The following is a 229,853-nucleotide window of genomic DNA, read 5'->3' as shown; positions in this document are numbered from 1 at the left end:
TCAGGTATTGTATTAACAAATTATGATTTTTTGCCTAAAGAGAAATCTTGGATAGTGGATTCAGGTGCCACTAGACATATATGTTCAGATTTAAAACTTTTTCAAAATGTTCATACCGTCCATACTACTAGATTGATTCTCCTAACAATAATCATGTCTTGGTTCACAAAAGTGGCAATGTTCGTATCGGCAAGGATCTAGTTTTACAAGATGTACTCTATGTTCCTACTTTCCAATATAACATTGTCTATCAATTTACCGCTTAACTCAAGACAATAACTATGATCTAAAATTTCTTGCTAATGAGTTTTACATACAGGAAATACACACCAAGAAGAAGATTGGCAAAGGTGAATCGGCTAATGGTCTCTATCTTTTGGACACCACTACCGTCCCTATCAATGCCTTCACTTCCGCTGAAATTTGGCATCAAAGATTGGGCCATTTGTCAAATAAATGTCTTGATTTGCTTAGTGATTCTTTACACTGTAAAATGAAAAATTTACATGCTATTGAACCTTGTTACGTTTGTCCTCTAGCAAAGACAGCTTTCTTTTCCAAATAATAAAAGCTTTACTTCTCATTGTTTTGATCTTATACATTGTGATATATGGGGTCCTTATCATGTCACTTCCCACTCTAATCACAAATATTTCCTTACTTTAGTAGATGATCATTCAAGATTTACTTGGATTTACCTTCTTAAACAAAAATCGGATGTTCTCCTTATCATACCTGAATTTATTTCTTATGTGCAAACTCAATATAATTGTGTTTTCAAACGTTTCAGATCCGACAACGCACCTGAACTTACTTTTAAAGATTTGTTTTCTAAACATGGCATTCTACATGATTTCTCATGCATTGAAACTCCTGAACAAAATGCCGTCGCTGAAAGAAAACATCAACACCTCCTAAATGTTGCAAGAGCTTTACTTTTTCAATCTAGAGTGCCTATACAATATTGGACAGAGTGTATTCTGCTCGTTTTTTTGATCAACCGCACTCCTACACCAAATCTCAAGAACAAAACGCCTTATGAAATTTTGTTTGGGAAACAACCCGAATATGATGACTTAAGATGTTTCGGTTGCCTTGCTTTTGCATCAACCATTACTTCCCACCGAACAAAGTTTGAACCTCGGGCAAGAACATGCGTGTTTTTGGGATATCCAAGGGGAGTTAAAGGATATCGTTTATATGATTTAAATTCTAAACAAATTTTTATATCTCGAAATGTAGTTTTTCATGAACATATTTTTCCCTTTCATAAACTTAATCCTAGTAGTAATAATGTGGATCCTTTTTTACCTCTTATTCTACCGAATAAACATATTACAAATACACATATTGATGAGTATCCCAGTCCGGTTTCTGCTGACTCTTTCTGCAGATATTGCAAATCACACCGAATTTGCTTCTCAACAATCGGCCTCCCGAATCTCTCCGCAAGATATTGCAGACCAACACACCAGGATTCCGATGCTCGACAACAAGCTTCATCGAATCTATTCTGCAAGATATTGCAGCCAACACACCAGGACTTGATACACAACGACATGAAGAACCACCTGGACCACCCGATTCATCCACTGCTCCAGAACCCCTGCCTAGAAGATCTTCTAGAGTGTCACGGCCACCTAATTACCTACAGGATTTCGAGTGTTACAACCTACTGGAAGATAACACTTCCACTTCTTATCCTTTATCAAAATATGTTTCTTACTCCAAACTTTCCAAGGCTTACAAAATGTTTATTCTTGCAGTTACAGCAGAGTTCGAACCTCAGAATTACAAACAAGCCATTCAATTCAAGAAATGGCTCCAAGCCATGGACAATGAACTCCTCGCACTCATCACCAACAAGACTTGGTCCGTGGTGCCTCTTCCTCCTAACAAACGCGCCATAGGATGTAAATGGGTGTACAAAATCAAGTACAACAGTGATGGTAGTGTCGAACGATTGAAAGCTCGTCTTGTCGCTCAAGGATACACTCAACAAGAAGGCTTGGATTTTTTTGACACCTTCTCACCCGTAGCTAAGATGGTCACCTTCAAACTCCTACTTGCCATTGTCACTATTAAACAATGGTTCACTTTACAACTAGACATCAACAACGCCTTCCTCAATGGTGATTTGGATGAGGAAGTTTACATGCAAATACCCCAAGGATTCCAACTTCCCCCTTCTATATCGGGTGACAACCTTGTATGTAAACTTCATAAATCCATCTATGGACTTCGCCAATCCTCACGACAATGGTATAAGAAACTCACCGACGCTCTTCTTGAAGAAGGTTTTACTCAATCACAAGCCGACTACACCCTTTTCACTCGAGGAACACAAAACACATTTGTAGTGCTTCTTGTTTACGTGGATGACATTATCCTTGCCGGTCCTAACTTGAACATTTTACATCAGTTACAAGACGCACTCCAGCTCAGATTCAAGCTTAAGACTCTTGGCCCACTTAAGTATTTTCTTGGTTTTGAGATTGCAAGAGCTAATTCCAATCTTTTTCTCTCACAACGCAAGTATACACTTCAATTACTTGCCGATACGGGATACACCAACAGCAAACCTGCCAAAGCTCCCATGGATCCAAGACTACGACTCAATGATCAAGATGGGGACCCTCTCGACAATTCATCTCACTATAGACAACTCATTGGTCGCCTCCTATACTTGACTCTTTCTCGGCCCGACATCACATTTGCCGTCAACACTCTCAGCCAATTCATGTCTTGCCCTCGCACTACACATTTGACAGCTTTACATCATCTTCTTCGCTACCTCAAAGGGTCACCTGGCCAAGGCATTTTATACTCTTCAACATCATCCCTCCATCTCCGAGGATTTTCTGACTCCGATTGGGCAACTTGTTCAATCACTCGTCGATCTATAACAGGCTATTGCATTTTTATTGGCGATTGCCTCATCTCTTGGAAAACAAAGAAACAACCAACGGTCTCTAGAAGTTCAGCTGAAGCTGAATACCGCGCTTTAGCTTCTACCACAAGTGAGATAACATGGATACAATACCTACTACAAGACCTTCACATCGATCAACCTACCCCCGTTTTCCATTTCTTGTGATAACCAATCGGCGATCCACATCGCCAATAATCCAACCTTTCACGAACGCACCAAGCACATCGAACTAGATTGTCACTTCATTCGTGAAAAAATCACCAAGTCTGCCATTAGATTGATCCCTGTTAGCAGCAATCTACAACTCGCCGACGCCTTCACCAAGCCTCTCCCATCTACCATCCTCAATACTCATCTCTCCAAGATGGCCATTCATGATATCTATGGTCCATCTTGAGGGGGGGGGGGTAACAAGAATATTGTATTTCTGTTATACTCTGTTAGTTTATATTGTATTCTGTTAGTGACATATACATATACATATGTATATGTTTGTTTGGTTGGTCCCTTGTTTTCAACGGTTCTCCTTGATTTAAGGAGATCTGTTTCTGATTTCACTGCTGCCTATTTAAGGCTTATTTCCTTTTGTAAACAAATCAATTCAATACAATAAAATCTCTTGAATGTTTTCCCTTTTCTTCCGCAATAATAATTACTAGTGTAATTATACGATTTAATAATTACACTGTAACTTTCACATACGCCCTATATATTTGTAAATAACTTTTATATGATTGTAAACATTATTATGAAAAATTAGGTATTGTATTTTTTAATTAATTTTTTTGTGGTAAGATGTACCTTTTTTTTCTTTCTAAAAAATGGTGCAGAATGTAATTATTCCAAAAATTAGTAATTTTAATCAATAAATTATAGTTAGTCCACATAAAATAAAAGGGTATTTGATTTGAATGGCATAAAGTGATTTATTAGTTACCTATAGTTTATTTTAAAAGGAAAGAAAATATTACTTTAATTCAAAACTAGTGGAGGAGAACAATCAAACAATTACACTAAGAGTTAATTAATTATTTAGTGTATTTGATCCAATGGAGTTTAATAACAAAAGTATAATTAACTGCAATAATTCATTTATAGATACCTCTAATTAGCTAGTAATACTAGATTGTTACATCCAACCCTAAATGATTACACAATTAGGCAAATCTAAGATGAAAGTAAACATTCTCACATGCATAGCATAACGAGTTGGACATGTTTTTTTGTCTTTACAAAGTTTGAGACTCGATTTTTTCTAATCCTACCTTACATATAATTAAGATCAGTCTTAAAATTTAGTGAGTCATAGGAAAAAAAGTTATTTTTGGATCCTTATTTAGAAGAATATGGTATTTTTTAAAATCAGTACCTACCTTACATATAGGGTCAGCCCTGAAATTTAGTAGATCTTAGGAAAAAAATTATTTTTGGGCCCTTATTTAAAAAAATATGGTATTTTTCAAAATTAGTAAAAAAAATTTGTACTTTTAAAAGAGAATTTTTTTTAAATTCCTGAGCTAGGTGGACCGTAATCACAAGCCTAGTCGGCTTATGTATAAGATCAGGACTAAACCTGCATATTATATCTTTCTAAAAATGCAAAATATACTTAAAGTAAATAGGTAAAAACTTTCATTTGTTAGTAATTTTATATCAGTAAGGTTCCCACAAACAACACAAGTTGTCTATGGATTGTTTTTATTTTTCTTTTTTTACTTAGAAGATTGTTTAGCTTTGAAGTACTTTTTCTTTATGAATTTTTAAATGCCTTAGCACTTTCTATATTTATTTGTAGACCTTTTGTGGTCCAACACTAGTGGGAATGGGTCTCAATACTATGCAACAAAAATAAAGAAGATAAAAAAGCAATGTCTTAGAAGACTAGGTTTAGTAGTTGTTGTTGGGCCAATAAATTTGGTACTGTAGTTGCTTTAAAATCTTTCAAGGAATTATTCTTTATAATATAAAAAAGATTTAAGTATTATTTTGGATTCTGTATTATGTAAAAATTACTAATTGGGTTCTTAATTTTATTAAATAATTATTCAGATGGTATAATTTTACAAGCGATACATAATAATATCTTGAGTCCAATATTAGTGAATATTTTTTCAATATGATTAAAGTATCAACTAATTTGAAGTTATTTTCTAATACTATGAGGTCTAAAAGACATAATTAATTGGTCATAATACTTTTCATTTGGGGTATAATATAGAATTCAAATTATCATTTAAACAAATAAAAAGTTTGATAGGTAACTTTTAAAAAATATAAAACTTAAAATGGTATTTATCCTATAAAAATATGTAGATACTTAAAAGTATCATTATTCTTATTATTGTAATTTAATTTTGGATTCATATATTTTAATTTAATAATTATTATGAAAAAATGTTAATTACTCGGACTAGGCCTGTACGAAGAGTCAACATCTAAATAAAAGGCGGGCGCCGAAAAGGAACCAGCCCAGCCTCTTCAAGAAAGCTTTGCTTGTTAGGCGCTGCCTATTCACTCGGACAATGCTCTGAACACGAAAGTGTGCAGTTCCGCCCCCTTCTCCCATGCTGAGTCACAGGCAGCGCCTCGGAAAGCACGGACCAGGGAAACTTGCACGTGTGGTTCTGGCCGGGGACCCCGGTATACTGTACTAATATGTGTAGGTCCCCGTAATTCGAGTGAGATTGTCATGGCGCAAAAGCAGATATGGTCCGGTATTCCCTTGTTCCCTGTATTGGTTATGTTCTACACTTTTTGGAAGCTCAAAATAAAAAATAAAATGTCTTACTAGACTAACAAATATTCATAACTTAGTTGGTAATGATGTATGTCACATTCTACAATAGTGTGAATTTAATTCTCCTGATATTTTTTTTTAATATTTTTTATATATATATTTCTAAAAATGAGAATTCTAAAATTTAATTGACCTTAAGTAGGTATATTTTGAGCTCCTGTCTCATAATGATAAGCATCATTATACCATGTGTAATAACAATGCTTCTTCTAATATAGTTTTTGAAGGACTTTATGTGGTCCTCATTTTTAAGATGAATAAATAGATTGGTCATTAAGGCAAACAGTTTGAAAGTTTGCTCTAAATCCCAATAAAAAGCTAATATATAGAATAATCATTCAATATTTAATGCTTAAACACAACTAATTATCACTCTGGACTATTGGGTACATGACACGTGGCATTTGCCCGTTAAATTCACAAAACATTATATTTAAAGACAAAAAGAACAACTGTATAAACACTTAAAAAAATTTATGGGGACATTGTCAACATTCTTGAAGAAAAGATTCCTTGCCTCAAATCCACACATCTATTGTTTAAGTTGCCATAACATTTTTCTTTTGTTAGTGAGAACATTAATATTATAGTATTATAATTTTAGTATTAGTGGGGTAGTAATGCTATGTCTTGAGGAAGCAATCCCATGTTCTTAGCCTTACCTTATTTTCCTTTGATTAGAAAGATATGTCCTTAGCCATATATCAATGAGAAAATTTTGCTTATATTTTAGCAATCAATTAAGTTGTTGAATAATAATAATTCAGCTAACAAATAATGCTATTTCATTTCATTGATTATATACTTTGTAATTTTGATTATAATCAAAAAGAAATTATGTAAATTTTTTCTTAAGATTTATCAAATTTGAGGACCGATTCGACTTTATCGAGAATTTTGTTTATATTTTAACAAATTGAACTAACAAATAATTATTACTATTTCATTTCATTGATTAAATATTATAGAATGGGAAATTTGATTTTTTATGCTTACATTTGGTTAAAATTTTTTTTCTAAACAAATAATAACTAATATTTGTAAAATATGACAATTTTTATGATATCCCTAAAATACCCCTATTTACATCACCCCATTTACACCATCGGACCACCCATCGGGCTACCCATCGGACCATCCATCGGGCCACCCCATCGGGCCACCATCGGACCACCCATCGGGCCACCTATCGGACCCATCGGACTACCATCGGACCAAATCTGCTACCAATTTTTTTTTATGTTTTTGTGCATACAAAAGTAGCATCAGGTGACCATCGGACCACCATCGGACTACCATCGGACCCCATCGGACTACCAATTTTTTTTTTTTTATGTTTTTGCACTAAAAAAAAGTATGGAAAATTTGAGAGGGGTATTTTTGGATTTTAGATAAAGTGGTCATATATTTTCAATGATGATATGTATTAGTTTAGAAATAAAATATTAAGTATATGTAAGTATAGAAAATCAAATTTCCCTATAGAATTTTGATTATATTTGACAAGAAATTATGTAAAAGAAAAAGAAAATTACATTGATTATAAGTTTTTTTTTTATTTTTTAAGGTTAACCAAATTTCATGGCCGACTCGACTCTCTCTTTAAGTATATCAATAGGAAAATTTTGTTTATATTTCAACAATTGAACTAACAAATAATTAATGCTATTTCATTTTATTGATTAATTACTTTAGAATATTGATTACAATTGACAAGAAACTATGTAAAAATACTAAAAGGTAACCAAAAACCAAAAAGAAAATCACACAAATTACCCTTTAATATATATCCTAAACTCAACACTCAAAACTCTTTGAAAATCAAGTTTGAGTATTTCACAACCAAAAAAACTCAAAACTCAAAGTTGCCCTTTTCTCCACTATTGTATACCCTTTGCAAACTATTTCAATCCTCACACAAACTATGAACAAAATAAGTAAAAAAAACCAAAAAAGTTGTGAACTTTATGAATACCCATCATCAAATTCTTCTTATAGAAATACATTCTTGTTCTTGGTCTTGTTCTTGGTCTTGTTTTGATGAGTATTTTGAAACCCACCAAACTCTCAAACTCTTGTCTAAACTTCCACTATACAACATGAACCCACCACCAACATTATTAGGTGAAGCTTGTAAACATTTGATTGGCCCTTCATGACCATTAATAACACCAATTTTACAAATCTTACCATAACATTGTCTCTTCCAAATCCCAATACTCTTATCAGCTGAGCCACTACACACAAAATCACCCACTAAGCACATACTCAACACAGCCATTTGATGAGCTTTAACCTCACAAACAATCTTCCAATTACTCAATTCTCTATTCCCTTCCCACCCCATTAAATAACCATCTGATCCACCTGAGTAAATCCACTTACCATCCTCAGAAACCACAACTGAATTAACTGACACATCCTTATTATGACCCTCCAAAACACCCTTAAGACAATGACCACTTGTTTCTTTGCCCCAAGCTTTGATTTTTCCATCAGCTGAAGCTGAGTAAACTATTCCTTTACCTGCAACAACACCATTTATAGCATCATCATGAGCCTTTATTGACTCTAAACACTTCAAATCAGATACTCTCCAAACCTTCAAAGTCTTATCCCATGAACCTGAATAAATCAACCCATTACAGATTGCTAAACATGATATACTATCAGCATGTTCAATCCATAATTTCTTATGGTTTCTTCTAGTTTGAACATAGTTTTTCTGTTTCATGAATTTCCCCAAATAATCTTTTGTTGTTGGAAGTGTATCAACAAGTTTAAAAACATTCTCTGATCTTCTTGACACTTTCCATACTCTAATTCTACTATCTTGATGAGCTGTAAAGACTTTGTTTCCTGTTGTAACAAGAGCTTTGACAGAGCCATTATCACCATGACCAAACTTGGTGAAAAGCCTTAAATCAGGTTGTTGCCATACTATGATATCTTTCCCTTGTGAAGCACTGAGTATAAACTCACCACATAATGCTAAACAAGAAACAGAACCAATATGACCTGAGAGTACAGCTAACGATTTATATGAGAAAAAATCACAAAAGGGTATGTTTTTATGAAGCTCAAAATGACTAACTGTTGGTGGGTTTTCGATATCGCCTTCTTCGCTGCTGGCGCTGCTGCTTCGGGGGCTGGTGGTGGTGTTGGTGGTGGTGATGCTTCTGCTACTACAACTGCTTGTAATTGAGGAAGAAAGTAATGGGGTAAGAGCCATTTTGGTGTCCAAAAGGGTTGAATTCATAGTAAACTAAAGTGTTTGTTATGTGTTTGATGAAATGTGTAAATGGGTCCAAGTAATGGAAAAGGGAAAAAGATGATCTGGGTTTGGAGGAGCGTTGTTGTAAAGTATAGGGAGCTAAAGAACACGGATTTCTGGTTGTAAAGACAGAGTCTTTTTTTGTTTTTATGATATGATTTGATGATTTTGTGTAAGTATAAATGTTTGATGAGAGAGAAAAAGATTGAGAGAGAGATGCAACGGCTACTTTGACAAATACAACTATAAAAGAAAAAAGAAAAGGTAAGGTTGTTCTAAGGGACCACTCCTTTCATATATATATATATAGTTTTTTAGTGGAAGATTAAGATGCTATATAGCTTAGGAAATTTGTATATTACACCTATTAAAGGATGTTTTGGTAATTTTTATTTGTTTCGGTATTTAAAAAAATTATTTAGTTCAATTTTTTTATTATATATAATTGTATATGTTGTAATTATTTAAGATCATTTGTAAATTTTAAAATATGTTTGAAGAATTTATCGTATCGAAAATAAGGTTCAAATAATTACTTACCACACTAAAAAATAGTTGCACGTGCAATAAAATATTTAAATCTTATTTTCAGTATTTAAAATTATTCAAATTTTTTTTAAAATTTATAAATGATCTTAACTAAATATTAAATAAATATAACGTACAGAATCATTAAAAAAAATTCTCCTCTTGTTGAAATAAATAGAGGTATATCGAAACACCTTTTTAGATAAGTGTACTATAAGAAGTGACATACTGTTATATGTTTATTTTAATATCAGGTCTCACAAATTATAATTTAATAAATAATACGGTAACTATTAGAAAGTGATATATAGCAATACTCTTTATTTTTTGAGGATTGCTATTGGACACCAGTGATGTCAAACACCTTCTAGAGGCAGCTCCCGACAATTGATTAGCGATATTTTCTAAAAGCTATTATATTAAGAGCATTACTATTGAGCATCAATGATGTCTATTACCTTTTATAGGTAGTGCCTTACGATTAGGTTAGCAATATTACCTAAAAATAATTTACTTAAATTATATGAGATATGATATTTAATTACACTAATATCGGTATGATACTATAAAGGCCACTATATACCAATAGTTATATTAAATAATATGAAACTGAATATTTAATTATACCAATAGTAATATTAACACTTAAGAAAATATTAGACACCAATAATACTTTTTGTCTTATTTTTTTTAGTGGAAGATGAAGATGTTGTATAGCTTATAGGCTTTGTATTTTGTTATTATATTTATTTCCACTTTAGGACTTTTTGTTGGTTGACCAATCACAACAAGCAATGGTTTAGAGCTTGACAAGTGTGTTATTCAACATCGTGTATTCTCTCATGTGTCATGTGAAGCTTTTTTTGTGTTTTGTTTATTTTAGTATTGCAGCTTTAGTTATATGCAAAAAACATAGAAAGTTTAGAACAATTCTAGGTAATATTATTGTTTTGTTGTGTCTTTGCTAGTTATGTGCGCAATACCATTTAATTCCAACACTTGTTGACACCTTATTTAGTGAAAATAAATGGATAATAATAAATACACAATATTGGGTCATCTAATTATGATACTCCCAATTTTGCTATATTTATTAATAATAAATGACAAATCCTTTTTTTTTTTTGTTAGTGTGTGTGAGAATAAATGACAAATAATATTGGGTCATGAGAATATTGTTTTTTTTTTTTTTGCTAAAAGTCATGAGAAATTATATTGTTGTGAATTGTGATGATACTTCAAATTTGTTTTGTGGAGATAGTGTAAAGTTCTTGTAACTCTTGAATTAAAAACATTATACTAATGAGATGAAACATGAGAATAATACATTAAATGTAGTATCATAAAAACAAATTAGGTATTTTTTTTTAGAAAATAGTTATATTTTTTAATAAATAATAGTTAAAATACAAAATATAGTATTTCAAAAAAAATTTGAGCCTTTTTGTTAAAGAGTTTTTTGAACTTAGGTGGAGAGCGTTAGATGTACTCCTCCACCTTTGAGCTAACCCACACTAATAGAGTTGCTTATAGTTTTGCTAAAAGCATTTTGTTCTTTTCTGGATAATTATTTTAGTAGAAAAATATTTATACTGAGTTTATATCTATCATTGTAGATGATTGTTCTTCTTAATAAAGTTATTTCCACTAAAAAACATTATACTTAATTTTTATTAAATAATATAATTTGTATCATATATTCTTTTTAGGGGAATTACCTTGTATATTATTTTTTTAATTTTTTTTTCTTCAAATTTACGGTTTGGGTTTCTAAAATGAATGCAACGCTAGTTGCAATAGAGATTTCTATATGATTTTTTGTTGCGATTTAGGTTGCAGTGCTAGTTACAATAGGGATTTCTATGTAGAATTCCATAAAAATATAAAAAAAACTGTTTTGAAGTGTAAAAATAAAAAAAAAACCATTTCTTTTTAATCCCAACTTATATTACCCTAAACATCATGATATTTTTGTCTCTCTTTTTTTTTTATATATATATATACAAAAAATGAAATATTATTATAAATAAAAGTAAATTTAGGGATGAATTTAATTAGTGTAAATTTATAACATAAAAGATAAAATATAATGTAAAATCTAAATAGTATTACACAACATTAGATTGAAAGGTGCATTATAATAGAGATTTATTAGAATATGCTTAGAGACCATTTCAAAAAGAAAGGAAAAAAATAATTAAAGAATATGCTTGGAGATAATATGATAAACTTTACTTTTATGTGAAAATGAAGTAAAGATTACATTTTTTTGCTTATTTAGGTACTTTAATTTGGCCCATGTTTAGGGCATATGGTTTGGACAACAATGGACTAATGAAGTTGACTACATACCAAGATTATGATTCCTCATTAAATAATTATCATCAAATCATAAAGAATTAATATTGTCAAAAACAAACATTGGCAACTTCAATGAGGGAGAATTCAAATCTTTGCTTCCACTTGAACTCCACTATAATGTTTCATTTATTGATTTTGTTGTAATATTTTAGTTCTTATTTTATTTCTTAACCCCTCCTATATGCCTTTACAAACATATAAATTTGTTAATTAAAGACAACAATAATAATAAAATTAGGGTTAATTAATTTATGTAAAGCAATAGTAGTTGAAAAAAAACTTGACATCATTATTAGATCTCATGAATCACATTCCCACACTAATTAATTATCAATCAAGACTATGAAATTTTATTTTAATTTTGTTAAGTGGGAGAAATCTTTGTAAAGTTTATATTAATCTAGTGTCTAATTTTAGTATTTAAATCTAGACCTTTAGGTTAATTGTATTTGTCTATAAAAATAAATATAGATGAGTATTATATAAATAGGCCACCACTAGTGTTACCATTTTTTCTCAATATTAGTATTTTAATCTTTGGTTAATTGGCACACAATGATATTTAAAACCATGAAATCAATCAAGGTCGGTTATAATAAGTAAATAAAATAAAATAAAGTAACACATAAAACCTTATATTATAGGTTCAATTATAGCTTTTCTTAGCCTCTCACATGGAGCAATGTGTTTCCCAATTAATGGGTATATTTCATATGGAGAAAAAGTTACCAAAAAAAACTATACACTATAAAGGAAAAAGGAGAAAGTACATGTTATTTTAATACAATAATTTCTTTTATTTATTTAAATAAAAAGAGGGTGTTTGTTGTTAATGCTATTTGTTTAAGTTTCAATTAGTGAAATTGTTGTTAAGTTGTTAATTAATGCTATTATTTTAAAGAGTACTAGCTAGGAAAGTGACAATAATTAGCATAATATAATCTTACAAGTGACACGTTTAATGATCATTTAACTTAATTGGTATGCAATAATAAACCAAAATTAATGGTTTTTATGATTGGAGAAAGAAGAACAAATAAGGGTGAGTGTAAGTGATATGATGTGTTTATAATGCCTTAGAATTTTTCTATGCATATTCATGTGATCTTAAAATAGAGTTTATATCTATGTGGAAACATTGATTAATTGCTCTTTCTCTAAGGGCATCTTGTTTGCATGTGTGGACTAAAAAGTAAGACAAAGATCAAAACACATGTAGCTCCCTTGAAAGCAATGTAGAGACCTTAACAAAAAATAGAAATAAGATTGTTAGTTGGTTAATTTTAAAGGGGGTATTTGTGAAATAATGGAGACTAATAGTGCAATACTAATCTAAAAAATTTATTTACCTAGTTCTTTAAAACACAAAAGCAAATTATTAGATGAACATCAACATACAATTGTGATAAGACAATATATATTAATAGACTCAAATTGAGGACCTAGCAATAAAACTCTAGTTAGCTAGGCCTCCTCAATTATGTAGAAAAATTATACTTCTGCTTCAATTAGACTTCACACAAATGTTAAGCTCATTAACTAAGAGAAATACTAAAAGGCACTAGTGGTACCTAGCTAGCACCTTCTAAAATGTCATATCGTTGTTGTTTGAATTAAGTATTGTCTCCCACACAATTTAACTTAATAACTATTATGGAATATTGTTAACCATTCGTAGGACGACACTTCATCATTGTGGTACCACTGATGCCTTATAACAATACTCATTAACTATAGATCACTAACTATATAGGCTAAAACGATACAAATTATCCATCAACCTATATTTTAATAAAACATTTCAAACGTTATTGTAAGCTCAAAATAAAATTCTTACACATATTACGTATATGTTGTTAAAGTTTGCTCCAATGTACCGTGCTACATGGCATGACATATATATATATTGTAATTATAATTTATAATTTTAGTATATATATTATTAATTAAAAATAAAAATAAAATAAATTAAAAAAGAATACATAATTTTGGTATTGTTGTGATTAGAATGAAAAAGAACTTTGTTATGAGGTATATGTATTAGAGTGTCTAGCACCTCTATGACATGACGTTTTATAATTAGTTAGCAGTTCTTTATAATTTTTGTTAAATTAAAATTAGTGAGATCCAATATTAAATTATACCAATAAGAACACTTTATAAGGATACTAAGCACCACGAATACCTTTTAACATTTCTCATGAAAAAAATTATAGTGTTATATATTTGATGTTAGTTCAACAAAATATGATACACTCAACATATACTAAATTTACAAAAATTATCAAAAGATATAATATTGCAAAAACACATTAAAAAGAGCTTAGTTTAACCATACTTTTATTCTGTTAAGTGATAATGATGCTACAAAAGCAATATTTGGACTTGTTTTTTTTTTTTTAATAAAAGAAAAAGTGGGTGAGGTTTGGTGAGATGTGTTAGTTTACATAACAAAAAGGCTCCTCTTCCAATATTTGGGCATGAATTTTTCTGGGATATACATAAGCATGAAATATATATATAAGTCATGATCAAATGAAGGCATGGTTTTTGTTTGTAATATATATAATAAATATCACTTTTTCATGTGTAGCTACTGTACTGTTATGTCTTTAAGCAAGCTCTTCATAACCTTGCCGACCAATTCTCATCACAATTATATATACAATATATTAGAAAACTGAATGATGATGATAACTAGTAACATGTAACTATATAGTAATTAATTAATTAAAAGTAATAGCGTGTTTCTGATAACAAAGTTTATTTACGGTATAAATATTTAAAATTTAACTACAGATACATATTTAAGTTTAATTTTTAACGGTAATAATATTTAAGTTATATTTTTAAAATTTCCATAAGTATTTGACAAGTTAATGTTCACGTGACAGTACCTGATTTGTCTATATCATTAAATTTTAATATTTATCTACAACTTACAACCGAGAATTAAACTTAAATATATACTTCAAAAATTATTTTTATTTATAATATATATGTGTTTTAACTAGGTTTTTAGGAGGGTCGTATATATGACATTTTGTCTTATATTGTGTAATTATTATTACCTAATTCAATATTTTGTTATTGATATGATGTTAACATGATTTTGTTGGATCATGCATGCATGTTGAACCTTACTTGTTTCATATTCATATATAGATATAGTGTATATATTCACGTGCATCTTCTTTTTGTTTTTTTTTATTCTTTTTTCTTATAGAACTTAATTAATTTAATTTCAATTGGATTATATTAGTGCTTAACTCAACTCCAAAATCATAGAAATTTGAATCTTTTAATTGCTATATTGAGCTACTAGCTCATCTCAAACAAAGTGGTTATACAATATTACTTGTGTATTATGTTGAGGATGACTCTTTACAAACCAGGAGGTTAATTTAGATGGTTAAATACTTTGAATTTTTAAAAATATTACTTATTAAGTTAATTTAAATGGTTAGTAATAAATGCTACTTTGAGAAAAATACTTGAAGTAAAATTTTAAAAATAAATTGTTATATGAAGATCTAAGAAAAATTAGAGCTTTAATCTGAGTTGGACTTGACCTCGAATTAGAAAGTAGTTAGTTTTATTTTTGTTGAAATTCAAGAGTGAAAATGATTAAAGAGAACCATATAATTTTATAATCTGTTTGTGTATTGCCTCATTTCGAAATGCATTAAGTGCATAAAAATGGCTTTGAGCCTTCAACTAACTTCTTAAAAAGCTTTATTCATATTAGTGTGATTGGATTTTTGAGTCATATTTTGCTTAGACAAACTCATGGAGAATTTTAGTTTAATAACAAGATATCATAATATAAAACAAACTCCAAATTCAAGTTTGAGGAAGAAAAAGAAAGAATCAAAATGCAGCTTTTTTAGCTTGATTTTGAAACATATCTAACCTTACAATATCTTTAGAGAAGTGAAAAATTGTAAAATCTAAGAGGAATTCGAATTTCGGACCTTATCTATCAACAAACTCTCTTAAGTTCAACTTTTAGCATAATAAACAAGAGAATACTTTTAGTTACATCAAAAAGATGTCTTTCATTTTCTATTTCATGTTGGCAAAGTTCAACTTCAATAATTATTTCAAGTGAGCAAAGTTCAAGATTACATACTCTTCTACACAAAAGACCTAACATTTAAGCATTTAACTTAGACAATAAGCATAAAAACACACACTGATAATATAACAAGATGAAGTAGTTGCAACCTTGCCATCTATGTACAAAAATCCCACCTCAAGTTGACTCATAAAAACTCAATCTTCGGAGAATGCAGCTTTGTATTATTTGTTAAGTTCTCAGTTTTAAACATTTCCCAAGTCTTCAACGGGGTTGTTGGATGCGAAAATGGGCAACTTTTGGGCTCGTCTTCTGAACTGGCTTCTCGCGGTAGCTTACTGGCATTTTTTCCCACTTAACCTCACTTTCTTTCATTGATTTTAACAAGATTGCTTTGACATCCTTTTGACCTATTACACCAACAAATTGTTCATACAAATTTGGAGATGAAAGAATACTAAATTTAATTTTCACAACAATAAACTCACTTCCTTTTAAAGCAAAAAAGCATAAGACATAACAAATAACAGCTTTATCATTTCATAACATTCAAAACCAGAATTCAAGAGCTCACCATCATTAGGCTTACTACCCTTTTTGTTATCAGAAGGAGGCTTTAGTTGAGTTTCTCCTCCATCTTCATATGAATTGTCAGTAAAGCCTTCTTCAACGAAACCAAGATCAAATGCATCATTTGCCATATCATCTGTGTCGAAAGCATCATCATCATTATCATAGGCATTGGCACCACCATCAAAATCCTCCTCCTGGTTCTGGCTTAGCCAATAGTCTCTAAACCAGGGTGAAGTTTTGACTAACTCCCACCATTCAGGGGAGAAATCTTCCACTTGTTTCAGTGCAGCTGGAACAAACAGAGGTGCATTTGGATTCAATGATGATGATGATGATCTTTCTCCTGACACTAATGCCATTTCCCCTACAATATCTGTATATCAATCTCAAAAGTACAAAAAGGTTCATTATTAACAGAACAAAATTCCACCATAAAAAACCATCAATTTCACCATGAAAATATCTCTACTAATCATTGCTCTAAATCAGTTCAAGTGTGTCAAAAACATGCATCATAGATTGTCAAACTGAGTAGGAAAAATATTACTTTGAACTTAATTTTTGTCAATTTTTTTTAATATAAAAAATTTGAAAATAAATTCTAACATAAATAGATGTAAAAAAAATGTAATCATCATTGTCCTAACAGCTCTCGATCGTATTTAACTCAGAGTATTATTTTATACTATTTTTTAATTTGTCATTTAATAATTTAAAAAAAACATTTTACAAAACATTGTATCTAAAATAGTATTTACTCTTATATTATATATCCTTCCCTTTAAGTTATTTTTACAAACACTTAGAATTCATTTTTTTACAGATTCATAATCATCATTAATATTACAAAGGTTCACTATTGACAAAACAAATTCCACCAAAAACTTTCAATTTCACTATGAAAATGTCTCCACTAATCATTGATCTAAATCAATACTAATCATTGTTCAATTTGTAAATATATAAACATACATATATAGATATATTATTCCTTTCCTTTAAGTTATTTTTACAAACAGTTAGTATCCATTCATATAAAGTAACAGAATAAACACAGGACTTAGATCACTAACCAAACTAACCGATCTCTAAGATCTATACATGTTTTATGAAAAAAAGAATCAAACTTTTGATTTGTTCAGATTCATTTTTGAATACCCAGAATCATAAACCACAAGATCTTCAACATCTGATCAACTTTAACAACTTTTGAAATAATCAAAATATCAAACATGAACAGAACTGAACAAAAAAAAAACAACAACCTTAAAATAATGTTGTACCTTAAATCAATTGTTCCTCAGATCTTGGACATAAAAAAGTAGTAGTACTAGACTGGCTCTGATTGATCTGGTGTTTGTTTAAGTACAAAACTCCAATAATATACAAAAATATGGATAAGGATTCAGAGTCTGACACAGACAGTGAAGTTGTAAACTGAAGAAGAAGAGCCCATGTGCTTTTGTAAAAGCAGTTTGCATATCAAGGGTCAGGGTTGATTTGGCTTTTTGATCAACGGTTGTGATTGAGACAAGTGTTGTTGTGTTTGGTTTGGTGTCACCAGTTACTGTGTTGTCACTGTTATACAGATATTTTTGTAACCAGTGTATGAAAACGACATGTCGTTTTGTATATATAGACATGTCGTTTTTGTTATGTTTTGTAACCTATGTATGAAAACTACATGTCGGTTTCTGTTAATATACAATTATTTGTATCTCTATCTGATTGTTTTGTTATGTTTGTAATTAGTGCTGTAAATATTGGTCAAATTTTTTTACATGTCTCGAAATTAACACGAGTTCGAAAGCCATGAGTAAGTCTACGTACAGAAGAATATGGACTTGGACACGATACAGCACAATGCTATAAATTGGCACGACATGATACGAAAAATATGCTCTTAAGCACGACACAAGAAACACAAAAGATACGATACGTAAGCATAAATAAATTAGTCCAAAAAGTACGACATACGACACGCACGAATATACTTTTTCTTTAAATATAAATGTTATCAAAATTTTGCATGTATAAAAATATCGAATTTAACTGAGAACAGAAGTTATAGATGTTATGATTAATTTTTTTGTTTATTATTATTATTATTTTTATTTTCCTTTTATTTATTTTATTTATGTATATCGAGTTTGTTTAGTAGGCCGTATAAGAGTCATCTTGTATTAAATAATAAATAATATTATGTTTAAATAAAATAATGTATTGTATTAATTTAATTATTAAGACTAAAATTTTTAATATAATGTAAATTGTATTATTTAATATATAACAAATGATCCGTATTAATTACCTCGATTTATATTTACAAATGATCTGAGGTCAACCCCAATTTCCGATCCGAATCTAGTGATTGGGTTCGGGTTAAGGCCCGGGTCCTAAAATCGGACTTGGACCTGGTCCCAGACCCCGAACCCCGAACCTGGACTATAACTAAACCATGGATCCCGAACTCCAAACTAGAATCGGAGTTAGTATTAGGATCGAGTTTATTGAAAATATATTATAACTTTACACAACTTAACAAGTCAATACCAAATATAGTATTGTATCAAATAATACTATATAATACAATATAATTCAACACAATACAATAAAATACAGCTTAACAAACCAGCCATAACTATTTAAATTAAAAACATAATGCAGCTATTAATAGAAAACAAAAGCTGAGTTTATTGCTTCTTAATAATCATTTTCCAATATTAGCTATCAACAATATTACATAAATAGATAAACAACACATATAAAGAGCTCTTTGTTTTTCTTTTTTCTGAAATCATAAAGAGCTTTTATTTTTCTATTATTTATTATTAATATATATATATATATATAATTTCTTCACCAAACTTCATGGAACTGTTGAACCTGCACATAATCAACGCAAATTCATCAAAATCAACTAATCTTTTATCTCAATGACAATAACCAACAAAAATATAATTTTATCGAGAATACATAATTTTGGTAACTAGTTACTTAGTACTTACTTCCACACTTGGTTCCATGAGGAAGAGGTCTACCACAAGAAGAAGCAAGATTAAAGACCTTGTTCATGTCCACTAATCCTTCGATTTCCTTTGTTATGTGTTGACAAGCACAAGGAATGTCCACCGTCCTCACTGCATCGCAACATGGCGCCGATGGTTTTATCATCGGCGTCCCTTTCTGCACGTAAATTGCACAATGTGTTATTAGTCCTTGAAGGTCTCCTTGACACCCCTCGGTCGCTTTGCTCATAAACAACATTGTTGTCACTGCCCAAATCGCCAAAATCATCAAATTTGAACTCAATCTAGCCATTTTTAAAAATAAATATAAATTATGATATTTGATTTTTTTTGATGGAATAGTGTTTGTTTGAGGGTGTTTATATAGGAAATGGAAATTGGCGTTTTTGGGGTTTTTTTTATTACGTTATAAAATTGTTATTGTATGGCATGATGTTTCATGTGTGAGGACTTAATTTTCATCATCATTTTACCAAAAACGAGTTTTTTCACTCTCTTTGAATCAAAAACCGGGAAGAAAGACACATGTTATGGTAAGAGTAAGGAAATATTATTATTATTTTTTTTTTCAAAAAGGAAAGAAAATTAATAAATTTTGGTTATATAACATATTTGTAACCGCCACTTAAATGACGAGTCCAAAGGACGAAAAGCGTGTCTTCATAGTCGTGTTTGTAACGCCATACAATTTTAAGAGTGTTCTTGTAAATATACCATTTGTCACAAATGTTATTGCGTTTCAAGAAAAGAGTCGTTAATTAGAGGAGTCATTTTTAGAAAAATTGTTGATGTACACACCTTTTACACTAAAATACTATATTATTTGGTGACACACACTGATATTACTTTTATACTTAGTGAATTTTACATGAATGAATTTGAATGAAAAGAACATTTTTTCTCTACCTCTTCAGTAGCTCAAACAATCTCGAAAATCAGATATCAGTTATAGAAATTTTATACTTTTTACTTGCTTTACTTGTTAAAGTATGGTCTTGAAGAGCTTTCGCTCTCGGCTAACATCCAAACTGTCTTAGTTAACTATATATCGCTGGTTTAAACATCCAGAAAGTGTTACATCGAGCTAGTGTTAGATTTTTTTTTTGCGTTATACTATTAAGAATATTGTCGTTTTTCATAAATACTGTCGTTGACAAGGAATATTGTCGTTTCTTTGAAAATATGTCGTAAAAATATTGGACCAAAGCCCATATATAGCTTGAGAGCCTGGTCATAATATGTGGGCCCATTTGCTGGGCCCATGTAGGCCCATTAACCAGTTCAAACTCTGAAAGTTCCGAAGCTGGGGCGGGACTTTGAAGTTCCTTCTCTGTTCTTCAGTTTCTCTATTCTGTAACTCTAAAAAGATTACATCTTTCACCTAAAAGATCATGAATTGAAACCCTAGACAGAAAATTGGGACAATGGAAAGGCCGAGGCTTGTGGTAAAATGCTCCGAGAACGAAGAGGTGGTGGAGTACTTACTGAACAAGTGGAAGGAAATGGCGGATCAACGCCCCAATGGGATATCCGAAAACATTGAGAAGACTCTCTCCAAGGCTTATTCCAATATCTGTAGCGCCAAAACCCCCATTCACACCATTAAAGATTTATCCCAAATCAAGTAACTTTTTTACTTTTGAAATTTAAATTAAGCCCTTTTTGTTCTTCTGGGTAATTCCCCATTTTTTAATTTTTGGAACATTGAATTGTTGTTATTGATGTGTAGTATTGGGTGTTGAAAGATATGTAGAAAAGGATAAAAATTGGGAAGAAATTTATGATAAAGCTTTGAAATTTAAGTTAGACTAAAGCTTATCTGCCAATTCCATTCTGATATTCTTATCTGTCTGTAATAAAAATCGGATTGATAGGCATTGATACTGATTGAGAGTAATACATTATATATAGTTTATATCAATCTCAGCAAAATTACAGGATTGATGTAAACTTATCTTGCCAGGAATGGGTAAAGGATAGTTGCTAAGAACTAGTGAGACAGTAAGCTTTCTCATATTATTCAATCTATCAACCATTTTTTCAAACAATTAACTAAAGATCATTAGTTGTCCAATACTAAGTTTCTAAAGGTTCTGGTATTAGATTGTGCCTCTTTCTAAGCATAAAACAACATTTCCTGGTAAAGTTGATTCATTTGATGTAAAACAAGTAAAACATTTCAGGTATAGAAATTCATTTGAAAAATAAAAATTCTCGTGTTTTTATAGACAACTTTACTTTCTGTGCTTAGTATTTCATAAAAACAATGCAACATTCATAATTGAGTTTGTGCTCTATAGTCGAGTTCAGATATGATTTTTGTCATTGTTATTTATTTGTTTTCTTATATGTTTTGGGAATGATTTTGATTTAGGGGTGTGGGGAAGTGGATTCTGAAGCTTATGCAAGGGTTTTTCAAGACTGATCAAAGCAGTTGTGAGCCAGAAAATGTCACCGAAAAGGGTACCCTTTCTTTATTTCTTTTAGTATAGATACATGGAAATTTTGGATTGCTTTTGTAGTTTTACATATTGTTATTAACATATAATATAGGCAAGAAGTCTAAAGGAGCTAGGCGCTATTTGCCTCAGAAGAACTCGGTAGCATATGCATTGTTGATTACCCTCTACAGGTACACAATCATTTTTTTAAGCACTCATGTATGTGTTAATATTGTCAGATTTCTTATCTGAAATATGTTTGAGTACTCTTCAGGGGAACGATGAATGAGAATGAATTTATGCGAAAACAGGAGCTTATTGATGCAGCTGAAGCTAGTGGCCTTTCTCGTGTGCCCATAGCGTATGTGGAATGATCTTATATTTCGATCACCTGACTTTTGGTTTGTTGATGTTGTTGAACTTGGATGTTTTTTGGTCCATAGGCCTGAAAGGGGAAAAGGAAAGCTTGGTCCGTTTGGAGGCTCACCAAGGGACTGGTATAGTGGATGGACGAGTATGAAGACTTTAGTAACTAAGGGGCTTGTTATTAAATCAAGTTGCCCTGCAAAGTATGACTATCTCTCTGTCTTTGTTTTCTTTCTATAGAAGCATAATTTCATTTAAACATTCTAGAAAAGCACAAAAGTATCAGTTGGCATGTAATGTTGAAAATAACTTGCAGGTATATGCTCACTCTAGAAGGTAAAGAAGCAGCACGGGAATGTATCACGAGATCTGGTGTGCCAGAATCCTCCAAAGATAACAGATCCTCTGAAAGGCATTATGATGTTGACATCGAAAACATGTCTGATGTCGAGCCTTCACAGCTAGATTCAACGAAAGAAGTAGAGATAGCAGCACCATCTGCCGATTTGAGAAGGCAGAAATCAACAGATATACCAGTTGACTATATGGATCGGGTACATAACAGATTTCCATTTGCACATTTCAAGTTTCTGGTTAAGTTTTGGTCTTATATTGAGCATTTTGCTTATCCATATGTTGTTCATTCCATACGGCAGATTATGTCTCCTGATTATTATTTTTCATGATTAATCGAATTGCTGTTGTTATTCTAATAGTAATCCTTCTTCGCCTACCTTATTTTGTAGCTTACAAAAATGGGCTATTCCAAGGAACGAATCCTCAGGGCTTTTAATGAGGTCTTAAAAACTTCCAATAGTGAGGAGTCAAATTCTCTCTGGCTACCTATCTTATGTCATCTTCGGGAAACAGAAGTTTATGGACATTCGGAATCTCATACTGCCAGAGAGGAACATGTTCGTAGAACGTCAACCCCTATTGATACAAATTGTAAAAAACTTAACTTTTTGCTATATGATGCTTTTACATTCCATACATTCCTAAAGGAATAATCTGTATCACTTGTGAACTAGATTACCTTGTCATTGTGTAGGTCGAGCATCAGGCTCATCCCGTCAGAGTGGACATACGCCAAAGATTAGTTCTGCTGATTCCTTGCCGAGCTCTTTTGTTATGAGACCTTGCTCGTCATTGGTATGCTCCCATTTAGATGAATACAATAATTTAACCTTTTACTTGGGAGTCGGTTCTTTTAGGCTTTCAGTGGGATACTATTAACTACCTTTTGATGCTGCAGAATCCTCTTTAAATGAAATTTCCAGAGGGTTGTTGTCACTTTTTTGAATACATAAAATCTTCAATTCCCTTTATGTTTGATAGCCTAATTGTCCAATATGTTTATAGAACTTATAGCTTAAACCCTTCTTAACCTTATGCATCAGTTCTCACCATTGGCTATTATTTTGAAAAGAATGTAAAGTTGGAGTAGTGCCAGTTCTTGCTAATTTTTTTTGTTGAATTCTACAGGATCATCATGCACGAAAGTCGAGTTCAAATAACATGGAAGCAGGTTTTAATATCTTATCTGTGCCACCACTGATGTTTGGGGAAAGATTTGAAGATGTGTATGAAGTAATCTTGATACTGGACGATCGAGAGCAATTTGCAAATAAGGGGTCAGTAACTTCTGATTGAACTTCACCCACCCACCTTTGTTGATTAAGGTTCTTTATGATTTTGGTTACTCTTGAGAAAGGAGACATATTTTTTGAATATTTGGGATATGATATCTTTAGTTGTTTGTGGATTATATGGTAATTTAACATTTTATATGTTGGAATTCAATTAGGCCTATTGTTTGCTGCCACCCCAATATTATGATTGCCTGAGCTTTTCTGTTCTTGTGTGGTCTGCTCACTAGTTATATTATGTTTTACTGTGGCATGTTCACTCCTCACTTTTCTTTGTTGTCCTTGCCGTTGATCCTTTGGTTTAGTTCTCGGTCTAGCAGAATCATTGATAGCATCAAAAAACAATTCAACATCCAAATACAGGTGAATCTTCAAATGCCCTTTCTATATGCTCTTGTTTCTCCACTCTTTTTCAAAAGACATTTGAACTGTTGTTTTGTTTTATACTTGCTGATTCATATCTTATCTTCTTACCTTTGGTTAAGAGAGATTTACGCATTGAAATTGTAAATAGGTTAGACGTCTACCAGTTGGAGATGGGATTTGGATAGCTCGCCATAAAGATCATGACATTGAGTATGTACTTGATTTCATTGTCGAGAGGAAGAAAGTTGATGATTTACGCTCTTCAATCAGAGATAATCGCTACAGGGATCAGAAGTTGAGGCTTTTGGTATCCACTATCTTAGTGACTTAAAGATATATATTCTTTCTTTCTTGAAGTGGCTTGTTTTTTTTAAAGTGTGTTCTTATATTTCACATATTATGTTATGGAAGTATCACATTATTTGGTCTTTTTTTTCGCATATTGGAAGAGATGCGGACTTAAGAAGCTGATATATCTCGTGGAAGGGGACCCAAACTCTTCTGAAGCAGCGGAGAGTATTAAAACTGCGTAAGTAGTTGTCTGTTATAACATTCTCGCCACTACAGTATGACCCAAATATACATGTCTTCACACCATTTTGCTCACAAACAATCACAGACAAGTAGTAAATGTGTTATTGTTGCAAAACATCACTCTCTTATCTATTTTTCGTTTTTATGCAGCTGTTATACGACAGAGATCTTGGAGGGTTTTGATGTGCAGAGGACCTTTGGCTTGAGTGACACACTAAAGAAATATGGCCATATAACCCAATCAATAACTCAATACTACAAATCACAAGTTTCTGAGGAGCTCCATAAACACAAGAACATCTGCCCACCGTATAATCAATTCATTGCAAAGTGCGAAGACCTGGATAAAATGACTGTAAATGACGTATTTGCCATTCAGCTTATGCAGGTAGTTTTCTATAAATAGTTTAAGACATCATTAAACTGGCCAAGTTAGTATTATTTCCTCTGTTTTTTTGTAAAAAATGAGATGTTGATTCGGTTTTATCCTTAGAATTAACTAATGTTTTCAGTGTATTTATTAGAATTAGTGTGTAGTCTTTGAATAACATATTACCGGAAAATGAAGCGAACATTTGTTGAATGCAGGTTCCTCAGGTGACAGAGGAGGTTGCCATGGCTGTTGTGGATTTGTACCCAACAGTTGTCTCTCTTGCAAGGGCTTACTCCGTTCTTGTAAGCCCCGATTCCCTTCATGATTTCTGAGTTTCTTATAATTTTTGTGCTCAGCTATATCTGTTTGCTCATTGCAATTTTGCAACTTTTCAACTAGGAGGGTGATAATTCAGCACAACAGGAGATGCTTAAGAAGCAAACTAACAATGTAGTGAGCGGGGTTGCTAGTAGGAATATCTTCCAGTTCGTTTGGGGTAGTTGAGCTTCAGACTCAGATGTTCTAATCCGATTAATTTTTTGCACACGAAGCATTGTTATTTTTAAAAGGTAAAATATCATGTTTCAGCTTCGATCCTTTACACCCTTTTTTGTTGTCCAAATGTAAATAATATGTAAAGTTAATGGCATATAGTTGAATGTAGATATGGCCAAGTATATGATTTAGGCTAGCCATTCTCAGTTAGCGTAAATGCTTTAGGTTTGAGATTACTCGGTGAATATATGATTATTACATTAAGGAAAAGAAAAGCATCTGTTTCGATTCATCGTTTCATATTTTCTATATGTGTGCATGGTAATTAGATTTACATATTGTGAAGAGATCAACTGTGTTGATTTTTATTCATGAGGAAGATTACTTTAAGCTTCTTTCAGTCTCAATTTATTTCTTCTCTTCTGTGTGCAGAGATCGGTATTCTCTCTTACGGACCCATGTTTATCTTTCTGCTGAATGAATCTTGTTTCTTGATAATACGAAAGCTATCCTGAACCTTCTTAGATACATTAACAAACTACAGAAACAGCAAAGACAAAACCAGAAAAACTTAGAAATATTACATAATTAACTTACTATATAGATTACTCAAATAAGCCTGTATAGGAAATTATACTAACCTCCAATTTGAGCTCTTCTTTTGTTGCTTGTGCTCTAAGGTAACCAAACTCCGAAAACCTTTTCAAACTCCAGCTGCTCACCTGTAAATCACCTTAACTATCAAATTAGAAGTTGTTGCTTATGCTATTATTTGAAATCATTTGGGATAAGAGAAAGAGTTACGTCGATAGGGAACTGGTCTAGAGAGAAGCCAGCCATGCCGATTACTGCATGCACTGGTGCGGTATAGTTGCTATGATCGTATGTGTCAATCCCACTTTGATCCTTTTTAGGCATTGCCAAACACTTGTTTCTGTAAACAGAACAGGTCCTCTCGTAGTTGTGGACATGTCCGAACAGAACCAAGTTGACCTGTTCAAGTTTTTAACTGTTACAAACAAATCAATCTTAAGACCAGACAAGTTATGATAGAGAGAAAGAGAAAAAGGGCTTTTACTTTGTTGGCCATTAATAATGGTTCAACTTCATTAGTGAAGTTTTGATCAAAACTATAGAGTCCAGTTGAGGAAGTATACATGGGTCTATGCCTGAAAATTAGTTCAATATTATTAGGTTGAGCTTAGTATTGAATGAAGAAATATTGATTAAAGACCAACTTATTACCCTGTGAATATCAGCCAAGGAGTTTTCGATCGATCAACAGAAGCCATATCGTTTTTCATCCATTCATACTGCAGACACATCAATCCATATGAGAACATAAGATCGAACATTATCTTTCTTTTCTTTCTTTCTCTTTTGACTAATTACCTGTTCAGAATCCTTTTCCCAAACATGCTCGGTGGATATCACGGTGAAGTGAACACTTCCCTGTTCAATGGAATACCAAGGCTTATCCTTGGCTGAAGTTGGCATTGGAAAGTAGGTTTCGTAAGGAATCCCACATTCTCCTCCCGAATCTGGAGTACCATACACCGGCGATAACTCTAAATAATCCCTAGAAATCACCATAAAACTTTGTGATCAATATAACATTTTATAAGCATTGGTTAGAATGGTAATGTTGGGGTACCTACCTCTCATGGTTCCCAATAGCGGTCATGTAAGAAACCCGAGAAGCAACAGGGGAGATTTGATGAAGGAAGAAATCCCATTCAACAAGAAAACCAGTGGCATAGCTTATGTCTCCAATGTGGAAGATTGAGTCAACATTTCCAGACTCAACTTCTTTGGCTATGGCTTCTATCACTGAAATTGATCCTGGCTATATGAATTACAGACCACTGTACAAGTTTAGTTTCTAGGAACCCTTTTCGATAATCGTAACAAAGAATGATTTTTTATAAGCATTGATGTATGTACCTGAATATAATGCTCAATAGAGGCATCTTTAGGAGCTTTTCCCATATCACCAAATGCAAGAAATTTGAGTTCATCTGATCCTCCGGCTGGTGGAGTCTTGAACTGAATTTGTTCACTCCAACCAACTGAATCACTGCATTTTAAATTTGATCAATTTCCCAATAGAGGGAAATTAGTACACTCACAAACTCCTTTCAGTGTATTCTTTCTGATAACCAAGAAGTAATTTTTTGGATGGATTCCAATGATTCATAATTTTTCAAGTATTTTCAGGTTCATAAATTGCAGTGTTTGGTATGGGGATTAGATTTGGTGGAAATGAGAATGTAAAGAACAACTCATGTTCGGTAAATTGAACTTTAATTGCTCGGGGATTTGTGTTTCGAGATGAATTCTACTTTTTAACTTGTAATCTCGAATCCCTCGAACACTTAAGTTTCATATTCTCTTAATCTAAACACCACCAAACTTGACTCCCACCAAACCCAAACCTTCGTACCAAACACCCCTACATGATCTACGAGTTCTTCGCAAGTACATTAATGGCTATTGGTGACACATAAAATTTAATTTTTGGTACATAACGAAACAGTATTAAATATATATGTATATATTACCTTCCATATCTATAGGTGAATTCAGTTAAAGGTTGAAGACCAGTCATGACTGCTGAATGAATGAATCCAGGGTCGTGCCACCCAAAATCCTTTGCAGGGCTAGCTAGAAATTTTGATTCTATTTTTTTCACATTATAAAACACATCAACTTTATGTTAAAACACAACAACAAAACCTGACATGAAATATAAAAGTATGTCAAATAATATATAACAATAATAAGACACGATGACACGTTTTGCTACTTACCCTTTAAAATATCATAGGTACTTAAATAAAATAAATATAAAACTCACCACACATATCTTTCTGTGTAAATGTTGTAACTTCTGATACTTGTGTTTTTCCATCTCCATATTCTACCTTCTGAGGCAAACTATCCCCACTAACCCATGTCACTCTCATCTGCAATGCAACCAACCATATTAAGTCTAAATCTAACATGGTTTGAAGGTTTCATGAAACTTTATGTAATGAAAGTTGCTAACTGATGTTGCTGATGAATCGACACTTGAGATATGTCCGTACAACGGCATGTTAGGGTTGAGAAAGGTTAAAGGAGCAGTCCTGGCTTGAATACAGGGCGTGTCGAAGCCACCCCCGAAGAGTATGAATTCAATGTCGGTTCTTATGTTTATAACATGAAACGACACTGAAGCACTACATGTCGTAATCTCGCATATGCCTTGCTTTTCGTATTTCTTGCATTCTTTTTTCTTGCAACTTAAGTAGTCTGGATCTTGAGTTAAATAAATTGACTGCAATTTGTATTACCAATATAGTTAATTACTTAACATAAAATTAATATGTCAATTCATAATTAAGTTATAATGATCTCAAAATGTAGCAACAAATATATTATATATGGTTACATTGCTTATTAGTTAAATATTTAAATACAGTATTAGGATTTTGTATTATAATAAGTAACAAACAAATTATTAATGTAGGCTCATGAACACAACCTAAACTAACACACTACAAGAATTATAAATTTGTATAACACAAGACTATGTATATATACATATACATAATAAATTTGTATATATATACATTTTTAAAAAGTTAAGTATTATAACAAGTTAATAAAGTTTTGTTATTTTTTGAAAAAAAATTCTTCACGATTTATTATTGTGAATTTGTTTTTGGTAGGAATTATTTCATAAATATTCAAAAATAGCAAAAAAAAATTATACATATTTTACATATTTAATTTTTTTATATATAGATTTTAGTTTTTTATTTTTTTACAAAAATAGGGAGGTTGTTTTTTAGTAAAAATGTAATAAAATAAAAATAAAGAATTGTAAAAATATTTTTTTAAAAGAATAAAATTTAAGTGCATGTAAATTTCTTGTTGATAATGATACCTAATAACATTACTAGATGATGTTTCTTGAATGATTAATAATTTTCTTTTAATAATAATTATGAAACATGATATAATATTGATATAAATATTTACATACAAGAGTAAGTTCTAAAAAAATGTTGAGAGTATATTAATAATAATAATTACCTTGACAGGATAATGGCAAAGAAGGGGAAGGTCAGTAAAAATGTCACCAGTCTGTACATAATATTTTATACTTGTAGGACATGCATTCACACTGCAATTAATTTATCATTAAACAATTAATTAATTTTTTATTAAATAAAGCATTTTTATATTTCTAGGGTTAAATTTTGTGGAGCATTCTAATGCAAGAAGAAAAAAATAATAACTTATTTATGCATATTCTTCTATTTTTATTAATTTATTTTTATTTTTTCCAACTAAAAGTACCCTTGTTAGCTAATAAATTTAGAATATTACATATATTGTATATACATATTATTATTATTATTATTATTAATTAATATATCTTACTCAACATGAGAAGGGGATATCATGCCAACCCAATCATTTTGAGAAGGAACCATAACACCACTAATTGTCACACTAACATATTCTTCATCTCCAAGCTTAACATTTGATGAACTCACATTCATTTTTTGGTAAGGGCTTAAATCTGGACAATCACTCAGAAATTTTCGATTTACAATTCGAAAATCCGATATGGCAGTGGAATTACGATGTTCTTCTTTTGATTTTGCAATCAACGGGTGCAATGAAGAAGAAGATGATGAAACAAGAAAAATTACAATAATTTTTAGATTAATGAAAAAAATCTTGAAACCCCATATGTGGTGAGGGAGTCCCATTCTTTTGTTTTTTCCAAAGACAAAATAATTTGATGACAACTTTGATTTTAGGTTAACATTTATTTTAAATAGGATGATGAAATTTGGTGGTGATAATATTGAGAAAAAGGAATATTATTAATGTTATTTAAAGTATTTTAATGTGTTGTGTTGGAATTATGTATCAAACTTATATTGATTTTGTTGATACCATACACTTAGATGTTAACAATTTGCTTTCAAAAACTTTCTTATATATTATACTATTAGAGTGTTTTGTTGCATACAAATTTTTACAAAACAACATGTCATATACAAAATAAAATGAGTAATAAATTATACTAACTCAACTAATAATCAAGAATCTTAAGTTTTCTTTCCTGACAATCTTTTAATTATAACATTAATTTTGTAATTAAAATTAAATATAATTTTTAGTTACAATAAAAATTTATTTGTAGCTAAAATATAGTATCTAGATATAAGTTGTCACTAATTTAATTTTAGTCGCAACAAATATTGTCACTAAACACACATTTAATCACAATAAACTATAATTTTGTAACTAATAAATTTAACCACGAACATTTTGTAACAAATTTTGTTGTAACTAAAAATAAAATTTTTTATAGTAAACAAACACCGTCTTGAAAAAATTTTTTAAAAAAATATTCTAATATTTATTTTCGGATATAAAAATTGACTAAATAATTATAATAAAAGAGTATAAAAAACAATACATTAATAATTAATGTTTGACAGTTGCCAAAAAAATAGCAGTTACAAAAATGTCTATCTATATAAATTATATAAAATAAGATTAATTACATTCTGTAAATAACAATAAAAAAGAAGTATTTATTTATGTTCATAATAAGAGATCATTTTGTCCTCTATTTATTCTTTATTTTTCTATTATTCAATTGGTCTTGTTGTTTCTTGATAATTCGAAAGCTATCTTCAATTTTTCTACTACCTGTGTTTACAAACTGATCACCAAAAAAAACATAAATAAATACACATTAATAGTAATAAAAAAATGTCAATGATTTAATAAAATTAGTATTCATATAAGTAAAAGTAGAAATTAATTACCTCTAAGGTTATATCTTGCTTAGTTGCATGAGCTCTAAGGTAGCCAAACTCTGAAATCCTTCTTAAACTCCAACTCTTCACCTGTAAATTATTACTCATCACAATCAAATTATTAATTACAAGATTATTGTTAATTATTTTTCGAAACTAATAAATAAGAAAAACTATCCCACGATTTTTACTAATATAGAATGAGTCAATCATCTAATCTAGTACCTTAAATAATATATTATCCACTAATAATTTATTGATTCTAACAATTGATAGTAGAGTTCGCAATTTAAATTTCTCAATTTAATAGATGTTAATTTACTTTGGTATATAATCGAATAAAAATGGTGATATTGTTCGTCCATTAATCAACAAATTTAAATTATTTCGAGAAGTATACCATCATCCAATAATCGAAAACTATTGATTCTAGCAACTGATAGCAGAGTTAACGAATCAAACCACATACAAAACCATTTGAGCTACTTTTCTCGAGTTCAATTAGCTATGATTAATTTGAATAGTTCGAGATAAGAGAAAGGGACTTACATCATTAGGGAACTTGTCAAGAGAGAAGCCAGCCATACCAATAACTGCATGAACTGGTGCACTATAATTATTATGATCATATGTATCAACACCACTTTGATCTTTATTAGGCATAGCCAAACAAGAATTTTTGTAAACAGAACAAGTCCTCTCATAGTTATGTACATGTCCAAACAGAACCAAATCAACCTACACACATACATATCGAAAATCCAATTGTTAATGTAGTAATAATCACTAATTAAGAACAAGAGAAAAGAAATTAAAGGCTTCAATTTTTACTTTGTTGGCTAATAATAAGGGTTCAACTTCTTTAGCAAAATCTGTATCAACACTAAAAAGTCCTGTTGAGGAAGTGTACATTGGTCTGTGCCTGAAATAATATGAGTTAAAAGAGTACATATTAGATTTGTACTTATAATCAAAGATTGGTTTTCAATGATTAATAGCTAATTATTTACCCCATAAATATTAGCCAAGGAGTTTTAGCTCTATTGATAGAAGCCATGTCCTTTTTCATCCATAGGTACTGTTAAGAAACGATAATTACCGAATTAGTAAAATATTAGAAGAATACAACAGAGTATTATTGTGAAGATTGATAATTACCTGTTCAGAATTTTTTTTCCAATTATGCTCAGTTGATATAACAGTGAAATGAACAGTGCCTTGTTCAATGGAGTACCAAGGCTTATCCTTGGCAAGTGTTGGCATTTGAAAATATGTCTCATAAGGAACCCCACATTCTCCACCTGAATCTGGTGTAACATATACTGACCCTGAATCCATATAGTCCCTGCAAATCACCATACAACAACAGTCTCATCATACATACATGCATATTTTCTTGAAAAATACAGAAAAAACAATTTAGGGTAACCAGTTACTGCAAATCACCATACAACAACAGTCTCATCATACATACATGCATATTTTCTTGAAAAATACAGAAAAAACAATTTAGGGTAACCAGTTACTTCTTAAGATGAGGTAACCGGTTACTTTATCATGGTTCTTCTCAAAATTTTCACTTTATCTATAAAATGTGTAATTTGAAGTGTATGGGGCTAGGCAGACTAAATCTGTACCCAATTTCAGAGTGAGTTCTAATTGTACCTCTCATGGTTTCCGATAGCAGTCATGTACGAAACTCGAGAAGCAACAGGAAAGATTTGATGAAGGAAGAAATCCCATTCAACAAGAAAGCCAGTGGCATAACTTATGTCTCCAATATGGAAAATTGAGTCAACATTTCCAGCCTTAACTTCTTCACCCATAGCATCTGTCACTGAAATTGATCCTGGCTATATGAAATTAACATACATATATATATATACCACATTTTACATGTTTAGTAAAATAAATCATAAGAAAGAATGAAACTTTCATATTACAATCAAATCAATATGTATCTATGTATGTATGAACCTGTATATAATGCTCAATAGAGGCATCTTTAGGAGCTTTTCCCATATCACCAAATGCAAGAAATTTAAGTTCATCTGATCCTCCTTCTGGTGGAGTCTTGAACTGAATTTGTTCACTCCAACCAACTGAATCACTGCATTTATTAATTCAATCTCACATTAGTTTATATCTCATTGGTTCAATTTTTCAAATACCAGCATTTTCCTGCTATTTTATCCTCCAAATTTATATTGCCACTTTACTAATTCTATGATAAAATGGAACAGATTGTGACAAGAGGACTACATTATAGTAATTGCAATTATTCTATATAAATATACCTTCCATATCTATAGGTGTAGTTGGTTAAAGGCAGAAGACCACTCATTACAGCTGAATGAATGAAGCCAGGGTCATGCCACCCAAAATCTTTTGCTGGGCTAACTAGAATATCCGATTCTGTTTTGATTTTTCACATAATTAAAAAACATGGTATAGTAACTAGTAACAGAAAACAGAACCAAATACCATAATAAAATTAGTAGAAGTGGTAACTTACTACACATATCTTTCTGAGTAAAAGTGGTAACTAGTGAAGTTTGTGTTTTCCCATCTCCATATTGTACTTGTTGAGGTTTATTATCTCCACTAACCCATGTCACTCTCATCTTCAAATGTAATGCAAAGAAACCATAAATTCATTGGTAACATCTATATATAAATATATCAATATCAAATATGGTAAAGTGTCTTGAAATAAGATCACTATAATAGTGTCCAATTTTTCAAAATTAAAGTTTAAATGTAAGATCATTAAAAACTGGCCTAAATTATAAATAAATGAAGTTAAATATTAAAATTTTAGAGTGTACATGTACACCCTTAGTCCTATAATATAGAAAAAAAGAGTGTATAATAATTAGAACTATAATATATCAAGACTTAATAACGTAAAATTTGATACTTAATTATACTAATTAATACGAAAAATAAATATTGTACTTACAGATGTTGATGTGGAATCTATGCTGTTAAGATGTGCATGTAATGGCATGTTGGGGTTGAGAAAGGGGAGAGGACTTGTCCTAGCAAGAGTGCAAGGTGTGTCGAAGCCGCCACCAAAGAATACGAAGGAAATGTCGGTTCTTATGTTGATGACGTGAAAAGATACGGTCGCGCTGCATGTCGTAACCTCGCATTTTCCTCCCTTACCTTGTTTATTACATTCTTTCTTTTTGCAGCTTAGGTAGTCTGGATCTTTCTTTAAGAAAATTGACTGTGAAAATATAATTAAATTATTGTATTGTATAATATTATATTAAATTATAGTTTATATTATACGAGACTCACAACACTTAAAAGGTAGTGTAATAAGAAATTATTATATTAAATTATATATGGAACTCGATAATTAATTATATTACTAAGGATGTGATATGTTGAAGAGTGCTAGCTAAGCAACACTGATACTTTTTAGTATTTTTTAATTTTTATTTATTTATTTATTCGTGGAATTTCAAGGAAATGGTCCTATTAAGGTCGGCCCAACCATGGTGGGCCCAGGTAGCACACGGTCCGTTATCGTACCACTGCCAAGAGAGAGAATTTTGCTGGAGGAAATTATACTCTATACCCTTTTTATAATGTCCTCTTTTATTTTTAACCTTATTTTTTAAAATTTATCATTTTTACCTCTTTTTTTAAACATTGTACCAATTTTGCCCCTGTCACTTCAAGATACTCTCCATGTGATTCTCTTATGTAAGGGTATTTTGGGTACAATACATATAAAAAGAGGTATGTTTCAAATAAATATAAAATTAGAGGTAAATTTGATTAATTGAGGAATAAAAGAGGCATTTTTCAAATCCACAAAGCCCAGTGGGCTGGACTTCCTTTCAAATCCACAAAGCCCAACTCTCAGCTAACACTGAATCGGGCCCACTGAGCTGACCCAAAGACCCATTTCGCACATGGCCCCACTTGGGTTACAGGCCCACGTTGCTGGGCCCGGCTTTTCATTAATTAAGGTGGCAGCCTTGGAAAAAGGAATAATGCCATAAAATATTCTATTGTAGAAGAGTATGGTATCCCATCAGAATTGAAAGAAACATAATTTAATTAAATTAATCAATAAATATTATTATTATTATTATTATTATTACGTAAACGTTATGGGTTTCACGATATCGACTTTGTTTCTAACCTTATTACTTATTAGTTGTATATTTACACAACCTAGCTCACAATTTTTGTATGTATATATATAAAGTAAACTCAACTATATATATTTCTCATCTAAAATTAATTACTTTATGAGAGTGACAGTATATCCCTTTATATATTTGCCATGTGTGTGTATATATTAATTATCAACTTTATTATATAATATCTAAACAACCTCAATATATAGACTTGTCCATATTGAAACTCTCACCTATATATATATGACACATTATAAAATAATAATTTTATTTGCACCAATCTTTAAGTTTGTATATTATAAAAAATTGTCATCAAAATAATGTTATTTGATGCCAAAGTTTTGGGATTAATATTTATTTCAATTAATTAATACTAAGGTGGAATATAAGGAAGACTTTCATCTAATAATATTCTCATATATCATATATATTTATATTCATGTAAAGCAAGAAAGAAAAGATCTACCACTTCTCTTTCAATATAAAAAAATTATCGTATATTGCTATTAGTGTAAATAAATATCGGATCACCTAGTGATAAATGAGCTTATTATCTGCTAAAGCTGCTTATTTAATTGGAAATAAAAATAATTGATAATATTTAATTTAAAATTAAAATATATGGTTGTTATAGGTGGTCTCTTTATTACCGTAATAACTCTTAACATTAATTCAAATCTATATAACTAAATTTTGTTCACAAAAATATATATAAAATGTTTTTGTTAGGTTACTCATTCGCAATGCATGCATGCATACGTCATAAATAGATATAATAATTTCAATTAATTAAATAAAATAAATATAATTAATTAGTTAGGTACCTTAACAGGATAATGACAAAGAAGAGGAAGATTGGTAAAATCACCCGTCTGTGCATAATTAATCCCAATAAATGGGCAAGCATTTACCCTGTATTAATTAATTAATTACAATTTACCATTGATAATATTTCAATAAACTATAATTATATTTATAATTATTCTTACTTACTTGGCATGAGAAGGAGATATCATGGCGACCCAATCGTCATCGGAAGGGAATAAGACGCCGGAGACGGTGACGGTGACGATTTGATCATCTCCAAGATTAGAATTAGAAGCCACACTAATCCTCTGGTATGGATTTAAATCGACGCAATCGTTGAGAATTCTCCGATTCACTAATCGAAAATCTGATATGGCTGTGAAGTTACGGTGTTCTTGTTTTGATTTTCCAATCAAAGAGTTCATATAATAATAATAATCATTATTATAATTAGAAATTGATGATGATGATGATGAAGAACAAGCAAATGAGAGTATTAATATTATTAGCTTCACACCATAAACTACTCTATCAAATATATGATCCATATTTTAATAATAATTAATATGATATATAATATATGTGGATATATATATATATATAGGGAGTCTTATATATGTGTTTGATATATAAATGTGGTGAGTGATTATGTAAGGACCCTATTTATATGGGGGGAAGGAAAGTACTTGAGTTGAGGAGAGATACATATATTTATAGAAATAAATTTAAAATAATTTATAACTGATTTTCTACTCGTATATATAAAACATTTATTTATTTATAGTTAGTTATAGAGCGTTGCATCGGTAAGGTATATATTAGGCTAAAGTGTCAAATAATAATGCTGAATAAAGATTAAAAGACACCAGTAGTGTGTGTTTAGTGTTAGAAAAATTAATAATAAATTTAAAATTAATTTGTATAGGTATACATACATGATTGATCCGTAGCAATTACCTCAAAACTAAGTCTTCTTCCCTAGATTTCTAAATCAGAAGCAGTTTATTTATCTGATTATTAAAATGTATATAATTGTGATGAGACAATGTATATTTATAGAGTTAGGGGACTTAGCTACAAAACTCTAATTGGACTGGATCTGCTCATCAAAGGCTTCAATTATACAAAACTCTAGCTACAAAACTCTAGGTATACAAAACTCTAGTTCCCTAAATTTCTAAATAAGAAGCAGTTTATTTATCTGATTATCAAAAGGGGGACTTAGCTACAAAACTCTAGTTGGACTGAGTCTGCTCATCAAAGGCTTCAGTTGTACAAAACTCTAGGTATACAATTGTGATGAGACAATATATATTTATAGAATTAGGGGGACTTAGCTACAAAGCTCTAGTTGGACTGGGTCTGCTCATCAAAGGCTTCAGTTAACTAAAAAAGCCCACACTTCTGCTTCACCTAGACTTTACACACAGATTTTAATAAAACTAATAAAATTTAATGTAAGTTCAAATAAAAAATCTAACATTTAGTACAGTACAGCTTATAAAACACCAAAGTACCTAATATTACTATGAGTGCGACGCTTTATAATTGATTAGCAATTTCTTACAATCTTTAATAAAGTAAAATAAATTAAAACTGGCATTAAATTGTACTAACAGTGATATTACACCTTATAAAAATACTATTTTATATTTACAAATATTGATAATTAATTGTTGTAGTAGTGTTCACACTTGATAAGGTAAGTGTAAGTTTCTGTCATATTTGCACTTTTGGTGCTCATATATTATATATATATATTTATGTATATTGCTTCCACGCTCTAATTATTATGCTGTTCAGTTTTGACTTTTTTCTATCCATATATTTCCATTTATTATTAGGCTGAATTTAGTTACATAATTTGTGACGAGAATATTCGGGGTTTTTTTTTTTTTTTTTAATTTCTTCTTAAAAGAAACAAATCAAATCTTCATAAATTAATTAATACGTGGATATATATAATCCTTAATTCTTTCTAGTATACTAAAAATATTAATTACGTACACAAATTAATACATTCACAAAATTAACTTTTTTTAATGAAAATATGATCAAATTTAATATTACATTTTTTCCTTTTTAATGATGATTTTGAAGGGTATATCACCGATATATGATGATGTTGCATGTAATGAATGATCTCATGTAAGAAATATATTTGGAGACAAAAATCTACATTAATATTTTTAGGGAAAATATTGTAATTACATATAGTTCTAAAATATTAAGAGAAAATTACAATTTTACATTTAATATGTTTAAAATTATAAAAAATATATATAATTAAAATTATAAAAATCATAAAAATATTTAACATTTTATATATATTTTTTAAATAATTCCAAATATTAATTAAATAATCACATTTGTTTCATAATATATTGTAATTGGAAAATTATCATATCATAAATCCATGACATTGCTTTTGTAACTTATTATAATGATGGGGACTGGGGAGTCTCAGCTTTAGAGGAAGCAATATTATTATTATTAATTATTAATATTAATATATTTTGGTTCATATTTTTAATTTAAAAGTACTACTTTAATTATATATGTGTATAGCTATAGTGTGGCGTGGAAATGTGAGATCACGTCTTCCTTGTTGTTATAATTCAAAAGAGCATTTTTATTATTTTCCAAATAAATTTATTTTTTTAAAAAAAACACTAATTAAAAAAAGATATATTAATTTATATGTATATAATATGATAGTGATAGATGGCCACAAGGACCAAAATAACGTGGTCACCGCCAAATTATTAAGTAATAAGAAAAAGTGCTTTGACTTAAAGCAAAATCCCTCTCTATAAATATATTAATTAACAAAAATTATATTCATATAGGTTTCTTAGAAGGTATATTTATGACATTATAACCGACCCTATTAGTTATAGAAAATTTGTGGAGTAGACTAAATGGTTTTTTTAGTAGATTTTTTTATCTGATTCAATATTTAGAAGAATTTTTAATTATTTTTTATGATTGTATACGTTATAGATATTGAAAACCACTTGTAAATTTTCAAAAAATTCTAAATAATTTACTGTATCAAAAATAAAGTTTAAAAAATTAGTTACTATACGCGTATTAGAAAAATAATCGCGCTTACAACAAAATATATAAATTTTATTTTTTGCTTTGTAAATTTCTCCATCAGAGTTTTTTAAAAAGTTACAGTAGTTATAAATAACTACAACGTATGTGATCATAAAAAAAATTAGACTAAAAAGCTCTCTTAAATACCAAAAAGTAAGCAGGCATGCATACAATCGGGTACTAATTAATTTAAATTTAATTTTATTTTTAATATTGTAAATTATTTTAAAAAATTCAAAACTGAGCTGAATACCTCATATTATGTTGTCATATATAAAAATTTAGATTATAATTTCTTCATTCCAAAATTAAACAAAAATAATGCTCCATACCTAACTAGTTTTTCCAACATATATATTATATATATATGTGCAAATTTATTTAGTCAAAACTGTTAAGTTGAAAATTAGGTTTTTAATTAGTTAATTTTGCTGTTAGTTTGAACTTATTATTAGAGTAGATTTTGAATCACAAGCGACTCTTTTGGCTTAGAAAGTAGGATTAGGTGAGTGTATGATAAAGTGTATAGAGTTCTATCTTAAAACCAATTGACAATAAAAAGAGTAGTTTATGATTTTATATATGGTATTTAGTTTACATATATTGTCAATGTGGGATTCTTTGATAATTTAATTTTAGATTTTTAATAAAGGAGAATAAAATTGAGTATTTCATGGATATAAAAAAAAATATAACCATGCATAGTTATATATTTTTTATGACTTGCAATAATAAGTCACTAAATAGATAAAAGTATTTTCAAAAATTAATATTTATAATTTCTTTTTATTTTAAGAAAATAAATAAAATTATGTTAGTATCAGATTACAAGTAATTTATTAATTATTTTTAATGAATTTTTAAATTAATTACAACTGTCTAATAATTATCTAATAGCCATAGGCGGACCCACATTGTAGCGAGGGGGGGCAGTCGCCCCCCCTGAAAAAAAAAATCGAGAAAAAAATGTATATGTATTTTAATTAGTTACAACATATATTTGTATTAAAAGATGATATTTATAGACATAATAGTAACCTTGGTGTAATGGTTAAGGTAGTTGGTAAATAGGTTAGAGGGTAAAGGTTCAAACCCCACTAACTACACTTTATATTTTCTTTTTAAATTTATTTACGCCCCCCTCACTTTAAATTCTGGGTCCGCCACTGCTAATAGCTAAACTTAAATATAATTATCATGATTACATATATCGTATTTGATGTAATTATTGAACACAATCGTCAATATTATTAAAATAATCATTATAAATTGAGCTATATTAGTATATATAATCCTTATCTGTTATTTAATATTATATATTTTTAAATTATTGTATTCAAATTATATGATACTTTAATTATTTCTTTTTCTTTTTTCAAAATAACTTTAATTTAGATCGAGCTTGTATTAGTATATATAATTCTAATTTCTATTTATGATCATTTTTTTTAAATGGATAGTGATCATTTAAGTTATAATATTAATTAATACATTTTTATCAAAGGGAAAAAAATATTATTAGAATACACATGATAAAATACTAATAATTAAAGATAAAAAATAAAATAAAACAATTTGATATATCTGACCGGGTTACACATAATAAATACATAAAAACATATATAGAACATTTGCACGTATTTTTAAGTTGGTAATTTAATTAAAATATATATATATATTTAAGAGTGATTTTTTATTAAATAATAATGAGCTTTTTTCATTTATTTTCCTTCTAGTATAATAAAAAAATATATTTAACAATCCTCAGCTAATTATAGTAATAAAATTTAAAGAAATTAATAAAGTTTTTTAAAGTTTCTATATAAATTAGCTCCAACGGATAGCCGGTCAAAGATTAGCATTTATTAGTCTTGTTGTATGTGATAATTTGACCCTTATATATCTAAAAGTTAAATACAAATTAGTTGATAATATATAATATAAAATATTTATTATCCATCCATAAAATGATACACGAACTAATATTTGTTTCTGTCATTTGAAATAATATTTTAATTTTTTTTTTTTTAGTTTTACAACATTTTAAAAAATTTAAAATAATTACAATATAAAAATTAGGGAAAAAAACAAAAAAAGGAAAAAAAGGAAAAAAAATTACAAAAATACTTTGGGCCGGCCCATTAAACATTTATACAGTCCACATACAAATATTTACAAAAATACCACATGCACTAAGCCTTCAGCTGTACAGAGCGAACCATGAAGATGAAAATACGCGCTCGTTTCAAAACCGCAAAACAACCAAAATGAAACCAAAACGAGAAAAATACAACTATTAATTCTGGCAAAATCAACTGGAAAAGAATACCTGCAATGATCTAAACTGAAAATGACGAAAAAAAAAATCAAAAAAACTGTGAAGAAACTGAAATTACACATTTGTTTTCTATTTTATTCGATCAAAATAACTCCCCCTAATATCGAAATCTATATTCATGAAATGTAGATCTGTAACAAACAGATCTGGAGCTCCCACTAAATCCAAAACAATGTATGATGTGAAAATTTTCTTAAAAAAAAACCTCATGAATAATACATCTACGTTATATACAGTTGCATTTTGATTTATTTTTTGTTTTGGTTGCCTTATAGTTGCATTATCGTTTTATGATAGTTTATATATTATGCAAGAATTTAATTTGATGGGGGCTACGAAATAGTAGTTATACATAGTAAGTTTTGTGCAAATAGTTGCATATTAATTTTATAGTGAAATAACATATGCCAGTAGCAAAACTATAATAAAACTACAAAACAACTGTATGCAAGTGCAAATAGTTGCCTTATAGTTGCATTATCGTTTTATGATAGTTTATATATTATCCAAAAAAAAACCTCTATTACTCGTCAAATTACAAATTCCTATTGTACAGTACTCTATAGTATATACCAAACCGTCAACCGACTTGCAATAAGATCATATATATCCGTTGTTATAATTATATATTTAAATTAAATTTGATATATATATATATATATGTATGTTGAAAAATTAGTAGAAGCAAAGAATTTTCTTGTGTGCATAGAGTATTAAATGAAAATTAAAATCTTGTTTAGATTTTTTCTTCAACTGAGCACTTCTAATTATCATATTCTAATATCTCAACCAAAATTCTCTATATAAATATAAATATTCATACAAAGAGATTTAAGAGCTTCTGTTCCTTGCGATCACGAATTCCGAAGCTCTTGGTCATTACCGATTCTTCCGAGCTACGTGAAATTGAGTCTCGCCGAATAAGCTTCTCCGTCGACATCGGGAAGATACCACTACTTCCTCTGGCTCCGGAGTAGTACAGCTCCTGCCTCGGATCGTAAATTGACGGCAGCGATGGAAAGTAATGGTAGGAACTCGACGGCCAGGATGATGTGTCCGCTGCCACCGCCAGCATGTCGGAAGATTCTTCGAGTTTCTGCATCAAAACCCCTTGCATAGGTCGCAAAACGCCTCCGCACAGAACCGTCTCCACCGCCGCTTGACACACGTGCCAGTTCCCGCTCGATAGAAGCCCCACTTCCCCACGAGCTCAGCTACTTCCACCATGAATAATTTCCAGATATACCCACAAGATTGTGTGTGCAAGTGGTAAAAGTGTAATAAAATAAACTTAAAGTGTATAAAAGTTGCTTTTAACGTGTTGTAGTATATATGTAATAAAGTTAGCTTTTTGTATTTTTAGTGTAAAAATTTCTAAAAATTAGTGTTCAAATAATTTAAATAAAAGAGAGACACTCGTACAATAAATAATTTTTTTTTTAATTTTCAGCATGTTAAATATTTTAAAATTTTATATGATATCTTAAATAATTCTAGATCATTAAGATAATATAGATTAAAATCTTTTTCCAATAAATAGTAATATATTACATTTTTTGTGCATTGTTGAATTTTTTAAATGTTTATATATAAATATCCAATAATGTTGTTTTATAAATATATATATATATATATAACTGTAAACAACCAACTACATTAATACGTACAAACATATTGATTATGATATATGGATAGATGGTAGAGGCACATGATCAACCTATCTACGTATACGTATGTTGTTAGAAACCATTATTAATTAACATTTATATATATAATATTTATGAAGTAGTTGGAAATAATATAATATATATATAAAAATATAATTGCCCATGTTTTTTGTTCTAATTTGGAAAAGGTATGTTAGAGTTAAAAACTGATCCTTTGAAATTGAAAAGTGTACGCAAGGATTTTGCAATGATGTACTGTGAGTATTGTTATTGAGCACTAATAATTATACTTATTATAGGTGATATTTTAGGATTAATTAATAATATTTTTTAAAAATTCTTTTCTTAAATTATATATGAGATTCGATATGTAATTACATTAATAACGGTATAATACCGAGAAGAATGCTAGGCACCAGTTAATTTCGACATTGAAGTGAGACGAAAGAATAAGCGACCGCCCCATTTCGAAAAAGAAAATTAAAATATAGTTAATAATAAAATAAATAGTAATACATATAATACTACATATATATTGTGATAATTTGATAAGTTTAACAATTAAGATATATTTAGAGTTTAAATCCCAACAATCTTACTTTTTAGTGGGCTTCAATTTTATTTTATTTTTTGCCTAAGATCTAAATTAACATAAGGTGGCTCTAACACAAGTAATATTTTTTAGCAATTATGATGTATATTATATGTAATTTATTTCACTTTAATTTGCTACTTTGTAGACAATTTTTAATTTAATTTGTACATACGTACTCAATTCAATTGGTTGAAGGAACATGCATGCATGTCACACGTACGTACCATGTGGCCTTTTTTTTTTGTAAGTAATAAGTAAAATTTATTGATACCAAAATAATACAAGTAATAAAAGGGTAAAACCCCACCATTAAGCAATTGTAAAACAAATGGAAGACACTACAAAAGGCTCAAACAAATACAAACACACCCAACCTATTCCAAAACTAATCTATATCTATAGTATTAGCTTTAGAAGGATCGAATTATAAATTGACTAATTCTTTTATGAACTATACACTTTACATTTTTTATGTAATGATCACTTTGTGTTTCCAAATGGCAATATTTCTAAATTTTCAAATCTCACAAACTGTGGCAAAAAGAATGCATTATAAAAAGGTTTATTTTTAGTAATAATATTTAGTCACACAATATAAATTTTTTGTAATTAAATGTAACTTTTAATTAGTCACAACAAAAAATTAACTTTGTATATGATATATCCTTACTTCATGTCACCAATCATTTCAAGCTGAAGAATAAATATAATTATTAACTTTGGTATTCCAACCATACTTTCATGTGGTTAATATAGTAATTAATCACTAAAACAACACTTACTACAAAAAATTACTTTTAGTAAAAACTTTTTAATTATAAAATAAATTTTTTGTGATTAAATGTAACTTTTAATTAGTCACAACAAAAAGTTATTTATAACTAAAATATTTAGATATAAGTTGTTACTAATTTAGCTTTAGTTACAAATTGTGATTAAAAACACATTTAGTCATAACAAACTGTAATTTTTGTGACTAATACATTTAGCTACAAATTTTTTAGTCACAACATAAGAATGATGATTTATAATTAGTCACAATTTTTTTACTTTTACTTACAAGTTTTGTTGTGACTAAAAGTAAAAAAAATTATAGTAATCTAAACCATAAACTTCAAGCGTTCTCTAATATTGATTAGTCTATTTGAGGCAGCTAAACACCCAATAAATTGATGTTTAGGTATAATGCCACAATTTGATCCTAAAAAATTCTAGAATATTCAGGGGAAAAAGCTTTATAAATGGCTGCTACAATTTTTTGCCAATATAATTATATAGTTAATTTTTATAAATGAAAATGCTATATCTTTGTAACTCAAAAGACTGAAATTTTATGTGTCATTTCTTATAAATTTGTTTAAAATGACAAACAAAAAGCACATAAGGCACCTAAGACTTTGACCCAAATTATGTTTGAAAATCAGAAGGAACTTTATTGGGCTTACGGAATATTTATTGGGCTTTTCAATTGTATATCAGTTATCTAAACCAAAAAGTGAATTTGATTAGAAGTTAAATGGGCCCAAACTCAATCTAGCTTCAAGTATTTTTCAAAAGGTATATTTACAAATTAAAATATAGTATTTTTATACATTGTTTTTAGGGATTAATTGAGAAATACTCTTTTTTATCTATTAATCAAAAATACTCCCATATTATATTTCATTAAAATTAAGGAGTTACTCAATTTGTTGGCAAGAGGTCAACTTTCAGCATGATGAAGAAAAGGCCTTATCTAATTTTTTCTAAGCCCAAGATACTTTTTGCATGAGCTCAAACATGTTGGGAGCTTGGACCTTTATGAGATTCGTGAAGTGGGTGGTAATATTGGGATCAAGTCGACTTCCATAATTAACGCTAGAACTACTCCAATCAAGGAAAAAAAGTTATTTGATGGCTTTTTCTTTATTTGCTCTAAACCTCATAAGCTACTTCGGCAACACTTGGGGGTGGTTCTGGTCTTTTCTCGGGATACAACTATTCAAGAACATGCTACTAAAGTCACGTTGGAAGAATTATCAAATGACAACTCGATCGCTATTAACCGCTCTGTTGAGTCGCTTGAAGGGAGTTCCAACAGAAGAAACAATTTATTGGAACGACCTTTGATAGGCTCTTTTCTGATTGGCGGCTCTGGCTCTCTTGGGTTGGCTCACTCTCATACCCCTGTGGAGGAGAATGTCACATCTCCTCCACAAGAGCCATGAGAGGTGTAGCGTGGAACTATAGAGGGTTAGGGCAGACCTCTACAGTTCTGGAGTTGAAAGCCCTGATTCGGTCGTGCAATCCTGATTTCATTTTCATTACCGAACTAAAAATGGATGCTTAAAGTCTGGTACGTTCCCTTAAGAAACTTCACTTTTATCATAATATTGGTGTGCCGGCTGTGGGATGTGCGGGTGGGATTAATTTTAGCTTGGAAAGAGGGCTTTGAATTTGAAAGTATTAATGTTTCTAAAAATCAGATTACCGGTTTTGTGTACTCTGACCCTGTAAGGAGCCCCTGGCTTTTGTCTTGTGTTTACGGTCCTCCGTACTTCCATGAAAAGAAGAAATTTTGGTCTAGCTTGATGGTTAATGGTGAAAAATTTGGTGGCCCTTGGTTAATCTTAGGCGATGTAAATTTTGTTCTGAGCAACTCGGAGCGGGTTGGGTCCAAGGGGAGGGATCAGTTTATCCCCTTCATTTCGAAGCTGGTTAACCGTCATGCATTGGTTGATTTGCCTATTAAATGGGATGTCATGGCTTGGGATAATCATAGAGACAGTGCTAATCACATTAAGTCGGCCCTAGAGAAAGCTCTTGTAAATAATGGTTGGCTGCAAATCTTTCCTAATACGGTCGTTCGGTCTCTCACCACCTATAATTCTGACCATCGGCCCCCTTTATTAATACCGACACTTCGGTCTCTAACGCCAAAAGGCCTTTCCGCTTTGAAGCTTGGTGGACAAGGGACCCTCGTAGTTCCTTGGTGGTGGATCAAGTGTGGGGGTCTGTTTCCCATGATTGGACCCCTGCTAGAGTGTTTAAGAAAGTTGGTGCGACCCGCCTGGCCCTGAGTAATTGGAACCGGGTGCAATTTGGCAAGTTGGATTCTTGCATCTCTAAGTTGGAGGGTCAGTTACAAGCTATCCAAAGTTTGTATGCTGGTGACAGAAATTGGGCTACGGAGGCTGAGGTGAGGAAAGAGCTTAATGAGGCTTTAAGGCGGAAAGCAATTTATTGGCAACAGAGATTCATGGTTTCTTGGATTAGGGATGGTGATAAGTGTACTAACTTTTTCTTCATTTCCGCCACGATTCGTAATAGAAGAAACTCGGTGGATAGTATCTCGAATAAGGATGGTGTGTGGATAACTAATAAAGAAGAGATTGGTAATGAGTTTACTGGTTTTCTGGGTGGCATTTTCAAAAACCCGACTCAGGGCCCTCTGGAAAGCTTAGACTACTTAATCCATGATCATCTCTCCCCTTTGGAGCAGTCTGAGCTTGAGGTAATCCCAGGTCACGAGGAAATTAGGCAAACGTTGTTCTCTATGGGAAGCTTGAAGGCCCCGGGTCCTGATGGTATGTCAGTGCTCTTCTTCAAACACTACTGAAACTTTGTGGGACAAGACTTCTGTGATGCAGTTGTGGACCTTTTCCAGTCAGGGAATATGCATAAAGGCTTTAATGCTACAAATATTACCCTCATTCCTAAGGTCCCCAACCCTAAAAAAGTATCCCAGTTCAGACCTATCTCTTTGTGCAATGTGATTTATAAGGTAATCTCGAAAATCATTGCTAATAGAATCAAAATGTTCCTACCCAGATTGATTTGTCCTACTCAAGCAGCTTTTGTCTCGTGCTGGAACATCCAAGATAATAATATTTTAATCCATGAGATCATACACTCTTTCAAGAGGAAAAAAGGGAAAGATGGGTTTTTTGCAATCAAGATTGACCTGGTTAAGGCGTACGACAAACTAAGTTGGCAATTTATTGACCACGTTCTATGTAGTTTCAAGGCCCCTGACAAGTTCTGCCACTAGGTACGCTAGTGTATCACAACAACTTCCTTCAACCTCTTTCTCAATGGAAGGAAATTTAACAGTTTGACCTCGGAATGTGGCATTAGACAAGGAGATCCCCTATCTCTGTACATCTTTATCTGGGCTGCGGAAATTCTCTCGCGCATCCTTGAGCACGCCCTTGATAACGGTACCATTAGTGGTATAAAACTTAGTAGAGAGGGCCCCAAACTCTCCCATCTTTTCTTTGCCGATGATCTGATCCTTTTGGCAGGGCAAACCTTGAAGAAGCAAGAGGTATGTGGCATTGCTTGGTACAGTTTTGTGATTGGTCTGGTCAGAGAATTAATAAGCTAAAAACCTCAATTTTCTTTAGTGGTAACACAAGTGATGGTATGAAACGAGCCATCAGGCAGGCTCTGGTATTGAACTGTGAAATGGGTAACATAAACTATTTGGGCCTCTCGCTTTTTAGATCCCGCCAAAAGGATGCAGATTTTAACTTCATCCTCGATAACCTTGTGTCAAAACTCCATGGGTGGAAATTAAAATCGTTATCAAAGGCTGGTCGTGCTACGTTGATCAAATCGGTGGGGCTTGCTTTGCCTGTTTACACGATGCAGACGACAAAGCTTTCTAAGAAGCTGGCATATAGGATTGATGGTATGGTGAGGGAATTCTGGTGGGGGTAATAGAGGCACATGTCTTAAAGCCTGGGACCAATTGTGCCTTCCCAAGTCCCATGGGGGGCTTGGCTTTAGAAAGACTGTGGAGATGAACCAGGCATTGCTGGCCAAGTGGGGTTGGGCTCTACTTACTGAGGAACAGTCGTTGTGCTGTAATGTTCTCAGATCTAAGTACCTTAAGGGTAAACAATTTTTTGACTGTGAGGTTAAGAGCTCTGATTCTTAGTTTTGGAGAAAAGTGGTGCGATCAAAAGAGATTTTAAGAAAAGGGGCGTGCAAGCTAATATCTGACGGGAGAGAGACAAGTATTTGGGATGACCCTTGGGTTATCCATGGTACAAATTTTTACCCTAAGTCCAATTATCGTGAGCAGCGGGGCTTGGAGAAAGTGTCAAATTTACTTTTACCTGACGAAAATTGGGACACACCCAAGCTACACAACCTTTTTGACCAGGAAACTGTTAGTAACATCTTAAGAGGCGGTAATCCGAGTGGCCAGGGAAGGGATAGATGGGTCTGGACAAAAGAATCAAATGGTCTATTTTCAACCAAGTCTGCCTATCTTATTCAAGCCCTTGATCGGGCTCCTTTGTGCAACATTGCTCCGGCACTATGGAACAAACTTTGGAACTCAAAGATTTTGGAGCGACACAAGGTCCATTGGTGGAGTATCCTTTCCAATGCTCTACCCTTAAGAGCTCCTCTTGCTAAGAGAATGGGTTTTGAGGAGGTTTCCTGCCCTATTTGTGGGGATGCTGAGGAGACCACAGAACACTTATTCCTGTATTGCAATTTTACCTTCCATCTTTGGCGATCTTCTCCGTGGGGGGTTATGCCTGATCTGGATTCAGGAGCCCGAATGTGGGATTGGGTTTCTTTTCTATGGAATCTTAAATCTAGAGAAGTTGATACTGATGAGTTGTTCCTCTATGCCTCGATTGTGGTAGATACGATTTGGAGGGCTCGCAACGACAAGGTTCATAATAAATCAATAGGTAACATTAAACACTATATTGACTCTATTTCTTTTTGTTACACAGATTATTGCTCCTGCCTTCTTTCCCCTCCACAGTCTGTTGGGACTAAGGCTTGGTCTCCGCCACCGGAAGATTGGGTTAAAATCAACTGCGATCTCAAAGTCAGAGGTGAAACTATGTGTGCTGTGGCGATTGCGAGAGACCATAACGAATCAATTTTGTGGGTGGCGGCAAAAAGACTACACTTCTCTGACCCACTCACTGAAGAAGCTGTGGCCTGTCATTTAGCTATGGAGACGGCGGTCTCTTTGCATCATCCTTTTGTTTTGGTGGAGAGTGATTCAGAGATTGTTATCAAGAACCTAAAAGGGGATGACTCCATTTGGGGGATTGAGAACTATGCGCGTCAATGCAAGCTCCTCTCTACGTTTATGACTATTTGTAATTTTTCTTGTATAGCTAGAAACTATAAATACGCGGCCCATAATATGGCCAAATGGGCTTTTGCCAATAAGTTACGGACATGGTAGAGATATCTACTATACCTGTTAATATCTTTTGTAATAACCAAGAGGTCTAACTTCAATTTTATTTATAAACGTATTTTTTAAAAAAGATATAACTTCGTTGGACATGGAATGTGATCTTAATTAATGTCTATATGAATTAAGAGAATAGTACTAAGAATATTGAAGTAAGAGATGAGAACAAATTATTAAAAACCATTCAGGATCAGAATATGCAGTATATATATAGTACTTAATGATAATAATATATATTTTTTTATTAAGTTAAAACAATCATATATACCAATTAACATATATTATAAGAAAACCCACCTTGAAATCTGAGTAAGAAGAGAATTGGACTTGTCTTTATTTTCGACAATACCAAGAGTAACTAATAAGTAATTAATTAATTAAGCATATTATTAATTATTATTATTATTAGGGTTTTTGTATTAATAAACATAAATGAATGAAAGCCACTTTAATTTAGTCTTGTAGTGTTTTGTCACCTTCACTAAGTCTTATTCCCTTTGTCAAATTCCTGTTTAGGAATTAGATTCACCACAAGTAATTAAATATTAATTAATTTTTTTGGTGATGAATGAAATTAATATATAGTAGAATATACATATATCAAGGGTAAGAAATATATACTTATACCAAACATATTTTCTTGGTGGGTTCCTTGTGCTTTTGTCTTAATTTAGATCCTCCAAATTAATTAAAAAATATTTTGAACTACTTCAGAAAAGTTCTGAAATCTATATGATCAAATTATAATATTATATTACACTACTTAATTATAATTAATTAAGGTGGCGTTTGGTAACACTTTTTTAATCAGTTTTCTGTTTTTAAAAGTAGAAAAGTGAAAAAAAATTTCAAAAACATGTTCTATAAAACTGTTTTTACTTTTCAATTTTATAATTAGAAATCAAAATTTTAAAAACAAAAAGAATCACTTTCAATATTTTTTAAACAGTTTTTTTTCTTAATCAATCGTTTAGATTAGGACCAGACCCGGACCCAAATCCCCTCCCTACGGCCCTGGCGCTAAACCCGACTTTTGACTTGAACCCGAATCCGACCCCGGACCTAGACCCGACTTAAATAAAATCAAAAAATAAAAATAAAAATAAACTTTATAGAACACACTTTTGTTTTCTGTTTTTAAAATTGAAAAACAAAAGTGGTTACAGAACGCATTTTTGTTTTTCAAAAACAAATTTTTTAAAAACAAAAATTTTACTTTCATTTTGTGATTAAAAAATTAAAAAACAAAAGTGTTACCAAACGGCACCTAAATTAATTCTATTGTAATTTATCTTTACCAAGACTGAAAAGACCAAATTACCCTGCTATCTGTAGGTGTAGTGTAAAATTTATGATAGTATAACTAGATTATTATTAAGACACTAATTACTCATTTAGTAGGCTGATAAAGTTGTATTGTATTAAATAATAAATATATTATATTTAGATAAATTAATGTATTGTCTTAATTATTACGACTAAAAAATTTAATACAACGTAAATTGTATTATTTAATACATAATAAATAGTTTATATTAGCTTGTATTATTACAAAAGATCCGGAGTCAAACTCAATCTTTGGCCCAGTTCTTGAGACCTGGATTCGGACCCGGGGCTCAAACTCGAACCCGAGACTCGACTCGAGCCTAAACACGAACCTGAGACCTGACCCGAACATGGGACCCAAACTCATATCCAGGACTTGGGACTCAAGATCTGGACCCTGAACCCAAACTTGGGACCCAATTCAAATCTTGAACTTAATCCCGGACTCGAACCCAGACCTAGACTCAGGACCCAAGTTTGAGCAACTACTTCATATTTTTATCATTTTATAATATATATTATCTCAAAATCTTTGTACCATGAGCTGGAAGTATTGTTTGAAAATATAGTTTTATCGTTTAAATTTTTAGGAACAGTTTTCTTCCACGTGGCTCACTTTGAGAATTCAGTTGCCCATGATTTGATAAAGTATATTTTGCAGTTAAACGATGAGTTATCTTGGTTCAAGAAAGTTCCTGCGCCAATAGTAAATGCCTACATTGTAAATTCACGAGTAATTTTATTCATCATGTAAAAAAAAAACCTTTTGTAGCACTTTTTGATTAATTTGACCAATAATTCCACTAATAAAGGTCTAATTTGATCTTGGTGAACACCACATACATCAAACATAGTTAAGATCATATATTTCAAGACAAGAACAATGTACCTTTCATTATCCTATGTATCTCCACATCAAACATAGTTAAGCCTTATCTTGGCCTAAGAAAACAAACCCAAAAGCACTAATAATGCTTCAAAATTGAACATTTGTCTTTTAAAGATATATACAATTAAATATGTGTATATATATATCCATAATTTCTAGCTTTTAATTGAAATGAAAGCACCCAAATCAAGTTTAATTACGTGCCTTGTATGTATCTATTACATTTTTCTTTGTTTTTTTTTTTTAAATAAGGTGTTTCTTAGATTGTGACTAATTGTGAGTGTACTATATATGAAACAAAAAAATTGGAATGTTTATTAAAGTTAAAATTTTTTGTTTAATAACTAAAAGATTGGTAGTTCCAAGGTCTTGGGGACAAATATTCTCTTGGAATCTACTAAGATGAAGTGATGAACAATATGTATACTAGTTCATTTATATTGAAATTAAGGCCTAGGAATTAGTAATTGAATCATCTTGTTTGCATAAAAAAGAAAATGCCATCCCTTTCCCAAAAAAATAAGAAATATATAAATATAGAGCATTATTATGGGCAACACTGCTATAAAATGAGGTTCTATGATTGATTAATAATTTTTTTTTTTAATTTTTATTAAAATAAAAATAAGTGAGATTCAATTTTTTCTTTTTAAAAAAGATAAAACAAGTCAAGTAAATAACATTTGATTTGAACAAATGAACTATATATTGAGCTCTTTGTTCCAGAATTGTAAAATAGTTTAGTAATACAATGTTTTTTTTCATAAATAATAATAATAAAAAAAAATAGTAAAAATTTAATATTTAATTATAATAATAATAATATTTTATCTCGTAAGATCATGAGGCAATTAGTAAAATAAATATATGTATATATTTTTAAAAAGGAGATTGATAAAATAGTTATTTTAGCCATTGTATGATATATATTTCTAATTTACAAATATGTTAAGATACTTTTTTGTAGAAAATATTTTAAGACACTCTTGACATTCTACTTATTATTTATTTATTTTTTTGAAAAAAAAATGCTTAACATTTTGTGGAGAAAAGTTAGTGAGTAAAAAAATAAAGAATGCACTTAAAATTATATGTATTATTCTTTTAATTTGATAAATCAAAATATTGAAGAAAAAAAATCCCTTACAATATATTTTTTAAAATAATTAATTAAGAGCCCTCAAAATTAAATAAATTTATTAAAAATGATTAAAATTTTTGTTTGATGGCATAATTTTATAATAGTGCATAATAACCATTGTAATTTTTATGGTTGCTCCATAGTATATAATTTTTCATTCCAATTAAGTGTTCACTAAGCAAAAAAAGAGAATTGAATTTTGAAGAGATGAATTAATATAATTAAAAAAATAAAAAGAAATAGAAAAAGGGATTTATGTTGAGTACACATATATGTATAATGCAAACAAATAAATGAATGTATATATATAGAGAGACAAGTAGTAGTAAATTAAGAGTTATATATAGTACTAAATAAATATTTATGGTAATTTTAGCAAAAAATAAATAGTTATTGTATAGGAATGATATTAGTTAGGTTAGGTGTAGGACCAAATAAAAAAATGAGATATAAAACAATGACTGACAGATGGGTTGAGTTGATGAGTTGTCTAGTTATGTTTGGCACAAACACATCCTCTATTTATTAGCTCACTACTCACTATTATTCACTATATAATAATAAATCAATGAAATTTGGGATAAGGCTTGTATGGTGGACACTACAAATATTTTCTATTTTCTTTTTTGCATTTTTTATGACTATAGTTGTAATTCTAAGCTATCTTTATGTGAAATTTCTTGTATACTAGCCTTCTAAACGGTTGTTCTAGTAGATTTTTTATCTGTTTCGGTATTTAAGAGAATTTTTTAATTTTATTTTTTTCTATAATCATATATATTGTAACTATTTAAAATCACTTGTGAATTTTTAAAAACTTCTAAATAGTTTATAGTACTAAAAATAAGGTTTATACTAGTTATTTACTATGCGTATAAGAAAAACAATCGTACGTGCAACAAAGTATGTAAATTTTATTTTCGACATGGTAAATTGATTTGAAATTTTTTAAAAATTTACAAACAATCTTAAATAACTATAACATACACGATTATACATTTTTTTATGGGTGCTATATGTAGACTTATATATGGCTATGTATACTCAACGACTTAAATTAAGAAAAAGGTTACAACTTTCATTTTATGAGATAATTAATTATCTCCCAAAAAAATAAATATGAGGAGATAGTAACTAATAAATAGAAATTAAAAACCACTTGAGACTAGCTTAAGTGGTCATAGGTGGGTGTGTGTGTGTTTTGGAGATTCTGATTTGGAGTCCCAAATAAAAATATAGTTGTAATATATAAACGTTTAAATAAAAAAAAAATAGAAATTAAAAAATACTTATTTCAAAGTCATCATGCACTTTCCCACTTCCACTCCAATAATAAATACTTATAAATTTAACAATATCTTCTAGAATGCACTATAACAAACCAAATGTAGGGAAAATTATACATGGGGTATGACTATTGGGGATGATTAGTCCTCAAAATTATTTATCAAGTATATTTTATGAGTGATTAGTAATATTTAGTAATCTTTTTTAATAGTGAGAATTATTTAATTAAAATATGTAAGATTTGATAAATTAGAACTATTATAACATTTATTAATGGTGTCCAACATTATTTATATATGTACCCTTTAGTAAATTAGGTAGGTAAAAATATATTATTATGTGCTTTAATATCCAATCATCTAATATAACTTTTGTGGATCATATAAAACAATGATACGTTATTATTAAGTTTTGTGTATAAATTGAGAGTGTTCACTACTTAATATTTCGAAAAAAAAAAATTGCACTACATATGACTTTAATTTATTTGATTTTATGAGAATTTACATTTATTATTGTTTCTATGTTTTTTTTCTTCAATTTTAGAAAATTTTATATATGATCGATTCTATGAGAAAATCTTAAACTTAATGGTTAAACAAAAAGGACTTCTTAAAAGTTAAGTTTGAAAAAGTTAGAATTACATAGTTAAGCCACATTTTTATATATGTGCTTTAAATTTATATGTGTATATATCATTACTGAATGATAAAGAGTCTAATTATTTATCACACTTTGAATGAATTATCAAGATCTCATCTAAGAGCATTTTTGATATAAGATTAAGAGGTAAAATAGCTCTTTAACCTCAAATTTTAAAAATTTTGATAAAACTGTATTCCCATTATGTGAGATAAATAGTGAGCTAAAAAATAACTTATAATTATTCTTTTTATTAAGAATTAGTCCAACATTGCTAATATATGGAAATAAATTGTGATATATAAGATGAATGTGTTACTCCTCCCATTGCCAATTAATTTTGAGATGGAACCACACTCATCTTATCCCAAAATTCTAACACTTTTAGCTACATAGTGACATAAAAATATTATATATTATTTTCTTATATGATAGAGAGAAAAATATAAAAAAAATTAGTATAATGTAAATATGTGAGATAAAATAAAAAGAAAAAGGTAAAATTTTAATAAGATATTTTAAAGAATATAGTAGAGATATTAATGAGAGTGCCCTTCTAACAATTATATTTTATCATAATTTTTTTAAATGTATATTTATTATTGTTGCATATTGATTTTCTTAATTATTTTTAATCACTTAATCAATCTATTTTTTTTTTTTGAAGAAAATTCACTTTTACAATACCCAAAGTTATTAAGAGAGCTTAGAAGGAGTTGTAGTAGGTATAGTGGTGACTAGGGTTAATGCACTTTTGAAAAATGTTGCTCTCACATAATTAGATCACTATATATACACACAAAATAAATATTACTATTTAATTATAGGGGTATAATTGACCTCTTAAATGAATGTTTCACTTTCAATAGACTTATTATATGTTTTGGTATCTACTAGAATTTTTTAATTTTTTTTTCAAAAACGTGTATGTTATAATTATTTAGGATTACTTTCAATTTTCTTAAAAAAATTTGAATAGCTAATAATGCTGAAAATAAGATTTACTTATGTTGTTGTACGCGCGACTACTTTTTTTTTATACGCATGGTTAAGTAACTGTTTAAATCTTATTTTTGGCATCGTAAAATATTCTAAATTTTTTAAAAATTTACAAGTGGTTCCAAATAGTTACTACATACGTGATCATGAAAAAAATTAGACTAAAAAAGTTATCTAAATACTGAAATAGATAAAAAAATCTACCAAAATGATTATTTAAGGAGTCTACTACATAAATTTTCTTAATTATATACATTAAAAGAAGACAAAATTAAAAAAATAATATAAGAAAACAAGAGAGTATATAAAGACACATGATTTTCTCTTTTTTCTAACTTTTTATAGCAAAACTTAACTTGTTGACATGATGTGCCACACCACTAAACCATTGTCTAGTAGCTTTATTAGAGTATATATGTATGGTACAACTATGTATACTATTTTATACAATAACATATATTTAAAAAAATAAAATAAAAACTATATTGAGAGGCATGGAATTATGGGATAACTTACTAATTATTTTGAAATGTAATAGTCTCTGAATTATCTTACCTCTAATTACATCCAAATTTAATTCTTGAGTGACTTTTCTAACGCGCTCTAAAAGTAGTTTTGTCACAAATATTTTAATTAATTTTTGTTAAGACTCAATTAAAATTGAAGAACAAAATCATAATATAAACTTAAAGTGATGTAGTTGAAAACCCAAAAGGTTTCAAATAGTATCAAAAGAAAAAGGAGAAAGAAAAGAAGAAAAGTATTGTTATTGTTCATTGAAAGAGACCCAAAACTCCATAGAAAAAGTTAAATGTACTATTTGAGGTATTTTGTCTTTAAGTAGAGACAATTTGTCTAATTATCCTAATGGTACCAAGTGGGTGTCCAATGGGTTTATGAAAGAGTCCAAATGGGAAAATGGTGAGTTTTTGGAGTGACTTGTAAAGCAAAGACCTTTCTCCTTAGCAATCCCCACTATCACCACACTAACCAACAACAAAGGTTGTTGCTTTGTTTTGGTACTACATGTTTGGATTGTTGTTATATCTTAGCATAATACCAAAACTTTGGCCAGCTCTTATTCTCCTTCCACTTCACTACTTGACAAATAAAAAACTCATCTTTATTGTTATGAAAAGAAAACCAAAACAAAACAAAACAAACAAAGAATTCAGATAGAGAAGAAAAAGAGAGAGTTTTTAATATGTGTGTGTGAAGGAAATGAGGGCTCTTTCTTTCACAAATTCCTCATATTCTTTCTGAACCTATTCAAAAGACAAACCAAATCAATAATGACAAAATACAGACTCTTTGTATTGTCGCCAAAGCAGCCATTGAAAAGTCCTTACAAAACAAGACCCTTTCTTTAACTTTATTATTAAACCTTTTTTATTTCTTACCTTCTTTCTCAGATTTCATCCAAACCCATTTTGTTAAAGAGGCTCTTTTGATTGAAAGAGAGAGGGTTTCTACTTGGGTTTTTCTTCAATTTCAAAACCCAGTTGGAAAAATCATTTCTTTTTTCTGTTTTTGAGTTCTTGATCATCATCAGCAGCTGGGACACTACTCAACTTTTTTTCTCTGGTAATTTTTTCTTTCTTTTTTGTTGAAATTTTTAGTTGTAATACTTCTCTAGCTATACATGAGTTTTAATTTCTAGTAAAGATTGTGACTTTATCTAATTTTCTGTTTGGTTACTAAGAAAATGTTAGGCTCAGATGAGAAAAAATGCTGTCTTTTTTCATTTCTTTCTCTGTTGATACTTTATTTTCCTTAGATATGTGATAAAGACAATACCCTTTTATCAGATTCATGAATTGTTATATATAATAGTCATTGTCAAGAAAGAAGAAAAAAAGTAGTTGTTATTATAATATTGAAATAAACATCATAATGGTTTATGCTAAAAGAAAGTTTGTTGCTTTGTCTGAAATTATTTTTCAGATAAACCCCTTTTTTGGTGCTCCCCAAATGGTTGGTGAAATGATCAAAGATGAAGGATCATCATCTGTGACTTCTTCACCATTACAATTCTGTCATTTGCTTCCATCACCTGGTTTAGGCTCACCATATCCATGGATGAGAGAGCCCAAATCAGAAGAGAGAGGACTTTATCTGATTCAACTTCTTGTTGCTTGTGCTAACCATGTTGCTGCTGGTAGTCTTGAAAATGCCAACATTGGTCTTGAGCATATTTCTCACCTAACTTCCCCTGATGGTGATTCAATGCAACGCATTGTTGCTTATTTCGCCGAGGCATTAGCTGATAGAATGCTCAAGAGTTGGCCTGGTTTGTATAGAGCTCTCAATTCGACTAAGATAGTTTCGGTTTCTGAAGAGATTATTGTTCAAAGATATTTCTTTGAGCTTTGTCCCTTTTTGAAACTTGCTTATGTGATTACAAACCAAGCTATCTTTGAAGCAATGGAAGGTGAGAAGATGATTCATATCATTGATTTGAATTCGAGTCAGCCTGCTCAGATGATTGATCTTCTTCAGACACTAAGTGCTCGCCCCGAAGGCCCTCCACATTTGAGGATCACTGGTGTTCATGAACAGAAAGAGGTGTTGGAACAAATGGCGCTTAGGTTGACAGAAGAAGCTGAAAAACTCGATATCCCTTTTCAATTTACGCCTATTGTGAGCAAACTAGAGAATCTTGATGTTGAAAGTTTGCGAGTTAAGACTGGCGAGGCTCTTGCAGTTAGTGCTGTTCTTCAACTGCATTCCCTTTTGGCGAGTGATGATGACATTCATAAAAGAAACTCGCCTTCATCAATGTCAAAAGTATCTCTTATGAATCAAAGACCTTTAAAAGATTGGCTTGAGAAAGATTCACATAGTTTGTTAAGCATGAGTCCTGAATCTACTCTATCACCTTTATCTGTAACCGGTTCACCTAAGATGGGAAGCTTTTTAACTGCTCTTTGGGGCCTATCACCGAAGGTGATGGTAGTAACCGAGCAAGAATCAAACAACAACGGATACACCCTAATGGAGAGGTTATCAGAAGCATTGTTCTTCTATGGAGCATTGTTTGATTGTTTGGAATCTACAATACCGAGAACATCAATCGAAAGACAAAAGGTTGAGAAAATGCTTTTCGGGGAAGAAATCAAGAACATTATAGCATGTGAAGGAGCTTACAGAACAGAAAGACATGAGAAACTTGAGAAATGGATATTGAGGCTCGAGTTAGCGGGGTTCGGTAGGGTTCCTTTGAGTTACCAGGGAATGATGCAGGCAACTAGGTTGTTGAGACAGAGTCATCTTTTCAGTGGCTATAAGATTAAAGAAGAGAATGGTTGCTTGATTATGTGTTGGCAGGACAGACCACTCTTTTCTGTTTCTGCTTGGAGATTTAGAAGGTAAGGCTTAGAAATATTTAACAAGAAGTTTGTTGACTTGAGTGTTCTTCTTTTGTTTTATCTCTGTTGTGAATTTTAATTTTCTTTTTTCACTGTATAAAGGATCTTAATCATGTTCTTGTTCTTTACTGCATAGTGTTCCTCAGCAAATATTACAAGAACATTTTCTTTTCAACTTCTTATTAACAACCCCATCTTTGTTTTGTTTGGTCAAACTTGTTTTGAGGAAATTAAAGAATGAAAGTACATACCATATAATGTAACTCTATAGTGTGTATATATATATAGGTAGCTAGGTGAGAGTATCACTTTTGTTCTTACAGTAGGGGCGTTAAATGTATAATTTCAAGACGGTGTACATTATAGTTACAGTAGGTATCCTGCACGTGCAATTTACTGTTTGAATCTCATTTTTGACGGAGTTAATTATCTAGAATTTATTGAGAACAAACTGAGGATGTCTACTATTACTATACTCCTGTCATATAAAAAAGTTAAGTTAATTAGTTTATACTTTTTTTATATACTAGTTTTTGAAAATTTTTGAACAATTAACAAGTGTAATTTACTATTTGAATTTTATTTTTGACACAGTAAATTATTTCGAGTTTCTTAAAAATAGTCCGAGTTTCTTGAAAATAGTCGGGATGTCTACTATTACTATATATAACTAATTTTTTTATATGCTAAAAATAAAAAATGGTCTTACGGTTGAAGCAAAAGTGATACTCTTACCGAAGAAATTGTTTCTTTTATATATATAGATAAAATTAAAGAGATTTTATTGCAAGTGGTGAATAATTTAAACCCTCAAAGTCTAACTAGCTCGATCCACTGATTTGCCTTTTAAAAATTCTCTGTAATAATGTGAAAACATCTGAATCTTTGTGGGGACAATTAGTGGAAGAAGATATGTTATTACTTTTTAGTCAAAACAACATAAACTGCCATTAGTGGAAGCTTTAACACCTTGGCAATGATGAGATTTCAATGGTGGGTGATGTTTCTTTCTTCTTGCTTGCTATGATTAAATAAACCGAAAACAAAAACAAGAACAGAAGAAAAAACATCTCTTAAAACAGAATGAGAAAAAAAGCTTAATAGTGTAAGACATAGACGTTGTACTCAACAATGGCGTCTCCAGTTTTGACGTCAAAATGAATCGTGTTAACTAGGGCATAACCACGGGCGAACCTAAACAAGCCGGTTCCTCCAACTAGTGGCATTTCTCTAACATTTTCAAGGACCGGATTCCTCCCAAGAATACTAATAGTACTTCCATTGTATTTTCCTTCAATGAATACAAAATTCATGACCATTAGTAGTGCTACATCAGTCTTTGACTGTGAGGCAAGAGAATAAATCCCTTGTGCTCTACCGACGATTTTTGAGGTTGGTTCTGCTTTCTCAGTCAATGCATCATCGACCATAAAAGTAACTCCAAAGCCGGTGAGGCCCTTAGCTTTTAATGGCGATTCAATGATTTTAACAGCACTCGGTTTCTTTCCACTGAGGATGTCATGAAAGTAGAAGTGAAGGTGGCTCATCTTTTCGGTTCTTTTCATTTGTTTGGCTTCGGTTAAGTATTGCTTAGCGAAAGCTCCATTGATGGAGTGGATCGAGGTTGTGATGAGAGTGAAGATGAAGAATAGAGAGTGAGTGAGTAAAGAAGCCATGCCTAATGAATAGAGAGTAAGTGTGTTGAAGAGTGTAGTGGTAACCTATGTATATATAGAAAGCAAAAGCTTGATGTGATGAAGATTATGAATGGGAAAAAGGTGGAAAAAGGTGGAAAAAGTTTAGAACATGCTTATTGAATCATTGTTGCTGATTCTTAAAGAAATAGCAATACATGTTTGTTATATTTTAATAACACTTGTTAGTGCAATTCAAAATTCAATTTTTAATGGCTTGTTTGTTTGTGGTAAAACTATCTAAAACCAAATCATGCATCTTAGTGTGTTGTTGTATGAAAACAAAAGCCTTGTCTTGTAGGCTTGTAGCCAGAATCTGACATTGCTTTCTTTGAAATTTTTGATTTTCAAAACATAGAAGCTTATTCCTTCTTTTGAAAATTTTACTGTATTATTACTATGTTGGCAAAGGTCTTGCAATTCGGTTGTTGCCATTACAAGTTAGGTGTCTAATAGTGTCTTGTACATCTTTTTCGAAGTAAAGGGGACCGGGTAGAAGACTAGTAGGGCTGTTCACAAAGTATCTGATCTAATCTAATGTGCATGATCTAATTCAATTTAATATGCAAAATGTGGATATTTACACTTGCACGGATTGAATTGATTGAAAAATTTAAAATTTGTACTTGTACGGATTAGATGTTGTTTGACTTTAAAAAGTAAGCAATTCAATCCAATTTACACTTAATTATATATATTTTTAAAAATTATAATATATAATATATATATTAATTTTCTAGTAATATTAAAAAAAAAAACATCTTATTTTTAAACTTGTTAAAATCTTTTTTAGTAATATATTAAATTAGTGCATTTTATCTGTTTTATGATGAAAGACACGAAGAAAAATCATTTTTATTTAGATAGACACATACACATAAATATATATGTATATATACACTAGTTTATTTATTTTAGTAATGGATACAAATATATACTAGTGTAAATCTAAATATATATTGTAATGATCATTTTATTTTTTTTTCTTCATCTGAGATGAATACATATATACTGAGATATATGTATATTGGTTTGATTTGTATGTACATAGAGATGAAAAGAGATGACTATTGGAGATTAAGAAACAATAGTCTTTTTTTTTTTTTTTTTTTTTTTTTGTATTTTAATGAAATGTTAAATAATGTTGGATTGGATTGGATTTTAACTGTTATGTAGATCGAATTGAATCCAAAACATAAAATCCACACTTAGTACGAATTGGATGTTGTTTTACCAAAAAAAAAATACAAATTGGATCAGATGAACAATCTAAAGATTGGAACATACCATTGAAAAGCTCTTCAGAGATAAAAATAGGCTGTTAAGAACGTAGAGGAAGTAGGATGGGGAGTTGGTCAGATTTAGTATAAATTGTAGGCTAATTAGTAATTTTCCCCCCCGAATTTTGACATATACCAAATCATGCCCCCTGAACTTTTTTGGCCGTTAAAAATTCTCCCTGAACTATTGAGATTGTTAGATTTAAAGACTTTTGTCTAATTTCATTCAATTTTACTGTTTCAGTGATTGTTTATGTACTAAACCATGCTCCCCAGACTTTGATATCTACCAAATCATGCCCCTCAAACTTTGATATGTACTAAATCATGCCCCCTGAACTTTCATCCATGTTAGAATTTTTTTACTAAAATTAGACAAAAGTCTTTAAATCTAACAATCTTAATAGTTCAGGAGGAATTTTTAACGGCCAAAAAAGTTCAGGGGGCATGATTTAGTACATGTCAAAATTTGGGCGAAAAAATTGGTAATTAGCCTAAATTGTATAGGGAAATTTGATTTTCTATACTTACATATACCTAATATTTTATTCTTAAACTAATACATATCACCATTGAAAATATATGACCACTTTATCTAAAATCCAAAAATACCCCTCTCAAATTTCTCATACTTTTTTTAGTGCAAAAACATAAAAAAAATAAATAAAAAAAAATTAGTAGTCCGATGGGGTCCGATGGTGGTCTGATGGTCACCTGATACTACTTTTGTATGTACAAAAACATAAAAAAAAAAAAAATTTGGTAGCAGATCTGGTCCGATGGGTCCGATGGTGTGGTCCGATGGTGTGGTCCGATGGGTGGCTCAATGGGTGGTCCGATGGGTAGCCCGATGGGTGGTCCGATGGTATAAATGGGGGTGGTCCGATGGGTAGCCCGATGGGTGGTCCGATGGTATAAATGGGGGTGATGTAAATGGGGGTATTTTAGGAATATCATAAAAGTTGTCATATATCCTACAAATATTAATTATTATTTGTTTAGAAAAGAATTTGTAACCAAATGTAAGCATAAAAAATTGCTAATTAGCCTAAATTGTATATGGATGGTTGTTGGAGTTAGCAGTAGGGAAAGACAAACCAAAAAATTCACTATTAACTAAGATTATACATTGCAATCTTTTATAATATAGTAATATTGTAATTAATAGAGAAAATGACTGAAACATGCTATTGAAAAACTTTACAGAAACAAAAATGAGCTGTCAAGAACACAGAGAAAGTAGGATTCGCAGTTGGTTAAATTTAGTATGGATTGTACATGGACAGTAGTTAAAATCAGCAAACAGGTAAAAACAAAATTGAGATTACAATGTATAATCTTATTGAAGAGTACTTGTATTGAAAAAAATGGTCAATTAGAAAAAAAGAGAACCCTTTTATGATATAGTAATATTGTAATTATTGATAGCTACATATAGAAGTTGATTCCAAGTGTCTTGAACACCAGCAATACACCAATGTGTGCAATCCATACCCTTAAAGGCATTATATTTGCTAGGATGCCCATCTTTTCTAAGCTGTGACAATGTTGTTATGTTAAGCAAATGAACTGGTTTTTCTATCTGGTTTAACACATCTGTAAGAACAAACAATGCTTTCGGTAAAGGGCCATTGTAGATCGAACCGCTCACCGGTTCTGTCTCATTTCCACAGTTTGTTACTTTAGGCTCACCCCATTCACTCCCTCTAATCAAACAAAGAGGTAAAAATTCTAATCAAGAACAGATTTTTACCTTAAAAAAAAACAGAACACAAGTAAGTGAAGTGAAGAAAGCTTTACTTGTAATGTGAAGGACTAATTCCTTGAAAAATGACTCTAGTCTTTTCTATATCGACACTCGTATTAACCCACTTAGCCCATGTTGTTAAACCCTTCTGAAATGCCTCCATTCGATCCATATCTTTGAGTATCATGTCACCGTCTTGAACATAATCCCATCTGCAACCGAAAAAAGTTCATAACAAAGAAAAAAACAACATACTTATGCTTATATTTTTTGAGTTCATAGAGTTCATTCATACGGTTGAGTTTCTCCACTTCTATACCACCAAAGCCAAGTGTTGAAGATCAAAACATCCATTTCTTTCCACACATCTCCACCATTCAACGAATCGAGTTTCAAAACCCGACCGATCGCCTCCTCTACAATATCCACTAAGTAATGAGAACTGTATAACATCACAGAAACTTCATAATGCTGCAAAAATATTTTCCTTTTGCATAGTCAAAACATTATCATTGAAACTCAAAGAAACTCAAAACATAAAACTCCCCAAACACTTACCTTAAATATGATGGAAGAAACAGAACCATTCGTTTCACGAATGATTTCAGAATCAAATGGTATTGCAGAATGAATCAAACACAGAAAAGATTCAAAATGGTCTAAACTAATTGAATCACCAATGAACATAATCTTTTTCCCTTTTAATATCTTCAAAAAATCTCCACCATCAAACCTGAGAAAAACCCAGATAGTGAATTTTGGTTTGGTGAGAAATAATGATGACGATGATGATGAGAATAAATGACTGACCTTGGCAAGTCACAATCATTGGGTTGCCATCTGTATTTGAGATAAATATGATCTGGTCGACCATACTTTTGACAATCAAATTCTTTTCTAATGAAAGGACAAGTTTTAGAGTCATAAAGAGGATATGAATCATCCAAAACCCAACTCCCTTCATACACATTATTGTTACAACATAAATTATTATTATCTTCACTAACACAATATGAGATAGTAATTGAAACCATGGTGGAGAAGAAGAACAAGAAGAAGAAGAAGGGCAAAACCCATGTTGGTTTTGTAATCAAGTTCATATTTTTTTATGAGGGAATTGACTTTTGAAGAAAGACAAGATAAATACAAAAAAACATGAGTATATAGTATATACCCTTTTATGGAATTGAGATAAAGATTGGATTTTTATTTTGTTTTGACAGTTAAAGATTGGTGATTTATTATTTGGTTTGATGATGGCATATATGGAAGTCACAACTCACAAGTTTTTTTTTGTGTAAAGATTGAAACTTTTTTGAGTTTTAAGTAAAAGTGCTCACGAGACATAATAAGGAAGCATTGTTTTTTTAAAAGGTGGCGTCTCAGAATCGGTTAGCGATATTTTTTTAAAAAGCGGCGGCTTATGATTGGTTAGCAATATTTTTTTAAAATTTATTTTATATGTGAGATCTGATACTTAAATACATCAATAACAATATAACGCTGAGGATGTTAGCACCAATAGTACTTTTTAGCAATTCATAATAAGGTGGTGGTTTCTGTTTTGTTATGAAATTGTTCACTGAATTATTTTTCACATGTAATACACATGGCAAACACCTCACTTTGGAGAAGGTCAAGCTAGCCTAGCCCAACTCTATTTTTTATTTTATTTGAATTATTGGACTCAATTGTGCATGGAGAAGCCAAAGTAGACTAATGATTTAATATAATTGATAATAGATTGGTAATACGTGTACACAAAATATATGTACTTAAATAATAGCTTATCTTAGGAGGGGCTAAACATTTTTCTTTTTTGAAATCGGATATGTATGAAAAATATTAATTTTGTTGGATAAAAATTTTATAAATTTCATAGAGATAAAAATTTATAAATTTATAGAGATAAAAATATATATAACTGAAAATATATATTTTATGAGGATAAACATAAAAAATAAAAATTAAAAAGTATAAATTCATAGGGACAAAAATAAAATTTAGGGGGAAAAAATTAAAATTATTAAAAAAATTCTCTACAAAATTGCAATTTAGTATAACTTGATACCTAATATATTATTATTAAAATATGTAAGATTTAATAATAAATTATATCAATAACAATATGATATTTTAGATGTTGTTTGGTACTATCTGTAGTATTTCTCTTAAGAGGGCCAATATAAAACTTTGAAGAAAATTATGAATTTTTTCATGTAATTTTTTTTTTCTTAAAAAAAATGAGTGGGGCTAAAGACCCCTCACCAGTAACTATTAAACTCATTCTCCGTTTTAATTTTTTTTTTAAAATTTACTATTCATTGTTCTACATTTATAAAATACTATTTATTTGCTCTAAATATATTTCATTAATTGTTTGAAGTTTTAGTTTTTTCTTTTTATATGAGGATATGTATAAACATTGATATTATATCTAGGAAATAAATAAAATACATTAAAATTAAAAAAAAAAAAAAAAAAGTAGAGTTTTAGAGATGTATTGTAGAGAAGTTGATATATATTGCAATATAATATTTTTTAAAAAATTATTATATTTAATTATGATGATAATTATGTGAATTGAACACCTTGAGAGTGTATTTGAAACATTTTACAAATTAGTATTACATAATAAGTAAACTTGGCCAAATTTCTTTTTGTAATTTGTTTATTATTTGTTTATTTATTTATTTTTTTGAGAAAAAGGTGTTCATAGATAGCAACACAAAATACAAAAGATTAGACTTCACAATCATTACATAAGATGTTAACCGGTATACGGACTGATTCACCATACTAGTAACATTTTTAGAAAAAATCCATTTTGCCATATTATGGGCTACAAAATTACAGGTTCTCGAAATAAAAACAAAATTACAACCAATCAAAAATTTAACCATTATCATCCATGTAGGGATTTTGCCCTATTTTCCCTACACACAACAAAGATATAATCAAGTTTTACCAAGGTCAAAATAGACCTTTTACCCCAGTCAAACCCTAAGTTGACTCCCAAGAATTAAACCTCAAACGACAGTCCGTTTTCCCCTGGACTACAAGTCGTTTTTAGACTTAACCCTAAATAACTCAGACACTTCGAACCCCCTTAATTCATTCATACACACAAATGGCTCAAATGAGAAACCCTAGCAGAGCAGCTTCGTGTTTCTTCTCTGAAGAACACGAAGGCTGCTCCAATAACCTAGAAAACAAATCAACCCAAAATCCAATAGATTTACCCCTTCCCAGATCGATTCAAACCACAAAATCATACACAACTAATAAACACGATAGTGAAAACAGAAAAAAAAAATGGAAAGAGTGCACTAGATTTTTATAGAGGTTCCCCAAATGTTGCTGGGTACATTCTTTTCGAGCTCGCCTCAAAAATGGCTCGTTTCCACTATAGGATCTTCAAGATCAAAGAGTACAAAGCCGGATTCTAAATCACAAAAGGTAAGATTGGTAACCCATTATTGTTTACAGTGTTTATTTCTCTCTCTAAATCTGAACCCTAACCCTGTGTATGATCTTCCTTGGATATGGATCTCCGAGCCCTAACCCTAGGCTCCAAGACTTACCCCACTGTAAGTCTCCTCCTTTCTCTCAATCTGATATGTTCTGTGTTTTTTCCTGTGTGATCTGTTTTCTTTTCAAGTATTTATATGTTGTAATTAAAATAGAGAGCTGAGAGTTAGTTAAAAGGTTTTAACAAACTTTTAACTAACTTTTAGTCTTGCTGTAGGTTGATAGAAGCCGAAGGCCACCTAGGTTAATTTTTCTGCTTTGTATTCTTTTAAATACTAATCTGTACAATGTATGTGGGGATATATTTCAACAATCCATTTTTTTTTAATGTTTCTAAAGTTTAAAATTAATAGTCCATGATCTAGCATCTTATGTTCTAAACTTAAAATGTGGGATAATAATTCATATGTACACACTATTTTTCAAATTAATAAATAAAATTACTTTTAACCACCAAAAATAAATATACTAATAAAATTTTAACAAAAGAGGAGACATTACATGTTAAAGAATTGATAAATAAGGTTTTGCTCTTGAAGTAATTTTTGCCTTTTTTATTGGGATGATTACATAAGGCACTAATTTTTTATAAAAAAATTACATTTTTACATTTAAAGAATTTTTTAATATTTTTACAATTTTTCATAAAAACAACAAGAAACTTACATAAAAGTAATTTGAAAAATAATATTTAAATAACATCAAAATAATAACAAAAAATTAACAAGAGTACAACTTTAAAAGATTGTATTTTCTATAAATAAAATTGTAAAAATCGTAAAAATATTTAAAATTTTATGAAACCGTATTTTTGTAATTTTTTTGTTATTTTTGTGTATTTGTGAAATAATATCTTCTTTTTTTTTTTTGTTTAATTAGTTTGATGATTGATTAAATGAAAAAAAAATATCTTCTTTTAAAATTGTAATAAAAATACAATCAGGGTTAATTGATCCTGGGCTAAAGTGGACTAGGCCTGCACCCACTTAGTGGTAAAAAAAATCCTTTCAAAAATACATATTTTTTTTTATTGAATTTCAAAAATACCACATATGTTTGAATTAAGGGCCCAATAATATTTCTTTTCTTAAGGCTGGCAAGTTCAAATATTCAACTTTCAAAGATATTTTCTACATTTGCAATAGTCATAATTAATTTATATCTAGATTTACTACATGAACATGTGTGATAGCCTTTTTTTAACAAAATTTTCTTTTTAATTAATAAAAATAAAATACAACCTTATTTTTTACAAAACAAAAAAATCAAATAAATATATAATGAAATTTTGTATACATAAAATTTTTCTCTTATTTTTTTTCTTGGGTTATTATGTAGTGAGGGCTTGATATAAAAGTTGATTCCAAGTGTCTTGAACACCAGCAATACACCAATGTGTGCAATCCATTCCCCTAAGACCACTATACTTACTAGGATGCCCATCTTTTCTAAGTTGTGACAATGTTGTTATGTCTAGAAAATGAAATGGTTTCTTTATTTGTTTCAACACTTGTTTCAATACATTTGATGCTCTTGGTGATCCACCTGGGTATCTTGATCCATTTACTGGTCTTCTCTCTTTTCCACAATTAATCACTCCTTTTTTGTTCCACCCTTTGCCACTATAAATAATAATAATAATAATAAAGATTTAATTAATTAGTCCCAAAATAATATATATAAGAAAATTTTACAATGCACCCTTCTAGGAATAGTGTACTGTACTTTTATCTATTTTGGTATTTTAAAAAAAAAATTAGTCTATTTTTTTCTAATGATTGTGTATGTTGTAGTTATTTAAGACATCTTGTAAAATTTTGAGAAATTTAAAAACATTTAATACGCTGAAAATAGAGTTCAAATATTTTGTTGCATGCGTGATTTTTTTATTTTATACGCGTATTAAATAAACTATTTGAACACTGCTTTCTATATTGTAAATTATTCTGAATTTTTTAAAATTTTACAAAATATCTTAAATAACTATGACGTACACGTCTATAAAAAATAAATTAAATTAGTATTTTTTTTATTAGAGGCTAAAATAAATAAAAATACATCCATACTCAATAATATAAGAGAAAAAAAATTGTAAATAGTTAATTGCTTACTCATAATGGCTTGGAGTAATTCCTTGAAAAATGACTTTTGTTTTTCTTGTATTGACAGTTGTGTTAAACCACTTTGCCCAAGTCATTAATCCTTTTCTAAATGCTTCCATTCTATCCATGTCTTTCACTATCTTCTTCCCATCTTGAATATAATCCCATCTGTAATTAATAAATATATTATTATTAGAGCATTGTCATAATAAAGTACTAACAATTGCTATATTGGTATAATTTAGTAATATTTAAAATTCAAATTAATTTATATTTATCTAGACCAACGATGATGGCCTAAGATAAATTGTTTTATTTGATTGGGTTGGGCTTGGGTATAAATGGGCCTAATTCACAAAATTTCACAAATAACATTTTTTTTCTTTCCATAGATTGCATACATATGTATAGGCACGAGCCTAGTTCGCCTTAGCCCAGAGCCGTGTCTGCATGTTATGTATTTAATTATAAGAAAAATTGTTAAAAATGGTACGTACGGGCGATAAGAATCATTTCGGTACCACCAAAGCCAAGTGTTGAAGATGAGAACATCCATTTGGTTCCATATTTTTGCATTTTTCAAAGAACCAAGTTTTAATACTCTTCCTATCTTCTCCTCTTCAATGTCCACCAAGTAATGAGAGCTAAATAGCATCACTGAAACTCCATAATCCTTCATGCCCACCAAAACCAAAATGAAAAGCACATAATTATTTATGATATGGATCAAAATATATTTTGTTAAGAGTCCATTCTTGAAAATCTCAACAGGAGTTTTTGGGTATTAGAGGATATTTTACAAAATTTTATAAAAATTAAGCTAAAATTCAAAATAATTTTGAAGAAATAGTTTATCATAAATTTATGGTACGATGTTTTTACACCACGTACAGAAATTTTTAATTTTTTTACTTTTTTATTGTGGGGTGGGCTTTTTTTAAAAAAAATACTGTGTATTGTGTTAAATTTTCACGGTTATTTTTTAGTTGTTCCACTATTGTTTTAATTGTTCTATTTTGTTATTTTACGATTATTTTATAAAAAGACAGTATTTTTACAAAAAATTCAATGTAAAAGTAAAATTGTAAACTTTTACCTAAAATCCAATATTTTAATAAAAATCCCTATATTAATTGATATAATTTAATATCAAATATCATCATATAAATTGACGTTAGAAATATATGTATGCATGGACCTTAGTAATAAAGAAAAACTATCCGTCCCTTAATTAAAAAATATATGGTATTTTTAAAAGTTACTAATATATGTATTATTTGGCCGAGGTAAGTTGAAAAATACCACTTTTATTAATCAATTAATCAAATTTACCTATGCTTTTATATTTAATTGAAACATACCTCTTTTTATGTGTATTATACCCAAAATACCCTAACATAAGAGAGTCGCATGAAGAGTATCTTGAAGTGACAGGAGCAAAATTGGTATAATGTTTAAAAAAAGAAGTAAAAATGATAGACTTTAAAAAAGAGGGTAAAATTAAAAGAGGACAACATAAAAAGAGTATAGAGTGCAATTTCTTCTATTTGGCCTCTAAACTAGGTGTAGAGGCGGACCAAAGAATTTTATCCAAGTGAAATAAATTAGGGGTAAGTTGAAAAATACCACTTTTATTAATTAATTGATCAAATTTACCTTTAATTTTATATTTAATTGAAACATACCTCTTTTTATATGTATTGTACCTAAAATACCCTGACATAAAAGACTCACATGGAGAGTATCTTGAAGTGACATGGGCAAAATTGGTACATTATTTTAAAAAAGAGGTAAAAATAATAGAATTTAAAAAAATGGTAAAAATAAAAGAGGACAATATTAAAATGGTATAGAGTGTAATTTCCTCAATAAATTAGAGGGATGTAAATCTAAAAAATTATGACATAATAAAAATTAATTTACAAAAATAGCACAATATAAAAATTATATTAACTTAATTAAGAAAAAGTATAATGGAGACATCATCTATAAAAATTTGGTATATCTAAAAAAATATAAAAATAAAAGTAAAAATTAAAACAAACAAAATATAATGAATATACAGTCTAATTTTCTCTGTGGTACTATTTACCACCATCATCACCATCACCATGTATATACATACGTTAATTAATGTAATTTAATATATGGGATTAAGTAAATATATATATATATATAAATAAATAATTATTACCTTAAATAGAAAGGAAACATAGCCATTTTGTTGTGTATTAATAATGGTGGAACCAAAAGGCAAAGCCGAATGAAGCAAACACAAAAAAGATTGCCAATGATTGAGACTAATAGAATCACCTACGAACATAATCTTCTTCCCCTTAAATCTCTCCAAGAAATCTCCACCATTGATTCTGCAAACACAATCAATAAGCTTATATATTAATTATGTACAATACAAGTAATCAAAATAACTAATTAATTTATATATTAATTACCTTGGCAAGTGACAACCATGGGGTTTCCACCTATACTTGAGATACAACTTATCAAGTCTTCCATACTTTTGACAATCAAACTCTTTTCTTATAAATGGACATTTTTTAGAATCATAAAGTGGATATGAATTGTCAAAAACCCATTTCCCTTTGTATACATTGCACCTATTAATAATCTTCTTTGTACTTGTACTCATCAATAATACCTTAGTAGGATCTTCAAGTGACATTGTTGCCAAACAATGATATAATAATGAGAAAAACAAAACTAAGTAATATTTCAACACAATCAAACTTGACCATGATGATGATTTTCTTGTATGCATTATCATGTATAGTTATAAATATATATATATATATATATACAAAATATATAGATGTGTGTAGTGTATAATAAGCTAATCACATTTTATGTATAGTTATGTATTGATTTTCCTTTCTAAGTTTGTATATATACATAAAAGTGGTATATATTATAGTAATATAGTAATATAATGAAGTGTGGCAACTGATCTATACATATATATAATATAGACATTATTGATATTAATTAATTTCACATGCACACACATGGAAAATTAAGCTCCACACTTGAAGGAGTGAAAAACCATATTATATAAATTTATATATATGTATATACATATATATAAATGGAAGATGCAAACAGAAGCTGTCTTGAGGGGAATAATGCCTTTGTTTTGTCAAATCTATATATTCATGTATATATATTGATCGATCCGGAATCATGTAATTAATTATATATTGAAATGAGAAGATTATTATAAATAACAATTTAATTATATATACTAATTATTAGAGAGTTTGACTTTCTATTCTAGCTAGCTAGATCTTAAATATATATAAATATTTAATTAATAATTTGATTGAAATTGAATACTATATTTGTATGTATGGATCATCAAAATATGGTATGATGATGTTATAATATGATGCAATAATGCATGATATGTGTTATATTTAAATAAATAATATAAATATATTAGATGAAATTACATTGCAAACCCACTTTACTTTACATGTTTTAATTTTTATTTTTTTTTCTATATTTTTTAAAATTGTTAGGTTTTTTTTTGGCAATTTAATTGTCAAAATATTTTTAATTAATGTGCATATTTATTGAACATTCAATTTGTTTTTATCAACTCTGGACCCTTTTTCCAAGGGGAGTTGTGTTGAGTACTTGTGAACTATTTGGTTTAAAAGTTAGCATGTTTCTTTGGTTATTGTTGGTTTTTGATTGTGTTACTCAGGGGGAGTATTTATTTGTCTTGCTAACTTTAACTTGCAGGTACTTTGTGTTAAAAATTATTTTGTTCATCTAAAGTGCCAAAGGGGGAGATTGTAAAGTCTTTTTTTTTTGGCAAGTTAGTTGACAAAATAATTTTTCCTTTTATGACAAAATAATTCTCTTTTGAAAAGTTGTCTTTTTTAGGGAAACTTTGATTATTGCCTTTTCCTTATTAATTTCGATTGTATCTTGTTACAATCAGAATATCTAATCTATTTTTGGCAGGAATCAAGCATTGATAGAAGATCGGACCTGATTTTAGCAAGTTTCCCGATTCTGGTGTGATCTGCTGCGTCAGCATCCGAATCTGATGTAGCAGATCGTGTTTTCTTAGGAAAGTTTTCGTACAGCTGTAGATTCGAACTTGTGGTTGCCTCTTTGGTTTCTATGTTCTATAAATAGAGCCTAGAGAGCAACCATTCGAATCACCTATTCCATTATTCATTTTTTGCATTTATCTTTTGAGAGAAGAGAGTGTTTCTTTGTTTTGTGAGAGCCTAGTTGTTCATCTAGGTTCTAGTTGTTCTATTTCTGTTCTTACTCTATCCTAGAGGTTGTGAAAAACTACTTGACTGAACAAGAGATTGGTCTTCGGGAGAAGACTTGATAAAGCCTTACTTCGGGAGGAAGTAAGCACTTGGTCTTCGGGAGAAGACTTGTTGAAGCCTTACTTCGGGAGGAAGTAAGCACTCACACTTCAAAGACGAAGGGAGTTCGGGCTTGAAGGTGTTTCAAGAAGTCAGATTCATAAAGTGGATTACAAAGGATTGCGGTAATACTTTAGAGGGAGTCTAAACTTGTTTAAGTCAATTGTCTTTGTAATTTTGATACTTTATTAATTGATTTCATTCTCTGGGCGTGGCCCCGTGGACTAGGAGTGTTCGTGAGAACACTGATACCACGTATAAATCTCTTGTGTCAAGTTATTTATTTTTCTGCAAATATTTTATATTCTGTCTGTTCAGTTTTGCTGTAGCAGAATTACTTTCTGCTGCTGCAAACGCTTGCAGTTTTTATATTTTCTTATATACAACTGACATTTGCAAAAACACGGTTTGTCAAAAATATACTCACTTTTATAGATAATGTTCCAATTATACTCCTTTAAATTAATATAAAGTATGTGTTAGACTTAAGTAGAGGGTGAGAGTATATTGGGTAACTCACTCACAAAAATGAGTATATTTTAATGAAATATAATATGAAAGTATTTTTGATTAATTAATACAAAAAATAAGTAGTCCTCAACTTATCCCAATATATTATGGAACAAAACAATTACTTGTAACATATGAGGTATTGGAGTTATTTACATTTTGTAATTTTTACATTATCACTAATTAAGTGTGTAAAGAGAGATTACACAACTTATTAATTAATTGAAATTTAAAGCTTCAATGAAAATATAGTTGTTGAAGGTTTTTTTTTTATCATTTATAATTGTGTATAAGCGATATAAAATTAAGTAAGAATAATTTAGAATGCTTTGAAGAATTATTTAAAAAATATGAAAAAATTAGTAACTAGTAACCAGTTTCTATCCTTTTTCAACTTTGTAGGACAATTTTGAACATTTGGGATGTTTCTAATAGCTCCCATAACTTCAAAATCACAAAATTAATCCCATTTACACTAATTAAGAGATAGTAACATCCATGGGTGTAGGGTGTTGAATTTTAAAATATGTAATCTTAAACGCTATAAATAAGTACCTAACGTGTTTATATTGAAATGATAAAGTTTTCTATCAACAAACACTTATTAAAAAATATAAAATTTGATAATTTTCAAAATTATTTTCTAAATAATTCCTCTTTTTTCATATTATATATTGTATATTATGGTATTAAGTATTAACCCAAAATAATAAGTAAATATTTACTTAGAGATGTAAATAACATAGATATCTATAAACTTACACAAGTACAATTGTTTAAATTTCCTTTATTTATTTATTTTTTTTTTCTTTACATAAGAAAGAAGGAAACAACACACAATTGAAAACTCCTCACAACTCATTGACTATTTGACTTGATCATACAAGATAAAAGAAAATTACAAATATTGTATATAATTAATCATAATTAATTAATTAATTAGTCTCAAACTCTACCACAATAGGACACTTTTTAAATTCAGGATCATTCTTGATCAAGTAAAGAAACACAGATACATTGTCATGATTTTCTATTTTCATACCTTTGTTGTTTGAACCAAATTTTGGATCAAATGAAATTTTGATTGAATTTTTCATAGTTTTGGAATCCAATCTAAGCTCTTTACATATTTTATCAATCAACCAATCGTATGGCCCATCGTATGATGGGTATCCCATAAATCTATCTTCTTGCATGATTATCTTAACTTGGTGATCAACATATCTTCTTGATTTGCTATTCTCATCAATAATCCACATTCCATCATACAAAATATAAATAAGTGTCTTCTTATCCTTATCCATTATTTCTGCATTATTCAAAACCATACATATACATCTCATTTTTCTTAAAATATTGATATTTTTGTTACATGTAGTTATAATACATATGATAACAAAATTTAATTATCATCATTTTTCCACTTATCAAAAAACAACTGCACAAAAAATGATGCTAAGGACATTTTGATGGAGTTTTTCATATACTACAAAAAAAAAAAAAAAAAAAAAATTAGTTTTAGTGAAAACTTTTATTAGTCACAACATAAATTTTTGTGATTAAGATCACAATTTGTTTTTTTTATTCAAAAAAAAAAAAACAAAACAAATTGTGATCTTAATTGTGTGACTAATAACTTTACTCACGAACTTAATTTCAGTCACAATAATTATAATTAGTTACAATTTTTTAATTTTTAATCATAAATTTTATTATGACTAAAAATAAAAAAATGTGTAGCGATAATTGAATTATTATATTTACACTCTAAAAATTTATATATTTATATTGTAATAAGTTACTAAGATTATATCACAATTGAGAATTTATATATGAAAATTAAGTTGATTTGAGAATAGGATATTTATATATATATATATATATATATATATATGGAAGAGGTTTCAATGGTTACATTTTTATTGTAACCATCATGGTTACATTTTTTTAAGCCATTGGATTATTATTAAATGGTTGTGATTAATTTGGAAATTAAATAAAAATAAATAATAAATAACTTGTAACCTGAAAGTGACCTAATCATTTATTTCCTTATAAAACTTTAATTAAGATTAATTATATTTTAAAATTAAATTAATTATAATTATTAATTAATTTTTTGTAATTTATTACTATATAAGGATCTTTTAGCAATTTATATTTTTATACTTAAATTATTTAAAATTTTATAGCAAAACTTTTTATAATTTAAAATTATACACATATAATTTCATAATTTAAATTTTATTATACTTGTAATCTTAATTTTAAAATTATTACACTTAATTATTTAATTTTTTTTATTTAAATATTTAAAAAGTAAAAAATGAAATAAGTTGAAGGATTTTTTAGAAAAAAATGGCTGCACTTGTTATCGATTGATTAGCTTGAGGCCTCATACTTAATTCATATAATTGTAACAAAATAATTAAATATCATTTAAAAATAATTAATTATTTGAAAATTTATTATAAGAAGAGAATTTTCATTTGTGTCAAAAGAAGTTTAATTTTTGTAAAAAAAATAAATTTTATTATAAATATTATAATTAAATGACTTAATTATTAAAATAATTCAAGTAAGGATTTAAATATAAATATTAATTGCTAAAAGAGGTCTTGTTAAATATTTAATTAATTATTTTAAGAAAATAGTTAATTATAATTAAATAATTCTAAAAAAGGAATGTCTACTATTTAATTAATTATTTTAAGAAAATAGTTAATTATAATTAATTAAATCTAAAAAAGGAAAGTCTACCTATTAGTAACCTGCTATTACAGGTTAAAAAAAAATGTAACCATACGGTTACAATAAAAATGTAACCATTGAATAGTCACCCATATATATATATATATTACTTACCAGAACAAATGTAACTAAGCTTCAGTCTTTGTGATCTGCAAGAGAATTATTAAATTAATATTTAGGACTCAATATCATTGTGAAGTAGTAGTGTATTTATAAATTAAGAATATTAATTTTTCACTTTTACTTTTTTGTTACTAGTTAATAAGAAGAAGGAAAGAATAAAATAAAGCAATTGTGTATACTTAATTTGTTTTTGAACTGTGTACTTTAACAGCTCTTACATTCCACTTCATTTCAACAATAAGATACTTAACTAAGATTTAATACATTAGGTATTAGTAACCTATACAATGCATGTATACATATACAATATGTTAGGGTCTTTATTCATTGATTTAAGTCTACAAATCTCGAATCAAAATTTGAAGACAAGCTCATGTTATTAATTTCTTACATATTTTTTGCTGATGATAATTATATCTTTGAGTGTCATTTGTGCTTGGTGTGGCCAAATAATTATCTCAAACTGGCAGGCATGGATTTCTACAAAGAGAGCATAGTTTACTTTCTGATATTGCAGTAGCTGCTTGTGCCACAACAGTTTATTTTATCTAGTAGAATCAAAATACTTATAATTAATGGCCTTAAAACTAGATTGTTGGTTGTTAATAAAAGGAAAATCTCTAAAAGATATCAACATGTTTATGATTTTGCTTGTAATATATATATGTAAGTGTTCTTATTATTAACTTGTAATGCTCATTGTTGTAACAGATGTTCCGTTTGATTAATAAAATTCTTTTTTAATAAATAATAATAATAATAAGGTAGAATATTAATATTGAAATTAATACATAACTAATTTTCATTCTTCATACAGAATAGAAACACACTTGAAATTAAAAAGACAAGACTATAGTACTTGATCCAAACCTAAAAGTACTTAATACTGAAAACTGACAAGACTGGTCATTTTGACTTGATCCAAAAACAAAACTTATTGTACTAATTAATTTAATGTCATGATCTCACTTTTCACTTTTCCCACTCTACCACAATAGGACAATTTTTAAAATTAGGGTCATTCTCGATTAAGTGAAGAAGCACAGAAAAATTGTCATCATTTTCTATTTTCATAGCTTTGTTGTTGGAACCAAATTTTGGATCAAATGACATTTTGATGGAATGTTTCATGGTTTTGGAATCCACTCCAAGCTCTTCACATATTTTATGAATGAACCAATCATATGGCCCAATAATTGAAATTTCTTGCCATAATTATCTTAACATGGTGATCCACATATCTTCTTGACTTGGATTTCTCATCAATAACCCATCTTCCATCGTACAAAACATAAACACGTGTCTTATCCTTATAATCCATTTCTGCATAAATTTTCAAAATCAAACAAGTGATTTTTCTTAAAAGATTCATATATAACAAAATTAAATTATGATCATTTTTCAACTTATCAAAAAACATTATGCAGGACAAAAATAATATTATATTTATAAAAAAAATAATATTGTAAGTTCTGTTTCGACTCAATAAATACAAAATGTGTTTATATATATATATATATATATATATATATATATATATAAAGATATATGACTTACTGGGGAGAAAGGGGACGGTAACGACGTCGGAGTTACTGAGGAGAAGAATATGGTTGATGACTGACTGTATTTACTTGTGTGGTCACTGTTTGGTTTCTCTAGCTACCTAGGGTTTATGTATATATATATATACTAGGTGAATGTACGTGCCGAGCCACGTATTGCTAGTTTCATTTAAGATTTGGGTCTTTTTAAGATTTTGAATGTATTTTATTTTTAAAGATTACAAATTTTTTGTTTGAAAAAATTAAATATTTATATTTGAAATATTATTTAATAATGTATTAAAAATAATATTAGTGTAATTATAAAATTGTAAATAAATTTATTATTGGAGTAGTAGATTATTCTATTTAGTTCTTTTTTTAACATAGCATTGTAATGTAAGTTTATATCTATAAATATTCTGTAAAGTGATAATATTATATGAACATCTCCATTTATAAAGCTAAAAAGTGGGTGATAATGAAGTGGTATATCCGCAATCGCACACAAGATAGAAGTGGTATTTTACAACTTTACATCTTTATCTAGAGAAAACATTAGATAAGTGAGGTTAACTTTAATATATAAAGATTTTTCTTTTTTAAAAAATAAATAAAAAAATTATTAATATTCTCCCAAAATAGGTTTGTTAGAGAGATATGTGGCTAAGATGATTTTTTTAATTTAAAAAGAGATTATTAATATTTAAAAGATGGTTTAATTTTTTGGGTTTAATTATTGGGTTTATTTATTAACAGGAGATCAAACCTAATCGTTAAATTTAACAGAATATTCTTTTATTTGTAAGTATATTCTGTTAAACCAAGAAATGCCGTTAGATAAGCACTTTTAATATATAAAGATATATATATAATACATATGTGTTTTTTATTTTTTTTTTTAAAAAATAATAAATTAAAAGTAAGGGAAGGCAATAGACATAGGAAATCGATATGTTGGAAAAGAATACTATATGCATTAATTAACGTACATTTATCATAAATTAAGTAGGTACGTAATAGATATCAACAGTCAATATTTATTACTCCATAAATTTCAATAGCTTTTCTTCCCAATATACATATTTTCTCTTAATTCAAAAAAATGAAATGATTTTTTTTTTCTTTAATTGATATATAAAGAATAATTAGCCATATTCTCTTACAAGCTTTCGACAATATTAATTTTGGCCCCTAAAATATATACGGTGTGTTAAGAATCTCCTGAACTATTACATTTACAAAAATTTAGTTATTTCTGTTAAGTTTCGTCCCATTATTTCGTTTAAATGATGATGTGTCTTTGTCAATTAGCAATTTTGCTTCCTAAACTAACTATAAAATCATACTCTCTCAAAATAAAAATGAGAAAGATTAAGTATTTTTTTTAGTAAATCTTAAAAAATTAATTTAGATCTTAAAAAAAATCATATTGAATAATTAAAAAATTTAAAAATAAATTAAAATTTTAAAACTAATTACCCAATATAAAAAATTTATGTAGATGTTAAAAATTTAATTTGTAAATATATATTAAAAATTAAATTTTATAGGAACATACTTGAATATATTTTGTTTTTATCAAAAAATGTAGATTTGTTTAAATAAATATAATACATTTTTTTTTCTCAAAAAAATATAATATTTTTTTAGTTTAATTATTATTTTTTTCAAAATAATTTTATATTTTTATTAAATTTTTAATTATTTTTCTTTATTTGTTAAGGTATGAGTTTATAAATATAAATAAGTTTGGTTTTTTCTTCAAAAAATCTTAGTTCATTTAAATTATTTATTAGATTTTCAATAGTTTTGGTTTGATTTTTTAAGATACGTGTTGATAAATTAAATAAAGTTTGAAAATATTTTTTAAGTAAAACTAATATTTTTATTATCTAATATTTCAACAATTTTTATTATTTTCTTTTGAATTAATAGAATATTATAATTGCTTTAAAAAAGATAAAATATTATAATTTTTAAAATTATTTTTTTAATAAAAGGGAGCAAAATTTTGTATTGGTCAAAGTTCAGGGAGTAAAAATATTAATTTTTAATGGTAAAAGAAACAGAACCTAACAGAATAATTATGTAACACTGTTATATTTTAGGGAGAACTTTCAACATGTCGTATATTTTAAGGGGCAAAATCAGGTAGTGCCACAAAAATGCTAATTATTCTATATACATATTAAGGAAAATAGATATAAGTATAAACAAGGTCGGCCATAGGTTAAAGTGAGTTAGGCCAGTGTGCTTAGGGTCCAAATGAATTTTAATAAGTTTTTTTAAAAAAAAACCATTATTCGTCCAAGAATTTTATTTTTTTCTAAGGCCCAAACTCAATACTGGCCTTGAGTATAGTATAGGAATTTTATACTTATAAAGTGGAATGCCATTTTTAATATTTTATTATTAATATTAGTTAACAAGCTCCTTCACATTAAATAACTTGTATTATTATTATTAAATTTTATATTGATCTTTGCATTATTAGTATTATTTTATATTTTTTTAATAAATTATTAAGTGAGTATTAATATTAAATGATATATTAAATTTTACAAGATTTACAATTATGCATTGGAGCACAATAATAAAAGTTAATATAAAAATATTAAAACTAATTTTTGTGTCAAATATAGCTCAACTTTTACATCTCCTAGTAGATAAAGAGGGTTCATCTAATAGGTTACTTTTTTACAAATTTGGAAGAAGAGAATACAATATAATTTATTATGTGGTACCAATTAGAAGATGAAGATAAGATATGTGTTGTTGGATTAATTCCCCATATAAGTCAACTGTAACAGTTATTAAAGTTAAAAAAAAAACAGTTAGTTAAAATCCTAACTAACCTATCCGCATACAATCCCACATCAAGACAGTGTTAGTTATTTCTAACTAACCTTTTCTTAGCTACCACATATATAAATAGAAGAGCAGAAAATCAGAGAGACTTACAGACTTCTTCCCAGAAATCCAATCCAGAGAAAGCATGAAAATTCCAGACCTAGACAAAGAGAGTTTCTCTCGTGTGTAAACAGAAAGAGAAAGAGTAGAATTAGAGAAGAAGAGAGAAGAAGAGGATCGATTAGATCCTGAGAGGAAGAACAATAAGATAAATTGAGAGTTTTTGAGAGATTTGTACATACCTGATTTGAAGAATGAGCTACGATACATGTGTCTTGGAGCTCAGAAACTTGATGTAATCATCGATCTTGATAGTGGATTGTGGCTGATCTTTCTCTGAGGCAGCTCACCAAGGACGTAGCCCCAATTTCAGGGGGTGAACCTTGTAAAAATCTATGTGTTTGCAATCTCTCTCTCACCCTAATCTCTTTACTTTCTTATTGTTTGTTGCTGCACATGTGTTTCTGAAACCAGTTCATGATCAGAACTGGTTTCCCTCTTTAATTCTTTTCTTCTTCACTCTTGTATTGATTTTGCCCTTATTTTCTGCTTGTCCTTCGAAGCTCTGTTCAGACAAAAAGAAAAGATTAGTAAAGTTAATTATAAGAGAAACAAAGTTAAAGAATACGTATGTCATTTGTGTGTGAACCAAATTCAGATAAAAAAGGTCAAAATTGACCTTGTGTAATAACTTGTGTGTGTGTGAGTTGTGTAGGTTAAATCTGTAAATTTCCTACATGTGTGAATAATATGACGCTAAAATGAACTTTTTTTTAAAAATGTTTCTTGATTTATAATTTCGTTTATTTGGGTTTGAGATGATTCCATCCTTATAAGAAAGAGAAATGTTAAATTTAACACATTTTCAGTATCATATTGCTATTAGTATAATTAAAGATCGAGTTTCATAAAACTTAAGAAAATAATTTTTAAATAATATCCCGTATACATATGTCTAATAACAATACTGATCATAAATGTCTGAATATAACAATAATACTTAAATGGATTTTCCTCAAAATGTAACAATTAATTTAAAAATAATATTCTTTAAATTAAGAGAACTTTTTTTAATGGATATTGATGAAGAAAAGCTATACTGATTACTGAGTATTGACTATTGATCTACCTTCGATTACTACGTACGTATAATAAATGGTCTTTAATAGTATATTCTTTTCCAATATCAATTTCTATGGTCTATTGGGTTTCCTTTTTTTTTTTTATTTTACAAAAAAAATTACTTATATATATATATATGTATACATTTACACAAACCCTAGCTATAGAGAAACCAAAAAAGTCACACAATATATCAATCATCGAACATTCTTCTCCGACGTTCCTCTCTTCTCCATTGTAAGTATAGTTATATATGTATATAAACATGTTTATTATTTATAATTCATAAGATTATTCATTCGATCCTCATGAGTCACGTATGTATATAAATAATATTTACATTATTTGTATAATTTTTTGTGTTGTAAAGGCCGGGTGTCTCTGTTTGTTTTTTAATAAGTGGAAAAACCATACTATAATTTATTTTTAATATAAGTTAAAAAACCCTACTTTAATTTTGTTATATATTTATATATATGTTGTAACAAATATCATTTATAAATATTGAATAATAATAATAATGCAGATGAAGATACCTATTCGTATTTTGTACAATGGATCATGGGCTGAGAATGAAAGTTATTTGCATTACAAGATTAAGATAATCTTGTTTGATGAAGATGAGTACATTCCATACGATTGGTTTGTTAATCTAATATGTAATGAGCTTGGATTGGATTCCCAAAGGAAAAGTAGAATGCGAATCTCGTACGATTCAAAAATTGATTCAGACTACAATAAACACAGATATATCGAGATTGAAAATGATGACACTTTAGATGTGTTTCTCTATTTAATCCAAAATAATTCTGATTTTAAAGGGTCTCCTATTGTGGTACATTGAAGTGACACCGAATTATATATTGATTTTGGATCCTGAGTTTGGTGGGCCGGGCCTGGTGGTAGAATAGGGTGTGAATTTGTTGTTTTTGGATCAATTAAGACAATGATCATTTGTCCTTTCAGTTTAATTTCAAGTGTGTTTTTGATTAGTAAGTAAGTTTGTTTTATTGGATATGATCATGTCATCAGTCTCTTGTCAGCAGTTTTTAAGTGTATGTTTCTTCTTTATGGAGTAAGAAATTAAATTAGTCATATTATAATTTTTATGTTATGTGTTGAATAATATTACCTTCACACACACATATATATATATACATATATATTATGAGCTCAACATTCTTTTTTTTGTTTAATAAGTGATAAAATATCACCATGGAATGAAAATGATAACTAAAATTAATAATAGAAATAAAAGGATATGATATCAAGATTCATGATCATTAATTATATATTTTAAGTGCTGCAAATTTATTATTATTCCTTAGAAGTATAGGCACTTTTTGGTATCATATTTGTGCTTGTCAAGTTGATTATATTAGAAAAAATGTATTTTAAAAATTAAAGTTAAGAGTACAATTTCATATTATTTTAAGAAACATAAAGTGCAATTAATTATTTAATAAATAGGAGTCCAATCAAGAACACATGGCCTTAAATAGTGTAACCTACAAAAACAATTGTAATTTCCACTCATATAAATGCATAACTTTCATGACTTTTTTTTTATTATTATTATTATTTATTTATTTATTTATTTAGTCTAACTTGAGAATTGTATTATTGATTTTTTTACTTACAATAATTTTTTTTCCTATTTATTTTTAATTTGACTAATTATAATTTTTGCTCGGGACATGCACTAAATTATAATTTTTCTTCAGCTATTAAAATTATTGAATTTAAAGATTTTTATCTAATTTTATTTAATTTTGCCAATGTGACAATTATACTTATACTAAATTGTGCCTCTAAACTTTAATATCTCTTAAATTATTTTTCTTAATTTTTAATATGTATCAAATTGTACTCTTAAGAATTTCATTCACATTAAACTTTTTTTGGTAGAAATAGATAAAAATCTTTAAATCTAACAATCTCTATATTTTGAAGGGAATAATTTAGTATATGTAAGTTTTATGAGAAAATTATTTTTAAATAAGATAAATTTCTTTTAGAGTAATTTGCGTTATGAATATATAAATTTAACTTTTGGTTGTAAATAAATATATAAGTTTTATTTTTGGCCATAATAATTTAAGTTATATTTTTAGAATGAGTTATTTGCGGCATAACCTCCTAAAGCGGTGAGGTTTTTACAACTAACCCCCAATTCTAAAATTTTGGTGGTAAAACCTCCTAAACTCAAGTTCTGTTAGCAGTTAGCCCTTTCCATCTATTTTTAAGTGTTAACTGCCAGGTTGGAATGCCTACATGTACACAGTGTACACGTGGCACAATTTTATTGATCCACGTAATTATTATTTAAAATTAAAATAAAAAAAAATAATTATTTAAAATTAAAATAAAAAATTAATTATTTTAAAAATTAAAAAAAATTCTTTTTCTTTAAAAATTAAAAAAACAATTTTAAAAAAAAAATTTAAATAAAACCTAAATACCCTAATTCCTCTTTCTCTTTCACCCTCTTTCTTCTTCTTCTTCCTCTATCTTCATTTGCAGACAAGACCACCACCACCACCCATGGCAACCGAGAAAGACAACAAGGCCTCGGTGAAGGTCTTTGTTGAGAAATTTGGGTACAACAAGTTCAGGACTTCTGGTCAACCCTGTTCAAAACTGGGCCTCACATATCTCGTCGAATGTGGAGATTTCGAAGGTTAAAGTTGAAGAAGCTGAGTGTTTGTACCGGAAATTCATACCACACTTCTTTAACCCTTTCGGGTTTTTTTTTCATGTATGGAGTTCATGAACGAATAGGACTAACCAGGAGGCAGCAATTTCATGGAGAAAAGCTTCTTCTTGGCGAACCTTCAGTTCCAATCAAAGAGTTGGAAGAAAATGCCAACACAGCCTCCACCTCTGGGTGGCGTCGAAGGAAGCAAGGTTGGTATCGCCACCGGAGAAAGGGCAGTTGGCCTGGCGTGTGGTGGCGAAGGTTGCGTCAATGTTGGCGAATCGACTGATGAGAGTGGCCAGGTCAGAGCTTGGACTAAAGAGGTCTCGGTTGGCGTCGCTTTGGTTGGCGGTTGTTGAGTCTCTTCTTCCCAATGGTACCGGCCATAAAGGTCCCCCCAACTGAGCATGAAGAAGGAGAAGAAGGAGTAGGAGGAGGGGGCGGCAGTAGGGCAACGAGAGAGAGAGAGAACAAGACAATGAGGGATTAGGGTTTTTTTTTTAAAAAAAATTATTTTTTTAAAATTGTTTTTTTTTTAATTTTTAAAGAAAAAGAAATTTTTTTATTTTCTATTTTTAAAATAATTAATTTTTTTATTTTTTTAAATATTTATTTACGTGGACTAATAAAATTGTGCCACATGTACACTGTGTACACGTGGACATTCCAACCTGGCACTTAATAGCCAAAAATGGATAGAAAGGGCTAATGCTAACGGACTAGTGGTTTAGGTAATTTTACCACCAAAATTTTAAAGTAGGGGTTAGTTGCAAAAACCTGTCTACTTTAGGAGGTTTTGACGTAAATTACCCTTTTAGAATTCTGTAGGTATCTGACAATTAAATGTTAAGTCATATTCCCATGTCATTTTTTTTATTAGTATATTTAAATTATTTTTTTTTTTTAAAAAAGTAAAAATTTAATGTCTTGGACCAATTAGAGATTGTGGTTTCAATTTAATTCATACTTAACAATTAGGTAAGTTTTAAAATTATAATTTATTATTACCGTTTTTTTATAAGTGAGAGTTAATTTGTTTTAAGAGAGAAATAAACTCAACTCAGATAGCCAATATCACGATTGGTTTGGATCTTCTTCTTCGTTAAAACACTCAACTCTGATCTCCTTCCATACCAACTACTCTCAGTCTCATTCACTCACTCACATGGTCTCGTAATTTCTCACCTTTCTCTTGCAACAATTCCACACGATATTCTCTTCTTCTTCACCCATTACACAGTCATCAAAAGTGAAACCTTTTCATAAAGCTTGGACCTTGGCGCTTCAAATTTTTCAGTGAAACTAAGTCTATGCCGATGAAGACAATTCCAACACGATTCAACTTCGATTTCAGACGAACCCATTTCACCATTTTGGATGTTAACTACTCGTAGTTGAAAAGGTTCGAATCTTTTTCATTGCTATACGAACAACTCTCAACATTGTGAAAAAGCTCGACTATGAAATCTGGGCTTGGTTTGTTCGTTAAGGTTAGTTCTATTACGAACAATTTTCCGTATTTGGTCTCTTATTCGCAGAGATTAGTGTCTGAAAAACGTGTATTTTGCTCGACCACCAACTGTTCGACGAATTGTCAAGCTGAAACAGAGAATGTTAAAAATGAAGGTGAGGACCATTCAAAGGGTTCTGGTGAGGTTTTGAGGAGTTGGGGTTGTAATGAAGATGATGTATCTAAGATATTTATTAGAAGACCTTCTTTAAAGAATGCTGATCTTGTTCAACTTCAGTCAAAGCTTAGTCTTTTGAGTGGTTTGGGAATTACTGCTTCTGAACTTGTTAAGATCATTAACTGTCGTCCTAGATTTCTTAGTTGTCGTATTAATCGTTGTTTCGATGAGCGTCTTCGGTATCTTATGTCGTTGTTTGAATCGAATGAAGTACTTATCAAAGCCATTGTTAGGAACCCTTCTTTGCTTACTTATGATTTTCAGAACAAAATCAAACCAACTATAGAATTGTATGAAGAAATGGGATTAAGCAAGAAGGATTTGACTGCAATGCTTCTACTCCGGCCGACCTTGATCCCGAGAACTTCATTTAACGATGAGAAGATGGAATACATACACAAAACTGGAATTTCCCACAAGTCTAAGATGTACAAGTACATTGTCACACTCATTGGTGTTTCTCGCCTCGAAACCATTCGTAGTAAGATTGCAAATCTTGAGAAATTCGGGTTTAGTGAAGAAGAGGTTTTTCGGCTTTTGGGAAGGTCACCTCTTTTGTTGACATTATCAGTTGATAAAGTTCAAAGAAACATGACTTTTATATTAGGAACAATGAAGTTTCCGGCTTCAAGTGTCCTTGATCACCCAAACTTGTTGTATTGTAACCTCGAAGCTGTTTTGAAACCTCGGTTTCTTCTCGCAGAGAAGATGAAAGACATGGCTTTGGAATTGCATATCAAAGGGTGTGACATGTTGAGAGCATTAAGGATGACAGAGAAGAGATTTCTCAAGGCATTTGTGAATTGTCAGCCTAAGGAAGTTGCCGATGAATTGATCGAGTTTTACATAAACGCGAAAGAGATTAAGCGTTTGGCAGTGACCTCGAAGAAAAACTGCAACTTGGGATTTCCTTTCTGAATGTGTTTTTGTTTGGATCAGGTATTCTTTCTGTATTTTGAATTTGTTGAAACACACAGAACAAGCTTATGTAGCAGAGTTATAATTAATCAAAATACTTCTTTTTTATTCATTCTTTGAACATGATACAAAGTAGGAAATTCTTAACAATAGGTTGTGTTACTTGAAGCATGATTCAAATGTTTAGAACTGTAAAGACTATAATTATTATGACCAGTTATAATGCATACTAGGATCCTAGAGATTAGAGAGCATAATCCTCTGTTTTTATTTTTGTTTACTATTTGATTTGTGACTTGTTGAATTGGAAACAGTACAATACAAACCATTGAAACACATATGGTGTTCTGTTTTCTTTAGAAATTAGCAAGATTTCATTTTAAAATTAGTCTTTTCAATATGCTGAAAACCACTTGTAAGACTACTCGTGCTAGTATTGAAACACAACACACTCAAATGAAGAGCATAGCTTATCAATATGACAATATGTGTTTTAATTATTGAATTATTTTGAATCCATTTGCAAATCAAAACAGAAATTGACATTCACATATAGCAATTAGAAAGCAAAGATCAAACTTTATAAAAGCATGTAACTTGAAAGAGTCATTTGCCCTTTAAAGAAGTACAAAACCAAAACCCAAATGAAAACATTAAGCAAAACCCATAATACCACAATTCTCTAAGGAAACAAAATATGGAAAAATAGCACAAAAAAGATAGGTAAAACAAGCAAAATTTTGTAGTCTTTCAACCTTCTGCTAGATTCTCGGTCTCACACTCCACCCAAATCTGAAGCCAATAAAAAACCAATTTTACTTGCACATACTCTTATAGCATAACAAATAACATAGAGAAAATAACATAGAGAAAAGCTTTCTTACCAAATAAGTATTGCAGATACACGCTTAGTTTCTGATTATCATCTCTCTCAATCTTGTTCTAGAGATGTAAACCAACCACGCCAACCGCGTTCTTGGGATCACTATCTCCCCAAGAGAGACTCCAATAGCAAACCCACTAACAAGTCCTGCCAAAATGAATTTCCAGTCGAGTTCGATTGCAGATTCAGAAGCAATATCTTTATTAAAAGCAGATGGTGGGAGCAGTGCTTCGCATTTCTTTGACAATGGTTCTCCACAGAGTCCTTGATTACCCTCAAATGAGTTGTTCTCAAACGTATGGAATTGGTTTTCTTGTGGTATAATAGCTGTGAGATTGTTGTAAGAGACATCAAACATTTGGAGGAATTTCAGTTCTACTAGTCGACGAGGAATTTTTCCCGACAGCTGGTTTTGAGAAAGGTCTAACGATTCCAACTCTGTTAGTGTCCCTAGTGATGGTGGAATGTGACCGCTGAGCGCATTGTTTGAGAGGTTGAGTGAGTAAAGAGCCTTGAGGCTTCCAATAATTTTAGGAATTTGACCACTAAAGTTGTTGCTCGATAGGTCAATGACGGCTAGGTTTATTGGAATCTTCCCATAATGTGTTGCCACACTTTTCATCACAATTGTGGTTGAATAATCATAGCCAGTGACTGCTTGACCAATAGCATTTGAGTTAAAGGTGATATTTTCCCATGCTTTCATATATGTCAAATTGCTCATCTTGAAAGCTTTCATAGAATTCCAAGAGAGCATATATTCATAAGGCAATGGCCCTATGAAATAATTGTGAGACATATCAATAATTTGCAGCATTTGAAACTTACTCGTAGTATTTTGAGGTTTTCCTATAACTCCATGAAATTTGTTTTCTCTCATCAAAATAACTTTTAACCGTGGAAAACTCCCTAACCAACTGGGGACACATCACTGAGTTGATTGAAAGAGAAATCAAGATACTCAAGATTCATACAAGTTGTGAGTGGTCGTTGAAGTTTTCCTTGAAAATGATTGTTACTGAAATCTGCCATTCTCAACTCACTTTCATGCTGACATTGAAGAGGAACGGTGCCATGAAAAGAGTTGTTTCTCAAATTCAAAACTAACAGAGAATCACTAATCCCATTGCCCGAACAAAGTGGAAAATCTCCGCTCAAGTTATTATTTGACAAATCAAGAACTAAAATTGAACTCAAATTGCATATCACCGAGGGAATTTCACCACTGAGAATATTATTGGAGACATCATAATGTATGACAGATGATGGCGGGATCGGTAGTTGTCCTTGGAACAAGTTATCTTGCAATTCTAACAAATGCAGACTAGACCAAGGTAGAATGGTTGTATGGTTATGAAACCCTGTTATCAAGTTGTTGGATAAATATATCCCTTCCAAGCTATGAATGCTTGAGTTCATTAGATTTTGGGGAATTTGACCAAATAGACTATTATATGCAAGGTCCAATAAGTGAAGATTAGTTTGATGAGCAATAAATTCAGGAAACTTACTTAAGTTGCACGAAGCCAGCGATAGATATTTTAAATTTGAAAGTGTTGTGTTAGGAGATCCTTTTTTTGTTTCTTCAACGTGTAACGAAATTTTATTGTGACTTAGATCGATGATCATGATATTTCTTAGTTTAAGAAAAGAATCGAAGTGCAACTTACCAGTTAAATCGTTACCCTGAAGTGAGAGTGTTTCGAGACGATTGAGTTGAAACAATGATGGTGGAAACGAACCACTCAAATGGTTGAAATCAAAGTTCATGTATGTTAATTTAGTAAGATTTCCAAACCAAGAAGGAATTGGCCCGGAAATATGATTACTTGGTAGTCTTATAAAAAAAAGTTGTGTGAGATTTTGAATAGAAGATGGGATGGTACCAATGAGATCATTTTCTTTGAGATTTAGAGCATTAAGTTTGGTTAATTTACCAAGTGAAGATGGAATAGGCCCATACAACCCACAATTCCCTAGACCAAGAACTCTCAAAGAAGTCAAATTTGCCAAGACATCACCTAGTTCATATCCTATATCCACATAATTTATAAAAAGAGTATCTAAGGAAGTTAAGTTTTTGACTAGGCTTCTAAGATTGGGATTTTTAAGTTTTAAAAGCTTCACAAGTAATGGATCATTACCACCAACATTATATGACAAGTCAAGAAAAGACAACTTAGACAAAAGCGAAAATTCTAATGGAATCTGACCTTGAAAGAAAGAAGATCGCAAGTTGAGAATTTTCAACTCCGAAAATATGCCTATAGCATTAGGAATAGGAGAGAAAGTGAAGTTATTATAATGAAGATCGAGCTCCTGAAGATGAACAAGTTGAAAGAGAGTGTTATTGGAGTGGATTGAACCGTAGAGACAAGAACTACTGAGGTTAAGGCTAATGACACGACCGGTCAACATGTCACATTCAACACCCTCCCACGAGCAACAATTAGTACCATTCGATCCCCAAGATAATGTCTTTGGATGGAGAATAAGATCAGAATAAGGTGATCTAACCTTATCACAATCTATTTTAAAACTTTGGTTGAAATGAATCAAAGCATTCCTCTCTTCATCATAGCAAGAAGGTTGCTGAGCATGAGAGAGTAGTACAATAAGTGTTAAAAACATCAAAACTAATAATGAAAGAAAATCCATGTATGTATGATTGTATGGTCTTATGTTTTTTTTTTTTTGTAACTAAATTATATTTGTAATTTGGTAGAGACCAATATTTCCCTTTATATATTATGCTATATATCTTCCTTTCTTTCAAGTCAATGTGTTCATATATGAGATGACAAGAAAAACTCACTAGCTCTTTAAAGTCAAAATATGATTTTATTAGTGTCCAATTACAGCAACAACTAACCACTACCACTATGATAATGGATGAATGGATGGGATTAGACCTAATTAAGATGGATGTCAAAGAGATGTGGGATTGGGGGAATAATATTGACCGGTTCATATGTAACTTTACATTTTCTTAGTTTTTTAACCTTTCAATTTCATAGTTAGTTTCTTTTTAACTTAAGCGACACGTTTACTATATTTATACGGTATCTAGAATCATAATATTTAATAAAAAATAAATAAGTTTAAAATATAAAATAATCGAAGATAATATTTTATTATGTTATTTATTAAATTATCTAAAAATAAATCATAATTATGTTATTTTATTTACATAACTAGAAAATGTAATTGAAATGCTAAAATTTAACTAAATTACCATTGTTAAAGGGTAATCTTTTATCTTTTTAAAATTCAAAAATTTTTTATATATAAATACTAGACAACACGGACAACCATATATAAATATTAGTAAAGAAACATATAATATACAATAAATCGGAGCATTGCTATTAGGCACCCGTGGTGTCTACCATCTTCTCGACATGTCACGTTATGATTGGCTAGCGATACTCCTTAAAAGCTAGTATATTAAATTATATGAGATCCGATACTTAGTTGGACCAATAGTGATATTGACACATAGGAGGGTGCTAGGCACCACTGGTGCCCTTTAGCATTTCTATTAGGCACCAGTGGTGCCTAACACCTTCTCGACATGTCGCGTTGCGATTGACTAGCGATACTCCCTAAAAACTATTATATTAAATTATATGGGACCCGATACTTAATTGGACTAATATCGATTATTGACACATAAGAGGGTGCTAGGCACCACTAGTGCCCTTTAGCATTTCGCTCTAATAATAATAATATAAATTTTTTAGAGTAATTAATATTAATATATTATATAAAATTATGCGGTATAAATAATTTAAATTATTGACTAAATATTTATTATTACAGTAATTATAAACGTCCTTAATTAATTAAATATCGAACTCATATTCTATCAAATTTAAATATGAAAAAAAGTTTCGTTTCAATTTTTTCCTTAAGCCTCTCTCAGGCTTGAGACAATCATCTTTACTATCAAAAATTAAATTTAACTAAATTTAAATATTTAAATCACAAATTATTTTTTTAAAAAAATAATAACAAAATACGTTAAAATAAAAAATTAAATAAATAATTTGACAATAAAGACATAATTATAATATTTAATATCCAAATTTTGTGTGGTGGTGCTGCTCCGATACATATAGCCACACACACATATATTATATACATTTGGGCTGCAGCAGATGGACACTTGCCGGCGGCCCTCTTGACTGCGTGGTCCATTGCCATTATCACAGGTATCACTAAAATCAGTTGTATATATTTGCTTAAAGTGTGTTTTTTATTTGAATAAACGAAAAAAGAAAAAAATATTCATTTAATTAGATGGTGTTTCTATGTTATTAATGATAAGTTTGAACTTTTTGATTGAATTGGTTTAGTTATGTTCTGGGTTTTGTTTTTGCATATGAACTGTTTGATAAAATTCCTCAATCAACTGTATTTACTTTAAAAATGTTGAGTTTTGTGTGGTTTTTTTTAGCTTAGTTCAATAAGTGTGAAAGAACTAATTTCAATTTGGTATAATACTTCATTTGTTCACACAAAACACAATTAGATTGATTTGTTAATAACACCATATAATCTGTTTATGTATATAAATTTTGAAGGGGATGATAGAAGCTCTGTTTGTAACAGCTATAAGTTTGTATGGATTTATCATATGGAGAAGTTTATTTGTTGAACTTAAGTTTTTATATCTAAGTTTTGAGTGAAAAGTTATAACAACTCAATTCATTTTCTACTCAACTAAACTATGAAGATGTTATATTGTTATTTGAATACCATACATCACTGTAGTGCATATATATATGTCCTTGTAAAATATTTGGAATAGTAATACAATGAAAGCTTACTCTGTTTAAATTTTGAACCACTGCAGCAGAGAGTGTCTGTAAGATAATCTGTGTCTAGTCCATGGCTTCCACAACAGCTAGTGCTTTTCAAGCTTTATACTCTTTGTCACTTGGGAGATCAATAACATCATCAAGAAGGAGAGCAAGTGGGCGTGTTGGTTTTCGGGTATGCGCAGTGTCACAAGGCCCCAACAAACGGGGGAGAGCGCCGCCTGGAGTTGACACTAGAATCCATTGGGACAACCAAGAGGAAGGTTGGGTTGGTGGCGCCACCGGTACTTCTTGGGAATCAACGAGTTCAGAAGATCAGCAGAGGAATCTCTTAGGGGAGAAGTTTTCTGATTTAATCAATGACTCTACTGATTCCCATTACCAGTGAGTTCTCATACATATAAACATATCTATTCACTATTTTGTTTAGAGAATAAAAAGGAAACGTAATCAGAGCTATACAAATTAAGAGAATATTCATTGTTAACATTGGCTTGCACATAGTACTTGTGTGAAATCTTATAAGTCTTTGGTATTGTATTAAATTAGTAAATTATTATATTTGAAATATAAGTTGTATTGTATTAATTATTACGACACTTAATTTTAATACAACCTATAGCATGGAATACATAAGAAAAGGGATATAAGCCCGTATTGTGATATTTATAAACTTAGATTGTAATATAGTAAAGTCAGAGTTGGGGTCGCGGTTGGGGTCTGTGGTTGAGGTTCGGTGCCTGACATGGGCATGGGTCGGGGCCAGAGTCCAGGGCTCGGGGGTCGTACTTACCATGACCAACTGAAATTTAAATTATTAATTATATTTATTCGTTAAAAATAAAGTTCAAACAGTTGCACTGTTTTTGTTTTTGTTTTATACATGTGTAAAAATAAGTGTTTAAATTCTTATTTTTAGTACTATAAACTATACGTAGTGATGACGGTTGGGTTAGCTGTTATGCAGATTCTTAGGAGTATCATCAGAAGCAGACTTAGAAGAGATCAAAGGAGCTTACAGAAGGTTATCAAAAGAATACCATCCAGACACAACCGCTCTTCCTCTAAAAGCCGCATCAGAAAAGTTCTTGAGGCTGAGAGAAGTGTATGATGTACTGAGCAACGATGAGACTCGCCGGTTCTATGACTGGACGCTTGCTCAAGAGGCAGCAAGCCGACAAGCCGAGAAGTTGAGAATGAAGTTGGAAGATCCTTACGAACAAGATTTGAGCAACTACGAACCTGTCCCCGACGTAGTTGATCGTCTTGGTGGAAAGAACATGGCTCTTAGTGATCAGGCAATGACTGCTCTAACCATTGATATTTTCATTCTCTTTGTTTCCATTGCTTGTATTATTATTTATTTCATTTTCTTTAAAGAATCCTATGAATAACTTACTTGTTACAACTTCACTTACTCTTATTTATTACAATTGATACATGAATAGTAATAATTAATATGTATATGAATATGAATATGAGTCGCGAACTCCATTTTTATGAGCATTGCTATAAGATGTTATGATGCCCAACACCCTTAGAGAGCGTGTCATATTATTATTGCAATTAAGTAGTAGCGAGTTTCGTATAATTCAAATATTAATATGTGAGACCCGATATTTCGTTTAGGGTGCTGGCATGTTCGTGTGAAATTGGGACCACTACTACAAATATCAGAATTCGCGACGGTCTTAAAAACGATTTTTTTCGGACACCGTCGCTAAAAAAATTAAGTAACTATTTAAAACCGTCGAGAAAAATTTAGTATTCCCGACGGTTTAAAATCGTCCCCTATAATTGGACAATATAATTAATAAAGTTTTGACAAAAAAATAGTAACAATTTTTAAGGTTAATTAGAATTTTTACCCTCTAAATTTCGGCATGTACTAAATTTTGCCTTGGTTAAAAATTATCCTTGAGTTATTGAAATTGTTAGATTTAAGGAATTTAATTTAATTTTATTTAATTTTACTAATGTGACAATTGTTTATGTACAAAATTTTGTCTTCGAACTTAGATATCTACTAAATTTATCCTTCGAAATTTGATACGTACTGAATCGTGTCTTTTAAACTTTGATCTACATCACACTTCCATTAGTAAAATTAAAAAAAAAAAAAATAAATTTAATAATTTCAATAGTTACATTTTTTTTTGGGTAAATACCATTTTGGACCCTGTGTTTTGCAAAAGTTACAGATTGGACCCTGTGTTTTGTTAAATGACAAAATAGACCCTATATTTTCTAAAATGGTAAAAATAGGACCCTGAACTTAATTTTAGACAACTTTTTTTTTAATACAACCAACTTGAAGATAATTCCTAATACGAACAGATACAAAAAATGTAAACAGTTTTGTCATGTGACTTTTAGATCGAATTATAATTAAACTTTAAAAATCAATTCGAAATGGTCCTATTTTTACTATTTTAGAAAATACGGGTCCATTTTGTCATTTAACAAAACACGAGTCCGATTTAACTTTTAAAAACACAGGTCAAAAAAAATGGTATTTACCCTTTTTTTTTTTAATGGTTTTAAAAATTTAAAGAACATAGTATAGAACAAAAAAAAAAAATTTAATAGGACAAAATTACAAATTAGCCCATTTTCTAATTCAAAAAACAGAGAAAAAACCCTATTTTCGTCTCTTTTCCCTCTCTATCGGTCTCTTGGATTTCTCATCATCCCAATAATCAATCAGTCAACTTTCGTCGTCGTTTGGGTATTTGGAGCCATGGCTGCCTGCGCTAGCGTCGTCAAGCTCAACGCCTCATCTTCCAACTGCATCACTAAACACTCATCCGCTCAGTCACATGGATCATCCCACGCGCCGAGTCACCATCCCGATCCTCGCCGGGGCTTACACTGATGAATTCGTTAAAAGTTAAAACCTCTGTAAGTTTCTTTGATGAATTAGAAATGGTTCATGTAATACCGACTTTTGTAATTCCAACGAACCTGTCGATATAATGCTTGATTAGATTTTGATGATTTTTTTTCTTATTTCTTTCCGACTTCCCAGTGTATGTACAGTTCGTTCCTAAGTTCCGATTGTAATGTTTCGAAATCTCTGCTAGGGTTTCTGTTTTTCTTTTTCTTCTACGATTATATACTTACTGTAATTTATTTATAGTCTCTGATAAGTTAGTGTTAAAGCAGTTAGATTAAATCAACCTGTGTTATGCTCTTTAAACTCTCGGAGTTGAGATTAGACTAAATCGAGTGGACAAATATAGTATATTGGAAAATCTTAAACTGTGATATGCTTTCAAATGTTTCTTGATTATAACTATGTTTTTTGCACGGAATTTCCGTGACAGGTGGCTTAGAAAACAAGGTAGAAAACTTGCTCATATGGACAGGGACGAAAACAGCAACAGATTAACTGTCTCACAGAATGATTGGTCCGAATCCGACCATGCTCGGAGACCTTCAGTAGCATTTGATTGTGTTGTTGCTTCAACCTTGGTGAGTGCAGGCATCCAGGAGGGTTCTTCTGCATCACATCCCAGTGTTTGCTCTATCAGTGCGACAAGAACTCAGCAAGCGCAAAAGCCGATGGGATCAGGTATCATGGGAGTATCCAGTAGTGACAAATCCAGCTTCTAGTTCTCTTCAACGTAAGGAACTGAATGTGGAGTCTAGCTCATTACCCCAGACGAGCACGAGCACAGAGGACAAAGTTGTATCTGGCTGTACAAATGATCAATATCAGCTTGATAAAGTTGATCTAGCTCATGATGTAAAACAGAATACTGCGGATGATGATGATGATGTTCCACCAGGGTTCTCATCTCCCCTTATGTCTACTATGGGAATGGGATTATCACTTGGTCCCTCAATAGTTTTTGGGCATCCACAGGAGAAATTTCTCTCTGGCTTACCTGTTTCATATGGAGTTCCTCTGTCCATCATACAACAATTTGGTGCACCTGAAACTGTGGGAAGTTGGGTTGTTGCTCCCGGAATGCCTTTCCTTCCCTTTCCACCATTGCCTTCACTTCCTCGTTGTAAGAAAGACTCTTCACCATCTGAGAACAGACACTGTCTGACGATTAATCAACCTGCAGAAGACTTGAGTTCATCATATCTATCACTTTCAGGTGGACCAAATCACTTTCTAGCTCATGATGTAAAACAGAATACCGCCACCGATGACGATGATGATGTTCCACCAGGGTTCTCATTTCCCCTTATGCCTACTATGGGAATGGGATTATCACTTGTTCCCCCAATGGTTTGTCATTTTCATTGTCCTCCTGACACTGCTGTTGGGCATCCACTGGAGGAATTTCTCTCTCACTTACCTGTTTCATATGGAGTTCCTCTGTCCATCATTCAGCAATTTGGTCCACCCGAAACTGTGAGAAGCTGGGTTGTTGCTCCCGGAATGCCTTTTCTTCCCTTTCCACCACTGCCCCCCACTTCCTTGTGGTAAGAAAGACTCTTCTTCACCATCTGAGAACGGGCACTGTCTGTTGAGCTGGTAGCCTGTTATCAAGCTGTTGGATAGATCTATCACTTTCAAGCTTTGAAGACTTGAGTTCATGAGATCTTTAGGGATTTTTCAATGTATATCGTTGCGGGGTTTCCATGATTCATTTTTGTAAGTTTCAAACTCAAAAGTGGTTGATCATTACCAACAAAGTCACCTGACAACTCAAGGCCAGACATCTTAGACAAAAGTGAAATTTCAGATGGAATCTAACCTTGGAAGAAAGAAGAACTCAAGCGAAGAAATTTCAACTCCCAAAATATTCCCATGGCAGTGGGATTTGGAGAGAAACTGAAGTTATTGTAATTAAGATTAAGCGTCTGGAGATGAACAAGGTGAAAGAGAGTGTTGTTGGAGTGGATAGAGCCCTAGAGACAAGAACGCTCTAGGTTAAGGCCAATGACATGACCAGTCAAATCGTCGTTGTCAACACCATCCCATATGAGCAGCAATTGGTACCGTTAGATCCCCAAGTTGATGTCTAGTCTGGCAATGTATTTGAAAGCTTTGGTTGAAATGGATCAAAGCATTCCTCTCTTTACCACGGCTAAAAGGCTGCACAGAATTCACAAAAGGATAATGATGAGAGAGTAAAAGGAAAGTACAAAAAGTTTTGAAAACTTCACAACTAATGATGAAATAAGAGCCATATGTGTGTATATCTCCATTTATTCAATTTGATGTGTACATTTTGTGGCATTTATATATATAGCTCTAAATTCAACTACTTGACTGTTATTATTAATGTCTCTTACCTTCAATGCATGTATGTTATTCAATTTGATAGTGTACATTAGTGGCTAGAGGTCGTCAAGTAGTTGAATATTATCAACTATGGAAAAAAGATCAAACTATGATATGTAAATGGGCATGGAATGACAATCTTTTCTAGTGTCATAACCTCATTAAAATAGGTCCACTTGAATTATAATTTGCGATTACCTTATTAAAACTATAAGTTAAGATGATCTCTCTAAATGTTAGCTGTGGTCTGTTTATTCACTTAGGAGAGTTAGAAAAATGTTAGTTAATAAGTCAAATTGTCTTTTGTGTTTGACCCGAAGTTAGTTAATTTGGTTTGTTCCATTTAGAGCAACTATAAATAAATGCAAGTCTTATCATTGAGACACAACTTGTATTCATTTCAGATTAAACTAATAAAGAGCATTATTCATTCTTTCTTAAATTTCTCTCTCGATCCGGCTCTAAGAATTGAAAGCAGTTCAATGTACAATTGTGTGTGAGTCTCTATTTGAATTAATTGTTTCCCAACAATTTGGTATTAGAGCTGGGACGTTCTTGGAGCTTGGTGATCTGTTGAATGTGTTCTTGAGCTTTGAAGATGAAGAAGGAGCTCTTGCAAATAATGTGAAGAACGTATAGTGGGAATCATGGGTAATGCAGAATTTGATTTGGAAAAGTTTACAAGAAAGAATGATTTTAGTTCGTGGAGGGTGAAGATGAGGGCTTTACTCGTACAACAGGGTATTCAAGATGCATTACTTGGAGCTGAGAAAATCAAATACAAAATAGATAAAGAAAAGGCAAAAATTCTTAACGAAGCACATAGTGCCATCATTCTCAGTCTCAGAGAAAAAGTTTTGAGGGAGGTTTTAAAGGAATCTATAACTGCTAGGCTATGGACAAAGCTGGAGAGTCTATACATGATCACTTGCAAACATGTTATTTTTGAAACAGAAACTGTATGCTTTTAAGATGATGCTTGATAAATCTGTTGAAGATCATTTAGACGATTTCAACAAGATAATTCTTGATCTTGAAAACATTGACAGAAAAATCGATGATGAAGATCAGGCAATAACTGTGTTGAATTCTCTTCCAATGGAGTCCTATGAACATTTTGTGGACACCATGATGCATGGAAAGGAATCTTTGACATTAGAAGACGTTCAAAGTGCCTTGATGTCAAAGGTATTGAAAAAGAAATCAGAACTGAAGGAATAGAATCCTGGTGAAGGATTGCTGATTTTACGAGACAAAACAAATAGGAGAGGTAACAAGGCAGGAGGGAACTCTCATGGACAATCGAGAGGGGGTAAGTTTAATTCCGGTTGTCTATACAAGAAAAAAATGCTACATCTGTCACAAAACAAATCATCTCAAAAGGGACTGTCCTGAATTAAAGAAATAAGACTTTAATAAGAGACATGACAATGCTGATATGGTCTGAGGGTAGTGAATTTGATGGATATGAGAGTGCTGATGTAATGGTTGTCTCCAAGACTTACTCAAGTGTTGATTCGGTCATAAATTTAGGATGCTCTTTTCATATTTGTCCAGATAGGAATCAATTTCTAGAGTACAGGAAAATTGATGGTGGGTCTGTGAGACTTGGGGACAATAGAGCCTGTTCAATTGTTGGAATTAGATCTGTGAATTGTAGGATGTGAGACATGTTCCTGAGATTAAAAAAGAAATCTCTGTAGCACTAAGAACAATAGGTTGTGATATTACTTGGAGCATGATTCAAATGTTCACTAATCTGGTCTTTTTTCTCAAAGTCATCATCCTTATCAATATTATAAATAGTTAGAACTCGAGTTGTTGAATTTGAATAATTGACACTCATATAGCAGTATAGCAATTAGAAAAGCAAAGATGAAACTTTATAAAAAGCATGTAACTTAAAACTTCTTAAGCCATTACCTTTTATATAAGAAGTACAAAACTAAAATCCAAATGAAAACAACAAGGAACCCATAATACCACAACTCTCTAAGAAATGAAACAAATGGGAAAAATATCACAAAAAAGAAAGTTAAAACAAGTAAAACTTCATAGTGTTCAACCTTCTGCAAGATTCTTGACCAAATTAATCTTGAAAAAATAACAAAGAGGCTGCAATATTGACATTGTCATCAGCAGAATCACAATCTATCCAAGTCTGAAGCCAACATTTCGTCCAATTACAATTGCATTTATAAAAGATAAATTTATTTTTACAAAAGAAAAACACATTAATTTAACTTGCACATACTCATATAGCAGAAGAAATAACACAGAGACAAACTACCCCTTACAAACAACTATGTAGATACTCACTCAGTTTCTAATCATCATCTCCCTCAATCTTGTTCTAGAGATGTAAACAAACCACGCTAGCCGCGTCCTTGGGATCAACATCTCCCCAATAGAAACTCCAATAACAAGCCCACTCACAAGTCCTGCCAAAATGAATTTCCAATCGAGTTCAATCCCGGAATCAGAATCATCATCTTGATTGGAAGCAGATGGTGGAAGCAGTGAGTCTTCGCATTTCTTCGACAGTGGTTCTCCGCACAATCCTTGATTACCCTCAAAAGAGTTGTTCTCAAAAGTATAAAATTGGTTCTCTTGAGGTATAAGACCAGTGAGATTGTTATGCGATACATCAAACTTTTGGAGAAATTTTAGATTAGTTAGTTCTCCAGGAATCTCTCCTGATAGGTGGTTTTGAGAAAGGTCTAACGACTCCAACTCTGTTAGTGTCCCCAACGATGGTGGAATGTGTCCGGTGAGCGCATTGTTTGAGAGGTTGAGTGAGTATAGAGCCTTGAGGCTTCCAATGATTTTAGGAATCTGACCACTGAAATTGTTGCTCGATAGGTCAATAATGGCCAGGTTTATTGGAATTTTCCCGTAGTTTGTAGCCACACTTTTCATCACAAATGTTGTTGAATAATCATACTCCTCGATTTCATCATAAATAACATCTGTGTAATAGTCTATAATGCTTAGTGCTTTCATGTATGTCAAATTACTCATCTTGAAACTTTTCATTGCATTCCAAGATAACATATATTCGGAAGGCAATGCCCCCTTGAAATAATTGTTAGACATATCAATGATTTGTAGCATTGGAAACTCACTCGAAGTGTTTTGAGATTTTCCTATAACTCCATAAAATTTGTTTGCCCTTATCAAAATAACTTTTAATCGAGGGAAACTCCCCAACCAGGTGGGAAACTCATCACTGAGTTGATTGAATGAGAAATCAACATACTCAAGATTCATACAAGTAGTGAATGGTTGTCGAAGTTTTCCTTGAAAATGATTGTGACTGAAATCTACCATTCTCAACTCGCTTTTATGTTGACATTGAAGAGGAATGATGCCGTGAAAAGAGTTGTTTCTCAAATTCAAAACTAACATGGAGTCACTAATCCCACCGGCTGAACAAAGTGGAAATTCTCCGCTCAAGTTATTATTTGACAACTCAAGAATCGAAATAGAATTCAAATTGCATATTGATGAGGGAATTCGACCACTTAGAATATTGTTAGAGACATCATAATGTATGATAGATGATGGTGGAATCGGAAGCTGTCCTTGCAACAAGTTAGATTGCATGTGGAAACTAAGCAAATTGGACCAAGGCAGAACGGTTGTGTAGTTATGAAACCCCGTTATCAAGTTGTTGGATAGATCTATCTTTGTCATGCTTTGAAGACTTGAGTTCATAAAATCTTTAGGAATTTGGCCATGTATATTGTTATAAGAAAGGTCCAGAAATATAAGATTATTTTGATGAACAATAAAATCAGGAAATCTGCTCAAGTTACAAGAAGCCAATGTTAGAAACTCAAGCTTTGGAAGTGTGGTGTTAAGCTCTCTTTTTCTTTCTTCATTGAGTAATAATGAAATCATATTGTAGCCTAGACCTAGACCATTGAGATTTTTCAGTTTGAGGAAAGAATCAAACTTCAATGTGCCACTTAAACTATTCTTTGAGAGACTGAGAAATTCAAGATTTTTGAGATTGGACAATAATGGTGGAACTGAACCAGTCAAATTGTTTGAAGATAAAACAATTATTTTTAATTCAGTAAGATTTCCAAACCACGAAGGAATGGGCCCATAAATTTGATTGTTTCTTAATGATACAGTGGAAAGTAGGGTGAGGTTTTGGAAAAAAGATGGGATGTAACCGACAAAACTATTATAGTGGAGATTAATAAAGTTAAGTTGGCTTAATTTACCTATTGAAGATGGAATAGGCCCATACAAACCACAACCCAGTAGCTGAAGCTCTGTCAAAGAAGAAGACAAGTTTGCTAAAGAATCCCCTAGTTCATACCTCATCTCCACATAATTTAGTACAAGAGTACTCAATGTAGTTAAGTTTTTTGCCAGGCTTCTAAGATTTATTTTTTCAAGTTTCAAACTCGAAAGTGGTTGATTGTTACCATCAACATTGCCTGACAAATAAAGGTAAGACAACTTAGACAAAAGTGAAAGTTCAGATGGAATCTCACCTTGGAAGAAAGAATAACCCAAGTGAAGAAATGTCAACTCTGAAAATATTGCTATGGTTGTGGGAATTGAAGAGAAAGTGAAGTTATTATAGCCAAGATGAAGCTTTTGAAGATGAACAAGGTGAAAGAGAGTGTTGTTGGAGTGGATAGAGCCGTAGAGGCAAGAACCACTGAGGTTAAGACCAGTGACATGACCAGTCACCAAGTCACATTCAACACCATCCCATCCGCAGCAACTGGTACCGTTTGATCCCCACGTTGATGTCTTTGGATAGACAAGGACAGAGAGACCATTTGTATCAACTCTAGGATGGCATTGTATTTTAAAGCTTTGGTTGAAGTGGATCAAAGCACTCCTCTCTTCATCTTGGCAAAAAGGTTGCACAGAATTAACAAAAGGATGATGATTTGAGAGTAGTAGGAGAGGATGAAACAGCAAAACAAGTTTGAAAAGCATCGCAACTAATGATGACATAACTTAGTATAAGTGATATATATATTGGAACGTAGAGATATGTTATCAACATTTAAAGGCAGAAATGTAATGTTTTCTCCATTTGTTTAATTTGATGTGTACATTAGTGGCATAGCTCAAATACTTGACTATTATTTAATAATATGTCTCTATTTTCAATATTAATGCATGTCTTATTCAATTTGATGTGTACAATTACATTAGTGGCAGAGCTCAAGTGTTTGAATATTATTAAATATGTCCAAAACTATGGAAAAGTGACCAAACGATTATATACACGTGCATGGAAAATTGGACAACTTGAAATATAATTTGTGATTACCTTTTTCAAAACTATTTCATAACTAAAAGAAGATGACCAAAATCAAACCTAGATCTCTAATTTTTTTTTTTTTTTTTTTTTTTTAAAAAAGCTATAAAACTGTTAATATCCCTTCAGTTTTTAATTTGGAACTAAATTGTATTTTAATTGCATAGAAAATATTATTGGATTCATGAATACACTATAAAAAAAATCTCACTTTTAGTCACAACAAAACATGTGATTAAAAGTGAAAAAATTATGATTAATTATAAATAATATTTTATTTTGTAACCAAAAAGTCTGTAGCTAATTAAGGTATTAGTCACAAAAATTACAATTTGTTGTAACTAAATATATTTTTAGTCATAATACTTGTGGTGACTAAAACTATATTAGTAACAATTTGTATCTAAATATTTAGTCATAAGTAATTTTTTGTTGTCACTGAATATTTTTTTTTTGTAGTGACATATTTTCAGTCTTTATCTTCCTCTAATTTAAACCCTCAACTTCTAATCCTCATGCATCCAAGGACTAAAATAAAAATTAATTAAGAGCACAAAATAACTTACACTTGCTAGTACAATATTATCTTTTATTTCTATTAATAAATTATTCTAGCATTCTTGTAAGGTATCATCACTATTAAATACAATTTAATATTACGTTCCACTTATATAATTTTAATAAGTATTACTAAAAATTGATAATCAATCATAGGACAATATTTTGTGATAGTACTAAGCACCATGAGTCTCATGCCTAATAACCATGCTTATTCTTGGCTTATTTTGAGACAAGTCTTATCAATTAAAGTCTTACGAATTCTATTATAATTTCAAAAGATTAACCAAGACAGAAAATTTATCACTCAATATGATAATATGTATGTGTTCAGAGTCCAACTGTTTTTAATACATGCAAATCAAGACAGAAATTGATAAAAACACATGTAGTTTGAAAAGTTTTTAAGCCATTCTTATATTAAAGAAGTAGAAAACAATTAAGAAACACAAATAAAAACTATAATTAAGGAAACCTAGAATATATCCATATCTAAGTAAACAAAACAAATGGACCAAATCACACTCCACAAGAGGCTTCTATATTTGATATGATTGTCTTCATCAAAATCACAGCACGCCACCCCAATTTGAAGCCACCCTCTTGCGTAATACTGCATATTACAATTGCAATTATACATTTTTATCATAACATAATCTTAAAATAAAACATAGGAAATATTCTTTCAAATTTAATACGACACCAATTTTGATTGCATACTAATTAATGTAGTGTAAGAAATAACGTAGAGACAAACTACTCTTACCAACAATTATTGCAGATACACGCTCAGTTCATGATCATATCCCTTAATCTTGTTCTAGAGATATAAACAAACCACGCCAGTCGTGTCCTTGGGATCAACATCTCACCAAGAGAGACTTCAATAACAAGCCCGCTCACAAGTCCCGCCAAAATGAATTTCCAATCCAGTTCAATCCCAGAATAAGAATCTTCATTTTTATCGAAAGAGGATAGTGGGTCTTCGCATTTCTTCGACAGTGGTTCTCCGCACAATCCTTGATTACCCTCAAAAGAGTTGTTCTCAAACGTATGGAATTGGTTTTCTTGAGGTATAAGACCTGTGAGATTGTTATAAGAGACATCAAACTTCTGGAGGAATTTTAGATCAGTTAGTTGTCGAGGAATTTCTCCCGACAGCTGGTTTTGAGAAAGATCTAATGATTCCAGCTCTGTTAGTGTCCCCAATGATGGTGGAATGCGTCCGATGAGCAAATTGTTTGAGAGGTTGAGTGAGTAAAGAGCCTTGAGACTTCCAATGATTTCAGGAATCTCACCACTAAAGTTGTTGCTCGATAGGTCAATGACGGCTAGGTTTATTGGAATCTTCCCATAATGTGTTGCCACACTTTTCATCACAATTGTGGTTGAATAATCATAGCCAGTGACTAGTGACTGCTAGACCAATAGCATATGAGTTATTATAGGTGAGAGTTTCCCGTGCCTTCATATATGTCAAATTGCTCATCTTGAAAGCTTTCATAGAATTCCAAGAGAACATATATTCAAAAGGAATTGCCCCTGTGAAATAATTGTGAGACAGATCAATAATTTGTAACATTGCAAACTCACTCGTAGTATTTTGAGGATTCCCTATAACTCCATGAAATTTGTTTTCTCTCATCAAAACAACTCTTAATTGAGGAAAACTCCCCAACCAAGTGGGGAACACATCACTGAGTTGATTGAAAGAGAAATCAAGATACTCAAGATCCATACAAATAGTGAATGGTGGTTGAAGTTTCCCTTGAAAGTGATTGTGACTGAAATCTACCATTCTTAACTTACTTTCCAGCTGACATTGAAGAGGAATAGTGCCGTGAAAAGAGTTGTTTCTCAAATTTAAAACTAAGATGGACTCACTAATCCCACTGCCCCAACAAAGTGGAAATTCTCCGCTGAAGTTATTATTTGATAACTCAAGAACCAAAATAGAACTCAAATTGCATATCGATGAGGGAATTTGACCGCTTAGAATATTGTTAGAGACATCATAATGTATAATAGATGATGGTGGAATCAGAAGTTGTCCTTGCAACAAGTTAGATTGCATTTCGAAAACACGCAAATTAGACCAAGGTATAGTTGTGTAGTTTTGAAACCCTGTTATCCAGTTGTACGATAAAGCCATCGCTTCCAAGCTTTGAAGACTTGAGTTCATCAGATCTTTTGGAATTGGGCCATATATATTGTTATCAGAAAGGTCTAGACATGCAAGATTATTTTGATGAACAATAAAATCAGGAAATCTGCTCAAGTTACAAGAAGCCAAGTCTAGCAACTCAAGCTTTGGAAGTGTGGTATTAAGCTCTCTTTTTCTTTCGTCATTGAGTAATAATGAAATCATATTATAGCCTAGATCTACAGCATAAAGATTTTTCAGTTTGAGGAAAGAATCAAACTTCAATGTGCCACTTAAACTATTCTTTGAGAGATGGAGATATTCAAGATTTTTGAGATTGGACAATGATGGTGGAACTAAACCAGTCAAATTGTTTGAAGATATGTCCATAGATTTTAATTCAGTAAGATTTCCAAACCACGAAGGAATGGGCCCAGAGATTTGATTGAGTCGTAATGATATAGTGGAAAGTAGGGTGAGGTTTTGAAAAAAAGATGGGATGTAACCGGCAAAACTATTATAGTTGAGATTAATAAAGTTAAGTTGGTTTAATATACCTATTGAAGATGGAATAGGCCCATACAAACCACAATCCCATAGCTGAAGTACTGTCAAAGAAGAAGACAAGTTTGCTAAAGAATCACCTAGTTCATACCTCATATCCACATAATTTAGTACAAGAGTGGTCAAGGTAGTTAAGTTTTTTGCCAGGCTTCCAAGATTTATTTTTTCAAGTTTCAAACTCGAAAGTGGTTGATCATTATCATCAACGTTACTTGACATGGAAAGGTAAGACAACTTAGACAAAACTGAAACTTCTGATGGAATCTCACCTTGGAAGAAAGAATAACCCAAATGAAGAAATGTCAACTCTGAAAATATTGCTACGGTTGTGGGAATTGGAGAGAAAGTAAAGTTATTATAGCCAAGATGAAGCTTTTGAAGATGAACAAGGTGAAATAGAGTGTTGTTGGAGTGGACAGTGCCATGGAGACAAGAACCCTTAAGGTTAAGACCAGTGACATGACCGGTCACCAAGTTACATTCAACACCATCCCATGCACAACAATTGGTACCGTTTGATCCCCAAGTTGATGTCTTTGGATAGATAGGAACAGATTGATGATTGATATTGACTCTAGGTTGGCAATCTATTTTAAAGCTTTGGTTGAAGTGGATCAAAGCACTCCTCTCTTTATCATGGCAAAAAGGCTGCACAGAGTTAACAAAAGGATGATGATTAGAGAGTAGTAGGAGAGGATGAAACAGTACAACAAGTTTGAAAAGCATCACAAGTAATGATGAAATAAGAGCCATATATAGTTAATTATATATGTGTGATATATTTGAACGTAGAGATATGTTATCTCCATTTTATAGCTAGGCAGAAATGTATAGATGATGTTATCTCCATTTATTCAATTTGATGTGTACATTTGTGGCATACCTCAAATACTTGACTATTATTAATAATGTCTCTATGTATTATTCAATTATTTGATGTGTAAAAGTAGCTGGAATTGAGTCAAGTAGTTGAATATTATTAAATAGGGAAATTTACATACATTACTAACTTTTTTTATTTTATTACTTTTCTACTGTGACACGCTTATTATTACTTTTATACTGTTTTTTTTCTTCTACAGTGTCAATTATTTTTACAATGTCTTTTATTCTTATTTTGACATGTTTATACTGTTTTTCTAAAAAATTTATTCTTTGTAGTCTTATATAAAATATGTATTATGCATTGTTGTCATATTTATGTTTTCATCATTTTATAATAATAATAATAATAATAATAAAATAGGAAATAATGAGTAGTTGTGTCTCCCCACATCAAATTTTAATTTTTTTTTGTTTTATTAGAGTGATTGATTGAACGTGAGATGTGACAACTCTTAGACACACTACTCACTAAAGCAACCCTCTCATCAACTTTATTTATTTATTTATTTTTCTAATTTTAATTTTCTTTTTCATAAAACTACCTTCATATTTCCTCTTTGCCTGTAAAAAAAATCTGTTTCTCTCTCTCCTATATCCCTGTGTCTCTATTACTATAAACCATAAGATCTTGTTTGTTTCACTAGCAAACAAAACAATTGGACCAAATACCACTGAAACAATATAGTGAAAACAAGCAAAACTTAGTTTTTCTTTCATTCTTCTACTAGAATTCTCTATTAATTCATATTTATTTTTGTAAACAACAAGAAGAGGGCTTTGATATAAACATTTATTGTCCTCACCACAATCATGACCCTCCATCCAAGTTGGAAGTCAATTACCTCTTGCCCAATTACAACTGCAAATTATAACAACTAGAAAATATTAATTCAAATTGAAAAACACCACCAATTTCAATTGCACCTACTTATGTAGTAGAAGAATTAACATGGGAACAAGCTATCACTTACCAGCAACTATGGCAGATGCACAGTCAGTTTCTGATAATCATCTCCCTCAATTTTGTCCCAGAGATGTAAACCAACCAAGCTAGCCGCGTCCTTGGGATCACCATCTCCCCAAGAGAGACTCCTAAAACAAGACCACTCACAAGTCCCGCCAAGATGAATTTCCAATCCAGTTCAATCGCATAATCAGAATCATCATCTTCATTTGAAGCAAATGGTGGGAGCAACCAGACTTCACATTTCTTCGACAGTGGTTCTCCACACAGTCCTTGGTTACCCTCAAATGAGTTGTTCTCGAATGTATTGAATTGGTTCCCTCGCGGTATAACACCAGTGAGATTGTTATAAGAGACATCAAACTTTTGGAGGAATTTCAATTCTACTAGTTGAGGAGGAATCTCTCCTGATAGTTTGTTTTGAGAAAGGTCTATTGATTCTAGCTCTCTTAATGTCCCCAACAATGGAGGAATATGACCAGTGAGCGCATTGTTTGAGAGGTTGAGTGAGTAAAGAGCCTTGAGACTTCCAATTATTTCAGGAATCTTACCACTAAAATTGTTGCTCGATAGGTCAATGACAGCTAGGTTTATTGGGATCTTCCCGTAGTGTGTTGCCACACTTTTTAGCACAAATGTTGTTGAATAATCATACTCCCCAAGTTCTCGAGGAGCAATAGCATTCGTGTTAAGGGTGAGATTTTCCATTGCTTTCATATATGTCAAATTGGTTATCTTGAAATCTTTCATTGCATACCAAAATGACATATATTCGGAAGGCAATGCCCCTGTGAAATAATTGTGAGACATATCAATAATTTGTAGCATGGGAAACTCACTTGCAGTGTTTTGAGGTTTCTCTATAACTCCATGAAATTTGTTTTCTCTAATCAAAACAACTTTTAACTGAGGAAAACTCCCCAACCAAGTGGGGAACACATCAGTAAGTTTATTGAAAGAGAAATCAAGGTACTCAAGATTCATACAAGCCATCACTGGTCGTTGAAGTTTCCCTTGAAATTGATTGTGACTGAAATCTACCATTCTCAACTCACTTTCTTGCTGACATTGAAAAGGAATAGTGCCGCGAAAAGAGTTGTTTCTCAAATTCAAAACTAACATTGTGTCACTAATCATACTGCTTGAACAAAGTGGAAATTCTCCACTGAAGTTATTATTTGACAAATCAAGAACTAAAATTGAGCTCAAATTGCATATGGATGAGGGAATTTCACCACTCAGAATATTGTTAGAGACATCATAATGTATGGCCGATGATGGTGGAATCGGTAGTTGTCCTTGCAACAAGTTATATTGCATATAGAACGCTCGCAAATTTGACCAGGGTAGGATGGATGTGTGGTTTTGAAACCCTGTAATCAAGTTGTTGGATAAATCTATGACCTCCAAGCTTTGAAGACTTGAATTCATCAAATCTTTGGGAATCTGGCCATATATTTGGTTATGAGAAAGGTCCAACAATTCAAGATTAGTTTGATGAGCAATAAATTTTGGAAACTTGCTCAGATTGCATGAAGCTAAGGATAGAAAATTTAAATTTGAAATTGTGGTGTTAGGATCAAATTTTCTTTCTTCTACAAGTAACGAAATGTTATTGTAGCCTAGATCAATGACAACCATATTTCTCATTTTAAGAAAAGCATCTAACTCAAATGCCCCACTTAAACTATTTGCTGAGAGATCGAGTAATTGAAGATCTTTGAGTTTGGACAATGATGATGGAATTGAGCCTATTAAATTGTTTAAATTAACATTCATTAGTGTTAGTTTAGTAAGATTTCCAAACCATGAAGGGATGGGCCCAGAAATTTGATTTCTTGATATTAGTAAATGGGAAAGTAGTGTGAGATTTTGAATAGAAGATGGGATATTGTTATAGTGAGATTTCTCTCACTTAGAAACTCGAGACCAGACCCCTCTTTGAAGGACACGTGTATCCAGACTTCCAGTGAAGGCTGAAATGTCCAGGGGAGACTTCTCGAAGTTTAGACCTCGCCCAGGGTAAAACCAGCGAGGTATCGTGGATGCGACTTAATTCATACCGCATAACTGTAATCCTCATCATACAGGGTAGACCCAGCTCGCATATGTCAGAACATGTGCGAGTACCTCCCTCTATACCTCCGCGGCAAGTATAGAGGCCAATGCCCTATGATGCAGTTTTGGTCCCAATGACCCAATAGCCCTAACGGACCAGTGTAAGTTCGCATGTCCAGATGCTACCAACTTCAGCATGCGACGTCCGTATCGAGCGATCACCTAAGGACGCAGACGTTCCAAACGTACGTGCGACCCTACGAACTCAACAGACGGAACACGAACGGTCAACTCGCAGATGCGAAGGACGCATACGTTGATGAGTTCAGTAACTGTCATATATTTATTAATGTTAACGTTGTCTGAGTTTAATCATGGCAATTCAATGTGTAAATAATGGATTAACAATAAATGTGATCCTCATGTAACCGATTGGGCACCTGCTTTGTATATAAAGGGGTGATCCACCATGAAAATGCACCTACGAATCCCTTGCTACAGTGGACTAAGCAGAACAAAATCTGACTGAACCACTATATTTCATTGTCTTCTGTATTTTTTCCAGCTTTATTGTCTGTTATTGCATTCCTATTGGAGTACTCGCCGTTTTAGGTTGAATACTCGCATTTATCATCTCCCAAACAATTCTATCTTTTACCAGCTAAATTACACTTCTTGGTGTTGTGAAATTCTAGTAACAACATTTGGCGCCGTCTGTGGGAATTCGATTGTAAGATTTTATTTACCTCAAAGAACATTACTCAACATGGCTGGAAATCACGCTAACAGAGCTAACAATGAATCCATCAACATTGGAACGATGAACGTACCATTGCCTGGAACCGGAGTGCCGCCTGTAGACGTCATCAACGGCGGGGTAGGAAGGAGCAACATCAGACCACTCAACCTGTTTCCAGAAACAACTGGTCCTCAAGCTGGAGGCACATCCACACCGCCGGCAACCATGCACTTTCCCCCTGTCACCCCGGCGGTCGTGTCCGAAGGAATGGTCCAGCTCACGACTGATCAATACGCTGCAATCCAGGATCAACTGCGAGCACTACAAGCCGAGGTAGACGGACAGAGTCGCGCTCGACACCCTCCTCGGGTCCCTGCCGTTCATAATGAAAACCCTCAGGTAACAGTTTCTCGACGTCAAACTAACCGTGTACGCAGGGAGCGAAGAACTGATCCTGAAATCTTGGATTTGAATCACCCGACGTCGAGAGATCAATATGCAAGGGTGCCTAACCAGAGCACGCGAACCGACGAGGATCCCGAGCGCCGCAATCCTCGCAGTCGTCATCTTCGAGATAACGACGCGGAATCAGCCTCTTCATCCTCGCATAACCGCACTCCAAGCAGATATACGAGGTCCGGCTCTGTGCAAACACAGCAGGGAGGACGCTACCGTGTACACCGAGGTGATCTGCGTGATCATCTCAATGCTGTCTTTAGGGCGCGCTCCCGCGGCCCGCGCAACACGGAGACACTCCATGACCCCCATATGGGCGATCAGGGTGTCAACGCAGTTGCCAACCCGCCTATCGCGCCGATCGCGACCACAGGGATTAACATCCCTTCCAACCTTGCCGCAGTGGCTGCGAGCCCCACTGTTGTAGCGACTCCACCTCCTGCGACAGGAGGAATCGATCAAAGTATGCTTCTGCAAGCTTTGAAAATGCTCGAACAGCAGCGTAAACCCGTATACAAGCTGCACGGCACCTCTCCATTTACCGCAGAAGTGCGACAGGCCCAACTTCCAAAGGGATTCCGTTTATCTGAATCCCTCAAGTATAAAGGTACATCTAACCCATTAGACTACCTAGAGAAATTTAACACCATAATGGAAGTGGACCAGGTGCCGCAACTCGCGAAGTGTCGCATTCTCGCGGCTACGCTTGAAGAGAATGCCCATGACTGGTTCACCCAATTGCCAGAGGCATCGATATCGACATGGGAGAACTTCGTCGATCTATTTCTCACACACTTCCAGGCCACGATGACGTATAGGCCACCCTATACGACTTTGGCAAACATCAAGCAAGAATCTGGTGAGTCTTTGCAGAATTATTTCAAGCGTTTTAACGCTGAGGTAACGAAAGTTGAGAAGGCTCCCGAGTCTTCGCTTGTGTGCATGTTAATAACAGGTGTCCTGCCAAGAACCGACTTCTGGAAAGAGCTGCAGGCTCGAAGGCCAGAATCCTTGGTAGAATTCTTCGCCATGGCCGAACCTCATAAGAGAATCGAGAACTCCCTGGCGGAATTGGAAAAGGGCAAGAACAAGAGGCGATCACCCATACCGCGGTCGCGATCCCGCAGTCCGCGAGGAAAGAATTCCAGGGGCCGAAGCCCCAGAAGACGCAGTCCACGCAAACCGCGGAGCCCGAAGTTGGCTAAGTCGCCACCTAAAAAGGAGTCCTCGCCCAAAAGAAAAGGAGGACCTCGCTTCGTCAACTATACTGAACTCGCCGTCCCTCGAGACCACATCTATGCGGTTGAGGAAAGGAACGGCGTCTTCAAGAAGCCGCCCCCCATCAGGGGAAATCGCGACCGAAGAGACCCCAAGAAGTTCTGTAAGTACCACAAGGATATCGGTCACACTACCCTTGAATGTTGGGTCTTGCAGGATGAGATTGAAGAATTAATCAGACGGGGAAAATTCGATAAGTATAGAAGAAACGAGGAAAGTCATCCCCGAGCGGATGACAAAGGAGAAAATCAGAATGCGAGTGGCTCTAGAGCACCTCGCAATATCTTGACTATAATTGGAGGACCACACATCGCGGGCGACTCTCGCAAATCCCAAGAACGGTATGCCAGAGAAGCCAAGGAAAAGCCGCTTACCAATGTGAACAATCTTGGTGAACGGCCAGAGAAGCTCTTCAAGAGAGACTGCGAGGACATTGTCTTCATGGAGAGCGATGCGAGATGGGTCCACCACCCGCATTCTGACGCACTTGTAATAATTGCCAATATAGGTGGAGATAACGTCCATCGCATATTGGTCGACAATGGAAGCTCAGTAAATTTACTGAATTTCCAAGCTTTCAAACAAATGGGGCTACAAGAAAAAGATTTGCGGCCCATGACATCGAGCATCTATGGCTTCACGGGAGATGTCATAGCCATAAGGGGGATGATCAAACTCCCAATCACTTTGGGAACTGCCCCGATAACTGCCAAGTCGATGGCCGACTTCGCAGTAAGTGATCAATATTCAGCATACAACGCCGTGATTGGACGGCCGATTCTAAAGGAGATGAAGATCGTAACTTCGATCTATCATCTAACAATGAAGTTCCCCACTCCTTCTGGAGTAGGATCAGTGAGGGGAGTCCAATCTGACTCTCGAGAATGTTACAACGCAGCTGTAAAGCTCGCAGAAAAAAGGACGGTGAACGTTATCCACCTTTTGGACGCACCACCACCTCGCCAGGAGATCCTTCGGATCGAAGAGGTACCGCATAGAGACAAACCTGACTTGGATCCGAGAATCCTTGATCACACGGCCGCAGCCCAAGCCGCGGAAGATACAATCGAGGTCATGTGTCATCGCTTGAACATTGACCCCGAAGTGCGAGGTGTCCGACAAAAGCGCCGCAAAATGGACCCCGCGAGGTACCTAGCGCTGAAAGAAGAAGTTGACCGCCTCCTTGCCTGCGGCTTTATACGGGAGTCATTTTACCCCGACTGGTTAGCCAATCCGGTACTTGTACCAAAGCCCAATGGCTCATGGCGTACCTGCGTTGACTTTACAGATTTGAACAAAGCCTGTCCCAAAGACAGCTTTCCTCTTCCTAGCATTGACCAGCTTGTCGATGCCACTGCAGGTCACGCACTTTTAAGCTTCATGGATGCATATTCGGGATATAATCAAATCCCGATGTACGAACCTGACCAAGAACATACCTCGTTCATTACTGATCGAGGACTATACTGTTATACGGTAATGCCCTTTGGTTTAATAAACGCAGGTGCGACTTATCAAAGGCTAGTGAATATGATGTTCGCAGACCTCATTGGAAAGACAATGGAGGTATATGTTGACGATATGCTCGTAAAGTCGCAACATGCGAAGGACCATATCACGCACCTACAAGCCATGTTCGGCATATTGCGAAGATATAAGATGCGTCTGAACCCCTTAAAATGCGTCTTTGGGGTAGGTTCCGGAAAGTTTCTCGGTTTTATGGTAAATCAACGAGGAATAGAAGCCAATCCTGCGAAGATTAAAGCGTTGGTAGAAATGCCATCACCGACTAAGCCAAAGGAGGTTCAGAGCCTCACAGGCAAAGTTGCGGCTTTAAACCGCTTCATATCCAGATCCTCTGACAAGTGTAAAGAGTTTTTTCAGATCTTGAAGGGTAACAAGAGGTTCCAGTGGGATGAGAAGTGCGAGCAGGCTTTTCAGGCGTTAAAGACGCATCTGGGACAACCTCCAATTCTATCAAAACCGTTGCCCGGCGAGGTTTTGTCAATTTATTTAGCCGTCTCCGAGTATGCGGTCAGTTCGGTACTTGTCCGCGAGGACCAAGGATATCAACACCCTGTATACTATGTCAGTAAGCGATTACTAGACGCCGAGACACGTTACCCTCAGATGGAGAAACTAGCCTTTGCCTTAATAATATCGTCAAGAAAATTGCGACCTTATTTCCAGGCTCACAGCATCGAAGTTCTGACAAACTTCCCCTTAAGGCAAGTTTTAGCGAAGCCAGAGGCATCGGGGAGAATATTGAAGTGGGCCATGGAATTGAGTCAGTTCGATATCAGGTATAAACCAAGAACTGCGATCAAGGGGCAAGCCCTCGCAGATTTTATACTTGAGCTACCAAGAACAGAGATAGCGGTTGTAGACGGTGGAAATGACGTCGTCATGACAGGCAAAGACGTATGGACATTGTATGTCGATGGAGCCTCAAATAATGAAGGTTCTGGTAGTGGGATATTGTTAATCAGTCCCAACAATTTCAAGGTACACGCTGCTCTGCGTTTCGAATTCTCTGCATCTAACAATGAGGCCGAGTATGAGGCTTTAATCGCAGGTCTGAAATTGGCCCTCGAGATGAAAGTCGAATACCTACAAGCATTTAGCGACTCTCAAATCGTGGTATGTCAAGTAAGTGGAGAATACTTAGCGAGAGGCGGAAGATTGGTTAAATACTTAGCCATCGTCCGTGAAATCATGCAGAAATTCAAACATGTAGTTATATCTCGAGTACCGCGTACTCAAAATGCCCATGCAAACGCGACTGGCCTCCACCAGAGAAGCCGAGTTACTCGACGTAATTCCGGTAGACGTATTGTCACATCCAACCATAGATCGAGAAGCAATCATGGAGATCGATGACGCTCAGGAAATTACCTGGATGAGTCCTATTGTCGCATACCTCGACAAGGGGGTCTTACCTAATGATAAAATAGAAGCAAGGAAATTGCGACAACGAGCAGCCCGCTATGTGATATATGACCAGAGCTTGTATCGCAGAAGTTTTAGTCAACCGCTTCTCAAGTGTATCAGTGGTGAAGAATGCGGTTATATACTGCGAGAAGTACATGAGGGAATTTGTGGCAATCATACTGGAGGTAATTCCCTTGCCTTAAAGATCATGCGGCAAGGATATTACTGGCCAACACTGCGACAAGATGCCCTCACATTTGCAAAAAGGTGTGATAGATGTCAGCGAATAGCCACCTACACGCACAAGCCTCCGAGTAACCTCCATTCTATCACGAGTCCCTGGCCCTTTGCGATATGGGGAATTGATTTAATTGGCGAGTTACCCAAGGGAAAAGGCGGAGTCAAATACGCTGTAGTCGCAGTTGACTACTTCACAAAGTGGGCTGAAGCAAAAGCACTCGCGACTATCACCGCAGTGAAGTTGCGCGAGTTCGTCTACACTTCCATCATCTGCCGTTTCGGCATCCCGCATACGCTCATTTCAGATAATGGAAAACAGTTCGACTGTAAAGAAATGCGGCAGCTATGCGATGATTTGGGGATTAAAAAGCCTTTTCCGCGCCGCTTACCCGCAGTAATGGACGGGCCGAAGATCAACAAAATAATTAAGCATACCCTAAAGGGAAAACTACAAGATCGCAAAGGGGCATGGCCGGATGAATTACCGCAAGTCTTATGGTCCTACAACACAACCCCTCGATCTACAACTGGCGAAACACCCTTCTCACTTTCTTATGGGTGCGAGGCCATGTTGCCAGTAGAGGTTGGGGCCGGATCCTTGCGCAGAGACGCTTTGGATATCTCGCAGAACAACGAGAATCAGTTGCTTTACCTTGATTTTTTAGAAGAAAAGCGTGATAAAGCACAACTACAAAACGCGGCTTATCAACAACGAACTGCAAGGTACTTTAACTCGAAGGTTAAGATAAAACCTCTGCGAGTAGGGGACCTGGTCCTAAGAAAAGTAATGCCAAACACCAAAGTCCAATCCCACGGAGTCTTCGGAGACAATTGGGAAGGACCGTACATGATCGCAGATCAAATTGGTGATGCCACTTATCGACTCGCAACACTCGATGGGACCGCGATCCCACGAGCATGGAATAGCGAGAGCTTGAAATTCTATTATCAGTAATATTCGCGTCCTTTGATTCGAATACTTATACTTAGACATTTATTATTCAATATAATTCCTAAGTATAGGGGCATGTATACCCGCATGTATTACTGATTGTTTGAATAAAAGTGCCTGTTAAGTTTTTCTACTTTGTTACACCAATTTGTAATTAAAGTCGCATATATATATATATATATAATCGCGGTCACACCAAGTTGTGATCAAAGTTGAAAATAAAATCGCAAGTACCCATGTACTGCGTAAATATTAAAATGCATACTATCCCCGCGTGGATAGAAATTTGTCCAAAAAGTAAGAGGAAATTCTTTAAGTACAAAGTGCGAGTACCCGCGTACCGCATATATAAAAAAAAAAACAAAACAGCGAAACAAAAGTAAAACTAAGATAGAAAATAATCAAGCAGCGGGAGTGGTCTCATCAGGAGTAGCCTCATCCACGATCTTGCTCACAACTTCATTCTCGACCTCCTCAGCCTGCGCTCCCTCGATTTCATCTGGAAGGTTGCCTTGAGTCCGGGTAGGAGACATCGAGCGAAAGGCTTCAGCCATTTCAGCAGCTTCATCTCCAAGCAGCGAGAAGTCGAAGTCAGGGACCTTAGAGAGAGTAGTATAAATATAATCAGACACAGCCTGATCATACTGTTTTTTCCCACTCTCTCTCTCAGCCTCTAAGTCGCGAGCCATCTCAGCGATCGTGTCCTGCGACTTCTTGAGCTCGAGCTCCAACTGTTCTTTGGCCCTGTTGGCTTCCTCGAGCTCCTTGTGAAGTTCCTCCATCTTGGCCACCTCCTGCTTCAGCCTCTTTATGTTTTCCTGAAAATGGGCGTTCTGCCTCTTCAGCGAGTCAGTTTCCTTCGAAGGCGTGGCCACGGCTTTCATAAACAAAGCCACAGATTGTGCGGCCAGTTCAGTTGATCGAGAAACAAGTTCCTCATAAGGAATTTCGGCCAGTAATTTTTCCTGCATAGCCAGGAAGTCGCGAGGGCGAACCGGAGAATCAATGACAACCTTCTTCCCCTTATCCTGAGTGGTCTTGGCCAACTTCTTGGAGGAATCTGCAGCGAGCGAAGTCATCACATCGCTCTTCCTCTTCTGTGCGACGACTGGTGAAGAAGCGGTGTCCCACCCTTTTGCTTGATCTTCGGGACGTGGGCGGACTTCGGGAAAGTCATGTCTCGCGAGCATAAAAGACAGATAAGTAAAAAAAAAAAAAAAAATCACGACGCTACTCATCACGTTATGGCGAAAGGACGAGTTACCTGAAGTTTCTCGAGGAGTTTGCTTGGAAAGCCGTTTATCTATCCGCTCTCGTCTCTCGGATGGTTCTTTATATACCGGCTCCCGTTGAAGACTCGCGTTCTCAGGGATCAGTTTGTGTTCTCGCAATTTGGCAGTCGTACACAAGAATCGCCGGTCGCGATCTTGTACGGAAGACTCCCAAGAATTTCGGCTACCCCTTTTTATGAGCGTTAAGCGTTGGTCGAGCTGGTCTATCTGCGATGACAACAAAAGAACGAGTTAGCAAAAGATCTCGAAAAACAGAGTAACAAACCTTATCTAAGTCAACAAATATGCGACATACTGGGTCTGCGATTAAAGTCGGTTCTGATCCCAGGAACCTTAAAAACGTAGAACCATTTTGACTTCCAATCACCCATGTTCGAAACCATCCCCTCAACCCCGTTGATTTCAGAAGTCGCCCATTTACTAAAGCAAAAGAAGCCGTTATGAAGGCCCACGCTCTTTATGTCATAAAAATAACTAAATTCCTCTACTGACGGAGCTCTATGGGCGTACTCCATGTACATCGCATAGAAGGCTAGAACGAAGGCGATAACCGGCTGGGTGTTAGCTGAAAAGGCGATACGTCGTAGCGTCTAAGAATGGCTGCGACGAAAGGATGAAATGGGACTGTTACACCACATCGAAGAATGGGTATTGAAATGACCACGTCCTCCGTAGGGATGATCGCAGGGTTGGTGAACGGAAGATGCGCTCTCTGAGAGGGTTTGGGACTTTGAAACGCAAGCCGCAACAGATTTAACCTCACGAAAGTGGTGAAGTCAGACTTGACGACTCGCGAGACTAGGTCTTCGCATGAGAAAGGCTCGTTCAGTTGGGAGTCGTCAACCGAGTCCGTCCCGCTCCCTTCCGCTTCCTCTTCTTCCCCACCTGACTCGCGGGCCGGAGTAGTCCATCCCTCCTCCACCTCCTCGACCTCGATGTCAGGAGCCTGCCTCGTACGGATGAGGTAGTCGCGAGCTGACACTGTGGATTCACTATCTCGGATATCGATTGCCCCAGGTTCGGTAAGCTCCCGTACCATCTTCTCGATCTCCACAGAAGACATAGGACCTAACTCTATCTCCGCGGCCTCCATTTCGGAGATGTCCGTAGGGAGAAAACTGTCCCTCTCCTGATCCGATTCCCCGTCAAAGGCGCGACCTCCTGATCCGAGCTGCTGGCTATCCGATAGATCGCTCATCTGAAAGATACAAGATCTTTTCAGCGTGATGAATGTGTGAAAAGATAAAGATAAGTGATCTCACCCGCAGTAAACTATAAAAGTCGCATTCAACAAGAAAGTCAGACTCTGTGCGAAAACTGACCCTTCTATCGATATGCGAGAAGAAGCGTAACTATCTTTGGGCGAGTAATTCACGCATCCTTGGTTGTGCGGTGTACCTCCAGAAACGGCTGGGAGTTTCCCAGTGACTCAAGAAGTATGCATTTTCGAGCATAACCCTGAAGTTACTGGGAGACACCCACCGTTTCGAGACAACCTACCAACCAAAAAGTACGATCATTCGAGTATTAACGCACGTCAACAAATGGCTGGGCGTATCACAGTATCTCAAGGGACATATAATCGCGTATATGGCCATTAGAATACTGTGACACACCCACCATTTGAAAAGGCAGTTAATACTCTTACCACTCAGCCCGCGACACGAAAAGATCCTAAAAAGTCTAATCAACAGTTAAACAGAAATAAGTTTGGAAACATGCGATTATTCAAGTTGTTCGACCGAGCCCTCGCGAGTATTCAAATTGTTCATCCGAATATCCGCGAGCATTCGAAGACGTGAATCAGTAGTGATCAGTTTTTTGCGATTATGTCAATTTACAGGCCCTACACTATGAGTATTACCCAGTATCATTTACCAAAACACATAAATACCCACTAGCATACCTTCCTAAAAAGAGTTTTCCATGAGCACCCAAAACCAGAAACACATTTTTGGTTTTTTTTTCAAAATGCAGAAAACGAAAATGCAGGGGTTTAGAAGCTAACCTTTAGTTTCGATTCCTGCGGTTGTTCTCGATCACTTCTGAGAATGAAAATGCGGTGGGAAATGACAGAAAAGTTGGAATGAATTTCTTTTTTCTGGGCTGTATATACTGGGGAGAAGTTAAGAGAAAGGAGGGAAAAACGGGATATTTGATTCGTATCAAAGCGTTTAAATACCCCTATCCCTTATTTATTGGGATTGTGACACGTGGCAACCAGAATGCCTAAGGTCGCCCAATCCAACGGCCAGCTATGGCCACGCCTACACGAAAACCGAAGAGTTTCGTGACGTGGCATCCTAGAGATAATGAAAATTAATCATTACAGCCGTCATTTTTCGAAACCCTCGATGGGACAACCAAAAGGTCACCTCCTCGTGACAACCTTTCACCTGTCTCTCGAGCAGTAGTTTCCCTCAGTGACCGCTCAAGTCACATCGCGAAACTAGGGGCATGTGTTATAGTGAGATTTCTCTCACTTAGAAACTCGAGACCAGACCCCTCTTTGAAGGACACGTGTATCCAGACTTCCAGTGAAGGCTGAAATGTCCAGGGGAGACTTCTCGAAGTTTAGACCTCGCCCAGGGTAAAACCAGCGAGGTATCGTGGATGCGACTTAATTCATACCGCATAACTGTAATCCTCATCATACAGGGTAGACCCAGCTCGCATATGTCAGAACATGTGCGAGCACCTCCCTCTATACCTCCGCGGCAAGTATAGAGGCCAATGCCCTATGATGCAGTTTTGGTCCCAATGACCCAATAGCCCTAACGGACCAGTGTAAGTTCGCATGTCCAGATGCTACCAACTTCAGCATGCGACGTCCGTATCGAGCGATCACCTAAGGACGCAGACGTTCCAAACGTACGTGCGACCCTACGAACTCAACAGACGGAACACGAACGGTCAACTCGCAGATGCGAAGGACGCATACGTTGATGAGTTCAGTAACTGTCATATATTTATTAATGTTAACGTTGTCTGAGTTTAATCATGGCAATTCAATGTGTAAATAATGGATTAACAATAAATGTGATCCTCATGTAACCGATTGGGCACCTGCTTTGTATATAAAGGGGTGATCCACCATGAAAATGCACCTACGAATCCCTTGCTACAGTGGACTAAGCAGAACAAAATCTGACTGAACCACTATATTTCATTGTCTTCTGTATTTTTTCCAGCTTTATTGTCTGTTATTGCATTCCTATTGGAGTACTCGCCGTTTTAGGTTGAATACTCGCATTTATCATCTCCCAAACAATTCTATCTTTTACCAGCTAAATTACACTTCTTGGTGTTGTGAAATTCTAGTAACAACAGATATGACCAGTAAAATGATTTTGATCAAGAATTAGAACACTAAGTTTGGTTAATTTTCCAAGTGAAGATGGAATAGGCCCATACAATCCACAACCCCCTAGATCAACAACTTTCAAAGAAGTCAAATTTGCCAAAGAATTACCTAATTCATAACCCATGTCTACAGATTGTAGAGAAAGAGTTTCCAAGGTAGTTATGTTTTTTATGAGAGTTCCAAGATTCGGATTTTTAAGCTTCAAACTCAAATGTGTTGGATTGTTGTCAACAGCGTTACCTGACAAGTGAAGGTAAGACAACTTAGACAAAAGTGAAATTTCGAATGGAATCTGACCTTGGAAGAAGGAAGAACCCAAGTGAAGAAACTTCAACTCCGAGAACCTATGGCGGTGGGAATTGGAGAGAAAGTGAAGTTATTATAACCGAGATGAAGCTTTTGGAGATGAACAAGGTTAAAGAGAGTGTTGTTGGAGTGGATAGAGCCGTAGAGACAAGAACGAGCTAGGTTAAGGCCAATGACATGACCAGTCAACATGTCACAATCAACACCATCCCACCAACAACAATTGGTACCATTAGATCCCCAAGATGAAGTCTTTGGATAGAGAGGAACAAAGCCATAATATGAATCCACTCTAATTTGGCAGTCTATTTTAAAGCTTTGGTTGAAATGGATCAAAGCTCTCCTCTCTTCATCATGACAAGAAGGCTGCATACAATTAACAAGACTATGATGAGAGTATTGAAGCATCACAAGAAGTTTTATTAAAATCACCACAGCTAATGATGAAATTAGACCCATATGTTTATTATGTATGTATATTATAGTGTGTTTAATTCTTTTCCAACTTAATTCTAATTTGTGTATATGATCGATATAATGGGAACATGAGACAAGCCATTCCCCTCCTAATTTATATACATACATACATATATGTAGACACAATAAAAAATTGCTACCTTTAATCACAACAAAATTTTAGTTGTGACCAAAACATAATATTTAAATACAAGTTGTCGCTAATTTACTTTTAATCACAACAAGTATTGTGACTAAAAATACATTTAGTCACAACAGATTATAATTTTTGTGATTAATACATTTAGTCGCGAACTTTTTAGTCATAATTTTAGTCAAAAAAATTTAGGTTAATTAGCAATTTTCCCCCTCGAATTTTGACATGTATCAAATCATACCCCTTGAACTTTTTGGCCGTTAAAAATTCTTCATAAACTATTAAGATTGTTAGATTTAAGGACTTTTGTTTAATTTTAGTAAAAAAATTCTAACATGGATGAAAGTTTAGGGGGCATGATTTAGTACGTATCAAAGTTTGAGGAGCATGATTTGGTAAATATCAAAATCTGGGGAGCATAGTTTAGTGTTTTAGTGAAAATTGAATGAAATTAGATAAAAGTCTTTAAATCTAACAATCTCAATAGTTTAGAAGGAATTTTTAACGGTTAAAAAAGTTCAGAAGACATAATTTGGTACATGTCAAAATTCGGGGGGGAAAATTCCTAATTAATTGTGATTAAAAATAAATTTTTTTGTACATATATAGAGTCATAGAGAGAGAATTGCATAGATATAGATATGTTATCTCCATTTTTATTCAAGTTGATGTGGACATTAGTGGCAGAGCTGAAGTACGTTAACAGTAATGAATCATTCATGACCATGAAACCAATGTCGTATTTCCCACGTCCAAACTATATGATAGTCATAAAGACCAATCAATTAATAATAGAAAAGTACGTACGTGGTGCATGAAATATATATATATATATATAAAGTCTATATATACATAAGTTTTTTTTTTTTTTTTAATTTTGAGAAATTTGTTAAAATTAATTTGTAAGATGTATGAAATTTTATCTCAAAATTAATTAGTGATGAGATGAGCTAATATTTACACACGTTAATAATGACTTTAACAAAAATATATATAAAAGAGCATTGTTATTGGGTACCAGTGGTGCCCAATACCTTTTATAGCTGGCGTCTCACGATTAGTTAGCGATATTGTCTAAAAACTATTTTTTTTAAGTTATATGGGACCAATACTTAGTTACACTAATAACAATATCACACCGAAAAAAATACTAAGTTACAATAATTAATACTTTTTAGCAATTCTCGATATAAAAGTCTTTGATATCAAATATAGTCATTACATTAATTACAGCCTCAAATATAATTCATTTTGTCATTATTATCTCATTATTTTTGTCTCCCTAACTTCCAAACTAATTCCGTAAAGACTACGTTAAAGTAGAACTATCATAAAAGACCAAAATATATCAAACTTAAAATCTCTAATTAAAAAACCAATAAGAAAATATGAATTATTAATTGGCATGCATCAAGAAGTTCTTGTTAGAAAAATTAATAATAAACTCAAGATCTATTTGTATATAACATAGAACACAATAATAAAATATAATAATTAGGTATGTGTAATTAATTCATAGCAATTATCTCAGTTTGATCCACAACAGTTACTCCACTTTGATAGTGCAATACTATCAACTAAGTCTTCCTCCTTAGATCTCTAAATCAGAAGCAGTTTATTTATCTGATTATCAAAAGGTATACAATTGTGATGAGACAATATGTATTTATAGAGTTAGGGAGGGGACTTAGCTACAAAACCCTAGTTGGGCTGGGCCTGCTCATCAAAGGCTTCAGTCAACTAGAAAAGCCCACACTTCTGCTTCACCTAGACTTTACACACAGATGCTAAGCTTATTAACAATTGATCACCAACAACATGGGCTAACACAGCAAAGAACTATCCAATCAACCCAAGTTTTAATAAAACCAATAAAATTTAATGTAAGCCCAAATAAAAGTCTAACAGCTCTTACCATTAATTAGAAATTCTATTAATTTTGTAAGAATTATCTAATTGTAAATACTAATAGACTACGTAATCTTTAGATTGGAAAGATTGGGGACAAAGATTGGGTGTTAAGGGGAGTGATGATGAGAGTTGATCAATTTGTTGATTGTTTGTAAAAGTTTTGATTCAAAGCAACAAAGCAGGGCCGGCCAAAGAGTGAGGCGGTCGAGGCCTCCCCCATCATTTTAGAGCTCCTAAAAAATTAATATGATATATAAATTTTAGTTCAATAAAGAAAGTTATAGCACATTAATGTAAGAGTATATAAATGTTAAAAACCTTTATGTAGGGTTCTTTTATTTATTTATTTGATATAAAAATAATATTTTCAACTCATTAATTAATTACCTAAAAATATTATGCTATGTATATTTTTAATAAGGAACAAATATTATATTTAGTTTTTTTTTAATGGAATTATTCTAAATGTACAATAGTATTTTAAGGTGTAAATTGGTAAAAGAAAATTGACATAATTTTTGACCTTTTTTTTTTTTTTTCACAACAGTGCTAAAATATATAACATTTTAATGAAGATATTGTTAGTAATTAATTAAATATTACATTGTCAAGTTAGCTTATATGGTGAAAAAATTATTAATTTGTTATACGGAAATAAAAATAATTAAAATTAATATTTATTTTAAACTTTTGTAAAAACAAAATACCTCATTTTAAATTTGCTCTAAGCCTTTCAACACTTTAGGACGGGCTGCAAAGAGATGGCTAACTTACCCAAAATAAAGAGGAAATTACATTGTATATCCACTTTACTTGTTGTAATTTTTACTTCCATTTTCATATTTTTTTAGATATACCCACTTTTATGGATGATGTCCCCATTAGATCCTTTAAGTTATGTAAATTATATGCTAGAGTTAAGTAGAAAGTGAGGGTATATTAGGAAATTCACTCAAAAAAGTGTGTATATTTTAATAAAAAAAATAATATGAGGGTATTTTTGATTAATGGATACAAAAAAGAGGTATTTTTTAACTTATCCCCAAAATAAATGAACAAATAAAAAATTTAATTTCCTTTATATAGAAAATCGTTTTTTACAAAACATGGGTTGCCATATACAATAATAATTCTACTGCAATAATGGAGTTAGCAGTTTCTCTGCCCTTGATTTTTTTATTTATTTATTTATTTTTATTTTTATGTTTTAGTTTTGTCTTATCTCTTACTTTTTCTTAGGGCTAGTGTGAAACGTTGGAAATATATATTTTTAGGTGTATGTAAAGTGAAAGAAAATAGAAAATATACACATATAGAGTCAAAGTCTTTTGTGGAATGCAAATATTTTGTTGATTTTTCTCTTGATATATATTCATGATGACTTGCATAAATCCAATATATCTGCCAAATAATTTATTATAATCTAAAGCTTATTATAAAAACTACTATGTCAAGTTATAAGTTAACAATGATAGAATTGTAAGATGTATAATGTTGGCAATGAGAGGATATTAGCCCATCTATTTTATATGTATTACTATCTTTCTACACGTTATTAATAGAGATTTTTTAACATCTCCACACTCTATTAAGATCACTTAGTCAAATAAAATAGTCAATAACATATTAAAGTTTAGGAATTTTTAATCAACAGTAGCTAGTGCGATTAACCATAATTCTTGTAGTGTGAGCACAACTTTTAACCTTTTTACCTGCACTATGAAGCACTCGTGAGTTGCAATGACTCAGCAAGAAAAGCTATTAAATCAAAAACAATAAAAACGCAAGTATTTTTATCATAACGTAATATACATACTCGTGATTCATTATCATTCAGCATGCATATGTAGTATAACGTCTATACGAACCCGTGTATTACCCAATATAAAAATATCATAGCATCTTGCCGTGAATAGCTTTATCATTAAACTAATCAAATATTCACTCAATACACAATTACATATTTTCAGTGCCTCGTAAAGCACTCTAATCTTACATCCCTATAAACACGTATTCATCACAAAGACTCTGCAAGAAAAAGAAAAAGAAAGAAAGGAAAAAAAGAAAGAAAGAAAAAAAAAAGAAAATTGTTTTTTTATTTATAATTTTTTTAATTTAAAATTAATTTTATTTTAATTTTTTAATTTTTTTAAATAATCTTTTACGTGGACCAATAAAATTGTGTCATGTATACACTGTGTCCAGTCCAACATGACACTTAACACCTAAAATAGACGGAAAGGGTAAATTGCTAACAGAATCCGAGTATTGGGAATTTTACCGCTCAAATTTAGGTTTTAGAGGTTAAATGAAACCAAAATGAAATTTTTGGAAATTTTGCCGCTATTTAACTTATATATAAATATGAATATGAACATGAGTACCCTAAAAAAAATATAAATATGAGTTGTAAAATTAATTCAACATCCTATAAGACGCCATGGTGCCCAACATCCTTAGAGAGTTAAGTAATAGCGAGATTCACATAATTTAAATATTGATATGTGAGGCCTGATATTTCATTTAGACTAATAGCGATATAGGGTGTTAACATGTTGGTGTGAAATTGAGACTTTGTTTGAGTACTCTAAACTAAAATTTTGCGTGAAGGTTGTTCCTAAACTAAAGATGATTGATCATTCATTCAATAATATTATATATTTATATATAGGTGTTTCATTCTTGCAACAATGAAGATTTCAGTTTGAGCTATGCTTGATTATCCAAAATTGGGATTTCCCACAAGTTTAAGATGATGTCCCTCGCCTTAAAACCATTCCTAGTAAGATATTGCAATCCTAGAGACTAAAGAGCATATATAATCTTTTGTTTGAATTATTGTTTACTATTATAATACCATATATCTACTCTGAGAACTGTGACTTGTTAAATTAGAATATATGACATTCATATAACACTTAGAAAGCAAGATCAAACTTTATAAATAAAGCATGTCACTTAAGAGTTTTTAAGTGATCATTGCCTAGTACAAAACTAAAACCCAAGTGAAAACAAAGGAAACTCATAATACCACAACTCTCTAAGAAAACAAAACAAATAAGAAAAAATACCACAAAAAAGAAAGTAAAAACAAGCAAAACTTCATGGTCTTTTAACCTTCTGCTAGATTCTAAGTCAAATTATTCTTGAAACAACAACAAAGAGGCTGCAATATTGACATTGTCTTCAACCGAATCCTGAAGCCAACATTTCGTCCAATTACAATTGCATTTATAAAAGATAAATTTATTCCTACAAAAGAAAAACACATCAGTTTAACTTCCATGTATTCATATAGCAAAAGAAATAACATAGAGACAAACTTCCCCTTACAAACAACTATGCAGATACTCACTTAGTTTCTGATCATCATCTCCCTTAGTCTTGTTCTAGAGATGTAAACAAACCATGCCAAGCGCGTCCTTGGGATCAACATTTCCCCAACAGAGACTCCAATAACAAGCCCACTCATAAGTCCTGCCAAAATGAATTTCCAATCTAGTTCAATCCCAGAATCAGAATCATCATCTTCATTGGAAGTTGATGGTGGGAGCAGTGAGTCTCCACATTTCTTTGACAGTGGTTCTCCGCACAATTCTTCATTACCCTCAAAAGAGTTGTTCTCAAATGTATGGAATTGGTTCTCTCGCGGTATAAGACCTGTGAGATTATTGTAAGACACGTCAAACTTTTGGAGGAATTTTAGATCAGTTAGTTGCTGAGGAATCTCTCCCGACAACTGGTTTTGAGAAAGATCTAACGATTCCAGCTCTGTTAGTGTCCCCAATGATGGTGGAATGCGTCCGTTGAGCGCATTGTTTGAGAGGTTGAGCGAGTAAAGAGCCTTGAGGTTTCCAATGATTTCAGGAATTTGACCACTGAAATTATTGCTTGATAGATCAATCACAGCTAGGTTCATCGGGATCTTTCCGTAGTGTGTTGCAACACTTTTCAACACAAATGTTGTTGAATAATCATACTTAAAGAAGTCGCGACGAATGACACCCGTGTTATAGGTGATATTTTCTAGTGCATTCATATATGTCAAATTGCTCATCTTGAAATCTTTCATTGCATTCCAAGATAACATATATTCAAAAGGAATTGCCCCTGTGAAATAATTGTGAGACAGATCAATAATTTGTAACTTTGCAAACTCATTCGTAGTATTTTGAGGATTCCCTATAACTCCATGAAATTCATTTTCTCTCATCAAAACAACTCTTAACTGAGTAAAACTCCCCAACCAAGTGGGGAACACATCACTGAGTTGATTGAAAGAGAAATCAAGGTACTCAAGATTCATACAAATAGTGAATGGTTGTTGAAGTTTCCCTTGAAAATGATTGTGACTGAAATCTACCATTCTTAACTTACTGTCCGGCTGACATTGAAGAGGAATAGTGCCGTGAAAAGAGTTGTTTCTCAAATTTAAAACTAAGATGGAGTCACTAATCCCACTGCCCGAACAAAGTGGAAATTCTCCGCTCAAGTTATTATTTGACAACTCAAGAACCAAAATAGAACTCAAATTGCATATCGATGAGGGAATTTGACCGCTTAGAATATTGTTAGACATATCATAATGTCTGATAGATGATGGTGGAATTGGAAGTTTTCCTTGTAACAAGTTAGATTGCATGTCGTAAGCACGCAAATTAGACCAAGGTAGAATAGTTGTGTAGTTTTGAAACCCTGTTATCCAGTTGTTGGATAAATCCATCACTTCCAAGCTTTGAAGACTTGAGTTCATCAGATCTTTTGGAATTTGGCCATGTATATGGTTATAAGAAAGGTCCATATAGACAAGATTATTTTGATGAACAATAAAATCAGGAAATCTGCTCAAGTTACAAGAACCCAAGTCTAGAAGTCTAAGCTTTGGAAGTGTGGTGTTAAGCTCTCTTTTTCTTTCGTCATTGAGTAATAATGAAATCATATTGTAGCCTAGACCTAGAGCATAGAGATTTTTCAATTTGAGGAAATAATCAAACTTCAATGTGCCACTTAAACTATTGTTTATGAGACGGAGAAATTCAAGATTTTTGAGATTGGACAATGATGGTGGAACTGAACCAGTCAAATTGTTTGAAGCTATGTCCAAACGTTTTAATTCAGTAAGATTTCCAAACCACGAAGGAATGGTCCCAGAAATTTGATTGCTCGTTAATGACATAGTGGAAAGTAGGGTGAGATTTTGAAAAGAAGATGGGATGTAACCAGCAAAACTATTATAGTGGAGATTAATAAGGTTAAGTTGGCTTAATTTACCTATTGAAGATGGAATAGGCCCATACAAACCACAACCCCATAGCTGAAGTTGTGTCAAAGAAGTCAAGTTTGCTAAAGAATCACCTAGTTCATACCTCATGTCCACATAATTTAGTACAAGAATGCTCAAGGTAGTTAAGTTTTTTGCCAGGCTTTCAAGATTAATTTTTTCAAGTTTCAAACTCGAAAGTGGTTGATTGTTACCATCAACATTGCCTGACAAGTAAAGGTAATATAACTTAGACAAAAGTGAAACTTCAGTTGGAATCTCACCTTGGAAGAAAGAGTAACCCAAGTTAAGAAATGTCAACTCTGAAAATACTGCTATGGTTGTAGGAATTGGAGAGAAAGTGAAGTTATTAAAGGCAAGATGAAGCTTTTGAAGATGAACAAGGTGAAAGAGAGTGCTGTTGGAGTAGATTGAGCCGTAGAGACAAGAACCACTAAGGTTAAGACCAGTGACATGACCAGTCACCAAGTCACATTCAACACCATCCCATGCGCAACAATTGGTACCGTTTGATCCCCAAGTTGATGTCTTTGGATAGATAGGAACAAATTGATGATTTTTATCGACTCTAGGTTGGCAATCTATTTCAAAGCTTTGGTTGAAGTGGATCAAAGCACTTCTCTCTTCATCATGGCAAAAAGGCTGCACAGAATTAACAAAAGGATGATGATTAGAGAGTAGTAGGAGAGGATGAAACAACAAAACAAGTTTGAAAAACATCACAACTAATGATGACATAAGAGCCATATAGCTAGTAGTGTTTCTTTTCTAACTTAATTAGTTATGTGATATGTTGGAACGTAGAGATATGTTATGTCCATTTATAGGCAGAAATGTGTAGATGATGTTATCTCCATTTTCCCAATTTGATGTGTACATTAGTGTCATAGCTCAAATACTTGACTATTATTAATAATGTCTCTATATATTATTCAATTTGATGTGTAATTAGTAGCTGGAAGTCAAGTAGTTGAATATTATTAAATATGTGGTTCAAATTAGGGATAAATAGCGACATAAGTAGCCAAAGTTTTATGTTTGTAAGCGGCATAAACCCAATGTTTATTTTTAGCGGCATGAGTACCCAATATTTGTAAAATTGTAATTTTTCTCTAGTTTTGTTAAACAGGGCACATATAAGGCTTAAATTCTTGTTCATTGGCTCTAGATAGAAATATGTAGTATCAGTTACTTCCAAATGTTTTTTTAATAAATTTAAAACAGAGTCTATACTGACGAAACTAGAAGAACATTACAGTTTTACAAATATTGGGTACTTATGCCGCTAAAAATAAACATTGGGTTTATGTCGCTTACAAACATAAAACTTTAGGTACTTATGCCGCTATTTACCCTCCAAACTAGCTAGGGAGAAAACATTTAAACTATTATGATAAATACATATAGATCTCTTTAAAATCTTTTCTGTGATAAACTCTTTAAATATCATTTGCGATTACCTTCTCAAAACTATATGTTATGATGATCACCAAATCAAACTTAGATATTTTGTAAAAAAATGTCATTAAAACAGCCGGGACATTTGGTAAAAAATGTTACTTTAATAAGAATAGGTAACATTTCATTTAGTAACATTTTCTTAAAAATGTCATTATTAATATTTATATTTTTAATGACATTTGACTAAAAATGTCACTAATTTATTTTAAGTATTTATTTAATATTATTTAAAAATATTCCTAGTCTATCATATTTGGAGAGTTCAGAACGGTGTGTTTTGGAGTCAAAACTATGGCATAAATAATTAACACTGAGATTTATAAAAGCATCATAGCCCATAGAAAATTTTCTCATTTTTACATTATATGGGCTGAGATTGGTCCATCAGCTAAAAAAAAAAGGGAAATTTACATAGTATACTAACTTTTGCTATTTTTTTACATGCAGTATTTTTTACTTTTTTACTGTGTTTTTTTATAAGTTTCATACTGCAGTATATTGTGTTAAATTTTCATTGGTGTTCTGCTGGTGTTTTACTGGTGTTCTAATATTGTTTTAAGTTGTTCTGTTTTGTATTTTACTGGTGTTTTATAAAAACACAGTATTTTTGAAAAGATTTTTGTGGGACAGTATTTTTGTAAAAATTAACCAAAATTCTAATATTTTTGTAAGTTTCCCAAAAATAATAATAAAAAAAAAAAATAGCAAAAAATTTGAATTCGACTTAAATATTTTACATATAAACATATTTTTTATATAGGGTAACAAAGAGGTATTTTTTGATTTTTTTTAATTAAGTATCTAAATTAATTATAGAAATTCAAATTTTTCTTTTATTATTCGCTATCGGACCAAGATCTAATGGTTTAATATTTTTAAAATTAATATTTATGGTTAAATTTATTTATTACTCATGGATAATACCCATTAAGAAGAATTCTGTATATTATTTCGTATTTACCACGTGAAAATGAATAATTATGACCACATGAAACCAATTCGTATTATTTACGTCGAAATAATGATGACAATGACCAATAAAAAAAGTCTATATATGAATTATGATATCATCAAAAAATAGTGTTTGATAATATATTAGTGCATTAATTAATTAATTAACCGACATTCACGTACGTAGTGTCAAAGTCATTAAGAAAATATCAATTAAAATAATAAACCATATGTACAACTTAAATGTATCTATAGCTAATTAAAATTAATAATCTTAATTTTCTTAATTCATTTGAAAAGAAAAGGAAAAAACTGAATTTTATAGATATGTCATTTCCATTTATTTTGATCAATATAATTGATGTGGACAATAATGAAACCAATTCGATCGTATTTTTCACGTCCAAACTATGAAAAAGACACCATGCATTTAATATATATTATTACTTGATTAATTATTAAAGTCTATGACGATGATTAAGTGTAATGGTCAAAAAAACAACAGCAACAAAAGTCTTTCATCATTTACCATGCAACGTCGAAACTACTATAAATTCGTAAAGGCTACGTTAAGGTAAGACTATGTACGTATATGAAAATTAAAGACCAAAAAGAAAATTATTTAACGAAATAAGGGCATGAAATTTGGTAAGTCAAGCTTATTAATTAACTAGTAAATATTCCGTGATTCGCGGTGGATATATAAAATATTTTAACTTATATATAAAAAATATTTGTGTATTTTAATTAATTATAATTACTTAACAAAATTATATTAAAATTTTAACTTTAATATTAAAAAACTTTGTGACATAAATATTTAAAATATTAAATTTGTTACTAATAATTATTGAATTATCACGCACGGACGCTGGTTTCTCTTTCTCTCTCACACAGCTAGTGTTTCTCTTCCTCTCTCGCAGGCGACGCTGGTGACGACGATTGAAGGAGACGTTGACGGCGACGACGCACGGCTGGTGACGATGATTGAAGGAGATGACGCCGACGACGCTCGTTGGCGACGATGGACGGACGGACGCACGACTAGGGTTTTCTCACACACGACTTCTCTTTCTGCTAGGGTTCTCATGAGCGGCTGAACAGAGATCGACGGCTAGGGTTTCTCCTTGGTGCTGTTCTTTCGACGGCTGGCCACCCTTTGATGTGTCTTGTCTTTTGTGACATGGTTTGATGATTTGATTGTGTGTTTGTTCTTGTATCTCGATTGAGATTGTTCTGGGTCGATGGATTGATTGTGTGACTGGTTCTGTTTGGACAGTGAGAGGGTTTGGACTGGGTCTGTTTGGGGGTCGTGGGTTCTGGTGGTGGTTGGGGACCGTGGGTTCTGGTGGTGTTTGGAACGTGGGTTCTGGGTTGTTGGTGGTTCTGTGGTTCTGGGTTGGGGTGCGGCTGGGTGTTTTGTGTTCTTAGGGTCCAGTTGAAGTTAGGTGGACAAGGGCTCTATTTGGGGAAGGCTTTGTTTTGTTGGTGTGGTTATTAGAGGGTTGGGGCAGGCACATATTAAGTGACATGGCTTCTAGTAGTACATTGTATCAGGAGGTAGAGGACCAATATGCAAATATTTCACTTGAGGGAGAGAGGATGATGGGGAGTTGGGGATTGATTTTGTTGTCCCGGATGATCAAGCTTTGAATGTTGAGTTATGTATTGTGGGCCGGTTCTTGACCGGAAGAGCTATTGACTTTGAAGCTATGAGCCATTTTATGGCCTCTTTGTGGCAGCCAAGCAAGGGGGTTTATGCGAAGGAGATTGACACCAACCGATATCTATTTCAATTTTTCCATGAAATTGATTTAGAAAGGGTGCTAGAGGGAAGCCCTTGGACGTTTAATAGAGTTCAGTTTGTTTTTCACAAGCTAAAAATGGGAGATGACCCGAAAAGGGTAGAGCTAAACAATCTTGACATCTGGGTGCAAAACCAAGGACTCCAAACGGGGTTTAAGTCTACGAGTGTTGTGGAGAATTTGGGCTATATGACAAAACTGTTTACATTTTTTGTATCTGTTCGTATTAAGCATTGTCTTCAAGTTGGTTGTATTAAAAAAAAGTTATTAAAAATTAAGCTCAGGGTCCTATTTTTACTATTTTAGAAAATACAGGGTCTATTTTGTCATTTAACAAAATACAGGGTCCAATCTGTAACTTTTGCAAAACACAGGGTCAAAAATAGTAATTACCCATTATTGTTTACTATTATAATACCATATATCTATTCTGAGAACTGTGACTTCTTAAATTAGAACAAATGACATTCATATAACACTTAGAAAGCAAGATCAAACTTTATAATACCACAACTCTCTAAGAAAACAAAACAAATAAGGAAAAATACCACAAAAAAGAATGTAAAAACAAGCAAAACTTCATGGTCTTTTAACCTTCTGCTAGATTCTAAGACAAATTATTCTTGTAAAAACAACAAACAGGCTGCAATATTGACATTGTCTTCAACCGAATCCTGAAGCCAACATTTCGTCCAATTACAATTGCATTTATAAAAGATAAATTTATTCCTACAAAAGAAAAACACATCAGTTTAACTTCCATGTATTCATATAGCAAAAGAAATAACATAGAGACAAACTTCCCCTTACAAACAACTATGCAGATACTCACTTAGTTTCTGATCATCATCTCCCTTAGTCTTGTTCTAGAGATGTAAACAAACCATGCCAAGCGCGTCCTTGGGATCAACATTTCCCCAACAGAGACTCCAATAACAAGCCCACTCATAAGTCCTGCCAAAATGAATTTCCAATCTAGTTCAATCCCAGAATCAGAATCATCATCTTCATTGGAAGTTGATGGTGGGAGCAGTGAGTCTCCACATTTCTTTGACAGTGGTTCTCCGCACAATTCTTCATTACCCTCAAAAGAGTTGTTCTCAAATGTATGGAATTGGTTCTCTCGCGGTATAAGACCTGTGAGATTATTGTAAGACACGTCAAACTTTTGGAGGAATTTTAGATCAGTTAGTTGCTGAGGAATCTCTCCCGACAACTGGTTTTGAGAAAGATCTAACGATTCCAGCTCTGTTAGTGTCCCCAATGATGGTGGAATGCGTCCGTTGAGCGCATTGTTTGAGAGGTTGAGCGAGTAAAGAGCCTTGAGGTTTCCAATGATTTCAGGAATTTGACCACTGAAATTATTGCTTGATAGATCAATCACAGCTAGGTTCATCGGGATCTTTCCGTAGTGTGTTGCAACACTTTTCAACACAAATGTTGTTGAATAATCATACTCATGAAATCCACTACCAAAGACATCCGTGTAGGGCATAAATTCTAGTGCATTCATATATGTCAAATTGGTCATCCTAAAATCTTTCATGGCATTCCAAGATAACATATATTCAAAAGGAATTGCCCCTGTGAAATAATTGTGAGACAGATCAATAATTTGTAACATTGCAAACTCACTCGTAGTATTTTGAGGATTCCCTATAACTCCGTGAAATTTGTTTTCCCTCATCAAAACAACTCTTAATTGAGGAAAACTCCCCAACCAAGTGGGGAACACATCACTGAGTTGATTGAAAGAGAAATCAAGATACTCAAGATTCATACAAATTGTGAATGGTTGATGAAGTTTCCCTTGAAAATGATTGTCACTGAAATCTACCATTCTTAACTTACTGTCCAGCTTACATTGAAGAGGAATGGTGCCGTGAAAAGAGTTGTTTCTCAAATTCAAAACTAACATGGAGTCACTAATCCCACTGCCCGAACAAAGTGGAAATTGTCCACTCAAGTTATTATTTGACAAGTCAAGAACCGAAATAGAACTCAAATTGCATATCGGTGAGGGAATTTGACCGCTTAGAATATTGTTAGAGACATCATAATGTATAATAGATGATGGTGGAATCAGAAGTTGTCCTTGCAACAAGTTAGATTGCATGTCGAAAGCACGCAAATTAGACCAAGGTAGAATAGTTGTGTAGTTTTGAAACCCTGTTATCCAGTTGTACGCTAAAGTCATCACTTCCAAGCTTTGAAGACTTGAGTTCATCAGATCTTTTGGAATTTGGCCATGTATATGGTTATTAGAAAGGTCCATATATACAAGATTATTTTGATGAACAATAAAATCAGGAAATCGGCTCAAGTTACAAGAAGCCAATGATAGATACTCAAGCTTTGGAAGTGTGGTGTTAAGCTCTCTTTTTCTTTCTTCATTGAGTAATAATGAAATCATATTGTCGCCTAGACCTAGAGTAATGAGATTTTTCAGTTTGAGGAAAGAATCAAACTTCAATGTGCCACTTAAACTATTCTCTATGAGAATGAGATCTTCAAGATTTTTGATATTGGACAATGATGGTGGAACTGAACCAGTCAAATTGTTTGAAGTTAAAAAAATTGATGTTAATTCAGTAAGATTTCCAAACCACGAAGGAATGTGCCCAGAGATATGATTTTTTTGTAATGACATAGTGGAAAGTAGGGTGAGATTTTGAAAAGAAGATGGGATGTAACCGGCAAAACTATTATAGTCGAGACTAATAAAGTTAAGTTGGCTTAATTTACCTATTGAAGATGGAATAGGCCCATACAAACCACAATGCAGTAGTTGAAGCTGTGTCAAAGAAGAAGACAAGTTTGCTAAAGAATCCCCTAGTTCATACCTCATATCCACATAATTTAGTACAAGAGTGGTCAAGGTAGTTAAGTTTTTTGCCAGTCTTCCAAGATTCATTTTTTGAAGTTTCAAGCTCGAAAGTAGTTGACCGTTACCATCAACGTTACCTGACAAGTAAAGGTAAGACAACTTAGACAAAAGTGAAAGTTCAGATGGAATCTCACCTTGGAAGAAAGAATAACCCAAGTGAAGAAATGTTAACTCTGAGAATACTGCTATGGTTGTGGGAATTGGAGAGAAAGTGAAGTTATTATAACCAAGATGAAGAATTTGAAGATGACCAAGGTGAAAGAGAGTGTTGTTGGAGTAGATAGAGCCGTAGAGACAAGAACCACTGAGGTTAAGGCCGATGACATGACCATTCACAACGTCGCAGTCAACACCATCCCACGTGCAGCAATTAGTACTATTTGATCCCCAAGTTGATGTCTTTGGATACACAAGAATAGGGTAATGTATTGTATCGACTCTAGGTTGGCAATGTATTTTAAAGCTTTGGTTGAAGTGGATCAAAGCATTCATCTCTTCATCATGGCAAAAAGGTTGCACAGAATTAACAAAAGGATGATGATTAGAGAGTAGTAGGAGAGGATGAAACAGCAAAACAAGTTTGAAAAGCATCACAACTAATGATGAAATAAGAGCCATATAGTTAAATATTATGTGATATATTGGAACGTAGAGATATGTTATCTCCATTTATAGGCAGAAATGTATAGATGATGTTATCTCCATTTATTCAATTTGATGTGTACATTTGTGGCATACCTCAAATACTTGACTATTATTAATAATGTCTCTATGTATTATTCAATTATTTGCTGTGTAAAAGTAGCTGGAAGTCAAGTAGTCGAATATTATTAAATATGTGGTCCAAACTAGCTAGGGAGAAAAGATCAAACTATTATGATAAATACATAGATCTCTTTGAAAGCTTTATTAGTGTCATAACCTCTTTAAATATCATTTGCGATTAACTTATTGAAATTATATGTTAAGATGATCACCAAAATTAAACTTAGATATTTGGTAAAAAAAATGTCATTAAAACACTACATTTGGTAAAAAAAAAAATGTTTCAAATAGGTAACATTTCATTTAGTAACATTTTCTTAAATATTTATTTAATATTATTTAAAAATATTCCTAGTCTATCACATTTGGAGAGTTCAGAATAATGTGTTTTGAAATCAAAACTATACATAAATAATTATTAACACTGATGAGATTTTTAAAAGCATCACAACTCCATATATAGCCCATATAGAAAAGGATGAAGATGAGACAGTACAATAAGTTACTTTGATTATTTTATTTCAAGCTATATATATTATTTCGTATTTACCACGTGGAAATGAATTATGATGACAATTCGTATTATTTACGTCGAAATAATGATGACAATGACCAATAAAAAAAGTCTATATATGAATTATGATATCATCAAAAAATAGTGTTTGATAATATATTAGTGCATTAATTAATTAATTAATTAACCGACATTCACGTACGTAGTGTCAAACTCATTAAGAAAATATCAATTAAAAAAATAAACCATATGTACAACTTAAATGTATCTATAGCTAATTAAAATTAATAATCTTAATTTTCTTAATTCATTTGAAAAGAAAAGGAAAAAACTGAATTTTATAGATATGTCATTTCCATTTATTTTGATCAATATAATTGATGTGGACAATAATGAAACCAATTCGATCGTATTTTTCACGTCCAAACTATGAAAAAGACACCATGCATTTAATATCTATTATTACTTGATTAATTATTAAAGTCTATGATGATGATTAAGTGTAATGGTCAAAAAACAAGAGCCACAAAAGTAAAGGATATCCTTACTTATATGAAAAAGACCAAAAAGAAAATTATTTAACGAAATTAGGGCATGAAATTTGGTTAAGTCAAGCTTATCAATTAATTGTGATGTCCTTACATAATTTTAGAGAAATACTAAAAGACATCAGTAGTGTCTAGTTTTGTGTCAATATCGCTATTGGTGCAATTAAGTATCGAATCTCATATAATTTAATATAATAGCTTTTAAGAAATATCGCTAGCCAATCGCAACTCGACATATCGAGAAGATTCTAAGTAGTATTGGTACCTAATAACAATACTCATAATTTTATCACTCATGCATGGTAGTCAAAGTCATCGCACTTTTAATTTATTGGCCACTTAAGTTGGAAACATTCTTTACTCCAATGGAAAAGCAATATTATTAGCCTCTCTAGTCTCTAGCTAGGACCAATCTATTCTATTCTCATATATGCCTTATGTAACTGTATGTTTATAATTATAGTCTCTAGTCTCTACTTTTATAAAAGACTAGACTTCTAAACATTTTTGAATCATGATTCAAGTATCACATGTTATATAAATTAACAATTAACCCAAGATCTATTTGTATATAACATAGAACACAATAATAAGATATAATAATTAGGTATGTGTACCTGATTGATCCATAGCAATTATCTCTGTTTGATCCACAGCAGTTACTCCAATTTGATAGTGCAATACTATCAACTAAGTCTTCCTCCCTAGATCTCTAAATCAGAAGCAGTTTATTTTATCTGATTATCAAAAGGTATACAATTGTGATGAGACAATATGTATTTATAGAGTTAGGGAGGGGACTTAGCTACAAAACCCTAGTTGGGCTGGGCCTGCTCATCAAAGGCTTCAGTCAACTAGAAAAGCCTACACTTCTGCTTCACCTAGACTTTACACACAGATGCTAAGCCCATTAACAATTGATCACCAACAACATGGGCTAACACAGCAAAGAACTATCCAATCAACCCAAGTTTTAATAAAACCAATAAAATTTAATGTAAGCCCAAATAAAAGTCTAACATTCTCCCACTTGGGCTACATTGATTTTAATACATATATATTATATATCAAAATAATTTTGTTTGAAAACGACTCATGGGTTGAACAACAGGAAAACATTTGTGGCCACTTTAAAAAATGATAGTTCTCTGATAGCATCTCAACATACCGGTCCAATTTAACCTTTGATAATGAACTATGACAGTCATATTGTTTTTAGCTCAACAAAAGACATTCATAATCACAAATACCAAAGTATTAAATCGACATGGTCAATAAGTCTAGTAGTGTGGTAAGGAATTATGTTCAACATGTGATCAATTTAAAATAACATAATATCCTTATCAGTCCTCAATTTCACTGATACCGTGATGCTTAATAAATAAGCCAGTGAAATTAAACATACACCACTTAAAATAAGTAAGTGTCACTAAACTTGCTTAAAGAATTAAGCCAACAACATATCATTGTCAATAAGCAAATAAATTTAAAAGACAATGATCACAACAATATGAACCACATGCTTTCAATTCAATCATTCTCGAGAATATAACAAAACATAATTGAAAACATATCCATTCAATAATAAAAAATATTGAAACATAAAATGTAGTTCATAACTTTATTCAGAAAATTATAAATAATAATTTCTAAAAACAAACAGAAAACAAAACTCCCACTAACCCAAAAGATCAAAAGATTCTAAAATGCCCATATTAACAACATGTTTATTAAACAGCACGTCACTTAACCCTTTGGTTAGAGGATCAGCTAACATCGACTCGGTCTTGCAATTTTCAATGACAATGTCTCCTTTCTTGACCAAGTCTCTGACAGTGAGATACTTTATTTCCATATGTTTAGAAGCACTACTAATCTTGTTATTCTTTGAAAAGAAAACAGCAGCATCATTATCACAATAGATTAGCATAGGTGTGGAAATAGAATCAACCACTCGTATCTCCGAAATAAAATTCTTCAGCCACAAAGCTTGCAAAGATGCCCCATAACATGCAACAAACTCAGCATACATAGTAGATGATGTGATCAAAGTCTGTTTGACACTCTTCCAAGAAATAGCAGCACCTGCCAAGGTGAAAATATAGCCAGAAGTTGACTTTAAATCATCTACACAACCACCAAAATCTGAATCTGAATAACCAACAACTCGAAGATTGTCAACATGCTTATACACAAGCATAAAACTCTTCGTTCTTTGCAAATATCTCAAAAATTTCTTGGCTGCAACCCAATGATCATGGCCAGGATCAGATAAATATCTCCCAAGAACATTGACTACGAAAGCTATGTCAGGTCGAGTGCAAACCTGAGCATACATCAAACTCCCTACTACACTTGCATAAGGGATGTTCTTCATTGCTCCTCTTTCCAAGTCGTTCTTAGGACATTGCTGCTTAGTGAACTTGTCCCCTTTCAGAATAGGAACAGAACCAGCTTTACACAAATCCATGTTGAACCTTTTGAGCACACGATTAATGTAAGCTTCTTGAGATAAGCCAAGAACTTTTCGATTCCTGTCACGATGGATCTCAATCCCCAAAACATAGGATGCCTCTCCAAGATCTTTCATATCAAAATTGGAAGACAGAAAATTTTTGGTCTCATTTAGTAGTGACAAATCACTGCTGGCAAGTAAAATGTCATCTACGTAAAGAACAAGAAAAATATAACGACTCCCACTGATCTTCATATAAATACACTGATCAAACTTGTTCTCTACGAAACCAAACGATGTCACAACCTTGTCAAACTTCAAGTACCACTGGCGAGATGCCTGTTTGAGACCATAAATGGATCGTTTCAACTTGCAAACCAAGTGTTCTTTTCCTTTCTCCTTGTAGCCTTCAGGTTGAGACATATAGACTTCCTCATTCAATTCTCCATTCAGAAAAGCAGTTTTAACATCCATTTGATGCAACTCTAAATCAAAATGCGCAACTAAGGCCATAATAATTCTGAATGAATCTTTAGTGGAAACAGGTGAGAAAGTTTCAGTGTAATCAATACCTTCTCTTTGAGTAAAGCCTTTAGCCACTAAACGCGCTTTAAACCTTTCAATCTGTCCCTTTTTATCCCTTTTAGCCTTTAAAATCCACTTACAACCTATTGGTTTAAAACCATCAGGTAATAAAACTAGCTCCCATACACCATTTTTCTTCATGGAGTCGATCTCATCATCCGTAGCTGCTAACCATTTTGAAGATTGTGGACTATTAAGTGCTTCACTAAAAGTGACAGGATCCACAAAATGATCAATATCATATTCTCCTTCTCCAAGATAAACAAAATTATCATGACACTTTGTTGACTTCTTTTGTCTCTGAGATCTTCTTAGAGGAGGTACTTCTGGAATAACTTCTCTTTGTTGATCATTGTTTTGAATAACATCTTCCACAACTGGAATTTCTTCAATAACAGGATTCTCATTAACAATAGGAGCTTCATCATTAATAGGCACTTCATCAATAATAGGACCTTCATCATCTTCGATATCGGGAGCAATGTATTCATCAACAATGGGAGTATTACCAACTGGAGTAGGATTGAGACTACTATTATCATCTCTTGAAAATGACATAGGAATACAAATTCCTTTAGATGACTCCCCCATTTCAAGAGATGTTGAAGGAATTTTTTCAGCAACATCAAATTCCAGAAATTTAGCAGTCTGAGATTCAACAATTCGCGTACCACGAGTAGGACAGTAAAAGCGATAGCCTTTCGAGCGCATTGGATAACCAATGAAATAACAGCGATTTGTTTTCGGATCTAACTTTTTCAAATTAGGATCATAAATCTTTACTTCAGCTGGACAACCCCATACACGAAGATGATTTAGACTAGGTGAATACTTGCAATTCTGTGAGTGTTATTATTAATCTCGAATACTCGCAATTTTTTGTGTTGTCTATTTTCCTCTGATAAGATCAATGTCGAACTAAAATGTTTATAAATAAAACTTATCTTTCTGTTTTCCTTTCCTGCAAATTACTCTAGACACATTTCATTTTACGAGCTCTCTCTCTCTCAATCGCTTAAGTTTTCCTTATTTTGTTTCTTACAACTTCTCTTTCACTAACTTTACACATCAAGAAAAGAAAAAAACAAAGATTTACGATTTTGATTTTACGGAGATCAATGATCATCGATTTTAGCGCCAACAATGGCAGCTATACGTACAGAGACTAATAATCGTATAGTTACCAATTGGAGAATAAGACTTGGAATATTAACTCTCGTAAAAAATCAAATGAATTTGACAACTACAAACCTAAAGGGATGATGAGTAAAGCTGAAACGTTTACACACAAAAGAATTAGAGAAATTATCCCATATACTATTTTTTAACATTTTTTTTTTTCAAATTTACGATTTGAGTTACTCCGGTAATTTATATATGGTTTGCTATATGGATTTCAGTTGCGATTTAGGTTGCTTTGTTAGTTGCTATAGGGGATTCTATGTGGAATTTCGTAAAAATACAAAAAAAAAAAATATATTTTGAAGTGTAAAAATAAAAAAGCTCCGAAAAATTATCACCATATTGTTCGCTTACCCTTGTAGTGTGACTCGTCCACTACAACCTTAGTCTCCAAGGTTAGAACCATCTCCATTTTTACTTACAATGAAATCAATCACATAACTACGCAACACATGCAAGTAGGAATTAATTTACGTGCAAACGGAATTAATTTATTTTATTAAGGTCGGGTCTGGCTTTAGACATAGGTGGGTTATGCATGTGCTTAGGGACTAAAAAAATTTTGCTTTTAAAAATAACAAATTTGTTTTACTGATTTTAAAAAATATTATATTTTTTTTAATAAGGACCCAAAAGTAATTTTTTCTTATGGTCTATTAAATTTTTGGACCAGTCCTAATTAAGGTAATTAGTTAAAGGAGGTAAGCCAACATTATATTGATTCACTTTAAATCTAATAATCTTCTAAACCTTGATCAATGTGGGATCACAATAAATTTATGTTTTATATCTAATATCAAATATACAACAAATGGTCGGGAAATGTGTTTTGTTTACAGAGTAATTTGCGGTATAAAAACCTAAGTTTAACTCTCAATTGTAAATAAATACCTAAGTTTAATTTTTTTACGGTAATAATACTTAAGTTATATTTTTGGAACTCTGTAGGTACCTGACAGTTAAATGCTAAGTCATTGTCCGCGTGTCATTTTCTTATTAGTATATTTAAATTAATTTTTTAAAAAAAATAAAAATTTAATGACTTGGACCAATTAAAAATTACCACGTGGAAATTTACTTCACTTAACAGTCAGGTACTTATAAAAGTTCTAAAATTATAACTTAGGTATTATTACCGCTAAAAATTAAACTTATGTATTTATTTGCAACTAGAAGTTAAACTTAGATATTTATGCCGCAAATTACTCTTCTTTATATAAGGATATGGAATACTTTGTGTGGCTCAGTACCAAGCCCTCTCATGCATGTGTCTAGGACTCACTTAGCCTAAGGAACCCAAAAAAATATTTATTTTTTAAAATTACATATTTTTTTACTAATTTTAAAGACTCAAAAATATTATTTTTTCCTATGACCCACTAAATTTCAAGCAGGCCCAGTGAGTACTCTGTTGTATAGGGTGATTTCCCTTTGTTCTTTTTGTAGCAAGTTGTTCATACTATTTGTTATGTTTTTCTCTTGAACCCACTTGGGATTTGTTCTTTGATAGCTATGGAGAACTCTGGAAATTCTCTTGGTATTATAGGTCATACTTTCTCTTGAGATAGTGAGATTTAAATAGAATTTATAGGTTGTGCTAGAAGAATGGTTGTACACTTCAACTTTAGAGCTTAAAATTTTGTGAATTGAAAAGTTAAAGATTGGTACCTTGAATGGTGATTGCTTGATATCATTAGATTATTTGATACTAAATTTTGTACTTAAAAGTGGTCAAAATCAGACTTGGGATTCATTAATAAGATGGATATTTGTGGTATGCAAAACAAAGCTCAATATTAAGATCTTACTATCAAAATTTCTACATTATAGAATGGCATAGGAAAACATCATAACATGTTGATTATGTAAAAGAATACATTTGAGGAAATTTGAACAAAACAAAAATATGATCTGAGAGTAAATTCGATGCAGTTAGTCTTAATTAATCCCCAAGGAACTTCCTCTTCTTTGATGTATTCATATAAGGTCTAATAACCCATTCAATCTCTGCTTCACTTTGATCAACTGTTCCTAACTTTATCTGCAAAAACCAAACACAAAACCCCAATAAAATAAATTATACATTAGAGAACATGTAAGGCTGTAAATTATACTTGTCTTAAATTCCAGTTCTAGGGAAGATATGTAGTTCAGATTCCATCATCCAAGATGCAATATAATACAAACACATCATGCATACAAGTCTACATCATTTTAGCATTCCCGAAATCTTTTGACCGAAAGTATGAATATTTATGAACATTTTAACAACTATTTAGATTGTGTGAGCCACGGTGAACTGTTGTTCTTAAAGCATCTTAATTACCTGGAAAAGCCGCAACTCAAACCGAGGACCGATCTCTTTGAGCTCAACAGACTTTGGACCTGCCTGCCTCTCATATATATGATGCCTATAATAATGTTATTTGGGTTAGTTAACTTGGTTGGGAATGTGACATTAGGCAACAACAAGATCCACATAACATCGGATTATGTGATAGAACAAACCTAAACGAAATATAGTCAGACTCATTAGCGAAAGTAATTATGCGTTTCGTTTCAGGCTTTGGAGAAGGAAAGAGATGCTTCAAAATATTCGCTGCCCTTTCACCGACCTATAAAAAGTTTACAAACCGAAAAACATGTTAGTATTTCAGCAATAACAATAATAATAAGTTAATATACGGGATACGACACTATCTTTGGTATGGAAGAAACGTGGGAGGAAATAAATTGTAGAAGAGAAAGGTGGAGAGAATACAAAAAATGAGATGTTTGGTAGGAAAGAAAATATGATAAAAGTGAAAATGGGAGGAAAAGAGAAAGGAAAAGTTCTATAATTGTATAGGAATGTGAAATTACTAAATTATTATTTACTACCCAAAATTTATATTGATGACCTAAGCGTAAATAGTAATTTAGAATAACTCTATTTTCTTTCCTTCTTACATGACAAACAACTATGAAAGAAATATACTCTCTTTCCTATCTCTCCAATTTTCTATCTCTTTCATATTTTCTTTCACTCCAATTTTCTTTCCTCTATACCAAACATAGTGTAAAATCTTCAACAGCATAACTCAACTGGATCTCGAGGAAAAAGAAAAAAGATGATACCTTAGATGTGAAATTGTTAAGAATCAAATGAGGATAAGCTTGAGGCATTGTTCCCATGGTTTTCTTGTCCTTAATGTCATGTCTTGTAACCTAAATGAGAAAAGAAAATTAATGTCCGAAAATCGTTAGAAGAGAATAAACAAACTAGTAAACATCTCTTATTCATTCTCTTAGCAATATCGAACTTTTATAAGACTTTCTTCACAATTTAACTTTAAATTTGCTAATGTCTGAATTTCTTTTCTGCTCTTTTATCCTATATCATTTTGTCTTACACAATTTGATCAACTCATAAAACATAACTGACTTGAGTACATACCACATTGAGTAATTGGAAATAAGCAGTTGGCCCGTAAGGCAGATGACTTATAATTAAGCCATCTGGCACTCCACGATGCTCATGGACCAATATAACATCTGTGAAATCCCTACGACGACAGGATTCAATCATTTCAGAAATAACCTGCATATGGAAACAATTTCTCAATAATCAAATGGCCGAAACCTCACAAACTAATTTTGGCTGTAATGTAACCTCAATTACATAATCACTGATTATTTACATTTCACCTTAATCGAATCTTTAAACATATTGCCAACAATACATGAGAAGTAAATAGGAAAACAAACTCAAGAAATGAGCAAAAATTATGATGAAATCATCAAACATATTGCCAACAATACATGAGAATTTATCCTAATGAGAACTAGTACTCTTGCTAAAATATATGAAAACTAAGAGGGGGAAGATTTCCGAACCTGACCACCACGATTTGTTCGTAATGAATTAGGGAACACAAGACTTAACTCCTGGAAAAACAAACCAATTCTTATCAAATTCAATTCAAGTATAAGATATAACATTGCAGAATAGATCGGTACCAACCAATGCAAATGAACAAAAACAAAGAAAAATGAAAAAGTCAACCTGTGCAAACTGTTTTAATGGAGCACTTGGGTTCCTGGATGTAGTTATCATAATTCTAGGATCCTTTTCTGCTGAATTGGCGTACTCATCATCTATATGACTCCTTGGAACTAATATCACAAACACCAAACCCAAAAAGAAAGCATTTTAGTTTCAAACCAATTACTAAAGCTTACTAAAGACTAAACTAAACACTAAGGTGGCATTTGGTTAGAGGTAATGAAATGGAAAGGAAATAATTTTTATTTATTTTTTTTTTTTTTTGCACAACCATTTTCTTTCATAACTAGTTATAACTACACAAATAAAAGAAGAAACAAAATAAAAAGGGAAATACATTTAGTAATTAGAAGGAAACAGACAAACTTTTGTCAGTCACCACAATACTTAGTACTCTTTTTTTGGTTTGTTTTATTTATTTTTTCTTTTAGGATTTTTGCAAGGAAAGTCTCTATACACTTCTCTATTTCCCAGAACTTCCATAACCGTATATGAACTTAGCTGATCCTTCAGTGTAAATGTGAGTTTCATTGAAAAGAAATTTTCAAACAGCTTTGCTCAAAGTAGATGCAGAAGTAAATGTTTTTCCATCAAAATATCTGTTCTCTCCTTTGATTTTCTGCTCGATTCTTATGTCCAACTCATCAGCATTAAGCACAAAAGGCTTATCCGAAGCCATGACCCAACCCCAAGTATCAGCATAGGAAGGAATATGAGCTGAGTAAGGCACAACATATTTGAAAACTTGTAACACTTCTGTATGGCTAAAAATCCCAGCTGGACCAGTTTGTCTGACAAGAGAACAGATATGCAAGAGAACACTTCTGCATGGCTAAGTTAATATGCGGCTAATTTTGATTTCATTCCTTTGTTTGGTTGCATTTCGAATATTATTCTAATAGAATGACTTTTTAATTGTTTCGGTAGAATGACTATTCCATTTTGACAAAAAATTTAATAATTTTTCATGCATTTTAAATTTAATTTCATTCCATTCCGTTCCTATTCTATGTTTTCATTCCAACCAACCAAACGACACCTAATATCAATACAAACCCATCTATAAACTAAACCAAAACAATAAGAATAAGAACATAAATCAAAGAAATCCCTAATTCAAGCTATATTAACTTCAATCAATACCTAATTTTTTTTCAAATAGCAAAACAATAACCAAAACCATACCAGCAGTACTTTCGTCCTCAAGATCAATTTCATGACGAAGGGCAGCCTCTTCGTTCCTAAGCTCAGTGGGAACTTGTTTTCCCTCTGCAATTAAGAAGAAAGAAAGTTAATTTAAGCGTGATTCGATTACAAAAATGTAGAAAATTGGGAGTTTTTTGTTATTTCTTCATCAATTTTTTTTTAAAAAAAAAAGGCGAAACCTTCTTTGATTTCTTTGATTTTGAGCTTCTTTTCGTAGAGGATTCGAGCTTTGCCTTCTAAGCTTTTTCTGTACAAGTACTCCCTCCTCAACCGAATATTTCTACGCAACATGGTTGCTCAGATGGATTAGCCTAACCTAATCTCAACTCAATTTCTCAGACTCAAACTACAGAGATGGAAGTGCAGAGAAGATCTCAGGGTTTAGGTTTAGGGTTTTTCTTTCTTTTCCAACGACGCCGTTTTGGGGTTTCTTTTTGTTATAAACGATGTTGTTTTTGGTTTTTCTTTACTCTTATAAACGACGCCGGTTTGGGGTTTTTGTGGTTTAATATTCTTTTTAGATCTAAACGACTTCGTTCTCAGGTTTTTCTCTTTTTTGACATTATATAAAGGTTAATTTAGGTCAAATCATGCTTTCTAAAATTTGTACGTTGTTAAAAATTTCTCTCAAATTATTGAGATTATTAGGCTTAAAAATTTTTGTTCAATTTTATTAAAGAAAATTTGAATTGGATAAAAATTTTAAGAGTACAATTTGGTACATGTTAAAGTTCAGAAAACATGATTCTGTAGATATTAAAATTTAAAGGCACAATCGTTATATTAGTAAAATTGAATGAAATTAGACAAAAATTCTTAAATTTAATAATTTCAATAGTTCGGGAAAAAATTTTAACGACATGAAAAATTCAGGGAACATAATTTGTTACATGTAAAAGTTTAGGGAACAAAATTTCTAATTAGCGTTATATAAAATTACCAAGGGGCTAGTCTAGCCACCCAATGTATTTTTATTTTATATTTAATAAATTTGTTGGTTTGGATTTTTTTCTTCAAGAAAATGGACCAAAAATTTTATTGATGAGTCAAATTTTGTTGGTTTAATTTTAAAGATAACTTTATTATGATTATTAAAGTATATTTTTAATTGATTTATTTATTTTGTAAATTAGATTCATATACTAAGAAAAAACCACTTAGGCTTTCATTTTAGAAAAATTTATATGATATAGTAAAAATTGAAAAAAAAAATACAAAAATACATTACAGAAAAAAATTTATTTTTATTTTTTATTTTTTTAGTCGTAAATAAAAATATTTTTCAGTAAAAATTTTAGGGCCGACTCTGGCTGAACAAAATATATTTTTATAATTTTAAAACTTTATAAGTGTATTTTTGTAATTAAAATTTTTAAACCGTAAAATTATAAATTAAATATAAAATAAGGATATTTTTAAAAATTTCCCTCCATTTTATTTTAATGGAGAAAAATTTTATTAAATTGAATTTAAATTCAAGAATTATCCAAATACTACCTATATATTCCCAAGGATTTTGTCTACTAATAAAAAAGATATACTTTTCCACAAAGGAAACAAAGTATATATTCTTCTACAAAGATGGATGAAATTTCACACTCAAACTTTTTGACAAATTACATTCTTCTTTCTTTCTTTCTTTCACAATCTCATACTCATTTTTTTTTCTTAGCACACAAGAAAGAACTCTTTTCCAACTCATATAATAATAATAATATTCTTCCACATAGTATAATTCTCTATCTAAAGCTAAATCAAGAATTTTCTCATGTAAATGCAAGCTAGCTAAAAAGGGTGTCTTAGATTTTCAAACTCAGATTCTTATTCTTAGACAAATGGAGAAGATAAAAAGAAAGGTCATTAATTTATTCCATTTATTTGCATCACTATATAAATAAACTTAGACACAAAGAAAAATTGAGTGAAATAAATTTGTAATATAGTTTTCTAAACCCCAAAATGGCTATGAATGGAGAACAAAAGTCAGTGCCACATGATTTAGATGAGAAGAAATCACACCCTAATTCAGGTTTTCATTATTGTTTTTGGCTCTTTTATTAGTTTAGAAAATCTTTATTGTTTTGACTAAGTTGGTTTATATTAATGACAAAACAGATCATGTGAAGACTAAGTGTTGTACTCGTACAAAAAAGAAAGGGGATAGAGGCTTCATTGAAGGATGGTAAGTAAGAAATTTACAACAAATTAGCTTCAAATTATGGTTTTTTCAAGGAATTATTTCACAAAAACATAAAAACAATAAAAAAAAAATTACAAAAATACAGTTTCACGGAATTTTAAACATTTTTATGATTTTTTTGATTTTATTTACATAAAATACGGTCTTTTTTATGTTGTAATCTTGTTAATTTGTTGTTGATTTTTTGTTATACTTATGTTATTTTTTGTTGTTATTTTAATATTATTTTCATGTTACTTTTATGTAGTTTTCTTGTTGATTTTATGTTGTTTTCGTGTTATTTTTTGAAAAACTGTAAAAATATAAAAAAAAAAAACATTCTTTGAATGTAAAAATGTAAATATTTTACAAAAAATAGTGCCTTATGTAATTATTCATTTTTTCAATGCCTTTTGTTATGTGACATCAAGGCCGACCGTAGGTTAAGGAAGAGCATGTCTGCACTTAAGGCCCACAAAATAAAATTCTTTACAAAAATATATAATTTCTTAGAAAATTTACATAAAATACTTAAAATTATATTACATGGATTTGTGGTTATTTAGAGAGAAAAAAGTATTGTTTTCATGTTGCCATAATATAATAATATATTTTCGCAGCGTGTAAACACTGGTGCAAGGCTAGGCTAAGGCAGAGCAAGCTTACACTTAAGGCCCACTCAAAAAAAAGCTATTTACAAAAATATACAATTTTTGTTGGTGTTTTTCAAAATTATCATATTTTACTTGAATTAGGATCCAAATGCATTTACTTTTCCTAGGACAAAAACAGATTAACCTTTTCTTTTTTCTTTTTACAGTCTCTTTGCTCTATGCTGCTGTTGGTTATGTGATGCTTGCTTTGATGTCACTGTCGTCGCCGGATAAAGGTTGCGAAAAATCGGGTGGTTTGATGCTTCTTTCAGAGTGAAAAAACCATGTAGTTACTACCTAATTTTCTGTATTTTGGTTTGAATAATCGTATTGTATTGTATCATGTTGTAGCATTATTAGCCTGGTTTATTTTCTTTAAGAAGTTCATACATGTTACTATTTTTGATTTAAGGAATTTGGAATTGAAATATGTACTAATGTCAAAAAAAACCTTTACAAAGTTTTATCATATTTTCAATGAATATGTATACACACATGTAATGATTTTATGTTCAAATCAAAAGTAACTAGACTGATCCTGCAAGAGCTCAAGTTGTGCTAACACCTTAGCAATAGCCGGTTTCAATCTCGAATCGCCTTGTTGAGCCAAATCAATAAGTAAAACTTGAGCAAACTCACCATATTGTAATTTATATTCATCAATCCTAAAAATCCTTTCAAGTATCCATAACACTTTCTCTTTAGCCTTATTGTTACCCGATTCCAAAACTCTAACAATGGCTTCAACTTGTAATGTTTTCGCTATGTAATTGCTTCCATTTTCCCAAATTTCATCTTGAAGTAGAGTTGCCAAGGCACCGAGCACAGCTTCGTCCGCTTCCCTATCTTTACCTTCCAATACTTTAAGCAAAGGCGATATAGCACCGGCTTTTACCAAACACAATGTGGTTTTCACAGCGCAGAATCCTTCGTGAACTTCACAGTATGCACTCGCGGAAGGAGGAGTGCAAAACCATCTTGGGGCTTTAGGTTTTCGTAATGAGAGTGAGTTTTGTGACAATTGAGCTAGTGAAGTTGCAGCATTGTGTTTAGCAATTGACGATTCACTCGAAAGCAACTTCACAAGTAAAGGGATCACCCCATGTTGTGCTGAATAGAGCTGTAGTTTCTTATCAAAAGGATTAGTAAACCGAACTAATAAGCTCGAAACACTTTCTTCCAAGTGTTGTGTGTCAAGTGTTTTAGTTGCAGGGTTTGAAGTCATTATGGAGATAATGAGTGGTACTAAGCATTGTCTCTTGAGCAACTCTGTAAACTTCTTATCACTAAGGGGAAAATTGCTTAGTATTCCTAATGCAGAAGCTTTTTCGAGCTCGGTTGATGAGGATGAGATGATGTTGATGATTATAATGATGTAGGCTTCTCCTATATGTTCTGATAATTCTTGTGACAAATCTTTAGAAAGAGTATGAAGCAAATTCAAGGCATTGCTTCTAATTTTGAAGTTGGTTTCGGTTAAAAAGGGTAAGAGAAGTTGCATAGCTCGATTTTCTTTCATTTTGATTCGAACTTTAGATGCATTTTGGTGAGAGGCAATGCTATTGAGAGCTTGTAACAAGTGAAACTGTATTACAGGACTCGAAAGGTTTAGAAGTGAGAGCATTTGCTGAGCTACATCTTGATTAACAAGAATAGATTCAGATTCAGCAATCTTAGCTAGAATTGCTGATGCAGGCTCTCTAAGTGTCATGAGAACTGAGGTAACAGAAAAGAGAAGCTGAAGTAAAGGCGATAAAATGCTCGAATGGATTAATCGTTGGACATTTTCAGCTAAGCTTGACAAGTTCTGCAATGCATTTAGTGCAGATAACTTGGCTTCAAGTTTTCCAGTTGTAAACATTCTTACAAGGGGTTCGATCGCCCCATCTTCCCCGAGGGAGGCTCTACTTTGATCGGTGAGCTCTATCCTCGAAAGTGCTGTTGCCATGAGAATTTTACTCATGTCAGAGCCTACAAAAAGGTATGACATCAATTGATTATCACAACAAGGCCAATAGAATTGAAATTTTCAGTTGAAACCGAAATTAGTACCTTCTTTTAAGTGCTTAACTAGTGGCTTGAAATAGCCTGCTTCAGCCATATGAAGTGCATTTTGAGTGTTACTTGACAATAAATTTAACAGCTTTCCTGCATCAATTGAAGCAATAGGATCATCACCATTTAGCAATGCAACTAACATAACGATACAGCCTTGAATTCGACCAATCTGTCTTCGAACGGATGAGAGTTCAGACAGATTCAACAAGAGGCCGACTGCTTCCCTCCTTTCCTCCTCTTCGCGAATCAAAGATTTCACCAATGTTGACAAAAACCCCACATCTGCCATCTTCTCCTGCACACTATTCCACATTGTTAGCTATTACAACTAATAGTCAAGAACCTTAGAGTACGTTTGGTTGGAAGAAATGAAAACACAGAATCAGAACAGGAATAGGAATGAAATAAAATTTAAAATGCATGCATAAAAAGAATTGATAAAAGAATTACTAATCGAAATAGATTAGTCATTCCAAATACTTTAAATGCAACCAAACAAAGGAATAGACTGAACATCGATTCATTGTCATTTCATTACCTCCAACCGAACGCAACCTTAGTTAATTTCACATCAAATTTAGTATCAAAAGTGAAAAAAGACATGCTTGTTTACCTTGTTTTCTACATTGTCCAATGCAAGATTTCGCAGCAAACGAATGATGATCAATCGGTGTTCGGGTTTACTAGAGCCTAACCGGTTAAACAAAGCAAGAATGACACCACCATCTTCAATCCAATCATTACCAACTTTCTTCTCTATAATCAAATCACTTAACAACATAAGAGCCAATCTAAGCTTTTCACCATCACCATACTTAAGTGTCACCACAACATCATCAATACCAACACTAATCTTCTCCTCCTCCTCTTGAATTTTATCTTCTTCTTCTTCAATTTCGCTAAGAATCTCCGAATAGTGGCTAGAACTTGGTGTTGAACTCGCAACCGAGCTCATATCAAACTTAATACTCACCAAATCCTTATGCAGTGTCCCAATTTGTTCCTTGAAATCAGTACAAACTTCAAGACTAGCAAAGACAACAAGGCCTAATGATCTACCTAAGCCATGAACCATGTCTTCAACTTGTTTAACCATAGTTTTCGAATTCGGGTTAGTTATTATAGCTTTAGAAAGAGTAACAAACTCTTTACCAAGTGATTCAACTGCTTTTTGAACTGGTGGATGTGCCATGATCTTAACATGGTGTTTTAAATAATTGAGAATAGGAACAAATCTATCAACCAAGATTGAAAATTCAAAAAAGACTCGCCTTTTTATTTCAGTGTCAAAGGTTTGAGCAAGTGAAGTGACTTCATGGGCTGATGATATTAGCTCTGTTAACACCTCTGAAAATCTGTTATGCTCTTTATTTTCCATTGTACAGAGAAGAAAATAGAAAATATGCAGAGAAATGTCAAAAGGGTCTTTTGCAGATTACATGAAGAAGAATAAGAGAAAGTTTGTTTACATAAACATAAGATAAAAACAAAAAGAAGAACAAGAAAGAGAGAAAAAGATTGGATTTTTTTTTCGGCTTTTGGCTTTTGGATGGTTATGAAAGAAAGGTATCAAAAGGGTCAATGTCAACCGGCTATATAAATATATATAATACAGTAGTTTTGAGCTAACAATACTCTTATTATTATTATGTATTATATAGTGCTTAATAACATATCCATGGCACGTTGTGATTGATTAGGGGTTTTATGTTATTTATTAAATTAAATTATATAAAATTTAATATTGATTTGAAGTAATAAACGATATGTGAGTTCTTAAAATGCTGGGCACGGCACCATTAGGTGAAGTGGTCGTGTTACACACTCTCTTCTCTTTAATTCCAAGTGTTAGAAACTATAAGGCATGAAAGCTAAAGGTAATAAGACAAAGAGGATATAGTATGACTAAGTCAACAAAGGAATGAAGACCACTAGATTGGCATGATGAGTTCGTTGAGACTTAAGTTTCACTTATTTATTATTATTTATTATTTTGAGGAATAAACAAACTTTATTAAAGAAAAAAAAAATGGTCACACCAAAGGCCTACACTTACAATACTCAAAAAAATAGGGATTATTTCACAAATACACAAAAATAAAAAAAATTACAAAAAAACAATTTTACGAAATTTTAAATATTTTTACGATTTTTTTTACTTTATTTACAAAAAATACGGTCATTTTATGTTGTACTCTTGTTAATTTGTTGTTAATTATTTATTATCTGTCATATTATTTTTTGTTATTTTGATGTTATTTAAATATTATTTTCATGTTATTTTTATGTAGTTTTCTTGTTGTTTTCGTGTTGTTTTTATGAAAAACCGTAAAAATATAAAAAAAAATAAAAAATTCTATAAACGTAAAAATATATTTTTTTTTACAAAAAATTGTGTCTTATGTAATTAATAACCCCTTCTTGGGGTGAACAACTAGCCTTCTGGAATTCCTTTCTAGAAGAAAACTAGCTCTACGAGACTTCTTTCCGGATGGACAAGCTACCCTTTTAAAACTCTTTTCTGGACGACAACTAACTTTCCACAAGACTTCTTTCGAATGAACAAGCTAGCCTTCCAGACAACGGCTAGCTTTCCTGAAGACTTGACTTGAGACGGGTCTGGCAGCCACCATAGGTTGCATACCATTATAAATGCAATTCAATGTCAGAAAGCAAAGCACCAGCTACCAGTTCGGCTGCCATGATCAAAACTCAACACCTGAAGTGAAGGAAGATGAACTAGAAAGCAAAGTAATAATAGAAGAAAGTGATGAAGTTGGTGTAATATTGTTGTGATACAATGAACTATATATCATATATATGTACTCTTCTTATTAGTGACTTGTGAGACCTCCTTTCATGTAACATAACAGCTGAACAAAGGAATTTTCAATGTAAATTCTCTCTTTCATTTTGGTTCACTCACTTCTTATCCTTTTTACTGTTACTATTACTATATAGACACATTATATTATTTTTCTTGTACACGTTTATATAAGTTTGATCATGTTGAGAATTAGTTCAAGTGTGTTCAAACTGGTCCACTTCCTAATATCAACAATAGTATGGTATGACACTTCGAATGGTCTCTTCTCAAGTTTAAGCTTAAGTGTCAATTGTGAGATCTTTCAGAGAAGCTAGTTGTCCGAGTGGTGATTTCTCAAACTGATGGATACTAAATTAGAAAATGTTGCATAATCAGTAACTTTCAATCTCAAGAGGCTTCAAGTTTGTATGTGGTCGAAGTCCATCAAAGTTAGTTTCATAAGGTCCCTTATCCTTTAAATTAGCTTTTAAAGCCTCATTTGCATCAATAATGTTCTCCACACCAGAAATGTGAAGCTTGTTTTCCCCTGTATATGTTCAGCGTCTGCTAACTCTGTAATTTTAAACCCATCATCCTACCTTTGTTAAGCATTGCTAACTTGTAGAAATTTGTAAAAGTCAAACTAGTCATTTCTCAGCAAATGAAGAAAATAATTGAGGCAATCATCATTAACCTTTTTCTCTCAGAAATATTCAAATGCCAAATATTATTTTTATGCCACTAACAAATTGCTCCCACTAGTAAATTTGAATAACTGTTTATCAGTAATGACACAAACGACACTACAAATTCTGTTTATAATAATAATAATCATAATAAGAAGAGCAAAAGGGTTTTCAATTATTAGCTTTTTGGATGAACAAGTGTTCCAGTGAAGACAACAAGCTGAGAAGACTCTTCAACAATCATCATAAACATAAATCAGCTTCAAAGGTAGGCAGCGGAGGAGGCTTATTAAGAGGTCTCCTACTGGCTGTTTCTTGTCTCTTTGATATTCGAGTTTGAGAGCCTTGAAACGATCGTTGGAGGAGTAGGAGTGGTAAACATGATGAGCATTCATGAAAGGTAGTCGGGTTGTTTTTCCGTTGAGAAGGTAAAACTCATGCTCTATAGTGTTGGAGGCCTTGAAATAAACTTGCCATGCTCCTTTGAAATATAATGCATTTGCAACACAGAGTAGTGTTCCTAATCTTTCTCTCTCGCACAAAATTTGTTTGATCAACCTTTAGTCTCTTTTTCCACCCACAAATTCACATCTTTCTTAACTTGATCACCCTATAATTATACATAACAAACAACATTTTCGGATTAAAAGATTATGATCAGCGGCGAAGTCAGAAATAAAATTTAAGTGGAATAATTATCTATTTTTATAATAAAATGTTAAATAGCATCTATGGTGCCTAGCGCCCTTTATGGAGTGTCATAAGCTATAAGGCGTTTGCAACGGAAAAGAGAGGCTTTGGAGTTGGCTTTGGGAATCAAGAAACTCCAAGAGCTGCTCCAATGTGTTGGCACCATATTATATTAATCATCATGTTTTGTTTATACAAAATGATTAATTAATATTTTAAAAATTAGAAACCAATATTAGTTTTTTTTTTTTATTTAAATGAAATTTGTATTAGTTTGATACACACAGTAGTCAACTTTCTTTTACAAGTACTCAAAAAAAAAAAGATAGTCATTTTATTTTTTTACTACCATTTGAAAATACTTTTACATATATAGAAGATTTGCTAATTAAAATAGTTTCCCGTTTGATATACATATTAATATTAATCAGAGTAAACAAAAGGTACGTAGATAAGAACAGAATAAATACTATTAGAGATATGAGATTTCCATAAATTATTTAATTTAAATCATATATGGATCAGTGGTGTGAGTGATACCTGATAAAATTTGCACTGTTGAAGCCAGCATACAATTCATCAATGGATTTTAGAAAGAAAGTTTTGGCTTCGATCATCATCAACTCTGCACATGCACTCAGTTAGAAAACTGAAAATAATGAATTTGATCATTGATGATTAGTGTGACCATAAATAAAAGTGATTTTAATGTACCCTTATTGTTTACAAATTACCTAAACATACCATTTAATTGATAATTTTAATCATACGAACACTCGTGGGATGTGTTGAATTTTAGGCCAATCTTCTCCTTTCTCTTTCTCACACCGTTGCTCTACCAAAGGACAATGGTCTATATCTAAACGAGTAAGAGATGTAGGCAGCCCTTCTTCTGGCAAACACCGCAGCCTTGGACAATTATAAATATCCAATGTCTGAAGGGATGTGAGTTGTTGAAAGGCCTTCCCGTTTAGGGTCTCAAGGTTGCTACAAAAACTGATGTCAAGTTCCTCAAGAGTGATAGGAAGGACCCCTTCCTCAGGAAACGATTCATCTTCCCACCCAATGATATATAGGGATTTCAAACATGAGAGTTTCTGCAGATCCCATTTACTAAGGTTCTCAAAAAGTGCTTCTGTGTACCCTAACCAAATACTCTCTACTTTGGAGTGTGATCCCCAATCTAGAAGTGACTCCAACACTGGACAATACCATATATGTATCTCCATAAGAAAGGGTGAAGCTGTGACAGTCTGTTGAGTAGTTCTCGGAACCAAAACCTCCATTTCTTCACAATTCTCAATATGGAGATACTCCAAGGATGGAAGATAACAAGGTAACCCAACATTAAGCTTGGGACAATTATTCACATAAAGCGATTTTAGAAGAGGTAATACTTGACCTTGAAGAATGGCTTTATTACCAAATGACCATTCTTTCCACATCAACATATCTTGAATAAATAAACTTTCTAAACAAATGAATAGAGGATAACTGCTGTGATGCATCTCAGAATCACCTATTGACAGCACACTATCACATCCTTTAATTGTGAGATCTTTCAGAGAAGGTAGTCGTCCGAGTGGTGGCAAAAACCAGCAGCTTTTACAATCTTTCAAACAGATTGATACTAAATTAGAAAATGCACAATCACTAATCCAGTTCGAGAATGTTGTGCCTCTATAGTTTATAATCACAAGATCCTCCATGTTTGTATGGGGTCGAAGTGCGTCAAGTACATCTAATTCTTCTTCCGAACTATCAACCCCATCAACATCATTGTCCCAACTCAAAGTTAGTTGCTTAAGGTCCTTCTTACCCTTTAAATTAGCTTTTGAAGCCTCCTTCGCATCATTAATATTTTCCAGACCAGAAATCTTAAGCTCTCCACGTAGATGTTCAGCATTTGCTAACTCTGTAATTTTAAACCCATCATCATTATGCTTGACACTCAATAATACCTTTGGTAAGATTTGCAAGTATTTCATCTCATTGATTCCTTGTGGCAGCTCATTCAAAGGTACACCTTTAATATCTAAGTAACGCAACTTGGTCAATTTTCTCATACTCTTTGGTAATTGAGAAAGGTTTCCACACCATGTCAACAATAAAGTTTGTAAATTGAACAAACTACAAATCGAATCAGATAACTCTTCAATGTCAGTATAAGACAAATCCAAATACCTTAAATGTATCAGATTGCCAATTGAATCAGGTAACTTCTCGAAAGAAGTATTGCTCAAAGAAAGCACTCTTAAACAACTTCCCTTTGTAAGCAACATCTCAAAGAGGACCGAGTAGTTTGGAGAGACTTGTCCAAGTGGTGTCCGCAATGACAATGCTATAAAGGTACGCAGACAACAAGCTTTACTCAAACTAGTAAGGTTGTTATTGCTCCCCTGACATGACACATGACGAACATTTGTTGAAAAGCCAAGTAAATCACGGTTCAAGTCTAATCTGTAACAAAAGTCACCTGATACAAGTATGGCTAAATCATGTACGAGGTCATGCATTTGGAGACGGGGTCCATTCGTCTTACTACTTGAATGTTGAAAGAAGGACCGTGATAAGAGATCTTCAAGGTATTCCTTTCCAAAGTCCTCCATCTTTTTACTTTTTGTATCCATTGGAAGAAAACCTTCAGCCATCCATAACAAAATCAAATTTTCTTTTTCAAATTCATAATCTTTAGGAAATATGGAACAATATGCAAAGCACTGCTTGAGATGTGTAGGTAAGTGACGATAGCTCAACCATAAAGCTGGAAGAATGGAACCCTCCTTTTTGTACAGATTGTTCCATGTGTCGCTATTGAGTACGTTCTTCCATTTTTCAGCATTTCGTTCACCACGTAAAAATCCACCAAGGCATTTTATTGCCAAGGGAAGACCTTTGCACTTGCCCACTACTTTTTTTCCAACCGCTTGCAACTCTTCAAAGTTGTTCTCATCAAAATTATTACCAAATGCATGTTTGACAAATAAGTGCCAACAATCATCATCCAACAAAGTTTGTATATGATGAATATGTCCAGTGGCCATAGTAGAGGCCACAATTTTGCTTCGGGTAGTCACAAGAATCTTACTTCCATTTGCTCCAGACTCAAAAGAACTCTTCAAACTGTCCCACAAAGAATAAGACTCGTTCCACACATCATCGTGAACAAACAGAAACTTCTTCCCCTTCAATACTTCCTTCAATCTCCTTCTAATCAATTCGTCTGAGCTCTGAGTATCACATTTGTTGCCAGTGACCCCTTCATAGATCTCTTTCGTTATCTTTGAAATCTCAAACTCATCTGATACAGTAACCCATACTTTTACCTCAAAATGACTTTGAACTCTTTCATCATCATAAACAAGTTGTGCAAGAGTGGTTTTGCCCACACCACCCATCCCGACAATCGGGATCACAGAAATCTTATTACCACCATCAACATCATCCGTTAGTAACAAATCAACAATGAGTTGTTTTTCAGCATCCCTCCCATAAACATCAGATTCCTCCACCAGAGGAGCAAGCGGCCTTGGTGAAGGTTTGTTGAGTGCACCTAATTCTCTTAGTCCAAGAGCATCCTTTTGATCAACCAGAATCTTCAGCTTACGAAGGATCTCCATGGAATCAAGCTGAACAGATTTATCAAATTCAGACATGAAAAATGACAAAGATTTCAGCTGGCTAAATACCTTGCTGGCACTACTGCTTCCAGACTGATCATCATCTTCAAGCTTGGATCTTAGTGCTTCATAGTCAATCCTATCGAGCAAGTCATCAGCTTGATAGATGACATCTTGAAGCTTGAACAGCCACTTCCTAACCTCATCGTTTTGAAGTTGCTTCTCCTCGGCATCATTGAGGAGTACATTAGCTGATAGCAACACAGTGTTCAGCTCATCTAGCTGATCCAAGATCGCTTTCTTTCCCTGGAACAACCGGGGTATGTCCACAGAGGCCAATCGTTCAAACAAGACCTGAAGTGAAGCAGAAAGTAGAGCACAGCTAAAAGATCAGCAGCCAATTTTCATTCTTGAGAAAAAGTAGTAATTAAGGAACAAAAGCTAATGTATTTACATGCCTTGTGATTGTATGGTTAAAATAAATCTACCTGAAGTGAAGAAGATAGCAAAGCACCAGCAACTAGTTCAACAGCCATGTTTGGTAATCAATGGAGACAGTCAGACAGAGCAATTATATTCAAGCTAGAACTTTTATTTGATGAACAAGAGTAAAGAGAAGCCGTATGCATTGATAGTAGGACAATAGTGGTCCTTTATTTATTATATGATTATATATTAAAAGTTGTGTTAGTGTGTTTCATTATGGAATCAGTCTATTATGAAAACCCAATTTGGAATTGATAGTTTTTTTGTTGCTTTTTAATATAATAATTAGGGGGCTGTTACTGTGTTAGTGGACTAGTCTTCAATGGTCCTTTTTTTCTTGTTTTATTATTATGGAATCTGTTATATAAATATATATAGAGATGACTATGCCCCAAAAAAGTTGAGAGTTTCTATGGTGAATCACGTGTAGTGTAATGGTTGTTTTATGATGTTTAATATATAATTGGTTATATAATATAATCACTTAAATTGTTTAGCTTTTAAGTAAGCTTATGATTTTAAATTAGTCAGAGAAAACAAATATAACAGATGTTCAAAGCACCAAAGAAAAGAGAAGTAGTTTACTTGTATCCTTATTCCTTTTAACACAATAGCAAAAACACATATTACCAAATACACCACTAATTAAGCTCTTCAAAAGATTATTTGGTCACAATAAGGCCATAAAAGATCCAACTAAGCTCCACAAGACAAGATCATATAATCGAAAGCTGGATGAAGGAGTTCGATACCAGCTCCGATTTGACATAACAATTTAAGCAGCTACGCAGACAACTAGCTTTACTCAAACTGGTAAGTTTGTTAAGATTGTCCGACTTTCCCTTATATGACACATGACGAATATTTGTTGAAAAGCCAAGTAAATCATGGCTCAAGTCTAATCTGGAACAAAAATCACCTGATACAAGTATGGCTAGATCATGTACGAGGTCATGCATTTGGAGAAGGGATTCATTCTTACTTGAATTTTGAAAGAAGGACCTTGATAAGAGATCTTCAAGGTATTCCTTTCCAAATTCCTCCATCTTTTTACTTTTCGTATCCATTGGCAAAAATCCTTCTGCCATCCATAACAAAATCAATTTTTCTCTTTCAAATTCATAATCTTTAGGAAAGATGGAACAATACGCAAAACATTGCTTGAGATGTGTAGGCAAGTGACGATAGCTCAACCATAAAGCTGAAAGAATGGAACCCTCCTTCTTGTACAACTCTTCCCATGTGTCACTGTTAAGTATGTCCTCCCATTTCCTGGCATTACCTTCTGAACGTAGCAATCCACCAAGAGATTTTATTGCTAACGGAAGACCTTTGCACTTGTCCACTATTGGTTTGCCAAGTACTTGCAACTCTTTGAAGTTATTCTGGTCAAAATTATCTCCAAAGGCATGTTTGACAAATAATTGCCAACAATCATCATCCAACAAAGTTTGTAGATGATGAACATGTTCAGTGGCCATAGAAGAGGCCACAATTGTGCTTCGGGTAGTTACAATAATTTTGCTTCCATTTGCTCCAGACTCAAAAGAACTCTTCAAACTGTCCCACAAAGAGTAAGACTCGTTCCAAACATCATCGTGAACAAACAGATACTTCTTCCCCTTCAATGCTTTCTTCAATCTCCTTCTAATCAGTTCGTCTGAGCTCTGAGTATTGCATCTATTGCTAGTGACTCCTTCATAGATCTCTTTTGTTATCTCTGAAATATTAAACTCATCTGATACAGTAACTCATACTTTTAGCTCAAAATGACTTTGAACTCTTTCATCATCGTAAACCAATTGTGCAAGAGTGGTTTTTCCCACCCCACCCATCCCTACAATCGGGATCACAGAAATCTTATTACCACCATCAACATCATCTCTTAGCAACATATCAACAATGGCTTCTTTTTCAACATCCCTCCCATACACATCAGATTCTTCCATTAGAGGAGCAAGTGGCCTTGGTGAAGGTTTGTTGAGTGCACCTAATTCTCTTAGGCCAAGAGTATCCTTTTGATCAACCAGAATCTTCAGCTTTCGAAGGATCTCCATGGAATCAAGCTTAACAGATTTATCAAATGCGGACAAGAAAGGTGACTTAATGAAGTTCATGAGTACCTTACCGGCACTGCTGCTGCTAGACTGATGATCATCTTCAAGCTTGGATCTCAGAGCTTCATAGTCAATCCTATCGAGCAAGTCATCAACTTGATAGATGACATCTTGAAGCTTGAACAACCACTTCCTAACCTCATCGTTTCGAAGTTGCTTCTCCTCAGCATCATTGAGCAGTACATTAGCTGATAGCAACACAGTGTTCAACTCATCTAGCTTCTCCACAATCACTTTCTTCCCCTGGAACAGCCGGGGTATCTCCTCAGAAGCCAATCGTTCAAACAAAACATCAAGGGAAGCACAAAGCAAAGCACCAGCCACAAGATCAACTGCCATGATTTTTCAGTTAGGAAAAGAAGTAGTGAAGCAACAATAGAAGAAAGTGAATAAGTTTGTGTAGTATGGTGGTACTATCAACTCATGTAATGACTAGTGTGATGTGATCTTTTTCCATTACTTTTATTTGTTAATTAATTATTTGGGAGGGAGTTTCTATGCTAAATCACATCACATGTAATATGGTGTGAAAGAGACCGTTGGTGTCAGTTTAGTCTAAACAAGAAATTGTTTAATGGTATTTTTCAATTAAAATGATAGTAATGGGATATTGGCGGCTAAACCACCTGAACTTTACGGTTTGTAACACTTAACCACAAAAACCGAATTTTTGGCGGCTAAACTACCTAAACCCTGATTCTGTTTTGCTCTGCACACCTCCGTTTAAAAATCACAGTTAAGTGCCACGGTGGACTGTCTACGTGTACACACTTATACACGTGGCAAGTTTTTAGTGGTACACGTAATATTAATTTTAAAAAATAATTATAAATATAAAAAAAAATTAAAAAAATCACATTAAAAAAAATTAATTCTTTTTTTTACTTTTCTTTTTCTTTTTCCTTTTCTTTACTTTTTTTTTTCTTCTTCTTTCTTCTTCATTTTTCTACAGAACCCCCAGCCGTCTCTTTCTCTCTCTCTCCCGAGTCCCCCACCCTCTGCGATTTCCTCCGACGACGGCTCCAGGCAATGCAGTTTTACCACGGCGAGGCACTCAGGGCCTGAGGTGACGACTGCAGAAACCTCCGTCACGCCGACTCCGTCAAGGCCAGAGGTCCTCTGGCACTACGAGACGTGAGCTCTGTCAGGTTGGTGGTTCCTTCAAAACGCCAACTCCGACTCCTTTCCTCAGGTGACGGCAGCAACGACGTTGGTAAGTTCTCCCATCTCATTTTTCTATTTTCAGCTTAAGAGTTCTACATCCCAAAATCTTTAACCTCTTAAATTTCATTTCTATTTTTTTTTTAATTATTCTTAACCATTGTTGTATTAATTGGGTGTATTGTGATGAAGTTAATTGAAAAAAAAAATTGCATGTTTGGCTGATTTTTAAGTTGAAATAATACTAATTTTTTATGTTGGGTGTGTTTTGTGAGATTGGAACTCTAAAAATTAGATCACTATAAACATGTCGAGTGATGACATAGGTCAATTGAGTTATTTTGGGAGATAAGATACGACTTATTTTTGTTTTGTTTTTTGTAATTTTAAGGGACCGTGCGATCAAAATTTTACCCATATAAAAAATGGAACTAATACCATAAACCTTACAGCCATTAACTCTCTAGCTATGTCTTCAAAGAAACTAGAATAAATAAATAATTAAACAAAGGCATTGATACTAGTTGGAAATCGCAGACGGTGGGGGACTCGAGAGAAAGAGAGAGAAAGAGAGGGCTGGAAGTTTTGTAGAAAAACGAAGAAGAAAGAAGAAGAAGAAAAAAGAAAAAAAAAAAAAGAAAGAAAAGGAAAAAGAAAAAAAAAAAGTAAAAAAAATATTTATTTTTTTTTCTGATTTTTTAAATTTTTTTAATATTTATAATTATTTTTTAAAATTAATATTACATGGACCACTAAAAATTTGCCACGTGTACAAGTGTGTACACGTGGACAGTCCACCGTGGCACTTAACTGTCATTTTTTGACGGAGGTGTGCAGAGCAAAACGGAACCAAGGTTTAGGTAGTTTAGCCGCCAAAAATTCAGTTTTTGTGGTTAAGTGTTACAAACTGTAAAGTTCAGGTGGTTTAGCCGCCAATATCCCGATAGTAATATGTGACTTTTGCTGCAAAACAATATTAAAGTTTGCATTTAAACAATAGATAACTGTTTAAAATACATTAATTCAATTTCAATCTATTATTGTTGATAATCTCAAAACAGTGATCTTATAGATATATGTAGTTATGTACACACTTTTCTTTATTGAAACAAAACATCACTACTTGATTGTATTTTTAACAGAGAAAAACAAAATAAAATTTTAATGGTAAAAAAAAAAAAAAACAAACAAACAAAAGAAAGAATTGCCAGTGTGTAGTGTACCAACCAAGTAGCTTCTACACTGTATGAAGAGTGATAGGAAGAAGCCCTTCGTCAGGAAATGATTCATCTTCCCACCCATTTATTACGATTCTCAACCTTTACAATCTTTACAATCTTTCAATCTAATTGATACTAAATTAGAAACAATCCTTACAAAAAAAAAAAAAATGATCGGGTCAACCCGTGGCCTTCGAACCCAACCAACCCGTCCATTTCACGGGCGGGTAAGGGTACTATTTTTTGAGCCCAAACCTGCGAACCCGAAAACTGGTAAAACCTATCAGCCACCTTTCCCCAACCTTAAAACCAGATATCATCCCACCATCTCCATTGGAGCCGAGCCCAGAAACCCAAAACCACCTTCTCCATCTCATTGCTGACGGTGGGTCCAGATAGTTGAGTTTTGATGAGAGTGAGTCACTGCTGTGCTGTTCCTCGAATCTGGAGTTGGGAAAATTCATTATGGTTGGTGAGCTCTTAATTTCCCATTTTACTGTTTTCAGTGTAGTTTAGAGCTGTAATAAATTTTTATTAAAACTTATTGGACCTGACTTAGTATATTGAGATTGTTACCTATGTGAGATGAATTTCTGATTCTATATAAGGTGGTTGATCATCTATTCTTCAAATACTCATATCATAGTATATAATAATGGTTTTCTTGTAGTTTAGAGCTGTTTTAACTAAATTGAGCTTGTTTGCTGCTCTTGTATAATGGTTTTCAAATAGTCATATAGTATAATGGTTTTCTTGTGGTTGTATTAGGTCTTTGACTCTTTGTTGGGCATATGTTATATCTGTAAGGCTGTTTGAACTGAATTGAGCTTGTTTGCTGGTATTGTGGCAAATAATCTTACAGAGCAAGCACATTCCTTAGTGTGAAAAAGGAAAATGGTGGCTGCAATGGTTGAACACATTTCATCCAAATCATGGGCATTCAGATTCAGGTACTTGTCACAAAACTCAGTTTTGTTAAGCTCTCGTGTATTCTGTTCCGAAAGCAGGGCAACCTCAAGCAACGAGGTTGAGACTGTTTATGGCATTATAAGTAGCTCCCAGTCCTCAAGTAACTTGAAGCAATTGTTGAAATCGAGTCAGGTTTGCCTCTCAAACGATTTGATAGACAAGGTTTTGAAAAGAGTCAGATTTGGCCATGCCAACCCTTTGCAAACTTTTGAATTTTTCAATTACACTGGAAATAGAAAAGGGTTTTTCCACAGTGCTTTTTCTTTGGATACCATGCTTTATATCTTAGGAAGAAGCCGTATGTTTGACAAAATTTGGGATGTTTTGGATGATGTGAGACATAAAGATCGAACGATAATAACCTCACGCACGATTATGGTTGTTTTAGCTAGAGTTGCTAAAGTGTGTTCTGTTAGGCAGACTGTGGAATCTTTTAGAAGATTCAAAAGGGTTGTCTCCGAGTTTGATACAGATTGTTTCAATGCTTTGTTAAGAGCATTGTGTCAGGAGAAGAGTATGACAGATGCGAGGAATGTATATCACAGTTTGAAGCATAGCTTTAGGCCTAATTTGCAAACATTCAATATATTGTTATCTGGGTGGAAATCATCAGACGAAGCCGAGGGGTTCTTTGAGGAGATGAAGTTGATGGGTGTGAAACCTGATATTGTGTCATACAATTGCCTTATTGATGTTTATTGTAAAGCTAGAGAAATTGACAAGGCTTATAAGGTGGTTGAGAAAATGCGCGAGGAGGATATAATGCCCGATGTATTTACACATACTAGTATCATTGGGGGATTGGGTTTGGTTGGCCAGCCAGATAAAGCTAGAGATGTTTTGAAGGAAATGAAGGAAGACGGTTGTTACCCGGATGTTGCAGCCTACAATGCCGTGATTAGAAACTTTTGCATTGCAAAGAGGCTTGGTGAAGCTTACGGTTTGATGGATGAAATGGCGAGCAAGGGTTTGAGTCCAAACGCAACCACTTATAATCTTCTCTTTAGAGTGTTTTATTGGTCGAATGACTTGACAAGCTCTTGGAATTTGTATGGAAGGATGATGAAGATGGAGTGCCTACCCAACACACAGTCTTGTATGTTCTTAATTAGGTTGTTTAAGAGACATGAAAGAGTGGAGATGGCATTGGTATTGTGGAGTGATATGGTGGAGAAGGGTTTTGGGTCCTACATGTTGGTTTCTGATGTTTTGTTTGATTTGCTTTGTGATTTGGGAAAGTTGGTGGAAGCAGAGAGGTGCTTCTTGCAGATGGTAGAAAAGGGCCAGAAGCCAAGTAATGTTAGTTTCAGACGAATATGTGTGCTTATGGAACTGGCAAACAAGCAAGATAGCCTACAGAATTTGACACAGAAAATGGCCATGTTTGGCACAGTAATCAATCCTTGTAATAATAGTGTTAGTGTAGATGTTTCAACTCTCACTCATTCCCCTCATAATTGAATTCAAAAGTTTTTTGTTAAATTATTTTGTATCACGTTGCATTGTATTGCATATTGGGATGGGTTCATGCGTGGTGGTATGGTATAAAATATTAATTTTTTTTTAGTAAAAAACAAAATTTTAATAGTTTTAAAAAATATGAGCCAAATACTATTAAATTTTTAAAATGACAAAAATTTATTTTCTATTCTTACTTTTAAAAATTAAAAATTAAAAATACAGCCAAACAGCCCCTATACCTCCACCTATGTAATCTGTTTTTGTAAATGATTTACATATATTGTTATTATCAATATAATTACTTTCATGTAAAGGGCAATTCTGTTTTTCATGTTCAATTACAGAAATACAAAACTATTTAAGCTCCTTTAATGAAAACAGAAACCAGAATAACAACAAGAATAAAGGATCATCTGGTCACATTATTAAGGCCATAAAACATCCAATCAATATAAGCTCCACAATACAAGATTAAATAATCCAAAGCAGCTCAGATTTGACATAAGAATTTAAGCAGAAAAGAAACTAGATGGGATTCAAATCTATTAATTCATAAGAATCCGTCCTAGTAACCATCATCCCACCGGTCCTTGTACCCATCTCGCTTTTCTTTTATGTTCTCGACGCTCTCTCCACTCCCCTAATCTGAGAACATAGCAAGGTTTGGCATCCAATCTGCATTGCACAGTAACCTCTAAGAATCGTTGATCAGATGAAAGAAAAACTAATGTAACAATTTATAGGAATTTATGATATGTCAAAGGTAGATAGATATGCTCAGGCTCAAAGGCATACAATTAACAACCAAAGTGAGTCACTATGCAGAAAAAGGTAGTTAATTAATAATGAGTTCACTGACATATCTCTGACTCGGAATAAGCAACTGCAAAACTTGGCATTTACAAAAATAGAGGAGATAGAGATATGATACCTCTTGATTCGATCACGGCCTGTCTTGATCTTGAAACGCTTGGTGTTGGTGGAAAATCTTGATTTTGTTGAGTTGGCTGACCATTAAAACTGTTGAACACTTCTCCTCTTGACTCACTGGCTCAGTCTCCAGAATCAGCTTTGAGTCCTTCCTTCAGAATAGTTATGAGCTTGACTTTTCTCTTATTTCGCTTCTCCAATGGTGTGCCTGCATTTTTAGAAAGATTTTTTATAATTATTATTATTATTTTATTCAACCCAAGTATCATCATCTGAGATGTCAAAATAAAAAAATAATTGTTTGTTTTGAAACAGAGGAATATGAGAGTTATAATATTAATGAAGTACCTTTGAATTGATGATGTTTAAGTAGATGTGTTTTTGTCTCTCACCACACAAGCAAACAATTGCCCTTCTGTTTGGTGAGTTCCAATTCCACTTTTGCGATGTGTTGAATCTTTGGCCAATCTTCTCCTCCTTTCTCGCACCGTTGCTTTACTAAAGGACAATCCCATATCTCTAAATCAGAAAGGGAATTAGGCAGGCCTTCTTCTGGTAGGCACTGCAGCCTTTCACAATTATTAATATATAAGTAAGTGAGGGATGTGAGTTGTTGAAAGGCCTTGCCATTTAGGCTCTCAAGGTTGCTACAATTTTGGATTACAATTTTATCAAGAGTGATAGGTAGGAGCCCTTCTTCAGGAAATGATTTCTCTTCCCACCCAACGATATTTACCATTTTCAAACACGGGAGTCTCTGTAGTTCCCATTTACTACGGTTCTCAAAAAGCGATCTTGTGTTCCATAAACAAATATTCTCTACTTTCGGATGTGATCCCCAATCTAGAAGTGACTCCAACACAGGACAATTTGATATAAATACAAAAGCAAGAAAGGGTGGGGCTGTGAGAGTCTGTTGAGTAGTTCTTGGAAGCAAAACCTCCATTTCTTCACAATCCTTAATATGGAGATCTTCAAGGGACGGAAGATAACAAGGTAACCCAACATTTAGCTTTGGACAACCAGACAAATCAAGTTCTTTAAGAAGAGGGAACGTCTGACCTTCTCCAAGAATATCTTTGGTACAAAAAGACCATTCTTTCCACATCAACATATTTTTAATAGTTAAACTTTCTAAACAAATGAATTGAGGACAACTCTTATCAATCTCATCACCTATTGACAATACACTGTCACATCCTTCAATTGTGAGATCTTTCAGAGAAGCTAGTCGTCCGAGTGGTGGCAAAAAGAAGCAGCTTTTACAATCTTTCAAACTGATTGATACTAAATTAGAAAACGCATAGTCAATAATCCAGTTCGAGAATGTTGTACCTCTATAACCTTTAATCACAAGACATGTCAAGTTTGTATGTGGTCGAAGTGCATCAAGTACATCTAATTCTTTTTGCGAACTATCAACCCCAACAACATCATTGTTCCACCTCAAAGTTAACTTCTTAAGGTCCTTCTTATTGTTTAAATTAGCCTTTGAAGCCTCCATTGCATCCTCAATATTTTCCAAACCTGAAATGCAAAGCCTTTCGCGTACATATTCAGCTTCTGCTAACTCTGTAATTTTAAACCCATCATCCTTATATTTGTCACTCAATACTACCTTTGGTAGGAAATTCAAGGACTTCATCTGATTGATTTGTTGTGGCATCTCTTTCAAAGGTACCCTATCAATATCTAAGTAACGCAAATTGATTAGTCGTCCCATATTCTTCGGTAATTGAGAAAGCTTTTTACAACGTGACAACAATAAAGTTTGTAAATTGTACAAGCTACAAATCGAATCCTGTAACACTTCAATTTCAGTAAAAGACAAATCTAGGTACCTTAAATGTATTAGAATGCCAATTGAATCAGGCAACTTCTTAAGAGTAGTCCGGCTTAAAGAAAGTACTCTTAAACAACTTCCCTTTGTAGGCATGACTGAGTAGTTTGGAGAGACTTCTTCATATGGAGACTTTGATGGCAATGCAATGAAGGTACGCAAAGACGTAGCTTTACTCAAATTGATATGCTTGTTAAGGTCACAAGTGCTTCCCTTACATGACAGACGCCGAATCATTGTTGAAAAGCTATCACTGATGTCTAATCTCGAACAAAAATCATTTGAAACAAATATGGCCAAATCATGTACAAGGTCATGCATTTGGAGAAGGGATTCAGTCTTACTACTTGACTGTTGAAAGAATGACCTTGATAGAAGATCTTCAAAGTATTCCTTTCCAAATTCCTCCATCTTTTTACTTCTTGTGTCCATTGGCAGAAACCCTTCAGCCATCCATAACAAAATCAATTTTTCTCTTTCGAATTCATAATCTTTGGGAAATATGGAACAATACGCAAAACATTGCTTGAGATGTGTAGGTAAGTGGCGATAGCTCAACCATAATGCTGGAAGAATGGAACCCTCCTTCTTGTACAACTCCTCCCATGTGTCACTATTAAGTATGTCCTCCCATTTCTTGGCATTTTGTTCAGAACGTAGCAATCCACCTAAAGATTTTACTGCTAAGGGAAGGCCTTTGCACTTTTCAACTATTTTCCGGCCAATTACTTGTAGTTCTTTGTAGTCATTGAGATCAATTTTACTACCAAAAGCATGTTTGACAAATAATTGCCAGCAATCTTCATTCAACAAAGTTGGTAGATGATGAATCTGCCCAGTTGCCATAGTAGAGGCCACAATTGTGCTTCGGGTAGTCACTACAATTTTACTTCCATTTGCTCCAGACTCGAAAGAACTCTTCAAAGTGTCCCACAAAGAATAAGACTCGTTCCAAACATCATCGTGGACAAAGAGAAACTTCTTCCCCTTCAATGCTTCCTTCAATCTCCTTCTAATCAGTTCGTCTGAGCTCTGAGTATCGCATTTGTTGCCACTGACCCCTTCATAGATCTCTTTTGTTATCTTTGAAATATTAAACTCATCTGACACAGTAACCCATACTTTTAGCTCAAAATGACTTTGAACCCTTCCATCGTCATAAACAAGTTGAGCAAGAGTGGTTTTGCCCACCCCACCCATTCCGACAATCGGAATCACAGAAATCGTATTACCACCATCAACATCATCTGTTAGCAACAGATCAACAATGAGTTGTTTTTCAGCATCCCTCCCATAAACATCAGATTCCTCCACCAGAGGAGCAAGCGGCCTTGGTGAAGGTTTGTTGAGTGCACCTAATTCTCTTAGGCCAAGAGCATCCTTTTGATCAACCAGAATCTTCAGCTTACGGAGGATCTCCATGGAATCAAGCTTAACAGATTTATCAAATTCAGACATGAATAATGACAAAGATTTCAGCTGGCTAAATACCTTGCTGGCACTACTGCTGCTAGACTGATCATCATCTTCAAGCTTGGATCTTAGAGCTTCATAGTCAATCCTATCGAGCAAGTCATCAGCTTGATAGATGACATCTTGAAGCTTGAACAGCCACTTCCTAACCTCATCGTTTCGAAGTTGCTTCTCCTCAGCATCATTGAGCAGCACATTAGCTGATATCAACACAGTGTTCAACTCATCTAGCTGATCCAATATCACTTTCTTTCCCTGGAATAGCCGGGGTATCTCCTCAGAGGCCAATCGTTCAAACAAAACTTGAAGTGAAGCAGAAAGCAAAGCACTAGCTACCAGTTCGGCTGCCATGATCACAACCTGAAGTGAAGGAGAATAAAAAGCTATAGCACACTCTTTAATTACTACTGCAGTTGGTGTATTCTTCTTATGACTAATGAGACCTCTTTTTCTTTTATTTCCATGCTGATAACATATAATAGTGTGAAAGAGAAAAAATACATTGTCTTTATCTTCTTTGTGACCAATTATTGCAAAAATCAAACTAGTGACCATCCACAAGAATCAACTTTTGTAGTGAATGTCATATTCAATTGATCCACAGCTAATTATTTTACACTAAACTTTATTGAGAGAACACTAGAAATTTCAAAAATAAAAGGCAGATAAGATAAATAGTAAAGATGAGAATCTTACAAAGTCCTCAATAATGGAGATGTATGGTGTTTTTATTCTCATTCTTTCCAGCTAGGCTTATCTCTCACTTTGTGTCATTTTCTTTTTGGTACACACACTTTATTACTTGTATTATTATTCCATCATTTCTTATCCTTATTCCTTCTTACACAATTGCTACAATAAAAATCTATTCCATTCCTCTAAAAGAATAGCAAATGTGGCCTTTTAGCTCCACAATACAAGATCAAGATCATTTGGTCGATAGTAGCTCAGATTTGACACAAGAATTTAAGCAGAAACATGTTAATGCATAAGAATTACAAATTGATGATTCCGTCCCAGTAAGCATCATCCCACCGGTCCTTGTAGCCATCCCGCATTTCTATTATGTTCTTGACGCTCTCTTCGTACATCTGATATCTCCACTTCTCTAGCGGAGGCAATCCAATCTGAGCACATAACCAATTTTGGTATCCAACCTGCATTGCACAGTAACCTCACTTAAGTACTTTAAGTACTTTGTTGAATTTCAGGGTTTGACACATGCTACCATAACTTAAGAACAACCAAATTATGTAAAAGCGCTATAATCACAACCGTTTCAAGTAGTCATAATTCGATACCTGATATGGTGTAAGGAAATGAGTTGAGCGTTTCGGCAACCCAAGCTCCTGCATTTTCTTGTAGAATTCATTAGTGGAAGCCATCATTTCCTCTTCTTTCGGCAACATCACCTTACCAGATAGAACATGCGCTACCCACTTGGATTGCAGCTCTATTGTGTTGAAGATTGGACCCTGAACACCAACTAAACGAATTTAAAATTTTCGATCCCAACTACCAACTAAGAAAGAGCATTAAATCTTCAGCTGAGAAAGTCTAAAAAGAATTCTAACCAACCTTTACAGGTATACCGATGAAGGAGAGCCCCGGAGCCAAGCTTGGAGGAAAGACGTGACTATACAAGGGTCCAACACGGTTTTCATCAACAGTTACAACTCCATTTGTTTCGAGAAATGGATAACGATATTTGAATCTGAAATTGCATAACATGTTTAAGTCTCCATCACTATCAAGCAAAGAGAAACCACAGAAGATTGTTTCGAAAATAAAATTAGTTATTTGAAGTTCACCCAGTACAATAGAAAATGGTATCAGCACAAACTGAGGATCCATCTTGAAAAACAACTCTACCATCTTCACAAACATGATCTATCTGTTCAATTACACATTGTTCAAGTCATCATCATATAAACAGAGATAAAAACACAAAAACATATCTAATGATTATTACATACATACCATCATATGATGCCATATATTGTTGTGATTTTCCAACTTTCCAAGTTTCACATCAGGGCTTCTTGTGGCAATATGAACTTGTTTAGCTTCAGTTGCTATATCTCTAGAGATGTCAAAAGCACTAGCTCCAAATCCAATCAAAACCACAATCTATTATTCTATTAAGTGTTGACTTGTTTAGTTACATAAAACAAGAGTGTTTGACTTGTTTAATCAATCATAAAACAACATACCTGTCCTCGAATTGTTCGAAAACACGGTAATTGTGGCTATGAATTTGATATCTTCGCCATTTCTCTATTCCTGAGTCAAAATGCTCAAATAAATATTGGAAAATTCTATTGATAAAACATAATAGGGACTTTTTTGTTTTCGGTATATAGTGAAATTTCAGTCCAAATTTTTTTATATAACTATGTACATTATAGTTATCTTACACATCCTACCAATTTTCAATAAAATTAAAATAATTTACAGAAATTTAAAAAATTACACCCGATTGTTTGAATCAATTTGAAGAATTTGCCAAACTAACAACATTAAAGTATAAAATTTGCAAAAGTGTAAATTTATAGTTGTAAAAACAATTATTATGATCGTTTTATGATGGCACATTGTAATTTTTGGTCGTGATTATTTTCCTAATAAGAAATTTTGAATAGTTATTTGGCTGATAAAAATTTTCGAAATAACAATAATTTTCAGAATTTTTATAATGATGTTCCTATAAATATATGGCTGAGTCAAAATACACAAAAAGTCAACTGACTCACCCACAAGAACAGGAATTTGAGGCTCCACGAAGTTCCCACTACAGACAACCACAGCTTCAAACACTTCACCACTCACCGAGTCACATCCCCGAGTAATCGACTCAACGAGCCACTCATCATTCCTCTCTCCAACTCGCTCAACTCGAACGATTTCCGAGTTGAACCGAACCAACTCAACGAGTCCAAATTCATTAGCGAACTTAGTGAGAAAACAGAGCACTTCTCGGTGAGCAGGGAATGTTCTGGAGTCCCCATTTGGGCGCTTCTCAAAAGGGTAATCGAGAAATCCCATGAGGTGTCTGGGGAGATTGGTGCGTAGAGATCGGTAGAGGCTGCCATGGACGATTTCCCGTGTTGGGTCCAGACTCAGTGGGTCGGATTCCACACGTGTGTCGTATGCCCACGTCCCACCGATTTGATTGGCTTTTTCGAAGATGGTGACTCGGTGGCCCTGAGTTTTTAGCTCACGAGCGGCGCAGAGGCCAGCCACTCCGGCTCCGATCACAGCTACGTTTAATGATCGGCTCATTTGTGGCTCGCAGCTTAAGCTTAACTAACTGGCTTAATATCAGTTATCAGTTTGTTTTGTACCAATAAAAATAGAAAGACAATTCTTTTTTTAAGAAAAGGTAATAAAAAGACTAACTTGCAAAGCAAAGTTTTCAAAGTATGAAACTTTTTTCACTGAATTTTCACAAAATTAATTGTAAATAATATGGTACTCCACTCATTAACAATGAACCTAAATTTTATGATAAAAGTTCAAATAGCTTATTGTACTGTTTTTTTTAACTATTTAAACTTTATTTTATTCATGTTCAAATAAACTATTTGTACAGTTTTTTTATATGCAAAGTAACTATTTAAATTTTATTTTTGTTATTATAAATTAATCTAAATTTAAAAAATTTTACAATTAAAAATAAAAACACTAAAATGTTTTCTTAAATGTCAAAATATTTTAGGAATATATTAAAATACTTAAAGACTTTAAAGAGTGCACTATATGTTTTGGGATGAAGCTTATAGATGAGTTGTTTTTCTTATTTAGAGAATGTCCTCTTCACAATTGAACCATCTTTCACCAATAGAAATATTGTTCAATATAAAACCAGCTTACTCTTCTCTAAAAGTGTTTGGTTGTTTGTGCTACCCCAACTTAAGACTTTATAACAAAGTTAAACTACAATACAGGTCTCAACCATGCACTTTTATTGGCTAGAGCCTCTCTTATAAGGTTACAAGTGTCTTTTTAAGGATGGAAGAGTGTATATTTATCGAGATATCCTGTTTGATGAACTGATCTTCCCATATGTTATTGAAGCTGCTCAAAACTCATCTCATTCCTCATCATCCTTTCCTATCTTCCACAATGTTCCCCCATCTGGTTTACCTCAGAGAACCACTCTTCCTTTCCCTCCTCCTGGTTTTACACACTTTAGACTGCTACTGCTGCATCTCCACAATTTGCTCCCACCCAAATTGACATTTTGAATAATGCTGAACTTGTTGCTATTGCTCCTACTAATGTGCTTCCTACAGATTACACAGCTCATGTAGCATCTAGTAACACATCTTCCACTCAAGATGGTGCTCACACTGCTCCAACAGAGACTCTCTCTTTTCCAAGAATAAATGAAGTGAATTCCACTACTGCTGTCTCTGCTAAACACCATATATTGTTGCTCCAGTTATTACATCTGTTGGCACTGTCTCTACTAATGCACATGTTGTTGGTGTGGTCAATAAGCATTCTATGACAACTCGAGAAAAATCAAGCATTCAAAAACCTGAAGTTCTCATGGCCTCTCTTATCCCTACTTCTGTCAAAAGTGCTCTCAAGGATGCAAAATGGTTTGATGCAATGTCTGATGAAAAGAATGCCTTGAAGAAAAATAAGACCTATACGTTGGGGAATCTTCCTCCTAACAGAGAATTAATAGGTTGCAAGTGGGTTTTTAGAATTAAAGAAAACTCAGATGGATCAGTCAACAAATTAAAAACAAGATTGGTCGCAAAGAAGTATTACCAACAAGCTGGGTTACCAACAAGCTGGGTTTGATTTTCATGAAACTTTTAGCCCAGTAGTGAAACCTGTCACAATCCGAGTTGTTCTCACCATAGCTTTCTCCAAAGGATGGTATGTAAGGCAATTAGATGTCAATAATTCCTTCTTCAATGGTGATCTTCGTGAAGACATTTACATGGTGCAACCTCCATGCTTTGTTGAATCTGATCATCCCAACAAAGTGTGCAAGTTGCATAAGACCATTTATGGCCTCAAAACAAGCTCACAGAGCTTGGTTTGAAAAGCTCTCCACTGTTCTTCTTCAACACGGATTCACCCCTACCAAGGTTGACCATTCGTTGTTTACTCTTCTCACAGCCACAAGTGTCATCTAAATTCTCATTTATACGGATGATATTCTAATCACTGGAAGTGATTCTCGTCAAGTCACCACCTTAATCACAGCCCTGAGTTCCAAATTTTCCTTAAAAGATCTTGGAGTCATGAATTTCTTACTTGGTATACAGGTTATTCAAACAACAGAAGAAATTTTTCTAGCTCAGCAAAAGTATATTCAAGATATACTACACAAAGTCGAGTTGCAAGGTGTCAAAACTCAGAGTTCTCCAATGAACAGTGGGTTAAGATTATCAAGTTGTGGCAATGATTCTGTTGTTGATGCTACTGCTTACAAATTCCTTGTTGGAGCTCTCCAATATGCAACTATAACCAGGCATGATATTGCCTTTAGTGTCAATAAGGTATGTCAGTTTATGCAAAACCCTTTACAATCACACTTAGTTGTGAAAAAAAATCCTAAGGTATCTTGCTAGTACACTTAATTATGGCCTAAACCTGAAATGTCCCATATCTATGAATCTCGAAGCCTTTCATGATGCTGGTTGGGTTGTTGATCCCGATGATCGACGTTTAACAACCACTTATTGCATCTTTCTAGGTGGTAAATTAATCTGCTGGCAATCAAAGAAGTAATCTACTATTTCAAGATCTTTAACAGAGACAGAGTATCGCAGCCTTGCTGCAGTGGTCATTGAATTAAGTTGGATTCAATCTCTGCTCTCTGAATTGCAACAACTTTCTTCCAGTCCTCTGATTTGGTGTGATAACCTGAGTGTCGTGCATCTATCTACAAATCCTATTCTTCATGCTCACATGAAACACATTGAAATTGACCTTCATTATGTTCGGAACAAAGTGATGCATAAGAAGATGTCGAGCATCAACTTGCAGATTTTTTAACCAACCCAATCTCAAGTTCTAGGTTCACTTTTCTTTCAACCACATTTTTTCTCCCTTAAATGAATTCTTTTTCCCTTTTCATTGTAATCCATGTGCGTTGTCTTTTGTTTTTTCCCTAAAAACAAAACAAAAAACGTAAGTTTAGTTAAGGATGATAATGAGATAAGTTATAAGTAGCAAAAATATGTAACTTACAATTACATCACATCACCTCTATATTAAGGTAGCATGCGCTTGCAAACATATAAATAAACCTCTCTCACCCTCTAAACACGCCACGTGTCCCCTCACACCTCTCAAAAACACTCGAAACCGCCTAACCTCAACAACACAAAAAAAACACAACAACAGTTTTCGTTTCACATTAGTTTCAAACCTTAAGCCACAATCATCATCACCCTCAATTCATCATCAACAACACTTTTCTCAATGAACCCAGAAAGCCTAATAGCTTCAGCATCCATTAACATAGGATTAGCCATGGTAGTCCTCTCACTCTTCTCCATCCTCAAAAAACAACCTTCAAAAGCACCTATCTACTACGCTAAACGCCTCTCACTCTCAAACGACGAGTCGTTTCATCACCAAAACCAATCTTGTCGTTTTCTTCCTTCTGTGTCTTGGATTAGTAAAGCCTTTCATGTTTCAGAAACTGAAATACTCCTCACAAGTGGTCTTGATGCTCTTGTTGTTATTAGACTCTTTAAATTTGGTATCAAATTCTTTGTCGTTTGTTCTCTCATTGGGATTGTCATACTTCTTCCTGTTAATTATAATGGTCATGTTAAAAATTCCATGACTAGTAATAATCATCACTCTATGGATTTATTCACTATATCAAATATCTCAAGAGGTTCTAACAAGTAATGTTTCATCACTCTTCTGATTATTTCCTCTGTTTTTTTTTTCTATGTAATAATGTTTTATAGTTGTGTTTTTTGATTGTGTACAGGCTTTGGATACACTTTGCTTGTTTATGGTTTATATCTCTTTATGGATTATATCAACTTCATAAGGTGAATTATGTTACATTTTATGTCATTTTTTTGGGTTTTGAACTAGTTTTGAATTTGAATATAGACCTTGTTTGGTTAAGTTTGTGTTGTGTTGAATTTTTGTGTCTACTGGAAAAGGTGAATGTCACATTTTGTACCTTATTTTTTTCGATTTTGAACTACTCTCGAATTCCAATGTAGATCCCATGTTTCGGTAAGTTTTTCTTATGTTGAACTTTTATGTCTACTGCAATGGTGAATGTTACATTGTGTACCTTGTTTTTCGACTTTGAACTCTCGAATATTGGTCTCGTTTGGCTAAGTTTCTCTTATGTCACATTCTCTACCTAGTTGTAGACCTTGTTTGGCTAAGTTTTTCTTATGTTAAATTTTTATGTCTACTGAATAAGGTGAATGTCACATTTTGTACCTTGTTTTTCGATTTTGAACTACTTTTGAATTCGAATGTAGACCTTGTTTGGCTAAGTTTTTCTTATGTTGAACTTTTATATCTACTGCAATGGTTAATGCCTTAATGGTATAAATCTACTGCATAAGGTGAATTATGTCATATTTTATGTCTTGTTTTTCGATTTTGAACTACTTTCGAGTTTGAATATAGACCTCGTTTGGCTAAGTTTGTCTTATGTTGAATTTTTATGTTTACTCCTTAAGGTGATTGTCACATTTATCGGAAATACTCTCAAAATCGGATATAGACCTTGTTTGGCTTAAGTTTTTTATATATGGTGAATGTCACATTATGTACCTTGTTTTTCGACTTTGAACTCTCGAATATAGGCCTCGTTTGGCTAAGTTTTTCTTATAAGAATTTATAGCTTTCCGAATTTGAAAGAAAAATGTAGGTTTGCCTTTCTTATACTTCGAAAAATCTTGGCTCAACTTAAAAATTGTGACAGTTAAGGTTATCATGCTATTTCAATCATTATAACAATATATGTTATTGAAACTAAAATAGCTTCAATCGTTGTTCATTCTCTCCAAGTTCAAAAATGCTTCCTTAGAGAAACTGGTAAAGATTTTTTAAAGAAGAGTTTTCGATTCTAAAGCACTTTCAACTCGGCTTTTAAACTCTACAAGTTTATACTTTTAGATATAAGCAAAAGTAGAAGTTTTCTTAAACGAAGTTTAACAAGGCTGATTTCTTACTTCTTTTTCTTTTTTCAGGAATATAATGAAATTTTGATCATAAGAATTCAACAACTTCGACACATAAGGCATCGTCCCGATCAATTCACTGTTTTGATTAGGGAAATCCCTTTTTGTAATGTACACAATGCTCATGCCTGTTGTGCTGATCACTTCTTCTCTATACATTACCCTCATGATTACCTTTCTTATCAGATTTTATACACTGGAAAAGATGTTGAAGACTTAGTGGTATGACTTTGATCATAAACTCAACATTACAATGCAAACATTTCATGTTGTTGTTTTGAATTTTGATGTCTCTTACTACAGATCATATTATGTGTAGAGTCAGGCAAAATTGATTGCAAGAAAGATTGATGATTTGAAGGAGAGATCCATTGCTAGACAAACTAAGAGGGGAATTTTCCTTTTGAAAGAATCTGAACGCGAGAAAGAACGATTAGCTTTGCTCGAGGAAAAGCTCGAGTGTCTTCGTCTCAAGATTCATCAATTACAATGCGAAAATACTCTCAAACAGAAGGTGAATTATTCATGTCTCCAGTATTGGGTCTCACTCTTCGAGTCAGTGCTAAACTCTAATAGGATTACTCATAATTTTCATTTATTTCATTCATATTCTATTTGTGAAATGGCGTTACATATTTATTTTTTGTGTGTTTTCGTAGGAATTTCCCGTTGCATTCGTTACTTTCAAGACGCGGGTTGCTGCAGCGCTAGTGGCTCAATCTCAGCAGCATTCGAATCCACTTCTTTGGATTAGTAGCATGGCTCCAGAGCCAAGAGATGTATCGTGGCGAAATTTGACGATTCCAAGTAGATTATCGTCGCTATGCAAACTTGGAGCTGTTGTTGCAGCCTCGGTTCTTACCATTTTCTTTGTTATTCCGGTAACTGCTGTTCAAGGAATAGCGAAATTCGAAAAGCTCAAGACATGGTTTCCTCCAGCTATGGCTGTACAGTTTATGTAAGTTTTGAGAATATTTTGGTTACTATTTTGTTACTATTTTGAAACTGATAAATTGTTTATTGCAGACCAGGTTTAAGTTCAATTGTTACCGGTTACCTTCCGAGTGCAATTCTTAAAGGTTTCATTTACATTGTTCCTTTTGCTATGCTTGGAATGGCTAAGCTACCTGGATCTATCTCAAAGAGCAAAGAGGAAATAAAAACTTGCAACATGGTTTTTTACTTTTTGGTGGGCAATGTGTTCTTCTTGAGTTTGTTGTCGGGTTCTTTACTCGATCAAATAGGCGAATCCTTCACTAATCCAAAAAATTTCCCTACTCGATTAGCTAGTGCTGTCTCTGCTCAAGTAAGTTGCGCTTCTCGCTCTTATTCATCGAAAACTCTGTTATAAAGGGTCGGCCCTGAAATGAGGTGGATATTATTGGGCGAAGATGTATATTTTTAAAAGAAAAATATTTTCTTGGGTCCTTGTCTCCTTGAGCTCGGTGGTCTTAGCTGTAGGCCTAGCCCACCTTAGCCCAAGCCTGGCCTTGAAACTCGATTATCTTAACTTGAGTTGATACTAGTCTTATTCATTGAAAACTAAATTATTGGGCATTTTTGGGGGAGCCTCGGGCTAGGTGAGCCTTAGGCGCAGGCCTAGCCTACCTTAGCCTCTGAACTCAGTTATCTTAGCTTTAGTTGATACTAATCCTATTCTCTAAATGTTTCAGGCAGATTTCTTCTTGACATACATCTTAACAGATGGATTATCCGGGTTTTCATTCGAGATTCTTCAACCGGGTTTACTCTTATGGAGCGCGATAAGATTTTGCTTCTGTCGACGATCAAAGGAAAAGAATCCTTACCTCTTTTCATTACCTTACTACAGAGTAATTCCATTGGTATCTCTATCAATACTTATTGGAATGGTGTATGCAGTTGTTGCACCTTTGCTTCTCCCTTTTCTCATCGGTTACTTCTGTTTAGGCTACGCCGTGTTCATCAACCAGGTTTCGATTTTTCTCAAACTCTTCTTAATTTTGTTCGTTTAGGTTATGTTTGGAAGCTGGATTTTAGTTAGAAAAAAAAAATTAAAAAAAAAATCATACAATTTGTTATGACACATACTTATATGATTGTCAAATTCATTTGTGTTTTCAGATTGAAGATGTTTATGACATTGTGTATGAAACATGTGGAAAATATTGGCCTTATATTCACCACTACATCTTAGTATCAATAATCCTTATGCAAATCACAATGATTGGTCTTTTCGGATTGAAATCGAAACCAGCTGCAGCAATTTCCACAATCCCATTACTAATCCTAACTTTAATGTTCAACGAGTATTGCAAGATTCGATTTCTCCCTTCGTTCCGCAATTTCCCGATTCAGGTAAAACCGAAATCCATAAATAAAACATACCTTATTGTCTCAATTTTAGCTCATATTGTTCATTTTGTTCATTTTGTTGTTTTTAGAGTGCTATGGAAAATGATGAACTTGATATGAAGAGCAATGAGTTGGAAATTAACTATAAGAATGCAAGTAAAGCTTATTCACCACCTTGTTTGCAGTCATTTAATTCAATAGAATCACTTGGATCAACCTCAACCTCAAGCTCTTCACAACCATTGGTCACTACATCATGACATATATTGTTTGTACCAAAAACTAACAAAAAAAAAAATAGTAAATTTTTTCTTGAGGGAATTTTATTTGCATCCCAAAAAGTTATATAAGTGCTCTTCATTTCAATTATTTTTATTTTACATTAAATATATATTTTTAATTATATTAGTTTCTTTTAAGTTTTTTCTTAAATTTGTACTTATTAAATAAAAATAAATTATATGTTAAATATTATTAAAAAAAATTAAGATTATAAAATATTATTAGAAAAAAATTAAAAATGGTTATACATAATTTTTTTTAAATAAAATAAAATAAGTAATGAAATTAATATAAAATAATGTGAAAAATAAATTAAAAATTATTTTAAAGTGATTTTTAAAAATTATTTTAAATTTATTTTTTAAAATATTAAGTATATTTATCATTTTGGGTGTAAATAGAATTGTCTTTTTGTTAAGTTAGTTAATTATTTGATGAGAATTTTATCTAAAACAAATTATAACACTTTTACATGACATTCATGTCATCATTCTTAATAATAGTTAATGATGATTTTGAAGACATGAGATCACTTTGGAGGGAATTAGCAAAAGAGAAGAATTTATTGATTTGAAAGGATATATAATTATATATTCATAATTATGATATATGAACTAAAATTTCGGTGCAGACTTTAAATACTACTTCTACTTATTTATTTTTAGCTTAATATAATGGCATATAATAGGTTAGGAGGGTTGTCAATTGTCAAAGTTGAAAAACAAATTAGTGGACTTGTCTTGCTCACTGATTCAACCTTTCACACGATGAGCATAAGAATCTAAAGTTTTAATTTTAATTTTGTAAATAGAATAAATTTAATATTTATTTTTAGCAGCATAAGTATTTAGTGTTTATAAAATTATAATTTTCTTTCAGTTTCATCTATATAAGTTCATTTTAAATTTATTAAAATAATATTTGAAAGTAATTGATATTACATATTTCTGTCTAGACTCAATAATCTAGATTCTGAGTTTTATATTTGCCTTGTTTAAAACAATAACAGAGTATGTACATACGAAATTAGAGAAAAATTCTGAACTTTTTATCCTGTATATATAGCTCAACCCTAGGTATAGGGAGGTTAGACCTATGTCTAAGGCCCATCTAGTCCAGTGACTCAAAAAAATATTTTCCCATTTTAAAATTACACATATTTTTTTACTAATTTTGAAAAATATCACTTCTTTATTTCTATATAAGATCTCAATTTTTTTTTAAATGACCTACTAAATTGGAAATTATATATATATATATATATATGTATATATATATATATATATATGTGTGTATGGTCCATGTTCACTACCATTACTAGTTTGTAGCTGTGCTAATAAGCTTTGATTGTGAACCATGCAATGCATATAAACGCTATCATATGTCTCTCTTTCATACTTTTCAATAACATATATTATATAATGATAATTTTTTATTTTGTCCCATAAACACATTATTTCGTTATTAATTATATCAGAATTTTTGTATTTCAATCTCACAATGTATTAAAATTAATATTATTGAAAACTAATAGTTTATTATTAAAAAAAATCATCAACGATTTATTAACAGAAATAGTCTTATCGAATAAAACCAAATTTATTACACTAAGGAAAACTCATTTAATCACACCATATTTTTTTAATAATTTTATTGTCACTAAAAATACATTTAATTACACTAAATTATAACTTTTGTGAGTAAAGTTTAGCTACAAAATTTTTTATTTCAAATACAACTTATTTTTTCGGCATAATATATATAGGATCGACTGATAACGTAAATAAATTAAGTTTGTGCCTAAAACTCCAAAAGAAGGAGCTTAAGCTCTAGAAAAATACAATATTTTTCAATACAAAATACCTATAAATTTATAGAAATTGTGTTTTTATTTACTATAGTAGAAAGATATTATGAAACTAGATATTTTTTAATACTATCTAGCAAAATAAATAATTTTGTATGGTAACCTTTTTATAAAGTAATCTTATCTTCTCCATATAGAGAATCAATATAAATATATTTATGTATCCAAATATTTATTTATTTATTTATATAAATTGTTCCTTTCCAATTAATTGTGAGGAGGGCACCAACTTTTTCTTTAACAATCTTCTTGTATATTATTTTATATTTTTGTTCAATTATATCACTAGCTCAACTACATAATTAATGGCTCGTAGGCTCCAAAAGATGACAAAGTTAGATCTAAACACAAAACCACATTTTCTTCCACTAAATTCCAACCTTAAAAATTTGTTACATTAAAAGTGTAAAAAATTTGTGATATTAGCCTTTGTTTTCAATAGAAACATTTGCCATTTTGATTAGTTGTCCTTTTTATTACAATCACAAATTTGCCATTTTAATTGTGTAGTACGGGTTATGGGTTATGTATCGAGTCTCACATGTTTTAAATTAATAGTTATTTCAAAAAAATCACTAATCATTCATGAAACACCACCATGTGGTAATCTATGTTACAATTTCTTTTGCATGCTCTCAAATGAATGAATGAATGACATTTATAATATTAAATAATTGTATAATATATATTTACATAGAGAAATACTACTATTGATTTCTAACACTCTCCTACTTGTTAATACTACTATTAGTACAATTGAGTATCGGATATTATATAATTTAGTGTAATAACTATTAAGGAGTACTGCTAACCAATTATAAAGTGACACGTATAGAAAGTGTTAGGCACTATTGGTGCCTAATAGCAGTATCACTCATTTACTGCATTGAAGAAGAAGAATGTGAAAAAAGGTGCAATAGGAACATTGCTATTTGCACTTTAAGGTGTCTAATACTATACTAATGTATCACTTTATAATTGAGCATCAGTTTTTTATATGATTTATTAAATTAAAATTGTAGAACTCCATATTAGAATGCACCAATAATAGTATGTTTATTAGCACTATAATGATGCTTAATTAAAAAACAGTCTTATTATCAATTTGTGTGTCATAATAACATATTCAAGTGTAAAACATATTATAAGTATTTCTGACTTAAGAATTATTAGTTTTCCTAGAAATAAGAAAAAAAAAATCAAGAAGCAAATATGAAAAGAGATCCACAGCTAATAATAAGCAATATAATTTGACAAATTGAGAAAGATATAAAATATATATAGAGATACATACAAAGTAGTTGGGAAATTAAACTCAATAAATGAAGAAAAGATTAACACTATTGAGAAAAAGGCTTAAAAGGTCCCTTTCATGATCTCATTTGCTGTCCTAATTTAAGTGCAAATAACAGTTAGCCTCCTAAACAGATTTTCTAGAGCTCAAATATATCACTATATATACCACTAAAAGAACCCTATTCAGCTCATATCAAATTGAAATTCATATAGGATTTCAAAGGCTAAAAATTGTACTAAAAAATTTTAGGATCCAAAATGAGGATCCTATCACTTTTCCAAGGGGCCATTCTTGGCCTCTTACTATGCCTATTTGCTGTGAGCTTCACTCATGTGTCTTCAGGTAATTAACATTTAATTATGTAACATAATTTTCTTACTAGTGTAGTATATGTTGTTTAAGTTACTTGAGCAAAATCAATGTAAATTATGTAATTATTAATTTGTTTGTGGTTTTTTTGGTATGTGATACAACAGAGGCTACAGGAATCACAGAGGAAAAGACATTCCTTTCACCACACAAACCATATTTCAAGAAATTTCATGATTACTTTCATCATTATCCGAAACCCATGTATAAACCGAAACCTCACCCCGTTCCAGTTTACATTCCTAAACCTCATCCTGTTCCAGTTTACATTCCTAAACCTCATCCTGTTCCAGTTTACATCCCTAAACCTCATCCTGTTCCAGTTTACATTCCTAAACCTCACCCTATTCCCGTTCCAATTTACAAACCTAAACCTCACCCAGTTCCAGTTCCAGTCTACAAGCCTAAACCTCACCCAATTCCTGTTCCAGTTTACAAGCCTAAACCTCATCCAGTTCCCATTTACAAGCCAGAGCCAAAACCAGAACCAAAACCTGAGCCTAAGCCAGAGCCAAAGCCCGAGCCTAAGCCCGAGCCAAAACCAGAACCAAAGCCCGAGCCAAAGCCAGAGCCAAAACCAAAGTGCGAGCCTAAGCCAAAACCAAAGCCTGAGCCTAAGCCAGAACCAAAGCCTGAGCCTAAGCCAGAACCAAAACCTGAGCCTAAGCCAGAACCGAAGCCAGAACCAAAACCTGAGCCTAAGCCAGAACCAAAACCTGAGCCGATGCCAGAACCAACACCAACACCAACAGTTCCAATTTACAAGCCGCATCCTCATCCGATTTTTAAGAAGCCGAAATACCATCATCCACTAGCCCCATACTTTCATCATCCAAAGAAGCCATGCCCTCCATTGGCACCTTAGGTAGACTATGATAATGTTCCTTTTCTTTGTTGGCATGGTAGTATTATTGCAATAAAGGCTTTAAATGGTTGAAAAGGAAGTTTATAATGACAAGTGAGAGGATAAAATATCACAAGATCATTACTTGTTACTTGTTAGGTAAGGTTGAGTTTGAGATTGAGTGTTGTAAGCATTTGTAGTTATATATTATGCATGTGAAATTTAATTTATGGTTGTATGTACTTGTTATTTTAGATTCATTTGTCATTAATATGGCAATCTGTACTGTTATGATCATTGCAATCATACACATTGAGAATTTCAATTTATTTATGTTCACAATTCAAATTCTCAACAAATATATATATATATATATATATATATATATATTTATATATGTGCATTAATGTTTTTCTTTTTTTCGAAAATATTTACAGTTCTGCAACCCAAGAATTATATGAGAGCAATATATTCCCTGAGTGAAAAGAAGAAGAAAATAATAATATAATGACTATATATATGAAAGAAATTAAAATCAGTGAAATATTGATAGACAATGAAATTAGGGTATAATTAAAAAAGAAAGAGAGAAAATATAAAGGTTGAAAAAGAAAATGTCTCATATGTTGTTGACTGGTAAGACAAGAAAACACAAAATTAATTATTTGTAAGTGCTCATGAAGCCACCAAATTTTTACACCATAAAAATTATATTAACGTAAATATTTAAGTTTAATTTTTAATTTTGAATAAATATTTAAGTTTAATTTTTAACGATAATAATACTAAAATTATATTCTTAAAACATCCGTAAGTATCTAGCTATTAAATGTCAATTTATTATCCACATGTTATTTTCTTATTAGTATATTTAAATTAATTTTCAAATAAAAAATAAAAATTTAATGAATTGAACAAATCAGAGACTGTCACGTGACCACTGACCATTGACATGACATTTAACAGTTAGGTGCTTACGGAAGTTCTAAAAATATAACTTAGGTATTATAACCGTCAATAATTAAACTTAGATATTTATCTATAACGGGAAGTTAAATTTAAATATTTATGACACAAATTATATAATGTACCAAATTTATTCAATTTTTTTTAGAAGAAACAAGAATATTCATTAATAATTAAATCAAGCAACGTCGGTTACGTACAAAATATAACTAAGGGCTCGTTTGGAACGCCGTATTAGGTCGTATTGTATTGTATTGTATTATATTGAATTGGATTATATATCATATTTTTATATAATACTATGTTAAACTTTAATTTATACTAAAATATTATATATTTAGGTGTCCATAAAAATTAATACCACATATAGTTTTACATAAAAATATTGCATAAAATACAATTCAATATAATACAATACAATACAATACGACCTAATACGGCGTTCCAAACGAGCCCTAAAAGAACAAAATCATTAAAAATAGACATATCAAGCGGTTTAGAATAACATAGAAAAAACTATAATAACAAACTTCAACTAAGGATCCAATAAGTCATCGATAATTTAGATGATTTGTTAGTAATTTTGTATTTACAAAAAGAGTAATTTGCGGTATAATAAGTTTAACTCTCAATTGTAGATTAATACCTATGTTTAATTTTTAACGGTTATAATATATTTAAATTATATTTCTGAAATTTCTATAAGTACCTGGCCATAAAGTGTCAAGTCAATGACCATGTAACAGTCTCTAGTTAGTTCATGTCATTAAATTTTTATTTTTTATTTAAAAATTAATTTAAATATACCAATAAAAAAATGACACGTAAATAATAATTTGACATTTATTAGTTAAGTAGGTACTTATAAAAGTTTAAAAAATATAAGTATTATTACCGTTAAAAATCATACTTATTTATTTATCTACAATCGAGAATTAAACTTAAATATTTACACTATAAATTACTAAAAAACAACTTATTTATATTTAATAATTTTCACACACCGACATGTATACGTATAAGAAAAAATTTGTGGCTTTTATGTATAAGATTTTTAATCACAATCACATGGGACCAAATATTTTATGGATACAAAATTTAATCTCTAGATATTGACTCATTTAATGAAAATCAAATCTAATAATTAGGAGTGACTATATGAGTATAGACGGGTTAAGCCTGTATTTAAGACTTACTTAATATATACTTAAAAAATTAGAAATTTTTTATTTTTACACTTTAAAATAGTGTATTTTTTTTGTATTTTTACGGAATTCTACACAGTTTCCCCTATAACAACTAACGGAGCAATCTAAATCGCAATCAAAATCGATATACATAGCAACCCACATAACAACTACCGGAACAACCGAAATCATAAATTTTTTTTAAAAAAAAAAAGTTAAAAATTAGTGATAATTCCCCAAAAAATTAACCCTTTTTAAAATGCACATTTTTTAATTGATTATAAAAAAAAAATACTAAAAAAAATTAAATAAAGGCCTAAACATATTTTTTGGGGAGGGTTTTACAAAAATATTGGATTTTAGACAAAAATTTACAATTTTACTTTGATCACATGGAATTTTTACAAAAATATTATCTTTTTATAAAATAACCGTAAAACAATAAAGCAAAACAATTAAAACAACAGAGGAACAACTAAAAAATAACAGTAGAACAATAGTAAAAACCAGTCACTTCACAATAAAAAAGAAAACAAATTGGAATTTTTAGTATCTAGGTGTAAATTAAAAATAAAAAATTGACCCACTAAATTTCAAAGCTGGCCTGCTAATAATATATCAACCAAAATTCAAGATATTCCAAAAAGAACTTTGTAGTTTAGGAACCCCTTTGTCGTTTTGTATTCTAATTGGTTTTCAAATTTCTGTCGTTTGTCTTTTCTTGGTAGGCTGTCGTTTTACTAGTTTGTAGAATTGATTTCATAAATTGTTGTCGTTTTACTGTCTTCTTATTTATGTTTGTCGTTTGTAATATATATATTTGAAGGGGTGTCGTTTGTCGTTTTAGGCAAGTGTCGTTTACATTCCGGAAAGTTTGTGGTTTAATAGAAATTATGATTTTTAGTTAGAAATAGTCATTTTCTTATTTAATTTTGTACCTACAATTACTTAAATGTCATTATCTTGATTAATGTCTTATTAAATTTATGAGAATTGTTAAAAGATATTATTGATTTTAAGTATTTTTCTTGGTGTTATATCAAATGGCATTATCATTTAAAATATCGTCATTTAAAATATAATCTTATTAACCACTCGTTAGGTGTCAAGTAAAAATTAAATTTTTTATATTTACATAAAAATTAATTTAATAAATTTATAATAAAATCTGAAACCAATACAATTAATACAAAATCAAAAACAATATAAGTACATTTTATCTAAAATCCAAAAATACCCTTCTGTACAAATAAAAACTAAAAACCCTAAATCTGTGGAACTAGAGTCGTAAAGAGAGACAATGGTGACGGCTGGACGTTCTTCTCCGACCACGAGCAGTGACCGAGTAGAAAAAGAAGAAGAAGAGGGTTGAGGGCCTCACCGGAGAACGGTGGTGCAGTGACTGAGTAGAAAAAGAAGAAGAAGAGGGAAGAGAACGATGGGACAGGGTATGTATGGTTTTGGGAGAAGTCAAAAAGGAAAATCACGGGTGTGAGATTTTGTTTCTTCCCAGAAAAAAATCGAACCTAAATTCGGATACAAATACGGATTCGGATCCGTGCACACATAAACACATACATTATACATTATAACCCTAAAATCAATACCTATTAATACTCCAAAACATATATCACACAAAAAAAATGACAAAAAAAAGGGGGGCGGCAGTGGGAGATCGGTTTTGATTTGGGAGGGGGCCGGCGTTCTGGACGGTGGTGAGGGGTCGGCGTTGTGGACGGTGGTGGGGGGTTGGCGTTGTGGACGGTGGTGAGGGGCCGGCGTTGTGGACGGTGGTGAGGGGGGGTTTGGGTTGTGGACGGTGGTGAGCGGGGGTTTGGGTTGTGGTTCGATTTGGGTTGTAGACGAGCAGAGAGAGAGAGAGAGAGATGGGGTTGAGTTATGAGAGGGGTATTTTTGGATTTTAGATAAAAGTGTCATATTTTTTTTAATTTGAAATGTATTGGTTTAAGAATAAAATATTAAGGTTTTTTAAGTATAGAAAATCAAATTTCCCGTCACTTATTGAAGGTGTGGGCATCACTAGTACCCAATAATAATGCTCTAAATTTATTGTCAACTTGTAATAAAATATTTTATATATTTTTCGATTGAGATGAGAGGTTTTTTTAATTCATGTAATATTGTTGGGGTATCAATCTAAATCCCACATTGAAATAATATACAAAAGTTGTCTTGAATATAAGTGTTCTACTAGTACTAAAAAAAAACTACATTTAGTTACAACATAATTTTTTATGACTAAATGTAATTTTATAGTCAAAACATATAATCTGGGAGTTAAGGTGGTCCAATAAATATTATATAAAGTTGTTACTAATTTAGTATAAACACATTTAGTCACAATAAATTGTAGTTTTTGAGACTAATACATTAGTCACGGATCTTTTAATCACAATATAAGAATGATGATTTATAATTAGTCGTAACTTTTTTACTTTTATAGCGTAAAATATACTATAAATATTTAGTTATTAACCTTTTTTTTAAATAAATTCCGTTAATCAAATAACAATTACAAATGATTAATCATGTCTATCCCAAGTATAGTTTCAAACAACAATAAGTGAATATATGCTCTAATATAACATTCACATTTCTATGTACAAACTTTCTTTTATTTATTATTTATTTTTTTTTTTGGATTAATTAGACAGCTTTCAAAAAAAACCCGAATTCAATACTAAAACGAGGTAAGCATTACTAAATTGCTGCTTGTAAACAAGCTTGTATAGTTTTTTCTGAAGAAAAACGTACATGCATTAGATTGAAAAATACTGTCAGACCTCACGGTCAGTTATTAACTTATTAATGGGACTATTAATAATTTAATTTTGACCATATATATTAATTAAGACTTATTAAATAAAATTAAAATAATTAATCCTACAAAATAAATAATCTCCAAAGGTATGATAAATATGATTTGTGTACTATTCTTTCTCGTTTCTCTCAAAATTTTCATTCTAATCTATTAATGTTACATTCTATTCATTTTTTTTTTCAATGAATGTTGTTTTATCAACCAAGTGACCCTAATTATAATATATTTTCACTAAATTTTGATTGGGACAAAAGAGTATATCAAGCTCCAAAAACTCTAAAAAAAATAGATATATATATAAATAAATGAGCATCAGACACCAATAATATTGTTTAATACTTTTAGACATGTCGCTTTGTGATTGACTAATGATGCTCCCTACAAATTATTACATCAAACTGTATAAGACACAATACTTAGTTGGACCAATAACGATATTGACACATAAGAGAATATTAGATCACTACTGGTACCTTTTAGTATTTCTCTAAGATCCTCAAATGGGATGGGAAATTTGACTAATTATGCATTTATTGGACCAAAATTTTTTTTCTAAACCTAAACTATTCAATATTGTTAAAATATGTCATTTTTTCCTAAAACTCCATTCTACCTCTCTCATTTGAACAACCATCTCTCTCTCTCTCTCTCTCTCTCTCTCTCTCTCTCTCTCTCTCTCTCTCTCTCTCTCTCTCTCTCTCTCTCTCTCTCTCTCTCTCTCTCTCTCTCTCTCTCTCTCTCTCTCTCTCTCTCTCTCTCTGTAAGTTTACACACACGGAGGAGCACACAATCGACCCACAACCCACCACCCACAACCTTGGTCCCTTCTCTCCACGACCACCATGACCATAGAATCAAGGACCCACAGACCCAATGACCACCGCAGACCTAACGACTTCTCCATCAACTACGGATCACCATCAGCAATGTTGTCAAATGAATAAATTGTATGATTAATGTTTGTTATGTGTGAGTAGATGTTAGATTTAGGGTTAAAAATGGTTAGATCTGAGTTTTTGGCAAAAAAAATTGGTTTTTTTGTCAGGCCCGAAGGTGGTCCGTTAGTGGTCCGATGCCTTCCTATCGTTAAAACGAGTAAAGGTTGAAGACGAAGGTCCGATGGTGGCCTGATGCCTTCCTGACGAGCTTAATGAATGGAGCTTAACATCTATAAATGTAGATATGGTCTGATGGTGGTCCGATGGTCACCTGATGCTACTTTTTTTATGTACAAAAACATAAAAACAAAAATTAAAAAAAAAAAATAGGTAGCATCGGGCTACCATCGGACCACTATCAAACTCCTATCGGACACCATCAATATAGATGGGAATAAAGAATATGGATGGTGAAGTTAGAAGAGAAGAAAGAAGGGTATAATAGGTATGAATATAAAGTGTGCCTATTTTTTTAATTTTAGTAAGCTTGTGTTCAAAAATTTAAAATATACTAAATGTATGTATATAAATTCAAATTTTACAATGGAATTTTCCTTAACAAAGTATAATAAGAAAGTTTAACCATGTTGTTAGTATATGATATATATACATTTATTTAATTTGTTTTCATAAAAAAATAAAATAAAAGAAGTTAGAAGATAGAGGACAGTTGGGAATTCTCAATTAAAGAAAATTAACACAATAATAAAAAGCTCAATATATATGGGTCCATTTTTAAAGACCTTGGCTGGCCTAAATTAAGTGAAAACAATTAGTTAATTATTAGCCTTCTCAACATATAGCTATATATATGACACAATTCTCCATTGAGTTATCAAATCACTCATACACATATGTGTATAAATTTACAATATTAATCCCAATGAGGATTCCTTCTACTGATCTTTTCAAATGGTTACTAATTATGTATTTATGTGCTGTGAGTTATTTCTCACAAGCTTCTTCAGGTATTTAGATACATATTATATTCCTTATATTTAAACTAATTAATCTTCCTATATTTATATAAATATATATTTGACAATATGTGTTTTTAAATGTTATGCATGCAGAGAGTTCTGGCTTCAAAGATGAAGATACATTTCTTCCATTTCCAAAACATCATGGTTTTTTTCATCATCCCACTCCAGGGTTTGTAAACCCTCTTCCTCCTCCAGCTCCCATTTATAAGCCTGAGCCTAAGCCAGAGCCAAAACCAGAGCCAGAGACCAAACCAAAGCCAAAGCTGGAGCCAAAACCAGAGCCAGAGACCAAGCCAAAACCAAAACCAGAGCCAAAGACCAAGCCAAAACCAGAGCCAGAGACCAAGCCAAAGCCAAAGCCAGAGCCAGATTCCAAGCCAAAGCCAAAGCCAGAACCCAAATCAGAGACCAAACCAAAGCCGAAATCAAAATCAGAGTCAAAGCCAAAACCTAAATCAGAGACCAAACCAAAGCCAATATGCGAGCCCAACCCAAACACCAAGCCTAAGCCAAAACCAAAAGAAGAGTCAAAGTCAAAACCAAAACCCAAAAAAGAGTCAAAACCAAAGCCAAAAGAAGAGACAAAACCAAAACCAGAACCAGAACCAAAGCCGGAACCAAAAGCAAAACCAACAACTCCAATTCACAAACCATATCCCCATCCTTTCTTTAAAAAGCCACCATTTAACCATCCCATTTTTAAGTTCCCACATCCTAAAAAGCCATTTCCTCCATCATCTTCTTAGACATTAATAGTGGGGTATCTCCAATTTCATTTCCTAAGAAGTACTATGTATTGCAAATAAAGACTTCTTTTTATTTGTTGAAAAGGAGAATTAATTATATAAGAAATAAAATATAGTGTCAATATGTTTCTTTTGCATGGAAATGAAAATGTGAAAAAATACAATTAATGTATGGTGTACTACCTTTTTTATTAATAGTTCTGTTATTTTTATGTTAAGGAAAAATACCATTACCTTACACGATTAGCTACTTGATTATTCACCTAGAGTTGATAATTAGCACAATCAGGCTCGACCCTGGGCGTAAGTGGGCCCCTAGCCCATCTAGCCCAGAGGCCCAACAAAAATTCTTCTTTTTATAGGGTACAATATTAGCTATTTTGAATTTTATTTTCGACACCATAAATTATTTTAAAATTTTAAAAAACATGTGAGAAAAATATTTATTTATAATTATGAATAGAACATCAAAAAGAAAACAAATATTATTTCTCTAAGTACCAGAAATGATTAAAAATTATCCTACAATAGGGGCAAAAAAGTAATGCTTCTACCTAATAAAATTCCTAAATATACATTAAACTATATTATTGCCTTTTAATTTTTGACTTTAAAAGAAACAATACATTAGTGACACATTATTTTACATAAAAGTAGTGCTTATAGTTATAATTTTCTTCATTGAGCTCATGATTTGTCATTGGTGAGTGATGATGAAACTTTCATTTGGAAAAATTGCTTAGAAATTATATATACTCCCGAAAAGAGGAAGAATCTATTGTTCACCTGCTAGTTAACTGTCCTTTTGTGAAGGCCTGTAGGAACCAGTCTGGTGGGAGCAGGCCCGATCCTAAACTAAGGCAGGCTAAGTCTGTATTTAGGGCCCACCCAAACCCAAGACCCAAAAATATTATACACATTTAAAATTATAGAAAAAGAAAATGATAGTTTTGTAATATATTGTGAACTGAGCCCAATAGATAAAACCAAAAAATATGGTGGGTGGGCTATTTGGATAGCTAGGAATGAGTTGGTTTGGAAGGAAAGAAGCTCTTTTGCAACGAAAGTAGTTCTATCAGTAAGAGTGGTCCTTAATCAATAACAAGTTGCTCAAAAAAAACATGGGTCTTTATTTATTTCTTTTGGAATGGATGATGGTTGTGAGCATTGCTCTATAAATCAGCTTTGATCGAACAAGATTAAGATAAATATTGATGGTGCGTGCAATATTTATGTCTGAAGAATGGTTTAGGGCTAGCGATGTGGCTTTGGATAGCTCAGGTAGACTTTTAGAAGCTTTTTCTACTAGCAAATGAGGGTGTGTGGATGTTGTAATAGCAAAAGCCTTTGAAATTAAGGAGGCATTAAGTTGGATTTAAAAAAAAAGTTGAGATTGAGACAATGTTCAACTCGGATAGTTTTAGTAACGGTCCAAGTATTACAAAGCTCGGTTCATATGCCGTTTTCTTTTGGGTTATTGATACAAGATTATAAGCTTTTATTAGCTGATTTAAAGTTTGTAAAAATTCACTTTGTTAAGCATTCTGTAAGTAAAATCACTCATTATGTTGCTCGTGACTCTTGTTTCTATTCAATTCGTGGGTTTAGTAAGAATATCGTTGTTGGCTAACTTCTTTTTATTGAAATAATTAAAGTTATTTGATTAATAAAGTTTCTATTGCTTTTCAAAAAAAAATAATAAAAAAAAAGACAATGAATTAACTTTCTTATTTTTAATTTCATTTTCTTATAAAGCCCTATCAAAGCAACATAAAAAATATAATAGTATAAATATAATGCAACATAAAACAAGGTGAAAACAACAATATTATTTTTGTAAAAAAAAGTATATTTTTGCCTTTTTAATTAATTGTGTAAAAGTCCCTCTTTTTTCTTTTTAAATGAAATAGCAACTTCATTGAATTAAAAGCATTCTGAAGACAAGAGAGCCTTAAGATCGGCCCAAACATTGTGATAAAAAATGCTACAACCAGAGGAAAATTGAACATGCTTAGCAACAGCATGAGCAACTCGATTGTCTGATCGTTTAATAAAACTTATTTTAACACTAGGTAGAGAAGACAACAAATGACAACAATCCTGAATAACCAGGCCGAAAATGGATGACATTCTCTGACTGCTTCGGATTGCTTGGACAGTGAGAAGACTATCAGTCTCAAGCTCTACGTTGTGCCAATTGGTGCTCTTAATCCAACTAAGAGCTTCCTTGATTCCCAGAGCCTCCACAACCTCAAGCGAATAAGAGCCTGCTTTATAGCATGTCCTCCTTAATTAATAGAATTCCAAAATTATTAATTAGTTACATTCTCCCCATTCTTGGGATATTTTATTTGTACGCTAATTTTTTCAAGTACACTCCATTTTTTTTTTGGAAAGGAAATACACTCCATTTTTTATACTCACCTTTTCTTTTTTCTTTTTTTCTTACATTACATAAATTAAAAAAAAACAAAACATTAAGACAAAAAACAAAATAAAAAAATATATTTTATTAGATTAAAAATACAAAATAAATGTACATTTTCTTTCAAAAATATGAAAACAAGATAAAAAGAAAAAATAACTGTATTTTAATAATTAAAAACTAACTAGTTATTTAAAAGATAAATTATTTTAAATTAATAATAAATAAATAAACAAGCCATTATAGAAAGAAAAATAAGAGTTGAAGTTCCCACAACCTTTAAAAATTAGGTAGAGAACACTATCATGTACTAAACACCATAAGAGGTAGCATACTGTTATTGGTGTATTTTAATATCGGGTTCCACACATTTTAATTTAATAAATTATATAGAAAATTGTTAACCAAAGAATTTTAGATCGGTGTGGTGTTAAAAGGCACCTTAATTAAGGTGTCTAAGCATCTCTAATCATACTTTCTAAACACAATTTTTAACTAAAATAGAGAGCGAGATTTGAAAAAAATGAGTTCTAACCATACAAAAATGGCTTTCTATAATCAATAATAGATAGAAAGTTCTCTTAATGTAGAAATCTCCTTATTTTTTTGCTTAACTTTTTAAATAGTATTTTAATCTTTGACACTACTATTTTTTTATATTATTTTATAAAATTAATTTATATTACAAATTAAAATAATTAACTATTAACTATAGTAGAAAGTTTGGAGCAACAACAATGACTCTCTATTTTAAGCTATTTTAACTGAAATAAAAATAAAAAATAACATTGAAAATGCATAACAATGCTCATTATTATAACATGTGGCTTCTCTCCTAACAAATTAATAAGTTAAATAAAAAAGAAGTTATCTATATATATATATATATGAAATTATATGAATTGTGTATCAGTTGGCAGTTGGGAGTGTCATAAATGAAAATTATTAACACAATAATAAATAAATTATTAAAGAAAAGCTCAATTTGGGTCCATTGTTTAAGTCCTTGGCTGGCTTATAATTAAGTGAAATAAACTTCAATTTACTTCTCCACGATCCATAGCTATGTATTTATATATCCCATAAGAGTTATCATATCACTAAAATATATATCACCTTTGAGTACTTGAAACTTATAATAAAAATAATAATAATAGTTAAATTCTCCAAATGAAGATTGCTCTTTTCCAATGGGCACTTCTAGGTCTCTGGCTTTGGTTCTCTGCTGTGAGTTTTTGCCAAGCTTCTTCAGGTATGTAAATAATCAATAATAATTTATTCTTTTTCATAAAAAAATTGAGAAGATAAAAAGAATATTCATAAACTCAATGTGCAATATATATATATATATACATACGCATATGTACGGGGAGTTATAGCAGGTTCTTTAATTATATATAGTTATAACATGATATCTGTAAATTTTTAAAAAATTCTAAATATAATTTACATTACCGAAATAGGTTTGAAGTTTTTTTAACATACTCAAAGTAGATTAGAATATCAAAAATTCTATTTTCAGTAAACTATTCAAAAAAATTTTTAAAAATTTACAGGCATCGTAATTATATATAATGAATATCACTATAAAAAAATTAAAAAAATATTTCGACATGTAATTTTAGGCGTGGAGAATGGCTAAGAGATTATAATTAACAATAATCTATCATAATTTTCCTACATAATTAAAAAGTAACTTGCATTAATCATACCAACAAAATAAAAGTTGTTACATTTTAATTTTTCATTTCTAATGACCCAATTTTTCATTGCATTCCATATCAATGATATCATAGTTGTTAATATACATAATGTTAAAAGATTATATATTCTTCAAATATAATAACATTCAATAACATATTTTTTCATGTTATATATGCAGAAGCTCCGGGTATCAAAAATGAAGATACATTCATCCCACCATCAAAGAAACCATGCTTGAAAAAATTTCATGAGTTTTTTCATCACCCTATTCCAAAATTTAAGAAGTCTCATCCTCCGTCGATTCCCGTTCATAAGCCAGAACCAAAGCCAGAGCCAAAACCAAAATCAAAACCAGAACCGAAGTCAGAGCCAAAGCCAAAAAAAGAATCAAAACCGAAACCAAAGCCAAAGGTGGAACCGAAGCCAATTTACAAGCCACATCCTTTTTTTAAGAAACCATTCTTTAAGTTCCCACATCCTAAGAAGCCATTTCCACCATCAAAATCCTAGATTAATAGTGTGATAGTATTTCAATATTAATTTTCATTTTTTTACTATGGAGTGTGTTGCAAATAAATGCCTTCTTTTTTTGGTTGAAAAAAAAAAGAATTATAACCATAGAAGAAGCTAGAGAGATCATGTTGTTGTTATTTTCATTAATTTAGGTTGATTATTTATGTGTGTAATAATATTGTGGTAATGTTTCTTCTGAATATGGCAATCAATTAATTAAGAATGTGAAATTAAATGTATGCATGGGACAATTTTTTATTGTTCTCAGAGTGTTGTAATATTGAAAATATAGCGCCCTCACTATGTAATAATAAAAAAAAAAAAGCCATATATTTATCAATAAAAAATACTTAATTAAGGTTTTTGTTGCCCAAACTTTAACATGTACTAAATCATGTTTCCTAAACTATTAAGGTCGATAAAAATCTACCCTGAACTATTGCGAATATTGTATTTAAGGATTTTTGCTCAATTTTAGTAAGGAAAGTCTAACATGGATAAAGTTGAGGAAACATAATTTGGTACATGCCAAAGTTCGAGTGGCATGATTTGGTAAATATCAAATTCTGAAGATTATGATTTAGTAAAAAAATAATCACCGAATTAGTAAAATTGAATGAAATTGGACAAAAGTCCCTAAATCGAACAATCTCAATAATTTAATGGAATTTTAATGACCAGAAAAGTTCAGAAGACATAATTTGATACATGTTAAGTTTAGGGGACAAACATCTAAATTAGCCGTAAAAAATATAAATTTCATTAATAGTACTCTTTTTCAGTATGTGAAAAAAAAATTGTAACGACTTATTTGAAAAAATTTATAATTTACGATATCACAAAATAAGATTAAAATATCAGTTGAACGCGTGTAAAAAGAAGACACAATATACAACTGAAAGTTCGAATTATATTTTTTGATATTATGAATTATTTGAAAAAATTAAAAAATTACTATAAAATGTATATTATATAACTAGTACAATTGTATATGGTCATGTAAAAAATTAAATTACAATTTTTCAAAATGCTTAAAATAAATATTTCTCTACTAATTAATAAAAACAAAAATGTATCCCTACCATAAAATTCAAAGGGTAATGCTAAATTGCTAATAATAATGTGTTTTGACAATAAAGCTTTCTCATGAATGAGTAGGTAGAGCCAAATTAATAAAAATGAACTTGTAAATAAAATTATTAGTATATTCTACATTAATATATGCATACATAATATATATCTTGAACAAATTGAGTTAAAATACAAATTACATGATTATTGATTAATATATATGATCAAGATCAAGTAGTTGACTCTATAATGTATGAACCACACCAAATCCATTTGTCTTTTGTTGAGAAAGAAAACTAACTAATAAAAAAGAAAAAAATAATAATAATAATCTTTGTTCAAGCAAGCAATGCATGACTCTCACCTTTAATATATTTATAGAGAGATTTATACAACTATATATGCTAAGTATGTTGAAATATATAGAAAATTTTCTAGTAGAAATCTTTATAATGTTTGTTCTGGTAGATATTTTCTATTTATTTTGGTATTTATAAGAATTTTTTAGTTTATTTTTTTGATCGCATACGTTGTAGCTATTTTAGACCACTTGTAAATTTTTAGAAAATTCTGAATATGTTACATTGCTAAAAATAAGGTTATAAACAGTTACTTACCACGTATGTAAGAAAAACTCGTGCAATAAAATATGTAAATTTTATTTTTGACATTATAAATTACTCATAATTTTCTAAAATTTTTACAAATGATCCTAAATAACTATAACAGATCATTAAAAAAAAAATAGATTAAAAAACTTTACCAAAATAAATATAAGTTCTACTGAAACACCTGTAAACTTACCCTTTTAAAATATATATATGCTTATAGTAATGTCACCTCCTCCTACCCCATGAAACTAGATCCCTAGATAAAAGCTTATACGTATTTGTTTAATCGAAAAACAAAAGACATATTCAAATCAAATTTCTCCTCTCTTTTTGACTCACTCCTTTATATATACAATTTTTATTTCAATTATTTTTTGCATAAGCAAAATTATTGAAAAAGTTATGTGCTCCTACTTTGTGACTCGTTACATTAATACAAATTATTTAAAAATAAACATATTTTAACTAAATATATATAGTCACGGTTGAAAATTAAAACCTAAATATATAGATTTTCATTTAAATAATAATAACAATTAATAATAATAATAATACTTAAAAAAGTCATTTATTCAAAAAAAAAAATACTTTAAAAAGTCATAAGGGATACAATGCACTCTTTATCTAGTTCGGCGTATCTAAAAGAACTTTCTAGTCTAATTTCTCCATAGTTATTTACGTTATAATTAAGACATCTTGCAAAATTTTAAAAAATTTAGAAAAATTTAACATAGCAGTTGAAACAATTTGTTGCACGCATAATTTTTTTTATTTTATACGCGTGTAAAATAAATTGTTTGAACTCTACTTTCGTCATGTTAAATTTTATAGAATGTCTTAAATAACTACAACATAGATGATTATTTTTTCACAGATGCCAAAACAATTAAAAGTGCATCGGTACGTACACCTCCTTCAAAGGTCAGGGTAGAATTTTCTAAAATTATTTTTTATATATATATTTTCTAAAATAAAACTCAAGCATAAACATACTAATAATAATACATTAAATATTAAAGAGAAAAGTTTGAAACGGCAAAAGACAGTGTCGTTTCAATATTTGAAATTCAGTTAACAGTTATTTCCTAGCCAAGTCAGAATTCCCTCCTTTCTCAACTACCTTCTTTCCTCTCTTTCTCTCTCTATAAATTCTCTCCCTTTATAGAGAGAGAAAGAGAGAAACCAACCATGGCGGAAGCTACTCGAGCCCGAATCCTAATCGCCGCGACACTGCTCCAGGCGGCGGCAGTATTGTACGGTTTTCCGGCGACAATGAATTTGGAGAGAGCATTTCCAACAAATCACCGAGTTGAGCTGAGTCAACTCAGAGCTCGAGACAGACTCCGGCACGGCCGGTTATTACAATCCACCGGTGAATCTTTCGTCGATTTCCCCGTTGCCGGAACCTTCAACCCATATCTCGTTGGGTAAAATAGTAATTTTCCATATAATTTTTTTTTGTTAAAGAATAATAAAAATTGAAACTTTAATTAACAGGCTATATTTCACACGTGTGAAATTGGGTTCTCCTTCACAAGAATTCTATGTACAAATCGACACGGGAAGTGATGTTTTATGGGTCAATTGTAATTCTTGTAAAGGTTGCCCAAAATCAACTTCACTAAAGGTAACTAGTTACCTTAATTGAAAAAAAGTTGACTTTTTTTAGTGAAGCAAAGAATTTGATTCTTGGGTTTATTATTTTGATGATTAGATTGAGTTGAATTCTTTTGATGTTGGGAGTTCAAACACAGCTTCAATGGTTTCATGTTCAGACCAAATATGTAAACTTGGACTTCAATCAGGTGACTCTGCTTGTTCTGGTCAATCTGACTTTGATCAATGTATTTACTCATTTCAATATGGAGATGGTAGTGGAACATCTGGTTACTATGTTCAAGATTTGCTCTATATGGACACCGTTCCCGCCGATTATGACGACCCGACGAATACTAATTCGTCGGCCAATGTCGTTTTCGGGTGAGCTTTTTCGATCCCATTTATCACTATTAAAAAGAAAAAGTAACACTGGTTTAATATTTACTTTCATATATTTTAAATTAAATTAAAATAAATGGGACTCGTATTGTAATGTTGGAAACTATATAAGTTTTCTATCGCCAAGTGTTGGGTTGTGCATTTGGTGTCAAGACAAATAGTGATATTTTTGTAATATTTATATGCAAAATGGTGTTTTTGAAAAATTTAGATACATTTGTTTATAAGAAAATGATGGTATTTTTAATAAATTTTGCACTTTTATTTAAGTCGTATTTTGTCTATATTTAAGGTCGGCCCTGTATGTAACAATTCACTGTTTACTTAGACCTCAGTTTTTAGTAAATAATAAATGTGTCACGTGACATAAGACATCATTAATCACAGAATCGACGTCTAAGTTGAAGTACAAATTTACTCTTTACTAGTGTAAAGTAACTTTTTTTACCTCTTTCTTCAAAACCCACCAGCAATTTATGTTCTTTCAACTAGTTTTCACATCAAAACGAAACTCGAAACACAAATTCCTTAACCGAATCGGTATCAAAATTAAGTCTTTTTCGGTTACTTTTTGTAAACAGATGTAGTACTTCAGCAACTGGGGACTTAACTAGCAAAAATGCAGCAGTTGATGGGATTTTCGGGTTTGGTCAGCAACAAATGTCGGCGATTTCGCAGTTATCTTCACAAGGAATAGCACCAAATGTTTTTTCTCATTGCTTTAAAGGAGACAATAGTGGTGGTGGCATTTTAGTTCTTGGTGAAATTGTTGAACCAAACATGGTTTACACTCCACTTGTTCCATCTCAGTAAGTTTAATGTTTTTAACAAAAAAGTTTAAGATCTTTAAAATATGACACTTTACTAACTTTAAAAAAATTCATTTCAGGCCTCATTACAATCTGAATTTGCAGAATATATCTGTTAATGACAAAGTATTACATATTGATCCAGAAGAGTTTACAACATCAACCAATAGGGGAACCATAATTGATTCTGGAACAACTTTGGCTTATCTTGCACAAAATATTTATGACCCTTTTGTCAATGCTGTAATTTACTTTGAAAAATTTCAAATAATTTATATAATTGAGTTTTTTCTTATGATAAAAAAAAAAACAATTAACCAATTTTGTTGTGTGTTATGACAGATTACTAATGCTGTTAATTCAGAACAAGTAACTCTTGTTACATCTCAAGGAAATCAATGTTACATTATCACTTCCAGGTTAATCCATCCTCATAATCTTAAATTAAATATATAAGAATATTTACAGCATAATTACTTAAAATTTTATATTTGTAATTGGTATAAATTTGATAAATTTTGTTTAGGGGTAAAAATATTTATAGTTACTAAAATTGTAATTCGATCATTTTAAACAGTTAACTTTCATATCTAACGACTAAAATGACATATGTCACCACCTAATTAGGTCATTAATATTTATGATGTGTTCTAATTAAATGGTGACACATGATATCCTAGTCACCACCTAACAAAGTTAATGAACAAAGAGTGATTGAATTAAAAGTTAATGAACAAAGAGTGATTGAATTAAAATTTTAGTAATCTTAAGTAGTTTTGTCACTAAAAAGTTAGTGACTTCTTAAAACTTACAAACATAAAATTTGCAGTACTTGTGCCTTAATTATTTCTAATATATAATATAAGAAATTTTTGTAATAAACTTTTCTTAAGGGTTATTGTGGTAGATTTTTTATCTGTTTTGACATTTAATAGAATTTTTTAATTTAATTTTTTTCATGATTGCATATGTTATAGCTATTTAATGTCATTTGTAATTTTTTTAGAAAATTCCAAATAGTTTAAAGTGTAAAATATAAAATTTATACAATCACTTACCATATATATAAGAAAAACAGTAGCGAGTGCAGCAAAATAGGTAAATTCTATTTCAGCATTGTAAACTACTCGAAATTTTCTAAAAATTTACAAGTAGCCCTAAATAACTATAACGCTTACGATCATTGAAAAATAAACTAAAATGCTCTTTTTTATGCCTATTTAGATAAAAGATCTACCGAAACACTCCTTTAAGGAGTGCACTATCGAATCGACTTACCCTATAACATAATCCCCAATAAATATACTAAAAAATGGTACTTTTTTTTAATTCTCAATTTGCAGCATCACTACTCATATTTTCCCTCAAGTAATTTTCAACTTTGCTGGAAATGCATCTATGGTTCTAGGGCCTAAAGATTACCTTCTAGAGCAAAATTCAATAGTGAGTTCTTATACTCTTTCATCACTAAATTTCATTGTTAAAATGCTTTAATTTTCTTTCATTTCGATCTGATTTCGAAACCAAATTCATTGGCATAGGATGGAGCTGAGCTATGGTGCATTGGATTTCAAAAGAATCAAGGTCAAGATACAACTATACTTGGAGGTAATCTAATTTGAACTCTAACAAAACTCTTCTTTGTCTTAATTATGTTTCTCTTCTTGGATTAATAACTTAATTAAGACTTAATCATATTTTGACAGACCTTGTTCTAAAAGATAGAATTGTGGTCTATGATTTGGGTGGTCAAAGAATTGGATGGGCTGATTATGACTGTAAGTTAATTATATATATAAATGCATGTAATTAATAATTATATATAATTTCTTTGGGATAGTTTTTAAAAAAAAAATACAAAAACAATAAAAATATTACAAAAGTACGGTTGTACGAAATTTTAAATATTTTTATGATTTAATTTACAGAAAATATGATCTTTTGATGTATTTTTATGTTATACTATTATTAATTTTTTGTTATTTGGTGTTATTTTTTGTTATTGTTTTGATATTATTTTTCTATAACTTTTATGTAGTTTTTTTTGTTGTTTTTATAAAACATCGTAAAAATATCAAAAAGAACTTTCAACGTAAAAATGTAAAATTTTTTTAAAAAATAATATTTTATGTAATTATATTACTTTTTTGGGTAAATACTATTTTGGATCATGTGTTTTGTAAAAATTATCGATTATACTATCTATTTTGCAAAACGACAAATCAAACTCTATATTTTTCAAAATTGTACAAAAAAATAATATCTTAAGCTTAATTTTTGTCAAAATAAAATTTAATAATAACTTAAACAGAAGGCGTTATAACTAAAGTGGTTACTTTTTTATATCTGTTTGTGTTAAAAATTAGTTTCAAGTTAGTTTTATTAAAAAAAAAAATAGTAAAAATTTAGCTCAAGTGATAGTCTAATTTACAAAATACAAGGTTTAAAATAGTAATCAACGTAATTTTTATAGAAAAAATCCAAATCAAATTTTATTCTTTTATAATAATGAAGTTTAATTTTTGTGTTAATTAGGTTCAATGACAGTAAATGTTTCAGCTAACAGTAGCAGTGGAACAGAGTTTGCTAATATGGGACCTCGAACCATAACCAATAATTCATTTAAGAACAAACCTCTAACCATAATCACACTTTCTATTCTAAACATTTTCTTCTCATATTTTCATTTTGGTATTATTAACTATCTATACAGTTTTACTTATTATTCATAATACAAATTCATTGTATCAATTATTTTTCTATACATTAATTTCGTTTATACTTTAGTGCTTCTCTCTCATATTTTTATATTATACAATTTTAATAAGAGCATTATTATATTGGATGAGTGGTAAATATTATATTGATTTTATTATTTAATATAATATTATATTTGGTATTGACTTGTAATACGGGTGCACATTTATACTTGAAAACCCACCCACCCGACCTGAAACCTAAAAGCCCTAAAAAAATCAGGTTTCAATTTTAGTAGACCGAGTTCGGTTGTAACCCGATTTTGTACCGGGTCGAATTCGAGTTTAATATTTTTGAAAACCTAAAACTCGAAACCCAGTTAGTACTTTTTTAATTTATTTTTTATGCATATATATTATATAATATAATAATTATATTTATATTTCTTTTTTAATTGTGAATTTGTGAGTGTGTTAAATTGTTAATGTGTTAGTTTATGTAATATGTATATATAATTATATATATAAGTATTCTTTTTTGGAAATTGTAAAAGAAAAATAGATTGTGTGTAATTAATGTATTTGTGTAAAATATAAAGAAATTGATAATAATATATTGTATTATTGTGTATTGTGTATTGTGTATGTATATGATAATAATATATTGTATAATTGTATTATTTTGTTAAAAAAGTGATATTAGAAAAAGCCTAGCCCAACTCGAAACCCGACCCAACCCACCTGAACCTATCCCAACCTGAACTTGACCCACCCGAACCTTAAACCCGAAAAACCCAATCTCCATACGGGCGGCAGTCCCAAGATTCCAAAACCTGAACCCAAAAACTCAAAAAATCCACCTAATGTGCACCCCTAACTTGTATTAATAGGTTGCGTAAAATTATACTATATTTACTATAAACTCAACCCTAACCCTAACCCCAACTTCGACCTCAGCCCTGGACCTGCGACCTCAGGTCAAGGACTGGGTCCACAGTCTGAGTCTTGGTATGGGGTACGAGGTTGGATTCTGGGTACAGGTTCAGGTCTGGTGTCGGGGTTTAGGGTTCGAGTCCGGGTCTTAGGTCCAGTACGGGTCAGGGTCCTAAGTCGAATTTCGGGTACAGTACGGGGCGGGTTTCGAGTTTGGGTCCAGATCCAAGGCAACTGGTCCGAGTCCAAGGTCAAGAGTCTGGGGTCAGGTCTAGATCCAAGGTCCAATTCTAGGGGTCGGGGTCCAAGTTTGGACCGGGTTCAGGGTCCAGGTATGGACTGGGTCCGGGTCTGAGTTTAAGTCTCAAGTCTAGGCCTGAGGCCGAGGTCCGAGTCCTTAATCCTGGACTCTTTATAAATAATATAACACAAGCTAATACAAGATCATTTATTATGTATTAAATAATATAATTTACATTACCTTAAAATATGTAATCGTAATAATTATACGATATAAAGTTTTATCCAACTATAGTGTTCCTTGATATTTTATATAATACGACTCTTATTCGACCTACCAAATAAGCTATAAGTAAATATAGAACATGTTGTATTGTACCAACAAAACTTTCTTAGCCAGGAGGGTTTTGTGCGATAGCCCTAATCGCCCACCCCTTAATTAAGCCGAGACGAAAAATGTCATATGTCAACCAAAAATTATGAACAAAGAATATTGGCTATACATGTTTTTTTTTCTCATAAGTAAATACATACATAGAATCAAACTGAAAAATTATGTAGCAATAAAAGAATAGAGTTTTTTTTTTAATAGAAATTGTATATTTTATTAAACATCAAATTTCGCTACCAAACAAAGAAGCAAGTCAGTTAGATTATCCTCCAAATTTATGCAACAATCAAATATAATACAAAAGCTCTAACAAAGTTATAAATTAACATGTTAGTTGATCATTTAACAAAGAAAATATCAATATTTCTCAAATCACAAAGCAATTGCTTACAATCATTAATTACCTGACCAAAAGTAAAGATCATCCTACTAGAACTCCGTAAAACTTGTACCACGGTCAAACAATTTGTTGCAAGAACCACATGATACCATTTATGATCTTTCATCCAACTAAGAGCCTCACGAAATCTCATTCCTTTAGAAGTTCATGAGAGACTGAACCTTGGTAAAATCTGGTGCTTCCTTCAATGAGCAAGCCTTGATCATCACGAGCTATACCATACAAAAACCATAACTCCTATCATTATCAAGCAGAGCGACATTGATATTGACAATAATACTTCCAAATTATGGTGAACTCTAATGCTCAGCTTCATCTCTTACTTGAAAATTGTGACAGTCAGTAGTCCTGTGATCCGTAAGGGGAAATACCGGGTAAGCTGTGCAATCCCACACCGCCTGGGGAAGGTCAAGTGGGATGATTCCGAGACTGTGTAGGTATGGGACTACACAGCTGAAGAGGGCTTAAATGGATTGATTGGTACTACCTATGTCAACAAGGTGCATCTTGTTTTTCGGTAGCCCATCTCGAAAGAACTCCACAGTTAAGCGTGCTTGGCTTGGGGTAATTTAAGGATGGGTGACCTCCTGGGAAGTTTTCCCAGGAAGCGTGCGAGTGAGGACAAAGCATGCTGGAAACACTCGTGTTGGTCTGTAGGGTCGGGTCGTCGATCCATGAAGCGACGCAGTGACGTACTCGTGTATAAGAGCCATTCATTCCGTGGGTGTAAGGACCCAATGGAGGCTTGAAGCGAGGACGTTACAAATGGTATCAGAGCCTTGACCCAGCCGGAAGTGTGGTCGACGAGGACGTCGGACCCTGTAAGGGGGGGTGATTGTGACAGTCAGTAGTCCTATGATCCGTAAGGGGAAATACCGGGTAAGCTGTGCAATCCCACACCGCCTGGGGAAGGTCAAGTGGGATGATTCCGAGACTGTGTAGGTATGGGACTACACAGTTGAAGAGGGCTTAAATGGATTGATTGGTACTACCTATGTCAACAAGGTGCATCTTGTTTTTCGGTAGCCCATCTCGAAAGAACTCCACAGTTAAGCGTGCTTGGCTTGGGGTAATTTAAGGATGGGTGACCTCCTGGGAAGTTTTCCCAGGAAGCGTGCGAGTGAGGACAAAGCATGCTGGAAACACTCGTGTTGGTCTGTAGGGTCAGTCGTCAGTCCATGAAGCAGCCAGAGTGACGTACTCGTGTATAAGAGCCATTCATTCCGTGGGTGTAAGGACCCAATGGAGACTTGAAGCGAGGACGTTACAAAAATTAGGCCAAGATGACTCTAAAATGGAGTTTTGAGCAAGTCTTCATTAATTAAAAAAGAATAGGCATTTTTTTTTATCAATAATGAATGCATTACTTCATTAATCACAACCTCTTTAGTCTTTACAGCCAACAACAATCAAACCAGCAGCCACATGCGACTCACTTACAAATCCTCTCTATATACACTTTCTCAAACTCTTTTAACTTCTTATTTTTCAAGTATAACAACTTTATGCACTTCATTAACAATTGCTCTTGCCGTATAAGAATAAGAATTGTATATGCATCTATTTCTATTGATCCAAAGACTATAAATCACAGCAGCCAAAATAACAACATTTACCCTTTGCTTCCTGTTCTTTGACTACCAAGCCAGTCAGCTTCTCCAGCCTTTAAAATCAGTGGGCCAAGCTTTGCTGCCAACCCAATTATGCACCAAAAAAATCACCTCTCTTGACAGACAGCAGTTGAAAAATAAGTGCTGTTGCGATTCCTCAGCCAACCCGTAAACAGGGCATTCTTTAGTATCTAAATCAACATGAAATTGTCCAAGTTTGTCTCGGGTCAAAAAGCTGAATATTTACAACTTGCCATAAGATGAATCGATTCTTGGGAACGTTTAAAGAGCTCCAAACACTGTTTTTGTAATGGAATTGTTGTTGTGTAATGAGGCTGTTATACAGCCAGTTGGTTCTGAACTTCCCACCAGTTCCGGCAGCTTGGATGTTCCCGCTCGAGAACTTGTCCCTCAAGTGACATAACTTCTTACAATACCAGCTAGAGTCAAGCTTAAGATCATAGGACCAAAAGGAAGAATTCTTCAAATAAACATTGTTAACCCATTTCACCCAAAGAATATCTCTTTTGGTTAAAATGGCTCAAATGTATTTGGCAAGGTTAGCTTGATTCCCTCGTTAAATCCCGAACCCCCGTAAGCTTTTGGGAGACAAACTTTTCCCAAGAAGCAACATGAATCTTACTTCTATTGCCATTTAGACCACAAAGGAAACCTGTGCAGAGCTTTTCAATCTCCTTTGTGACTATGATCATCCAGTAATTACGAAGACCAAGTAACACTAAATGAATTAGTTGAGCTCTGGCAGCAAAAGACAGATGTCTGCTTCCCAGAATAGGCATTTTAATCCCACATTGATATTAGATAAAATAATTAAATAAAAATCTACTATAAAATTAAATTTATTTTGTTGAAAATTTTATTAAAATAATTAACAAAAATATTAAAAAATATATAAATTTGGTGGTTGAACTAATTTTTGTTTTAAAAGAATTTGATTGTAATAAATTCAACTTTAATTTTTTCTTAGGTAGGGAAGCATCTATATATTTATAAATGAAAATTAAGTGACATATTTATGAAAACCAAATTTCTATGTTGTCTTAGCCCTAATAATTCATTAAATTCACCTCAACTATTAATGTGTTATATTATAGGTTTTTTTTCAAAAATATTATCATCACATAATTATAAAATATAAAAAATTATGTATCTAAAGTAAAAGTTTACAATACTATATATTTTTTACACTTAATTTACAATAATAATGTTACTACTATTATTGACGTGTCACGTCAGTCAAATTTGACATTTCTAACATTTTTCTATTTTTTTTTTATTTTTTTGCGTTTTAAAAATAATTTTTTAGTTACTAATAATGTTGATAAGAAACCAATTAGTTATCTTTATGTAAAAAATAATATTTTTATATCATTTAGGCAACCTTAAAAAAATTTCGAAACTAATGGGTTGCCATGTAATATAACAAATTACCAATTTTATATACCGATTATTTTATATACCTTTTTGTTATTTTAAAAGCTAATTAGCATGTCGTAATTAATTCAATTAACAAAAATCTAAAATGAATGCTAACTAAGATTTAAAAAAATATATAAAACATTAATTAATCATTATATTAGTAATCAAATGGTTTTTTTTTTTTTTTTGAAATATAGCAAAAAATATATGCTTCCCACATTTTGAAATGTTCACATTGAATAGTAAATCGTAATGATATTATTCTAGGCTCATCCGAGTAACGAGGTGATCATAACTTAATTTTAAAGTTTGAGAGAAGAGAGATAAATAAGAAAGAGAGAAAGAAGAAGGAGATGAAGAAATAACGTAAGAGAAGGGAAAAATGGTAAGAAGAGAGAGAGGGGGTATAAATAAGCGTATTAAAATATAATCAAATAAATAAAAACGTTATTAAAATTTGACCAAGTTATTTTTGACAATTAGATTAAAAATAACTCATTTTGGACAAATTTTTTTAATAATCCATGTTCCTTTTTCAAAAAATAAATGAAATAATTTAAAGATAATTGCATAAAATACTAATTTTTGTATAAATTTTACATTTTTATGTTCAAAGTTTCTTTTACATTTTTACCGTATTTTATAAAAATACAAGAAAATTACATGAAGTAATAAGAAAATAACATGAAAAATAATATGCAAACAACAAAAAATCAACAAAAAAATAACAAGAATACAACATAAAAATATACTAAAAGACCGTATTGTATGTAAATAAAATATAAAAACCCGTAAAAATGTTGAAAACTCCATACAGACTGTATTTTTGTAATTTTTTTTGTTGTTTTTGGATTTTTTTTTTAATTATCCCAATAATTTATGTGCAGCAAAAATATACACAAAAGAAAGAAAGAAAGAAATTGACAATTTATATACTTCAATGCATGAATTATTAAAAAAAAGTAAAAATTCTTAACAATCAATTTTTTTTTTATAAATCAAGTATGTGTATTGCTCAAAAACGATTTATACAACCTTATAGCATTCTCTAAGTAAGAGAATCTAAATATTTATAAAACTTTACAAGGTATCAAACCATATTTCTCACTTTTGGTTGCTTTGTTTTGGGCATATACATGTAATTCTTTTTTTCACTATGTTTTTCACTTTTACAATTACAATCTCTACATTTGTATTGGAGTTCTGTCAAAAAATATTGTTTCTTGTACGCCATATTTCGTAAACAAGAGCTGCTATGACAACAACTAAAATTGACTTCTTTACCTTGCTTATCTTTGCCCTTTCTTAGCCACCTTATGATTCTTTCCAAGGTAGTAGCTGCCATTCCCCAACTTAGCCAAGATTTCACATTTTCCAAACATTTCGAAGAGAAGGAACACTCAAAAACTAAGTGAGGCACAGTCTCATCTTCAGTGTTGCAAAGTAAGCATTTAGAGTTCTCAAGCTCCATATACTGCAACCTGTCTTTTGTTTTGATTCTATTGAGCATAGATAGCCATAGAATGAAACTATGCTTGGGAATATTTAACCTGCTCCAAACAAATGAATCACAATCAACTTTGTTAGCAATAGGCCAAATAGCCTTATATCCCTTTGCCACTTTGTACTTATCATTTTGTACTTGGGATACATCAAAATTGCTTGCTACCTTATCTTTTATGATTATCAGCTTGCGCCAATACCTTATCTTAACAATCAATTTTGTTCAAAAAAACTCTTACAAAAAAATTGTTAAAAAATATAAAAGAAAAAAGAAGTCAAAACTAATGAATTACTGTATTCTAGAAAAAATTGAATTCTGATTATATTGAGTAATAATAATGCACCAAAAAATAAACACAAAATATATTTTTTTGAAAGTAAATTGGAAATTTTCATTATTAATAGGAAAATTTGACAATAATCTATTACATGATGATATATTACTCAATGAGCAGAATCAATAATGCGGTTTACAAAAATAGGAATGAAAAGTCGCCAACGTTGAAGCATCAAAGAAGTGCAAACTGAAAGAATGTTAGATCTTTAATCTAAATGAACATGTGACAAAACACATTTATCAATCACTATCAGTCAAAGATCTTCTAATAAAAAATGGGTAATAACAACTCGATTATTCAATATAGAATAAAATAAAATAACTAAATGACCAATCGTAGCGATGACAATCGTAACAAACAGTTGTACCATAAATTATGGGACTAATAAAAATTTAAGAATCTCTCTGATCTAAATAGAGATAGGAAAAGTCATGATACTAACATAAATATGTTTTGAGCTCGTTGAGATTCTCCTAATATTCTAAAAAGTAGAAATGAGACTAAAATTGTCATATAGAAATAAAGTCATACTACCATAACAATAGTAAGGTGTGTATCAACACTATTATTCAAAATAAATATAGATATAAAAAAACAAAACACAAGACAAATAAATAATACTCTAAGATAATTTACACCAATGAAGATTCAATCCATAGTCAATGAATAACTCAAGTCTCCAAGACACCTTCGAAGAAAGAAGATGGAGAAAAAAAGAACGCTCGGGCAGAATGATAGCGATAACCCCAGCAAAATCGAAAAAAATCTGAGAATCAATAAGACCCGATCTGAGTCGTGCCATAAGGTCGAGAAACGGCTCACAAGCCATGGTCAGGCAAAAAAATCAAGCAGCGACTAAAAACTTCGGGAGAAAAACCCTAGAGATCATTAGAAAAACAAAGTTGGTGTTGTATAGACACAAAATATTAATTGTAGTGATATGACAATTTTTTTTGAACCAATCATATTTATTATTTTGCATTATATTTTGATGCAACACATTTCATTAATCATTCTACTGTTATGTTAAACAAGTATAAGTTTATTCTCTAAATTCTAAAATTTAGATCATAAAAGTTGCTAATAATTTAAGTACCGCTTAGCGACCATTTTCATCTTTTTTTGAAAATTTAATAAGAAACAAAATTTAAATTAAATTGCACAAATAACGATATAATATTTAATGTAATGTTAAATAAAAATATCATTTCTTTAAAAATACTCATAAATAATAGTTAAAAAAGTCAATACACAAGGTCGTTTTTTATTTTAAAATTATGTTAAAGTAGTGGTTAAGAATTTTCTCCCTTCCCTAACCTACCACTAATCTCTTTTTCTAAAGTCATAATCTTCCTCCTAACTACCTCTCCCAATCTCTCTATCTCTATATATCTCTTCTTATCTCACTCCCAAAAATAAGAAAAAAAGACACAAATACACTAAGCTACATGGCGAATACAAGAATGAATAATTCTCAACTAAGGTTACTTTTAGTTACCGTTACCATCGTGACACTACTACACACAACGGCGACAACAACTATGCATGATTTGCATTATTCTTCAAGTATGATGACATTAAAAAGGGCTTTTCCACCAAATCATTTAATTGAACTGAGACAACTCAGAGCTCGTGACGAGCTCAGACATGGTAGAAAGTTACAAGACACTAATAATAGTGTCATTAACTTTCCAGTTGGAGGAACATTCAACCCAAGCCAAGTAGGGTATGATATTATATAAATATATATATATTGATTTTTATTTTAATTTTTTAAGAATTAAACTGATAATTTGTTTTTAGGCTTTATTATGCAGAAATAAAATTGGGTTCTCCTCCACAAAAATACCATGTGCAAATTGACACAGGAAGTGATGTTCTTTGGCTCTACGGTTTTCCATGTATTGGTTGCCCACTATTTACAAGCTTAAATGTGAGTTCATTAATTTTTTGAGAGATATTTGTAGTATAAAAAATTCTTAAATTTTTGAGTTTGTAACAGATATAAATTTTATGATTTTTTAACAGTATAAGTATTCAATGTTAGTAAAATTGTAATTTTTTTTCCAATTTCGTCAGTACAGACTTTGTTAGTGTTTGTAGATTTTGAATCATTGAGTCTGGACCGAAAAGTGTAATATCAATTACTTCCAAATCTTGTTTCAACTAATTCAAAAACTAAGTTTGATTACAAGTGTAAGCTCATTTCTATATCATTAAATCTGGATAGAAACATGTAGTATCAATTACTTTAAGTCTTCTTTCAACAAATTCAAAAACTAAAGTTTGATTATAAATTTAAGACACTGTAACAAAGTATGTACTAATAGGACTTGATGAAAATTATAGTTTTACTAATAATAAATATTTATGTTGTTGATATAATCATAGATTTATTTCACTTATAAACTTAAAACTTTAATTACTTATACTACAAATATGATCAATTATTATAAAAAGAAAGAATATAGTTTTTAAAGTTTTATATAATAGTGTAATATTAATTGTTGACGATGATTTAACTGAATTTTTAATGACGATGATCAGATTGAGTTGAATTCTTATGATCCAAAGAGTTCGAATACATCTTCATCGATATTATGTTCAAACCAAATGTGTAAAGATGGAGTTGGAGTAGAAGAATCTCTTTGTTCTTTCCACTCTAATCGATGTATTTACACGTTCACTTATGGAGATGGAAGCACAACGACAGGGTTTTATGTTTCAGATTTGTTGTCGTTTGACACAATCGATGGTTCTTCTCATACTAACTCTTCTGCCTCTGTTGTCTTTGGGTAAATACTTCTTAACAAAAAATTAATTATTCAATTGTTACCTAACAAGCACTTAATTACATTCATTATCATTAATTAATCCCTCTAGTCTCTATACTCATTATAGCCTAATATATAATAAAAGTCAATTATAAGGTAATTAACCTAGACTTACATATGCATGTAATGATGTTGATATACATTAAATTTTGTACCTAAATGATGTTAGGTACAAAATTTATCATTACTTTTAACTACTAAAACTGCCAAATTTTATGTTAATGAAGCCAAAAAAACTCTTGTAATGATAAAAGACTTTTAAACCAAATTTGTAACTAGGGCAAAGAAAATTACTCTCTCAATGTATAGTGCCTTTTAGTCAAATCCTACCATCAAATTTTGAAGATACATTGTATATTTTGTTACACATTTTAACATCCATACTTATATGTGTTATATAGTAACATTTAATATAAACATATAGATACATATGATATTCAGGTGTAGCAAGATTGCAAGTGGAGAATTGAGCAGAACAGAAAGTGCAGTAGATGGGATTTTTGGGTTAGGTCAAAATAAATTGTCAGTGATTTCTCAACTATCCTCACAAGGAATTTCACCAAAGATTTTTTCACATTGTTTGAAAGGAGATGATAATGGTGGTGGTACATTACTTTTTGGTGATGTTCAACATCCAAATATGGTTTATACTCCAATTGTTCCATCAAAGTAAGTCATTTTTTTAAAAAAAATTCCTTAATTAAGGTATAATTAATTATCAAATAATAATTGGTAAATATTATTTTGGATTATGAATTTTATAAAAGTTACCGATTAAATTCTCTATTTTAATAAATAATAATTTAAATCCCGTACTTTTTTCAAAATGTTGCATAATAATACCCTAATCCAAATTTTAGTCAACTTTTTTATATATAACTAATAAGTAAACAATTTTTAGTGGAAAAAATGTAACAAACCTACTATTGTTATATTCTAACCCTAGACTTAAAAAATAATTATCCCTTTTGTTAAACACAAAAAAGGTTGTTTATAAAACAACAAATAATTTAAAAAATAGAGTTCAAATTGTTATTTAATAAAACAAAATGTTCAATCGGTAATTTTTGTTAAACACAAAATTTATAAAATAATATTTATCCAATAATAATTATTATATAAGTCTAATATAGTATTAATTATAGTTAATTAATTTTCAGGCTTCATTATAACATAAACCTTGTGAATATATCTGTTAATGGAAAAGAATTAATGGGCATTGATTCAAAAGAGTATTCATTATTATCAACCACTAATGACACAGTAGTTGATTCTGGAACAACTCTTGCTTATCTTCCAAAACATCTTTACAAGTCTTTTATCATGGCTGTAAGTAATTATTTCTTTTCTTTTTCTAATATATTTTTTTAAATAAATTAAGTTAAAAAATTAATATAAAAAATATTGTAATATATATAATTATATTTATATATGCAGGTTGATGAAGTTGCTTTAAATAATGCAAGTTTAGCTCATACATATGAATATCATTGTTATTCTGTTGATTCCAGGTTAATTTTAATTAATATACGTAATTTTATTTTAAGAGATTTATAATATAGGGTGTTTCAATAATGCATCTTCTTAAAAAGATATATTGATATACCTTTTATTTAGTTCGGCATTAAGAAGAAATTTTTAATTTAATTTTTTTATATATTCATGTACGTTATAAATTTTTAAAATATTTTATAAAATTTTGATAAATTTAGAATAATTTATAATATAGAAAGCAATGTTCAAATAGTTTATTTAACACGCGTATAAAATAAAATAGTTACTCATGCAACACATTGTTTAAATCTTATTTTCGCTGTGTTAATTTTTTTCGAATTTCTCAAAATTTTGCAGAATGTACTAAATAATTATAATTTACATGATTATAGGAAAAAGTTTTATTAAAAAATTATTACAGATATCAAAATAGATAGAAGTGTATCTGTGTATTATTTTTAAAAGGTATATTGTAGAATTTTTTTATAATATAATATTGAATGTTAATTTTAAGAAATTATTTACAGCATGATAAATAGTACATTTCCAGAAGTGATTTTCAACTTTTCTGGTGGTGCATCTCTAGTTCTTAAACCTAAAGACTATCTCTTACAACAAAATTCAACTGTGAGTAGTTCTTTCTCTATATAAAATATAGCTTAATTGTTTAGATTAATCAAAATAATTTTGTTTACAAAATTTGTTTGAATTAATTGTTAGTTTTTAATCGAACAAATTATGAAAAATATACTATAATTTTGTTATAAATTAAAATTTTGGAAGAGGCCAAGCAGGGTCGGCTCAAGGGTGGGCCTAATGCCTTAGGATTCCCACCAGACCCAAAAAATTGTTTAACAAAAAAATCTTAAATTTGTTTTTTTTTTTAATATTATGTTTAGTATTTTTATTATTATTTATTAAAAATATAACTATTTTAAAGTATACCTAATTTAATTGTCATTATACTATCTTTGATATTTTATTAAGAAAAAGAATTTATTTATATTTTTAAAATACTATAGTTTAGATTTTTATCACTATATGTACAAAAACCATAAAATTTTTTATATAAAAAATGTCTAATTAGATTTTGAGAAAATTAGACTTTATACCTTTTTTATATTGTCATCTTTCATTTTTACCCTCTTTTTTAAAATCTATAATTTTTACCTCTTTTTTTAAACACTTTATCGATTTTACCCCTATCACCTTAATATACTCTCCATGTGACTCTCTTATATCAAGGTATTTTGGGCACAATACATATAAATAAAGGTATGTTTCAATTAAATATAAAATTAGAGGTAGTTTTAGTTAATTGATAAATAAAAGAGGTATTTCTCAATATACCCCTTAGATTTTTCGACCATGATCCTCAATTGGCTTGAGACAGGTTTGGAGCCAAGACCCACCTAATAACCATGTCATTTGCTCTATCCTTAGTTCCTTACTTATAACAATTGAAACAAATGAATTTTTATTTTTATGAGTTTCAAGGTATAAATTTTTGAAAAAATGACTTATTATCAAAAAAAACAAGTTATTTTTATAAAAAAAAAAAATAAAAAATGTGATAAAAATAGTATAAGGTAACTAGATACCTAAAGGTACATAGTTATCCTTATCTGATTTTCCCATATTTTTTAACTTTTTATTAAACCTTTTTTTCATAAAAAAAAAATTAAAAAAATCATATTTTCGGAGAGATAACATAATAATTCTCATAGAATTTATAATTTCCTTAAAAAAAATACACCAACTTTACAAAAATTAACATCTTATTATGTATATATATTTGCAGGATGGTGATAAATTATGGTGCATGGGATTTATGGAGAATAAGGATACAACAATACTAGGAGGTGAGATTTGCTCATACTTTGAAATTGTTTTATTTTTATATATTAATTTTAATTTGTTCCATTAATTATTATTATTATTATTATTTTGGCAGATCTTGTTCTAAAAGACAAACTTGTGGTCTATGATTTGGCTAATCAAAGAATAGGATGGACTGATTATAATTGTAAGTTAATTTAATTGCTTAGACATATCTTTAAATATAAAATGTACTTATTTAACACTTTTTATTAGTTTAATAGAATATTTTTTTAAAAAAAAAATACCAATATTTCGTTAAATTTAACGGTGTTAGTATAGTTAGTTTTATAAATATATAAATATTAAAATTATTAGATTAATTTAAATATATATAAATATTAATATTATTTGTTTTATGTTAATTAAACTTATATTAATTTTAGATTAATTAAAATATATATATAAATATTAATATATTATATATAATATTATTATTTTTTTTATTATTGTTTTTAATATTAAGAGTATGTTCAATTTTAATATTTTTAAATTTTATATTTTTTTTCTCAAATTTTTAAACTTTAAATATTGTTTTTTAAAAAAATTACAAATTAATTAATTATTTTTTTTAATTTATAAAATTTTAAAAATCTACATAACGAAAATAAAAATAAAATTATAATTAAATATATGCACGTAATAAAAATTTAATATATATTTATATATCTTCTTAATTAAAAATATTGTATTAATTTCTTTTATATATATTCTAATAATAGTAAATTTTTCTTATATACTTTCAGGTTCATTGCCAGTTAATGTTTCAACAAATAGTAGTGAATTAGTGAAAGAAGAGGCCCCAAACAGCAATAATACATTTAAGAAGGAGCCTTCAAAAATTATTATACTAATAACCATACTTATAATTACTTTTTTGTACATATAGCAATATTTATTAATATTTAGTTTTATATGTTTTACCAAATAAAATAATGCATGCTATAGTATAGGCATTGTAGATTTTTTTTTTCAGAATAGTCTTATTATTTTTATTTACAAAAATACTTTTGAAGTCATATATTAACATGTTATTTTATTTATTTTAAATAAAATAATATAATTTTAATAAAAATATTATTAAAAAATTGAGTTGTAACTTTTTTTCTTTGAAATTTAATTGGCATTTTACAGATAGAAGAACTAAAAGTTAGATCTCGTGGTCATTATAAAGGATAAAATCTAGTATACAAGATAGATCAACCATACCGGTAATATTATTAGCAGCCGCCTATTTAATTATATTATGGACCGCGAAATTACAAATTCTAAAATAAAATAAAAAAATATAACCTAACATAAAAGTAGAGAGATATTTAAAAGTACAGATGTAACTTATTAAATATGTAAGTGTTGAAAAAAATATGGTATATATACATATATGGTGTGGGGTTACAAGAATATGGTCCAACACCAAATATACTATTATATTTTGTTTCTATTCCAATCACAAAATTACACTAAAAATAATATTTTCATTGTTATAAAATAACAATGTAACACAAAACATAACTATTAAAAATAATAGTAAAACAACTTAAAAACAATATAATGGAACAACATAGGAAACTTAACATGGTATATAGTATAAAAAATACACACTACTTTTGAAAAAAATTACCCTATAGTAAAAAAGAAAAAAAAAATAAAAAAATTTAGTTTATGGTGTGAAAGACTTTTTATAATAATCTATTTCTTTTAATTTTTTTTTAAAATCACATCAAAATGATTAAACTTTTCTTAGGCCGAAAAGTTTGAGAAAAACTTTTCTTATCATGCTATGACTATGAGTACGTTTGAGAAAAAAACTTTATTGCATGCTCAAATTGTTAGTCGCCTAGTTGCTAAGATTGATAGTTTGGTGCGTGACTTCTGGTGGGGGTTGGAGAAGGGTATCACGGGCTGCACCTAAAAAGCCTTGGACAAACTATGCCTCCCCAAGTCTTTAGGGGGTTTGGGCTTCCGAAAAACTAGAGAGATGAATCAGGCCTTCTTGGCTAAATGGGGGTGGAACCTTCTGACGGGTAACCAATCCTTATGTTGTCGAATATTGGAAGCCAAAGCCAAGTATCTTAAAGGAAAGTCCTTTATTGACTGTAATTATAAAGACTCTGACTCGTGGTTTTGGAAGAATGTGGTTAAAACGAGAGCCATCATTTGTAAGGGTGCCTGCAAACTGGTGGTTGATGGTCAGGACACCAATATATGGGACGATCTGTGGATAGAGCACAGGAAAGGTTTCATCCCTCACCCTAGAGGACCCACTACTTATGGTGCGATTAAAGTGGCAGAGCTACTGTTAGACAATGGAGGATGGAATATTAAAAAACTCAACAGTATGTTCGATCATGAGACTATTTCGGCAATCTTGAAAGGAGGCAATCCGACTGGCCAAGGGAAGGATAGCTGGGTTTAGACTTTACAAAGTAATGGTCGTTTCTCTTACAAATCAGCTTATAGGGCCCAGACTATTGAAAGAGAGACTCAATGCGAGGTCGCCCCGTCCATTTGGAGAAAGTTGTGGAATAGTAAAGTCCCGGAGCGGCTCAAGATTCTTTGGTGGTGTATCCTGTCCAAAACTCTCCCTGTTCATTCAGTGATTAGTAAAGGGTTTCCAATTGGGGATGACAGTTGCCCCTTTGTGGAATTGAGGTTGAAACTATGGAACACCTGTTCCTTTCTTGTAACGTGGCTTTTCACTTGTGGCGGTCCTTTCCTTGGGGTATTTTCCCTATATGTGATACTGGGTAAAATTCTTGTGGGATCTTAAAAACAAAGGCATTAACACGGATGAGGTTTTCCTTTATGCTTCATTAATTATTGACACCATCTGATGGACTCGCAGTGACAAGGTACACAATAATTGTCCCGTTGATGTTATCAATTGTATTGACTCTGTTCGTTTTTCTTTTACAGATCACCATGCTTATTTTCTCCCTCGCCCTATTTTGAGCTCGGAGGATGTCTGGCGTCCCCGCCCCCCAAGATTGGCTGAAGTTGAATTGTGATGTTAGAGTGGGGTTAGACAGCATGCGTGCAGCTGTGGCCGTAAGGGATCATTTTGGCAAGGTGATTTGGGTTACTACTTCTAAGCTGGAGTTTTCTGATGCTCTTTGTGGGGAAGCGGAGGCTTGCTGTTTGGCCCTGGAGACGACGAAGGCATGAGGCTTAAAGTTTATTGTCATTGAGAGTAATTCGAGGATAATGATCAACGCTCTTAATGGGAAGGAGTCCTGTTGGGAGCTTGAGAACTATGTCTCATTTTGTGTTATATCTTCTCCTTTTTTTGTTGATTGTATTTTTGAACATATTAGTAGACATTGTAATTTTGCAGCTCATAACGTGGCTAAGTGGGCATTTTTCCACCGGAGATTTGGCTTAATACCGATGTCCTCTATCCCCGAAAAACTCTTTTGTAACAACCACGAAGTCTAACTACTTTTTTATATATATGAATGCTTTTCTTTTTTTTTAAAAAAAAATCGTAGTCACATTGGACTTATTCTAACTCCTATATTAATTGTTGTATTTGATAACAATAAAATGAGTTATTTATATAATTTGTTGTTATAAACTTAATTTTATTAGTTATAGAATTAATTTAAAGTCTTGGGTTGAGGTAATAAAATAGAATAAAATAAATAGAAAATAATTTTCATTCTGTTTTTTTATTTGGTTGCATATTAAAGTATTGTAATGCCATTTCAATAGAATGACCATTCATATTTTAGTGGAATAACTATTCCATTTTAAAATAAAGGAAATACCATTTCAATACAAGAAAAGAAAAAAATTTAAGAGTAAATACTATTTTTGATCTTGTGTTTTGCAAAAGTTACTAATTTGACCATCTGTTTTGTTAAATGACAAAATGGACCCTGTATAAAATTATACAAATAGGACCATAAATTGATTTTTTGTCAATATAAAACTTAATAATAATCTGATCTAGAGATGTTATGACAAAACTGATTACATTTTATATGTATGTTCGTATTAGAAATTGTCTTAAAATTTGTTATAATAAAAAATAAAATTGTTAAAAATTGAGCTCATGGTCCTATTTTTACTATTTTAGAAAATATAGAGTTTATTTTGTCATTTAACAAAACATATAAGATCCAATTGGCAAGGTTTGTAAAATATAAGATCTAAAATAGTATTTACCTAAAATTTAATTGTAAAGATTAGTTATAGAATTAATTGAGTTCTTTAATTTGTTTAGTTGAAGAAATATATGATACCTCTTGAACTAAACCAAAAGAAATTATTTTAAGAGGCATGGACCATTTAAAGGTGACACTTTATAATTTTTTTTTTGAATAAAATGCAAGCTTTATTAGCTCAAATCATTCATGACTAAGAGAAGATCGCGTCAATGTATGTGCAACCTTATTAGTATATCGTTTAATAAAATTGAAAGAAATTACAGAGAAATGCTAAAATGTACCACATAGTACTTGACTCCTTCCTCAGTATCATACTGTGATTAGTGTAATTATATATCAGATCTCATACAATTTAAGAAAATAATTTTTAAAAAATATTACTAACTAATCATAAAACACTACCTATAAACTAGTGTCTAATAATAATACTTTAAATTATATATTGTACTAATAAAAATATTACACTTAGAACTATATACACCATTGATACATTCTAACATTTCTGTTATTTGAATTGTAAAAAGAAGAAACGACATGAATGTTGGGCAATACTTATTTGATGGTTTTCCAAACCAAATACCACTATTTTAATGAAATTTATTAAACAAAATGAATAGGTGGGTTATTTAAATACAATCTTAAAAAAATAGAGAAACGACAACTAGAAAATGAATGTGATTGCCTATTACCTTTGTCGTTTGTTTTATTTATTTATTTATTTTTATGAAAAAGAAAAGAAAAATGTTGTGATTGTGAACACGTTTTAGGACAAACCAAGCTTCCTATTATAAAGTAAGATTTGTCATTATTATTTATAGAATCTTCACATTTATAAAAATAGAAATAAATATATTTATAATAAAGCTATGTGTGGCTACTTTATTTTTTTTTTAAAAAAATAATATCTATTATTATTATCAACATTTTTTTAATAATTAATGTTGGTCTAACTTGAATATTTTTGTCCAAAGAAAATATATTATTCTTCTTTCTATAAAAGTGACAAATTATATTAAGACATATTAAAGACCGACCAATATTTTAAAATTTAAACTTTTAAAAAAATAAAAATAAAATTTTAAAAAATTAATTAAAATATAAGAAAGTGACATTAACCGTCCATAACCAAGTCTCTACATCATTTTTTTTTTGGATATGGATAATACATTCTACTAATTAATTTAATTAATTACCAAATATAATCAAACTAAATTAAATAAATTTATAAAAAGACCGACCACACTTTTTTTTTTCTCTAAAAGTTTTTAAAGGGTATGTATATAAATTGTGTTTTTTTTTTGAGAGATATATACGTTGATTAAAAATATTTAGAAGGTCAAAACTAATATTTCTTTTTATTTATTCATTTAATTAATTAATTAATAAATAGGATTGGATCTCTCATAGTAGGATGTCACATGACCCCATGTTATATTATTGATTTGTCTCTTACATTTGAAGAAAAATTAATATTTTGCACAATTCCACACACACCATAAATGCAATACCTATTCTATTCTTATTATTGCTTATTAATTAATCTAATAATTACAGCACAATTTGATCATGTAAATAATAATAATAACAATTATGATGTAATGCATGATAAAATATAATTACAATTTTATTGCTATTATATTTCCTTAAAAAATGAGCTTAATCCCCACTTTTCATTAAAAAACTATACTATCTTAAATAATATGATTATATTGACATTATTAATAATTACTAATTGCCATAAAAAATTAATAGTTAAAATAAATTACATATCATTCTTTTATCTTCAAAGATAGTTGAGTAATGTTGAACACATTCACAGTTGTATATAAATTTATTTTAATACATAGTTAATGGGGTTACCTAATAATTAATATCAATTACACATTAATATATATAATTTTGAACTCTTAATTAAAATTAACTTTAATTTTTGTATTAATTAAAAAGAAAAAATTGTAATATTAAATTTGAAACTATGTGTAGAGTCCATAGGCTCCTTACCTCTAAACTTTTCAACTAGGATATTAATAAATAATGACACAATTGATGAAAAGTAAAGTTTAGGTGCTTCTAAGGTCTACCTAAAAAATAGGTGTATTCTTACACACTTCACAAAAATATATATACCTTATGTATAAATATAATATAAGAATGTATATATTATTTATATATATTTCGGATATATCTTGCAAATTATCACATTTTTTTTATCACACATACTAAAGACTCACATGGAATAAAGTATTTTAATTATAAATTTTATAATTATTCAAAAAAATTTAAAACATAATAAATAATTATAATGTACATGCCTTATTTATAACAAGAAAGGTATCCTATTATATAATAGCATTGTAGGTATTATTAATGTTCAACCCAAAAGCGATATTTCTGTAAATTCTTAACTATTTTGATATCAAAAAAAGTTTCTTAACATATTTAATTTCTTTTCGTAATCGTGTATGTTATAATTTTAAAAATAAAGTTACCATGGTGAAAAACCATCAGCAAACATCAAGATTTTTTTTTGAACAACAACCAAAACATCAAGATTTAATAACACAACAACTAACATAAACAATTCAAACCAAAGATTGAAAACTAATAAATTAAAAAATGATAAACACCAAAATTTTAAATGGTTCCACCAAAAGCTTTGCAATCCCCATTTAGTCTATTTTAGTAATAGTTTCAAAGCCAAACTCTATGATCTGTTACTTTGCTTTGAGTGTTCTGTTAGCTGGATTTCTCGTGTTTTAAATAATACTGCGCATACTCTTGCTAGATGGGGCCTGTCCCATTCTTGTAACGGTTTATTGCGTTTTTGGGAGGTGAATCCCCATGTGCTCACCAAACTTTGTGTTTTAGCTTAATGAATTTCAGTTTCTTAACAAAAAAATAATTTCAAAGCCACGCAGACTTTGTTAATCTTTATTCGATCTCAATGGAACAATACTAAATATGTCCAAAAACTTTACAATCAACACACTTAGTCCTTAGAGCTCAAACACCCTCCACACTTCTTAAACTCTCTATGTTTTAATAATTGGTTTACCCTTTACAATTATTTTAACACCCTTGAATAGCCATTGGTACAAATTGAAAGTAAGAGACAGTTAAGACAACTAACTTAACTTATTTTTTGTCTAAGTGATGAGTTGGCTGTTAACACCACCTACTCTTATAAAAAAAAGTCACAAATAAAATGAAATATATTTTAAT

The 229,853-nt window shown here is 31.8% G+C and overlaps 32 protein-coding genes, 3 long non-coding RNA genes and 1 pseudogene across 53 annotated transcripts; 13 read left to right on the top strand and 23 right to left on the bottom strand.

Annotated features, from left to right (window-relative positions):
* Nucleotides 1-7,378: 7,378 nt before the first annotated feature.
* On the bottom strand, nucleotides 7,379-9,272 carry LOC115709465 (protein JINGUBANG). The gene has a single exon (XM_030637579.2). It carries the CDS (start codon nucleotides 8,986-8,988, stop codon nucleotides 7,711-7,713), a length of 1,278 nt encoding a protein of 425 aa, XP_030493439.2. The 5' UTR covers nucleotides 8,989-9,272; the 3' UTR covers nucleotides 7,379-7,710.
* Nucleotides 9,273-15,930: 6,658 nt separating this feature from the next.
* Nucleotides 15,931-18,016, bottom strand: LOC115711218 (protein EARLY RESPONSIVE TO DEHYDRATION 15). 3 transcript variants are annotated; one of them, XM_030639548.2, is made up of 3 exons: nucleotides 17,827-18,016; nucleotides 16,545-16,907; nucleotides 15,931-16,380 (listed from the first exon to the last, which is right to left on the bottom strand). In XM_030639548.2, exons 2-3 carry the CDS (start codon nucleotides 16,900-16,902, stop codon nucleotides 16,235-16,237), a joined length of 504 nt encoding a protein of 167 aa, XP_030495408.2. In that variant the 5' UTR covers nucleotides 16,903-16,907; nucleotides 17,827-18,016; the 3' UTR covers nucleotides 15,931-16,234. The 3 variants fall into 3 exon arrangements, with proteins under 3 accessions (XP_030495408.2, XP_030495406.2, XP_030495407.2); XM_030639546.2 differs by having other exon boundaries at nucleotides 16,545-16,916; nucleotides 17,827-17,999; XM_030639547.2 differs by having other exon boundaries at nucleotides 16,545-16,928; nucleotides 17,827-17,987.
* A 1,195-nt stretch (nucleotides 18,017-19,211) lies between these two features.
* LOC115709463 (uncharacterized) lies at nucleotides 19,212-19,909 on the bottom strand. The gene is made up of 2 exons (XM_061112893.1): nucleotides 19,552-19,909; nucleotides 19,212-19,429 (listed from the first exon to the last, which is right to left on the bottom strand). Exons 1-2 carry the CDS (start codon nucleotides 19,862-19,864, stop codon nucleotides 19,413-19,415), a joined length of 330 nt encoding a protein of 109 aa, XP_060968876.1. The 5' UTR covers nucleotides 19,865-19,909; the 3' UTR covers nucleotides 19,212-19,412.
* A 908-nt stretch (nucleotides 19,910-20,817) lies between these two features.
* On the top strand, nucleotides 20,818-26,084 carry LOC115708656 (crossover junction endonuclease MUS81). The gene is made up of 15 exons (XM_030636639.2): nucleotides 20,818-21,196; nucleotides 21,947-22,035; nucleotides 22,126-22,204; nucleotides 22,288-22,374; nucleotides 22,457-22,582; nucleotides 22,696-22,933; nucleotides 23,126-23,327; nucleotides 23,431-23,531; nucleotides 23,865-24,013; nucleotides 24,334-24,391; nucleotides 24,543-24,701; nucleotides 24,844-24,923; nucleotides 25,079-25,316; nucleotides 25,517-25,603; nucleotides 25,701-26,084. Exons 1-15 carry the CDS (start codon nucleotides 20,997-20,999, stop codon nucleotides 25,803-25,805), a joined length of 1,998 nt encoding a protein of 665 aa, XP_030492499.2. The 5' UTR covers nucleotides 20,818-20,996; the 3' UTR covers nucleotides 25,806-26,084.
* Nucleotides 26,085-26,192: 108 nt separating this feature from the next.
* Nucleotides 26,193-30,840, bottom strand: LOC115709461 (probable inactive purple acid phosphatase 27; annotated as a pseudogene).
* Nucleotides 30,841-31,252: 412 nt separating this feature from the next.
* LOC115708772 (probable inactive purple acid phosphatase 27) lies at nucleotides 31,253-37,397 on the bottom strand. Its single transcript, XM_030636784.2, has 13 exons — nucleotides 36,781-37,397; nucleotides 36,612-36,699; nucleotides 34,590-34,859; nucleotides 34,143-34,251; nucleotides 33,925-34,042; nucleotides 33,605-33,737; nucleotides 33,293-33,480; nucleotides 32,786-32,972; nucleotides 32,638-32,705; nucleotides 32,459-32,549; nucleotides 32,177-32,365; nucleotides 31,637-31,717; nucleotides 31,253-31,530 (listed from the first exon to the last, which is right to left on the bottom strand). The coding sequence occupies exons 1-13, from the start codon at nucleotides 37,140-37,142 to the stop codon at nucleotides 31,435-31,437; spliced, it is 1,980 nt and encodes a 659-aa protein (XP_030492644.2). The 5' UTR covers nucleotides 37,143-37,397; the 3' UTR covers nucleotides 31,253-31,434.
* A 20,242-nt stretch (nucleotides 37,398-57,639) lies between these two features.
* Nucleotides 57,640-60,337, top strand: LOC115711337 (scarecrow-like protein 3). Its single transcript, XM_030639675.2, has 2 exons — nucleotides 57,640-58,378; nucleotides 58,739-60,337. Exon 2 carries the CDS (start codon nucleotides 58,766-58,768, stop codon nucleotides 60,164-60,166), a length of 1,401 nt encoding a protein of 466 aa, XP_030495535.1. The 5' UTR covers nucleotides 57,640-58,378; nucleotides 58,739-58,765; the 3' UTR covers nucleotides 60,167-60,337.
* Nucleotides 60,338-61,063: 726 nt separating this feature from the next.
* LOC115709047 (dirigent protein 22) lies at nucleotides 61,064-61,876 on the bottom strand. The gene has a single exon (XM_030637076.2). The coding sequence runs from the start codon at nucleotides 61,836-61,838 to the stop codon at nucleotides 61,260-61,262; it is 579 nt and encodes a 192-aa protein (XP_030492936.1). The 5' UTR covers nucleotides 61,839-61,876; the 3' UTR covers nucleotides 61,064-61,259.
* Nucleotides 61,877-64,454: 2,578 nt separating this feature from the next.
* Nucleotides 64,455-66,104, bottom strand: LOC115709120 (protein trichome birefringence-like 41). The gene is made up of 5 exons (XM_030637157.2): nucleotides 65,694-66,104; nucleotides 65,442-65,616; nucleotides 65,179-65,354; nucleotides 64,937-65,095; nucleotides 64,455-64,842 (listed from the first exon to the last, which is right to left on the bottom strand). The coding sequence occupies exons 1-5, from the start codon at nucleotides 65,981-65,983 to the stop codon at nucleotides 64,533-64,535; spliced, it is 1,110 nt and encodes a 369-aa protein (XP_030493017.2). The 5' UTR covers nucleotides 65,984-66,104; the 3' UTR covers nucleotides 64,455-64,532.
* Nucleotides 66,105-69,515: 3,411 nt separating this feature from the next.
* LOC115709456 (protein trichome birefringence-like 38) lies at nucleotides 69,516-73,264 on the bottom strand. Its single transcript, XM_030637567.2, has 5 exons — nucleotides 72,970-73,264; nucleotides 72,711-72,885; nucleotides 71,014-71,189; nucleotides 70,526-70,684; nucleotides 69,516-70,036 (listed from the first exon to the last, which is right to left on the bottom strand). The coding sequence occupies exons 1-5, from the start codon at nucleotides 73,197-73,199 to the stop codon at nucleotides 69,745-69,747; spliced, it is 1,032 nt and encodes a 343-aa protein (XP_030493427.2). The 5' UTR covers nucleotides 73,200-73,264; the 3' UTR covers nucleotides 69,516-69,744.
* Nucleotides 73,265-76,209: 2,945 nt separating this feature from the next.
* LOC115710467 (uncharacterized) lies at nucleotides 76,210-78,386 on the bottom strand. The gene is made up of 2 exons (XR_009686706.1): nucleotides 78,301-78,386; nucleotides 76,210-76,744 (listed from the first exon to the last, which is right to left on the bottom strand). It is a non-coding gene; the product is annotated as an uncharacterized LOC115710467 (long non-coding RNA).
* A 9,093-nt stretch (nucleotides 78,387-87,479) lies between these two features.
* Nucleotides 87,480-90,261, top strand: LOC115711488 (transcription termination factor MTERF9, chloroplastic). The gene is made up of 2 exons (XM_030639827.2): nucleotides 87,480-89,210; nucleotides 90,136-90,261. Exon 1 carries the CDS (start codon nucleotides 88,044-88,046, stop codon nucleotides 89,187-89,189), a length of 1,146 nt encoding a protein of 381 aa, XP_030495687.2. The 5' UTR covers nucleotides 87,480-88,043; the 3' UTR covers nucleotides 89,190-89,210; nucleotides 90,136-90,261.
* Nucleotides 90,078-92,778, bottom strand: LOC115711487 (receptor-like protein 7). The gene is given in 2 exon segments (XM_030639826.2): nucleotides 90,078-90,979; nucleotides 90,982-92,778. Coding segments are annotated over 2 exon segments (2,631 nt in total). The 5' UTR covers nucleotides 92,731-92,778; the 3' UTR covers nucleotides 90,078-90,097.
* A 1,350-nt stretch (nucleotides 92,779-94,128) lies between these two features.
* Nucleotides 94,129-96,429, top strand: LOC115711388 (NAD(P)H-quinone oxidoreductase subunit T, chloroplastic). The gene is made up of 3 exons (XM_030639719.2): nucleotides 94,129-94,286; nucleotides 94,931-95,279; nucleotides 95,863-96,429. Exons 2-3 carry the CDS (start codon nucleotides 94,966-94,968, stop codon nucleotides 96,287-96,289), a joined length of 741 nt encoding a protein of 246 aa, XP_030495579.1. The 5' UTR covers nucleotides 94,129-94,286; nucleotides 94,931-94,965; the 3' UTR covers nucleotides 96,290-96,429.
* A 1,079-nt stretch (nucleotides 96,430-97,508) lies between these two features.
* Nucleotides 97,509-100,020, top strand: LOC115711623 (uncharacterized). Its single transcript, XM_030639999.2, has 2 exons — nucleotides 97,509-97,796; nucleotides 98,222-100,020. The coding sequence occupies exon 2, from the start codon at nucleotides 98,704-98,706 to the stop codon at nucleotides 99,337-99,339; it is 636 nt and encodes a 211-aa protein (XP_030495859.2). The 5' UTR covers nucleotides 97,509-97,796; nucleotides 98,222-98,703; the 3' UTR covers nucleotides 99,340-100,020.
* Nucleotides 100,021-102,235: 2,215 nt separating this feature from the next.
* LOC115709455 (receptor-like protein 33) lies at nucleotides 102,236-105,137 on the bottom strand. The gene is made up of 3 exons (XM_061112890.1): nucleotides 104,652-105,137; nucleotides 104,376-104,426; nucleotides 102,236-103,862 (listed from the first exon to the last, which is right to left on the bottom strand). Exons 1-3 carry the CDS (start codon nucleotides 105,124-105,126, stop codon nucleotides 102,460-102,462), a joined length of 1,929 nt encoding a protein of 642 aa, XP_060968873.1. The 5' UTR covers nucleotides 105,127-105,137; the 3' UTR covers nucleotides 102,236-102,459.
* Nucleotides 105,138-106,375: 1,238 nt separating this feature from the next.
* On the bottom strand, nucleotides 106,376-109,546 carry LOC115711367 (receptor like protein 26-like). 3 transcript variants are annotated; one of them, XM_061111407.1, is made up of 3 exons: nucleotides 108,971-109,546; nucleotides 106,761-107,536; nucleotides 106,376-106,607 (listed from the first exon to the last, which is right to left on the bottom strand). In XM_061111407.1, exons 1-2 carry the CDS (start codon nucleotides 109,452-109,454, stop codon nucleotides 107,391-107,393), a joined length of 630 nt encoding a protein of 209 aa, XP_060967390.1. In that variant the 5' UTR covers nucleotides 109,455-109,546; the 3' UTR covers nucleotides 106,376-106,607; nucleotides 106,761-107,390. The 3 variants fall into 3 exon arrangements, with proteins under 3 accessions (XP_060967390.1, XP_060967389.1, XP_060967391.1); XM_061111406.1 differs by having other exon boundaries at nucleotides 106,377-106,607; nucleotides 106,761-109,538; XM_061111408.1 differs by lacking the exon at nucleotides 108,971-109,546 and having other exon boundaries at nucleotides 106,381-106,607; nucleotides 106,761-107,378.
* A 683-nt stretch (nucleotides 109,547-110,229) lies between these two features.
* LOC115709137 (receptor like protein 27) lies at nucleotides 110,230-112,436 on the bottom strand. Its single transcript, XM_030637173.2, has 2 exons — nucleotides 110,558-112,436; nucleotides 110,230-110,445 (listed from the first exon to the last, which is right to left on the bottom strand). Exon 1 carries the CDS (start codon nucleotides 112,327-112,329, stop codon nucleotides 110,581-110,583), a length of 1,749 nt encoding a protein of 582 aa, XP_030493033.2. The 5' UTR covers nucleotides 112,330-112,436; the 3' UTR covers nucleotides 110,230-110,445; nucleotides 110,558-110,580.
* Nucleotides 112,437-129,602: 17,166 nt separating this feature from the next.
* Nucleotides 129,603-132,741, bottom strand: LOC133036310 (receptor-like protein 6). The gene is made up of 2 exons (XM_061112888.1): nucleotides 130,046-132,741; nucleotides 129,603-129,942 (listed from the first exon to the last, which is right to left on the bottom strand). The coding sequence occupies exon 1, from the start codon at nucleotides 132,716-132,718 to the stop codon at nucleotides 130,046-130,048; it is 2,673 nt and encodes an 890-aa protein (XP_060968871.1). The 5' UTR covers nucleotides 132,719-132,741; the 3' UTR covers nucleotides 129,603-129,942.
* Nucleotides 132,742-136,602: 3,861 nt separating this feature from the next.
* On the bottom strand, nucleotides 136,603-139,721 carry LOC115708863 (putative receptor like protein 25). Of its 2 annotated transcripts, none has more exons than XM_061112886.1 (2): nucleotides 137,021-139,721; nucleotides 136,603-136,917 (listed from the first exon to the last, which is right to left on the bottom strand). In XM_061112886.1, the coding sequence occupies exon 1, from the start codon at nucleotides 139,691-139,693 to the stop codon at nucleotides 137,021-137,023; it is 2,673 nt and encodes an 890-aa protein (XP_060968869.1). In that variant the 5' UTR covers nucleotides 139,694-139,721; the 3' UTR covers nucleotides 136,603-136,917. The 2 variants fall into 2 exon arrangements, with proteins under 2 accessions (XP_060968869.1, XP_060968870.1); XM_061112887.1 differs by lacking the exon at nucleotides 136,603-136,917 and having other exon boundaries at nucleotides 137,020-137,772; nucleotides 139,210-139,721.
* Nucleotides 139,722-146,852: 7,131 nt separating this feature from the next.
* On the bottom strand, nucleotides 146,853-150,818 carry LOC115711522 (uncharacterized). Its single transcript, XM_030639873.2, has 9 exons — nucleotides 150,555-150,818; nucleotides 150,355-150,438; nucleotides 149,170-149,279; nucleotides 149,001-149,051; nucleotides 148,561-148,704; nucleotides 148,242-148,331; nucleotides 147,633-147,739; nucleotides 147,451-147,535; nucleotides 146,853-147,165 (listed from the first exon to the last, which is right to left on the bottom strand). The coding sequence occupies exons 1-9, from the start codon at nucleotides 150,664-150,666 to the stop codon at nucleotides 147,067-147,069; spliced, it is 882 nt and encodes a 293-aa protein (XP_030495733.2). The 5' UTR covers nucleotides 150,667-150,818; the 3' UTR covers nucleotides 146,853-147,066.
* Nucleotides 150,819-152,246: 1,428 nt separating this feature from the next.
* Nucleotides 152,247-153,671, top strand: LOC115711276 (uncharacterized). The gene is made up of 3 exons (XR_004010448.2): nucleotides 152,247-152,404; nucleotides 152,491-152,557; nucleotides 153,375-153,671. It is a non-coding gene; the product is annotated as an uncharacterized LOC115711276 (long non-coding RNA).
* LOC115711275 (U-box domain-containing protein 43) lies at nucleotides 153,623-156,858 on the bottom strand. The gene is made up of 3 exons (XM_030639611.2): nucleotides 155,879-156,858; nucleotides 155,260-155,560; nucleotides 153,623-155,178 (listed from the first exon to the last, which is right to left on the bottom strand). Exons 1-3 carry the CDS (start codon nucleotides 156,641-156,643, stop codon nucleotides 153,725-153,727), a joined length of 2,520 nt encoding a protein of 839 aa, XP_030495471.2. The 5' UTR covers nucleotides 156,644-156,858; the 3' UTR covers nucleotides 153,623-153,724.
* A 1,543-nt stretch (nucleotides 156,859-158,401) lies between these two features.
* Nucleotides 158,402-163,852, bottom strand: LOC115709030 (putative disease resistance RPP13-like protein 1). Its single transcript, XM_061112875.1, has 3 exons — nucleotides 160,192-163,852; nucleotides 159,988-160,072; nucleotides 158,402-159,367 (listed from the first exon to the last, which is right to left on the bottom strand). Exon 1 carries the CDS (start codon nucleotides 163,101-163,103, stop codon nucleotides 160,212-160,214), a length of 2,892 nt encoding a protein of 963 aa, XP_060968858.1. The 5' UTR covers nucleotides 163,104-163,852; the 3' UTR covers nucleotides 158,402-159,367; nucleotides 159,988-160,072; nucleotides 160,192-160,211.
* A 417-nt stretch (nucleotides 163,853-164,269) lies between these two features.
* Nucleotides 164,270-165,034, bottom strand: LOC115709454 (putative disease resistance RPP13-like protein 1). Its single transcript, XM_030637565.2, has one exon. It carries the CDS (start codon nucleotides 165,032-165,034, stop codon nucleotides 164,270-164,272), a length of 765 nt encoding a protein of 254 aa, XP_030493425.2.
* Nucleotides 165,035-165,304: 270 nt separating this feature from the next.
* On the bottom strand, nucleotides 165,305-166,009 carry LOC133036309 (putative disease resistance RPP13-like protein 1). The gene has a single exon (XM_061112885.1). It carries the CDS (start codon nucleotides 166,007-166,009, stop codon nucleotides 165,305-165,307), a length of 705 nt encoding a protein of 234 aa, XP_060968868.1.
* A 625-nt stretch (nucleotides 166,010-166,634) lies between these two features.
* On the top strand, nucleotides 166,635-170,502 carry LOC115709335 (putative pentatricopeptide repeat-containing protein At1g02420). 6 transcript variants are annotated; one of them, XM_061112880.1, is made up of 2 exons: nucleotides 166,635-166,883; nucleotides 168,914-170,502. In XM_061112880.1, the coding sequence occupies exon 2, from the start codon at nucleotides 168,946-168,948 to the stop codon at nucleotides 170,479-170,481; it is 1,536 nt and encodes a 511-aa protein (XP_060968863.1). In that variant the 5' UTR covers nucleotides 166,635-166,883; nucleotides 168,914-168,945; the 3' UTR covers nucleotides 170,482-170,502. The 6 variants fall into 6 exon arrangements, with proteins under 6 accessions (XP_060968863.1, XP_060968862.1, XP_060968861.1 ...); XM_061112879.1 differs by having other exon boundaries at nucleotides 166,636-166,883; nucleotides 168,820-170,502; XM_061112878.1 differs by lacking the exon at nucleotides 166,635-166,883 and adding an exon at nucleotides 167,443-168,519.
* A 369-nt stretch (nucleotides 170,503-170,871) lies between these two features.
* Nucleotides 170,872-175,286, bottom strand: LOC115709331 (putative disease resistance RPP13-like protein 1). 3 transcript variants are annotated; one of them, XR_009686984.1, is made up of 3 exons: nucleotides 171,760-175,286; nucleotides 171,413-171,619; nucleotides 170,872-171,175 (listed from the first exon to the last, which is right to left on the bottom strand). XR_009686984.1 is itself a non-coding variant. In XM_061112874.1 (2 exons), exon 1 carries the CDS (start codon nucleotides 175,277-175,279, stop codon nucleotides 171,800-171,802), a length of 3,480 nt encoding a protein of 1,159 aa, XP_060968857.1. In that variant the 5' UTR covers nucleotides 175,280-175,286; the 3' UTR covers nucleotides 170,872-171,619; nucleotides 171,760-171,799. The 3 variants fall into 3 exon arrangements, 1 of the variants encoding a protein (XP_060968857.1); XR_009686983.1 differs by having other exon boundaries at nucleotides 170,872-171,156; XM_061112874.1 differs by having other exon boundaries at nucleotides 170,872-171,619.
* An 84-nt stretch (nucleotides 175,287-175,370) lies between these two features.
* LOC115709337 (flavin-containing monooxygenase FMO GS-OX-like 2) lies at nucleotides 175,371-178,185 on the bottom strand. Of its 3 annotated transcripts, none has more exons than XM_061112882.1 (7): nucleotides 177,478-178,185; nucleotides 176,938-177,001; nucleotides 176,705-176,825; nucleotides 176,536-176,618; nucleotides 176,303-176,438; nucleotides 176,026-176,199; nucleotides 175,371-175,881 (listed from the first exon to the last, which is right to left on the bottom strand). In XM_061112882.1, exons 1-7 carry the CDS (start codon nucleotides 178,004-178,006, stop codon nucleotides 175,720-175,722), a joined length of 1,269 nt encoding a protein of 422 aa, XP_060968865.1. In that variant the 5' UTR covers nucleotides 178,007-178,185; the 3' UTR covers nucleotides 175,371-175,719. The 3 variants fall into 3 exon arrangements, with proteins under 3 accessions (XP_060968865.1, XP_060968867.1, XP_060968864.1); XM_061112884.1 differs by having other exon boundaries at nucleotides 176,705-176,854; nucleotides 176,934-177,007; nucleotides 177,478-178,184; XM_061112881.1 differs by having other exon boundaries at nucleotides 176,938-177,007; nucleotides 177,478-178,184.
* Nucleotides 178,186-180,992: 2,807 nt separating this feature from the next.
* LOC115709333 (CSC1-like protein At3g54510) lies at nucleotides 180,993-185,620 on the top strand. 2 transcript variants are annotated; one of them, XM_061112873.1, is made up of 9 exons: nucleotides 180,993-181,608; nucleotides 181,698-181,761; nucleotides 182,929-183,141; nucleotides 183,239-183,433; nucleotides 183,579-183,877; nucleotides 183,946-184,225; nucleotides 184,593-184,751; nucleotides 184,849-184,871; nucleotides 185,023-185,242. In XM_061112873.1, exons 1-9 carry the CDS (start codon nucleotides 181,175-181,177, stop codon nucleotides 185,093-185,095), a joined length of 1,740 nt encoding a protein of 579 aa, XP_060968856.1. In that variant the 5' UTR covers nucleotides 180,993-181,174; the 3' UTR covers nucleotides 185,096-185,242. The 2 variants fall into 2 exon arrangements, with proteins under 2 accessions (XP_060968856.1, XP_030493276.2); XM_030637416.2 differs by adding an exon at nucleotides 185,343-185,620 and having other exon boundaries at nucleotides 181,005-181,608; nucleotides 184,593-184,871; nucleotides 185,023-185,256.
* Nucleotides 185,621-188,789: 3,169 nt separating this feature from the next.
* LOC115709925 (proline-rich protein 4-like) lies at nucleotides 188,790-190,254 on the top strand. 3 transcript variants are annotated; one of them, XM_061112871.1, is made up of 3 exons: nucleotides 188,830-189,041; nucleotides 189,176-189,724; nucleotides 189,761-190,254. In XM_061112871.1, the coding sequence occupies exons 1-3, from the start codon at nucleotides 188,957-188,959 to the stop codon at nucleotides 189,931-189,933; spliced, it is 807 nt and encodes a 268-aa protein (XP_060968854.1). In that variant the 5' UTR covers nucleotides 188,830-188,956; the 3' UTR covers nucleotides 189,934-190,254. The 3 variants fall into 3 exon arrangements, with proteins under 3 accessions (XP_030494047.2, XP_060968854.1, XP_060968853.1); XM_061112870.1 differs by having other exon boundaries at nucleotides 188,831-189,041; nucleotides 189,176-189,316; nucleotides 189,347-190,254; XM_030638187.2 differs by having other exon boundaries at nucleotides 188,790-189,041; nucleotides 189,176-190,254.
* Nucleotides 190,255-196,635: 6,381 nt separating this feature from the next.
* On the top strand, nucleotides 196,636-197,799 carry LOC115711569 (uncharacterized). The gene is made up of 2 exons (XM_030639923.2): nucleotides 196,636-196,813; nucleotides 196,919-197,799. Exons 1-2 carry the CDS (start codon nucleotides 196,657-196,659, stop codon nucleotides 197,572-197,574), a joined length of 813 nt encoding a protein of 270 aa, XP_030495783.2. The 5' UTR covers nucleotides 196,636-196,656; the 3' UTR covers nucleotides 197,575-197,799.
* A 3,250-nt stretch (nucleotides 197,800-201,049) lies between these two features.
* On the top strand, nucleotides 201,050-202,455 carry LOC115708947 (uncharacterized). Of its 2 annotated transcripts, none has more exons than XM_061112868.1 (2): nucleotides 201,050-201,251; nucleotides 201,882-202,455. In XM_061112868.1, the coding sequence occupies exons 1-2, from the start codon at nucleotides 201,170-201,172 to the stop codon at nucleotides 202,211-202,213; spliced, it is 414 nt and encodes a 137-aa protein (XP_060968851.1). In that variant the 5' UTR covers nucleotides 201,050-201,169; the 3' UTR covers nucleotides 202,214-202,455. The 2 variants fall into 2 exon arrangements, with proteins under 2 accessions (XP_060968851.1, XP_060968852.1); XM_061112869.1 differs by having other exon boundaries at nucleotides 201,064-201,251; nucleotides 201,885-202,455.
* A 2,540-nt stretch (nucleotides 202,456-204,995) lies between these two features.
* Nucleotides 204,996-209,611, top strand: LOC115708983 (aspartic proteinase 36). Its single transcript, XM_030637002.2, has 10 exons — nucleotides 204,996-205,325; nucleotides 205,396-205,525; nucleotides 205,613-205,878; nucleotides 206,478-206,705; nucleotides 206,786-206,948; nucleotides 207,048-207,124; nucleotides 208,049-208,148; nucleotides 208,247-208,313; nucleotides 208,412-208,483; nucleotides 209,241-209,611. The coding sequence occupies exons 1-10, from the start codon at nucleotides 205,087-205,089 to the stop codon at nucleotides 209,435-209,437; spliced, it is 1,539 nt and encodes a 512-aa protein (XP_030492862.2). The 5' UTR covers nucleotides 204,996-205,086; the 3' UTR covers nucleotides 209,438-209,611.
* Nucleotides 209,612-211,208: 1,597 nt separating this feature from the next.
* Nucleotides 211,209-213,543, bottom strand: LOC115708984 (uncharacterized). The gene is made up of 2 exons (XR_004010135.2): nucleotides 212,982-213,543; nucleotides 211,209-211,577 (listed from the first exon to the last, which is right to left on the bottom strand). It is a non-coding gene; the product is annotated as an uncharacterized LOC115708984 (long non-coding RNA).
* A 4,113-nt stretch (nucleotides 213,544-217,656) lies between these two features.
* On the top strand, nucleotides 217,657-223,412 carry LOC115710028 (aspartic proteinase 36). Its single transcript, XM_030638328.2, has 10 exons — nucleotides 217,657-217,982; nucleotides 218,060-218,189; nucleotides 218,804-219,051; nucleotides 219,532-219,759; nucleotides 220,251-220,419; nucleotides 220,528-220,601; nucleotides 221,112-221,211; nucleotides 222,386-222,446; nucleotides 222,539-222,610; nucleotides 223,209-223,412. The coding sequence occupies exons 1-10, from the start codon at nucleotides 217,705-217,707 to the stop codon at nucleotides 223,349-223,351; spliced, it is 1,503 nt and encodes a 500-aa protein (XP_030494188.2). The 5' UTR covers nucleotides 217,657-217,704; the 3' UTR covers nucleotides 223,352-223,412.
* Nucleotides 223,413-229,853: the final 6,441 nt, after the last annotated feature.

Source organism: Cannabis sativa, chromosome 3 (assembly GCF_029168945.1).
Source record: "Cannabis sativa cultivar Pink pepper isolate KNU-18-1 chromosome 3, ASM2916894v1, whole genome shotgun sequence".
Lineage (NCBI taxonomy): Eukaryota > Viridiplantae > Streptophyta > Magnoliopsida > Rosales > Cannabaceae > Cannabis > Cannabis sativa.
The sequence above is the reverse complement of the archived record's forward strand: the minus strand, read 5'-3'. Positions and strand labels throughout refer to the sequence as shown.

Coding starts and splice junctions, on each gene's coding strand:
- LOC115709331 (XM_061112874.1), bottom strand. CDS start 175,279: ATGGTCACTAGTTTGATTTTTGCAATAATTGGTCACAAAGAAGATAAA.
- LOC115709120 (XM_030637157.2), bottom strand. CDS start 65,983: ATGAACTTGATTACAAAACCAACATGGGTTTTGCCCTTCTTCTTCTTC. Junction 65,096..65,178: donor AGAAGTGGAGAAACTCAACC/GTATGAATGAAC, acceptor TTTCGGTTGCAG/ATGGGATTATGTTCAAGACG. Junction 64,843..64,936: donor ATTAGTCCTTCACATTACAA/GTAAAGCTTTCT, acceptor TTGTTTGATTAG/AGGGAGTGAATGGGGTGAGC.
- LOC115711388 (XM_030639719.2), top strand. CDS start 94,966: ATGGCTTCCACAACAGCTAGTGCTTTTCAAGCTTTATACTCTTTGTCA. Junction 95,280..95,862: donor TCTACTGATTCCCATTACCA/GTGAGTTCTCAT, acceptor GCTGTTATGCAG/ATTCTTAGGAGTATCATCAG.
- LOC115708983 (XM_030637002.2), top strand. CDS start 205,087: ATGGCGGAAGCTACTCGAGCCCGAATCCTAATCGCCGCGACACTGCTC. Junction 205,326..205,395: donor TTCAACCCATATCTCGTTGG/GTAAAATAGTAA, acceptor TTTAATTAACAG/GCTATATTTCACACGTGTGA. Junction 208,149..208,246: donor TTCTAGAGCAAAATTCAATA/GTGAGTTCTTAT, acceptor TCATTGGCATAG/GATGGAGCTGAGCTATGGTG.
- LOC115709337 (XM_061112884.1), bottom strand. CDS start 178,006: ATGAGCCGATCATTAAACGTAGCTGTGATCGGAGCCGGAGTGGCTGGC. Junction 176,855..176,933: donor AACAATTCGAGGACAGGTAT/GTTGTTTTATGA, acceptor ATAGAATAATAG/ATTGTGGTTTTGATTGGATT. Junction 176,619..176,704: donor ATATATGGCATCATATGATG/GTATGTATGTAA, acceptor GTAATTGAACAG/ATAGATCATGTTTGTGAAGA.
- LOC115711337 (XM_030639675.2), top strand. CDS start 58,766: ATGGTTGGTGAAATGATCAAAGATGAAGGATCATCATCTGTGACTTCT.
- LOC115708947 (XM_061112868.1), top strand. CDS start 201,170: ATGAAGATTGCTCTTTTCCAATGGGCACTTCTAGGTCTCTGGCTTTGG. Junction 201,252..201,881: donor TTTTTGCCAAGCTTCTTCAG/GTATGTAAATAA, acceptor TTATATATGCAG/AAGCTCCGGGTATCAAAAAT.
- LOC115711275 (XM_030639611.2), bottom strand. CDS start 156,643: ATGGAAAATAAAGAGCATAACAGATTTTCAGAGGTGTTAACAGAGCTA. Junction 155,561..155,878: donor TGGACAATGTAGAAAACAAG/GTAAACAAGCAT, acceptor AATAGTGTGCAG/GAGAAGATGGCAGATGTGGG. Junction 155,179..155,259: donor AGTTAAGCACTTAAAAGAAG/GTACTAATTTCG, acceptor ACCTTTTTGTAG/GCTCTGACATGAGTAAAATT.
- LOC115708863 (XM_061112886.1), bottom strand. CDS start 139,693: ATGGCTCTTATTTCATCATTAGTTGTGATGCTTTTCAAACTTGTTTTG.
- LOC115709456 (XM_030637567.2), bottom strand. CDS start 73,199: ATGTCACTTGAAGATCCTACTAAGGTATTATTGATGAGTACAAGTACA. Junction 72,886..72,969: donor CATGGTTGTCACTTGCCAAG/GTAATTAATATA, acceptor TTGTGTTTGCAG/AATCAATGGTGGAGATTTCT. Junction 70,685..71,013: donor CGAAATGATTCTTATCGCCC/GTACGTACCATT, acceptor TATTAATTACAG/ATGGGATTATATTCAAGATG.
- LOC115708656 (XM_030636639.2), top strand. CDS start 20,997: ATGGAAAGGCCGAGGCTTGTGGTAAAATGCTCCGAGAACGAAGAGGTG. Junction 22,036..22,125: donor AGAAAATGTCACCGAAAAGG/GTACCCTTTCTT, acceptor CATATAATATAG/GCAAGAAGTCTAAAGGAGCT. Junction 22,205..22,287: donor TTGTTGATTACCCTCTACAG/GTACACAATCAT, acceptor AGTACTCTTCAG/GGGAACGATGAATGAGAATG.
- LOC115709137 (XM_030637173.2), bottom strand. CDS start 112,329: ATGAATGTTAATTTAAACAATTTAATAGGCTCAATTCCATCATCATTG.
- LOC115709465 (XM_030637579.2), bottom strand. CDS start 8,988: ATGAATTCAACCCTTTTGGACACCAAAATGGCTCTTACCCCATTACTT.
- LOC115711367 (XM_061111406.1), bottom strand. CDS start 109,454: ATGGCTCTTATTTCATCATTACTTGTGATGCTTTTCAAACTTGTTGTA.
- LOC115709925 (XM_030638187.2), top strand. CDS start 188,957: ATGAGGATCCTATCACTTTTCCAAGGGGCCATTCTTGGCCTCTTACTA. Junction 189,042..189,175: donor CTTCACTCATGTGTCTTCAG/GTAATTAACATT, acceptor GTGATACAACAG/AGGCTACAGGAATCACAGAG.
- LOC115711522 (XM_030639873.2), bottom strand. CDS start 150,666: ATGTTGCGTAGAAATATTCGGTTGAGGAGGGAGTACTTGTACAGAAAA. Junction 149,052..149,169: donor CATTAAAACAGTTTGCACAG/GTTGACTTTTTC, acceptor TTGTTTTTCCAG/GAGTTAAGTCTTGTGTTCCC. Junction 148,705..149,000: donor GAACAAATCGTGGTGGTCAG/GTTCGGAAATCT, acceptor TTCCATATGCAG/GTTATTTCTGAAATGATTGA.
- LOC115709455 (XM_061112890.1), bottom strand. CDS start 105,126: ATGTCATCATTAGTTGCGATGCTTTTCAAACTTGTTTTGCTGTTTCAT. Junction 104,427..104,651: donor GGGTTATTCTTTCTTCCAAG/GTGAGATTCCAT, acceptor CTTCTTTGACAG/AGCTTCAGCTACTGGGTTGT. Junction 103,863..104,375: donor GCCTATTCCATCTTCAATAG/GTAAATTAAGCC, acceptor AAATTCCTAAAG/ATTTTATGAACTCAAGTCTT.
- LOC115711623 (XM_030639999.2), top strand. CDS start 98,704: ATGTCTACTATGGGAATGGGATTATCACTTGGTCCCTCAATAGTTTTT.
- LOC115709030 (XM_061112875.1), bottom strand. CDS start 163,103: ATGTCTGAATTTGATAAATCTGTTCAGCTTGATTCCATGGAGATCCTT.
- LOC133036310 (XM_061112888.1), bottom strand. CDS start 132,718: ATGGCTCTTATGTCATCATTAGTTGTGATGTTTTTCAAACTTGTTTTG.
- LOC115709047 (XM_030637076.2), bottom strand. CDS start 61,838: ATGGCTTCTTTACTCACTCACTCTCTATTCTTCATCTTCACTCTCATC.
- LOC115709333 (XM_030637416.2), top strand. CDS start 181,175: ATGAACCCAGAAAGCCTAATAGCTTCAGCATCCATTAACATAGGATTA. Junction 183,142..183,238: donor AAGATGTTGAAGACTTAGTG/GTATGACTTTGA, acceptor TATTATGTGTAG/AGTCAGGCAAAATTGATTGC. Junction 183,878..183,945: donor GCTATGGCTGTACAGTTTAT/GTAAGTTTTGAG, acceptor TGTTTATTGCAG/ACCAGGTTTAAGTTCAATTG.
- LOC115711218 (XM_030639548.2), bottom strand. CDS start 16,902: ATGGCATTAGTGTCAGGAGAAAGATCATCATCATCATCATTGAATCCA. Junction 16,381..16,544: donor GGGTAGTAAGCCTAATGATG/GTGAGCTCTTGA, acceptor TTGGTGTAATAG/GTCAAAAGGATGTCAAAGCA.
- LOC115709335 (XM_061112880.1), top strand. CDS start 168,946: ATGGTGGCTGCAATGGTTGAACACATTTCATCCAAATCATGGGCATTC.
- LOC115708772 (XM_030636784.2), bottom strand. CDS start 37,142: ATGGATCATATATTTGATAGAGTAGTTTATGGTGTGAAGCTAATAATA. Junction 32,973..33,292: donor GCTATCGGAAACCATGAGAG/GTACAATTAGAA, acceptor GGTGATTTGCAG/GGACTATATGGATTCAGGGT. Junction 31,718..32,176: donor TTGACAAGTTCCCTAATGAT/GTAAGTCCCTTT, acceptor AATAATTTACAG/GTGAAGAGTTGGAGTTTAAG.
- LOC115709454 (XM_030637565.2), bottom strand. CDS start 165,034: ATGGCCACTGAACATGTTCATCATCTACAAACTTTGTTGGATGATGAT.
- LOC115711569 (XM_030639923.2), top strand. CDS start 196,657: ATGACACAATTCTCCATTGAGTTATCAAATCACTCATACACATATGTG. Junction 196,814..196,918: donor TTTCTCACAAGCTTCTTCAG/GTATTTAGATAC, acceptor TTATGCATGCAG/AGAGTTCTGGCTTCAAAGAT.
- LOC115711488 (XM_030639827.2), top strand. CDS start 88,044: ATGAAATCTGGGCTTGGTTTGTTCGTTAAGGTTAGTTCTATTACGAAC.
- LOC115710028 (XM_030638328.2), top strand. CDS start 217,705: ATGGCGAATACAAGAATGAATAATTCTCAACTAAGGTTACTTTTAGTT. Junction 220,602..221,111: donor TGTTATTCTGTTGATTCCAG/GTTAATTTTAAT, acceptor AATTATTTACAG/CATGATAAATAGTACATTTC. Junction 221,212..222,385: donor TCTTACAACAAAATTCAACT/GTGAGTAGTTCT, acceptor ATATATTTGCAG/GATGGTGATAAATTATGGTG.
- LOC133036309 (XM_061112885.1), bottom strand. CDS start 166,009: ATGGCAGTTGATCTTGTGGCTGGTGCTTTGCTTTGTGCTTCCCTTGAT.
- LOC115709463 (XM_061112893.1), bottom strand. CDS start 19,864: ATGGCTAGATTGAGTTCAAATTTGATGATTTTGGCGATTTGGGCAGTG.